We start from the raw sequence: 285197 nt of genomic DNA on the forward strand, positions 1-285197 counted from the left end.
CAGGACCCTGGGATCATGACCTGAGCTGAAGGCAGAGGCTTTAACCCACTGAGCCACCCAGGCACCCCCTAATCAGATTTTCTGGGGGAAGCAAAGAAGGTAATTTCCCGAGTCAAGTCTTGTTTGATTCAAGTTCATTGACTGTTACTTATCACTGGTAACATTAAACATAATCCTCATTTTATTATTTCATTTTCCCTATGAATGTAAAAGGGTTATTGTATTTTTAAAATAATAACATAAATCGTCTCTGAAACACAGGGTCTGAGAGGTTTTGCAAATCCATGACTCACTCTGACAACTCGAGGTCAGCAGATTGTATCCCCATATGCCTGTAGAATTTCATCCACAGACGTCATTTTGAGAAGTGTTGGCATGACACTGGACAGTTTCTTAGGTATTGGAGAGCCTGTGCTATCGACCATTGTTGAGTCGTAATTTCATATTGTCTCTTAGTCATGTCTAAAATTGGAAGCAAGTAATTAAATAACAAATATCATGCATCAGAGAACAAGCTGGATAATCATGTTAAACACATTGACTAATCCTCTAACTTAACTATTTGATATACAAAAGGAAGCACTGAGTCAACCGATGAGGCATAGGCATCTTAAGTTATATGAAGTTAAGGGAAAGGGGGGAAAAAAGCACTAGAATTCCCAGCCACAACCCCATACAGAATAGTATCAATAGACTGAGTTGATAAGAGTAACAGAATACAAGTCAGAGAAGCACTATTTTAAAAATGTATTTATGAGTCACAACCTATTCAGGTTTCTCACAGGAATTGCTGATTTCTATGACTAACATCAGGACTTCTAAAATGACATTGAAAATGAAAGATTAACTTTTTCTTTGAAATGTAAAATGCAAAAATAACTAAATTAGACTAGCACATCTTCCTGTTTTAGAAAGGCATAAAATTACCTGTAGGAAATCAGGAAAAACAAAACAAAAACAAAATAAAAAAACCCCTGGAGTCATCTTTAATTCTTTTTTGTCCCCTTTCACCACATTATATCTATTGCCGTATTCCAGATTCGATCTCTAATGTTGACCACCATTTAATAAATGATGAGCACCTAAAGAGCTAGAGATGACTGGGGATGAAGTAGATGAGGGTGGTGATTTTTTTTTTTTTTTTTTTTGAGGTTGGTTAAGGAAGGCCTCAATGACAAAGGAACATTTTGAGCAGAGAGGAGAAGAAAGTGAGAGGGGGGCATGCATATGATAAGGATCAAGAATATCCCCAGCAGAGGGAACATGGATCAAGGCCATGGGCTAAGAGTATGGGACATTTGAAGAAGAGCAAAGGGCCAGTGAGAGTCTGTGTAGTGAGTGAGGGAGAGATGGGGGGCAGGAGTAGTGTGAGAAAAGGGGGAACCATATGAATGCCCTTAAGGAAGACTTTGGGTTCTACCCTGGAATATAGGAAGCCACTGGTGTTCCTTCCCACTTTAGACCTCATCATGTCTTAACATGACAGTGTAACAATAAGCTTCTACTTCATGTCTTACCTCCTGAGTCTCTTTCCTCTAAGGCATGTTTTACTTTGCCACATTACCTAGTTTCCTTAAACCTAGAACTGATCATTCCTCTCCTACTAAATACATCTCACTACCTAAAACAAAACACAATACCTAATCAAATCACTGTCAACACAATCTCATCTACATAATAAGAATCTCTAAAGAAAACAGATGGCACAAACTAGGTAACATGAGGAGGGCTTAGTAATGGAACCAGTTATAAAAGTGTGGACAGAGTTTAGGACTTGCATAAGAGATAGCACAATACCCTGGGATTAGCAGCTGTGGAGAGCCTTACATCTCGGTATTAGTTGAATTATGTCCCCCAAGCAGATATATGAAGTCCCAACCCCCAGTACTTCAGAATGTTGAATTTGGAAAGAGGATCATTGCAGATGTAATTATTTAATATAAGGTCATACTGGAGTGGGATGGGCCCATAATCCATTAGGACTGATGTCCCTCTAGGAAGAGGGGAAGAGACATAGTGATGGACACACAGGGAGAAGATGGCCATGTGACAACAGAGATTGAAGTGATGCTTCTACAAGCCAAGGAATGTCAGTAATTGCTTGTAAATACTCAAAGCTAGAAGAGGCAAGGAAGAGGTCTCCCCTAAAGATTTCAGGAGGGACCATGGCCCTGCTGATACATTAACTTCAGACTTCTAGCCTCCAGATATTAAGGCAATAAATATTTGTTATTTTAAGCCATCCGGTTTCCAATATTTTGTTACAGCAGCCCTATGAAACTAATACACCTCCCTTTCGCCTGAAGGGAGACACTCTCAGAACCCAGAGATGATAGTGCCTATGACGTTCGATAGAGGGGTACAGACCTACAGGGACCTCGCAGATAAGGATCCAGAAAAACAAACACTCCAACCTTCTGATCGCCTGCCAGTGCCTTCCCTTGGTTGAACTTTATTGGAGGGCAATCGAGGTCACTGCTGTGTGTCCCTATGCATCAGTCACCAGGGCAGAGAGTACACAAAAGCAGAAGGGGACTTAAAAGGATAGATAGAACTATCCAGTGTAAAGTCGCTAAGTAATTTTGGGACAGCTTATCTCTCCTGCCTCATCTCCTGTCCTGTTCGTACATGCCACATAGGATCAGACACTAGGACCACCAGCCACTGCTCAAGGTACCCTCATGTGTTCTGCCATCATGTGTTTGCTCATATAGTTATTCTACTGAAACACTTACTAGCCTTACCACCTTCTCCACCTATAAAAATATAACTCATCTTCCAGGCCCTCCATGAAATGTTTTGTGATCCACCAGGGCAGAAACTCCCTGCATTGCAACTCCAGTACCCCTGAATTTATAGTTCTATGATCAAACCTACCAAAATCTGCCTGATAGTGTAGTTAGACATCTGTCCTCTCTCTTTAATTGAGAGGTTCCTCGGGGCATGGATTGAGCTATAATCATCATTTATGAGTGTTCACCTAGATATTTCACAACAACATGCACAAAGTAGGGATTAATATATATTGGTTAAATTGAAAATGGCAATTCTGGTGTTGAAATGAAATTTAGAGTCACCCAGTTCAATCTGCCTATTTCATAGAAGCAAAAGCTGAGGACTAGAAATAGAGAATTAATGGCAAAGTAGGGCCAGGATACAAATGTAAAGGGCTCAGTCTGGAGCTTTCCTATTATATGATTATGGAATAAAGCCATCATCTCATAAAGCTCCTAATCACAACTCCAAAGTCTTATAAGAAAAAATAAAAATGTAAATGAGCTAGCGACATGTGAATAAAAAGCTTTTTAAGCTACTTGCATATTGAAAAAAAATTTTTAAGTATTTGAGAAAATATTTTGAGCTTTATTGATTCCACAATGTTTGAGAAACAGCTTGTGGTATTTTCATAGCCCCCAAAGGCAGCTGGGTTCTCCCATTCCATTCTGGTAGCAAGTGTGTTAAGAAATAAATAGATAATTATTTTTCCATACTTTAAAAAAGTAAATATAACTGAATGGCTTAAGCTGTCAGCTTGAAAAGTTTTAGAATAATCTTTTGCTAGATTTTGCAAGCAAAATGTCAAAGCCAATTTCAACCAGCCTGAAAATCAAAAGGGCTCATTACTTACCTCTTTTATCTAAGGAAGTCAACTTTCTTGTGTGACAAGAACAAGGTAATACATTCTCTTTTCTTATAAACTTTTTTTTATTAAAGATTTTTATTTACTTATTTGAGAGAGAGAGAGAGAGAGACAGCACAAGTGAGGAGAGGTGAGAAGGAAGAGGGACAGAAGGAGATGGAGAAGCAGACTCTCTATGGAGCACAGAGCCGGACGTAAGGCTGGATCCCAGGACCCTGATATTATGACCTGACCAAAGCCAGATGCTTAACTGACTGAGCCACCCAGGCGCCCACATTTCCCTTTTTAAAAATTAAACTTGTCTTATTCTTGCATTAATCGATACTATACCTGTTCAATGACATCTTTCTGTTTGAGAAAATAAGGAAAATGAAAACCTATAAAAATTAATGTACTTCCATTTTTGTAGTTGTGTAGTTCAGGAAGTTCCCAAGATTACCTTCAGTTTTACTGACTATCTAGAAGGACTTTCAATACACAGCAAACATGTCTATTCACAGTAAAGGTTTATTAGAGCGAGAGGACACAGACTACAATTAGCAACAGGAAAACGTATACAAGGCACACTTCAGGAGAGACCAGGCATGAAGCCACCAGCCGTCCTCTCCCAGGGGAATTGTGTGAACAGTGCTTATTTCTCCCAGCAACCATGTGTGACAACATAAATGGAATACTGCCAACAACAAAAGCCCACCAAGTCTTGGTGTCCAGGGTTTCTGCTGGAAGTCAGCAATGTACACATGGCTAACCACCCATGTGATTAACCTTAGTTCCCAGCCCTGCCAGAGGTCCAATTGATATCACAGGACCCAAGAACTCCACCATCAATAACACGGTTCACACAGACTATGTGGCATGGCCTAAGGACTCCAGGTAAACAAAGATACTCATTTCCTGCAGCCAGCACGGAAAGGTTACTCCTAGGAACTGGGGGCAAGGACCTTTCTTTAGGCCAGGTTAATCCTTTACTACCTAAGTGTCTCTTGTAAATTTAAAGTTTAAGTTTCTAAGAGCTTAAGATGCTTATCCTGTTGTTTTCTGCTCTGTGCCTAAGGTTTTCAATCTGAGCTTCCAAGCTTTTTAAGTTTTTGGCACCAGTGTGTCTCAGTTATTTTTCATGGTGCTCTTTAGGCAAAAAGAAATCCATAATAGTAATTAGGTCCAAACAACTTAACAGTAGTAATTTGCATGGTGTTCAAGAGGCGATGCTGTGATACCCTGAAGAATTTTATTTTCCTTTATTTTTTTAAAGTAATCTCTACCCCCAATGCGGCGCTCGAACTCATGACCCTGGGATCAATAGTCACATGCTCCACCAACTGAGCCAGCTAGGTGCCCCAACAACGTTAAAAATTCCACGGTGTCCCTAGGAGGTTGCTGCTGTGCCTCATGGCAACTTGGCACATAATTTCAGAACCATAGTTTCATATAATGCTTAAGTCACTATAGAAGACTATTTTGTCATTGTCTTTGTCCTTTAAAAATGGTTTGTTGAAAAGTAAATATGTGTCAAATGCCAGGAACTGGGCTTCCATATACAGGCAAGATATGCTCTGGACAGTTTATAAAGTGTTTCAGAGATGATTTAAAGTTAACAATAAAGTACAACTTGGGGAAAGGATTGTTTTGTCTGTTGAGCAAATTATTAAACTGTATTTCCCAGAGCTTGACATAGGATCTAATAGACATTCAGAAAGTGTTTCTTAAATTGAATTGTGACACAAATAGGAAAACTTGCTTCCCTTCCCTGTCACAAGTGTACATGCAAATAACATCTATTAACACCAAGCCTATTTCTCTGTTCATTAGGATGAAACTATTTCACTCTTTAAAAAAATTTTAAAAAGTCTTCTTTTTCTCTCTTGCCCAATCTAAAAGCAACAGTATTTAGAAATTTTAGGAAGAAGAGAATTATAACAACATAAACCTTATAAATAACTACTATTATTTTTTTTCTTTTTTTTTCTTAAGGTTTATTTACTTATTGGAGAGAGAGAGCATGAGCTGGTGTGGGGGCGTGGGGAGTTGTGCAGATGGAGCAGGAAAGAGAGTAATCTTTTGCAGGCAGAGAGAGAGAGAGGGAAGCAGGCTCTCTGCTCAGCAGGGAGCCTGATGCGGGACTCGATCCCAGGACCCTGAGATCATGACCTGAGCCACCCAGGCGCCCCAATAACTACTATTATTTTTGTCCTTATTTTATGATATACATGCCTCCATAGTTGTAGTCTTATCACACATTACATTTTTTTGACTTTATTCACTTAACATAGTTTTGTAAGCACTTCCCATTGTCTAAACAAATCTCTGTATTACCCTTTACTTCTTCCCTGATTTGGAAGAGATTTCCTCCTGCTAAGAAAATCTCTACTCTTCAGAACTAGAAGTGTTGCTTTGTACAAGTGCATCTTCAGCTCTGTTACTTTGATGCTTGATTATCCTTTCGTTTGAACAAAATTATTTCCTTCACTGTGAATTACTTAGCAACGATGGTACTGGGAGAGAGAGATTTATCTTGCTCTTGCTTACTGAACCAATGAAGAATTCCAGTCTCGGGGCCAGGGAGGAGCCAGGCTGTAAATTTTTCTGACTTCTGCTATAAACAAAGCCTGTCAGGAGAATGCTGTGACTTGATACCCTTTTTAGAAAGAGAAGCTGGCGGACAGAGAGAACCTGCCTCTCTATTCATGTCACTATGTGCCTTGGGAAGAGGAGATTGGGGATTTCTAAATGCAGAGCCTGGGCTGACATCTTTCTGGTAAAACAGAGCCATAATAGGGGAAAGTTTGAGTTGCCTTAAGACCGCAAGGTCTTGGTGTTTCTTCAGTGTGGCGGGAACTGGTTCTCTGTCCAGAAGGGTCAAGTTTATACTGTTAGTGGACTTCTTTTTTGTCTTAATTTGAAGAGCTTCCACAGTGTGGGTTGAGAGATGGGATTTTCTTGGCACAGTACTCATTTGGGAATGAGTTTGTGCACTCAAATAAATGAATCTGTGTTTTGGAAATGAGAGATTGGTATTATGGATTTAGAGGTATTAATTATGACTGAGTCTATCTCTGAACATTTCTGAGTCTATCTCTGAACAACAACACTGTTGTCACTGGAAGAGGCAAAGAGGAAATTCAAAAATAAGACGAGGAAAGGAAGCTGTCAGAACCATAACTTCAGGAACAGAGAATCATATCAATGTAGTGCTGAATTGTAAATATCCAAAGGGGAATCCACAGTTAATATTTGATCTCAGCCCTTTTTATTTAAAAGAATGTACTCATTAATTTAAAAGCAAGATGTTATTTACAGCATTTTGAATTTTTAAAAATCTCCTTAGAATGGTTAGGAGAATAGACCCTCATAGACTCACTGTTGATGGAACTATAAATTGGTGCTAAGTTTCTGTGGTAATATGCGCCAAGAGCCCCCTCCGAAAAATCCACTCTTTTTTGCAGCAATTTAATTTTTAGGACTTTATGTTATGGTGTATTAGGAATGTTATAAAGGTTATACGTTAATATAAATAAGAAATATTAACACATATTAAATGTTATATATCTTTTAAAGATTTTTTAAAGATTTATTTACTTGAGAGAGAGAGAGAGAGTTTGTGACCAGGGGGAGGGGCCAAGGAAGAGGGTTAATTACATGGACAATATTCAGGGACACCTGGATGGCTCAGTGGGTTAAGCATCTGCCTTCAGCTCAGGTCAATGATCCCACGGTCCTGGGCTCAAGCTCCACATAGGGAATCCTTGCTCAGCAGGGAGCCTGCTTCTCCCACTGCCTGCCATTCTCTCTGCTTGTGCTCTCTCTCTCTCTCTCTCTGACAAATAAATAAATAAAATCCTAAAAAAAAAAGAAAGAAAATATTCAGAATATATTACTAAGTTTAAAAAGGCAGAAAAAGAGAATTTATCACTTAATATATTTTTACACACACAGATGCAAACACTAGAACAAAATATCTCAATATGGTAAAGTAGTGTAAGTGGTTATTTTGGGTAATAATAACTAAAGTTCTTCCCCTCATTTCTTCCTGCCTGCCTTCCCTTCCTCCTTCCTTCCTTTCTTCCTTTTTTCTTTCCTTCTTTCTTTCCTCCCTTTCTTCCTTTCCTCACCTCCTTCTCGTCCTTTTTATTCTTGATCTCCTCTATATTCCAAGCATTTAGGCTTTTATTTTGTAAGTTGAAGGAATACACTGTTTTATTTTATTTTTAACTTTATCTTATAAAAGCCTACTATTTGGATTTAGGGAATTTAGGGTGGAAAAAGAAAGGGAAAAAATTGAGTCCCTTTCTTTTCTTCTTGATGCCCTTTCCTTTAATGTTCCAGTTTCTCTTCCTCCATGCGTGAAGAAGAGAGAACAGGAAAGGGAGGACAAAATTTCCACTGTGTCTTTCAGAAGCAGACCTAGAAGAGCATTCCATTCTGTTCATCTGCCTTCAGGAAATGAATTTTTTCTTAAGATTTATTTATTTATTCAAGAGAGATTGTGCACGGGGTTGGGGGCAGAGGGAGAAGGAGAGTCTTAAGCAGACTCCACGCTGAGTGTGGAGCCCAGCAGGGAGGTGGGCTCAATCTCAGGACCCTGAGATCACCATCTGAGCCAAAATCAAGAGTTGGATGCTTAAATGACTGTGTCACCCAGGTGCCCCAGAAAATGAATTCGCTTTTAAAATTAAATGATTTGTGTTTCTTTTTGCCTTTTCGGATAGTTGAAAGAGTGGCAGAAAAGCAAGTCCGGTATTTGCTGTATAATTCCTTTACGGTATTTAAATGCTACGCATTTCTTCTCCACAACAGGCATGAAGAAATTAGTTTTACCTTGAATGTGTAAAATTAAAATGATTCCCAGCTTTTCTTATATCTCATAACATTTTTCTAATAAGTTAATAAATCTAGGCTTTTTAACGTTCAAATTAATGTCTGAATAAAAATCCTCAAGGGCACTAAAAATAAGTTTAAAGTTTAAAGGCCAGAGTAAGAAAAGTAATAACTATCTAAGCCAGCTAACTATGTTAATTCTCAAACTTGACATTGTCTCCTAATGCTGGTCTTGATTTTAGGGAAGGTGCCCAGCTCACTGAAGATTAGAAAATACTGAGAGATCAAACTGGTAGTGGCTGATCGTGCTTATGTTGTACTAACAGCTATAAACAGCCTGATGTGGAGCAGATGGTCTGAGTTTTGAGAATATGAAGCTTGTGCTGGATAAGTGAAATTTATGCTATGGCAAGTATGTTTTCAACCAATCCTTTTTAAAAAGTGAATCTTGTCATCACAATCATTATAGGTGCTTCAAGCATTTCATTTCAGGGGAAAATGATGGTCTGACCGAAATTTTAACTTTGCATTTTAACTCATTTTCATGCTGCCAGGGTCCCAGATTGAAAACACCAGCGAGGCTGAGCCCAGGAATTAGGCAAGTCTGAGTCTGTCTGGAGGGTGACTGAAGTCATGGCAAGGAGAAGGGCTGAGAGTTTTGGGGAGTCGTCAGGATTTCTAGCAGCGACTTCTAGTTGGTTCAGTGGCAAGGAAAGCCACCATCAGTGAACAGAAGCTTGGGGGATAAGGACCAAGGTGGTGGGCACTGCAAGAACAAGTGCTTTAAACACCTATGACAAACATGTGTCAGGATGGGGGTCCCAAAACTATGTGAGGACCTTAAGGCATTTGATCCTATAGACGCTGTGGATTTATACTTTTTTGTATTCATTATTGTTACTGTAGTCTTACTTTTAGCCTCTTGTCACCTGGAAAGCACAGATTACTTTTATATCTCTTTTGAAAGTATAGAGGAATAGTTATCAGATGGCAAACACAAAAAGCACAATACATGTAGGCTTCTTGTCCCTGTCTTTAGAGCATTAAACAGTAGAGGTATCATTTGGAGAAAATAGCAGTTAATAGGAAACTAATTAGCTAAAAAAAAAAACACCAAACCCCTTGAATAGCATTTATTCTTCCAAATAACAATTCTTCATTCTTGGGTCAGACTGTTAAATGAGGTGGCATTTCGACTGATTGATTGGATTCATACCTCTAGGGTGCAACTGAGTGCCAGACACAAAGGATAGAAATGTGCTTGGATGTTGGGCTGCTTTCTTAAAGTATTGCATAGTTAGCTGCCTTTCTAGCATTTGTAACTGATTTGGAAAATATTTTAGAACAAACCAATAACAACTTCAAGATAAAATAACGCTACACACTTCACAACTCCTTCCTATTATATGAATGTGTAAATTGAATTCCCTTTCAAGATGCAAAAACAAGGGTTGGCTTCCCCAAAATGTTTTCATTGGCTTTAGGGAACTAAAACACACCAGTTTGGGTGACTAATACTTCCTGTAAAATAAAGATAGATTAACACATAATTAAATTCTGGCTCAAATGTAATTGTTGCCTTGGAAACAGTTTGGGAGATAAATACGGTTATGCTAATTTAACTAACTCCTCTTGATTCCCACCAATGATCTAGTTTATTAATTAGGCCAGGCCATCTTACTATCTCCTGTTATCTATTTTGTATTATTTAAAGGGTTAAAAATAAAAGTTCCTAAGAGAGCACTTAAGAGGAGGGAACAAGATAAATCTTAAATTAGTTATTTGTCAGACCTCAAAAGGACTTCAGTTGGAGGAGTAGGTTAAAAGTACGTTTGGCTTATTTGTGAGTTCCAAAGATACTTCCTACCCCTAAAGGCAGAAAACAGAGTTAGTACATGCAACACTTTTAACGAACAATTCCTGGCGTTATTTCTTTGAACTCCCTCTCTGGAGGATTTAAAATTCGATGGATCCAAGAGAAACCACAATCTTAAGTGGCCGGTGTTTTCTAGTTTCTGCTCTGAGTATACGGTGATTTTGTACGAAGTTCTACTTGGTGCGTAGCCTGAAGGGTTTTGTGGAGGCCGAGTGTGAACTCCGGGCGCGAGAGTGCATCTCGGCTCTTAGATCACACCCACTCGGGTGTGCGTGTGAGTGAGTGCGCGGGTGTCTGCGCGCGTGTGTGTACGTGTGGGGAGGTGTGCGCCAAGGGGGTGGGGTGAGGGGCAGCGAGGAGGGCTCTAGGTGAAGCAGGAGCAGAGGGAGGTCGCCTGCTCCGGCCTCTCCTCCAGCGGCCGCCGTGGCTCGCTCGCGCTCCGGCTGCACCTCCCGGTGCGCGCCGCAGCGGCGCCACAGGCCCCTGGACCCTTCGACCAGCGCCCTCCGGCCGCCCGTCCCGCGCGGCCCGCAGCTGGGACCGGCGATGGCGCGGGACTGACGGCCGCCTCCCTTCCCCGGACCCTCTGCCCCGCCCGGAGGCACGCGGGGGCCCCGGCACCGCCCCGACCTGCATGAGGGGCGGGCGCGCCGGCGCCCGGAGCGAGCGGCCCTCGGCGCCCCAGAGGCGGTCCCCGGCCGCGCCGGAGGACAAGGAGGAGGAGCAGCGGAGCGGGCCGGGCTCTCCGCCTGCCGCGGCCCGGGAGCACGGGCTCCCCGGAGGGAGCTCGGGGAGTCCCAGCCCCGGAGGAGGGACCCGGAAGCAGAAGCGGAGCCGCGAGTCGAGCCGAGCCGCTGCCCCCGCTGCCCGCCGGCTCCGGGTGGGGGTCCCGGCGGCTGGATGGGCAGCGGCGGCGCGGGCCGCGGGCGGCGATGGGCGAGGAGCAGAGCACGGTGAGCGGCGGCGGGCCACAAGAGGCGCGGGCCCCCGCTGGCGGCGCCACAGGCCACCCCGAGCCCCCGAGGCCGCGGGGGGACAGCGCCGGGGAGTCCGGGCCGCACGCCGCCTCCGCGGAGCCGAGCGGCGGTGGCTGCGGAAGCGACTCGGGCTGCGCGGACACGAGCGCCCCGGAGCCCGAGAGCCCCCGGTGGGGCCCGGACGGGAGGAGGAGCCGAGCGCCCGGGCAGCCCGCGGGACTGACACTTACCGGGCCCCTCAACCCCCAGACTTTGCAACAGCAGCTAGAAGAGGAGGAGGAAGCTGGGGACCGAAACGAGGGAGGGGATGAACAGCGGGACGCGCCCCCAGGCGAGGAGCGGGAGCCCAGGACCCGCGTCGGGGCCGCGGACGGACTGGTCCTGGACGTGCTGGGTCAGCGGCGCCCAATCCCCGGCAAGAGACAAGTTTTTTGCTCCGTGTTCTGCGTGGAGAATGACCTGCCCGAGGCCCCCATCGCGGAGCAGCTTTCGCCGCCCGCGTCTACACCTCGGGCTCCGCCGGTGACGAACGCTCCCAGCACCCCCTCCTCTTTCCCCAGCCCCCGGCTGTCCCTCCCCACAGACCCTCTGACCCCCGACGGCGGCAGCATCGAGCTGGAGTTCTACCTGGCGCCCGAGCCGTTCTCCGTGCCCAGCCTCTTGGGAGCTCCACCCTACTCTGACCTGGGTGGGGTAGGGGATCCCTACGTGCCCCTCATGGTGCTGATGTGCCGGGTGTGCCTGGAAGACAAACCCATCAAGCCCTTGCCCTGCTGCAAGAAGGCCGTGTGTGAGGAGTGCCTCAAAGTCTACCTGAGCTCCCAGGTAACTTTCCCCCTTCTGTCCCTTCTTCTGTCCCCCTGGTTCAGCGTTTCAAATGCCTGCTCCCAGCTCACAGGAAGAGGTGATGGGACAACCTTATCAAGGACCACTGTCAGACAGCTTCTCACATCTCATAGTTGTTATATTATTTGTGTTGACCTCACTGTCTCACTTAATTGGAATTTAACTCTGCATGAGCTTTGGGCTTTGGTGGAGGGAACCGGCTACAATGTATTGTCCTCTGCTTCTTTCTTTGACTAAACTGCAAGCAAGAGCTCCCTCAAAAAGGAGGGCAATGAGAGTGCCTTGTGGGCCTGGTCTTCCAGAAACTAACAAATAGTGGGCACCAAATACTGTAATTACCTATCGAGTGGGTGAAGAGAAGGGTTGGAATTAATATTTCAGGTCCTCGAGGACTGAATTTTTAGTTTTGCTCTATTTATATATTCAAAAAAAATTTATTTATGTTTTCGTTCATTCACTTATTCATTCATTCATTTATTCACTCCTTGGCCCTTGCCCACTTAGAAGTTTTCTTATTCTGCTGTAAAGCTGAAGTGCTTCTCCTCACTGAAGTTTTATGCCACCACAGTACTTTATTTCTTTAAGAGGGAACAAAACAGAGCAAAACAAAGCAAGGCAAGGCTAAGAGGTTTAACAAAAAAAGCCCTGGTGGAACTTTCTTCCTCAGCTCCCTATTGGAAAGCTTGTTTTTTTTTCTTGGAAAGCTTAAGAGTGCAACAGAGCAGCTTTCCTTCACTGATGGTGAATGAGTTCTTCCAGCAGTGTGCAGTGTGTTTTGTTTCTGTCAGTGTTGTGCACAATCTGGAATGCCCTTTGATCCCCTGTTTGACTGTCGTAGGCCTAGTCGTCTTTCAAAACCCTGGCTGTTCAGATGCCAGCTTTTTTCCGTGAAGTCTTACCTCACCCTTCAGGCCACTGCTTCTATACTTTAAAAATACTCTTGTGTGTCTTGGATGCACAGAAGTTGTTCCTTATGTATGTGTTTGTTTTGCCAGACAGTGTGGTTGGGGTTCGATAGTTTTCTGTCGAGTCCCTTTCCCGTTAAGAGTGTTTAATAACATTGGCTCAAGTGAACGGAACAGGATGCCACACGGTGCAGTTCTTCTGTGTTTGGTGGGTAATCCGTACTGGTGTCTAGACCGAAAGTGTGTGCTCTGCCCAACCAGAAATGCAAAGGGAAACTTGGACAGAATGGAATGTTACACAAACACTAACTTGGCCAAGATGGTTGAGATTATCCAAACGCCTGTAAGAGACTGGTGTCTCTTTTATGGTTTATCCACAAACAGATACTTAAAACAGGAGGAATGTCTGCTCTCATTGTGGTAGTTTCTATGACATCATCAGCAAACAGATATTGGTGCCATCCGTGTACAGATCCCTGTGGTGGGATTCATACATTCCCAAAATATGGGCCCTGCTCCCAGGAAGTGACTGGGAGAACAGATGTGTGCACAGGAACAATACAAGGTAGCGTATAATGAGATGTAAACAAGTTGCAATCCTTAAAGGCTGGATACAAATTCAGTGGGTTTAGAAGTTCAAGGGAGGTAGTCCTATGGGTTGGGGTATTCTGCATTGCAGTTTGATTTCCTGAATTAAGGTGGACCCTTTCCCCAAAGCAGATTAAGTTAGTTTTAGGAAGTCAATATTTTGATCTCTAATGGAGAAGAGAAGGAATGGGGAGTGGAAGGGTGGCAGGGTGCATGCAGTGTCGTATCATACAGAACCACTAAAAACTTCCTCAGAACTGGATCTGAAGCTTGTCTGTAGTAATTATGACTGTATGAATGTACCACAGTATTGGACAGAACTTTCAGTGAAGAAAAAACATACTTTATTTAAAATAATAAATAAGAAAATTATGAGTCAGGCAGGCCAGGCATACTTCTACCTCAGGGCTCTTGTATTTGTTGTTCCTGGTGCCTGGAATATCCCCCTAGAAACCTTTCCCTTTGCTTGCTCACTCCTCCCCCTTCTCTCTTTCAGATCTCTATGCAAATGTCATCCAAAAGGCCTTCACTGGCCACTCCTTTTAAAGTGTAGCCTCACTCCACACTCTGATCTCCTGTTCGGCTTTTTATTTTCTTCATAGTGTTAACCCACTCAGTTATACTTAAAAAAATTTATCTCCCCGGAGAGGAATTTTCACAGGATTTGTTCACTGCTGTATCTTTAGCACCTAGAATGCTGTTGGACATAGAACATAGAACATAGAGCATAGATGCTCAATTAATAGTTATTGAATTTAGGGAGAGCTGAGGGACCGAGAGGATGCGATTATCCCAAGTAAGGTAACCATGGCCAGAAAGTGGTATTCTGCTTGGGCACTAAATTCTACTCTGAGCTTCTTAGGTTTAAGACAAAAGACAAAGTCTTACAGCAGACAGAAAGAATAGGTCAGCTAAGTTTACTATTAAACTTAGAATAAAAGATTTTTTTAGACAAACTTTTAGTTTAAATGAAAATGGCTTTTTTTTTTTTCCAGTTAGTTGAATAATGTAGGCCGTGGTTGTAATATTTCTGGTCTACGTTAATTCAAAAGGTGTGTGTTTCCATGTCACTTAACCTCTCTTCTGCCTTAATTTCCTCATCAGTGAAATAGAGTTGCAGGCCATGATCTCCAATGACATACCAGCTCTAAAGCAAAACAAAATCAAACTATAGAGTTGTTTTGTTGCCTTCCTGAGTCAGTTCAAAAGGGCACAGTGAGCGCTTGCTTTCTCATTTTATAAGATTTCTTGGGTTTGACAGACTAAAATCTATGAAGCCTGAACTTGCAGGGCTCTTAAGACCTTTTAAGATAAAATGACGTATTTGAAAGAAAAAGTTATTAGTGACATTTTCCACCATTTTTTGAATTCGTGTCAAATATCACATTATTTAACATCATTAAAGAAAATAAAGGAGAGCCTCTATTAGGCATTTTATATAAACATTAAAAATCCATACTAAATGTGAGTTGGGATATAGCCTGGTTAAATGAACGTTCTTCTAAAAGGAGATGCTGAGTTCTTTGAAGGAAGGTACAAGCTTGGAAGGTAAGAACACGGATTTTCAGATGATGTCTTATTTCCTTGAGCCACCATGGGCTCAATATGTAACAAAGGCCAATGAGTGTATGCGGGCACTATTTCAGTACTGAAAAAGTAGATTAAGCCGTGACTTAAATACTTACATACTGTGCTTTAGAAATAATAGCCTTATTTTTCAAAACATAATTTTTCTCCCACCATCACCATGATGAGCTGCAGGAAACCCCCTTAGTGGAATGACTTTACTGTGCAGTAATGCACCATCCACTTTTCACTTGCCATGGTGAAGGTCTAAACGGCTAAATTATAATCTTTGGCACTACATAGGTGTTGACTCAGAAGCTCGAGAGCACCATGACCTATGGAAGCTACATTAGTTTATATTGCCTGGGTACATAAATTGTCAATATATACATTTTAGAAGTATTTCCCCGTGACCTCTGGTGAAAGCAGAGTCCCAGGGACGTCTGTAGTCTCCTGCAGGTCACTGAGCTCTTGTAAATGTTGACCTTCTCAGCTGGTTTGGCCTCTGCCTCATCTTCTTAAGAGGAAAGATTGTTGCCTTCTTTGTCTCAGAGAATGATATTGTGCTTATTTCAGAAATCCTCCATTGATATCTTTCCCTTGTGATTTGGGTTATAGACAGGAAAATCTGCTATAATATGAAGTATTAATATTTAGCTCTTTAGATGTAGGAGAGAATTGGGCATCCTAAGGACTGTCTCAAGGTACCAGCTGTCGTGGCTTTCATCACTCAGCTTCAAAGGGCTCCCAATTGGCAGATGTATTTGAGTTGGAATGTATACACCTGTCAAATGAGTATTAATAGAGACAAGCAACACATTTCTTCTACAGATTGTGAACAAAACAGCTGCTAGATGGTGATGTCTTCAAATGGCAGTCTACTATAGTCACCCTAGAATCAGTGACCTAAGGGTGACATCTTATGTATCCTATTATTAAACTCTGAGTCACGCAGACCTTTACGGGTACAAGTGTAACCTACTTTTTTGCCTTTAAATCTTAAATCAGCCTGTATATTTTTAGAAAGTAACGTGCTCAAGATGGAGTTTGAATGCAGCCACCTTCACACAGGTGAATTTATAGATCCTGTCACACCAGGTGTGATTTTGATAGTCCTGAACATAAGAAGAATAATGAGACTGAAATCTGTTAAATCATTCTACACATTTGAAAAGTGAGGGTTAAGGCCTGTGTCAGCCTAGGCTTTTGTGCACAGAATTTGCGTGTGTGTGTTCACAGGTAGATTTGAAGGGTGCGGTAACATTCGCTTTCACACCTCTCTAACTCAAGCCCTCATTTCACTCTTCTGTCTCTTTAATAATGTCTCTCATAATGTCTTCATTTCTCTTTAATAGTCTCTTTTTTTCTCTTACCTCTCAAAATCTGACTTTAACTGGCTGCCTTCTGCAGAGGAATCTCCTATTAAGGGCTGTGCTGCACACCAGCGGGACCTCGTCTGTGGGCCGCCTGGCTTTTTCCCTTCCCGCCTCTTCCAGCTGTCTGCAGATGGGGCTGCGAGGAGGAACGCGCCATTGTACTCCATAGCCTGAGATCTCAAATGACATGACAGATAGTACTACTTACCCAAGGCGTCAACTGAAACCTTTAGAGTGGGGATATTTTTTTTTCCTTTCTAGAGAAGAGCTCAGCTTTTATACAGGAAGGCTCTTCCTTACTCTTGATGTGAGAGAGAGAAAAAGAAGAGCATTAGGACTTAAGCTCCCAGCTTCTTATTACGAGTCTGTTGTGGGTACTGCCGACAGACCCCTGAGTGGTAATTTCTTATAATTAATGTATTCATGTATTAGTGTACCCTTTATGCATATAACAAACATCTCCTGGGTACCAGTAGGCCAAGAACCATGAGATACTCTATAAATGCATTAAATTCCCTTAAGGAGCTATCTTAAAGCCTTCTAAATAATGCTCAGTGTTTTTTCTCAGCTTTATTTGGTGGTAAGCTTTTAAGTTACCAGACAACTGTGGGTCCCTTTTTCTCTTCTTACTTTTTGGGGAGGATTTTATTCAACCAATTTGGGAATACCGGCTTAGCATTTAGTAAACACATTATAATTCCTCCTATTATGTTGACTCCAGAGTAATAAATTCATCCATTATTTATTTATTAATATACATATTTCTCAGAGCTCTAAGTGTTGGAAATAGAATATTGTTAAATAGCTTGCTCCTTCCAAAATATATGTTATCTTTACTTAAAAGAAAACATAATTTTCCTGAGTTTGTTTTAGAACATTCATGACATTATGGCAAATCTTTAAGTTTATAATATTTTAAAAGTTCATTTATTTTGTTCAAATTCACTTTGTCAGATGATTTTCATATGATAAACTAAATGAACCTTCCTAAATCAAATTATTAAATTTTATTTATTTATTACAATTATTGATTTTAATTTAATAAAATTATTTTATTTAATTTAAAATTTAATTTAATAAAATTATTTACTAATTTATTAAATCAATTTTTAAAATAAAAATTCAGTGTCTTGGGTTTGACAGACTAAAATCTATGAAGCCTGAAATAATTCCTGAAGTATATCATTCTCTTTCCACTTTATCAGTACTATTTGCCTCATCAATTTTAGGATAATCACCCTTGGCATTTTTAAGTTTCCACAAATAATAAGAACAACCATTTTTTGAACATCTATATTTTAAACACTTTATACATATTTTATTATTTAATTTTAATTCACTTATATATTAAATACTATATACCAAGCACTGTTGTAGGTTTTGGGGGTTCACAGAACTAAACAGAAAGTCCCTGGCTTCGTGGACTTTATATACTAGGCTGGAGGGAGATAGAGAATAAAATAAATAAATAACTTAGTATATTAAGAGATAAGGGCTATGGAGAAAGAGACAATAGGAGGGTGAAAATAAATAGTGGGGAGAAGGTTGTTCTTCATAAATTTACAATGGGGGGTAGTTGTCGGGGAGGGTTTTAAAGATTTTTTTTATTTATTTATTTGAGAGAGAGACAGTGAGAGAGAGCATGAGCGAGGAGAAGGTCAGAGGGAGAAGCAGACTCTGTCGGGGAGGGTTTTACAAGGTGACCTTTGAGTAGAGATCTTTATGATGGCAATAAGGGAACAAATCATGAGGATATTTGAGGAACCAGTATAAAGTTCCAGAGACCAGCACATGCTTGGGGGTAGTCCAAGAATGGGAAAGGGATCCATGTGGCTGAAGCATAGGGAATGAGATGGGGAGTGATAAGAAGAAAACAGCAGACGTGGGAAAGCTGATCAGAGAAGGCTTTAGGACCATAGAGAATTTGTGTTTCCTTTGAGTGAGATAAGGCACTGTAAGAAGATTTTTGAGGTAACAAGATATAATTCAACCTTTAAAAGAAATTTACTGGGTCATCTGGGTGGCTCAGTGGGTTAAGCCTCTGCCTTAGGCTCAAGTCATGATCCCAGGGTCCTGGGATCGAGCCCCACGTCGGGCTCTCTGCTCAGCAGAGAGCCTGCTTCCTCCTCTCTCTTTCTCTGCCTGATTCTCTGCCTACTTGTGATTTCTGTCTGTCAAATAAATAAAAAAAAATGTTAAAAAAATAAATAAAAGAGATTTACTATGACTCTTATAGGGAATATACTATAGGAGTTAAGAATGGAAGTTAAAAAGCCAGAATACTATGGCAGTAATACAACATTCAGAGTAGGGTGATAGAGGTGACTATGGCTTGAGCTGGTTGAATTTTGAATATATTGTGAAAATAGAGCTGACAGAATTTGCTGATGATTGAGTGTGGGATAAGAGAAAAGGAGCCAAAGATGACTCAGGTTTTGGGCCAAAGCAATTAGAAGAATGGGGTTGCCATTTAATACGATGAGGAATACTGTAGGAGGACTAGATTTAGGGAGAATCAGGAGTTCCTGTGAAGTTTGAAAAGCTGTTTAGACATTCATGTAGGGGTGTTGAGTAGGCATTTGGTGTCTGGCATTCAGAAGAGAGATCTGAACAAAAGATATACAGTTGAACACTTGGGGCATGTAGATGGTATTTAAAGCCATGAGACTAGATGAGTTCACCTGGGGAAAGATAGTAGCTAAAGCACAAGGGCTGAGTCTGGGTACAAGACTAATATGGAACCCCGGACATGTGAAGGAACCAGGAAGGAATCTAAAAGGAAGTGGGCCAGTTAGGCAAGAAGAGAACCAAGGTAGAGTGGTTACCCAGAAGCAAACCAATATGGTGTTTTAAAAAGGAAGGAGTAATCATCTTTGTCTAATGCTTCTGGTAATTTCAGCAGGATGAGGGTTGAAGTTGACCGTCGATTTCCCCAACAAGGAGGTTATTTGCAACCATGAACAGTACTGTTTTCGTTGGTGCTGGTGGGGTTGGCTTTCTGATTAGAGTGGGTTTGAGAAAATAGGAGTACCTCCATTTCTATGGTGCAGATAGTGGAATGCTATACAGTCAAGCTCAAGGTTGGAGAGATTGAATAAGTTAAATCACATATCTGAGAAGTGGTGGAAGTGGGATTTAAATTCAGGTCCATTTGGCTCTGAAACTGAACTATAAATTGGTGCTAAGTTTCTGTGGTAATATGCGCCAAGAGCCCCCTCCGAAAAATCTACTCTTTTTTGCAGCAATTTAATTTTTAGGACTTTATGTTATGGTGTATTAGGAACACCCTGGTCATTCCTTTTGTTTCCATTTGAGCTTTCTCTTGTATTACCATCTTTTAACACAGGTGTCTGCCTTGTCCTATCCTACCCCTTCTCATCCACTCTTCATTAACACCTCTGTGCTCTTGACTTTCAAATCTTTTTCGCTAGCCCGGATCACTCGTCTCCCCATTAGCATCGTATCGCCACTTCTCTCCTGCATGGTTCCACTTGCATGTCCCACCCACAGCCACCTTAAACTTCTCAAAACTAAATCTCCCTTTTCTCATCTTCCTTCCTTCACCCCCGAAGCCCTGCTCCTCCTTTGGGATTCCTCTTTGCCATCAGTTGTACCCAGGTCAGTAACTTGGGAGTCATCCTTGAGTTCTTCCTCTCTGATACCTCTCACACTTAATTAATCATCAAGTCCTCACAATTTTACATTCTAACAATAATTTTATCCTTTTTCCTACTTTTTTCCATTTCTCCTGACATTTCCCTGATGAGGCCTCCACCTCTTCTGTTCTGGATTCCAGAAGTAGCTTCTCGCTTGGTTCCAGTGCTCCAATCTTGACTGTTTCTGATCCATTCCCCACTGTATAGGCAAAGAGTTTTTTATTAGATGCTCTATTGGTCTTGACATTCCCCTTGTTAGCCTTTCAGTGTCTGCCTCTTGCTTTTGGAATAGAATCTAGACAGAGTTTCCAGGTGCCTGAGTGAGCAAACTCTTGCTTACCACTGCCCCCTAAGCCTTCACCCATGTAAAACTTCTTTTTGTTCCTTAAACTCTCTGTGACTCTCTTAATCATGAACTTTACCTTTACTGACATGAGATTCTGTCTTAGGGGGATCTGCTTTTTTTCCTTGTTCCCCCAATTCGTTCACGCTTACTGATTCTTCTAGTCTCAGCTTAGACATCTCTTCCTTTGGGAATTCTTCCAGAATCCTTATATCTGGATTAAGCATTCTTTCAGTATTTCACAACCTTCTGTACTTATGGTAAGATTCTTATTTCACTATATTTAAATTGCCCATTTCCTGCTCTGTGTTCCATTAGGCTGTAAAGCTTGGTGTATGCAGAGACAGTCTTTTTTGCTGATTAGTTTCTTAGCTCTTGGCATGATGGAGGCATGAAATGAATATCTGTGGAGTGGACTTATTTATTTACTACATAAATAATTAATACACTGGAGGCTGGTGTTGTCAATATATGAAATATTTCAATGGATAGCTAAAATGATATTTTAAAATGAGAGTCTCGATGTTTCATTCTCTCGGATAAAACATCTTCTCTGTAAAGATCCCAGTTCATAACACTGCTGCTGAGGTTTGGGCTCCGCTCTGCTCCCCAGTGCCTTCTCCCTCCCGGCTCTCTTCTCCCCTTCCCTCGGTGAGTGAGTTTGTCCTTGTCCTTCAGAGCTCAGCCTTCCTTAAGTCATCAGACTGAATCAGTTTGCCCTTAATGTTTTTAGAGTCCTTTTCCCTCTGCTGCCATTGTATTTTTATAAAAAACCCTTTTGTAATTGTATGTGTAGTAAGTGATGATTTGATGTTTGGTTAATTTTCGGCCCCCAACGCCCTATTCTTTAAGCTATGTTTACAACTAGCACTTAGCACATAGCCCAGGAGAGAGTAGGTGCTCAATAAATATTTGCTAAAAAGCTGAGTGAATGATTGGAAGTAAATTATAGTATGTGTAGGTTGGTGGAAAAATAGGGTACGTACTTGAACCTGAGTTTTTGGTATCTTGTTCCATGGTGTATTTAAACTTGGATTGTAATGGAATGCTGTGGCCAGAGTCTATCCTGGCATCCCATCCAGCCGAGAGGCACTTCCTGAATTATAAAACCTATTCTGGTTCCTGTGTCCCCTGTGTAACAGATTCCTCCAGAACCTAGGGACTGAAGACAACCATTTTATTTTGACCATGACATATCATGAGAAATTTGGGAAGGGCTCAGCTGGTCAGTTCACACTTGGGGTTTCTCACGTGGTCAGATGTCAGCTCACTCACGTGGCTGGCTGCTGGACCTGGCCGTAGTCAGAGAGCTCAGCTGGGGCTGTCAACAAGAGCGGCGACACACCACCTTGCCAGCGTGCTCGACTCGGGGCAGCAGGCTGCTGACACGGAGGCTGGCATCCCATGGAGCCAGCATCTCAAGGCAGCCAGGTGTAAGCTGCATGATCTTTCCTGTGCTAACTCTGGACGTCACTCAGTGTCACTTGGCAAAGCAGTCACAGGCCTGCCTAGATTCAAGGGGAAAGAATTTAGACCCAAGCTTTTTTTGTGCAAGTGTCAAAGAATTTGGGGCCACATTTTTAAATCATCACACTGCTTCAGACGAAAATCAAACATGTTGTTAATTTAGGTAGTAAATGTTTTAAACCTGAATTTTATTTTTTTTTAAATTTAATGTCTTATCATTCGTTTCATTAAATATTTCCAACTCATGTCATTAATTTGATTAATATGTCATGGTGTTGTGTTTTCATGCTTTATTCTTGAATAATTTAATAATAAAGCTTTATGTAGTTTTAAGCAAAATTTGTGTAGAAGCCACTCTCCTTTAAAATTAAATATTTTAGGGGCGCCTGGATGGCTCAGTGGGTTAAAGCCTCTGCCTTTGGCTCAGGTCATGATCCCGAGGTCCTCAGATCAAGCTGTCTGCTCATAGGGGATCCTGTTCCCCCCCCGGCCCCCCGGTCCACTGCCTGCCTCTCTGCCTATTTGTGATTTCTGTCTGTCAAATAAATAAATAAAATATATATTTTTTAAATAATAAAATTGAATATTTTAGATAATTCCATTGTAATGGAGCTATTTCATGGTAGGATCAGCTTCTAGTTATTCTGATTATTAACCCCAGTTAAAATTATTCTGTATAATATGACTTCCCATCCATTATATCAAAATTTTAGCTTCAGCAGTGGTTAAATTAGTATTTGAAAAAGTTAAGTGTAAAAACAATTGATGTAACATATTTTTTTGTAATCAGGCTCTTCCTATACAAATAAATATTATTTCTAAGGACACTTTAGAATTGACCACCCTAGTTCATCTTTTTTTTTTTTTTTAAGAATTTATGTATTTGACACAGAGAGAGAGCACAAGGAGGGGGAGAGGCAGAGGAAGAGGGAGAAGCAGCCTCCCCGCTGAGCTGACGGTGGGGCTCAATTTCAGGACCCCAGTATCATGACCTGAGCTGAAAGCAGACGCTTAACCAGCTGAGCCACCCGGATGGCCCCCTAATTAATCTTTGTTAAATTGTCCCGCTGTTGGATATTTATTGTTTGTGATATTCTAGTTTGATTAGATAATTTTATTATTTGGTTAATGATTTCTAAATTTCCAGTAGCATATATATTTTCTCAGGAATCTCTTCTGGCATGAGGATCTGCATACCCTGAAACAGAGGGGTTAGATAGCTTTTGTGATGGGCCTCTCTCCTCCCCTCCCCCAGCTCAGGTAACTAAATTCTGGGTTTATTCATTCATGTGAATGACTAATCCCTTTTTACACTTGATCTTAGCCAAAAGGCCGAGAAGCGATACTAATCCCTTTTTAAATCTTCCTAAGCTATTTGCCTCAATAATATTCTTTACTGTAAGATTCAGAGGCTAATTATAGGCTACCTAGCAAATTACTTCCCTTTTTGTGGTGTTGATTCTTGCCTTATTTCCTCACAGGATTATGGACCATACTTCTTGAAGCTCATTAGCTCTGAGTTGTATGTAGCAAGTTAAATCACTGCAGCCTTTTCCTCTGGTTGCTTAACAATTTAAAACAGCAGGTAAAATAAAACACTTGCTCATAATATTTCACCAGCATTTTGTTTCCTTTGACAATAGCATTTTTTTCTTCGGATGTCCCCTGTTTGGTTAATTAGTTCATGTCTAAGTTGAGCTGTCGGATTAAATCAGAAGTGATTTTGATATGGCCTGATCTTAGTGCACCTCTTTTATGTAAACATCTGACCTTGGCGAGGAAAGTGAATTTCTTCATATAGTTTTGTACAGGGTAGGTTTGCTTTTGTTTTTTAAAATTTTCCAGCCAGAGATGCCCATGGTAGGAAATGATAGGTGCAATCCCAAGAGTTCTCATTTAATCCTGCTTTTAACTAGTTTTACCCTTAAGTGTTTATTTTCTTATGTTATCATTTTTCCTCCTTGTGGTTGTTAAAGATGCACTTTGAAAAGAATAGGCTTCTAAGAATAAAAATACTCTGTGTCCAGTGTGTGGGTCCTTTATGCTAAAATTGCATGTGTGTGTGTGAAGGTCTCAAGGTTGTTTCTTGATGTATCATTAGAGGATTATTTGCTGATCTTGATTTGTAAAAACCTAAGTATAGTCATTTACAGGTAAATTCATGTGTTTCAGGTATAGTTTGAATCAACCAAAATAGATATCCCTTGGGTTTACCTTTTTAGTTGTTAGTTTTTAATGCCACCTTAAGAGTCACTGAGGCTTCACCCTTAAGATGAAGGGAGAGCTTTGGGGCACCTGGGTGGCTCAGTCAGTTAAGCGTCTGCCTTCAGCTCAGGTCATGATCCCAGGGTGCTGGGATCGCTCTGCATTGGGCTCCCTGCTTAGTGGGGTGACTGCTCCTCCTTCTCCTCCACCTCCCTGTTCCTGCTCTCTCTCTCGCTACCTCTGTGTCTCTCTCTCTCGAATAAGTAAATAAACCTGGGTGGCTCAGTGGTTAAAGCCTCTGCCTTCAGCTCAGGTCATGATCTCAGGGTCCTGGGATCGAGTCCCGAGTCGGGCTCTCTGCTCAGCAGGGAGCCTGCCTCCTCCTGTCTCTCTCTGCCTGCCTCTCTGCCTACTTGTGATCTGTCAAAAAAAAAAAAAAAAAAAAAAAACTTAAAAAAAAAAGATAGAGCTTAGAAGGAATGCTGGGAAAGAAAACACTTGAAAGAATAATAGTTTATCTTCTTTTTTTCAGTTTTCAGGATTTTTGAAAAATATTATTTGTTCAGATATGTTTTTCTTTCTTTGAAAAGTATATCTACAAACTTTAAAAACTTGGAAACGATTTTTTATCCTGGTTAAAAATCATCCAAATGAATTGTGTCAGAGATTTTAACCTATTTGTTTAGAAATCTATCATTTTCTGATTAGTTAAGAATAATTAATTGATATTACGGAAGATATAAATCTATTAGCTGAATTTCAACACCATTTTTTGTGTAATTGGTAGATGAGACACAAAAATAAAGTATAATGCTTTATAATTAAAGTATAATGCTTTAGTAAGTATAGGCCGCTGCACTTTTTTGCATCTCTTTACTGGTGTGGAGATGTTTTCTCAGTTCTGACAGTCTTTAAGACAGTGTATCAAAACAAATTGAACACAGACCTTAGAGCAACAATATCACCAAATGCTGAATGAAGATTTTTAAAAGTAGGGAATCTAGTCCTAACATTTCCTTTCACAATTATTAATATTTTTTATTGTTGATAGTAAGATGTTTTATATCATTAACTAAAAAAAACAAACTGAAGATACTAAAAAAATTCATTTGGAACTTTTGGATTAGGTTGTTCAAATACCCTTTTGGCTTGTTATAATCTAAATGGATTGGACAGAGCCCTGTTGGTTTGCTCAGGGTGCTAATGAGGCCAAGACCAAGCAGACAGCCTACTCACAAGATGGCTAATGCTGTGCTGATCTGTGCCATAAACTACCTTAGCTTTGCACAGTCGTGTCATGAATTGACTGCTTCTGAACATAAGACTGGTGGAAACAAGATGGAAGAATTACTATTTATGTCATTACCACCTCTGGAAAAATAAATTAAAGCACATGTTCCAATAGATAATCAGTGAGTTACAGAGATGTTTATATTGAGAAGTCTCTTCCACTGGCCAAGACTTTCACTGTGGTCAAGCTATAAAGATCTGTTCTTTAGTATTCAGTTGGGTTTAAGGGAATCAAAGGGGAGGAGGAAGCTGGAGTACTCTTACTCTACGAAAAATATTTATAGAATATCTGCTTAGTGCTATGCTAAGCACTATGAGAAGTGACAGTGTATCCCCATAAGTAGTCTGTGATCTGTTCTTTGTGGCAAGTTTAGAAATTTAGTAGGTGACAAATAAGCTCTCTAGGCAAAGATTAAGGAATGTTTATGACTAAATCGTGTGATGCTGATTGTTGACTTAAGTGGTTCTAGGAAGAGAAAGCTGTGTTTATGGGAATACAGAAAGTTTGACTTGGCTGTTGTTTAAAAAATAGTTTCTGAGGCATAGGGAGAGGAGAAGGAGGTTGGGGTAGGGCATCTCTCCAAGTAAGGTGGAGTGAGCAAGCACGGGTATACACGCAGAAGAAGCCTATAGAAATAAAGAGGGTGTGCAAGGCACCACGACTAGAGAGAGAGGCCCGGATGGGTAGAATGGCAAAGAAGGTGGAGAAATGAGAGCTGAATGATGAGCAGAGTCGGCAGCACAAAGACCTCAGCCTAGAGCTGAGCGCCATAGACAGATGGTCCCAGCATCCTCCTGTTTCAAGAACAGGGAGCCAAGGGGAGCCCGGTTAGAAATGGCTCACAGAGGTGGAGGCCGACTAGATCATGTAGAGTTCTGTTGCCCTGCTCTGGAATAAGTGTGTTATTCCAAGTATGATGGTAAGTCACTGGACCATTTGGTAGAACTGCAAAGTGACAATTAATGTTTTAAAATATTCTGGCTTCTATGTGGAGAACGAGTTGTGTTTGAGGGGTAGGACGGCAAGAGCAGTAGGGAGGTGGATGGGAGGCAAATGCAGTAGTCCAGAGCAGGGATGATAGTGGTTTGAACAAGTGTGCCAACATTGGAGATGGTTCTGTCTCCTGTCCTACCACTTTTCAGGGTTGCTCTCACAAGGTTTGGGAGTGCATTGCCTTTGGCACAACAAAATGTCATGCCTGTCCTTGTAGCCTTTTTATTCAGAAGCCCCAAGATGTACAACTCCATGCATCAGCTACAGTCTTTATGTTTCAAGCAGCATTAACCTCTGTGCAACTTGATTCCTTCTCACATTTTACCTATCTTGGATGGATTTGTTTGTGTGTTTGGTTGGTTGGTCTTAATTGTTTGGTTCCGAAGACACCATGTAAAAAGTCACCCATCAAAGAATATGAAAATGTCTCTTGAACAGGTGTCCATAGTTGTTATTTTACTGATTGTTAGAATCAATTTATCAAGGAAATTGAGTTGTCCTCTGCTAATTTTTTGCACTTTACCCTTCTTAGTCTTTCCTCAATTTGTTTGCTTTCATCATTATTTAAAACAAATAGGAACTCATGACTCCACTTCCCCTCAGATCATAGAGACCTTACTGGTCAACCTTTAATTCTAAGAAGAAGTTATTAGAATTCTGTGGTAATTCTACTTAAGTCTTGTCCTTACTTTTTATAAATTGTTTTTGAATGACTGTCATGTGCTTCCTCAGTCAATTCCTATCTTTTTATGCAGGCTCATTTCTTCTAATTCTTGTTTTCGTAACAGTGTTCTCTTTCGGTGTCAGTTCCACTTCCTCTACCTTTAATGGGAAAGGGCCAGGGTCAGGGCTTACCCATGCAATGCCTGTTTTATTTTGATTGTGGCTGTCCTTTTCCTTGTTTTTAGTAAGAGTACACTGAGAAAGCAATGACTTAAACAAAGATTTGCTTTGTTGATTTTATGCCGAGTAACTGAGTTCCCCTCTGCCTATACTTTCGTTTGTTTATTTCAGAGCATCCCGAAGTGTTTACTATAATGACACTTTACTATTGATTGTAAAACCAGAAATATTTCAGTTGAAGTAAGAAGATGTCGATGTGATTTTATTTAATAAAATGAGAAAACCTCAAGTATTTATCTTTAAAATAGATTCTATTTCTTTTGTGTACAGGTTGCCTGGATTTTAGAAGAATATAAACCCTATACATTTGTATCATGATGACAGGTTTTTCATTTGTCTTTCCATTAACTCTTACCACTGGATAAAAGTAATTTACGAGGTAGTAGTCTTCACTAAATTTAAAATATTTTCAAATCAGATAGGGTAAATAGTCATAGTGGGTGGTGTGTAGGAGTACTTTAATGTTTATAAAACAATTTGAGAAAAAGTAGTTTAAAGATTAGACTTTATATTTTATGTTTAGAATATTCAGTAAGTTTATAATGCTTTATTTCAATTCTTTGAAAAGAATTTAACTATTTCCCCCCTGTATTAATCTTCAAGAATCAAATCACTTCAAAGTGAATTCAGTATTTTTCTTCCATAACTAGGAAAGGGATTTGGTTTTGGAATCTCAACACTTTAACATTTTTTTTTCTCAGAAGTACTCATTTTATTGAAAAATAGAAACTAGTTCATAAGGTAATACAAAATATTTTTCAATGCTTGTTTTACTTTATTGACATTTTAATATTTTCTATTGCAAAAATGTGGTTAATCCCCATTTTATGGAAAAAAATCCCATAGTCTAAACCCCATCCTCAACCATCCAAAAAAGTATTCCTGCATTGCATTTTGTATAAATAACACATTTATGTAATAATGTATAGCCATTATCATCTTGTAGACTATCGCTAATAATGTATTTATATATGATGCTATGGTAGGTCCTACCTGAAAACAAACAATTGTCTTATGTATCTACACTCTAAAACCTTTAAAAATTTTCTATATGGTATACAAACACTTGTTTCCCAAGTTACCTTGGATACATCATTGATATATAGGAAAAAAAGTTATAAATTGATACCATTATAGCATGTGAAAGTAATTTACTCAGTTTACTCGGTTTCTGATAAGAATGGAAATGGGTTTGCATTACTCAGTTGTTACCTTTGAATAAGACTGAAGAACTGTGAAGGGAAGTCATTCATCTTTCCTTGGCTAGCAGGTTGCTGTCCGTGAGAAAAGGGAAGAAGTAGATATAACTGTCACACAGGTCTACTTTTTAAGAGTACTTTGTTTTAAAGGAATAAAAAAAAGTGCTTTCTGTACATTTCCTGTTCACCGCTTCAGCCTGCTTGTTCCTCCCAAATAGGAGTTCTTTACTTGGTAATCTTACCAATTTATAGATTGTCTTCAGAATGGTCATATGCCCTAAATCATGCAAAATCCTTTCTGTTGTGAGTAGCTCCATAACAGTTGTTGAGTTTCTATGCCATTACCCCAAAAAAGGTTTAGAGCCGCTAACTTTGAAAGGTTTTTATGTCTTGGGAGTTACAGTCTGTCCAATTCTGGTGGTTATTTGCTTTTCACGATAATCAAAGTGTTGGGCTAGAGCTCTGAATAGTCACATCCATTTATTACGGAGAGGAAGGTGCAAAAGTTAGAAGACAGAGTTAGCAAATGAAATATGGCCGGGACAAATGTAAATTTAGAGCGTGGGCAATGGTTTAGTGGATTCACATCCTATACTCTCAGTACTGGAAAGGGCCTTAGAGGTCATCTAATTCGAGGTAGACATCAGTGTATCCCAGCTACCTTCTTTCCAATCACACATTTACCTGAGCAGAGATGACCAGTAAGAAATACTAATACTAATAGTGGTCGTTCTTGTTCATCTTCCATGATAACCTTTACTTTTGTAAGGAGGGAGGTGCATAATAGTGATCTTTTGTTCCTAGTAAAATTAATTATTTTCCTCCAGTGTCTTGTGGACATTTTTCAAATGCAATGCTTACTTCCTGGACCAGTAAAAAGAGGCTTAGAGTTAGAAGTTTTGAGTTTCAGTTTTTGCCATATAGTAACCATATAACTCTTGGAAAAGAGATTTAATGGGTTGGTGTATGGGAAAGCTTGCACATTGCACAAGGTGTTTATATTATGAAGCTGGTATGAGTTTCATAAAAGCAGACTTGCAGAATACAAAAACAAGAAAAACGATACTGGAGTTCCATTTCCCTCATTAATACTAATTTTTAAAATCCTAAGTAAAATGCTAGCAAATAAAATTCAGCAGATGCATTTTTTAAAAAACCACTCTTCCATCACAATCAAGGAGAATTTATCTTAGGAACACTGATATGCTTTATTTAACATCAACAAATCTATTTCATATTATTTACAATATTACTAGTTTGAAGGAGAGAAATCATATAATAATTTTTATAGAAGAAAAAATGACATCTATTCAAATTTAAAAATAACATGTTTATTAGGCTTTTATGAATACATCAAAAACTCATACTAAATATCAGACTTATTGGTGAAATCTTAGAAGCAGAAAAAGATAAAAATTCTTGCTATCACTGTTACTGTTTAGCTTTATTGTGGATACCCTAGCCAATGCAATAGAAGAAAGACAGACATATAATTTGGAAAGGAAGAGAATAAGTAGTCTTTGTTTATTTTTTTAATAGTCTTTAGTTTTAGAGGATAAGATTACCTAAGTAGAATATCCAAGAGAATTCAGAGATGAACTATTAGAACCAGTAAGACGGTTTTGTAGATTCACTAGCTATAGGAGCAGTCTACAGAAATTTTGGTATACTATTCACCAGCCAGAACCAAGGAGAAACAGAAATTACATTCAAACGGGTTCCTAGAAGTAAATCTAAAGACATGTGTGATCTTTACACAGAAAATATTATTCATTGGGGGAAATAAAAGAAGATCTGAATGAATGGAGAGATATGTCTCAGTGAGTGGGAAGATGCAATGTCTAAAGATGTCAGTTTTCCTGATTAACCTATACATTTAATGTATATCAACAGATTTTTGTATTGAAAATAAAGGTTTGGGGATGCCATGGTTGTTCAGTCTTTTAAGCATCTCCATGTTCTGGGATCCAGCCCTGTGTTGTGCTCCCTGCTCAGTGGGGAGTCTGCTTCTCCCTCTCCCTCTGCCCCTCAGCTAGGGCTCTCTCTCTCTCTCAAATGAAAGAAAGAAGGAAAGAAAGGAGAGGAGAGGAGAGGAGTGGAGAGGAGAGAAAATAAATCTTTGAGATTAACAAAGAATTTTGAGTAAATAGGGAGAGAAAATTTGCCCTCCTAAATATCAAGGTGTTTTAAAAATAAGTTAATTATAGTATGCCTGGGTGGCTCAGTTGGTTAAGCATCTGCCTTTGGCTCAGGTCATGATCCTAGGATCCTTGGATTGAGTCCCACATCAGTGTCCTTGCTCAGCAGGTAGCCTGCTTCTTCCTCTGCCCCTGACTGCCATTCCTCTTGCTTGTGCTCTCTCTCTCTGATAAATAATTAAATAAACAAACAAAGAAATAAATAAAATCTTTAAAAAATTTTAATTAATACTGTAACATTTTCATAGATGTACACAAATAAGTCAATTGAATAGAAAAGACCTAAGAGTGAGACCTAGTTGTGTACAGGGTCTTAGGACATAGTGGAGATTGCCACATAAATCAATGAGGATAGAGTGGACATTTCAGTAAATGTGCAAGGATGATTGGCTTCCCATTAAAAATTAAATATGATGATCTCATCATATAAAAAATGAAGCCCAGGTATATTAAAGGTCTCTATGTATAAGTCAAATTAAATCTATTAGGGTAGATTTTCAGATGTCTTTGTAACCTTAGTATAAAAAAAATTTCTTAGGTATCACCAAGAAATACAACTCTAAAAGAAAATGACATTTCATTTCAGTGAAAAATCTCTGAAAAACTTTAAGGTAAAGGACAATTTATATTTTCGGAAAATAGTTTTAGAAAAAAATATATATAATGAGATATATAATAATATATATTATGACATATTTGTCATAAACAAATACTATCCTTGTATATAGAAACTTTTTCAAATCAATGAGAAAAAAACAGTGGAAAAATGCTAAGTTTAATAAATGTCCAAAAACATATACAAAAAAAGTTCACACTCATTATTAGGACTTATGATTCATACTAGTGAGGGAAACAAATTAACAACAAAATGAGATAGTATTTTGCACTTAAGAATGGCAAGATCAAAGAGTTTGATAAAAACCAATTGCTGGTTAGGATATAGGGAAAATGGGCTAGTCAGGTCCTGCTGGTTTCTAGAAAAACTCCTGCACACGTGTGAGAGGTATATACAAGGCTATGTACTACAACATTATTTATAATGGTGAAAATTGGAAAAGAACTGCCATTTTTAGGAAATGGATGAGTGAATTCTCATATATTTGCAAAGTAAAATATTCAACTGTGATTAAGCTTAATTAACTAAATCTGTGTATATTAACATATATATTGAAAATACAATGTTAAGTAAAAAAAACCATGTTTCAGAATTTAAACCGTTTCAAGGCAGTGAAATTTTTTTTTTTAAAGATTTTATTTATTTATTTGACAGAGAGAAATCACAAGTAGGCAGAGAGGCAGGCAGAGAGAGAGGAGGAAGCAGGCTCCCTGCTGAGCAGAAAGCCCGATGTGGGACTCGAACCCAGGACCTGGGATCATGACCTGAGCCGAAGGCAGCGGCTTAACCCACTGAGCCACCCAGGCGCCCCCAAGGCAGTGAAATTTTAAAGCACACAGAAAGTCATGATACATTGTTCAGAGATATGTTTTTAGTGTAGTATTAAAAAACAAAAACATAAAGCAGATTTATTAGAGTGTCTAAAGCTAAGGAAGAAGAGAGGGGTGGCAATAGGTTGTATTTTTTATCTATACTGTTTTATTTTTTAATATAAAAATAGGAAGCAGAATGATAAAATGTTAACAATTGCTAATGGGTGTTGTGAACATGTGTATGTTACATTAATCTACTTTTTAGTATGTATTTGATTTTTAGAAAATGAATATTTTAAATTTTTAAAGTTCACTTTAAACACTCTGAGGGGCGCCTGGGTGGATTAGTCATTAAGCGTCTGCCTTCGGCTCAGGTCATGATCCCAGGGTCCTGGGCTCGAGCCCTGCATCAGGCTCCCTGCTCTGCAAGGAGCCTGCTTCTCCCTCTCCCACTCCCCCTGCTGTGTTCCCTCTCTGAGTTGCCCTTATAGAATCAGGGATAATGAACACTACATTCTTTAAGATTGTCCTTTTTTTCTTTAAGAGATGGAGGGAGGGGTGGGGGAGGGGCAGGAGAGGGGCAGTGGGAGAGGGAGAGAGAGAATCTTAAGAAGGCTACTACCGGGATGCCTGGGTGGCTCAGTTGGTTAAGCAGCTGCCTTCGGCTCAGGTCATGATCCCAGCGTCCTGGGATCGAGTCCCGCATCGGGCTCCTTGCTCAGCAGGGAGCCTGCTTCTCCCTCTGCCTCTGCCTGCCATTCTGTCTGCCTGTGCTCTCTCTCTCTCCCTCTCTCTCTGACAAATAAATAAAATCTTTAAAAAAAAAAAAAAAAGAAGGCTACTACCGCAGAGCCTAACTCGCAGCTCTATTTCACAACACAGAGATCATGACCCCAGCCAAAACCAAGAGTCAGACACTTAACTGACTGAGCCACCCAGGTGTCCCAAAGGCCTTCCCTTCTTTCGTGACATTGTTTTTGGTTATTGCCATGTTGACATTGTTTTCACTTTGGGAAAGATGCCATGTTGTGATCAGAGGAAGGGGAGGATAACCATCAGGCAAGACTTCCTTTGATGTTTTTTCAAAAACTGATCTCAAGTATCTTCTGGATTTTTACAAAGATAGTATGTGCATGACTTCCATCATTGATCCCTTTTCCCCAGTTGTCCTCAACATTTACTTTAATCTATTTTGATTATTGTGTGTCCTGGTTGTAATTGGGCCTAATCATTTCAAATAGATTTTTTTTTTGAAGTCTGAATTAAACCAATCTCTCCATTTGTGCAAGAGCTTCTTTGTCTTGCTTACTGGAAACAATTTTTCAACATCAATTCCTTCTCTCTTCTATATCATGTGCTGGCAAACCTTTTCAGTAAAGAGCCAGATAGGATATGTTTTAGGTTTTGCAGGCCAAGAAGCAAAATTAAGCATATTATGTAAGAAGTTATAAGAGAAAAAAACAAATTTCCAAACAGTCTAATAATACATTTTTTATATTTGTAATACAGATCTACTATGAAGAGGAATAAAATTCTTTCTTTTGTGATAAGATTTTGCTTAATTGGGGTTCACAATATTCCATGTCATCAATATTAATTGCAAATATCTGTTACAGCTGCTCTCTATTGAAATTTTACATATTTCATCTTTAAAATATCTTTTTACATAGATAAGTATTGCCAAACAGTGATATCATCCCTCTTGCGTGTGTATATATTGATTATTCGGTAGTTCTTTATAGCATTCTATTAGATTTTTCTCTTGATATTTACCTTTTAGAATGTCACATTACAAATTAATTATTTCCAACTTAAGGTAGGAAGAAGCTCCTCAAATTGCAGAGTTTAACGCATTTTTAAAAACATCTTTATGGAAATGTGTTTCATATGCCATATAGTACACCTGTCTTAAAGTGTACAATTAAATGTTATTTAGCATCACAGGGTTGTGAGACCATTACCACTATCTATTTTTCAAACATTTTAGTTCCTTCTTAGAGAAACCCTATACCCATTAACAGTCACTCTCTGCCCTCCCTTCTCCATGCCCCTGTCCTAAGAAACCACCAATTTACTTCCTATTTATATAGGTTGCTTATTTCATATAAGCGGAATCATACAATTTGTGGTTTTTTTGTGATTGACTTAAATGGATTTTGAAATATGGAAATTTCCATTGCAAGATCCAAAAAATGGTGTTGGAATTATAGTTTGAGTTCAGAAAATACATCTGCTATAAATTTGTGTGAGAAAGGTGATCTTGTTTTAATTTTTGGTAGTATTAGAAGTTTATAAAGCCATTTGACATTTCTAGTGACTCAAATGTTAGTTGTCAAAATGATTTTGCTGCAGTATAACTTCTGCATATAAGTGCTGTAGTTCTTGTGATTTTAGGTTGAATTCATTAATAATTATTGCAAAGTTGTCAGCAAAAGCAGATTTCCAAAGATGATTAAAGATGAGTCTCTTCATTCAGAAAAATCTCAATCTGGCTATTCATAAAGTCTAATTTTCATGTCACTTCAAACTCAGCATTGACTCCTCAGGTGACAATAAGCAGTCTCTGTCCATCTATTGGACATAAAGAGCCAAGGAAAAAGATTTGAAATCATTTGCTTTATTTTTAAATTGACTATTGATTTTGCTTCCAATTTCTTCAACTGTTGTGAGCAGTGTTCTCACCAAAAGGCTAAGTTTCTAGAAACCTGTCTTTGGCAGCTGCAGTATAACCTCATCTAGTGTAACTTGTAACTGGTAAACAGCTTTCTTTGGTTGTCTAACAAATATGCCATTTGAAAGCTTCACTTTGGCTACGGCAATTTTAGTTTTTACATTTTGTGAAGACATTCTGCTGTGATGTGATAATTCTGCTTTAAATTTTCTAAGTTTTCTAACCATTGTTTTCCTCTGAGTTGGGAATATTTTGATGAGTCCTTGGGCTGGTAATGTTGACAAATACTGTATTCTTTTAGAATAGCTGTGGTGTTAGTGCCTGACAAACAAAATGCTTTGTCACCTAATTCAGTAACAAAATAATCCACACTCTATAGTGCTTTCTAAGCATGACATTTGAAGTCCATTTTATCTTCTTTTTGACATGTACATTGGTAATAAATAATAAAATGTCACATTACAACACCACCCAGGGCACTTGAAATGCTGTCAAATTATAACTATCATTGTGATTCATAGTGCACTAAGCAGCAGTGGGAATCAATTAAAATGTCACATATGATCTCTTATCACAACTCAGCTCTGCCATTGTTGAACAAAAGTGGCCATAGACAATGCATAAATGATGAGCATGGCTGTGTTCCAATAAAGCTTTATTTGTGAACACTGAAATATAAATTTGATATAATTTTCCTAAGTTATGATATATTATTCTTGTTTTGATATTTATTTTCAGTCATTTAGATCATTCAGTCATTTCAGTCATTTAAAAATCATTTCAGTCATTTAAAAATCATTCCAATCATTTAGATCAATCAGTCATTTCAGTCATTTAGAAATGGAGCTCACTTACAGCTCATGGGCTGTATAAAACAGTTACCAGGCCAGATTTGGCCCAGGGGCTAAAAAGTTTGCTGAACTCTGTCCTATATCATTGATTTTTCCCTTTATTGGATCTTTCTCATCAGCCTACAAACCGTCATTGCTGTTTTCCTGTTTCTTTTTTATTTTTTTCAAGATTTTATTGAGAAGTAATCTCTACATACAGCGTGGGGCTGGAATTTACAATCCCTAGATCTAGATTCACATGCTCTCCTGACAGCCAACTGGGCACCCCATTGCTGTTTTCCTTAAAAAAATAAAAAAGAAAGAAAGAAAAGAAAAAAGAAAAGCAAAAAAATGAGAAATAAAAACCCTTATAAGGCCGCATTTTCCCTTGCAGCTAGTGTTCCTTTTCTCTGTTCTCCTTATAGTACAATTTCTTGCAAAAGCTTATACTCTTATCCCTTCTTTCCCTTCTTTCCGTTGTCTCTTGGACACACTTTAATCAAGCTTTGCTTCTACCTCTTCCCTGCTCTTGTAAAGGTCACCATTGACCTTTATATTGCTTAATCTAATGACTATTTTTTTTCACTCTTACATTATGTACTTGATTTCTCAATGGTATTTGACATAATAGATCACTCCCTCCCTTTGAAACCCTTTCTTCATGTTGCTTCAAGGATACCATAGTCTCTTGATTTTCCTCCTTCCACACCTGATATTTCTTTAATGATTCTTTGTTAATTCCTCCTTGTCTGAATTAATTCTTAACTTTGAACTCTTAACAGTCAGGGGTCTTCTTCTCTCCTCTGTCTCTGCTCACTGCTCTTGTCACCTTATCCAGTTTCTGGCAGATATGCCATTGATTCTCTAATCTGTATCTCCAGCTCAGGTTGTTCCACCGAACTCCAAACTCTCTAGTCCATATGTGTGATATATCTCCCACTTGGATGTGCAACAGGTACCTCAAAGTTAGCATGTCAGTTTCCCTCTAAACCTGTTCCACCCGGAGTGCTCCCCATCTCACTTCATGGCCGTCACACTTTTCCAGTTGCTTAGACAAAAACCTTGGAATCAATTTCAATTCTTCTCTTTTTCTCACATTACATTCTTCTATTTCATGCAGTACCATTAGCTCTACCTTTAAAATCTATCCGAGAATCCAGACACTTCTCACCATTTTCACTGCTACCACTGTGAACCAAACCACTATAATTTCCAGCCGGGGATCCAGCAATAATATTTTAACTATTCCCCATGCTTCTGCCCTTGTACCTTTGTAAAATGATCTCAAGAATGAAGCCACAGGGATCTTTTAAAAATATAAGATCTGACATGTTACTCCTTCACTATGGTTCCTCAGAGGAAAGGTCCTGGAGGCCCTCCATGATCTGTGACCCTCTGGTCCCTGCCATTTCCCTTTTGACTTGTCTGACTCCTTCTACCATTCCTCTTGCTGTGGCTCGCTCAAGATCCAGCTTCCTGGAACTCTTTGCTCTTCCTCATTCACATCAAAATCTTGCTCACAGTATGACCTTTCAGTGGCTGCTTACTCTCTTTAGATTCATTCTCCCCCTGATACTTGAGTTGCTGACTTCTCTCTGCTTCCTGTCCTTGCTCAAATGTCAGCTTCTTCTGGTGGCCTCCTTGCAGCTCCCCATGTATAAATTCTCACCCTCATGCCCTCACGAGCATTCTACATCTTTTCTTAATCTGCTCTACTTTTCTATAGCTTTATTACTTCCTAATGTATATTTTACTTACTTATCGTATTTATTTTTACTGTCCTTCTCTTCCTGCAAGATTATATAAACCATGAGGATAAAGATTTTGTTTTGTTGTGTTCATTTTGTTTGTTTGAGGAGGCTTGAGTACTTGACACATAGTAGGTACTCAGCGGATGTTTGTTTTAAATATAGTCCTGAATATAATTTTCTAAATTATTTTTCTGGCTCTAGAATTATAAGATTTTAGGAGAGATTGTAAACTGGAAGGGATTTTATTTATGAATATTCTCTAGATCTCTGCTGTCTGATAATGGCATGGTGCTATTTAACTATAAATTTAAATTAATTAAAATTAAATAAAGATTCAATTCCTCCAGTCTCCATAGCAACATTTCACATGCTCCTATGACCAGTAGCTACTATGTTTGACAGCACAGGTATGGAAATTTTCCATTATCACAAAAAGTTCTATTGGGCAGTGTGGCTCTGGGCCCTTGGAGCCAGGTAGATTTCCCAAGGTCATATAGGTCATTAGTCCAGAATTGGGACTGAATCCAGGGGACCCAAATGATTTAGGAAAATTACAAAGCAGTGCTTCTCATATGATGACCCTGGGGATCTTGTTCACATGGCAGATTCTGATTCAGTAAGTCTGGGATGGGACCCACGTTCTGCATTTCTTCCAAGCTCCAAGGTGATGCCGGTACTGCTGGTCTAGGATATCACACTTGGAGTAGTGAGGATGGAGAGCACGATACTAATGTTAAGAAATAATTCCTTCTAGGGGCGCCTGGGTGGCTCAATGGGTTAAGCCTCTGCCTTCGGCTCAGGTCATGATCTCAGGGTCCTGGGATCAAGTCCCGCATCGGGCTCTCTGCTCAGCAGGGGAGCCTGCTTCCTCCCCTCTCTCTCTCTCTGCCTGCCTCTCTGTCTACTTGTGATCTCTCTGTCAAATAAGTAAATTAAATCTAAAAAAAAAAAAGAATTCCTTCTAATATTATTGTAGTAGAAAATGTATTCATTTTTATCACAAAGATATACTTTTGTTGTTAGGATAATGTTTTCTAAATAAAACTAGCTGGTATCTTTCATACTGGCCTCACACACAGCTACATGGAGTAAAACATGTTCCCTATTCTTCGATGAAAGCTTCATAAATAATACATAGTCAAGCAGGAGAAAGCAAGAAACTGAGACGCTGTAGAACATTCATTTTAAGAATGTACCTGACATAGAATGCTTTGTGATACTTTATATTTCCAATGGTGTATAGATGTACTGTTAGGTAACAGCTACTTTGCTGATTTTCCTAGAGCAAAATAACAGATTATGTTGGCTCATTTGGGTTTATATAATGAAAGTTTAAAATAATGTCATGGTGGGGGAGGTTTTTCTAGATGAGATTGGGTCTTTATTGTTGTTCAGAATTTGGATTTGGTTTTGGAAAGTATGAAATTAACTTTTGAATGATAAAATTTCATTGGGGATTTCTATTCCAAATCTTTATAAAGAATAATTATTCATCAGGTTATTATGCTTTGTTGTAATATAATTTGTGGTCAAATGCTGACTTTAAAGTAAGCCAGAATTGGAAGTTTAATAAATTTACTCTTACTTGCTAATAAAGCTGATCAGCTTCTTTTACCTTAAACAGTTTCTTTGATGATGTCATAGTTAGGTATCAGTAGGAGACATTGTTTTGAAGCCTTTTAAATTCTCCAATTTAACATAGTATTTGTGCATTTTATAGGCTGAGAAACCAATATCCTCAGCCCTGCCTTACACTAGGATCATTTGCAAATTTATAGAACATCATGGAATAATAAATATAATGTAACAATGAACTTCAGAATGAAAAAAGTATGTAGTATCATATGAACTTTCTTTTGCTCTGTCCTGTTAGGCCAGTTATTCCTAAAACTGACTTAACATAAGAAATGTGTGAGGCACCTATTAAAAATAGATTCCTGGGCCCTGCCCAAAGAAATTCTGATTCAGTAATTCTGGGATGGAGCCCAGCAATCTGTATTTTTAGTACGTGTCTTGGCTTTTCTGGTGAATTAATTAATATAGAGTGCTTATACTAAAGTCATTTTATAAAGCACTAGTAGGGACACTTGGGTGACTCAGTTGGTTAAGCGTCTGATTCTTGATTTTGGCTCAGGTCATGAATCTCAGGGTCGTAAGACTGTGCCCTGCATCAGGCTCTGTGCTGAGCAGTGAGTCTGCTTGGGATTCGCTTTTTCCCTCTCCCTCTGCCTCTCCTTCCTCCACTCTGTCTCTCTCTCTCAATAAATAAATAAATAAATAAATAAGTAAAATCTTTTTTTTAACACTATTTATTTGAGAGAAAGAGAGACAGAGATAGTGAGAGAGAGCGTGAGTGGGGAGGAGAGGGAGAAGCAGGCTCCCTGGGGCTCAATCCCAGGAGACCCTGGAATCATGATCTGAGCCGAAGGCAGTTGCTTAGCTGACTGAGCTACCCAGGTGCTCCAATAAAATCTTAAAAAAAAAAAAAAAAGCAGTAATAAATATTAGCTCTTTTCCTCTTTTTTCTCTACTTCCTTTTATTGTTAGTAGTAGTATTAAAACTATTATTGGCCCTTCTATTCACCACCATGTGTTTAGTTCTTGGGTTTTTTGTTTTGTTTTGTTTTGTTTTTAATGAAAAGGCTGAGGAAATATGAGAGAATAAGATTATTCTCTAGTTACACAAATATTCACTCTGCTTCCTAGATGCTCCACGTACTTATTATTCCAGGTCTTGGAGATGCAAATGTCGATATGCCATATATATATATATATATTTTATACACCACACCCAGTGCTCCATGCAGTATGAACCCTCCTTAATATCCACCACCAGGCTCACCCATCCCCCCATGCCCTCCCTTCCAAACCCCTCATTTGTTTCTCAGAGTCCACAGTCTTTCATGGTTTGTCTCCCCCTCTGATTTCCCCCAATTCACTTTTCCTTTCCTTTTCCTAATTTTTTAAAGATTTTTTAAGATTTTATTTATTTATTTGAGAGAGACAGAGCGAGAGAGACAGAGAGGGCACAAGCAGGGGAAGAGGCAGAGGGAGAGGAAAAAGCAGACTCCCACTGAGCAGGGAGCCCAATGAGGGGCTCGATTCCAGGATCTGCCGATCAGGACCTGAGGTGCAGGCAGATGCTTAGCCAGCTGAGCCACCCAGGTGCCCTGAACATGCCATATTTTTAAGTCAAAGAATTATGAGCCACACTGGTAGACATAGTAAGTAAAAGCATTTGCCCTGCAGCGTGAGATAGTGAGAACATACACAGGGTGGGTATGTAGGTGTTGGTGCATTTTAGAAAACACATCATTGTCCCTGGACTGTGGAGAAGGGATTGGAGAAAGCGAGGACGTCATGGTGGGAGGAGGAGAAAAAAGGCTGAAAGAAAAGGTAATTGTAAAATGGAAGCCTAGAGAAAAAAATATAGGGGTGTGTGTGTGTGTGTGTGTGTGTGTGTTACGAATGAGTATATGCATCTTTTTATTATGGAAAATTTCAAATATATAAAAATGAACAGATTAGTATAATCCCCATGTACCTGTCACTCAACTACAATAACTAGTGACTCATGACCAATTTTGTTCCATCTCGATTCCCACTGACTCACCCTCCTTCTATGATTTTGAAGCAAATTCCAGACGCAATGTCATGCAAATATTTCAGTATATATCTCTATAAAGTAAAGGACTCTTTCTTTTTAACATAACCATAATATATTATTACACCTAAACAATTAGCAGCAATTTCTTCACATCCTATAGCTAGTCAGTGTTCAAATTTCCAGTTGCCTCATAGACGCCACACACAGACTTGTAGGTGAAACAGCTAGGATTGTCCAAACTTCTGACGCCAAATCTGTGAGTCTTCTCTCTCACTTAATTGCATCTTTTGCTTTTAATTTGAAGAAAAAAGTTGGTTACTAGTATGACTTAAGTAGGAATCAAAAGTTTCTACAATCTTCTTTTAAATGTATCCTGAAATGAATGTATTCCAAACTGCTCACTGTTTTTCTTCAGTGCTACTAAGCTACAATAGGCACTGGTATGACATTACATTTCCAATTTGTGGTTTCATCTTTGTAAAGAGTAAGAATTACACTTGAAAGACTGTGCATCTGTTACTTGAATTTTATAGCTCTGAATTTTATAGTTCTATGGCTGTTGGTGACTTCAAGGAGGTGGAGCTCACTCTCTGGAAAATAGCATTGAGATAGTCAAGGATGTACAGGAATTTTTGATGAGCCAGGGATATACAATATCATTTATTAATCTGGGCTGCTAGTTCTGTGCAATAAAGGAGACGTTAAGTACTCAACTATTACCTAGGGAAAACCCAAATTTCTATTAAAAAAGAAATGGAACAAGATTATTGCTGTTTCTTGGTTATATTTGTAATCCTGAATAGCGAGATGTTGTTTGTGGCTTGCTGTGTGTAATTTTACTTCTTGAGTCACAATTTTTTTAAAAGATGTATTCTTATATTGCCTTTCTCTAATCTCTTACAGATTTTGTACAATATCTTACATTTAATGGAGTGTACATAATACATGGTTAGAGTTTAATAAATAATGCTAAAATGAATGCTTATATACTCAACCCTATGCATAAGGAATAGAGCAAGAATATCTCTGTCCTGTTCAGTTCATCATGGTGCCCATCCAGAACACATTCTGCACTCATTGCTTCAGAGGTGATCAATGTCCTGGATTGTATTGAATCATTTATTAATATAGTTTCATCACAAATGTGTGCATCCTTAAGCAGTATTGTTTATTTTTGCCTAATTTCATCTTTATATAAATAAAAACATATATATTCTTTTTTTCTAAAGATTTTATTTATTTAGGTGACAGAGAAAGAGACAGTGAGAGAGGGAGCACAGCAGGGGGAGTGCAAAAGGGAGAAGCAGTCTTCCTGCTGAGCAGGGAGCCCAATGCGGGGCTCCATCCCAGTACCATGGGTTCATGACCTGAACTGAAGGCAAATGCTTAACGACTGAGTCACCTAGGTGCCCCTAAGACATGTATATTCTTTTATGGCAAGGATTTTTAATTCAAAGTTAAATTTCTGAGGTGCATTCACACAGAAGTCTAGTACAGCAGTTGGATCGTTCTCGTTGGGATTTTAGAGTTCGTTGCATGAATACGTCCCAATTTACTTAGACGTTATACTACTGACGAACATTTGATTGCTTCCATTGTTGTTTGCTATTTCTATTACAGACGATGCCCATGTACAGGAATTTCTCCAGGGTTTATATCTGGGAAAGATATTGGTGCTTCACAAACATTTGCATCTTTAGCTTAGCGTCATAACGCCAAATTGTTTTTCAGAAGTGGTTGTGCCAGACTATGCTTGCTCTTGCGGCTGATGCAAGTTCCTGTTGCTCCATAACTTCAACAGTACTTCGTGGTATCATACTTTAAGTGTTTTGCAAACCTGGTGGGTATATTAAAAAAAAAAAAATTCATGTTCAGTGTATGCCTTTTGCCCATTTACATTGAGATTGAGCTTTTTTTTTTTTTTTTTTGGACGATGGTGGTTCATTCATGTTTTCTTTTTCATGTCTTTAGCACATTTTTCTGTTTGTCCCTTGGGTTGTCTCTTCCTTATTGATTTATAGGGATTCTAATTTTACACTCTGAATAGCAATCCTGTGTTAGTACCCTGTATTGTAAATATCTTCTCCCAGTTTGTGGTTTTCTTTTTCTGTACTTTTCATGATGCTCTTTTTAGGAAGAGTTTTAATTTTCTTTAATCAATTTCAATCTCAGTTCTGCCCCCAACTTCCTACTGATACTGCTCTCTTGAAGGTAAAATCTATAATCAGAGGTAGACTCGGGCTTTACAGAAGCTGCAGCTTATAAAGTGTGGGTGTGCTTTTTGAGACAAAGAATCCTAAATTGTGAATATAAAATTAGATGCAAATAAAACGGCTTGAGTGAAAAAATAAATCAAATTACGATTAAAGCTGACAAATTATGCAAAGTCATGTAATTTTAAAACATAATATTCATATTAACTGTCATACATCTTCATTTGCCTTTCTCTTTTTTTTACTGCATTCATTTTGATTACCTTTGTATGCCAAAAATTTTGTAATTTTGGAAGACAGAATATAAAGATGATCAGTATTTTTCTCAAGTAGTTAGTTGTAATATGTTTATACTGTTGATAGCTGGGATATATAAAATATGTACCTCCTCAAACAGACTTGTCTGTAGTACCATAAATTTGTGTCCTACAACCACAGACACACTGATAAATTCTATTTCATATAATTTCTATCAAAAAAGAGGAAAAAGTAGGGTGTGGTTTTTTTTTTAAGATTATATTTGTTTATTTGGCAGAGAGACTGAGAGAAGGAACATAAGCAGGGGGAGTTGCAGAGGGAGAGAGAGAGAGGCAGGCTCCCTGCTGAGCAAGGAGCCTAGGAACCTGAGCCCAAGGCAGATGCTTAAGGACTGAACCACCCGGGTGCCGTGTAGAGTGTGTCTCTAACTGTTAAACTGATTGCAGTTCCCTTGTGAACTAGCTATGGAGAACAAAATCTCTGAAATGTTTTGTCTATGATGATTAGGAGTTTTGTACAGATAAATTTATGGTTGTTTATATTATAAACCTTGTTTCCGCTTCACTAGGCACATATTTCCCACCCTGCAGGGACAGGATCCATGTTGTGATACAATCCTTGTACCTTGATGTCATGACCCGAGATGAGTCAGAATAGAAGGAAGTGAGGTAGGGGTGCCTGGGTGGTTCAGTGGGTTAAGCCTCTGCCTTCGACTCAGGTTATGATCCCAGCGTCCTGGGGTCGAGCCCCGCATCGGGCTCTCTGCTCAGTGGGGAGCCTGCTTCCCTCACTCTCTGCCTGCCTCTCTGCCTACTTGTGATCTCTCTCTGTCAAATAAATAAATAAAATCTTAAAAAAAAAAAAAAAAAAGGAAGTGAGGTATTCCTGGAAGTCCCTTCTATCCTGCAACCATGCCCATTAGTGACCTATATTCAGGAGTGATTGCAAATCGTATAGACATACCCCCAAAAATCAGAATTACTATATTCCCAACTCATACTCTTCTTAGGCAAACCTGAAAATTGCTCACTTGTAGCTGCGGTAATCCCCGCAGGCACAGTGATGGAGGCGGAGTCAAAGTGGAAAGTGGCAGTCCTCTTAACCAACTGCAGTTAATATATATTATTTCTGCAAAAGCATATGAGCATATGAATATACTCCTAGGACCTTGGAGGGAGCCTGGCCTAGTGCAGGTCCTTGACATTGATTTCAGGATCATACTCCATCTCCCATCTGCTCACCCTCTCCATATCCTCAAGACTCCTGTCTTGGCTTGCTTCCTTTAGTTCCTGTCACCTTTAGTTTTATGACTTTCTTGCCCTTGATGACTTCTCCTGGCCCCATCTTCTCAAGTAACGTAGTTCTCATGAATGCGTTTAGACTTTTATTTTCCCACCCTGTAAGTATTCCTTAACTTCATCGATCCCACCACTTCAGCTTCCCTTATGCAGGGATAACTCTAGAATTTCTGTGTTTAGCCCTGATCTGTCTTGCAAGCTCCAGAGTCCCTTTTCTGATAAGGAGCTGGGAGCATCTCCTAAAAGACATTCCTCCTCACATGCCTCAAATGAAATATGGCCAGAAGGAAATTTCCTGTATTTTCTCCAGAACATTGATCACTTTATCCTCCTGTGTTCCTTTGTCACTGTCATCTCCATCCTCCTGGTTGCTTAGCCTTAAATCTGAGTCATCTCTGACTATAACCTCATTTTTCCATACACTCCCCCCTTGCCTTCTATCATTATCCCAGCCTTATGGATGACACCCTTTGCCTTTCCCCCTCAGTTCCTTTGTCCTGTTTCAGACTCTTTAATAGGCACAAACCACTGTTGGGTAAGGACAAGGGAGAGTGAAGACGAATTCCACTGAAGTTTTCTTAAATGCTAATGTAAATTCATAAGATTTCTTTGTCTAACATCCCCAAACTCAGGATTCTCTATATACCATTTCCCACACACATTATTTTTATATTAGTCATGGCATTTCTCAAACTTACAGTAATTATTTGTCAACATAGGATTATAAGTGCCTAAAGATTGTAAACTTGTAGTTGGCAATGAATCTATATCATTCTGTTCAATGAATCTATCATTCTGGTCAAGATTGGTACTTTACATATAACAGGCACTGAATGGATACATCTTGAACTGAGTTCTTCAAGGGTGCTTTTTGCTGCCACTTTTTGTTTTCAAGGATAGACGTATCTGTCTATAGCTTTACATATAGTCTAGAACTAGCGGTTGATTGATAGCGATATTTGATATCAAACACATCTTCGTGACTCAAAGTGACTTTGACCCTCTGGTGGATGTGCGAGGAGGAACTATGTATTTTGATGAAGACAGACGGGGCCTGCAGGCTCTTGTTAGCTCTGGTTCCAACTCTCCTACTCTAGTCCCCAGACTGGTAGGTCTGGGATATTTCATTCCACGTTTCCTCTTGTAGGAATGCCATTCCATTTTCAGCTCTCTCACGACATCAGTGGCTAACCGCAGGTGCGTGGGGAAGCTGGTACGGGTGCTGGCCGGGATTCGTCCCTGCCCCAGCGGATGTGCCCGGCGGATCCCTTCCCCAGCCTCACTGGATGCTTTCTGTCTTGTGAATACCTACAAGAGCAGCTCTTCTCCCAACGTTCCCACTTCTTTTAGAAAAATAGCCAGTCCACCGGTCTTTGTCTTCTCCTAAGGTTTAAAATTGCAGGCCAGGTTCACCAAGAGGTGTTAGAGCAAAAGCCGGACTTTGCTAGAGTCTGAAGTAGAACTACAGGCAGGGCAGACAGCCTAACCGGCCTGGTGTGCCTAGTCTTGAAAATGGAGGTGAGCCCCCGGCTATTCTGAGGATCTGGCTTTGGAAAGTAAGATTAGTATTTCTTAAAATTGAGCAATATTCAAACCACCTTTAAAGGAAAAATACTGTCATGGACTCCCTGCTGTTGACTTGACCCTATCACATGCACAAACACCCTTCATACTTCTCACACTGCTCTACAGCTCTAAACTGAAACACATTATACAGAGATCCCAACACAGTTATATAACCAGTAACTTAACTACAAGATCAGTGTAGTGTACTCATTTTTTTCCTCTGAAACTAAATTAGTGCAGATGAATTGGTTGTGCGATGACTCAGTTCTCTCAAGCCTTTCTCCATCTGGACTGCTGTCAAACCCTGCCTTAAATAACGGGTCTCATCAGATAATATTTACTTTCTGCATTTCCACCTCTGTTCCTTTCCCTTTAGCCCTTGGCAGTCAAAAATCTTGCCACGTTGTGTCATTATTTTGGTTTTAAATCACTGTTTTAATTTATTTAAAAATTTAGAAACTAAAGACATTTTATTTAAATGGATTAAGACACAAATAATCACTTGTAAAGGAGTTTCGTCTTTAAAACTGGTTTTAGGGGCACCTAAGTGGCTCAGTGGGTTGAGTATCTGCTTTCAGCTCAGGTCATGATCCCAGGGTCCTGGGATCAAGCCCCGCATCGGGCTTCCTGCCCAGCAGGAAGCCTGCTTCTCCCTTTCCCACTCCCCCTGCTTGTGTTCCCTCTCTCGCTATCTCTCCCTCTCCATCAAATAAATAAATACCATCTTTAAAATAATAATAACAAGAAGAAAACTGGTTTAAAAAAAGACTCTTGAATACAGTGGTGGTCACTGTATACTGGATTCCAGTTTGAGAAACACTAATATGTAATGTGTTAACATATGATGTGATATATAGGACATATAATATAGAAATGCAAGGGAGGTATTAGAGATGTCAGCAGTAGTTAGAATTTGTTCACTGTCGTTTCATATGAACATAAATGCTGTAAAGAGAACTTTTTATCATTTTTGAAAAATACAACTGTTGATGCTTTCATTTTTAAATATTATTCTTTCATGATTTCATGAGGAAATTTTGATCCTTACATTAATCAAATATTCAAGGAAAACATGGGGCCTTTTTTTGTTTGTATGCAAATAAAAGAAATTGGTCCTCTAGAACATATTTTATCCAAATATATTAACTGAAACATGAGAGTATCTGCATGTTTTAAAGGGAATGGAAATAATTTTGTGACCCAATACTTTTTGAGGAAGTTTTCCGTGTTCCTGTTTGAATCATGTTTTATAGGCCAGTAGCATGCGTCATTCATGGGAAGAGATAGTCCTGATGTAGTTAAAAAAAAAAAAAGTTTTTATAAAATACAGTGAGCTTAAATCTTAAGTTTGAAGAGTAACATACTTATTTTAAGCATTTTTTTTTGTTCTTCCTTTTTTTTTTTTTTTTTTTAAGAAAGATAGAGAGGGCGGTAGGGTGGGGTGGGTGAGGGAAGGGCAGAGGGAGAGGGAGAGAGAGAATCCCAAGCAGGCTCCAAACACAGCACAGAGGCCCACACAGGGCTTGATTCCATGACCCTGAGACCTTGACTTGAACTGAAACCGAGAATCAGATGACCAACCAAAGGAACCACCCAGGCACCCCTGTTCTGTTCTTTTTTTTTTTTTTTTAATGCTATAAGGTGTTTCTAAGATATAGAGGTATAATGAATCTTTCAGTGAGCACATAATTAAAAAATTCCAAAATGACCTTGAAATATAGAGTGTCAGATTTTCAGTCAGCCATTCAAAGATGACCTATTATTGATTTGGCACTTTGTAGAATATTCATTTTAAATTGTCCTTTGGCATTTTGGTATCTTGCAGAATATTAGTTTTTAAATTGTCTTTTGATTTCCCTATTGATTTTTACCTACTGCTGTTTTATGAGATTTTTCTCAGAGAAAGAAGAAGGGGAAAATATTCTGAAGATTAGAGTTCTGTTAGAGAATGCTGAATTCAGTATTTATGTGAAATTTTAATAGCTTCTCTTGTATCCTTAATGTGTCTTTTTACTTGTTATCAGGCTTTCTATGTGTTTATTCTCCCCGGTACTCCACTCCTGGTACCATTTATTTTGAGAGGCTATGCCTTTGGGGTCAGTAATAAATGGGAGTTGTGCTATTAGGTTGATTGGATTTAATTTGAGAACTAGAGGTTGAAGCATCCAGTGAAGGCTAAGACACATAGAATCCCATATGACCGTTACCACCCATTGTATCTTACACCATGGTAGATAAAGATGTAATAATGTTTTTTGTTAACTAGTAATTTTTAAAATGGCAATTGAAATAAATTAGTTTCTTCATATATACATGTATGTGTATACACACACACACACACACATATCCCTTTAGTGTTAAAATAGAAAGTCAACATTTTAATCGCAGTCATTAAAATCAGGGACTATTGCTTACTGGTCCAAAACTCACACACTTGTCTTGATTTTCTTTTTTAATTTTACAATTTTGAACGAAGTGTAGGATTTCTCCCTTGTGTGATGGGAATCCATTGTAATGGAATCCTCCACGCCTCACTGCATGGATTTTGTATATTTGTGCTGAGAGAGGGAAACAAAATGATTATCTTTTAATGCTGAGTGGTGTGATTCAAAGCAACGATAAGTGAAAAAATGCACAGCAGCTGGAGAACAAATGTTGCTCCCATCAATTATCCCTGACAGATGAGGGAGTACTCTGAGGCAGACCTCTAGAATTACTGTGTTTCCATCTAGGCAGCGTGTACTCAGATCATTTTTGCAGGTGTGTCTTAACTGTTTTTGTATTCTGAACATGAAGTAAGATCTTTCATTACAGAAATGTTTACAAACTCCAAACTCCTCATGGACAGCACACATTGAATTATTTCGGTGTCGTTAGAGGGTGAATTGAAGTACTAGAAAGAACAATCATCCCCGAAGTGGCCCACTTTGATTATCCCAGTCAGGACTTCTTTGTCTAGTTGTTAGCATCTGAGTGAAGTGTCTTTCTGTCTGGTGTGTTGCTATCAGTGTGAGGAAGCTGGTTTGGCTGCTGAGGAATTTAGTTGCCACTTTCCAGGCACTGGAACAATGTGCTCATTTGTGGATGAAGTAAACCATGACCTCAGGTTCTCCTAATTCTGTTCTTCACAAGCTTCGTGGTCTCTAACGGGCCCTGGGCGCTTTGAATTACTGTCCCACTTTTGCTTCCATCTCAATACCTAAAAGCCCTCTTGGCCACACCTCATCTCCCCACAGGACTCAGAAGAATTGCTTGCTTCTCTGTGCTCTGCTTTGGTTTCATTTCCTCATTTACTTCCAGCCTGGATAACTTCCCCGACTTTCATCCCAAAAGTTATTATTTCTTTTGACTCCATTATGTACTCCTCCCACTGCCACCCTATTTTCCTCCGTTGCTTTCCAATGTCAGCTTAGCTCTGGCCCTGGGCTTTCCTGTGGGAAGCCTCCCTGCCCCCACTCTCTCTCTGCTCTGCTTTCTGCCAGTGTCCACATGGCTTTTGTGTTGGCTTATGAAACTTTATAGCCCTGGTCAGAGTGAAATCTTCCCTATTGTGTTATTTTTGTTACTAAGACTTAATGTAGATTGTGGAATCTGTGTGATTCTATTACGTGTAGATGAAAGAGAAAATCTTGCCAACTCTACTAGTCAGAGGAGTCTACTTATTATATTGTAATGATTCTGGGTCCACAGTGGAAGGCAGGAATAGCAGATAAATAAGAGCAAACAGGATGGTATGGAGTCTGGAAACTCTGTTGGAGGATAAGGAGAAAGTAAAAAAATTTGGTTGTATATTGGAAAGATTGATTTACTAATAGTGGTAGCCAAGATTGAGTGGCCTACCTTAGGAAGAAGTGAGCTTCCTGTCCTCTCTCTCCCTGTCTTTGTCTCTCTCTCTCTATATATATGTATGTGTGTATATATACACACATGCATATATATGTATACCCATTCATGTTCAGACATGTAAAGGCAGCTAAAAATTAGATACGTGGGTATAGTAGGTATAGTAGATGAGGTTTGATGTAACAAGTCTTGACTTCCAGTGCTGAAATCATATTATTTAATGATTAGCATTGTTATTAAGTCCAGAATGCCTTGATTGGAAAGAAACAGAATTCTCATTTTTCATCTTTTCCTCTCACTTGGATATGTTTCTGTATTTGTTACCAAAGTGTAGAGCTGTGATTGGCAATCTAGGATCACTTTTTTAAAATCACTGTAAAACACATTGTTACATATGATAGGTTTATTCCAGTTCTGGTCAGTAAGAAGCAGAATGGAGAGACTACATGTTTCTACAATAACTGATAAGGGAAGGGAGTAGGCCTATCATAGTGGAAAACAGCACTGGCTCGCGAGTCAAACAGATATGGACTGAACTCCCAACCCTGCTGCTCATTGGCCTGTGACCTTGGCAAAGTTATTTAACTTCCCCAAGCCTCAGAATCCTCATGTTTTAATGAAGATACAGTAGCTAGTACATAAAAAACAGGCAGTTGGTGGAGAGCCACATTCTCATCATCATCATTATCATCACCAAAGGGTTATCGTAGCAAAGGAAAAGCTAAATATTACTGAGTATTTCTAAGTAGCTGTAGTCAGATCTCATACTGTGTCCTTTCATTGATGCTATATGCTTTAGTCCTCAAAATCTCCTTGGTAAATGGTTTTTGGAGAAGAAATTGAGGTTCAGAGGAGTTAAGAAAGGTCTGTGATAGGAATTAAAACTAATCGATCCCAACATCTGTGTTTTAGTCTCTCATTATTTAGCAGCCAAATAATGTCAAGTCCTGTAAAACTGCACTTGAAATGCATGCTTTTAAATTAGAGTTTGGCTTCAGGTCTTTCTTAATTGATGAAGATTAAAGTTTCTTTTTTCTTTAGAATTCAGCAAATAAGGTTACCTTTCTCAGAGGTAATGCTGGAAAAAATTAAATCCAAAATCACTTATTAAAAGAAACAACGCATGGGATGCCTGGGTGGCTCAGTCAGGTAAGCTTCTGCCTTCAGCCTAGGTCCTGTTCCCAGTGTCCTGGGACCAAGTCCCGCCTCCGGCTCCTTGCTCAGCGGGGAGCCTGCTTCTCCCTCTGTGTGCTGCTCCCACTGCTTGTGCTCTTTTTCTCTCTCTCTGACAAATAAATACAAACTTTAAAATAAATAAATAAATAAAAGGAACAAGGCATACTGATGACATAATATCTCTCTCAACTCAGGGCCCACATCCAATTGTAACCCTGTTACTGAGGCCCAGTCCAGGTGTGGACCCAAGAGTAGGCAGGGGCTGGTGCAGGAAAGGCTGCCCTCACACGAAGGTCCCTACCTCCTGCATCCTAGCTTTCCAGCTCTGGCTAAGTGCTTTTTCCTCTGCCCTCACCCTCAATCCGCACCCACCAGCTTCCAGCCAGGATAGTTTTCCTGTGGCTGATGAATCATATGGTAAGGGAGATGGGGGTGAAAGTTGAAGGGAGATAAGCAGAGCAGAGAAGGCCCTGGCCCTAGGGAGAATAAATGTCTGGCACAATCAAGATAATGAGAATGATTTTCTTGCCTGGCTAGGAAATTGTCCCCAAAGGCAAGTACAGAAATGTTCTCATCCATGATAGCATCGTTCATTGGAAGATGAACAAAAACCTTCAGTGAGGCCCTTTGAGGTTCTGAATTTTCTTAATGATCCCCTATTGTGTTCATTCAAGCTCTTTGTGGGAAGAGAGAGGTAAAAATATCAACACATAAATATATACACAAAGGACTAGGGCTACAACTCATGTTGAAATGTTCATTTGGATTTGTTTCTTAGAAAGTTAGTCTCATGACTTTATAGTTACACAAGCGTTCGTGGCTTTTTTCAATAGCTGACAAAAGGGGAAACCAAAGGGTATATTCTAAAAGCCTGCAGGTAGGATTTACAGCTGCAATGGAAAGGACTGATTTTGTAAACTCAGCCTCTAATTTAGTGCCTCAGGTTACTCAGGGAAGTGCCTGAAGCTTCTTGACATTGAAATATCAGCATATTGAGACATCAAAAGGGTAAAAAATTCCATGCAAAAATGTTGACTCTGCAATTTAAAGACAGATACATCTTGCATAACATAAGGGTACAAGGTGAAACTCCCTAATGATGAGAAAGCAGAAAGACTCTTTTTGCAGGCAACAGAATGAGAAACTCAATCTCTGCAGGAAAATCTTTTATGATAAAAGCAGATATCTGAATTGGGTTTTTAGTCATCAGGTGATGACTATGTCACCTTACCTATCTTATAGGTGAGGTGGTCCTTACCTATGACAGACCTTCAAAGCTTCCTTTAAAAATCTTTTGAAATTATTTTCTTAAATCCAGATTTTTGAAATCTTGAAGAAACACTTAATCTTTAAGAATTTTTAAGTTATAGTGCTAAAAAGTCATATACCATGTTACATTCTAAATATGACTAAGTCGTTATCCTCTTTGAATCATATGCAGTAGAAGACTTTCAAGTGTAGCTTGCTTATTAATTAAATGTGGTTTTCTATAAAACATAAAGCATTCAAGCATAATCAGGAATTATGGGAAATTATTATTTATGCAACAAATTTACGTTTCAGTGCACTATTTCTAAGAATAGTGTTTAAAAGGCAAGTAAAGATGATTTATACCATGTGTGCTAGAGCCTTGAGGAATAGGTGAGAGGTGTTCATTATAAGGACCCTGTAATGGACTATTAATTCAATAATATTTTTTTTAGGCATACTGCCAAGCCTGGGAAAGTGCTGTCAAAATCTATCACTTCTGATAGCTCCTGCAAAAGACCAGAGGCCTGAGAACTCTTCCCCAGGAACTCCTGCTTATATGAGAGTGCTTTTGCCCACAATGGTGTCATTTAAAGTGTGAATGAAAAATGGAGCATAGAAGTAGATAGAGTATCCCTTTGTGGTGGAGCTGCTTAAATTGTATTCAATGCAAAGAAGAGATGCCTGAACTTTTTTCTTGAGATTCCAAAATTTACATTATAACTGTGATATGGGAGTTGAGAAGTTTTAGGGAGAGAAGTTATTTAGTGCAACTGATTAGTAATACTCAACTTCTAACTACAGGGTCACAAAAAAGATAGAGGACTGTAACTTGACTCCGTAGTGCAGTCACTAGTATGATGTTGTTTTACTGTATTTGTTATTCTTCTGTATATGTTATATAGTACAATTATTGCATAGAAATTTCTATCATTTTTTCACTTTGATTTATTTCATATGCATTTCCCAGTTTACTCCACAGACTTTATAATTAATTTTAATAGAAACATGCCATTCTACTAAGTAAATATATAACAACTTTATAATAGTCTGTTAGTGCATGTTAAAATTATTTCTGAGCTTTGATTTTTATTATTAAAATTGAATTTGATGATGAACATCTTTGTATATACACTTTCTCCATATTTTGAATTTGTTCTGTTTGAATAAATACAATTATTTGAGTGTGTATATGTATTCAATATATATATCCAACAATTATTTTAAAAATTCTAGATAATTTTCTGAGATCTATCATCTGTTTCTCTAATTTTATCTTCAACACTGCTGAGCCCATAAATCACCTTGTTGCTTAAATTACTTCAACGACTGTTTTTCTTCTAGATTTTATATCTTTGTTTTTAGCTCTTTTTTCAAGCAGCAGCCCCGTTCTTTCCTAATAGATCCTGTTCTTCCCATTATCAGTTTGAACATTTTAAACTTACTTATTATAAAGTCCTTTTTCATTTGCTCAGCTGTCTTCAGTGCTTGGGTACAGAAATCTCATTTGTGGTGACTAATGCTTCTTGCATTAACTTTACAATTTCTTACGGTTATAGGCATCTTTACTGGGATCATTTTCCACAGACATCCCTTGTGCTCCAGGTTGGAGAACAATACTTACAGAGAAGTTAAGCATTCATCAGTTTCAGACCAGTCATCATACTCAGTTTCTGCCTGGGGTCCATGAAGCAATATGAGTCTGGACATCCCAGGCCTGAGCAGAGTCTAGGCCTTGGTTTCCAGTTTCTTGGAATGACTCTCTACCTTCAGTGAAGGTTTATGGGACATTTCTTGCCGTTGGTCACGTTGGTTTCTGTTACAAATGGAGTTGCCCGCTGTGGCTCTTTACAATTAGCTTAGCTCAAGATCTTGTCACTGGATTCTTAACCTTCCTTTGATCGCCCTCAGCTTTCGGCTGTATCTGGCCCCTGCCTTGGAGATCCTCTTTCTTCTGGATCCTAGATTTTCTTTTATTGGTTTCAAGTTTAATTGGTAGTAAAAATGCTTTATTTTATTCATTGTTTTATGTGTTTGTGTTTGGTGGAGAGATTTTTTATTTAGCTCAGTTCATCATATTGAACTAACGTCTCCAAATTACTTTCCAAAAAAGGTTTATAATTGACTCTGCCACTAGCAATACGTGAAAGAACAGTTGACCCTTGAACAATAAGGGTTTGGACTGTGCAGGTGCACCTACATGCAGATTTTTTTCGATACATATAGTACAGTACTGTAGATGTATTTTCTCTTCCTTATGATTTTCCTAATAATATTTTCTTTTCTTTAGCTTACTTTACTGTTAGACTACAGCATGTAACACATATACAAAATATGTGTAAATCAGCTCTTTATATTACCAGTAAGGCTTCCAAGCAACAGAAGGCTGTTAGTAATCAAATTCCTGGGGGAGTCAGAGTTATATGCAGATTTTCTACTGCCCAGGGAGGTGGTACCCCAACCACCACACTACCCAAAGATCAACTATTATAATTCTTTCATACTGGCATTAACAGTCAGTGTTATCATTTAAAGTGCTTTTTCCTGACTTTATGGTTGAAAATGATACTTTATTACATGTATTTTTGTTCTATATTACATGTAACATTACATGTAATTTTATATAACCAGTTTACAAGAACAAGAAAGTTAACTAGAGTGTGCTTCCCTACGCAGAGGCATTAGAAGTATATTTGGTTTTGACCTTGCACCATCTTTTTCTCTACTCATATTTGTGGGTCTGTTGCTGGAACTTGGGCAAAGGCAAAGTTTAAGAAAATCAAAGCTGCTGTAAAACTGGTTTTCTTCTCATCTCATCCACACTCACAAACTCCTTCAAGAAAGAAATGAAGGGAAGTTATGTGGATAAAGAGAGCATATTTATTTGTGCTGCGGGTGTCCTTGTAATTTCTTCAGAACACCTGTGTCAAGCCCTCTCACAGACATGGCACCTGGACAAATTTTTTTCACTTTCTTAGAAGCAGAAGTAATCTCTTTCAGATGATGCCATCTCTTTCTAGGAAGAATAATAAAAAGATGAGAGACAGAGAGAGAAAGGGAAGGGGGCAAGGAAGGAAGGGATGGAGGGAGGGAAGGAAGGAAGGAAGGATGGATTGAGGAGGGAGGAAATATATGCCATGGAGAACTATATCTATGTGTAATAATACATCATGATACCTGCCACAGGACTTTGGTTCATGGCAGCTAACTATTCTATGGCATTATAATTAGATATAGACTTTCTGTCTTTTATTTTTTTCTTTCTCTTTTCTTCCTCTTTCCTCCATTTCTCTTTTCCTTCCTTCCTTCTTTCCTTCTCTATTTTCCTTCTCTTCTATTATTGTCTTATTCTTCTGAAAGACATAGACAAATATCAAAGGCTTTACTGTCCTAACCAGTATTGCAGATAATCTGCTGACAAGCTTCCTTCTCTTTCCATGCACATTCATTAGGAGGAATTTCTACAATAATTTCTATCCTTGCAATTTTATTTCCAGCTGATCTTACCTATGCTGGATTATAGAATTTTTAAAAATATTCAAATTCTCCTATTGCTTAAGTTAATTTAGCTTGTTTCAGGAATCAGTGTTTTCAGCTCATGTCCCCCTGCCTCCACCTTCTTTTGCTGATGCAGAGATAACTCAGCATTCTTTTTAACAAAATCAAAGGGTCAGACAAAGTTTTCAGACTGGCAGGTGTAGCTTCACAGAGAAAAGAAGAAAGGATAGCAGTTGGCCAGCCTTGCTCAGGGTGTACTGTTTGTCTTCTCTGCATCTCACCCCTTCCACATAATTGAAAAGAACAGTGTTTCCTTAAATTATTCTCTTTGAGTATTATTAAGTAGCAGATGCAAAGCTGTCAGTGTGACTGGAAATTATTTCCTCCTAAGATGGAAATTTCCAGAACATAATGATTTATCATGTTCTTGTTTTATTCTTGGTTTATGAGGGATCAAATATGTTCACCTTTAGTTTCAATTGAGAGTTCTTGTTGTAATATGCTAATTAAGTATAGTGTATGAACTGATTTGATGTAAAAATTATAATACAACATTAAATATCTGCATTGTCGTAATTGTCTTCTAAATAAGCAGTTCATGAAGTAGCACAAAGGAGCTCCGCATCCTGCACATTTGAATGCCTCTACCAATTTCCCTGTTCTTCTGATGAAAACTATTTCATATTGAATCTCTAGGATATTTTGTTCAAAAATGCTTCGTTAGGGGTTTTTTTTTTTTTTTGATCCCGTAAAAAAGTTTATTGTGTAAACAGTTTGTTGGCCCTCTTAGAATTTAAGGAAAAAATAACTACTTTTGTTTAAATATATATTGACTCTTAGACCCAGCTACTTAGTGCCTTAAGCAAAGAGTGCTTTTTGTTCCTAGCTACCCCATGACATCACAGTTTAAACCAGGGACTCCCGGGCTCAAAGGCCTTTAGTCATTTCCGTGATGCTGCTATGCTTGGGTGCAGTAGACTCGAGATATGAGACATGATTTAAGATCTGCCAACTACAATATTCAGCCCTCCCTGGTCTGCCATGTTACATAAAATTCTGTTAGATTTGTGATTTCAACTAAGACATGTCTCCAAAAGACAGGGTGAAATTGAAATAGAACCTAGGAAGCTAACACACTAAGCTATTGGCCTGCAGACACATTAGCCCAGACCCTTTAGATTTAAATCACTTTGGAAAGCAATAGTTTTGAAATTGGTAAGGGAACAAGAATTCAAGAAATGAGGTGGGTACATTACCAAGAAAGGAAGCAGAACACCAAAAACAAATTTTTCTTATTTTAAAGTTTTGTTTAAGGCTTACTCCACAAAAAATTTAATCTTCAGGGACAGTAGAAAGCTAAAGACCCAAAGGAAGTAGAGTGTAAATGGGCTGTCCCCTTCAATGATATGGGTTATAACAGCTGCAGTTTATCGAGTATCTGCTGTGTATCAGGGGCCATTGTCCATGGTTTTCAGTTTCTTGATCTCATTATTTTAAGTTTGCGAACAATTTTCTTTATGAAATTACCTGAAAATCACCTGAATGGGTAATAGCTTAAAGCATCTACTGCCATTCACTAGTGTGGATGCATCTTTCATTGAATCAGATCCAAAAGTTCCACGTGAGTGAACAAGGAAATGTAAGATTCTGAAACATCCCTTTTAGTTTAAAATGATTGCTTAATAGGAACAAAGCATTATTTCTTTCATGGTATTTTTCCATATAGTTCTCTACTTGCCATTGTGTTTTGTTTCTGTTTTACTCTTCCTTTTCTGTACCCTCTTTTATCAGCTGTGGGATTTGAAGAAATTCTTCCTGGTAGGATATTAACTGCCAGCTTTAGTTTTTGGTGCTGAGTTCTTATCTTTTTCTTCTGTCTTCATATTTATTTTAGTGGGGATTGCTGCATCTGGAGATGCTGGCCAGGTGTCATTTTTAAATCAAAAGCCCTTTCTTCTTTTAAAAGGACACTCGTGGGAGTGGGGAGGTGTTGGCCGGCTGACTGAGATGGTAGAGCATGCAACTCTTAATCTTGGGGTTGTAAGTTCGAGCCCCACCCACGTTGGATATAGAGATTACTTAAATATAAAATCTTTTAAAAAACAAAAACAAAAAATAAAAGGACTCTCATTGAACAAATATATATTGAATTTTATTAAAGGTCTAGATTAAATAAGAGAGATAATCAAAGATCATTTGATAGCTAGTTCTTTAAAAGAGAAAATATATTTAAAAGGAAGCAACAAGGAACTAACAAGGAATTAAAAGGAAGTGAGGCATTCTAAATGTTTCCAAATATTTAAAATATATTTAAATATATGTAAATACTAAAATAGGAAGCATTAGGAGCACTTATCCTGCTAAGCATAACAGAACGAAGATTATTAAGTTTGAGTAGTTATGTGCTCGCTTCGGCAGCACATATACTAAAATTAAGTTTGAGTAGTTTACCTGACAGAATTTGGGAAGTTTTTGCAAGTTAACATTCACTGATGAATATAACTAAGTACAATGAATATGACGTTTTAAATGTATTCTTTCATATCTACAGTGTGTTTTTTTTTTTTTTTAGATTTTTTTTTTATTTATTTGTCAGAGAGAGAGGGAGAGAGAGCGAGCACAGGCAGAGAGAATGGCAGGCAGAGGCAGAGGGAAGAAGCAGGCTCCCCGCCAAGCAAGGAGCCCGATGTGGGACTCGATCCTAGGACGCTGGGATCATGACCTGAGCCGAAGGCAGCTGCTTAACCAACTGAGCCACCCAGGCGTCCCTCTACAGTGTGTTTTTATAGATTAATTTTATTAACACTGCATATACTTATTATGGGTGGTGGTTCACAACTGTATATACTGCTTTTGGGATTCAATTTAAAACATAGTTTGGGGCCTCTGAGTGGTGCAGTTGGTTGGGCATCCAACTCCTACTTTTGGTTCTGGTCATGATCTTGGGGTCCTGGAATTGAGCCCTGTGGTGGGCTTGGCGTGCTTACCACGGAGTCTGCTTAGGATTCTCTCCCTCGCCCTCTGCCCCACCCGCTCCTGCTCTCTCTCTTTCTCTCAGGTAAATAAATAAATCCTTCAAAAAATTTAAAAATTTTTTGATAATGACTATAATTTAGCCTGAGCTTCATTAATAAAGGTGGATTTATAACCAGGGTATTTTACATATTCCTAGAAAGCATGAATTTTGTGTTTTACAGAAATATATTCTACTTAGAAATTTCCAAGAATTTATTCCCATGTTTTTCTTGGTGCCTCCTTAGCATAATATGGCAGCAGACAGCCTGGAGGAGTTAAAGTTATATTTAATTGGTATATAGTTATGTCTTATTATAGTTTTTTAGTAAATTAGAAGTAATGATTTGTTTTAATTTGATTTTTGGCTTCATAGACAAATCTGTAATCATCTTTAAATTTTTCTTACATGTGTATTATGTTTTGGTGACTACATTCAATTTCCTTTGTAAATGCCTATTTCATAACACCTTAAATTGAAGGTATCCTTTCAGAGCTTTGAGCAAGGTACCTTTGAACAATGCATGCATTTGTCATCGGGGTCTTTCAGATATAGCATATTAAATGTTTGTTCCCTAAAAGTTAGCATTTTGAAAAGATTTTTCTTGAAGGCCCACAGAAAAAGAAGAGAAAAATATTTGGAATAATTGATATTTAACTTTGAGCTTATAATTGATATTTAACTTTGAGCTTTTCACTGATTTAGCATATATTTAGTGAGCATCTTCTGTATATAACATAAATTGTTCATGGTCTGGGGATGTACAGTTAGCCAAAATGAGTCGCTACTCAAATTTTGGTTACATTCTACTGGGGAATAAAATAGGTAATAAGCAAATATACATAAGAGGACAGTGGTGATGATGGTTACTGCCAGAAGAACAAAATCAAGGTAAGAGGAAGGGAAGCGATAGGTCAGGTAGATGCATGTGTGTGTGTGTGTCTGAGTGGGGTTTCTGAGAGTGTGATCATGGAAGGCTTCCTGGATGATGGGATGGTTCAGAAGAGACCAGAGCCAAGCCAGAGAAAGAGCATGGGGAACCCTGGGAAGGGGAGCTTCCAGGGAGAAGGATCAGCACAAAAGTGCTGAGGCCAGAGTGTGCTCGGGTTTAAGCAATCCGAAAGCTTTGGCTATTTGTTAATGCACGTATATTCATTGCCCAGTTCTTATTCACCTGACATACCTAACTCATACTATAGACTACAGTAAAGAAAAGAATACAAAAGCTGAGAGAAGGGATATAACAAGAATGCTCCATGTATATTCACTGCATTTAAATCACTCAATGGGTCATCTCACTGAGTGGCAGCTGGAAAGAGCACAAGATATTTTGTCTCAGAGATCAAGGTCCAAATCCCTACTTGGCCATTATTTACGCACTGGATAATGTTTATAAGGTAAATGACATAAAAGCACCAATAGGTAAAAGCAGTTATTGTTTATTGCTCTAAGATAGAAAATTAATTTGTGAAGTGAGTTAATATAAATGCTAGAAATATAATGTCCTCTAGGCTACATTTGTAAGTTACATTAAGTCAGCAAATTTCTATTTACAAGAAGAATTATATTTAAGATTTTTACTCATTGGCCTGTCATTCTGTAAATGGGGACTGCGTCTATATCAGATTTGGGACTATTATGTGACATGACAGCAGTTTGCTGCCTTTGGCAGCGTGGGTGGCTCTCTTTAAACTAGATGATCCTGGAATTCACTGGAATCTATTCTGTGCTTTTACCAAAACACCCCTGTAGAGTAGATAAGAAGAGATTTTGAATAATAATGATAGTAATAACTAAAACTTAATTGAGTTTTACTGCATTCCAGGCTCTAAATGCCTTACATGAATTAACTCACCAAAGGCCTTGCATGAATTAGCTCACCAAATCCTAGGAAAAACTCTGAGGTATGTATGAATGATGAAACCAAGGTAGAGATAGAAAAATCAAATTACAATTGGTATAAAGCTGTTTTTTTTTTTTTAAGATTTTATTTATACATTTGAGAGAGAGAGAGAGACAGCATGAGAAAGAGCCTGAGAGTGAGAGCACAAGCGGGGGGTGTGAGGAGAACAAGAAGCAGACTCCACACTGAGCAGGGACCCCAATGCAGGACTCAATCTCAGGCTTCCAGAATCGTGACCTGAGCCGGAGGCAGACACAACTCACTGAGCCACCCAGGCATCCTCTTTTTTTTTTTTTTTTTTTAAGATTTATTTATTTGAGAGAGAGAAACCATGCACATGGGGAGGGGCAGAGGGAGAGAGAGAATTTCAAGCAGACACAATACTGAGCGTAGAGCCCAACCTGACATGACAATGTGGGGCTCGATCTCATAACCCCGAAATCGTGACCTGAGCTTAAATCAAGAGTCAGATGCTTCACCAACTGAGGCACCCAGGTGCCCCAAAACTGTTTTCTTCTATTTAATATTGTAATTAAATTTTGTGATAAAGCTGTTAATTGTAATAGCTGTAATTATCATCAGAAAGGACGATGGAAATAGGATATGAATTCCTCTCTATACTGATTATATTATCCAACTGTAGATAGAATAATCAGCCTACACAGATAACTGAACCTTTTGGTCAATTATTGTGAGAACAGGTTCAAAAATCAAACATATTGGGGCACCTGGGTGGCTCAGTGGGTTAAGCCGCTGCCTTCGGCTCAGGTCATGATCTCAGAGTCCTGGGATCGAGCCCCGCATCGGGCTCTCTGCTCAGCAGAGAGCCTGCTTCCTCCTCTCTCTCTGCCTGCCTCTCTGCCTGCTTGTGATCTCTCTGTCAAATAAATAAATAAAATCTTAAAAAAAAAATCAAACATATTAAAACCAAACTTCTTTCATTTTGGTTAGATGCTTAGCGTTCTGATGGACAGTAATAAAGAATCCCACTCCTCCAGTGACTCATTCATTTACCTGAGGTACAATTTTGTGAAGAATCCATTTTTGTAATGAAGGGAAATTCCTTTTTTTAATTAAAAATTAATACCATTTGGGACGCCTGGGTGGCTCAGTTGGTTAAGCAGCTGCCTTCGGCTCAGGTCATGATCCCAGCGTCCTGGGATCGAGTCCCACATCGGGCTCCTTGCTTGGCGGGGAGCCTGCTTCTCCCTCTGCCTCTGCCTGCCATTCTGTCTGCCTGTGCTCGCTCGCTCTCCTCTCTCTCTCTGACAAATAAATAAAATCTTTAAAAAAAAAATTAATACCATTCTAGAGCAAGGTCATCTCTTTCATATTTTATAGTATGGTATTGATGAAGACTTAAGTCATTTGCTTGGTTGAACTTTTGAGCAAATATAGCTCTTTACTGATGAACCATGTTGACCCTGCTCATGATATTGTTTAGGCCACCTGTGCCCTGAGATGAACTGGTCCTGTGACTATACTCATTTATTAGTCGTGTATTTTTATTTTCACAGAAAGCCACCAACATTGCCATTTAAATACCTAGTGTCTGAAACATACAGACTTTCTCCTAAACTTAGCATCCACATAGCAGTTTTCTTGATATAAACATATATGCTATTTGATTTTTATTAGGTCAACAAAAATTGTTGATATGCCAAAAAAGGAGGCAAAGGGGCATATGAAGCATCCTGTATGAGGTCATGTGTTCAGAAAGCTACAAACCTGCTCTTCATTACTTTACATCCTTGTTAAAAAAAAATCTTCATAGAATTACAGTGTCAATTTTTTAAATAGCCATATTTTAGATGCATCATTTTCATACTTTCAAAGTCAGCAAGTTTACGAGTTTCCTAAAAAAATAATCAGATATGCACACCCGTAAATATTCCTCACTAGGGTGTTCATCACTATATTAAATAATAGAGAAAACATGGAAAACATGTGAATGGTAGGTGTTGGTTATATAAATGGGACATCCATATATGCAGAACATTTATAGTGTTATATTTTCTGTATTTTTGATATTTTCACATCATCTTAAAGAAAATAGCAATGTAAGGTTTAGGTTTCCCTAAGACTCAAGGCTCACTTCTGGAGATACTCATTCACACATAAAATAACATGTATAAAGATATTCATTACTGTACTATTTCTAAGAACTAAGATTTAGAAACAACCTCAAAGTCCACCAAAACCAGATTGGATTAATAAAAATATGATATATTCATATGATGGAATATTATATAGTATTTCAACCAAAAAAATTGAATCTTTTATCTACCAACATATATAGGTCTTTAAAAAGGCTCAATGAAAAAAAGGTACAATACAGAAAAATATGCTAGCTATATATTTGAGCAGCTACACTTGTACCTAAGTGTAAAAAGTACTAGAAGGAGGCCTGCCCACTTAATGACATTGAATGTCACTGGAAGAAGAAATGAGAAAGTGAAAGTAGTGGGGCTGATTAAAGGGGACTTCAGACTCCAGTGGGTACCTGGGTTGTTCAGTTAATTAAGCATCTGCCTTCTGCCTCCCACTCAAGTCATGATACCAGGGTCCTGGGATCCAGCCCCATGGTGGGCTCCTTGCTCAGTGGGAAGCCGCTTTTTTCTCTCCCTCTGTCTGCTGCTCTCCCTGTTCCTGCTCTCTCTCTGGCTGTCTCTCTCTCTCTGTGTCAAATAAATCTTTTAAAATAAATTATCTTTTTGAAAAGGGGACTTCAATATTTGTGCTATTTTGTTTCTTAAAAGAAATGAAAAAAAAAACATAAATTCATACACAAACGAAAGTCTAATAAGCAAATATAAGAACTTAATAGTTGCTATTACTAGATGGCAGGAATATATTTCTTTGATAATAATTTGTATTTTCCTAGATTTAAAAAAAATTCTCAAAAAAATTAAACACTGAATTGGAAATGTGAAAGTAAAGGTAGAATATAGAGCACCCTGACAAATTTTACAGTGAAAGAGAGCAGAGAAAACAGTCAGAGATTTTAGAGGGAAGTTTGGTGTCAATACAGGGGTTTTTGTTTGTTTGTTTAAGATGGGATACATTATAGCTGTGTTTTCAAACCGGGTCACAACCCACGGGTTGTGAAGTCAACTTAGTGGGTTGTTCGGACATTATTTTCATGGAATATGTGCAGAAAAAAAGTTAAATTGACATATAACAGGCTAGAGGCTGCCTACTTAGAAAACCCTACTTGTGAGTAGGACCCTTGGCTAACATAGGAGAATGTGAGTGGTAGGCTTTTTGCCACAATGGCGAGAAACTTCCCTAACATGGTAAGGATGGGTCCCTGAGCCTAAATTGTTTGTGTACACAATGATTTATTCTGAAAACCTTTTTTTCTTGGAGTCTGAAATTTTGGTACATGCTAGGCAGAAAGAGCTTACATGAGCATTTCTCAGTAAAAATCTTGGGCCGCAAGTGTCTAATGAACTACGGTACTTCACATGCACTATCTGTTGCTGGAGCGATTATTTACATTCTGTGTGACTCTACCGGAAGAGGACCCTTGGAAACTACCACCTGGTTTGCTCTGGACTTTGCTCCATATACCTTTTCCATTTACATGTTTTCCCTTTAGCCATAGTAAATCTTAGCTCTGAGTACAATTAAAAAATAATAATAATAACCATATGAAAACTACTTTTGGCAACACTGCCTTTCATGATATTCAATATGTTTTATATGAAGAGTTATACAAATTTTCTTAGAATTTCAGCTTGGAAAAAATTATTCGTTCTCTCCCAATGAGTCAGTATGCATGTCTTTATTGCAAAAGAGCAGCTGTTTACCCCATTATTTTATCAACTTGTGTGTACACTGGTAAACACAGAGTTAAATTTGGGGAGTAATAGGAGTTATCATTATCAAGAGCTTTAAATAAAAAATATTAGCTCTTCGATGAACTGGCAAATGTTCTATTGCCCTTATTTTGCAGTTTTATTGTATTTGTCTGTCTTATCATAAGGTAGAGTTCTGTGGAATTAGAAGTTAGGTATAGAAAAAGGATCATATATTTTAGAGGCCTTTAAGCTCAAGTGTGTATAATTCTATGAATAAAATAGGGATTAAATTCCTTCCTTAATTTTCTACATTTAAATGCCATCAGCTTTTTTGGAAGTTACTATTCGATTTAAACTCAGTGTCTATTTTTTTAGTTTGGGCACCAATCACTTTAATCTTCTATTTGAATTGTGTTCAGTAGTTATTTTGGCACAAACATACATCATAATGAATTAACACATTTAGTGGTGAAAGGTTAAAATACAACATAGAATTTCAAACCAGTGACACAGAGAAGCATTTATTTATTTTACAAAAGAGGTTGCCACATATTTCCCTTAATCAGTTTTTCCAAAGCATTTAAACTATTTTTGGTTATACCCAAACTTCTAGTAGTACACACTCAATAGAATTAGAGTTTCTGTGAGTATAACCACTAGCCATTTCTACTGGTTGTTCAAGAGTGTAATAGACTAACATGTAAGTATTTGAAAAAGTTTTGTTTTCTTCGTACAGGCATGACAGGAGGGCTCCTTTATTTGTCATTCACATCAATCAATAAAGTAAAGAACCAAGAGGTGCAGCTGCTTTTATATCCGTATTTTGTACAGTATTTTCATTAATTTCTTAGTGAGGCCTTCCATCTCACATTTGAGGACAGTTATGATTATCTTTCTTTTCATAAGATTAAGTAACTTGTTGAGAATGCAGGGGGCACCTGGTATTGAGTTAAAAATTAGAATTATTTGCAATTTTTTTCAGAACTCAGTTCATACTTCATTTTGATACAGCAGAATGAGCTCCTTGTATTGTATGTCAAGGATAAATCTTTTTGAGTACAAAAATTTTCTTTGAAAGATAGTATCTTTGTTTTAGTTGAAGGTTTGTCAAACACATTCACAGTCACAAAACTTGGATTTTGAGTCATGAAGACAATGAGGACAAGGGAAAAGCCAATGGTGGATCAAAAATCCAGACCCATTTTTAGAATGAAAGTATACAGGGAAGGATAACTGACTTAGAGCTGTTTGGAACTTAGGTGATTACTAAAAGTTTCAAGGTTAGTCTGCAACAGTGAATCTCAATCTTTAGAATAGGAGGCACCAGAAATATTTAGAAGATGGTGGTGAGTTGTGGGCTTGGAAGTACGGGGCGAAGTTGAAAATCTGACTAAGGCAAAGAGTCCCACCCCCACCTTTGCCAGTTATACTCAGCAAGGTGATTACTCATTCTCCCAGAGTAATGGAGACTAGAGATCTAGCAGGGATGTTGCAGGCTTTGTGCGATGAGGTCGAGGTCTGCATAGGGATCTGTCCTTGAGGATCTGTGGGCAAGTCCACACATGGGGTGATGAATGCCCCAAACTCCACTTGGCCACGTGCCCCCACCAATAGCAGCAGGGCATACACCCCCCCGCCAGGCATAACACTGGAGGATTCTTCTCTGGAGAAAGTGTGTAACACCAGGGAAAAAGACCTAAGGTTACTGATCTTGGTGATTTCCCAACAAAAAGGATAGCTTGTCATGTGACTGCGACAATGCAGCTCTCCAGTGGGGCTGGCTCGCAGGCCTCCCAGTCAGCTTCTTACTGCTTCACTCTGAAATAGTGATGGCACCACACCTCCACAAGGATGGTCTCCATCTAAACAGGGGATATCAGTGTAGTGAGTAACATGGAGTCCAGGAAGCTGTGGACTCCAACAAAGGAGAGAAGCAGCAGTCCTAGCTCTGGTTCACTTTGGAACAGAAGGCTCCAGAAAGTGTGCTCTAAGAAAGAAGAAATGGAACTTGATAAACTGGCTCATCTGATTATGTCTTCAGGGAAGTTTGTAATTCAAATGGAAAGTTGTAACAAATGTTAGTAACAGGGATTTTAATTCTCAAATTTTAACTAAAAAGGGGTGGAGAGATGGATGAAATAGGTGAAAGGGATTAAGAGGTACATACTTCCAGTTATAAAGTAAATAATGTCATGGTGCTAAAAAGTACAGAATGTGGAATATAGTCAACAATATTATAATAACTTTGAAGGGTGGACAATGATAAGCATACTTATTTTGGTGCACATTGGGTAATGTGTAGTTTCCAATCACTGCATTGTACGCCTGAAACTACTTACTATAACATTGTATGTCAACTATACTTCAATTTTTTAAAAAGAGGAAAAATTAAAGCCCTAGGAGTGCAATAGTTAATAAGAAATATCTTCATAATGTATTATTGAGCTCTGCAGCAAATAGTAAATATTACTTACGTAGCCACAATATTCTAAATATGAATTATCAACGAACAAAAACTTGTGCTACAACTCTATTGGGAGGATGGAAAGAAGTAAAATGGGGGGAAGATATGAGTGTTCTCCATTCTAATCTTCTATTGAAGAAATCAACAGATAATCTCTAATGTTGGAGCATAAGCATATTCTTTAGAATCATAAAGGCAGTAACAAAAGAAACAGCTAAGAATTGAAAACTGTCAGTCCTTCAGGAATAGGGGTTAGTGTTGAATGTCTGTTTTTATTATCCCCTTGTAAGAATCATTTGACTTTTAAAAATAACATACGTGGGGGTGCCTAGGTGGTACAGTTGGTTAAGCAGCCAACTCTTGATTTTGGCTATGGTCATGATCTCATGGTCATAGGATTGAGCCCCGAATGGGGCTCCTCGATCAGTGTGGTTGAGTTTCTTTCTGCTTGAGTTTCTTTCTCTCTCTCTCTCTCCCCCCTTAACTTTTCCCCATGCATGCACATATGCATACTTTCTCTCAGATAAATAAATCTTTAAAAAATAAATATAAAAATAACATACAGGTATAATAAGGATAAAAATAGAGTGGACAATCACATAGTGACTGACCTAACTAATTTTTAATTTGTCTAGAAAGATGATGTCGTTCTGTGACCCTGGGAAAGTTACTTTACTTTTGAAAAGCCTCAGTTTCATCACTTTCAAAGTAAGGATAATGACAATAATTAAACAATAAAAATAACCTCATAGGAATGTTATGAATAGAAAATGATGCATTCAAACACTTGATGTAGTGCTTGGTATGTATTTTCAGTGTTGGGTATTATTAATACTATTTTTATATGTTATTACAAATGTATTTGGCTTTCTAACTTACTGAGGTTTTGATAGGCTATGGGAAATCAGGAACATTTGAATAGCACTTTGGCTTTATTACCTTTAAAGCCAGAAGTGATCATGTCTGGATATTTAATCAATTTCCAGCTAAAGCTCATATCACTAATAACGTTTTTACTTCTAAGGGCAGGAGCATTATTTATTAGAACTTTTTGTTCTAAGCTTTCTATTTCATTGATTTTTTTTGAAAAGATTTTATTTATTCACTTGAGAGAGAGCATGCACAAGAGTTGGGTGGGGCGGGGATGGGCAGAGGGAGAGGGAGAAGCAGACACCCGGCTGAGTAGGGAGCTGTCCCTGGGCTGGTCCCAGGACCCTGAAATCATGACTGAGCCGAAGGCAAACACTTAACCAGCTGAGGCACCTAGGCCTCTAAAGTTTTTCATTCTAAAGTGAAGTATTAGCTTGAATACTCTATTATAAAGTGAGCTTTTCACTTATTTCTACTTCTATTCTTAAACATTTAAAAATTTTAATTCTAAGGTGAATTTTCATGATTTCCAGTGTCTCTTATGTATAATGATGACGCTTCCTTCTTGTCAAGTGCACAGCACGTTTTTAGTGCTTATTTGATGGTTAAGAATAAATGCTTATAATAACTACATCTTACTTTACCTAATTTTGAAAACTCTGTTCTAATTGTGTTACATATTTGGTAATGCAAGACATTGGGTATTTATGGCTTTTTAAATTCTGTGCCTAGTTAATCTGATTGTCAATATCTGTCTCTGAATACCTCTTACAGATGTCCTGAAGACCACCAGAAGATTTAGGACTAATACATCCATTTTCTGGACTACTTTTGTCACAAACATTCTGGCTTACATTTTTTTAAGATATAATTGTTATGCAGCCTCATATTAGGTTCAGCTGTACAACATAATGCTTTGATATTTGTATATATTGTGAAATGAGGACCACAATTAGTCTAGTTAACATCTGTCACTACCCATAGTTACAAATTTTTTCTTGTGATGAGAAATTTTAAGATTTAGTCTCTGAGCAACTTTCAAATATACAATACAATATTGTTAACTCTAGTCACCATGCTGTACATTATATCCCAGGTCTTATTTGTTTTATAATTAGAAGCTTGTACCTTTTGGCAACCTGCATCCATTTTACCTACCACCCACACCCTGCCTCTGACAACCACCAATCTGTTCTCTGTATGAGTTTTTTTATTTGTTTGTTTTAGGATTCCAGTAGAAGTGAAATCATACAGTATTTGTCTTTCTCTGGTTTATTTCACTTAGCATATTCCCTCAAGACCCATCCTTGTTGTCTCAAATGGCAGGATTTCTTCCTTTTTTATGGCTAATATTCCTGTGTGTGTGTGTGTGTGTGTGCGCACGTGCATGCACATATACACCATGTTTTCTTTGTCTCTTCAACCATCAGTGGACATTTAGGTTGCTTTCATCTCTTTGCTATTGTAAATAATACTGAAATGAACATAGGAAACATACATCTTTTCTAGTTGTGTTTTTGTTTCCTTTGGATTAATACCCAGAAGTAGAATTGCTGGACCATATTATTATTAGATATTACTATTAATTAAATATTACGAATTTAGTATTTTGAGGCACGTCTGTACCGTTTCCCTCTGTAACAGTTTACATTCCCACCAAGAGTGCAAACATTTCCATTTTCTCCATATGCTTGCACTCTCCTACTGCCCTATTAAAACTGGTGGGGTGCCCTGCCCCTGCACTAATCAGCGGCCTCACTAAAGCTGGTGGAAAGGTGCAGACACAGGGGACACAGGGGACTTTCCTTGATCACCTGGCTCTGGTAGTCTGAGTCCCAAGGGACTGTCACCATTGGAGAGACAGTTCTTGGCAGGCGCCACCCACAGGACACCTCACAGATAGTAGACTGAAACACACTCCATGTCTTTCTCTGAAAAAGGCCTGTTTACTTGTCCAGGAGCTTCAGCCTGAAAAGCAGGCTTCAAGTTTGCTCCACACTAGAGGGTATTGAGATCTCTCTGGGAACATAGGCCAGGGGATCACATCTTTGTGTATAACAATATGTTACTGAACAACTCCTGGGTTATAGAAGAAATCAAAGGAGAAAGCCAAAAATATCTAGAGATAAATGAAAGCAGAAATATGACATACCAAAATCAATGGGCTGCAGCAAGAGTTGTTCTAAGAGGAATGTTCATAACAATACAGGCTTACCTCAAGAAACAAGCAAAATCTCAAATAATTTTTTACACTTAAAGGAACTGGGAAAAGAACAAGCAAAGCATCAAGTTATTAAAAGGAAGGAAATAGTAAAAATCAGAGCAGAAATAAGTGAAATAGAGACTAAAAAGACAAAAGAAAAGGTAAATGAAACTAAGCTGGTTCTTTGAAAAGATAAACAAAATTGACAAACCTTTAGCTAGACTGACAAAGGAAAAAAAAAAGGAGGACTAAAAAAAATTGGAAATGAAAGAGTAGTTACAACTGAAGATACCACAGAAATGCAAAGAAGCTACTATGAACAGTTAGACATTAGCGAGAAGCAATTGGGTGAATTCCTAGAAAATGCAGTCTTCCAAAACTGAATCGTGAAGAAATAGTAAAACTGGATAGACTGATTACCAGTAAGGAGATTGAACCAATAATGAAAGCCTTCCAACAGCCAAAAGCCCAGGACCAGATGGTTTCACTGGCAAATTCTATCAGCCATTCAAAGAAAATTTAATACCTGTCTTCTCAAACTCAACTTATAAAATGGGAGAAAATATCTCCAAATCATGTATCTGATAAAGGACTTATCAAAATATGTTAAGAACTCATAGAACTCAATAGCAAAAAACCAAAAATTCAATTAAAATGCAGGTAGAGGCTTTATTATATAGCTGAGCAGAACATGTGCTTAATCTTTGGGATGCTAAAGGAGATGAATGGGCCTCAGAGTGAACGTGGAAGTTTAAAAAGTACCTTCGTTTTTTGGACCTGCATATCGAGCTGTTTGGGAAACCCATTGTTTCCTTCCTGAGTTTCAAATACGAGACTGCTGTAGTCATATCACAATATCCAGTGGTAAAACCTCGTTTGTCACTGTCACTCCTATTTCTTTTCATTTAGAATCAGAATAAAGTTGTATTTCTTTTTTTATCCTTTTTAAAAAAGATTTATTTATTTGACAGAAAGAGAGAGAAAGCAGGGGGGAGTGGCAGGTAGAAGGAGAGGAGAAACCCCTATGTGGGGCTTGATTTAAGGACCCTGAGATCATGACCTGAGCTGAAGGCAGATGGTCAACCAACTGAACCACCCAGGTGCCCCTAAATATTTTATTTTTAAGTAGTCTCTATACCCATTGTGGATCTCAAACTCTTGACCCTGAGATCAGGAGACACTGCTCCACCAACTGAGCCACCAGGCACCCCAACTTATATTTCAGATTTTAGAAAAGTGGGCAAGGGATCCAAATAGACATTTTTCCAAAGAAGTCATGCAGGTGGCCAATAGGTACTTGAAAAGATGCTCAATATCATTAATCATCAAGGAAATGCAAATCAAAACCACAATGAGATAACATCTCACATTTGTTAGAATGTCTGTTATCAAAAAGTCAAGAAATAACTCGTGTTGGTGAAGATGTGGAAAAAGGGAACCCTTGTGCAATGTTGGTGGGAATGTAAATTTCTGTAGCCACTATGAAAAACAGGATGGATGTTCCTCACAAAGTTAAAAATAGAACTACTGTAGAATCCATATTTATCTGAATAAACTGAAAACACTAATTGAAAGATATATGCACCCCTATGTTCACCGCAGCATTATTTTTAATAGTCAAGCTATGGAAGCAACCTAAGTGTCCAGTGATGGATGAATGGACAAAGAATATGTGATACACACACACACACACACACAGTGGGGATATTACTCAGCCATAAAAAAGAATGAAATCTTCCCATTTAAGACAAGAAGGATAGACATTGAAGGAAATACTCTAAGTCAGACAGAAAAAGATAAATACTATGTGACTTCACTTATATGTGGAATCTATAAAACAAATAAAACTCATAGAGAACAGAACAGTGGTTGCTAGAGGTCAGGGAGGTTGGAGGTGGGCAAAATGGGTGAAGGAGGTCAAGAGGTTCAAGCTTCCACTTACAAAATAAATAAATTTGGGGGATGTAATATATAACATAATCAGTAACACTGCAATGCATATTTGAAAGTTGCCTAAGAGAGTAAATCCTTAAACTTCTCATCACAAGACAAAAACAGGATCACTTTGTAGAATGATAACTAGACTTACTGTCGTGGTCATTTCACAGTATATACAAACATTGAATCGTTATGTTGTACACCTGAAACTAATATAATGTTATATGTCGTTATACCTCAATTTTAAAGACTCAATAAATAGAAAATTCCTTCTTTCCCTTAATAAAAAGAAGAATGCCAGCTAATAAATGTAGGAGAAATAATAGAACTAGAAATAATCACCATTTTGCAACCCCAGTGCAATGTCTGATTGATGGAAGGATCACCAGTGGATGGCACAACTTTTTGGCAAAGTGTTGTTGAGGAACAAAATATAGTCATACGGGCAAGTATAATTACAGATTACATATTTTTTTAAGATTTTATTTATTCATTTGACAGACAGAGATCACAAGTAGGCAGAGAGGCAGGCAGAGAGAGAGGAAGGGAAGCAGGCTCCCCGTTGAGCAGAGAGCCCTACACGGGGCTCGATCCCAGGACCCTGAGATCATGACCTGAGCCAAAGGCAGAGGCCTTAACCCACTGAGCCACCCAGGTGCCCCCAATTACAGATTACATATTAATTACAACAGGAAAATGTACTTTTAACATAGAGAGATCTGGAAGACGTCACCATAACCGAATGATGAAACTTGTCATCATTAATAGTGTAAACTGGAAGTATGTGCTTCTTAATTTGACGCTGTGGGAAGTAAATATCAAAAATGTTTAACTCAGATTTGATATGAGAGAAATAATGAACAATCCTAGATTGTGGGACATTCTGCAAAACAACTGGCCTGAATTTCTCAAAATGTTAGTGTTAAATTGTTTTTCTAAAAGTTGAAGGATTAAAAGAGATGAAAGAGAAATGACAGCCCAAAGAACTGTATGATCATTGGTTGGATCTTGAGTAATTTTTTAAAAATCAACTTTTTAAATTTAAATTTTTTAAAATTTTAATTTTAAAAATTTAAAAATTTAAATTTAAATTTAAATTTTTTAAAAATCAAAATTTTGGGGACATTTGGGGATATATGAAAACAGGATGTATATTAGGTAGAAATAGTTTATGTATGCTGAGTTTCCTGATACACTGACTAGATTGTGATTAAGTGAAAGAATGTTTCTGTTCTCCTAAATGGTTCAGGAAAAAAAAAAATAAGGTGTGTGTATGTATGTGTGCATGTGCGTGCGTGCACACGCGTGGGTGTGTGGGAAAGAGAGAGAGAAAGGAGGGGTGTAGAAAAACTTGAGATATTTCAAAATTGAAAGCTGGAAAGAAACAATTTGAGGGAAGATTATGGCATGCATTCTTTAAAAAAAAAAAAGTGCTTTAGAAAATTCTTTGCCAATACAGGAACCTAGTGAAGATTTTTATTCTGCAGAAGGAATGGTGTAGAATTGAAGGCAATCAGCATGTTTTCTACAATGTGGCATAGGTCTCAGTTAAATCTTGTGAAGATATGCAATCCAGTAGTACTGAGACATCAAAATGAAAATCTCTCTAGATTGCCATTCCTGTGGATGCCCCTTTCTTTTCCTTTGAGAATTACCTGTTACCATCTGTTTAGTGGGAAAAGAAAAAAATTCCTCTGCTGAAATAATATACGTTAAAAATAATAATACACTGCCATTTTGCATATCAAACTAAAGTCTCAGTTTGCTTCTTGGCTTAGTCAGCTTTATGAGCACTGCAAAGGAAACCTGGACAAGAACCATATGTGTAATGAAGGCGCTCCTTGTGCCTCAGAAGCCAAGTACTGTCCTCTCCTGATGCTTCTCCCATGCAGTGCTGCTGGTTAGTTTCCTGTGCCAGACTTCTCACCAGTGGCAGCACTGTTTATCTTTATGATAAACAGCTACCAGAGCAATCAAGAGACACCCTCTGGTTTGGGGCCAAAGTCTGCCAAGGTTTTGATTATTCTATTTCAACTTATTTCAACAAACAAATACTGAGTGCTTACTCTATGCAGGGCAGGGTCCTGGTACTGTGTAGGATACCAAAATCAATAAAATGTGGTATGTGCCTGTAAGTACATACTTCAGGGAGAGAGCGCTTGAGACAGCTAGCTACATCAATATCTATTATTAAAAGGCAGAGAATGAGAAGTGATTTAAGAGACAGACAAACAATATCACATGAGCTTTTGGTATTCAGAGGTCCCTTGGCTTTTTAGTGCTATCATGTAGGTCTTTCTGAATAGGGAAGATTGAAGCCCAGTCATCCAGATGGTTTGGGACATTTACAGAACCATGATTCATAGATGTGAGAGCTGGTTGTATTTTTTTTTAATTGCCCTGCTTTCTGATGTTAATTATTGCAACTAGGCTGCCAAGCAAACATCTGTTCAAGGTTGGATTCTGGACCCAGGCTTGTTGCTTTGGCTGAGCTTGCTGGAAACTGTTCTTACTTCACATGGAATATTGTATAATCTCTATAAATATTGCATAGTATGTATGGAGCATCAAACTATTACAGGTCCATACATGACTAGAACACTAAATGAAAGGAGAAAACAACAAGTGAATGGATTGATATGTATTAAAACTTACAATTAGTAAAAATAAATTTTAAACCACACCCATTTACAAAATATATTGCCATTTTTGCTTATCACATTAAAGGCAAAAGTTTCAGAGGTTTTTTTGCGTTGTCTTAGTTTTTTTTTTTTTTTTCTTAATCATGGCACTCATCAGAGCAAGGTGTGGTAGAATGGCAATTATCTGCTATCACAGATAACAGACTGAAACACACTCCATGTCTTCCTTTGAACAAGCCCTGTTTACTTGACTGTAAATATATATAGCTATAAATAAATATAGCTTTTGGAGAGCAGTTTGGTAGTATGCGTCAAGAATCTTATAATAATCACACACTTTGATCCAATAATGCCAATTCTGGGACTCTATCCTAAGGAAATAATCTGAACCACAGAAAAATCTTTTTGCATAAACTCATTCATCACCACATTATTTATAAGAACATAAAATTAGAAAGAGCTTCCACGGGTTAACTGTGACTCCTGCACTTTCTGAAATATTACACAATGCCAAGAAACAATGATTTGATGTTAATAACATGGAAAATGCTCGTGTTCTATTATGTTGGAGAGACAAGGTACCAAATTGAATTTAGAGTGATGGAGAATAGATATAGTATATTCTAGAAGGAAATACATGAGTATGTTAATCTTAGTCATATTTGAATAAGACAAAGCCTAATTTTTTCCCTTTTTCTGTTTTCTAAATTTCTTTTACAAAGTCAGGTGGAACTGCACAAATTCATTTTCCCTCTGAGACTGCCATGAAACACCTCCTGATACTCCAGGCCCCCAGTATGGCTGATACTGGTTCTTCTAGTTTTAGCAAGTGAGGCCCAAACCAGATCTACTTGGTTTGAAGGGAAAAAATGTATTTCTACTCTCCTTCAAAAAATGATAAGATTATCCAACAGATGAAATTTATATAGTTCCACTCTGTATACTAGGGATCCAGTGAAATTTTGGTCAACCAGTAACACTTTTGACAACTGGTACATTTAAAAAATAAATAAGTAATTTAAAAATGTAAAAATCAGTGCTCTTGAATGGGAGCAGCTGAAGAACACTTTGAAGGACTTGGACTAAGAAGAATGAGCTGACCAATCAAAAGGACCAGAAGCACTTCTTTCCCTATGCCCAAGACTTTTTCAATTAGCTCATTGGATACAACAGCTGAGTTGTGGCCATCAAAGGATGTGACTGTTCCCCTGAAGGGAGTTTGGGCTTCTGGCCTGTGTGAGATCTCTACCCTAGTAGTTATAATTGATCATTTCTATCTTCTTAGAACTACTGATAAAGACCAGTTAGGCTGTCACTCCTCTCCCACTTCCAGAACCCCCTTAAAATAGTCCAGAACAGGTCATCAATTATTCTACCTACAAGGCCACTTTATATACTAGACAAAACAAAATCACATTTCCTCCCCTAAAATAGATGCTATACTTGGACTAATGCCCCCAGTTTCCCCATATTCGTCCATATTTCTGCTTCCTGCCTAACCTTTAGCCTGGCTGGAGACTCATCACAGGATCATCACCAAGAAATCCAACACTAGCTATATTCACCTCTTTTTGAATTTCAACAAATACTTATTAAGCACCTACCCTGTGCCAGGGGGTGGGGGAGGTATTTGAGATGTAAGAATAAATAAGGTGCGGGGTGCCTGGGTGGCTCAGTGGGTTAAAGCCTCTGTCTTCAGCTCAGGTCATGATCCCAGGGTCCTGGGTTTGAGCCCGCATAGGACTCTCTGCTCGGCAGGGAGCCTGCTTCCCTTCCTCTTTCTCTGCCTGCCTCTCTGCGTACTTGTGATCTCTGTCTGTCAAATAAATAAATAAAGTATTTTTAAAATATTTTAAAAAAAGAATAAGGTGCAATTCCTGCCTTCAAAGAGTTTATAGAATAATGGGAAAAGCAAACAATTACTCTGGAATAGGATAAATAAAATGACTGTTACCACAGGCTAGCTAGCCACAGGTGATTAAGAATTACATGATACAGTTTTGAAGGGTTAGGAAAGTTTTCCAAAAGGATGTGACACCAAAGCTAAGACCTGCAGTGTTTCACCAAGAAAAGTGTGTGTGGAGAATGTCCCAGATAGAAGGAACAGCATGTTTCAGAGGCAAATGGAGTATGACTGGGGTGTAGTCTGCAATGGCAGGGAACGGCAATCAGGAATCCAGAGAAATTGTCAAACATGAATTGGGCTTTATTTCACATGCTAGGGAGTTTTCAATTCATCCTGAGAACAAGGGTATTATGGAAGTATTTTAACAAGTGGATTATCATGATCAGCTCTGTGTTTTAGAATGAGTACTCCAGTACTAAGTACTGGACTTAGTGGCAGTGGAAATCAAGAGAGGTAAATGGTTCTCCAAAGTGTGAATAAAGTAGAACTTTTTTGATTGATTGGGTGAGGTAAAGATGATGCAGAAGAAAAGTCGGGAAGAAATATTTTGTTTTCTAGTTATTGTGCCATTCACTGTGATGAGGAACATGAAGTAAATTGGTCTGTTGGGGAAGGATGGGGAGATGATGATTCCTTTTAGACTGAGTTTGAGGTATTTGACTGGAGACATGGGAATTGACATGTAGGTATCAGAAGCTCAATACAGACATCTGGGCTGGAGGTTTACATGGGGAAGCCTCAGCATATGTGTAGAGTTAAAACAATGGCAGTGGAGGAAAACTCTGACCAATGAGAACGATCTGTTATAACAAAACCTTGGAGACTTGAGAAACTTTAATGAACAGATCATGGGAAGAATCCACAAAGGGGAAAAAAGAAAGTATCAGGAGACAAGAGAATGTGATACACTAGGAGTCAGGAAGGAAGCAGAGGTCAACAGTGCCAATAATGCAGAAGACAGTAAGATAAGGATTCACAAAGGCATTTAGTAACGAGAAGGTCATTGGTAATCTTAGAGAGAGAGACTTCAAGTAGAGGTGTGAGACAGATAGTTTTGGGTTTTTTAAATGTGGACACAGAGAAAAGAACATTAAACGTTCTTTCAATTAGCTTGGTTAAAAATGGAAGGAGAGTAAGACATAGAGACTAAGGGATCCTAATGCATTTTTATTTTGTTTTGCTTTTATGATGAGAGAGACTTGAGCAAGTTGATATGCTTGATTGTCTGAAGTTACCAGAGAAAGTTGAGGTCTCTGACAAAGCAGATAGAAATATTCCTCTTGAGAAGCTTGAGAGGATCTGCTTTCTACCAAAGAGGAAGGAAGAATGGAAGAGAATGAACCCCCAATGTGTGGGGAACAAAAAATTGAAGGGTTCTCATCTGACCACATCAGTTTTTACTCTGCCAAGTGGGAGGTGAGGTTATTGATTGCATGTGTATCAATCAGCTGAAAGGGAACGTTGAGGGTGAGGCCTTGAGGAGTGAAAATTAGAAATGGTTCATTGGTGAGGAAGGGGTGAGCCAGAGCCACCCAGAGAAGGCCTTCTCAATGATGACAGCACAGACAGGCTCGGAGACCATCTGCTTGTTGACAGCACTGCACATGGAGGAGGCAAGGAAGGACCATCTGCTTGTTGACAGCATTGCACATGGAGGAGACATGGAAGTATCATGTTTAGGAAGGCATTTCCTCCTTTCGATGAAGCATTGAAGAATTCTCAGCGGCCACTAACAACATGGCATTATTATTCAAGTAGCTAATTTTGCCCAGTCTAGGTAGGCATCTGCAGAGACATAGTGACAATGTGTCTAGACTCTGGTAGTGATGAGGTTTGAATTAAAGCTTCAGTATTTTCTTTCTGTGTGACCTGTAGCAAATGACTTACTCTTCTATCCTTTGGGGTCCTGGTACGATCTTTATCAGGAAAAAATGAGGTGATTGATAGAAAGTACGTAGTACGTTACTTGCCTGTTGCACATTCAATAAATGTTAGCTGCTGCTATCATCACCACCACCACCACCACCACCACCATCATCATCATCATCAGGTTCACCGTGACAATACTAGAAGTTTCTAGAAAGCTTACAATTTAAACCTTTACTATAAAGTGGGAAGTGGTCTGGATAGATCAAATCAGCCACAGCATTCCTTTAAGCCAAAACCTAGTCCAGAGCGAGGTTCAAACTCTCTTCAGTTCCATGAAGCCTGAGAGAAGTGAAGCTACAGAAGAAAAGTTTGAAGCTAGCAGAGATTGGTTCATGAGGTTTAAGGAAAAAAGCCATCTCCATAACATAAACATAAAAGTGTAAGACAAAGCAGCAAATGCTGATGTGGAAGCTACAGCAAGTCATCCAAAAGATCTAGCTAAGATAATGAATGAAGGTGGCTACACAAAGCAACAGACTTCTAATGTGAATGAAACAGCTTTACACTGGAAAAAAATGCCATCTAAGACTCCCATAGCTGTAGGAGAGAAGTCAGTGCTTAGCTTCAGTGCTTCAAAGGACAGGTGTACTCTTGTGTTAGGGGCTAATGCAGCTGGTGACTTGGTTGAAACCAGTTCTCATTTACCATTCCAGAAATCCTGTGGCCCTTAAGAATGATGCTAAATCTATTTGCCTGTATCCTATAAATGGAACAACAAAGCCTGGATGACAGCACATCTGTTTACAACATGGTTTATTGAGTAATTTGAGCCTTCTTCTGAGAGCTATTGCTCAGGAAAAAAAAAAAAAAGATTCCTTTTAAACATTACTGCTCATTGACAATGCACCTGGTCACTTAAGAGCTCTGATGGAGATGGACAGAAACATGTTGTTTTCATGCCTGCTAACACAACATCCATTCTGCAGCACATGGATCAAGGAGTCAGTCATTTTCACTATCAAGTCTTATTTAAGAAATACATTTCATAAGGCTGGAGCTGCCAGAGATAGTGATTCCTCTGATGGATCTGAGAAAAGTACATTGAAAACCTTCTAAAAAGGAGTCACCACTCTAAATGCCATTAAGAACATTTGTGATTCATGACAAGAGGTCAAAATGTCAACATCTATAGGAGTTTGGAAGAAGTTGATTCCAACCCCCGTGGATGACTTTGAGGGATTCAAGACTTCAGTGGAGGAAGTAACCCCAGATATGGTGGAAACATCAAGAGAACTAGAACTAGAAGTGGAGCCTGAAGATGTGACCAAATTGCTGTAGACTCATGATCAAACTGGAAGAGTCAAAGAGCTGCTTCTTAGTGAATTGTGAAGAATGGGGTTTCTTGAGATGGAATCTGATGCTGTGTACACTGTTGGAATGACAACAAAGGATTTAGAATATTAGATCATCTTGGTTGATAAGGCAGTGGCAGGGTTTGAGAGGATTAACTCCAGTTTTAAAAGACCTCTACTGAGATCAGTCAGCACTGCTTACTCGAGAAATCATTTGTGAAAGAGCCCATCAATGTGGCAAACTTCATCGTTGTATTTTAAGGAAGTTTCACAGCCACCACGGCCACAACCACCACCACACTGCTCAGTCAGCTGCCATCAACAGCGAAGCAAGACCTCCACCAGCAAAAAGATTATTACTAGTTGAAAGCTTGGATGATACCTAGCACTCTATTTATTTTAAAGATTTAGAGAGAGCGAGCATACGCATGCAGGGATAGGAGCAGAGGGAGAGAATCTTCAAGCTGACTCCCTACTGAGCATGGAGCCTAGCTTAGGGCTCAGTCCCATAACCATGAGATCATGACCTGAACCAAAATCAAAACTAGACACTTAACTGACTGAGCCACCCAGGCACCCTGATAGTTAGCATTTTTAACAATAATGTTTGAAAATTAAGGTATGTCCATTGGATTTTTTAGGCATAATGCTATTGTATACTTAGTAGATGTATAATACATCGATTATTGTATTAATACAATCTTATTGTATACTTACATACAGTAGAGTGTGAACATAACTTTTATATGCACTCAGAAACCAAAAAATTCATTTGGCCCACTTTTTTGGAAAATTCACTTTATTGTTATGGTCTAGAACTGAACCCACAATAGGCTTCAGGTAAAATAATACTATAAAAATACTATGCAGGCAAAAAAAAAAAAAAAAATACTATGTGGGGGTGGGAAGTTGGGTGAGCCTAGTGGTGGATATTATGGAGGGCACATATTGCATGGAGCATTGGGTGTGGTATATAAACAATGAATTCTGGTACACTGAAAGAAATTAAAAAAATAAAAAATTAATAAAAAATACTATACATGCAAAAATATAAAAACGTTTCAATTATGTTGTTATTCTTCCTTTACACTCATATTTATATTTGGCTTAGAAAGGTTTAAGAGTTTTGAAATGCAGCTTGTTTTCCAGTTTTACTTATTCTGTTAAAATACTATAATGTGTTCTACGTTTTCCATGTCGCTCAGTTTTCTAACTGGTCTCTATCATGCTGTCTTCCTATATACTTTATCTTAGCTAGTTTTCTGAAATGAATTGTTATTTCAGTCAAAAACCTCACATTTGAACTATCTCAATTCTAACACAAGGGCTATATTTACCTTACTGACCAATAGCAAATTCAAGAGATGTTTATTATTGTATTGCAGTCACCTGAAGAAATGAAAAAACTGGGGTGCCTGTGTGGCTCAGTCAGTTAAACATCTGCCTTCTGCTTGAGTCATGATCCCAGGATCCTGGGATCAACCCTATATCTGGCTCCCTGCTGAGCAGGGAGCCTGCTTCTCCCTCTCCCTATGCCTACCGCTCCCCTGCTTGAGCTCTCTCTCTCTCTCCCACTGTCAAACAAATAAATAAAATCTTTCAAAAAAAAAAAAAAGAAGAAGAAGAAATGAAAAAACTCAGTTGAAGCAGGGTAGAATTTTCTAAAATGTATTTGTAGTAAATCAAGACACTAAGTATTCTAGTCCTTTTTCAGTCTAATCACAAAACTTTTAACTAAGAGTTGATAATATATCCGTTCACCATGCAAGTCTTTTTAGACACATCTTTATCCTACTCATATTTTTTAAAAGATTTTATTTTTTTAAAGATTTTGTTTGTTTATTTAGAGAAAAAGAGAGAGCAAATATGAGGGAAGGGGGATAGGGGAGGGAGAGAATATCAAGCAGACACACTTCTGAGCATGGAGCCATTGAGGGGCTCAATCTCATGACCCTGAAATTATGACCAGCTGAAATCGAGTGTTGGATGCATAACTGACTGAGCCACCCGGTGCCCCTCAAATATTTTATTTTTAAGTAATCTCTCCACCCAACATGGGGCTCAGATTTACAACCCCAAGATTAAGAGTCACATGTTCAACCAAATGAGCCAGCCAGGCACCCATATCCACTCATATTTGTAAAAGAGATTGCTTTACTCCTAGAATAAGATCTCTCCCTACTTGGAAGTATTAAAATTCAAATACCAAAAGAAAGGAGAGTTTTTTGAAAACATATATATCATTTTCTCTTTTCATATTCAAGTATACTTTAAATTTGTTTCTGGCAAATATAAAGGAAAATTTGGTCAGTCTGCACTAAATAGTATTTTATATTTGGAAATAATGAATAGAAGCCAGGAAGAAGGAATTATAATTTTCTTTATTGAATCTAAAAACTCCAGGTAATGAACATGCTATTCTTAGAACTGAGTGGATGGTGCACAATGATACTTTGTTTTGGCCTGAAAAGGCTCTGTTGAAATTATTCTTTTTAAGTCAAAGAGCTATGTGAACTTGGTTTAACGTCTAGGGAAGCATTGATGCTTGCCAATACTGAAAGACCAAAACCTCTAGGAAAAAAAAATAGATAGTTGTGAGTTAAAATACAGAAAATGTATTTTTTAAGTGTCAAACTTGGACTATCTTCAAGTTTACAAGTAGTATTGTAAGGAGTGATTTTGTTGTTCTATTTGTTAAAGTTTTCAAGAAGAAAGGGTTTTGGATTAAAAAAAAAAAAAAACAAACCCACATAACTATTATGACATCAGCTCCAGGAAAGGACCGTTGCTTTCTGTGAATTAGTTTTGGTGAGAGCAGCACTGTGTGGGCAGGATACCCAAAGGGTTTAGTTTACTTAGGAAATGGCTACGTTCTCCACTGCATCCTACAGAGGGTTAGGGACAAGCCCAGAATTCATTAGTGCAGTGGTGTAGGGTTTACAAAACAGACTTAAATAATGTTCATTAATTCAGTTGTGAATTTACCCATAATTCTCAAGATCCTGTCTTGTTTTCAAGACCAACCCAAAGTTTTGGTTACTGGTTTTGCTATCAATTCTGGATCTACTGCTTACTATAGTTCAGAAAATAAAAAATTCTGTACAATTAAAAATTTTTTTAAAACACTAGAGCATTAAATTAAAAAAATAATTCCACAGCATGAAAAATCAATTTGGAATGATTCTTCTCTCTCTTCATGTTTTTTCATATATACTTTTTAAAAAAAATTAACATATAATGTATTACTTGCCCCAGGGTTCATATATACTTTTACATACTTATGTAAGTACAATTTTAATGGTTCCTTATCTAATATTATCAAATATCTTTTAAAATATTTTTCGTACTTTTTTCTTTAAGAAATATTACAGCCAAATCTACTCATTGAGATCCTTTTTATTCTTCATAGTTTAACTAAGATACCTCCTTTTCCCTGAACGATCAAAACCAGTTCTTTTGGCTTCTCTGACTGAACAGTGGTCATTCGTGCCTATGTTTATCTCCCCTGATAAGCTGAAAGCCACTTGAGTGCAGCAGTTTATTCATCTATAAATTCTCTCCCGTAGGTAGTAGAGTGCCTTGCCCATGGTGGGCACTGAATAAATAATTGGGTATTGAGTTGAAACTAATCCATAGAGTCATTTAGAGCAAAGTGTTTTACAAAGAAGTTGAAGTGGGAAGAAATGAGCAAAGCCATAGAAGTTTTATGCCTCTGAAAAGAAGGAAGAAGTAATTTCTGGGGAGGTAGAGGTAGAATTTAAATATAAAAACTCCAAATAGGGAGAAGACTGTTTACAAAGATAATGCCGTAAGCTTGTATGCACCAAGAAACGCTGCAATTAAATATGTAAACCAAAAATACATCAATGAGAATACATAGATAACTGGAAAAAAAATATTGTAAGCAACTTTATAACTCCTCTTTCAGAATCAGATTGAGTACATAAATAAGTAAATGAGCCCATAGAGGAATTAATGTTAGCCATTCAAACTGGTACTATTTAATAGAGATCTATACAGAATCTTACAGCTCTTGATTAGAGTAAAAGATGTTAATGCCCCCAGAAACATTTTTTTAAGTCATGTAATTGGCTAAAAATAAAACCTTAATATTTTTAAAATGAAGATTTTACAGACCACTTACTTAATGCACAATTAGGCAAAGGTGAAAATAAATGGCAGAAAAAAAGTTACCGAAAAAGTATTAGCTACATAGAAATTAAGTAACACTTAAAGAGGAAGTGAAAACAGTTTATACACTGCCTAGAAAAAAATGAAAAAAGAACATTCCATTCCAAAATATTTAGAACATGGTAAAAACTATTCATTACTAAGGAATAAAAGCAGGAAACAAGGGACTAAGGAACATCTTAAGAAACTCGGAAAAGAATAACAAATGAACCAAATGAAAGTATAAAGAAGATAGTGCTGAACATAAAATCCCCCAAGGGAGGAAAAGAAAAAGAAAAAAAAAGAACAATATAAAGGTTAAGCCCAAGAGCTGATTATTTTATGAAATACAGATTAATTCTTTTAGGAGCCTGATTTAAGGATCAAAGAAAGTAAAAGTAGACAGTGAGAAAGAGACAAGGTGAGAAGAACAGCTGAGATGAGAAAAGAGAGAAAACCAGAGAGAACGAGGGAGAACAGAGAAAATTCTATTGCAGCAGAGGGGAAACCTAGGGAATAGACACTTTCCTAGAAGACATACCCTAAATTAGGTCCTCTATTGTAATTGGCCTGTTCAAATTTTTAACTTCTTCTTGGCTAAATTTTGGTAACTTATAACTAATTCCTGGGAGGTTTTTTCCCCCCGCTTCCTTTCTTTCAATTTTTACTGTGGTTGAGGATAATCCTGTTTCCCCAGTGGCCAGACCACACCTGAATGATGGCTTTGTTTTCTGGGTGGTACACTTTTACCAAGAAAGCTAGGGAGAAGAAAAGATTTCAAAGGATATATGAGAAAGAGTTAGAGAAGTGGGGTATCTCCCTGGGAGAAACAACTGAAGGGACAGGACACCTTGTCTTCAAGTGTTTGAAGACCCTTTACCAAGAAGAATGGGTAAATACCTCCAATAAGACCTAGGAGAAAATTAAAAATACCTTGTGTTCAGGGAACAAAATTGTGAAACTCCTACATTGCTCTTCTAGGTCAGCATGTCTATTTTGCAATAATTTTCCCTGAACCTATTACCTTAAATATGCCCAAGATTTGAGTCAATGGCCTACTCTGACTAATGATAAATCCTCCAAATCACTCATATATGCATTTTGCTTTCTTATTCACTTTTCAGGGTTGTTCAGAGAATTTACTCTAATTTATGGAAGGCAAAAAAAAAAAATATTTTTCCATAACTAGACCACCAATGGCTTTTTCTTTTCCTTGCTTTTGGCATTTTTAAGATATTTAAGCATATTTTGAGGGCCAAGAGAAAGAAACTAAGGAGGAGGGAGAGATAGATGTTGTAAAAGGTGTCCTGTGGGTTCTATAAATGTTTTAAAGCTTACAGTTGTTTCTAGTTTCTGAAATTTTCACTTGTTTCTTTTTACTGAAATTAAACCTTTGGGTAAATAAATAAAATAAAATTGTCTTCCCTGCCCCACCAGAGGATTGCTAATTATTACTTTGGTACTAGATCAATGAAAAATGCCATTTCCTGTTTATTACTGTGAACTGTATATCTATATTTCCTTATCTATGTGTCTGTATTTCCACCCTTGGTTGGATTTTTAAGAAAATGGGGGCACTTTTGGTGTAAATCATAATCTGTTTGTCTTATGTACCTCAGCATTCAATCCTCCTTTTTGGAATACAATATATTCATGTAATTTGTACTTTATATTCCTTTAAATATATGCTTTTGAAGGAAGAGCACTGAATTATGAATGAGAATACTGAGTTCTGAATTATGAATGAGTGCAGGATTTAAAATGTTCTCAAGAAATAAGCATCATAAGAGTTTGTAATTTCTAAAATTAACTTTGTGAAATATTATTTTCTAAATATCAAGGAAGATAGTATTACCCAATTTTTATTGCATTTTCCTTGTCAGGAACTGTTCCAGGTATTTTACACAAATTAACTCATACAGTCCTCTCAACAACCCAGTTCGGTTTGTACATTGCCATTCTGGTTACACGGATACAAATGCTCAGAGTCTGGAATCTGCTCTTTTAGCTACTGCATTCTACCAACTTTTTTAGCTAGAGCTAAAGCTTTAGAAAGCTTAAGTGCACTTAAATTAAGTGCTTAATTTTGTAAATTAGCACACCCCTTACACATACACAATTTTAGAGACAGCAGGGAATCCTAAAGGTGAATTAGGCCATTTCCAAGAGTGTTGGTTGTGTGAGCCCCTGACTCAAGGACACTCAGCCACATACATAGCAGCAGAATCTTGCCTCTGATTTCCATTTCAGGGTCCTTTTTGCAAATTACCTGTGAGGTGTCTTTATATTCTGATTGTAAAAAATTGGAATATCTTGGGGCACCTGATTGACTCAATGCGTTAAGCCTCTGCCTTTGGCTCAGGTCATGATCTCAGGGTCCTAGGATCGAGCCCCGTATCGGGCTCTCTGCTCAGTGGGGTGCCTGCTTCCCCCTTTCTCTCTGCCTGCCTCTCTGCCTACTTGTGATCTCTCTCTCTATCAAATAAATAAAATCTTTTAAATAAAAAAATTGGAATATCTTATTTAGATTAACATAATGGTGGGGAAATCAGAGTGGATAACATGTAAACCAAAAAACTCAAAATTATTATTTTAGAAATATCTCCCTCTCTGATGGGTGACCAAATATCTCGTCTGTTCTAAAACTTTGTCTTCCAAAAAGTGAATTTTATCATAGTTAAATGAGTATGTACTCATTCTGTTTATCCAAGCACACATTACATATACATATTTTTTTTTTAGATTTTATTTATTTGACAGAGAGAGAGAGAGATCACAAGTAGGCAGGCAGAGAGAGAGGGGGAAGCAGGCTCCCTGCTGACCAGAGTTCAGTCTAAATAGTTCATCGGTACTTTGTTTTGAAAAATCCCTTCATATTTAAAATTTGAAAGTTATCCTCTTAAAGAGTCTAGGGAATTTATCTTACTGATATACTTGCCCACACGTGAATAATTTACATATAAGAGTATTCACTGTGGCATTATTTGCCATAGTAAAATATGTCCCAAAAAACAGTCTAAATGTACAACAATATGAGAAATAAGGCTGGTTATAGTACAGTGGAAATCAAGCAGTTATTAAAAACAAAAAACAAGGAAGTCCTTCCTATGTGATATGAAAATATCTTCACAGTATATTGTCAAGTGAAGAAAACAAGGTGATTATTATTTGCTAACATTTGGATTAAAAAGGGACAAAATACATATATTTGCATTTCTTATAAGTGCTAAAACATTTCTTGAAGGAAACAGCAACCCTTTGGTGGGATGGATAGAATGCAAGTACGGTTATAAGAGAGAAATGCTAATTTTTATCTACTTTATACTTTTTGGTTTTTGAATTATGAGAATTTCTGACGTTATGCAAAAAGCTGAATTAAAATTTAAAAATTTGGGGGCGCCTGGGTGGCTCAGTAGGTTAAAGCCTCTGCCTTCAGCTCAGGTCATGATCCCAGGGTCCTGGGATCGAGCTCCACATGGGGCTCTCTGCTCAGCGGGGAGCCTGCTTCCCCCTCCCTCTCTCTGCCTGCCTCTCTGCCTACTTGTGATTTCTGTCTGTCAAATAAATAAATAAAATCTTTAAAAAAATAAAATTTAAAAATTTTTATTAAATGAATAAGGGAGCATGAAAATTTGGGTGAGAATTTGGGTGAGAAGAGAAAGAAGTTTAACATAAACAGGTGATTGTGTATAGAAAAACACAGTTGCATGATTAAACAGAAAATTAACACTGCATGAATTATATCGTTAATATTTTAACTATTTAAACATTATTTTACTGACTCTTAGCTATGAGAACTCAATTAGCCTTTAAAATTACATGTCATTTTGGTGTTAAGTTTCATTTCCCTGATAACTCATGAAGTTGAACACACTTTCATGTTTGCTGGTCATTGAACATCCTCTTTTGTGAAGTGCCTTGACTATTTTTTCATTCAGTTGGTTGTCTTCCTTTTTCTGATTGACACGGAGGGGTTCTCTATATATCCTGGATGAACAAAACCTTGTCCTTGCATATTGCAAATATCTTCTCCCGTTCTAATTTACAGTCTCACTCTCTCCACAGTACCTGTTGGTGAGCAGAGGTTTAAATTTTATTTAACCCAATTTATCAGTTTTTTTAGTGAGTATTTTTCATGTCACATGTAAGAAATGTTTCCCTTCCCTGAGATCATAAAGATATTTTCCTCAATCTTCTTTAGAGGTTTTATTGTTTAATATTTTAGAATTATACCACTTGGCTAGAGGTGGAAGTCAAGACATTTTTTTTTAAAGGACATTTCAGTAAACCAGAACAATTTATTGAAAGAAATTGTCCTCCACACTGCCCCGTAGTGTCAATGCCTCTGCTGTCCATATGCAAGTTGCTCTATTTGGTACCCTTTTGTGTTCTGTTACCTATCATTATCCATCCTTATCTATCTTTTTTTTAAGATATTATTTATTTATTTGACACAGAGAGAGAGAGACCACAAGTAGGCAGAGGGACATGGGGATGGGAAGGAAGCAGTCTCCCTGCTGAGCAAAGAGCCCAATGCAGGGCTCGATCCCAGGACCCTGAGACCATGACCTGAGCCAAAAACAGAGGCTTAACCCACTGAGCCACCCAGGAGCCCCCATCCTTATCTATCTTGATGCTAGTGTCATACTATTGCAATTACTGTGGCTTGATGATTCGTCTTATATATGGTAAAACAAGTTCTACTACTTTGTTTTTCTTGATCAGGAGTATCATGACCGGGGCTCCTGGGTGGCTCAGTCAGTTAAGCGCCTGCCTTTGGCTCAGGACATGATTCCAGGATGCTGGGATGGAGCCCTGCATCCCATCGTCTGGCTTCCTGCTGAGCGGAGAGTCTGCTTCTCCTTCTGCCCCTCCCCATGCTCACACTCTCTCACCCTCTCAAATGAATAAATAAAATCTTAAAAAAATTATCATGCCATTCATAAGTATTTTACAGTCAGCTTGTGATTTTGAATTCACTTTCTCTTCAAAAAAGGAGAAAGAAACTGCAGGAAATTTTATACATAAAAATGACTGAATTTATATTTCTATCATATTGAAACTTCCAAGTCAAGACCCAGATATATCCCACCATTCACTTGCTTCTTTTTATTGTCTCAAAAATGTTACAAATATATCTGTGGGGTAGTATTATTCATCTTTTGGATTTATTAATACTTCATGTTTTTATATTGCTATAAAAGATATTTCTTAAATATTATTTTCACATCACTTGTTACCAGTTACAGAAGTACATTTGTTTTTTGTGTAGTTGACCTATTCAGCAACCTTGCTAAATTCACTTGTTAATCCTAACAGTTTATCTGTAGATTATTTTGGGTTTTCTGCATATGTAATTACATAATCTGCAAGAAATGAAGGAATTTATTCTTCATTTCTGATTGTTTTATTATCATTTCTCTTCTCTTCTTGCATTGGTTATGAGCTCTAGTTAATGCTGAATAATGGTGGCAGTGCATACTTGACTCATTTCTGATCTCAAGAAGAAAATTTTCAGTATTTCATCATTGAGTGTGATGGTTATTTTTTGTTTTTTTTTAAATAAACATGCTTTATCATTTTAATGAAGTTTTCATCTCTTCCTAGTTTGCTAAGATTTTAACATGAATGAATGTTGAATTTGTCAAATACCTTTCCTCTTTCTGTGGAGATAATCATATGATTTTTCTCCCTTATTAATGTGAGTTATACCAATTGGTTTTGAATGTTAAACCAAACTTGTTTTCTTACAATAAACCTTCTTAGATCAGGATATATTATCTTTTTCTTGTATTGTTCAGTTTGGTTTACTAATATTTTGTTTAGGATTTTTGCATCTATGTTTATGAAGAGATTGTCAATAATTTTCCTTTCTTGCAATGTCTTTATCAGGTTTTGGTATCAGGATTTTGCTGACCTAATGAAACAACTTGAACAGTGACCCCTCCCCCCACACCCATTTCCTTATTCTTAAAGAGTAGTTGTGTAATATAGGTATTATTTCATCCTTAAATTCTTAGTAGTTTAACAGCAACCCACTTGGGGCTGAAGTTTTCTGTTTGGGAAGATCTTTCTCTGTTGCTTATTTATTTATTTTTTTTTAAGATTTCATTTATTTGAGAGAAAGCACGAATGTGGAGGGGGCGGGAGGATAGAGAGAAGCAGACTCCCCACTGGGCAAGGAACCTGCTGCGGGGCTCGATTTCAGAACCCTGGGATCATGACCTGAGCTGAAGGCAGACACTTAACTGACTGAACCACCCAGCCATCCATCTCCTCTGTTGCTTTTAAGATACTTTTTTGTGTTTGGTAGTTGGCACTTTTACTTGCTGTGCCTAGGTGTTTTTTTCTTTACATTATTCTTGCTTGGGGTTGAGAGAACTTCTGGGATATTTGGTTTGATGTTTTTCATTAGTTTAAAAAAAAATTTAAAGACATCTAGCACAATGCTCTGTACTCACTGTTGAGTAAACAGAAAAGCATATTTATCAGTAAAGCAGTGACTTTCCTGTATTCACTGATGATAAAGTCATGGGGAAATCCATGAACCTGAAAATGAATCTGCTTCTATGGTGCTCCATAAAGTAATTAATGCACAGAAAATGTTTAGAACAGTGCTTGGCGGGGTACCTGGTTGGCTCAGTAGGTTGAGCATGGTCTCTTGTTCTCAGGGTTGTAAGTTCAAGTACCATGTTGAGCGTCTCTACACTCAACTTACTTTAAACTTTAAACTTTTTCAACTTACTTTAAAAGTAAAATCTTAAAAAAAAAAACAACAACACTGTTTGGCATGTAGGAGGGGCTGTGTCCATTTCATGATTGGTGTTGCTTTTGTTGTGATAGTCAATTCTCCTCTGTCATATTAACATGTTCCTTTTTGAGGAAAGAGGAAATTGGTATCAAGTGAACAAAAGTTGGAGGCACCCTGTAAACTGTTATGACCAACACTTAAAACCAAGATCAAAGTCATTAGGCATACCTTTGATAAATCGAGCTTCAAAGTCCCAAGTTTTAAACGTTCTCTGTCTTTTCTTTGGATGATTTAATTAAACTGACACTTTTCCAGAGGCTTCCCCACCTTACCTGTGTCACTGAATTACTTTTGAGTTGCCCCAAGTGGCAAATTCTCCTTTTAGCTTGAATGTTAAGTGAATAGTAGTGTCTCCTGGAGACACTTGGAGACTGTTTTAACATTAAGTAATTTTGTCTTACAAGAATAGACATATTTTTGTTCAGAAAAATTGGAGAATATATTTTTCAGTGATATAAACACTGGTATTAGAATTGAACATAACACAAATTCAAAATATCTTTGGGGGCATCTGGGTGGTACAATTAATTAAGCATCTGACTCCTGATTTCAGCTCAGGTCATGATCTCAGGGTCTGGAGATCAAGCCCCACATTGAACTCTGTGCTCAACAAAGATCTTGAGATTCTTTTCCCTTTCCTCTCCCTCCCACTCTGCTCTTCCCCTACTTTCTCTCTCACTCTCATTCTCAAATAAATAAAGTTTTTTTTTAAATAAAGTGTCTTTGTTTTAAGTATAGTAAGTACATAAAATCCTTGAGACAGAAGTTAGATGACATGTTATTTGAACTATATTAAAGAATCATTGTCATTTGAGCAGATATTTGGTATCATGGTTATGTATTTTTTTAAAGATTTTATTTATTTATTTGACAGACAGAAATCACAAGTAGGCAGAGAGGCAGGCAGAGAGAGAGGAGGAAGCAGGCTCCCTGCTGAGCAGAGAGCCCGATGCGATGCGGGGCTCAATCCCAGGACCCTGGGATCATGACCTGAGCCAAAGGCAGAGGCTTTAACCCACTGAGCCACTCAGGCGCCCCTTTGGTTATGTATTTTAAAGAAACTGATTTTTTTTAGATCGATACTGAAATAGTCATGAATGAAATGACATGATATTTCCTATTTGCTTCAAAATAATATGGGTCAATGCACAGAAGAAAGAAGATTGGCCGAGAGTTGATAATTGTTGAGACTGGAGAATGGATACTTAAGGATTCATAGTATCAGTCTGTTTATTTTTGCATATGCTTATGATTACCCTAATAAAAAAATGTTTTAAACAGTGGGTAAAATATTAAATGAATTAGTATCATCAAATCATCAGTTACTAGAAGAGACTATCAACACAAATTTGATTGCCGCAGTCTCAAGTTCCACAAGGGCAAGATTTATAGCTTAAGCTACTTTATATCCTGGACCTATGTCTTTTACATGTAATATTGTAGGAGCTAAATACATGGTTTTTTGGATGAATTAATGAACTTTATTCTTGTTGCTATAATAAATTCGCAGTGAATCCTTTCCAGCAAATATCACATATCTATGTAAACTGTATTTTATTAGACACTTCTCATTGAGTAGCATTGGCTCAGCATCGGATTATTCAAGCCAAAATCCTAGAATTATCTTTGCTTCCTTCTTTAACTTCATCTTCAGTATCTGGTCCCTCACCAAATCCCATTGGTTCCACTTCCAAAATGTGCCCCATATCTGGCTACTCCTGTCACCTAGTTGCATCATCCATCATCGACTACCTAGAGAGTTGAAACAGTCAGAGACCACTGGTAAGAAGAAAAGTACAATCCAGAGTCCTATTATTCTCCCAGTCTCCACTTCTCCCCTTCTACAGTCCATTCACCAGAAAGAGCCTAAGTGCTGTTCCTATCACAGCAAACAAGGCCTGTGTGCTCTGGCTCATTTGGACTGTATCTTTGTCACTCAGTTCTGTTCTGTGAACACAAACCCATCAGACACCTTGTACCCTGGAGCCATGTTCTTGCTTCTGTTGCCTGGACTGTCTTCCCCAGTTTCTCTGCATGATGGGTATTTTAGTTCCCCGTCCAAGTTCTCCCTTAGGGATACCATCCCTGATGTGTAGTTTTCTCTAGCACTGACTATGAACTGCCTGGCTTATTTACTTATCACGTGTTTCCTGAAAAGAAGCTCTGTGTCTCTCTCCCATCATTTCTCCAGAGTCCACCATGATGCCTAACTTGTAAAAACCACATTTCATTGAAATCTAAGACATGATCAATTGTAGGTGGAAGTATTATATTATGCGCCACCAAGAAAATAAAAACTGCAATTAAACTATGGCACAATGCTGAAGACTATTGATGATAAACAATCCTGACTTTTGAGATATTAAAATGCTGAAAAAAATGTTTCCTTTAACTGATGAAACACGTATCTTGTTGAATACACAAATGAATACACTTTGCTTAATCATGATTACTAAGCTGGGGCGCCTGGGTGGCTCAGTGGGTTAAAGGCCTCTGCCTTCGGCTAGGGTCATGATCCCGGGGTCCTGGGATCGAGCCCCGCCTCAGGCTCTCTCAGCGGGGAGCCTGCTTCCCTCTCTCTCTCTGCCTGCCTCTCTGCCTACTTGTGATCTCTGTCTGTCCAATAAATAAAAAATGAAAAAAAATCATGATTACTAATCTGCTAGTGATGTTTTTTGAGGAAATTATTCTGAGAAAGATACGTAGAGGCCAAGAGATTGCATAGGTCATGAGTAGCATTTTATTATGAAAAAGGATAGTATTAGTATGAAGAACTATGAGTAATTCAAAGAACTGTATGAGTAATTTTTTCAAACTACCAATTACTAGCTTATCAGCAATGATTCAAATTTTGTAGATCCTAGGTGGGCCATAAAACTTGAATTCTCAGAAAAGCCTTTAAGAGACTCAAGCAGTTGTCCTGGAGGTTGATTCAGACCCTAAACTTGAAAAAGAAGGAGGGCAGAAAAGATGGGGACAGACATAGATTCAGAGAGAGTTCGTAGTGGGAAGATGAAGAACCATGATCATGTTGCATCTATCTGCATAATAAAATAGAGATTATTTGGTTCAGTGCAGTGGGGTAGGGATTTTGGAGCTTTCAGAAAGAAGAGAAGGTATGGAATAAGCCAAATGCATAGAGTTTGAGAGCATGAAGAAATTGTGTGCTCTATGGAAATCGATAGGTGTGCAGACAGATTGGAAAAACACTGAAGAAAACAAGGTCTTCTGGTTGGATGTCAGATGGTAAGCCATACCCAAAGTGGTGTGGTGTGAGCACTCACTGCTGGAGAAGTGACAAGAGAACCTGCTCCCTTGAACTGCCTTGGATTGTTCTGGTCCCTAAACTATATTCCATTTCTATAAGAGCTGACTATCCCTGGGTGGCTCTGAACTCACTGCTTCTATTATTATCCTTTCTATGGCTAAAATAAATCTATAGGGGAGTGAGGTCAGGTTCAAACATTGACCTGGGAGGAAAAAAATTGACTCCCATCCTCTAAACTATGCTGTTCCTCAATAAACACGAGTCACTGGAAATGGCCCAAGGGAGCTCCTTCTATGTGGAGTGAAAAGAAATTGTTTTTCACTTGCTGAAAACTGGAGGGGTTTTTGTTTTGTTTTGATTTTTTAATTTTCTTATGAGAACATCCAGACTTTGGGGACAGCTTCATGCTCTTGCCCTTATGCTCTGATTCCAGTTCATCTGTATGCCCTTAGCTTTCTACACCTGACTTTGTGGTCCAGGCTTACTGATCATCTTTCAGGCGCTCTAAGGCTGTCATCTTAGGTTTGGATGCTTGTACCTTAGGGCAGCATACATTTGATCCATTTAGGAGGTGGGGAAAATTGGGAGTACCCCTGCTGCAGTGCCATACTCTCTTACTACCCGGCCTTTGTCCATGTTGTACCTTCTGTTTGCTTGAAACCCCTTCACCTAGCTTGGTGAGGTCCTACTAATCTTAAGATCTCGCTTGAGGGGCGCCTGGGTGGCTCAGTGGGTTGAGCCTCTGCCTTCCACTCAGGTCATGATCTCAGGGTTCCGGGATCGAGTCCCGCATCGGGCTCTCTGCTCGGCAGGGAGCTTGCTTCCTCCTCTCTCTCTCTGCTTGCCTCTCTGCCTATTTGTGATCTCTCTCTGTCAAATAAATAAAATCTTAAAAAAAAAAAAAAAGATCTCGCTTGAAACTTCATTTCTTCCTAGAAGGCTCCTCTGAGGCTCCGAAGTGTCAGTTCCTGAGCCTCCCACATGTCCTCTCCTGACACCCTGTTTCTACCTGTCAGGCAGACTCACGGCTCTGGGTCATGATCACCTCTTTGCTGATGGGCACTGCAAACTTCTGTGCCTAACCCCAGTACCTGGCTCCGAAGCAGGCTTGATAAACATTGACAGAATATTAAAAGAGGAAACATGTATTCATTTTTTAAAGGTTTTATATGCTTTGTTAACCCAGTTTCTAATAATGTCACAGGTGGGTTTTTTTATCTGTTTAAAAATCTTCCAAGGATTTATGTCTTGAGCTATAACTGAAAACAATGTATTAGAAAACTTAATTGGGTTTATAATAACATTTCATAACTCTAACGAGTGTAATAATAAATCTGATTGCAGCTATAAGCAGATATCCTAAAAAGTAAAAATATTATTTTGGGCTGATATTTGAAAACCCTTTCTAGATTGAGTTTTGTACAATAGTTGTATAAAATTATGTAGCAATTGATACTTTCAGCAGGTTGATCCTAAGAAGGTTTATCTAAAGCCAGACTCCTTCATTTCATTATCGGTCTGGCTCATGTCCTTTATTCATATTAAATGTATCTTCATCCCATGCATCCGTCAGCCTGTGGCTTTGTAACTACTCATCGTCAGTCTGTGCCAGATAGACAGCAAAGTTAAAAGCAAAGTTACTGTGATGTCGGTAGTGTGTTTTTTCAATTGTTCTTTGTAGTGATGTTTTTCTTCTCCCAGACAGCATAGTTTTTCCTTCCTCACTTTTCATGGAAGGCTTTTTCTCATTAAGGTCAACAGACTTCTTAGAATGTCAGGTTCACCCAAGTGAAAAAGAAACAATTTAGCATTTTTTTGCCATTTGGAACTTTCGCTGCCTCCCTTTGCTATATTAGAATATGCAAAAAGAGATTATGATGCCATGATATATAAATATAGTAAACGCTTCTTGTTCAATACTTATGGAAAACATTTATGGAACTCCTTAATTCTAAGTAGTTTATTTTCTTCATCTTTTGAAATTTGGTTCTGTCCAGACTTTATGCTTTTATCTTTTGCTGTAATCTTTAATGCTAACCTTATCTAGAATCCCATACCAAATGCTAAATGTAGCATTCTAGTACATCCTTCTCTCTCCTAACCTAACTGTGGTCCTGGGAAGAAATTCATTTTATAAATTACGTCAGTTTTAGCCAGATCTTGTATGGATTTTTTTAAAAAACCAGTGTGATTGGTGTGATTTTCTTACTTGTTCCTCTGATTCTGGGAACATAAAAACTACTGTGTGTTCATTACACAGAATAGTCAGGGAAAATGAGGTTATTACTGCAATATTGTTAAACTAATAGGTGATATAAATATATATATATGTATATATATATACACACTTTCAAAATCCTTTTTTTTTTCCTTCATAGTAAAGCCACCCTAAGTTTAATGTTGAGACTCTGCAGTATGCTTGGAAAATCTGAACCACCTTTTTATCCTTTAGCTGCCTTACCCTAAAGGCAGCTAAAGCCACAGGCTCACCAAAGAAGCAAATTATCATCCCATCCTTCTGGAAAAACCCAGAAGGATGGGATGATAATTTGCTTCTTTGGTGAGCCTGCGGCTTAGGTCCATTTAAGTTCACAAATATGATAAGAGAATGCTTTGGAAACTTTATATAGTGATTATTTTGGTACTGCCTAATGTAGACACCAAAGTGATTACCATTTATTATGTTAGAAATCCTGAGAAATGATGGATAATCCTTTACTGTAATCATGACATAACCAATAATATATGAGGAGAAAAAAGAATAGAAAGTTAACCAGTGCCTTTTTTTGTCTCCCATGTGCTCTTTCACACAGGTACAACTTGGCCAAGTAGAAATCAAATGCCCTATCACAGAATGTTTTGAATTCCTGGAAGAAAGAACGATTGTCTTTAACTTAACACATGAAGATTCCATCAAATATAAGTATTTCCTGGAACTTGGCCGTATTGATTCCAGCACCAAGCCATGTCCTCAGTGCAAGCACTTTACAACCTTCAAGAAAAAAGGACATATCCCTACCCCTTCCAGATCAGAAAGCAAATACAAAGTAAGCATGTTCACCAGAGTTGTGGGTTAGATGTCACATGATGCCAAATTAGGCCAACTTGTGGTGGGCATTAAGTGGGCTTTCTTCCCTTACCCAAGTCTCAGGTGAGTATATATTGGCTGTGATTCTGAAAATAAGTGGTTTGGGGAGGCTGATGATAAGAAAGCACTTTTGAGGATTTCCTTAAAGTTTTTCTTTGACTTTAACCATGTTCAAAATTCATTTAGTAGCCAAATGGAATGACTAATCTTTTAAAGTAACTGTCACTGCTATTACTAAATATTAAGGAAATATCAATCCTTTTTTTTTTTTAGTGTAAGTTTGACTTTTTCGGCGGACCCAACGTGACTCTCCTCTGGCTCCATCTATAATAAGTGAATATAGTATAAAATGCTATTCATTCAGGTACAAAATGCCAGTATGAGCTAGACTGTAAGCTAAGTTTGGGGGATGCAATGGCAAATGTGACATAGTCCCTGCTCCAAAAATGTCTAATGAAGGTGAGAGAGATGTATGTTCTAAAATGACGGTTCAATATGATTAGTCAAAACAAGAAAACAAAAACAAGAACCCCAGTACACTTGCGCTTTGAGAACACTGATGGAGGAGAAGAGGCTAGGACCTGAGGAGAGACTTCTTGGAGAAGACGCAGTTCTCCAGGCAGATAACCAGATAAACATTGGAGAACACGTTGGAACAAGGAATGAAGGAATGAGTAAGAGCACAGGCCCCGAGGCTGAGGCGGCCACACTGGAAACAAACGCTTGGTGGGGCTGGTGGAGCTGGTGGGGCTGGTGGGGAGACGGCCAGCAAGAGGCAGCTGGGCAGGTACTTAAAAGCAGATCATGCTGAGTCTTAAACTGAGCCCAGAAGTTTGGATTTAATTCTGTAGGCATTACAGAGAGATCATTCTGGCAGCATTAGTAGCGGATGTCACGGGAGGGCAAGACTGAAGGCTGGGCGGCAAAGGCAGCCATTGTGGGAGCTAATCCCTGATTCACAGCGCCCGCTGTCCCTCACCATTACCTGGGGGTCTTTTAGACAACCAGTGCCCCAGGCCCAACCCCCCAACAACACTCTGGCACATTTTTGAGCCTCACTGGGTTGCAAGAGTGTAGCAGAACTGGGAACCTTTGCAGTAAATGAAGCAGGAAGATGAAGTCTGTGGCCCTAGATTTTCATCCTTGTCATCACAGTAGAATGGCAGGGTGAGGTGATTTCAAAGGCTGTGTGAAGTCCTCTCCGCTTAAGGTAAGTCTTAGCCCGCGTTCTGGTCTTGGAAGCAGTGGTGGTATGGTATGCATTCTGTAGCTTTGAGGGACAGTGGTTCAGCAAGTACTTCCCTCCGTGGGTTGCAAGGATGAGCTCCAGCAGGTTAGTCAAAACCTCTTAATGAGTAACTGGGCTTTGAAATGGCTTGGCTCTCATAGTCAGTTCTTTTATTTACTATCTTTGTGAAGCCTAGGCTCATAACTAGCAGGAAACACCCCCTTTTTTTTTTCTTCTCTAAAAAGTACCTTTTTGAGGTTGCAAAACTGTATAACTCAAATAATACACTCACAGTGATTTTGAATACTGACTTAATAACAAAAGCATACTTTTATTTGACTCTGTATGTTCTTAAAAGTTATTTTTTTAAAAGATTTTAGTTATTTAGTTATTTGACAGAGAGAGAGAGAGACAGTGAGAGAGGGAACACAAGCATGGGGAGTGGGAGAGGGAGAAGCACGCTTCGTGTGCAGAACAGGGAGCCCAATGCGGGGCTCAGTCCCAGGATCCTGGGATCATGACCTGTGCCAAAGGCAGATGCTTAACAACTGAGGCACCCAGGTGCCCCAGGTTAAGTTATTTTTATTCCAATTTTATGTTGTTGATGGGATCAGAAATTGCTAGTTTTAGAAGGACTTCTTATCTCATAACAGCGTATTTTATTTTTTTCTAAATTTTGTTTGGAATCATATATATATATATATGTACATATATGTATATATATACACACATATAATATATATTTTAGTGTAATTTATTTGTTATAAAATATATGTTGATACAATTAATATATATTTATAAAATATATGTATATAAACTCAGATTATACTATTTTGGAATTTTGGTAATTAAAACATGTATGCATAGAGTCAAAGTGAAAATCATTCAAAAATATACTGTTCTTATGAAATGGGTGAAAGGTATAGTGTAAGGTGCGATTATAGCTGTAGTAAAATTTTATAAATCCCATTTCACCCCCAGATCACTAAGTCCTTTGGTGATGAGCATTATTTATCAAAATGTGCATGTATTGAGAAGGAAATATGTAAAAATTAAAAAATATAAGATCCAATATTTGTATAATTTTGAGTGAACCAAGGGCATCCTGACAACATTTCCCTATGTCAGGCTTCCTCCAATGTCCATCAGTTGGGTTGTAGGTAAGAAGAGATGTAGGGGGCAAATGCATCAAGACCTCAAACTTAGTAAGCTCAGTCTTTTATTTCTGATGAACAGAGGAGAAGGATATTTGCTTTAGGAACAGGAGCAACTCAACACAAAATAAACATTTTGTCATAAGCAGTGGAAATTCTTGGTAATGGGTGAGGGATGAAAATCTCAATATAAAGTAAAACTATTAAAGAATTTTCAAGAAAAATATAGCTACCACAAAATTGGGGGATGATTACTGTTATTACTCATCTTTACTCTTGTAGAAGAGAAGATCTCTAACAGAAAAGATAAATAATCCCCCCATTCTATACAGTACAAAGTTCTAGGGATAAGTCACACAATTCCTGAAGCAAAGATTTTTAGTATTTACTATAACATTTAGATAGCATTTTCCATCATTAAACTGTAAACTCTTATGTTAACATTAACTACTTGATTTACATGTCCATACCTGTCTGGATATTATGAGTAAGGAGAGCTTGGACGAGGATGCTTCGGCAAACCAACTGTGACTTCCATGGTTATAGCATAGCACCCTACATTGAGACTGCTATCCTTCTTCTCTGTGGTAAATGAATGGCTATTTTTTAGGTTTTCTCTATTTTAAAAAATTCTGTTTTCCCAATAACAGACCCCACTTCCAAATGGTATAGTCCATTATAACTTTAAGAGTATTGAATTCAAATACCTGAATGTAATGAACTGAGTCATAACACAACAGAAACAAAAAGAAAGATTACTATGAATGTGTTACATGTCTGAGCAATTTAAAATCTCTTCATAATATTGTTTACAGCCTAAATGGGTTTTGTACCTATTGATGAAACCCTTATAATAGGTATTTCAATATTACTCTTTTTGTGTCATTGAATTATAATGTTGTGATCCAAGATGTCACTTCTTGAACATTTATTATGATCTCTGTCATTGAGAAGCACTTAAATAGAAGGTTAAAATTGCTTGGAAATATCACAGCTATTTTATAACAGGAAATACCTTTTGATACATCTCACATGAAATTTGAAATCTAAAATATCATATACGGGATTTCATTTAAATAGGTTTGTAAATACCACTTTTAATTTTTTTTTGTACTTTGCAATTGAAAAGGGGGTAAACAGAATATATCAACAAGCAGAAAGAAGAACTTCTAGGTGCCAATATGTGCTTCCAAGCCCTCACTCAACATCTCCCTTCTAACAAAATTTTGAGTACACAGAGCTTTTCATTATGTTCTGAACTCCATTAAACTACTACTGTATCAAATAGGACAAGTATATTCTTGAATGGAGAGATTACATTGAGACAACCTTGCCTTTGTGCAAATTCAGTCTTTCTCATTAATAATATTTGTCTTCTTATTCCTACAACTCTTGTCATGAGGCAAAATATTTTACCATTCCATTTCTTCAACATTAATTTCAAATCCAATAAAAAATCTAATGTCTCACCGAAACAGTTCCTAGAATGTATTAGTGCAACTGCATATCAATACAGTGAACACATTAGCGATGGGAAAATGAAAATGCTGAAGTTGTGGCTTTAATGGTGCTCATGTGACGCCTGGTGACAGACATATCCCCAGCACCAGAAGTTTTTCTCCATAGCTACTATCATCTGGGATTTTATGGTGTTATTGTGTGGTTATTTGCTTAAAGTCTCTCCCACTCATTTCTAGGAGGCCAGGTCCAGGCTTGCTGACTGCTGAAAAGCTGTGTCAAGCCCTGTGTCTGATAGATTGCGCTCTGAAATTATATTTGTTGGAGGAAATAATAAATGGGCCAATGCATATATAATAATGTGTACTGTAGTAAATGTGGGTAGAAAATGCTGAGATCACTGGGAGAAGAAAGGACAGGAAAGATTAGAAAGACTTCAGTAAGAGTAAACTGAGCTTTGAAATGTTTAATTTTCCAAGCTGGAAAAGGTGGGTCAGAGCACTGGCTTCCAACTATGTTTAAACTCAGTCTGCCACATATGAGCTCTGCCCCTGTGAGTAGAGTTTTCACATGCTTTACTGGGGTTAGTAATAGTACCTGTCAGAAGGGCAGATTAAGGATTAAACAGGGTCACACATGTAAAGTGCTTAGCACCATGTCTGATGCATCCTAAGTGCTCAACATTTGCTAGAAATTACCATGTTTGCTCTCATTATTAGGCAGCGGCCACAGAATAAGCAACCCTGAGTTATTGGGATGGAGATAGAGGAGTCAAGAACAAGATAGGTGGAATGAAAGTTTGGGTCACTGATGGATGGTGGGAACAAAGGAGGGATGATATTGTCTTCAAGAAGAAGAACAGGCTTGGGGAGTGAAAAACAAATTCGGTTTGAAATGTATTGATGATGTTAAGTTTGAAGACCCTTGGGGCTTCAAAGAGATCTCTAAGAAGTGTGGATCTTATGAGAAGGGATCTGATGACAAGCATTAATATTTGAGGAGCCTGAGGCAGAGGGAGATGACTTTCACAGAAATGGATAAAACATATTCTGAAAGGTAGAGAAAGTGATCGTTTTTCATGAAAAAGAGTTGAGAATTACAAATGATTAAATATAGTCATTTTATGCCTTAAGAGTTGTACTGAGATAAGGGCAGTTCTCAGTTTCTTTCCTATTTCCCAGCGTAGACCAAGAAAATGTCCCCCTCTTTATACTGATTTGGACTAGGTTGAAGGAAATGCATAAACCAACACAGGGAATGTGTTAGAGGCCATTTTCTTTATGGTTTCCTTGAGGCAAAACTAATATAAACCCCACTCTTCTTCCCACAAATAATAAACAGAACCTTGGAAATTCACAGAATGGTGCTTTAATTCATTGTAAAGTGAAAGAAAAGGAAAACAGTAAAATGTCCTGGGGAAACTCCCTCTATGTTCCTACCTTATATAGTTAGCTGTCTTTTTTTCCCTCTCTTTTAATTATTAAAACCTCTGGGAAGAAATCACATTTTATAAAACTGCAAATGCATTATTTTCTTGTGTGGTAAAAGAACTTTTCTAAGGTCTTTATAATCAAATCAATGGGTTTGCTGTTCCTAACTAATGTACTTTAAAATGTGCATAAGTGGAAGGCTGGAATTGTGGTAATACTCAATTTACCCTCTTCCTGTGTCTGTTATTCAGCCCTCTCTGAACTGTCCTGTACTCCAGAAAGTTGCCCCTTTGAATGGCTTTTCCAGACTCTCTTACATCTCTATTCCTATTTGGGTTCAGCCAACTATTGCCATTGGCAGGAGACAAAAGGGTGGAAGGAGAGAATAGTAGATAACGTTGCTTCCTCACTCCCTTCCTAATTCAGTACAAAGCTCTGGTGGTAGCTGTGTCCTTCTAGGACTGTACTTCGCGCTAGGTGGTCCCTCCCCCATATTTCGAATTCTCACTGAGCTGCAGAAACCTCTCTCCTCCTTTGTCTCTTTGGCGCTAAGAGTGACAGTGGCTTCCCACTATGTCTACTTCTGGGCTCCTGCCAGTCCTTTGTTCAGATCCCAGCTGCACGTCTTCAGTTGTGCCTCCAGTAAATAATTTTTATTTATATCAATCCATCAATCAATATACTTGAGCTTTCTTTTAGTAAAGATAATTTGAGAATTATCTTTGTAAAACGTTTGTGTAAAAATGTTTAAGGGTTTCCTGTAAAAAGCATTCTGCTTTGCTCTTTGGTTTTTCCCCAACACGATTTCTTTACGTTGACAATGTTTATAAATTGAGAATCAGACTGTGCATGAGCCCTGCAAGATCGGTTTATCCTGTGACACATACCAACTTCTCTTGGCATTAATGCATCATTGATGTTAGGGGCTATAGAAAACAAGTATAGTTTCTTCAATGATTGTTGCTAGAATGGATTTGGGAGGAAGGTAAAGATGGAGTTGTCTAGACTGGTTTAAAGAAGCCAGCTTAGGGGCGCCTGGGTGGCTCAGTGAGTTAAAGCCTCTGCCTTCAGCTCAGATCATGATCCCAAGGTCTTGGGATTGAGCCCCGCATCAGGCTCTCTACTCAGTGAGGAGCCTGTTTCCCCCCGTCTCTCTCTGCCTGCCTCTCTGCCTACTTGTAATCTCTCTCTCTTTGTGTCAAATAAATAAATAAAATCTTAAAAAAAAAAATAAAGAAGCCAGCTTAAACAAAGGGTGTGTTATATATGCTAACTTTGGGAAAAAAAAAGTGCAATATCCAGCTATGATGCAGATCCACTAAATTTTATTAGGATGCATTTTTCTCTCTAATTTTTACTAATGAGGTGCTTTGCTAAAGTTGTTCTTTGTTTCCTTTATTGATGTATAAATTAGCCATAATATTTTATGGAGTCTTTACTTGAACTTCTAACAACAAAAACCAAAGACTAGAATTCATTTAGTATCCTAACCTACATTTGATGTTCAAAAAAACCCTACAATTATTATAATAATCAAGGCCCATAGCTACCATAAATTGAACTACAATGGGACTGAAAACTGGTTTTGGATTTTTTCTTTCTTCACTACATCATCCCTTGGGTCTTCAGCACAAGAGACAAGTTGAAGAATCATTTCTCACTGAGGACATGCTAAAGAGTGGGTAAAAGTAAGCCACGTCTGGTGCTCATGAAATGGTCTGGAAGATGTTAGGGCTATGCATTTCTCACCTACCACACTCTGTACTCCTACCTTGCCATACTTACCCTCTCAGATCTTTACGGGAACCTAATGCAACCATCTACGTGTGCATAAGTCCTCTCTACAAAATACTTACAAGTAGCCATTCAGACACTGATTAAACACTTTCATTTTTTTATTAATTTTTAAATTTTTTTATAAACATATAATGTATTTTTATCCCCAGGGGCACAGGACTGTGAATCGCCAGGTTTAAACATTTCACATCACTCACCATAGCACATACACTCCCCAATGTCCATATCCCCACCACCGTCTCCCGACCCCCCTCCCCCCAGCAACCCTCAGTATGTTTTTGGAGATTGGGTCTTTTATGGTTTGTCTCCCTCCCAATCCCATCTTCTTTCATTTTTTCTTTTTTTTTTCCTACGCCCCAAACCCCCCATGTTGCCTCTCCAATTCCTCATATCAGGGAGATCATACGATAGTTATCTTTCTCCGATTGACTTATTTCACTAAGCACAATACTCTCTAGTTCCATCCATGTCGTCGCAAATGGCAAGATTTCATTTCTTTTGATGGCTGCATAGTATTCCATTGTATATATATATACCACCTCTTCTTTATCCATTCATCTGTTGATGGACATCTAGGTTTTTTCCATAGTTTGGCTATTGTGGACATCGCTGCTATAAACATTCGGGTGCACGTGCCCCTTTGGAGCACCACATTTGGATCTTTAGGGTATATACCCAGTAGTGCAATCACTGGGTCATAACGTAGCTCTATTTTCAGTTTTTTGAGGAACCTCCACACTGTTTTCCAGAGTGGTAGCACCAGCTTGCATTCCCACCAACAGTGTAGGAGGGTTCCCCTTTCTCCGCATCCTCGCCAGCATCTGTCATTTCCTGAATTGTCAATTTTAGCCATTCTGACTGGTGAGAGGTGGTATCTCATTGTGGTTTTGATTTGTATTTCCCTGATGCCAAGTGATGTGGAGCACTTTTTCATGTGTCTGTTGGCCATCTGGATGTCTTCTTTGCAGAAATGTCTGTTCATATCTTCTGCCCATTTCTTGATTGGGTTATTTGTTCTTTGGGTGTTGAGTTTGGTAAGCTCTTTATAGATTTTGGATACTAGCCCTTTATCTGATATGTTGTTTGCAAATATCTTCTCCCATTCTGTCAGTTGTCTTTTAGTTTTGTTAACTGTTTCCTTTGCTGTGCAAAAGCTTTTGATCTTGATGAAATCCCAATAGTTCATTTTTTTTAATAATTTTTTTTATTTTGTATAAACATATATTTTTATCCCCAGGGGTACGGGTCTGCGAATTGCCAGGTTTACACACTTCACAGCACTCACCATAGCACATACCCTCCCCAATATCCATAACCCCACCCCCCTCTCCCAACCCCCTCCCCCCATCAACCCTCAGTTTGTTTTGTGAGATTAAGAGTCACTTATGGTTTGTCTCCCTCCCAATCCCATCTTGTTTCATTTACTCTTCTCCTACCCCCTCAACCCCCCATGTTGCATATCCTCTCCCTCATATCAGGGAGATCATATGATAGTTGTCTTTCTCCGATTGACATATTTTGCTAAGCATGATACCCTCTAGTTCCATCCACGTCGTCGCAAATGGCAAGATTTCATTTCTTTTGATGGCTGCATAGTATTCCATTGTGTATATATACCACATCTTCTTTATCCATTCGTCTGTAGATGGACATCTAGGTTCTTTCCATAGTTTGGCTATTGTAGACATTGCTGCTATAAACATTTGGGTGCACGTGCCCCTTCGGATCACTACGTTTGTATCTTTAGGGTAAATACCCAGCAGTGCAATTGCAGGGTCATAGGGTAGTTCTATTTTCAACATTTTGAGGAACGTCCATGTTGTTTTCCAGAGTGGTTGCACCAGCTTGCATTCCCACCAACAGTGTAGGAGGGTTCCCCTTTCTCTGCATCCTTGCCAGCATCTGTCATTTCCTGACTTGTTAATTTTAGCCATTCTGACTGGTGTGAGGTGATATCTCATTGTGGTTTTGATTTCTATTTCCCTGATGCCGAGTGATATGGAGCACTTTTTCATGTGTCTGTTGGCCATCTGGATGTCTCCTTTGCAGAAATGTCTGTTCATGTCCTCTGCCCATTTCTTGATTGGATTATTTGTTCTTTGGGTGTTGAGTTTGCTAAGTTCTTTATAGATTTTGGACACTAGCCCTTTATCTGATATGTCATTTGAAAATATCTTCTCTCATTCTGTCAGTTGTCTTTTGGTTTTGTTAACTGTTTCCTTTGCTGTGCAAAAGCTTTTGATCTTGATAAAATCCCAATAGTTCATTTTTGCCCTTGCTTCCCTTGCCTTTGGTGATGTTCCTAGGAAGATGTTGCTGTGGCTGAGGTCGAAGAGGTTGCTGCCTGTGATCTCCTCAAGGATTTTGATGGATTCCTTTCTCACATTGAGATCCTTCATCCATTTTGAGTCTATTTTCGTGTGTGGTGTAAGGAAATGATCCAATTTCATTTTTCTGCATGTGGCTGTCCAATTTTCCCAACACCATTTATTGAAGAGGCTGTCTTTGTTCCATTGGACATTCTTTCCTGCTTTGTCGAAGATGAGTTGACCATAGAGTTGAGGGTCTATTTCTGGGCTCTCTATTCTGTTCCATTGATCTATGTGTCTGTTTTTGTGCCAGTACCATGCAGTCTTGATGATGACAGCTTTGTAATAGAGCTTGAAGTCCGGAACTGTGATGCCACCAACTTTGGCTTTCTTTTTCAATATTCCTTTGGCTATTCGAGGTCTTTTCTGGTTCCATGTAAATTTAAGGATTATTTGTTCCATTTCTTTGAAAAAAATGGATGGTACTTTGATAGGAATTGCATTAAATGTGTAGATTGCTTTAGGTAGCATGGACATTTTCACAATATTTATTCTTCCAATCCAGGAGCATGGAACATTTTTCCATTTCTTTGTGTCTTCCTCAATTTCTTTCATGAGTACTTTATAGTTTTCTGTGTATAGATTCTTAGTCTCTTTGGTTAGGTTTATTCCTAGGTATCTTATGGTTTTGGGTGCAATTATAAATGGGATGGACTCCTTAATTTCTCTTTCTTCTGTCTTGTTGTTGGTGTAGAGAAATGCAACTGATTTCTGTGCATTGATTTTATATCCTGACACTTGACTGAATTCCTGTACAAGTTCTAGCAGTTTTGGAGTGGAGTCTTTTGGGTTTTCCACATATAGTATCATATCATCTGCAAAGAGTGATAGTTTTACTACTTCTTTGCCGATTTGGATGCCTTTAATTTCCTTTTGTTGTCTGATTGCTGAGGCTAGGACTTCTAGTACTATGTTGAATAGCAGTGGTGATAACGGACATCCCTGCCGTGTTCCTGACCTTAGCGGAAAAGCTTTCAGTTTTTCTCCATTGAGAATAATATTTGCGGTGGGTTTTTCATAGATGGCTTTGATGATATTGAGGTATGTGCCGTCTATCCCTACACTTTGAAGAGTTTTGATCAGGAAGGGGTGCTGTACTTTGTCAAATGCTTTTTCAGCATCTATGGAGAGTATCATATGGTTCTTGTTCTTTCTTTTATTAATGTGTTGTATCACATTGATTGATTTGCGGATGTTGAACCAACCTTGCAGCCCTGGAATAAATCCCACTTGGTCGTGGTGAAAAATCCTTTTAATGTACTGTTGAATCCTATTGGCTAGTATTTTGGCGAGAATTTTTGCATCTGTGTTCATCAAGGATATTGGTCTGTAGTTCTCTTTTTTGTTGGGATCCTTGTCTGGTTTTGGGATCAAGGTGATGCTGGCCTCATAAAATGAGTTTGGAAGTTTTCCTTCTATTTCTATTTTTTGGAACAGTTTCAGGAGAATAGGAATTAGTTCTTCTTTAAATGTTTGGTAGAATTCCCCTGGGAAGCCGTCTGGCCCTGGGCTTTTGTTTGTTTGGAGATTTTTGATGACTGCTTCAATCTCCTTACTGTTTATGGGTCTGTTCAGGCTTTCTATTTCTTCCTGGTTCAGTTGTGGTAGTTTATATGTCTCTAGGAATGCCTCCATTTCTTCCAGATTGTCAAATTTGTTGGCGTAGAGTTGCTCATAGTATGTTCTTATAATTGTCTGTATTTCTTTGGTGTTCATTGTGATCTCTCCTCTTTCATTCGTGATTTTATTTATTTGGGTCCTTTCTCTTTTCTTTTTGATAAGTCTGGCCAGGGGTTTATCAATCTTATTAATTCTTTCAAAGAACCAGCTCCTAGTTTCGTTGATTTGTTCTATTGTTTTTTTGGTTTCTATTTCATTGATTTCTGCTCTGATCTTTATGATTTCTCTTCTCCTGCTGGGTTTAGGGTTTCTTTCTTGTTCTTTCTCCAGCTCCTTTAGGTGTAGGGTTAGGTTGTGTACCTGAGACCTTTCTTGTTTCTTGAGAAAGGCTTGTACCGCTATATATTTTCCTCTCAGGACTGCCTTTGTTGTGTCCCACAGATTCTGAACCGTTGTGTTTTCATTATCATTTGTTTCCATAAATTTTTTCAATTCTTCTTTAATTTCCTGGTTGACCCATTCATTCTTTAGAAGGATGCTGTTTAGTCTCCATGTATTTGGGTTCTTTCCAAATTTCCTCTTGTGATTGAGTTCTAGCTTTAGAGCATTGTGGTCTGAAAATATGCAGGGAATGATCCCAATCTTTTGATACCGGTTCAGACTTGATTTAGGACCAAGAATGTGATCTATTCTGGAGAATGTTCCATGTGCACTAGAGAAGAATGTGTATTCTGTTGCTTTGGGATGAAATGTTCTGAATATATCTGTGATGTCCATCTGGTCCAGTGTGTCATTTAAGGCCTTGATTTCCTTGTTGATCTTTTGCTTGGATGATCTGTCCATTTCAGTGAGGGGAGTGTTAAAATCCCCTACTATTATTGTATTCTTGTCGATGTGTTTCTTTGATTTTGTTATTAATTGGTTTATATAGTTGGCTGCTCCCACGTTAGGGGCATAGATATTTAAAATTGTTAGATCTTCTTGTTGGACAGTTCCTTTGAGTATGATATAGTGTCCTTCCTCATCTCTTATTATAGTCTTTGGCTTAAAATCTAATTGATCTGATATAAGGATTGCCACTCCTGCTTTCTTCTGATGTCCATTAGCATGGTAAATTCTTTTCCACCCCCTCACTTTAAACCTGGAGGTGTCTTCGGGTTTAAGATGAGTTTCTTGTAGGCAACATATAGATGGGTTTTGTTTTTTTATCCATTCTGATACCCTGTGTCTTTTGATTGGGGCATTTAGCCCATTAACATTCAGGGTAAGTATTAAGAGATATGAATTTAGTGCCATTGTATTGCCTGTAAGGTGACTGTTATTGTATATTGTCTCTGTTTCTTTCTGATCTACTACTTTTAGGGTCTCTCTTTGCTTAGAGGACCCCTTTCAATATTTCCTGTAGAGCTGGTTTGGTATTTGCAAATTCTTTCAGTTTTTGTTTGTCCTGGAAGCTTTTAATCTCTCCTTCTATTTTCAATGATAGCCTAGCTGGATATAGTATTCTTGGCTGCATGTTTTTCTCATTTAGTACTCTGAATATATCATGCCAGCTCTTTCTGGCCTGCCAGGTCTCTGTGGATAAGTCTGCTGCCAATCTAATATTTTTACCATTGTACGTTACAGACTTCTTTTCCCGGACTGCTTTCAGGATCTTTTCTTTGTCACTAAGACTTGTAAATTTTACTATTAGGTGACGGGGTGTGGACCTATTCTTATTGATTTTGAGGGGGATTCTCTGAACCTCCTGAATTTTGATGCTTGTTCCCTTTGCCATATTGGGGAAATTCTCTCCAATAATTCTCTCCAATATACCTTCTGCTCCCCTCTCTGTTTCCTCTTCTTCTGGAATCCCAATTATTCTAATATTGTTTCGTCGTATGGTGTCACTTATCTCTCGAATTCTCCCCTCGTGGTCCAGTAGCTGTTTGTCCCTCTTTTGCTCAGCTTCTTTATTCTCTGTCATTTGGTCTTCTATATCGCTAATTCTTTCTTCTGCCTCATTTATCCTAGCAGTGAGAGCCTCCATTTTTGATTGCACCTCATTAATAGCTTTTTTGATTTCAACTTGGTTAGATTTTAGTTCTTTTATTTCTCCAGAAAGGGCTTTTATATCTCCCGAGAGGGTTGCTTTAATATCTTCCATGCCTTTTTCAAGCCCGGCTAGAACCTTGAGAATCGTCATTCTGAACTCTATATCTGACATATTACCAATGTCTGTATTGATTAGGTCCTTAGCCTTTGGTACTGCCTCTTGTTCTTTTTTTTGTTGTGAATTTTTCCACCTTGTCATTTTGTCCAGATAAGAGTTTATGAAGGAGCAAGTAAAATACAAAAAGGGTGGCAACAACCCCAGGAAAATATGTTTTAGCCAAATCAGAAGAGATCCCAAATTGTGAGGGGGGAGAAAGGGGATAAAAAGGGGTTCAGAAAGAAAAAAAAAAGAAACTATTAAAAAAAGAAAGCCGATAAAGAAAAAATATAAAAAGAGGAAAAATATATATATATATTAGATAAACTATTTAAAAAACGTTAAAAAAGAAAACGGTAAAAGTTAAACAAATTTAGCAGAAGAAGAGAAAAAGAAAAAAAAATTGAAAAAGAAAAAAAAAATTAAATTAACTGCAAGGCTAAAAAATCATGGGGAGAAAGCCATGAGTTCCGTGCTTTGCTTTCTTCTCTGGAATTCCGCCGCTCTCCTTGGTATTGAAACTGTACTCCTTGGTAGGTGAACTTGGTCCTGGCTGGGTTTCCCATTGATCTTCTGGGGGAGGGGCCTGTTGTAGTGATTCTCAAGCGTCTTTGCCCCAGGCGGAGTTGCACCGCCCTTACCCGGGGCCGCGCTGAGTAATCCGCTCGGGTTTGCTGGGTTTGCTTTCGGGAGCTTTTGTTCCCTGAGCGCTTTCCGTAGAGTTCCGGAGGACGGGAATGAAGATGGCGGCCTCCCGGTCTCCGGCCCGGAGGAGCCGAGAGCCCGGGGCCCCACTCCTCAGTGCGCCCTCAGAGAACAGCGCCCAATGACTCCCGTCACCCTGGCCTCCGGCCGCACTCTGAGCTGACCGAGCCTGCGACCGGTTCAAGGCAACCCCGAGCTGAGAGTCATTCCTCGGCTCTGTCTCTGTAGCCGGCTTCCCCGTTCTAATACCGGTAAGCTCTGCGACACTGAGACACCCCCAATCCTTCTGCGACCCTGCGGGACCTGAGGCCGCGCTGACCCCGCCTGGGCTTCACCCCAGTTAAGCCTCTAGAGCGATGTCCCTCAGCGGAACAGACTTTTAAAAGTCCTGATTTTGCTCCGTTGCTCCGCCCGGAGCCGGGAGCCGGCCCCTCCCCCCGCGGTCTATCTTCCCGTCGCTTTGGATTCACTTCTCCGCCAGTCCTACCTTTCAGATAGTGGTTGATTTTCTGTTTCTAGAATTGCTGTTCTTCTTCTCTTCAATCTCCCGTTGGATTTGTAGGTGTTTGCAATCTTTAGATAAGCTACTTAGCTGATCTCCCACTACCCGAAGTAGTCTCAGCCTGCTACTTCTCCGCCATCTTGACTCCTTCTCCTCCAATAGTTCATTTTTGTCCTTGCTTCCATTGCCTTTGGCGATGTTCCTAGAAAGAAGTTGCCGCGGCTGAGGTCAAAGAGGTTGCTGCCTGTGTTCTCCTCAAGGATTTTGATGGATTCCTTTCTCACATGGAGGTCCTTCATCCATTTTGAGTCTATTTTCGTGTGTGATGTAAGGAAATGGTCCAATTTCATTTTTCTGCATGTGGCTGTCCAATTTTCCCAGCACCATTTGTTGAAGAGGCTGTCTTTTTTCCATTGGACATTCCTTCCTGCTTTGTCGAAGATTAGTTCACCATAGAGTTGAGGGTCTATTTCTGGTAAACACTTCCATTTTTAAGAAACTTTCTACTTAGAGAATCATTCCTTTCTATTCAAGAATTCATTGTTACCTTCAAGCTGAGATCTGTCTCTTGCTTTCTCCTGTTGGTCACAGACCATCCTCCCATTTCCTCAGATACACTATATAATTAGATGGCCCTCCAGCTACTCTAGGTAGGTTATCTCTGTGAGATGTTAGCCTTACTGTGTTGTTTTCAGAATAGATGTTTTGTTGAGAATGGGGTGATGCCATCTGCTCTGGGTAGTGAATTTGTACTACACAATCAGGCAGAATCTTCCAGTATTATTTATATTCATCTATGAAGAGGTAGGTCCTCAGACAAGAAATAAATTCAGGCAGATACTTCTCTGGCTCTTGCTTTCTAGGTTTAAAAGGAAGAGTCTACAAATGTTTAAAGGTGTTTCCAGGAAGCAGAAGCAAAATAGATTGGTATGAAATAACGATTCTCAAATTAGGGAGAGAGGACTCTTTTCAAAGAATAAAACCCTTGGAAGAGTATGCCTCTCAGTTGAAAATGAAAGCCAGTATTAAAGTGAAAGTATTGTGCAATAGTGTGTCACATATGTAAAAGGATCCTGGAAACCAATATGAGGGATGTCGATATGGCTGTTTGTATGAATAACCACTACAACTCTGTATAGTTTATCTTGTCATGTGTTAACAGTTTTTTGTTTGTTTGTTTGTTTGTTTGTTTGTTGTCCTCATTTGATCCCTCACCTTTAGGAAAGTTTCCCTTTCATTTTCCGGCTTAGTTTCAGCTATGCTCTGAAAAATTAAGGCAAGGGTCACTGGGCCACTTTTGGACTGTGTTCAGGGAACAGTGCCTTATGCAGCTTGCATGTTACTAGCACTATACGGTATTCAGGGAGATATCCCCAAGTAGGATGGGACTAAGGGAATAATATTAGGGACTAAGAATGGAGGCAAGAAGTCAAGCCCATGTTTTGCCCTGTGGAGAACCTCCCTCCACTGCCACTCTTGCTTTAAGATTTGATCTGATAAGGGAGCAGATAGTGCTTCCTTGAAGGTATATGAGGCCATGCATCAAACACTACTTTTCTCCTCTCTATGATACCCTGTACTTTTTCCCAATCTTCTCGTCTTCAAGAAAGACATCTTAAGTTATTATAAAACTTTTTATAACCACGAGATTTCCCTCTTATGTCTATATTGATCAGTTTCCTTAGGACACAGCCTAGTCAGACAGCCATAAGTTTTATGTTTCATTTAAGAAGTTCCTAGACCACAGTGTATTTTGAGAGACACATCAAGGGTGTAGGAACATAAATATAAGATTAACTGAACCCTGTTTATTGGATACTTCAGCAAGGCTCAGGACTGAAGCGGCTGAAGTGGCATCTCTTTTTGGGCCCCATGAGAACCCTTGCTCTCTCCCTAGTGTTCTAGGTGCTTTCAGGCCTCTGTGGAAGCTTAGGCTGGGCCCTCAGCCAGAAAATGTTACTCTAGCATTGGCCCCAGTGACATTCCATTCAGCCTTCAAGGCCACCTTCTTTCTGAACATTAGCCTCCCAATCTTCCCTGAAGCACCTTTCCTATGATTCCCACTTGTCCAAGCTTCTCTTTTAGCAGTAATTACATGGTTTGATAGCTCTCTGTGTTTGTACCTGTCCATCTTCAATAAATTCCTTGAGGATAAGTGTTTTAATTCTTTTGTATGTGCCTAACACAGTACACTCAGTACCTGCTACTTGAAGGTGCTTAATAAATATTAGTTGAATGGGCAAATGAATCGATGAGTATGTTTCATTATTGCGTATCTGTCTTACCCTGTAGTTCTAATAAAGCAATTTTTTCTTGGAAGACTGAGTTAGTGCATATTTGCAATGATTATTTCAAACATAGATATTGTCTAATATTTTAATTTTGATAAGTAATGATTTCATGATTTGTTTAAAATAATTATGTATATAGGAATGTATATAATTAGGTTAAAAAAGACATTTCTGGGGTCCTTTTTGGTTTGGAACTCCATATTTTGTGGGTTATTTTTTTATTTGGCATGAACTGTCAAGAGAAAATATCATTTAAGACAAGTCAGTGCATTTAAATTATCTTGTGAGTGTCATAGTAGCCCAGATTTTTAGAAAAACTAAAGAAATTAAGAAGTTTAAAATTTAAGATAAAGGTGGTGTTTTTTTTAAATCTTTCATGGATTCTGGAACAAGTTAATCAAGATTCTTAACTCTGATAACTTTATTCTTGAAACTCTTGCAGCCCTGTCTGTTGTAGAAGAGTTTGATCACAATCTTGATGTTCAGTAAAATGTCACGTGGATAAAACATTTAGTAAACATGATCTGGTAATCTAAGAAAAGATGATACCATCTTAGTCACTGATCATAAATTAGATATGTTGGTTTTCTTTTAATTCATTTAACATTAGCTAATACATAGTACTTGCTGTGTGCCAAACAATTCATTTTACAAATAACTTTGAGGGCCTACCATGAGCCAGAAGTTCTGTTACTTATCTCAAGAAGTAGGGGATACTTGAGACAGCTTTTGTAACCTCAGTGAGCTTGTAGCTTGTTAGAGAGATTAGACATCTACATGTTGAATGTGAGCTCTCTAAGAAAGATACTGAATCTGTTTGGGAGGATAGGGAAGACATCTCCAAGCAAGTAGCATTTGATCTAGATAAGATTTCAATAGACAGATTGTGTTAATTGGACTTTCTCCAATTACGAAAGGCAGAGATATGCTTTGTCTCAAGCTATCTAAGTTCATGAGATTTGCTGTAAGTCTCCACAGGAAGAAGGAAGGGCAAGAGAGCAGCCTCAGCAGCCACCAAGGCAGACCTTGCAGAGAATTGGACACTGTCTCTAGCAGCATGAGAGCCCCTCTGTTGTGTCACTAGATGTGAATGTCTATTGTTCCCGTTTCTTATGATCTGCACTGTGGTCACTAAGCTTTTCTTAACTTTATCTCCACAACAAAGGTAAAGTGTATGTGTATTCCCATTTTACTCCTCAAGAGAAAAAGAAATCTGTCTTGCCAGCCACCTCACAGGCTGCTTGCCAGCCCGAGGATACATGCTTCTGCTTAGGGACTCATTGCTGGTGGAATCAGTTGTGGCCAGGGAGGCAGGGGCAGAGCAGACCTTCTCAGACTTGAGCGTGCATCTGAATCACCAGGAGACCTAGTGAAAATTCAGACTCTGATTCAGTAGGTGTGGGCTGTGACGTGATTTTTTTGTTCCCAGCGACCTCCCAGGTGACGCCAATGTTGCTGGTCCCTGGACCACACTTTGAGTAACAAGGCTGGAACTATAGTGACCTCTTTGTGAATATAATTACTGAGAAGGCAGGCAATCTGTGTGGGAGGTCTGTGGTTGTGAGATGGTGTTTCGTGTGGAGAAGTAAGTATTAAAAAAGGAGTGAAAGAAGATGCAGCATTGATGTTGATATGTGTTTTTTTAATCAAGCCAATTTTGAATATGGTTAAGGCCACAATAGAATAAGGCATCTTCAGACCAGAAAGTTAGAATTTAGACCATTCAGGAAAACAGAGTTGTTAGGGCTGCCTATTAGTCTTTTTATTATCTTATTCCAGAGCAAAGCAATAGTTTAATTTTTTCAGTGAGAGATAATAAGCAGTTGGGTCTGAATTTAAAGAGGAGTACTCTTCGCTTGAGAGCTTGCTGCAAAACTTTTTTCAATTTGCCACAGAGTCCATGTTTTTGGTGAAGATTGGCAGTAGGATATACTGTGGGATTTAGCTGTTTATTGCACAAAGTTGGGAACCAGAGTCACTGGTGTAGACACCCAAGTATCAGATTCCTTATCATTCTGGTACATTAGGACAATCACACATTTCTAACTCTCTTCATTAAGGATCCATAGGGGTGACCGTCCAGCACTTGGTCACAAAAATCCTCGAACCATTGTGATGTCCAATATCCACAGAGTTAATCCCAGTGTCAAATTGTTGTTTCATCCACTCTTCTATTTATTTCAGAAATACTAAGAACCAAAGAGAATTTTTTTTTTGACAGTGCTAGAGGTCAGTGACAGAATTACTAATAATGTTGAATAGAAGAGAACTTAGTTGAATATTCAAGCCCTTATGAGAATAGCAGATGCGTGAGGAAAAGCAAGTCTTTCTGACTTCTTCCCCATTTCATTCATTACATCCGAAGATGACGTTCACGGAGGACCCATATGGCTTTTACATTTATTCATCATTGTTCAAGGACATGGAGGAATGATCATTTTATATCATTTTAGTAGCTGGAATTTACCCACTTCAATTCATTGTTCTTTAAAATGACGTATTTTAACTTTAATGATCAGAGAAGACAAAAATGTTGATTTTTAAAGCACTAAATAGCAACATGCTTTTTTTTTAACCAAAGAGTCTCCTAATTTATGTAAGTAAAATTTTGAAAAGGATTTTCGAAATTCACTGTATGTTGGTAGTCATATAGAATTCTGACTTACTGAATAGCTTAACCACATGACCTTTGACTGCTAACATTTTGGTTTTCAATTACCAAGGAAAGAATACTGTTTAGTATGAGGGAGTGTTTGCCAAAGTGAAAAGAATGCTGGCTTTGGAGCCAGACAAACTTATGTTTAAATTTCTTCTTAACACAAGCTTGCTATATTACTTTGGGTGAGTTATTTAATCTCTGTGAGTGTTAGTTTTCTTATCTGTAAACTTGTGATTTTACCTACTTTGTAGCATTATTTTGTGGGTAAAAATAAATACTGCATGTTATGCAGCAGTACAAACATTACACATGACAGAATTTCAACAAATAAATAAACATGATGTTTAAAATTTTAGGACAAAATACTATTTTGTTTTGATATAAATTAAAAGCAAAAGTACTTCTGTTACTTCATATTTAAATAGGAAGAACATTACCTATTCTAGACATTAGTGAAAACTGTACTGCTTTGAGTTATAAACATAAGAGCTGTGATTATAATTGCTCTGTGGTTAATCTGCATATTGGAACCTTTGTGTCAAAAAAGTGGTTTTCTGAAGAAGTAGTGATACTGTCAACAGTTTAACAAAAGAAATTCTAACTAATCTTCAGAGTGTACTTGTAAATTCATTCACGCTGCATGAAATAATATATTGGAGCACAGAGAAGAGTAGTTAGCAGTATTGTTCATAGTGAAACATTTTATTCATTCACTTTAATCAAACAGGGCTGAGAAAATCAAATTATGCTCATATGTTCTTAGATAGTGAAGACCAGAAATACTGTATGATAATGGGATACTTCCCTGTCATTCAAAATAAAGGAAGTCCGATAAAATGTCTTCCATGTTAAGTGGAAAACAAATATTTTCAATGAACATAAACACACACTCTCATATAGTGAAAATACAAAGACATCTTTTTGATGGTTTCCTAGGCACAGGCCACAGGACCCCCATACAGATATATGTCTAATAGGGATCCTTTGTATTGATTTTATAATTAACTTCCCTTAGATTAATAGCAAATGAGGCATATCCTTTATTTGAAAGGGTACTTGCTAGCAAATGCTGGTTTAGTAGTTTATTAAGTTTATTTGCCAGTGTGTTTTTCATTTGATGGAGCATCTATGAGGCTTTGATTTTTTTTTTTTTTTTTTTGAGGCTTTGATTTTTTAAAGTGAATAAAGCCATTGGTAAAAAGAGCAATGGAAATGCCTGGGAAGTTGGTTCAAGGGAAAGATGGATTTAAAGGCAACAGCCTGAGTGTGTAGATTAGAGGTATTGTGAGCCTTCAGGTTTTACTCTGTGCTTCAACCCAGAGGATTTTCATAAGGCCAAAATGATTTCCAGAAGGACCCAGTGTTTAATTCCAGTATAGTGTACAGACAGCCTTATCATCTATACCAAAGCCATTCTTTCCTCCTTTAATAATGTTAAGAGTCACATCTTATAGTTTAATCTTGTAGAGGGAGCAATATTTTAAATCTGGACAAATTATAATCTTTTAGCTAATTTCCTCAAGCATCACTATTTGTATCTTTTTAAACACTCTCAATATGTCTGCTAGTGCTTAATTTTACTTTTCCTTATACAGATCCAGTGCCCCACTTGCCAATTCATCTGGTGTTTTAAGTGCCATTCTCCTTGGCATGAAGGTGTTAACTGCAAGGAGTACAAAAAAGGGGACAAATTGTTGCGTCACTGGGCCAGCGAAATTGAGCATGGACAGAGAAATGCCCAGAAGTGTCCAAAGTGCAAGGTGAGATAACTAACCTTTACGAAAGCAAAGAAACATGTGCATCTGGATATCACTGAAGAGTAATATTTAAAATATTGAAGTGGATTACATGTATAACTTTTTAAAAATTAATTTATTTGAGAGAAAGAGCATGTATGCAAGCGGGGGGAGGGACCAACGGAGGGGGGAGAATTTCAAGCAGACTCCCCACTGAGCCTGGAGCCCGGCCTGGGGCTCAATCTCATGACCCTGAGATCATGACCTGAGCTGAAATCAAGAGTTGGTTGCTTAACCAACTGAGCCACCCAGGTGCCCCAACATGCATGACTTGCTTAACACAGGTGTGGAGAAAAAGGGTATTTGCTATTTCATTTTAGAAGAGTAATTATATTACCTAACTAAATGGAACATATTATATGTAAACAATGTATATTCTTCTTACTTGCATTATTCTTCACAATTTAAGGAGGCCTCATATAATTACTGATTTTAAACTTCAAAGATTTTATTTTCCATTTAAAAATGGAGATGTGTGTATAGGGAATAGTTAGCATGGAAATGGCATAAAAGTATTATTTCTAGTTTGCCATGTGCACTGTAATTACTTCTCATTTAGGTAAGCTCTGAAACTTTGCAGTCCTTTGCTTTTCTTTCCCCTTCCATTGCTTATCACTTTAGGATTGTAATAAGCTGATCGTTTGCTTTTTGTAAATTGTAGAAGCTAATAGTTGAAGTCAGGACTTGGGGATTTTATGAATCCCATTTTTCATTTTTCTCTTATCAGGCAGGAAATCATGAGTTAACAGATATTTGAGCTGGGAGTTAGATGTTGAAAGTCAACCGTGCAAGCAGCCAGGGAAGACTCACCTACAGAGAAATCAGCAAGTAAATACAGCCCAAAAACGGTGGATTTGATACTTATAGGCTAGAGATCTGTTGAAATTTGGAGGTTTTTTCTTTTCCTCAAAGCTCACTTTAGAAATATATATATATACATATACACACACACACACACACACACACATATATATGTATATAGAGTGCGTATGTACACTCTACCATGTATGTTTTCCACTTTTTGCCAAATTAATCTTTAGAAATCCTTCTGCAATTCCTTTCTGGAGATTTAGCACCAGATAAATAAAATTTGAGTTCTCAGAAAATGGTTAAAAATTAATCATTGTAAATCCAACTTGAAGTAGAAAATTCTGAAGCCTATTAATGAGCATAAATATAATGCACAGATTCACTATATTAGGTTCATGTACAAGTTTATACATATAGTAAGTATTGTCTGAAATAACATGTTGCCTTCTTAATAGTTGAAAAAAAATTTTGAAATAGTTTTGATGACCTGGCTCTCTTAAAAGGATATCTAAAGAACTTTGAGCTAAAGCTTTCTTCGTTTTCCCTTTGGAAGGCAAATTCATCCACAGTTATTCTTTTGATTTTAAGGTTATTCCAGATCACAGCACCAATTGCTCAGTACCCTTTTATTTTTCATCCATGGAAGAACAATGAGAAAATGAGGTCTTTCCCCCTTGCTCTGGCCTTTCCAGTTTATTCCAGCTGCTACTCAGTTTCAACTAAATAAAGACCAGGAATTCAGGAGTGTGTTAAGTCATTCTGTTTAGCACTTTATTTGAAAGTATACTTTATATTTCTCTGGAAAGCTGTGAAAACAATTACCGGTTAGCCTGGCTCAAGACTGTATGCTGAGTGAGCAATGCAGCATTATGCATCGGGGACATTCCGAATGAATGGAGGTGATACATTCAAACATACATGGGTTACCCTAATCCTTCAATCGAACACTAAATGGACTCTGATAGAGAGGAAAAAACAACCAGCTGGAAGGAGTTCCCGAATGCACTGACGACTTCTCACAGTTTTAACAAAGACAAGTCACAGTTAAGAGAAAGCATACATGCTGGTTGCTTTTTGAAGTAATTGCTAAAATGTTGGGGCTTGGAAAGGAATTCACTTTTAAAGAGCTGGAAAGAAAGGAGCCAGGGAACCACGGAATCCGTTTACATGACTGGTGTGTAGCAGAGAATCTAGTTCCTGGTGAGATTCAGCTCCATACAATTCATGTCAATTTAAGTCATATTTTAGGGCTTCTTTTGAATAGAAATGGTTCAGTTTTCCTTTTCTTTTATGCATACGATTTTATATCTTTGCATTTTCTTAACTGTGATTTTGTTGTTGGAACTTAAAATTATTTTTCCCTCATGAAACATTTTTGTTCTTAGAACAGAAATCCATAAGGAGATATTCCTCAGTGACTTAATGTTTGTCTTATACTCCAGGGCTTTACTTTCATAAATAATCCTTTAAAACTTATAAATACAGCATGTTGGAAAGTAAATAAATACGAAGCAATTTAAACTAAATGGCTGTGCATGTATAGTGGAAATCAGTGTTGAACTAACAAGTGAAAATATGTACATTAAATGACTTCAACTTAAAAAACAAATAACATAAAATGCATATATATAAAATATATATGTCCTAATATATATATTTTCTAAATAACCAGTTCATGGTGTTCATCTTAAATATATCTTTTTCCCCCTACTTTGGATCTTTAAAAGTTTATACATCTAAAGATAGAATCACTGAATTAAACGATATCAGTGTTTTTAGCATTTGGTATGTATTACCAATTTGCTTTTATAGAAGATTGAAATTTATAATTCCACAAGAAAAATCTGAGGACCTGTTTCTATATAAACATTTCTGATTACCATTTCAAATATTTTTAAAATGCTGTTTTAGTGGGTTAAAAGTATTTTGTTCTTGTATTTTGAATCTCCTTGTTTGCTTTTACATCAAATATAAATTCATGTACTTTTTAATTTGTAATATCCTTTTTGACTTTCTGTGCATATTCTTTGCCCATTTGTATGGATCAGGTCAGGGCATATTTTTTGTATCAGATTATACGAACTCTTTGTTTGGAAGTATTAACTCTTTTTCTGGCATTTTCCTCTACTATCTTTTCTTACTTTCTTTTTATGTCAGTGATAGTTTGGGGTTTGTTTTGTATTTTACTTTTTTTTTTTTACTTTTTTTAAAATTATGTGTTTATTTTTAAAAATTTTAGGTTGACCAAATATATCATTCCTTTTCTTTTTGGGTGAATACACAAACACACATCATATTTATACACATATTTTATATTTTTACCTACTTTTTGTAAATATTTTGTTCCTAAGCTCTGAAAGTTATCTATCAACCAGAAGTTTGATAAAATAGTTCATTTTTTCCTTTTCTTTTAACTATTTAATTTCTAAATTGTTCAATATTTTAACTCTTTAATCTCACCATAACTTATTTTGATGTTTCCTATGCACCAAATACCTATACTATTTTTTCCAAATTATGACTAACTGACCTAATTGTTTATTAAATAATTCTCCTCCTACCGATTGATTTGTAATTTTTCTCTAACCATATGTTAAATTAATATATATAAAATACTCTCTTCTAAGACAAATACCATACGATTTCACTCTGTACAGGAATTTAAGAAACAAAACAGATGAACATAGGGGAAAGAAAAAAGAAGAGAGGAGGCAAACCATAAAACAGACTGTAACTGTAGAAAACAAACTGAGGGGTGATGGAGGAGAGAGAGATAGGGGGATGGGCTGTAATAAGGAAAGCCCTTGTTGGAATGAGCACTGGGTGTTGTATGTAAGTGATGAATCACTAAATTCTACTCTTGAAACTAATATTACACTATATGTTAACTAACTAGAATTTAAATAAAAACAGGAAACATTTTTTAAAAAGTCTCTCCTCTTAACTCCCTAATCTTGCTGCTGCTGATTTTTCAAAAAAAGTCTGTGCTTATATGGGGGTGTTAAAAGATTATGCTTTTGTAAAAGGTACCCATTCAAACACGGTTTGATAATCTATAAATTCATTATTTTAGTTAGCATTCCAAATAAAATAACTTCATTTATAAATCTTATGTCTCCCATAATGAGTTTTTACCATTTGCTCAGGTGGAAAGACCAGTTTACTATATGGTACAATATTATGAAGAGATTTGACTTATGCTGAGAAGTCAAAATTATTGTTTATAATTGAATTTTGGGAGATGACCAGAATTACTATGAAATATTTTTCTCCCATGTGTAAGAGACTTATTCATGGTGGGATTTTTTTTCATAGTAAGGTAAAAATATATAAATGTTTCTGCAAGTTCTTTATTTATAAGACTTTTTTATAAAAAATTAATAGCAGCATAGTAAGATTAACTTTATCTAGGCACTTTTATTTAAATCTCATTGCTTCTTAATTCATACTATTCTCCACTTATGAGACAATATTTTATCTTTTTTTAAAGATTTATTTATTTATTTATTTATTTGAGAAAGTGTGTGTGTGTGAGTGTGCATGTGCATATGCACCAGAGTGGGAGGAGGGTCAGAGGGACCTCCACAGAGTGGGGAGGCCCACTAGCAATGGATCTCGTGACCCTAAGACCATCACCTGAGCCAAAAATCAAGAGTCAGACACTCAAACAACTGAGCCATCCAGCCAGCCCAACGTTATTTTTTATCTTAAATTTTAATGTATGTGCTGCTGAAGCAAACACTATTTTTTATGTTAAAAATGTGTTTTCTGTCTCATATAAATTCTTAGCCTACAGAAAATATGTGTTAATTTTTAAATGTCTTTCTTGAACATAGTTACAACAAATCTAAGTCTGGTTTGTGATCATTTTTAGTTTAAATCAAGTAAGGGATTCCAGTTTTGTTGAAAGTATTAAAATATCTATTCAGTTTCATGTAAAATTTAATTTTGAGACTGTCTTACAGCAGATTACATATTAAACTTGAGTTAATGAGAAAAAGACTTGCTAATCCAAAGAAGATGAAAAGTGAGATGCACACCTAGAAATTAAGAAACGTAGATTGTACAATACAAAACAAATGAGTAAACACATTTTGTAGGCAATTTCACATATATACTTTAGATTTAAATTGTAATGAAGTCTTAAATGCCTTTGGATAAAACTTTAAGGTAATACACAATAATAATAAAATGATAGGCTCAGTAGTACATAAGCTACATTTGTGGTCTCATTTAAGTCTCCAAAGAAAGTAGTGAGGAAGGGGTAATTATCACCATTTCAAGATGTAAAGACTGTTTCAGTGAGGGTAAGTAACCTGACCAAAAAGCAGGCAGGGGAAAGTGAATTATGTTCATTCATAATTTATTGTGAATTTGGAATTAAGGGAATTTACTTGTCATGATATTTCAAATATTTTACTCTCTGAAATCCTATAATAGGATGCTGTAGGCAAGAATGCATTGATTCAGAGAAAATGATTAATTTACTCCTGTTCACATAAAATTAGCTCAAAAGCTATGTCTGCAGGCTCTAATATCTGAGCTGTAGCTATGTGGTCCTGTGGTTGCTGAAGAAAGAATTTGGAGTATTAATGGTTCTCAGAGATAATCCTACAGTTTCTTAGCATTTCACACACCCCTACAAATACACATGCAGGGGCTTTTAAATTGTGCTCCATTCAAAAAAAATATCTTTGTCATGGCTCCCATCTCACACAGAACAAAAGGTTGTAATGACCATATGACTTGCCGTGTTCTGGGCACACTTCACCCCATCATTCTTCAGACCTCATCTTCTCCTTCATTCATGTTCCTCTAGCCACATTGCCTTCCTTGCTTTCCTTCGGAAGCATCGGGCATGTTCCCTCTCAGGGTCTCCACACTTGTTCTTCCCTTTGTCTGGAATATTCTTTCCCCAGCTATCTACATGGCCTGTTCTCTCCCTTCATGCCTTCTAGCAACATTCAGCCTCTCATAATTACATTCCCCTACCTCAATAGGTAATATGCCCCTTAAATGCTTTATTTTTTCTCCATTGCACTATATTACTTGTCACTATGTAAAATAGTGGCTACAGATCCTTTAACTCTTTGGTTAGGATTATTCCTGTATCTTAATGGGTTTTGTTGCACTTGTTAATGGGATAGATGCCTTGATTTCTTTTTCTTGGTCCTCGTTGTTAGTGTCTAGAAATGCAAGCTAACTTCTGTGCACTGATTTTATATCCTGCAACTTTGCTGAATTCCTGTATTCCAAGCAATTTCTTGGGGGAGTCTTTTAGGTTTTCTACACAGAGTATCATATTGTCTGTGAAGAGTGAAAGTTTGACTTCTTCTTTGAGGATTTGGATGCCTTTTCTTTCTTTTTTTTTTTTTCTGGAATTTAAGGACAAAACAGATGAACTTAAGGGAAGGGAAGGAAAAATAAGAAAAGATGAAAACAGAGAGGGAAGCAAATCATAAGAGACTCCTTGTAACTATAGGAAACAAACAGGATTGCTGGCAGGGAGGTGGATGGGTATGGGGTAATTGGGTGATGGGGATTGGGAAGGTTACTTGTTATGATGAGCACTGATGAATCACTAAATTCTACCTCCAAAACAAATAACACACTATATGTTACTTAAATTGAATTTAAATTAAAAATGTTTAAAAAATAAAATAAATTAGTGGCTATATTTTGCAGCCAAAATAGAAAATTGTTGAATGGATAAATGCCATTTTTCTTTCTTACACATAAGGACTTTTAGTAAGAGTCCATTACATGCTCTGCAAAACGTGTTTTTTTATTTCTGGTGAAACAGAAGGGGAGATACAGCCATTACATTGACAATGATCAAACACTGTTGCACTCCAGTAGGGCTTTGCGTAGAGTATTATTAGAAGGTTCATGGTTAATGGATATCTCATTCATCTTGAGGAATCCAGGGAGAGCTAGTTTGTTGAGGATTATTGGATGGATTTGGGCATGATAAAAGGTATCCAGGAGTGAGATTATTACAATTAAAAATACAAGGGCAGAGAGCCAGGAAATGTGTACTCTGCGCAGCAGCCACAAGTACTTTGTGGTTCCCTGAGAGTAAAGTTCATAGAAGGAAGTGGTGAAAGGTGGGACTGTAGAAGGAAACAGAAGTCTGGGTTTCACATGCAAAGTCAAGAAACTTGGATTTTAGCCTCCAGACTGAAAAGCGGTAGGCAGGGGCATGGTGTCCAATTTATATTTTGGGTTAGTTGTTGTTGATCCTGCGAGGGTAGTTGTAGACATCTAAAAGGAAGTGATGACAGCATGAGCTAAGCCAATGGTCAAGAGACTAGAGAAGAGAAGGATTACGTAAAATATCTTGTGGCTAAACTTGCCTGACCTTGATGATTATATGTGGATGTATGATGTAAGAAGAGAATAACCACCAAATATTTACTTTTGTTCTAAATGGATGGTGATACCATAAACTAAGATAAAATAATGAAGTTCAACCTAGTTTTATTTTGTTGTTGTTGGGTTAAGGGGCCATGAAATGATGATGAGTTTGGCTTTGCTTATTTGACTTTGAAATGGCTGTCAGGCATATAGGTATATATGACCCACAAATAGTTGTTACATGAGTCTGCTGCTCAAGAGCCAGGTCCACGGTGTAAGTGAAGAAATGAGATCTAGTGGAGGGAAGCTGGAACTGTTTGAATATGAAAGAGTATCCCCCAAAGAGTATGTGAGTCATGGGTAGAATTGAGGGATAAGTGAAGAAATGGGAACCTGTGAGAGAAAAGAGAACCTGGAAAAAAGGTGGCATTGAAGGAAGAGTATATTAACGGTCAGAAGGAAGTAGTGATCAACCAGTTAAATGCCACTAAGAGATACCGTAAGATAAGAATTTAAAAGATGTTTATTGGGGCACCTGGATGCTCAGTCAGTTGGGTGCCAGACTCTTGGTTTAAGCTCAGGTCATGATCGTAGGGTCCTGGGATCAAGCCCCACAGATTTAGGCTCCATGCTCAGTCAGGAATCTGCTTAAGCATTCTCTCTCTCTCCCTGCCCCTCTCCCCACCCACACAAATAAATATATAAGTCTTTTTAAAAGACATATTAGGGGGCACCTGGGTGGCTCAGTGGATTAAAGCCTCTGCCTTCAGCTCAGGTCATGATCTCACGGTCTTGGGATCAAGCCCCACTTTGGGCTCTCTGCTCAACAGGGAGCCTACTTTCTCCTCTCTCTCTCTGCCTGCCTCTCTGCCTACTTGTGATCTCTGCCTGTCAAATAAATAAATAAAATCTTTAAAAAAAAAGACATATTGGGGCGCCTGGGTGGCTCAGTGGGTTGGGCCGCTGCCTTCGGCTCAGGTCATGATCTCAGGGTCCTGGGATCGAGTCCCACATCGGGCTCTCTGCTCGGCAGGAAGCCTGCTTCCCTCTCTCTCTCTCTCTCTGCCTGCCTCTCCATCTACTTGTGATCTCTCTCTGTCAAATAAATAAATAAAATCTTTAAAAAAAAAAAAATAAAATAAATAAATAAATAAATAAAAGACATATTTATTAGGTTTGGCAATTAGAGGGTCATGGATAATATTCATTTGTTCTTTTAGTAAGAACAATTATTGAGAACATGCGTATGTGACAGGACCTGTGCAAGTTTCTTTAATAAAAGAACAGACAAGATGTACATGATCTAGGGCCCTTTTAGATCTTATCAACTGGGAGAGAAGAACATTTGAGCAGAAGGATACACATAAGAGTTTTAAAATGTAGAATGAGGAATGTTGTGACAGGGCTGATTCAGTTTGCTTCTCATTTCATGGATATGGTGTCATGAAGATGCTGGGCTAGGAATGCACTCCCTATGTCTGAGGCCTCTTAGTTGGTGAACTGCTACTTGTCCTTCATTTCTCAGATCAATGTCACTTTCTTGGAGAAGCCTCTTCTGACCCTCAGACCAGACCAAGCTCCTCCTATTCAATATTCTCTTCATACCTTCTCCTTTTCCTTCACGGCATTTGCCTTAGGTTGCAAATGACTATTTATCTGTACTGTTGATTAATGTCTGTCTACACCTCAGACGACAAACTCCTTAAGCGCAGGAGCCATGTCATATTTTAACAATGAACAAATAAATACTTATTGAGTAAATGAGTGAATGAATGAATGAATGAATGAATCTTTTCTGGAGAAAGACAACTGATCTGGATGTTTCAGTAACGTGGGGATGCAGTCAACCGAAGGATTAAGAGGTGAATAAGAAAAGCAGTGAGTATATTCTTTTAAGAACCTTGGAAAGATGGAAGTAGGAGGGTAATCAATGGTCAGAAGATCGAGCAGAATTACAGGAGGATTTATCAGGATGGGAAGACACCTGAGCCTTTGGCAGAATTGGCATCAGAAGATTTTTGAGAACATCGACATGGGGTCACAGGAAGTATGGGGAAGAAGAAGGAAGAAAATTAGGGGCTAAATTATAGTAGATTTCTCACCTGGGAAATAAGCTTTGGACAGTACTCTACTTTCTTCTTCCAAGTCTTTGTCGGGGCACCTGGGTGGCTCAGTTGATTCAGTGTCTGCCTCGGCTCAGATCATGATCCTAGAACCCTGGGATTGAGCACTGTCGGGGCTCCCTGCTCAGTGGGAGTCTGCTTCTCCCTCTCCCTCTGTCCCTCCCCATCCCCCACCCACCTATCATGTTCTCTCTCTCAAGTATATAAATAAAATCTTTAAAAAAAAACTTTGTTATCATGAATCAGTCATAAGATTTAACTTGAAGTATATATGAAATTCTCTATAACAAAGAAAACCAGTGCATTGGAAGACAACTAAAGTTCTCAGACAGAGTATTGGCTTCAAAAAGCTAACAGAGGGGCGCCTGGGTGGCTCGGTCATGCTTCCAGGGTCCTGGGATCGAGTTGGGCATCAGGCTCCCTGCTCAGCTGGAAGCCTGCTTCTCCCTCTCCTGCTCCCCACCCCCCGCCCCCTGCCGCTTCTGTTCCCTCTCTCACTGTGTCTCTCGCTGTCAAATAAATAAATAAAATCTTAAAAAAAAAAAAAAGCTAACAGAGCAGGAGACATCAAATAATTTTGCAGTCAACGTCTTATTTATTTTTGCAATGTAGTCTACTCTCATAGAGGTGACCACTCATTTCACTTATGTAATCCCTTCCTTTCTTCTCCTTCCAATTTTTTTTCTCCTTCCAATTTTTGATAGTTGTTACTTTAGTTCTCTTTTGATTATCTTTTACTTTTAAATAATGTACTCAAATGTCTATTCAGTATCCTGACAACTTTAAATGATCTATGAGGATGTAGCCCTCCTGTAGTTCTTTTTGCTTCTTCTTTATTTCTCATTCTCTATAAGCTGTAACTTTGTTTTTATATTGTTAAATTTAATAACATTCATATTCTATTCTAATATAATATTTAATATCTCTGTTTTTTTTCCTAAAGGATGATTCTAACATTTATAAACCAATTGGGTATTTCCACAATCAAAAACATATAATTGTGGAATTAGGATTATATTGTTTTTTCTGTGAGTTCGCAACTTCTAGGAAAAATGCCTCTAGCCTCCTTGCTCACTATCAATTACTTAATTGTGCCATATTTTGTTACACTCCATATTTGAAATTACATTCCTTCTGTTTTGTTTTCCCTGAAAGTTCTCGTTGTTTCTTTTTTCCCTCTATTGAGAGTGGAAATGCCCACTTTAATTATCATGTTACTGAATATTTGCTCCTCAGGAATTTAAGAACTTGGTGTATATTCCATTGTGGGTTTTTTGGAGATGTTCTTTAAACCAACTAACTTTCTATTCTAAATTGGATCAATTGCTTGCCAGCTTTTTCTCTGAGATTTCTTGCAACCTTTTTTATATGTTCTTAAATGGTCTTTTCTTGAATTTCACATTCATTTGCTTCCTTAATTGGTGGCCCGAGAGAAGGTACAGAGGAGTCTTAGCATCTCTGGAAATGTTTTATTTCTGCCCTCACGTATTATTTATTTTATAGTTGGGCAAGAATTCTAGGTTCATAATACTTTTATCAGATCTTTGAAGGCTTTGTATATATGTTTACTTTTTTAAAAAAAGATGTTTTTATTTATTCATTTGTCAGAGAGAGAGAGAGCAAACAAGCAGGGGCAGTGGCAGGAAGAGGGGGAGGGAGAAGCAGGCTCCCCACTGAGCAAGGAGCCTGATATGGGACTTGATCCTAGGACCCATGAGATCACAACCTGAACCAGAACTAAGAGCCAGACTCTCAACAGACTAAGCCACACAGGCACCCTGGGGAGGTGTACTGGTTTAATTATAAAATAAGTTAAATACTTAGCAGTTCATTTATTGTTATTCTTCTACCTTTTGGTTAAATAGAATCTATATGAAAATTAATGGCTGGATTCTACTTGTATTTTTTCGATACTTTGTAGGCATTTTACTAAACAAAATATAAACAACTTGAGGATGGCAGATACTAATGTACATATATGTATGGTTTTCATAATTAATATCTTATTATAGGTGTGAATGTATTAGCCCTATGAGGAATGTCATAGACTCAAAAAAGGTTCATGTTGTCATTTCTGCCCAACTATAAAGTGGATTTAATATCAAGCTCTTTCTATTTTTTTTAAAGATTTTGTATTTATTTGAGAGAGAGAGAGCACAAGTGGGGAGGGTGTGGGAAGGAGCAGAGGGAGAAAGAGAAGCAGACTTTCTACTGAGTGGGGAGCCCAACTATGCTGGGCTCAAGATTCCAGGATCTTGAGATCATGACCTGAGCCAAAGGCAGACGCTTAACCGACTGAGCCACCCAGGCACCCCTCAAGGTCTTTTTAAAGAAATATGTGCCATATTCCGAATATTTCATCTGATGAATTTTAAGTGTAGAGAGTTCTAAGAAACATTTAATGTTTAAATATTCAACTTTTTAAGTATCAGCCACTCACTTATTATAAAGGGAGAGAAGAAACCCTGTGAGTCATAACAAATCAAATGAGAGTTGTGCTTTATGAATCAGTAGTCAGTTTGATCTAATAGATTAAGAGTTTCTTGTCTGTCATACCTTATCTCCATCTCTTAAGCAAAACCAGAATTTTGATGCTAAATTAATTCGTTTTGTAGCAGAGATAAAATGACGAATGTTCTGAAACTATAATACCAAGTAAAAATAGTTTCTTTGAGAAATAAAATGTACTTGATGTAAATATAATTTAAAGCATGTTTTCAGGCTTTATATTCTAGAAACAAAGATGGCATTGTCAAAGGGTGACCTTTAATGATATACTTAGGGCACTCATTTAGCACATGAAATTTATCATCCCCTGAGTGTTAGGAATTCAAAATTATAACTTGCTTAGCACATGTGAAAAGTAATGTCTCCTGTTGCACATTAATTTGCGTTGTGTCAGTTCATTTCTCCGTAATTATCAAATTGTAAAATATGTATAATCAAGAGGTAGTTACAATAGTATTAAAGGCTTGTCTTATGTAAGATATTCAAATTAATCTTTAAAACCATATAATCCTGCAATGTACAAGTTTACTATAGAGTTTGGAATTTTAGGGGCACCTGGGTGGCTCAGTGGGTTAAAGCCTCTGCCTTCGGTTTAGGTCATGATCTCAGGGTCCTAGGATCAAGCCTTGCATCAGGCTCTCTTCTCAGCAGTGAGCCTGCTTCCCTTCCTCTCTCTCTGCCTGCCTCTCTGCCTACTTGTGGTCTCTGTCTGTCAAATAAATAAATAAAATCTTTAAAAAAAAGAATTTAACAGTCCCTGTGCAGAAAGATTATTGGACTAACAATATTTTAGTTGCCTGCTCTATACAGATATTATTTTAGCAATAAGGAAAGAGGTGCCTGGCTGGCTCAGTCAGTGGAATATGAGACTCTTGATATTGGGGTTGTGAGTTCAAGCCCAATATTAGATGTAGATATTCCTTACAATATAATCTTTAAAAAGAGAGAGAGAGAAGGAAAGAATAGAAATTATAGAAACTAGAAACTAGAAATTATAGTCTTCACTATTTAAATGAAATAAGATATGCCACGTAAAGATTTTAGAACCCAATGAAGCAAAAAGCAGAGATAAAATGGCAGTGACAATTTCATGTGAAATTTTGAGCCAAGTGAACGTCAGTGGCAAGCTTGACTTATTAGTACATGTCTCCTGTCAAAAAGTTTTGATATTGTGTTACAGGAAGAATGTAAATCGGTCCAGAGAGCAGCTAAAACAAGCTGAAAGACTCAAGATATGCCTTGTGTGTGAGAACACACACGTTTGTTTGACTAGCACAAAGCTTGTGCTGTCAGTTAGCAAAGGACACTATTGACCCTCTGTTTTTAACTTTAAGTTAATAAAAGGCTGCTTAGCATAATAAAGAAAGAGATGCGAATCAAAATCCTTTCTCCATTCACTCAAGTAGATTACTTTTCCTACCTCAGGTTAGGAATAAGAACACCAGTCTCATGGTGCGGTTATGAGGTTTAACAGTGCTAATCTATGTACAAATCTTGGCACATTAATGGGCTCTAAACAAATATTAGTCCTTTTCCCTTTATAGGTCACATACAACACTATGCTGTGCGACCAGGAAATGCATTAAGCGTCCTTATTTCCATTAAAGATCATATACAACATACAATCAAAAAGTTGAGTCGACTTGAAGTAACCTTTATTTTGGGTGGTCAGCAATTGTCTTTGAACATGATTTCTCCTAGTGCTCAGGGACCTGAAGAAGGATCAGAAATAGTTCAAGGGTCCACTAGAACTTTTGGCCTCTATTATTCCTGAATGGCATGACTATAAAATGGTTGTGGTAACAGGAATGGTTCTTCAGAATTGTTCACAGAAACAGGCACAACAGAGGGGAAGTGCTGGATTAGATGAGAAATTATCAGGAAGCTAAGGACCTTAAGTCCCAGAGACCCTCACCTGTACAAGCCCCTTCTTAGGTCTTGTATTTAACTTGTACAGTTGGCTCTTGAACAACATAGGTTTGAACTTGCAGATTCACTGTAAATGTATTTTTTCTTTCTTGTGATTTTCTTAGTAACATTTTCTCTTCTATAGCTTACTTTATTGTAAGAATACAGCATATAATATATAAAATATATAAAAAATGTGTTAATCAACTATTTATGTTATCAGTAAGATTTTTAGTCAACAGTAGGCTATTAGCAAATTTTGGGGGGAGTCAAAAGTTACAGGCAGATTTTTTACTGCAGGGGGGGTCATTGCCCCTAACCTTCCTGTTGTTCAAGGGTCAACTGTACTTGTAATTTACATTCTTCTCCTTTAAGAGGGCCCCTCAAATTGGATAATCTTCAGGTCCCACAAAATCTGGATTCACTCTTACTGGACTGTCAGGTAAAAGAAAAAAAATTAATATAATTTAAAAAGATGAAGTGGCCAATAGCAGGAAAAACAAGTTTTGCTTCTATTGGCCCATAAGGATTTGTTAGTAACCCTGGACCAGAGATGTTCATATGCACCTGACCACAAACTAGTCCTTGCCTAGGAAGGCACTCTCTAGTTTAGCATCAACCAAGAATTACCCATATGAAAACATAGGAATGGGGACCACCCAGCGGTCAGAGGGTGTGCAGTTACATTTATCAGGCACTGGATTTCTCACATTTTTAGGTGGGGAAAGGGAAAGGGATAGATGGAATCAATATTATATTGATCTGACTATGTAAGTGCCCAACAATGGGTTAGGCACCATATATATGTTATCACATTTTTTTTCTCATGTAAGTAACATTATCTAAATCGAAGCAAGAAGTAACCTCTTTCTATATAGCTTGTGGAGCCAGAATTCAAACACAGGGCTTCGTGAAGTCAAAGCCCAGATTTTTTCTACCTCCCTATGAGTTAAGGCTTACCTGCCAAGAGTCAGCCACTGGGAGGGAAGGACATTTAACCTATAATCAGCCTAATGATCTTCAGTACCGAATGTCCTGCCAACTACTTAGGACACTTTTCTTTCTCAGTTCATTCAGTTATCATTTATTAAGTGCCTGCTATGGTGGCAGTCATTGTACTGCTCTTTGTTTAGTTATTACTTCTTCAAAATAGTCATCGTCACCTAGAAACTCTCCAGTAGGTAGATTGGTAGGTAGGTAGGTAGGTAGGTAGGTAGGTAGATGGACGGATGGTAGTAGATAAACAGGTAGATGGATGGATGGTAGGTAGGTAGGTAGATGGATGGATGGTAGGTGGATGGATGGATAGATGGATAGAGGATGGATTCACAAATATGTGTATTATCAAATGAAACTTTCACCATTACTATGATTACTATGTACTGTTATTTTAAAAGCACCCTCAGAAGTCCTTCTAAAAATTCATATTATTCTTTTAAATTGAAGTTCAAAATTTTGGTTATTGAATCACTAAAACTGAAATACTGCATATGATTTGGAGTTAGCAATTTCAAAATTTTTCTTTTCAAAAACTATGAAATAAGGTCATATTTTGTAATGGATAACTTTATCTCCCAACTTTGAAATTTCTCTTTTCACATTAAACATCTTCTCTTTTTCCTGGATGATTTGATCTCATTTCCATAATTGTTGAGAAGCTATTGAAAAATATAAATATATAACTGTACTATTGAAGTTCAGGGAACTACCTTGTGTATCAGGGGAAGGAGAGTAGGATTTTAAATGAAACGTGTAGAGTTGGGGGAACCTGGCTGGCTCAGGTGGTAGAGCATATAACTCCCAAGGTCATGAGTTCAAGCCCCACTCTGGGTGTAGAATTTACTCTTTTAAAATTGTGGCAAGTTGTGGACTGCAACCAGGACTTCACTAAAAAGAGGCAACCAGTGGTGGGTTTGACTCGCATGTTGTGAAATTCCCAATTACATTAAATACTCGCTGACACACTCATCCCCAAGCAAAGTCATGGGTAGAAATTACAATAGTCAGAAAGGTATTGGGGACATTTTGAATACATTTTCTAAGCAAAGAACTAATATATAAATAATAAATATATAAATAAACAAGAATGAGTGGGATGTGACTTGAATGTAGCAAATGCCTATTCTATAGTGAAATGGGAAGACTATTTCTGGTGATCCTGTTTTAACCTAACATAAGGGTTAGACCATGTAACCAAATCTTTTTCTTTTTTTATGAGGTAGTGTTAAGTTCTCTTTCATGGCAATTCACCTAACAAAGGGTGCATATACTTGAATGAAAGATGGCCCCAGTTTACGTACAGTGTCCATAAAGATTCTGAGCCAAGTGTCCAATTATGTCTCAAGGAACAATATTTTTTTTTAAGATTTTATTTATTTGACAGAGAGACACAGAGAGATTGAGAGAGAGAGAGAGAGCCTGCACACAAGCAGGGGGAGTGGGAGAGGGAGAAACAGACTCCCCACTGAGCAGGGAGCCCAACGTGGGGCTTGATCCCAGGACTCTGGGATCATGACCCGAGCCAAAGGCAGACGCTTAATGACTGAGCCACCCAGGTGCCCCAAGGAATATATCTTTATTGTAACATGGTCCCAGTGCTTGAGACAGTGACCCCCCATGCTGGGTACCTGGTAGACTGTGGGAGTACAGTTCTTATTACATTATGGGTGAAGCTCTGTTTACATGTAACTTGACTGCAACAATAGAGGAAAACGCTGAGTTTAACAGAAGGAGTTGTATAAACAGTCCCAAAAACATACTTGCGAATGACATTAGAATTGGAAACTGAAATGTTATTGTGAATACACTTACAGCTGCTATCATTTTCTTCCCCAAAGAAGGACTCCTACTCAGGGTGCCTGACTGGTTCAGTCCATAGAGCATGTGACTCTTGATCTCAAGGGGTTGTGAGTTTGAGCCCCATGTTGGGTGTACACTTTACTTAGAAATAAAATTTTTTGAAAAAAGAAAGATTTCTGTGCCTTTCTAATTATGCACACAGAGTTTTACATGATCCTTTCTTTTAAGGAATATTCTTCATCTCTTCTCATTCCTCAAATCACCTCATTCTTGTTGATCATAGCATAAACAAAATATACTTTCACAGCATTTTAAATTGCCTCCTAACCACTGAGTTAGGTGTATGTCTAGAGAGATAAGTGGGTTTTCTTTGGGATGTGCCTGTTTATAAGTTGGCCAAAATGAGCCAACAGCTTGAGTACCTGAATGTTACTGAGATTTATACATTAGAATATCTGATACAAACACAATCTTGCACAGTGTGATTGTAAGTAAACTGCTGTGGAAGGCTTTTGTTTTGGTGGAAATTGTTTGTTCGATAACACTTGCCAGATTTCACTTGTAAAAATATATAAAAACTTTTTCCTGTCTTTTCCTCTGTCGTCAATACAGATCCACATCCAGAGAACTGAAGGATGTGACCATATGACCTGCTCACAATGTAACACTAATTTTTGTTATCGATGTGGGGAAAGATACCGCCAACTCCGTTTCTTTGGAGACCACACATCAAACCTCAGTATATTTGGCTGCAAATATCGCTACCTCCCAGAGAGACCTCATCTAAGGAGATTAGTGCGAGGGTCAGTCTGTGGTGAGTATCTGACATGCTTTATAGGAATGTTTTCTGGGAAGTAAGCGATGATAAGAGAATTCAGATGTATTAGCCATGATAATTCTGAGCACCCGCCAGGTATTCTCGTGGGGGACTTTACCCAAAAACAAGAGGAAGATATTTTCTCTACTTTTGAGTTTGGAATGGAAATTTAAATTTGGTGGCTAGACACAACTTATACGAGCAAGCAGATTTTGTTTGAAAAACAAATTATTTATTATACTGCAGAAATGTAAATTCATTTTTTAAATTTCTGAAGCCTTATTGTAAGCCACTTGATGAGAGGGACCATGTCACATTTATTTTTCTGTTGACAATACCTAGCAAGTTGTTATACACATATACTCCATTCATGGAGGACGTGCAATACAGTTTTTGGAAAATCCCTATGGGGCACCAGGGTGGCTCAGCTGGTTAAGCCTTGGACTCTTGATTTTGGCTCAGGTCATGATCTCAGGGTGGTGAGATCAAGCCTGCTTAGGATTCTCTGTTCTCCCTCTTCCTCTGCACCCCCTTCCCTGCTCTCTAGTGCATGTGAGTCTCTCCTGCCCCACCTCTCAATCAATCAATAAAATTTAAAACTAAAATAAATAAAAATCCCCATGTTTCAGAGCCTTGTGCTGGATTCTTATTGTATCTATATAGTCAATGCCGTTGTATGTATGTTCCTATTGTAATAATAGTTAATATAGTAGCTAACAGTTAATGAAGTGAGTATCAAATGCCTCATTACATACAAACCCAAGTTTAAATATCCAAATGTGATGCCTTTATGCTTTAAGTTTTTACCCCCTTCTTTGTCCTCAACAACACATGGTCTCATACACAAATATGCAAACATAAACCCAGATTTCCTGCTCTGGGCTGATGCCACCACCTTTGTGTGATAAGAGTTCTTCTGACCTGATACATCTTCCTCCATTAGCTCCCTACCTCTCTGGAATGTATCCACTGTGAGGTTTCTTCTATTCCATTACACAAAACTTCAATACTTCCTCCTCCGAGAGTCTTTCTCATATATGTGCAAACATCTTCCACATTTCCCATTTTCTGCCTACTTTTGCCTAGTTACTTCATGAAAATCTCTTTTTATCTCTCTTTAAGCCTCCATCACTTTATTATTATTGTAGACCTCTCACCTTACTAGAATCATATGATGGCGAATCAGAACAAAGCTGGTGCTAATGGTGCATTTCTTTTAGGTAAAAGATAGAACATATATTTTAAAATTCATCTTAACTTATGGAAACCAGTGCCATCATTTTCTAAAATCTTGTATGATCTCTATGAAAATATCCTTGTTGACCTTTAATTAAATACTCACAACCAATAGCATTTAATATAGTCAAGATTGGTTTTAATGATTTTCAATGTTTTCCTGTTTACTTGCTTGTAGTATATATATTTGCTGTTTATTTGCTTGTATGTATTATAATTGTATGCCCAATATTTACTTATTAAATAGAGTTTGGAGGGATATCTAGGGAATCTAATGCCTATTTATAACATTACTACCATGAGGATACTAAATTGCAAATTAAGTTTTGAGCTATAACCTATTTGTAAGACTATATACAGAGAACAACCAAAAAAAATACAAAATTCTTATATTTTCTGTTTTACTAGTTTTTTTTCCTACTTCAATGACATTTTGTGATAAGATGTTTCCTTCCATTTTTTATTTTAATAATCTCTTATTTGATCATCATTTTCCCCTTTTTGTAATTTGGTTTAATCACTCTTAAATAAGGGAAGTTTTTCTTGCCTTTTTTGTCCAGTAATATTTTGGATACATTCTCTTTGGGTCATCTTACTTGCCTGGAGGCCACTAGAATCCTCTTCTTGGGTCATAAAATAGGAGTTGAGTTATTTAATGGCCTATAAAATGCACAGCCAGTGAACATTGTCAGGAGGGAATATCTTCTCTGCACAGTTTCTTCTGTTTTTATTTAAAATTTTATGGTCAGCTTTCTGTAAATGGTTTCCTTTGGGGCCTCTTTTCTACTGTGTGTGTGCATGCACCTGTGTGTCGGGACAAACCTGACAAGTAGGGAGCAGCTGGCTTTCCGAGAAGCTCTCCCTCCCACACCTGCTTTCCCACCTCCCGTATGGCTGTCTCTAACTGCTATTGGACCATAACTCCAAATAAGGTGGTCCACACCTCTCCCAGCCACACAAAAGGCTGGAAAAGGAACGACTCTGTAAGTCACAAACTTAGCTTCTCCCTGCTAGGAAGGTGGCTGATAGCAAAGCCCTAGTAAAGTGTAGGCACTTTGTTTTCATGGGACATAACCCAGTTTGCTCCCTCCATTTGGGACCGCAGCCTCCACATGTCCTTAGACAGAGGCAGAGAAAGTGCCTGCTCTGCTCTCACAGCTGGAAGATGGGAAACATGGTTTGTATTCCATGTGACTGTGTGCCCACCTATGCATCAGAGGTTCTACTCTTAAAGAACAAGGGAGAACAGAGATTTGAGGATGGGTTTAGCAGCTTCTGACATGGGGGTATCCCCCTGGTGGGAGTAGGCAGATTATTCAATGAATGGTGTTGCGAATAAAAGTGATGGAGAAGTACTGAATTCTCATACCATTAACATACAGATGCTCAAAGTGTTATGTTAAAGGGTATAATAGGAAAGAAAATATAGGTCTTTAACTGATTTCTAAGTGGCAATAGTTTATATGAACAAAAGCACTAGAGTCTCCTCCAAAAATAAATATCCAATTTTTTTTAAATAATGAAGTCTGGAACCAAAATTGAAAAAATGCAAGTAGCCAATAAACATTTTTTAAAATATTCAATGCTATTAGTAGGCAGAGAAATGTAAATTAAAAAGAGTTTTTTTGAACTATTGATTAGCAAACTTTTTTGTTAATACTCAATGCTGGACTTTCATACCCTACTGAATGAATTAGAAATTCTGTGCAATTCTTTGGCAAAGAAATTGGATAGTAAGGTGAAGGATATTTTAAAATATGATAAATCTAGGGGTGCCTGGGTGGCTCAGTGTGTTAAAGCCTCTGCCTTCGGCTCAGGTCATGATCCCAGGGTCCTGGGATCAAGCCCCACATTGGGCTCTCTGCTCCGTGGGGAGCCTGCTTTCTCCTCTCTCTCTGCCTGCCTCTCTGCCTATTTGTGATCTCTGTCTGTCAAGTAAATAAACAAAATCTTTTAAAAAAATGATAAATCTAGACTGACAGTGGTTTATTTGCAGGTATATTTTAAAATAGCAAAGAAAAGGAACAAAATTAAATAAACATGAATACTTAAGATATATATGGATATAATAGAATATTATTTCAGCTATTGAGAATAGTATTTTAAATGAATTGTTAATAATCTAGGAATAAAAGAAGATGTGCTTAATTCCTCAAAACAGTTTCAAAAGTAAAATTAAACATGTGTTAAACATTGATTATATGATTGGAATAAGTTTATTACTTCCCAAAGAAAAGGCTCATTGGTTCTTTTAGTTTTCTGATACTTAGAGAAAAAAAAAATTAGTTCTGTTACTCTGCAATCATGTTTCATTATTATTATTAAAATATAATAATTATTTTAAAAGGAAACATGAATGATTATACTGAGCAATGGGTACAGGAAAAAACAGATTTTTTAAAAAAAATATGCAGACCAGGAGCTCCTGGGTGGCTCAGTTGGTTAAGCATCCAACTCTTGGTTTCAGCTCAGGTCATGATCTCAGGGTCCTGGGATCAAGCCCTGAAGTGGGCTCCCTGCTCAATAGGGAGTCTACTTGTCTCCATCTCTCTCAGCCCCTCCCTGTTCTCTCTGTCTCTCTCTAGAATAAATAAATAAACCTCTTAAAAAATAAAAATAAAATATCCAGGCCAATATATTCTAAAACTCTCTTAAGCATAGCTTTAAGAATGTAAAAAATGTCATTGTTCGATAAGATTTCATATTACTGAGGTGCCTGGGTGGCTCAGTCAATTAAGTATATGTCTCCAGCTCGGGTCATGTTCTCAGAGTCCTGGCATTAAGCCCTGCTTTTCCCTCTCCCTCTGCCTGCTGCTCCCTGTTCTTGTGGTCTCTCTCTCTCCCTATTAAATGAATAAATAAAATCTTTTGAAAAAAAAAGAGTTCATAATACTTAACTGGATTCTGTCATTGGCAAAAAATATAAATAAATCCCATGGTTAGACATTTAAATAGTCATCTTTTTAAATTAGATATTAAAGACTGTATTTTCTAGCTGTCTGTTCAGGATTCCAAAGACCATTCCTTAAACATAAAAAAATTAAGACTTTTCTGACAAACTTCCAACAAATGACAGCATTATGTTTCTTTTTTTTTTTTTTTTAATTTAATTGCTTATTCCAAATTACTGTCCTTAATTGTAGAACGCTGTTGCTGGTGTATCCTTAAATGGCAAAGCCCTTCCACTCCTTCTCATCTTTTGTTGTGTTTGAGTGGTGCGGCTGTTCACTGCCTTAAGGTCAAGGTCACTATATGATGACAAGATACTAACTACTATCCTCTTTCCGCGTGTGCTGTGCCTTTCAAAGTGAGTGGAAATCTGACTGTGAACTCTGTGCCCTGTTTACATGAAACCAGCATTTAGTATAATCGCTCCTCAGCTATTTATTCAGAAAAAAAAAGTGCTGGTTGATGCCATCCTTTGGCCACCTGACCAGCACGTAGCTTTCTTATAAGTGCTTTCTTTTATTTTTCTCACATTTTATTTTTTCCATGAGACCAATGCAGACCTTCCAATTTATGTTTTAATTTTTTTTTTTTTTACTCTAGTTGACATGCAATGTTACATTAGTTTTGGGTATACAATACAGTGATTCAATTTCTCTGTACATTATGCTGTGCTCCCCACATGAATAGCTACCATCTGCCACCATACGCCATTACAATATCACCGCCTATATACCCTATGCTATGCCTTTTATCCCAGTAACTTAATTCATTCCATAATTGGAAGCCTATATTGCCCTCTCCCCTTCACCCATTTTGTCCATCTCCCTTACCTCCTCCTCTCTGGCAGTATCAGTTTTTTCTCTGAATTTATTAAAATGATTCATTTGAATAACCTTAAATATACTGTATGTTTATTGGTAATTTTCTCTAATAATATTTATCTATTTCTATTTTAAAAGATATTTATTTATTTATTTATTTATTTATTTATTAAGAGAGCAAGAGCAGGGGCGCCTGGGTGGCTCAGTGGTTAAAGCCTCTGCCTTTGGCTCAGGTCATGATCCCAGGGTCCTGGGATCAAGCCCCACATCGGGCTCTCTGCTCAGCAGGGAGCCTGCTTCCTCTTCTCTCTCTGCCTGCCTCTCTGCCTACTTGTGATCTCTGTCCATCAAATAAATAAATAAAATCTTTTTAAAAAAAAAGAGAGAGAGAGAGAGAGCACTGACAGGGGGAGAGAGTGGGGGAGAGAGAGAATCCTCAAGCAGATTCCTGGCTGTGCACAGAGCTGGATGTGGGGCTGGATTCCAGGACCCTGAGATGATGACCTGGGCTGAAATCAAGAGTCAGATGCTTAACCAACTGAGCCACCAGGAGCTCCATAACAATATTTAAGCATCCCAGTTGTAGTTCAGCTGGTTAGGTCTTCATATTATTACTCTTCTTTGGACCCAGGAAGTAAGTAAATCACTTTTTCAGATATGGGCTTAGATGTAAGCCGTCTATAGCACCTATTAGCTTTCCATTTTGTGAGCTAATTAGATTTTCTTCTGCCAACTCAGAGTCTGTCACTCCCTTATTAATCTTTCAGAATCTTGAAAAATGACAGAGATCTAAAGGAAAAGCACCAAGATGAATGGTCCTGGTAGAATAAAGTGAACCACTAACACTGGAATTTTTTTGGTTAGAAAGTTTAAATGATTTATGAAATGTTTGACTAATGTCCCCAGGACTTCTGTGGAGTTACTGAATTTACATAAGTATATTTGTTCTACACCTGATCCATTTCCTAAGAGAAATATTGCCTTAATTATAATCACACTTCTTAAAAAACTATGTACACTGTAGTATTAAAAAGCATTGCTGAAACTGTTTGATAAATTAGTTTTAAGACTCTAAATGGTCTTGCCTTTTGTTTTCCAGCTGGAAAATTATTCGTTGCACCTCTAATCCTGGTCTTGGGATTAGCACTAGGGGCCATAGCAGTTGTAATCGGTAAGAAGCACTTAACATATCTGAGATTAGAATCTTTTGAGTGCTGTAGAGAAAATATGAGTGTAAATGTAGTAACATGAGTCAGTTACTAAGTGGACATATCTGTTCCATGCTTGCTTTAGATGAGCAATCAGCACGTGATTTATGGATTCAGAGGGTGTATTTCATATAGGATGTATTTGTGTGACACTTTTGCAGTCTGTAAAGACTTTGATTCATTTATCTTATAAAGCATTATTAATTCCCTTTTAATATGAAAGTTAATACAACAAGTAGTTTAATGGTAGAGTCTAATGGACTGGAACCCAGATTTTCTGATTCTGGGTTTAGGTTGGACCACCAAGAAAAAAGACTCCGGTATACCCTTGTATAATTGGTTTGTTCTAGTGAAAGTGTACCCTGGGTAAAAAAGATACCTTCAACATGAATAGGAACTTATACCCAACATACTTCAGCACTGGCAAACAGAAAATGTATGAGTGATTCCGTATAGTTTCATTCATACAAGTCTACCGAAATATGTGTTTTAAAACAGTGGTTCTCATACTCTAGCATGTTGTAGAATAACCTTGAGGACTGGTTAAAACACAGGTTCCTGGTTTCTACTCTCAGTTTCTGACTCCATATAGGGGCAGGGCCCATGGATTTCCAGTTCTAAGAAGTTTCCAGGTGATACTCATGCCACTGGTCCAGGGACCCCAGACTTTGAGAACCATTGCTTTAGAGAATTTTGAATTAAACACTATAGATAAAGATTGCTTTGATGACTGTTCCACATAATAGGTGGGATTTCTTTTTCTTTTCTAAATAAAATAAATTTTTGTATGTAAATTTCTATTGAGCAAGTAATTTACATGTACAGGACAGATAAAATTATAAAGTAACTGACATTTAAGTTCTTACAATTTAGGAAGTATTTTAAGAAGTAGATACTGTTATTATTTACATTTTATTATGGAGGAAATAAGGCTTACTAGGACCTCATATGTGTCAGAACAGTGACTCGAACCTGGCATTTGGCTCTACAGCCCATGTTCCTAAGAAATGTGCTGTCCTGCCCGAGACTGAAGTATCCCATCAGGGTGCAAATGGTACGACTAGGGATAATAAAGAAGGTCAACCTAAGACTGTGTATTTTGATAGAAGAATGATTCCATATTCAAACTGGTGTCAGAGAGGTTGTTCAAAGGGGGAGAGAACTCCAGAAAACTAACATGGAATGACATCTTATAGGAGTAAATCCATTTCATAGTGTAGGTGTCTCCCCGCCTTCATCCACACGTTTTGCTAAGTAGCAATTATTTGTAAATGACTGCAAAATGAAAAATGGAAAATGGAAACTTTTCAAATATATAGACCTAAATGCCTCTCCTCCTAATTACCTTTCATCTTTTTTTATCCTCAGGTTTATTTGTATTTCCTATCTATTGCCTTTGTAAAAAACAGAGAAAGCGATCACGGACAGGAATGCACTGGTAAAATGCGGATGATTTCGTGGAACGAAGCTGGTCCGGGTAGGAGCCACACAGAATGGCACACTCATCTGAGACTCATGTCTTGAAAAACACTGAGTCCCGTCCCACCCCCTGCCCCCCCCCCGCCCCGCCCCGCCCCGTGGTTGTCTGCAGGCCACAGTGCCTCTCGCTCCAGTGCACTCCCTCCATGGTGTCCTGACTCCTTTCCTTATACAGTTTGCTGCTTTTCAAAAATGGTCACTTTCATAGACTATAAATATCTGTATCATAACTCTGACCTTCTTACTGGTTTTTGGAAGAAAATATTTTCATTAAGAACCAGGTATCCTCAGAATTGTCTGAGCATGCCTCTCCTGAGCGTTGTTTGGACAGTCTTTATACCTAAACCTCCTTCCAGGCCCTCTTCTGAGACTTGGTGTGAATAGCGGAAATCATCCCACCTGTACAAACAAGCAAGGCCACTTTTCAGAAGACAGAGGCTCACCATATGCACCTGTTTTTATCTGTGGCCGGAGCAGTATAATTCCTTCATCCTTCGGATGCTTTAATTGTTAAAAATCTCACTGCTCAAAAGGGAACTAGTGAAACAAAACTAATGAGAAGAATCATGAGTTACTGACGTGTATCTGTGCAGGGGTGTGAGTGTGTGTGTATAAGTATCTGTATTAAAACTAGGTCCAATAATCTTGTACTTGTCGAGTTCTATGCCTCTACGCTATTTTTCCACATTTTCATAGACATATTTAAAGATGATCGTTCCTTTCTGGGCGTATTTTGGTAATGTACTGAATTAAAGCCAATGTAGACAACAGGCTATTTTGATGTTGGCCCTTTCGATTCCTTGCTGTCTCTCTGTCTCACACACAGGCACACACACCAGAAATTTGTGCAAGGTCACCTCGAGGATCATCAAACTTTATTAAGTGACGAAACTGGTAGGTTGCTCAAGACCAGACGTTTAGTCTTTTCAGATTTTTTATGTTTTGGCATCCATGTTTTACTAAATGAACAAATCCTTCAGACGGGACTAGTTAATTTAAAAAACAAATTTGCTGTAGCAAGAACTGCTTAAGCCTTTAAACAATCACTGTTCTGCTAATTTTTTAATCAACTTGTAATTACCAGTAATTCTGCTTTAGGTCAATTTGTGATAGTTTTGGAAATCCTACCCTCTTACCTCTTCTCTCTTTCTCTCTCTCTCTCTTCTATCTTTTTATCTGTCCCCAAGATTTTCATTTAAAAAAAAATACAGTTTTGAAGGGTTTTTCTTATGTTTACTGCTCAAAGACTATCAAATATGCTGATATCTTCTTATGGATGGGGTAATTTAAAAACACAGCTTTTTGTGTTCATGGGTTTATCTAAAATAGAAACAACTTTTGGAAAAATGAAGGAAATATCTTCAGGAAGTTTTACCAAACTGAGACGTCTTTAAAATAAGAAAAAGAAAAGCAACTAAATTTAACAAACTATTCCTTTGTTTTCATCATGGAAGTTCATCAGCAGAATGGACGTAAAGAGCACTAAGAAGCCTGAAGTTTCCACTTGTCTCCAAATCCTTAAGATGAGCTATCTGCATAGATGTAGCATTTATTTTTCAGCAGCCTTATCTGAATGGTAATAAATTCTGTGATAAAACATGCATTAACATGGATAGTTTGTCTTGTTGGGCTCCAAAGAAAAACATTTATCATCTTTATCAGACCACAAAAGTCCACGCTAGTGAAGGTTACTTGCAAGGATAGTGAGCGTCTGTTCTTTCTGGATCACACTCAGAATGGCTGTGCTGAAGTTTCTGGACTCGTCTACATTCAGTTAGAGGAGGGCGTGCCATTTATGGTTCTCCGATGGCATGTTTCTAAACATGACAATGCAAGGAGAAGAGATGCTCTAATTTCACAGATTCATCTTACCACTCATCCATCCATCCAACAAACATTTTTCAGTGCCTATTCTTTGTGCTCTAGTATTAAAACAAGAGAATGAAAATTTCTATCCTAAATCCATGTAAGTCTGTCATGAGAGTGCTTAATTTTCGTAAATTCATGTTTTTCTGGACTTAGGTATTAGTTCAACAATATGTGAGTGCAATGAACTCTAAATCTAGTGGATATGTTTATGTATGATATGTGTATGGATATGTATTTGTCAGTCTACATACACATGTATCTACTATTTCCATAGCTGCATATAAACACGAACTCCACATACATATAAACCAAGTAGCTAAATAATATACTCTCTGGTCTTAGATAATCTATTTTCTTAGGTTATTGTGTATCTTGTCTTTGACTTACTCAGGGATTTTTATTCCTTCCTTTGAATAACTTATCTTTTGGAGATACCTTTATATTATTTGGAAACGTTCCAATTTTCCAATTACAAAATGGCGTCTGTCATCGTCAAAGGTTCTGTCATCAATGCTTGAGATACTGTCACAGTGTTGCACAGGATTTTCATTTTTCTATTGCATAGATTTTTTTAATTAATGTATACATTTTTATCTTTCAAAGTTGGTATATATTAGGCCTTTCCCGATAATGACTTAAAGTAATAATTTGTGAATGTTTTTACTAAGCGTCATCAAGATCTTAAAAAGAAAGAAGAAAATAAGAAAGATTATTTATATGTTAGTGCCAACATGGAAAGTAAAACACTAGTAACTTTTGGGATAAATTCTAAAAGCTACTTTAGAAAAAGAAATGCACACATAAAATAAATATTGTTCTATCCAAAGCTTGTCATTTTTATTGTAAATGTAATATATACTCCTTTTAAAAAATCAAACCATATAGAATTATAAAATGCAAATTCAACTGCTCTAGCCCACCCCTTATTTTCTAGGGGTAACCACTGTTAATGTTTTGATATATGTCCTTCTAGAAACTTTGTGCATATATACAAGTGTGTTTGTATATGTCCATGTGTATTAGTTTTATACAAATAGGACAGTAGTCTTAATGTCCTGTGACTATTTTTTCGTTTTATTATACATTAGTAGACACCTTCCCATAAGTGTTTAAATAGATTTACCTCATTCTTTTGTAAATTACTACATATTCCATTGTGGGACTATACTTTACTTCATTAGTCCCTATTGAATGGGCATCGAGATTGTTTTTACTTCTCTGTTTCAACGCATCAGTGAAGATCTTTTACATATATTTTTATTACTTTATGTACACATTTCCATAACTTTTAAAATTTGTTTTTTATAAGATATTTGTAATACAATTTTAATGTATTTTCAGTGAATTAGATCATAGAGATACTATATTTCAGATCCTTTCTTGGGAAAAAGAAAGATTATCTAGGAGTTTTATGTAGGAGTTTTTTAAAGAAAAGCATCTTTTGCAGGATAATCCCCCCCCTGCTTGGTTAGCCAAATAAATGTGTGGCCAAAATGTATAAAGGAAAGTCCATCTTATTCCAATAAAAATAAAATGCAACGAGATATTTCTAAGATAATGTGAGATAGTCTATAAGAGGTCTGTGAGATACACTGATATTTGGGTTGCCTTGTTTTTAAACTTGAGGAATTTAAAGCAAATAGCTAAACTGGTAATGTTTGTCACTTTTTTTCAACACTATCCATGTTCATGCATGTTGCACCACAAACTTAATTATGTCATTGTGAAAAATAGGAAACCATTATGTTGGAAATTAAGAATTATCTACAAAAAATAAATTTTACTATTTGTAAGGTCTGGTAGTTTGTTGGGATGCTTAGAAATTTGGAATCACGTGAAACATTCATTTTACGAGTCCCAGAAGTTCCCTAAGACCTTCTGCATGTGGCACTAAGAGGAGAGGGGGTCCAACCTTTTGGTACAAGCAACAACCTGTTGCCACCACCTTGAGTTTCTGCTAGGTGCTATTTATCCTACAGGCAGAACAGACAGGAAAACCATCAAAGATTACTAAACACAATCCGATCACAACCTGTTCTCTTTCGTTGTGCTTGCTTGGCTGTGCCTGTCTGGAAATTCCCTGTCCTCTGCCACCCAAGCCCCCAGCTCTTAAGGCCCAATCCCCCAGCTGAGCCTTTATTATTCAATCCTACCACACATACAACCCCTGGCTCCCCTAAAATACCATCCAACCCCTGTCACCTCCTCCATTCCCTGGTGATTCTCCCCAGTGTGGTTTTTCTCCACTCCCCTGATAACTCTAATTAGCTCCTCTTCACTGCAAAAGAGGAGGAGGAACGGGACAGGTGAAAAGCTTGCTCTGGCATGTGCAAAACATCGGTGTTCCTTCCTGAGCTTCTGTCAAATTCAAGTACGTTTGCCAAGACATCGATCCAGCTCCCCCCTTGTTAAACATTGCAGTTGTTTGTAACATTAGACCTCAGGCTGCCTGTTAAATTTATAATTATAGAAAAAGCTAGTGCCTAAAGGAGATTGATTGGTAGGCTTCCTTAAGTGCGATTTTTTTTTTAAATCATGCCAAAAACCACTTTATTTTTTAATTTCAGGAGAAAACTGCACATATGCCTTAATGTGAGTCATCACATTGGATTACGTGCTTATCTTTTCATATCTATAGCTGAAATCTATCCCAGTCACTGAAAGTAATTTTTCTTGCAGTTGGCTTTATTGTTTGGTGTTAGTGTCTATTATAAAGAGAGCCTTAAAATTCAATAATGCACTTTAAAATACTTGTGCCATTTAAGTAATCAACAGAATTAAAGAAGAGGTTACATATATTATGATGGAGACAGTAGAAAGCAGTATTAATAAATATATGTCGCCTCTAAATTTGGGATGGGGGGGTGTGTGGAAATCAGAGCCTAAAATTTAGAACAAGTAAAACATACCCCCCCAAAATGTAGCTGAGTTTCTGAAATTATAGTAATTCTAAAAACTGATATCAGGAGCTTAAACATAACAAGTAATTAGTAAATGATACCAAATAACCTAACTAGAATGTTTAAAATATTAAGTTACCATTTCTACTTCATTTTAACTGCATTTTCATTTTTCATGAAATCTATAAAAGGAGTGCCACTGGCTAGAAACATAGTAAATCAAAACTATCACCAACAGCCAGTCTGAACAGTATTTTTTAAAATTCTTATAGTTTAAATATGATATTTTCTTCTTCCTCTGGAAAAGTTGCAAAATCCAATTTTTAAATTACACATCTACAATTATGTAATGAAACTGAAATAACTTTAGAGAAGCATTAATACATGGTCTGAACAAAATCAGAGTTCCAAAAACTGGGGAGTCTTCAGGATTGTGAAATGTTACCTTTTCGGTGCAAATCAATGATGCAAATCTTTAAAAGAGAAATGCGATAGAACTCCTTTATAACTCTGGTTTTGAGGATAGGGCTAATAATCATTTGATAGACACCTGTTATGTGGGACTACAGTACTGCACATCCCTGTTCCAGGAGTCCTATTTTAGCTGACTCTATCCAAATCCAAGAAGCAGAGAGTCACGTAATGTGAGACTTGTAATTAATTGTCTGTTTGGAGCCTTACCTGAAGCCATCATATAGCACATACTTTAGATCCCTGTATATAAGTGCCAGTGGTAGAAGCATGTAACTATGTGTATCATCAACTATATTCTTTTTTTTTTTAGCTAAAAAAAGTGACTGTTTTGAGAGTAACTGTATGACCTGAAAGGCAAAAGTTATTTTTTTAAATACACGAAATATTGCCACTGCCTTTTTTTTTGCCATCTTCTTTTAGCTTATAAAAGAAATTTAATTAGGTATATTTAATTCCATATCACTTAGATTATACAGATTTATTGGCATAGAAAACATTGCATTTTTCAAGTTTATCCCATATTTTTGTCACTCTGTTTTATCATTAATATTAAATGACTTTCTTCCCTGTTTTTGAAGTAATGACCATGTACTTCAACACCCAATTCCTGCTTTCTTGCCTTTTCCCTCTTCTGTCCTCATTCCTGTCTTGGCCAACTGTGGATTAAATTCCGTTTCGCCATTAACTTGTTGACTAACTAGATGAAATTCAAATACTGAAAGGACTCCATAATTTGGCTCTGGTAGTGAACATAATTTACCTTGGCTTACTTTGTAAATTGAAATGTGTGAGGAGTACCTGGAATGCTGCCCCTTTTCTTGATAGGTGTTGGAGAATCCTTGCCCTCTGACAAGAAATAAAATGAACAAGAAGATGTCAGTTGGATCAGAGAACCTAATAGTACTCTAAGACCAAGCTTCAGAAATGGCTTCATGAGTATTGTAAAGTGAGTGTTGTGTTTGCATATTAGTTGGACAGAAAGCACGTGTGGATATTCTCCAGTCTGATCCCAAGTCATTCATGATTCATCCAAAATGGCCACATGTCTGGTTTTGGGTCTTTGTGTCACCAAAAAGTCCTATAGTTTGGACTTGGGGTGGATTTGTAGTGTAGTGTAGCATTTGTATATAAGATTTGACTATGGATTCATACTCTGTGAACATTATTAGACATTTTGATAATATAAAGTAGTAACATTGAATGTAACTGACATTAGCCTTATTCTAGAGACACCATCTGTCATCAGCAAATGTTCAACATGTTCAGATACAATTAGGTATAAGTAACACTCAAGATATATTTAGCATAAGTTTGGTATATGTTATGGAAAAATCCAAGGGAAAGTCCAACTTGGGTGTTAAAGGGCTCCAGAATTTGCTGAAATCATGTCATTTCAGATTTATTCTTATAGCTGACTAACTGCTGTTGGTCATCAGTTTCCTGGAAAGCTGTTAGGTGTTCACTTTATGCCCCAGGTAGGGAAATAGTCTCAATAATCCTGTCAAATTCTTGAAAATAATATTTCTTCAATGTATTACTTCCTCTATGCCCAAATATAATTTTACTGATTCTTTCAAGTAAACACTATCTAAATATTTTATATAATATATTTGAACATTTTTAGTTTGCAGAACATTAGCATGCTTTATTAAGAAAATTCTAGATAAATTATCATGAGTTTTTATCAGCTGACTACAAGCCTTTTCCCTAAGGGCTGTTTTTTTAAGTTCCATATGGCAATACCTTAATTTTGTTATTTGAGCATTTTCACCATAATTAAAATTCTGTATATGGCATTGAAAAGAGTAAACCAACATTGTATTTCTTACGACATCTAGAACAGTAATTGGTATATATATATATATATATACACATTACCATTTACCTTAACAAGAACAACCTACAGATTTTTAATGTAAAAACTGACAATCTTGTTGCGTATTTGAAATCAATTATTAGTAAGTAGTAAATTCTGAGAGATCACAGAATTAATTTTGTGTAGAAGGAACACAAAAATAGTGTGATTAAAGTATTGTTAACACATTATAAAGAAACCACAATGGTTAGCTGTTTCATTTTTAGTTTAAACAAAATTGGGCATAAGATATATTCATGAAACAAATATATTTATATACATGTATACCTATTGCAAAACTATGGGACAATTAAATGATTCACATTCTTTTTTTCACAGAGTGTAAAATGCTAAAAATAAATACATTTGAGTCTTTAATCTGTTATCAGATCAGAATCTGTTATCAGATTCAGAAATTACAATTCTAAGGTAAAATTGTTTCCTATATGAATTATCAGAATATGTCCCGTTTTAATTATATTCTCATGAACAATAGCAAAAGAGAAGAAATTTCTTAATTTTAAAATGAATGCCTCTCCCTAGTGGTTTATACCCGATCTTTTCCATTATTTCATTATATTGTATATTTTTTGTTTTCTGTAAAATTTGTAAACAATTTCCAGATAATATAAATTACAATATTTGAGCCTGGCTGAAAAGAGATTTTCTTTTTTTAATGATACCGGAAAATATATATGTGATTTTATTTTTTGACTTTTTCTACATTTCATTGGTCATACTATTAACTTTAGTATTTATAAAACTGGAGAAAACTATTTTCAATATATTTTTTTAAAAAGGCAGTAGAAATAGATAATAATATTATGCAGAAATCCCTGAAAGAAAATTTGGAAAGAAACAAATTTCATTAAAGTGAAAATGTTGGAAAATAGGGAGTATTCGAAGACTGTAATTTCTTACATTAGAGTAGTCAACTTATTTCCAAATGATTGTTTCATGCTGTTGGTTCCACAAATTGTGATTTTTAGTATACTATATAATTTCTCCTACCATTTTAATGTTTATACATTAATTACTGAAAAGAAAGGAAGGAATTGGGGAATAAAAGTTAGGGAAACTGGGTTTATTCCCATTTTCCAATAGCACTAATGTATACTTCTTTAACCTTCTATATATGGTGCTTTGTGTGATGAGAGTATGTAACACTTACATATGTTATTAGTGCCTTATTTTTTTTCACTTGACTTTAATTCTTACCTAAAGAGCCATATACTTTTTGTGAGTGTTCCTTGGCCCTTATATTTAAAGTGCTGATGAGACAGTACACTTTAGAGGTACATATAGGCTGCCTTTGCTAGCTTAACCCACTCTATTATCTCTGGAATAGCAGGTTAGCCAATATTTTTTTCTGAAGTTCAGTGTTTATTTTTAAGCTAAAGAATTTTTTAAAAAGGATATTAAACACCATAATTTGAAGCCACTATCATTGAAATGTACTTTTAAACTGCAAAAAAAGAATGCTGATTATTAAAATTTAAAATGGAAGTTGGAAAGGCTGTCAGTCTTTATGGCTTCAATGAGGACAAAATACTTTACAAAAGGCATTAAAAATAAAAGTAAATATATGGAACTGCAGGAATTAGATCTGTTTCCTACAATTCATCTTTGGCAATGTGTTATTTGTAATCCACTTCCATACAGATCCTGAAGAATCATGGTGTTTGCTATTTACATGTAATTATGCATTCACAGTGGGCTTTATCAATACCAAGATACTTTGTATAATGTTATTGTACTCTTCTTGGTCTTTGCCTTTTGTGTTAGCTTTATATAAAAAGCTGGGTCTATTGTATTCTATATGTACTATAGTATATCACTCAACTTTTCCTGATGAATGTATGATGAAAATTAAAATAAATCGTGTGCTTAGAAAAGACAAAGACACAGGTTGTATATGAAAATATGTGTACATATTTGACAAAAAAAAAAAAAAAGAGGAAAAGAATCTTCCTGCCAACAGATATGTCCTGCTGGACAGGACCTGAAAATTAACAGATTTTTTTTTTTTTTAAGCAGTAAAATTTAAAAATCTATTACCTCAAGAATTGTCAGTGGATACGTGTCATTGTACTGCTCCTCTTAGCAAATACAATCTCACTTGCGGCTGACAGTAAAAACAACCCAAGTGTCAGATCACACAAATTTTAGGGGCAAATCTTTCCAAAGATGGATACCTTGTGATATTCTGGAGTCTAATTCTGGACTTTTGGTATGTCCCTATGGCCTTTTGTTGTGGTTGGGCTTTTTCTTTTTTTTTTTTTTAATGTTTTTGGTTGGTTGGTTTAGAATGGAAGGGTAATCTTAATTGTGAGATCAGATCTCATGGAAGGATATAATGACTCTCTACTTGGATGAAAACTGTAACGGGAATCAGCTAGTTTTATTGTCACTGTGTGAGCACTTGTACGGATTCCTGTGAAGTGCTGATTACTCACAGGGGGCGTGTGATCCATCAGGCAACGTCATCCAGCATTGCCTAATAAAAGTTTTTAAAAGAGAAGACTCTTGTCTTTTTTGCAGTACATTTGGAATTTAAAGAAATGAAAAGGTAAAATCTAACAATGGCACAATTACTTGAATGTAAGTAAGTTTGGAAAGATTTACTGAAGTCATTTCTGCACTAGATTCTGACTAGAGAAACAAGAATGAACAGAAAATCAGGGTATGCTTTCTTTGGAAAGTGGATTGTGTTGTGTCACTGTGGTGTGTTTTGGGGAAACCTCACAGAATACAGAAGATCAGTATGCACACTCTGATGAAAATTTGTATCTGCAAGCACACAGTATAATGCCAATTACATTCTCTTTGACTTATTCATTCATTGAAAATCTATTTGATATTATTTATTCCCTTAATTATTTTTTTCAGTAAACATGTATTGAGCCCCTGCTGTATTATAAAAATATACTGCACATGCGTTTAGGAAAAGACCAGGCTCCAATACTGGTCCAGTAGAGACAGGGCCTGGCAAGAGTTTCAACAATGGATTCCTGCCTTGAATTCTTTGACTAATTTGGTTGGTGATATTAAGTTAGTCACATACCTATCCAGATGTCAGTCTACAATGACGATTGAGGTGCAACCTCTAAGGTTTCTTTCAGCAATTAAATTTAGATCTGTGCAACCTATTTTTAAAGTTAGTTCAAATTATTCAGTTCTAGCATTTCTCCAACCCGGACAGGCCATGTCAGGGCCCTGTGCCTTTGCACAGGCTGGTTCCCTACCTTCTCCTCTTCCACCCAGACTCCTCCTCCATGGCCCTCAGGCCCAGCATCTTCTGCAGAATACCCTCTTGGCCATATCACAAGGGACACGGCCTCCTCTGTTGAGCATTCTTTGCAAAGCACTCCTGAACGAGGCACTTTGTATTTGTTTCCCAGGGTTAGCGTAACAACTACCACAAGCTGGATGCCATAAGACGACAAAATGTATTCTTTCATAATTGTGGAGACCAAAGTTCAATGTTAAAACATTGGCAGTGTTGGTTCTTTCTGGAGGCCCTGAGGAAGACTGTTTCGTGCCTCTCCCTAGTGTCTGGGGGTTGCCAGCAATCTTTGGCATTGCTTTACCTGTGGTGTATTCACTTCAGCCATTGGATTTAGGTCACACTCTTGTCGTATGACCCTTCTATGGGCTTAACTGTTTCCCCAGAATTCATATGCCAAAATCCTAACTCCCAGCACCTCAAAATGAGACCATCTTTGGAGCTAAGTCCTTTAATGAGGTAATTCAGATAAATTAAATCATATGGTGGGTCCTAATCCAACATGAAATAAAATTAGAGTAACTTGATACATCTTGTCGCCTCCTTGCCGGCCATGAGGAGCCTATCACCCAACAGTTATCAGACTGAATGCAAGACACTCAATTAAATTTCAGTTTTCAGTAAACTACCGCTACTTTTAATATATTTCTCAATTATCTACTTACAGGATATGTATGTGTGCATATAGATATATATATGATATACATAAGATATCACATATATATGATATCTATATGGATGCCAGGCATAATAGAACACAGACAGACATTGGACTCAGACAAGTTACAAATTTAGGCTCTGCTTTTTAGTTCAGGGAACTAGGAGAGGTTACTTAACCTCTTTGCACCTCAAATTCCTCATCTGTAAATTTAGAATATGCTTACCTGGAAGGGTAGTTGCAGGATTAAAATGCCCGGTAGACGGTGCCTTAGTAACTAGAACACTGTCTGAAATATTGAGATCAATGGGTCAGCAAATACTTTTGAAGGAGTAAAAAAACACTTTCCCCTTTCCTATTTGGAATTCTCTGGGAACCTGAGACAGTTTCTGGTCAGCCCTAAGACAGGACCTAAGCTTAGCCATAGTGCAATCTATGGAGTACCCCAGGCTTCCATTTGGAAAACCCACTCCACCTCCCCTGCACCCCAGGAAAACCTAGTTCCTGGATGCAGGGAATTCTTCTCTAAGTGAACAACCCATTTGATACAAGTTCTGTTTTCCTTCTAGAAAATGTGTAATTGCTTGTTACAGCACGATGGCAGCAACATTTTACATTAAACCTAGAAAGTTGCCTGACCTTCCAGAACCTGAGGTCACCTGTGCTGTACCCTTCTGTTTGCGGAGATGGGGATCCTAATTAATTTAAATAAGTCTAAGCAGTTAAATAGCAATACAAGTAGATCCCATCTCTTTGAAAAGATCATTGGGGTGGCACATTCATTACCCAGAGCTGGGATCAAATTTTTCTGTCTCCTTTTACAGAGTGCATTTTTGTATAATCAATGGATAATAGTGAAAAATATCTAAAAGATGTATGATTTACCAACTTGAGGCTATTTCTTTGCATTAATAAAAATCATTATGAAGGAGGAGATATTTTTTTCTTATAAATATTCTATTTATTTATGAGAGAGAGAGAAAGTGAGAGAGAGCTGGGGAAGCGGCAGGCAGAGGGAGAAGTAGGCTCCCCACTGAGCAGGGAGCCTAACCGGAAGGCAGACACTTAACCGACTAAGCCCCCCAGACATCCCGAAAAGGTCTTTTTCCTTAATGCTTCTTTTGCCACCAAGAAACTCACACACATAAAGATGATGATCTGGGTCGTGTAAAGAGGCCTGGATTCTACTACCTGTTTGTGGGTGCTGTGGCCTTGGACCAGGGGCTCCACCTTACTGCAGCCGAGTTCCTTTCCTTGAATATGCGGGAACCAGATCTCTAGCACTGTAGCATATTATACGAACAGTAATAGGTAATAAAACTATAGCCGTTAAAAACCTCCTTCACAGTTTCATAAAGTTACACTTTGCCTTAACAACTGCACAATGGAAATAAATATACTGTGGATACTGTTCTTACAGGATGCCCAAAGTAGTATCCAATGAATGGAAACTCCCTTCTCCCTTCCCTCAAGCAAATCACTCTTGACCCAGAGAAATGTTATGAGCAATCACTGAGTGGTAATTGTGACCCTAAATTAAAATGCTTCTTAGCCTGGGCAGTAATTCAACATTGAATTCACACATACTGGCTTGCCAAATTAGAATTTTGGTTTGCTGAGTTAGACGGGATTGCATACCTTCGGACATTTTAAAGCTGGTTTCTCTTAGCCGATCTGCTATTTCGAATGGGTACAGGAAGTGCCAGTATGCAGAGGACAGCCCCAAGAAATCTTCCAGGCATTCCACGGAGGCGGTTGGATCATTTCCCCCCTACCCAGCGACACAGAGGCCCTTTCAAGGGCCAGAAATAGATCCCCTATTGAGCCTCTGTTTATCTCCTCTGACCATAAAAAGCAGCTGGCCTTGCAGGAAAGGTTGGCGTCTGCAATGAACTCCAGGAGGCCGTAAGCCCGAAGCCTGAGCGACAGAATAATGGCGCTCGAAGAACTTCGGGAGTCATGCTGCTAGCTCTTTGCTAGAACCATTCAGTCCTACTCCAAGGAAATCTGTGAACTAAAAACCCCACACAAGCCCTGTAAAATTTCCTGTGACCACCAGAGGCACTCAGAGTCATTCCATTATTCTTGGAGTTGCTTCATAATGACTATTTATTAAGTATCCACTATACTGCTAAATACTGATGCCATTTTGTTGAATGAAAAACGTTTTAAAAAGAATTGATTGAGGGGCGCCTGGCTGGCTCAGTCAGAAGAGCAAACAACTCTTGATCTCAGGGTTGTGAGTTCAAGCCCTATGTTGAGTGTAGAGACTACTAAAAAATAAATAAAGTAAAAAAAAAAAAAAAAAAGATGGGGCCAATTCTTCCTTTCATTACTTGGTATTTAAACTTTGCTCCGTGGTAGGCTAATTAATAATTATGAAAATAGAAAGCAAAATCAGGTGGTTTATTTTATTGTATTTATTTGAGAGAGCGCACAAGCGGGGGTGGGGGGTGCAGAGGGAGAGAGGGAAGCAGACTCCCTGCTGAGCGTGAACCAGGACTCAAGGCTCCATCCCAGGATCCTGAGATCATGACCTGAAGTAGGATGGTTACACTTATGACTGAGCCGTGCAGCCGCCCCAGCATCAGATTTTCTTAAGGCCACTGGAGTCAATAAGAAACACTATTGAAACACTTCACACATCATTGCTAAAATATTATCAGGTCTTTAGGACAGAGCTTTAAACATCTCTCATATCCTTGTTAAGAGCCCTTAAGAACACTATTCTCTTTGCTTAGATGCCATACAGATGAATTGATGTAGGTGTGGAAAATTGCAATAACGCAATTCATTAGACATATGTCCAGAAGCAGAACTGAGAAGTGTCAGGTACAACCAAATGACCACCTGAAACCCATTGCTAGATGGCCATTTCAACCTAACTTGGTGCTATTACTGTTAAATAAGCCCTCAAAGGCCTCAGATCTTTCACCAAAAACTGCTTTGAGGCTGAACAAACGTGCTTAAAGCTTCAGGTAGCCATGTTTTATCAAATTCTAGCTCTTTGCATCATACTTCTATTTCATCCGCCAAAAAGGTGTTTTATAAAACAAAAATAGGGGTGCCTGAGTGGCTCAATCAGTTAAGTGTCTGCCTTCGGCTCGGTTCATGATCCCAGGGTTCTGGGACTGAGCCCTGTATATGGGCCCTGCTCAGCAGGGAGTCTGCATCTCTCTCTCTCTCTCTCTCTCTCTCTCTCTAGCCCCCTGCCATTCCTGCTGCTTGTACTTTCTCTCTCTCTCTCAGATAAATAAATAAAATCTTCAAAAAATAAAAATAAGTGTTTTGAGGAGTACTGGTTCTGCTCTGATGGTGTTAACCCCCTACAACTGATCCTTCCCTGGGGAGCACAACAACAACAACAAAAACCCCAACTACCTGAAAAGGCTGAGAATAAATAAGACCAAGCAGAATGTGGTAAGGAATCAAAATGTGACTGTGCAATCCTCACGACGGAGAGGGTCTCAGTTCTCGTCCTCTAATGACTTTGCCCCGAAGGCAAGCTTGTAGAGGGCAGCCGCTGGCCTTCCAGTGGCACCGTCGCCATCTTTACCTGACTTCAGAACCACAAAAAGAAGACAGGGAAAGAGGGGAGCTGTGGAGGAGAGAAAACTGGAAAAGAAGAAATGAATGAAAAGAGAAAAATCTCAGCAGAGAAATAGAAATTGTTAAAAGCAGAGCCGAATGAAAATTTCAGCACTAAAAGATGTAATACCTGGAAAATTTCACTGGAGGAGTTCCAGCGTATAGTGGAAATAGCAAAAGGTCAGTAAACTTGAGGATAGGTTAATAAAAATTCCTTTATCTGAAGAACAGAAAGAAAAAAGATTGAAGAAAATCGAACTGAATCTTCAGGTTCAGTAGGACAATATAAAAGTTTTAACGTACATGTACTTGGAACTCCAGACAGAGAGAAGAGATTGCAAAGGAACTTGATGAAACTTTTTGGAAAATGTTAATTAAATCAGTGATAATGATTGATACATATGTGGAAACTCATTCACTCATATACTTCATATTTAAATATAAGAGTTTACAGTCAGTTGTATGTCAGTAAAACTGATAAAAAGCTTTTCAATTTATATACACCTATAAAAAAAGAAATGTCTTTCCTTTGCTTCAAATTCTATGTTTTAAAATTGGGAAAAATTAAAATTACTTTGTTCTATATAAGTAACTTAAATATGATATTACTCAGCTGGTTATGTATTTTAAGTATTTTCCATTTAAAGTTTCAAGATTCAAAATTTTATATTTGTCTTCTTTATTTTGCATGGTTAAAGTATTTCTTTTTTATTTTATTTGAATTAGCATGCCCCAGTATTAAGTTTTTGATTCTTGACTATCTGAAAGAAAAAAAAATCAATCAGTAATAATTGTCTTACTCTACTTAAATAGTTCAAACCTAAGTCAAGATTTATATAACCCAGGTCTTCCTTGACTATCAAGGGAGGGATAGAACTTCAGGGCCACAGAACAGACCTTAAGCCGCAGGCAGCCCTGGAGGGAAGGCTTGAGATAGTCTGGTACTGCCTAGCTGGAGAACTCATGAAATTCACCATACTCTTGAGGATGGGACCACACAGTACAACTAGCCCTCCAATCTTTTCAAAGATCCTCACTATAAAACAAGTGTACTGGGTGCCTGGATGGCTCAGTCAGTTTAGTGTCTGACTCTTGATTTCGGCTCAGGTCACAATCTCAGGATCTTGAAATCAAGTCCTACATTGGGCTCCATGCACAGCGTGGAGCCTGCTTGGGATTCTCTCTCTCCCTCTGCCCGTCCCTCAATGCGCACATCTGCTCTCTCTCTCCCTCTCTCAAATAAATAAATAAATAAATAAATAAATAAATAAATAAATAAAATCTTTTAAAAAAGTGTATCATTTAAGAAATTCAAATCAAAACCACAATGAGATGTCACACCATGCTTGTTAGAATGACTGTTATAAAAAAGATAAGAAATAGCAAGTATTGGTGTAGACATGTATAAAAGGGAACACTTGCAAGCTGCTGGTAGGCTTATACATTGGGGCGACCCCTATGGGAAACAGTATGGAGATTCCTTAAAGAATTAAAAATAGAACTACTGGGCGCCTGGGTGGCTCAGTGGGTTAAGCCGCTGCCTTCGGCTCAGGTCATGATCTCAGGGTCCTGGGATCGAGGCCCGCCCCCGCATCGGGCTCTCTGCTCAGCAGGGAGCCTGCTTCCCTCTCTCTCTCTCTCTGCCTGCCTCTCCATCTACTTGTGATCTCTCTCTGTCAAATAAATAAATAAAATCTTAAAAAAAAAAAATAGAACTACTATATCACCCAGCAATTCCATTTCTGGGAATAGGCCCAAAGGAAAGAAAAACACTACATCAAGAAGGTATTTGCACCCTCATGCATACACCAGAATTATTGACAGTAGCCAAGACATGGGGACAACCTATGTGTCTATTTGACAGATGGATGGAAAACTGGGCTGTGGTACATATGTACAATGGAATTTTATTCAACCATAAAAAAGAAGGAAATCCTGCCATTTGTGACAACATGGATAGCCCGTGAGAACATTATGTTAAATGAAATAAGTCAGTCAGAGAAAGACAAACACTGTATAATCTCATTTTAATGCAGTATCTAAAACAACAAACAGGTCATAGAAAAAGAGATACGATTTGTGGTTAGATGAAAGTGATCAAACAGTACAAAATTCTTCTGGTTATAAAATAAATAGGTCCTAGGGAGATGTAGTTATAAAGCACAGCTTTATAACTACAGGTAACACCACTATAGGATGTATTTGAAAGCAATTAAGAGAGTAAATCCTGAGTTCTTGTCACAAGGGAAAAAACATTTTTTGGTGTTTTTTTGAGGGGGGAAATGATCTATATGAGATGATTGATGTTGACCAAACTTATGGTAATCATTTCACAATATATGTAACTCAAATCCTTATGCCTTACACCTTACACTTGCACAATGCTGTATGTCAATAATATCTCAACAAAACTGGAAAAACAAAACAAGTGTGATTTTACAATTCAAACATTAACCATTTTTGTTTGAAACTCAAACTATTGAATTCATTGCTTACAACTTCTTGTAATTTGCAGGGTCTTACTTGTAACTGAAGACCTGAACATTTGGAACAATTTGGAGGACAATCTGATTACCAAGGTAGAAAGGCTTGCCACAGGGAAATACTTGTTCAGAGCACCGGAGCACGGAAATAGGGGAAACCTCCACAAACGCCAACACTTCGGTTCTAGAATTATCTTTGCTATCAGGAACTAAGGCTACACTACTCATGTTTTTCTCAGGCTATTTATTAGTAGAGTAAATATTCTAAGGTAGGACTACTAACACCTTTGAAAATTTAAAATTTAAATTTCATGCATGATATTTCTACTGTAATTCTACTGTAATGTAAAAGGAAATGGAAGTTTTTTGAAATGGCAAATACTCTAGGTTCTGGTGACATGCTCTTAGCAGCATAAATATTAGCTGAATCAAGACATAGTTATTAAGCCATAATAATTATAGTTATTACCCTGGAATCTCTCTTTAATTCTTTCTCCTCCCTCTCTTTTTTTAATAGAGCACTCACTTTCTTGGTCTTGATACAAAGGTATTTAATTGTCACTTCTCTAAAATGACCCTGGGTCATGTAGCCAACAATGGTTTTAGGTTTGAACTTATTCTTACCTTGTTACAAGTCACTTTTTATATCATGAAATAAGCATTGAATGGACAGTGATGAATTTGCTTAGGTCTAGTGGCTCATTCTCTTGCTTCTTTATTTTTTTTCTGACAAATACACAGAAGTATGGAAATTTTTCTCACCAGCTATAAACACATGAACTATAAAAGGAAGAAATTGTGATGTAATTGTGAATAAACTGTGATGTAAGTTATACTGAGACCTTGAATGGGAAAAAAAAGAAGAAATTGTGAAAAGCTTCCAATACTTGTATCAACATTGTTGATTTATATGATGACTGCTTTTACCAGACCACTATACAACATACATAATTAATGTTATATGGTATATATTCAGTGAACATGAAAAGAAGCATGAAGAGATAAAGGGAAAGAATTTATCCTGAAATCTTTGAGAAGTTGCTTGACTTAGTGAAGTTGAAGGCTTTAGCTTCAGACCGACTTATCTCCACCAATAACCGCCTTACCATGTAATCTTGACCAACATTAATCTCTCTAAACCCATTTCTTCATCCACAAACAAGGAATGCAATAAAATTCACAGGGATACTGAAAATTATAACTCTGATAAACTCTATCAAATCTTTAGCACAGTGCATGAATCAATGTTGAATTCTAAAGATCAGATCAGAACACAAAAATTAAATGTTGTCATTATCTGAATTTTACCCAAAAAGTAGAGATAATAATAGCTCATTTTAAGGGATATCGTGAGGAATACATGAGTTTATGTATGTAAATTCCCTAGCAAAATGCTTAAAGCAAACTAGATAACCAAGAAACGATAGCTATTACCACCAGTGGATTTGTTACCATTGAGATAAAACCATTTTTCACCTTTATGTTTTAAAGTGTTTATGATTTGGAGCCCTCTGGTGTTCATATTGAGAACTACAATTTTGATTAGGGAGCTGTTAAGCCAATTTCCATCAGTATTTCCTCAAGGTATTATCATTTACATGCTATATTACCATAACTAAATGAGCTGTAACTTAATTACTATTTTTATTTAAACTAATTTATTCCTTAAGAAAAAAAATCAATATATTTCCAAAACCAACTTAATTTATTATCATAAATGAAAAGCCAGTATATTTTAAACATATATAACTGTTAAATATAGAACCATTAATATAGAAAATTTCAATTTCAGTACCAACCAGCATCATATCTCACACAACAGCTCTGGTAACCTTACTTTATGTCAATAAATTTTATTTATTGACTAAAGAAATCCTCACAGGCTTCACGAAAAGGAACAAGTTAAAAAAAAAAAAAAAGAATCCCAAAGAATTATGAGATGTATTAGTTTGATGGACAAGAGGACAAAGGACTTTCCCAACACAGATTAAAGTATAACTAAAGATAAAAAAGTTGTAGAAACATTGTGGAAGCTCCAAGATGCCACAGATATACCCAGAGTGCAAGTGAGTAATTGGCAGGAGGCAGAAGGGCAGTGCATGAAGAGAGGTGGGCCTGGCCATAGCAGGAGAGGTCCCCTATGTCATGCAGAAGACTGCAGACTCATTTCATGTAAAGTAATCATTCTCCCAAGATTAGAGTTCCATGAGATTTTAGTAAATGTTTTCCTTCACTACGCCCCAAATATGTATGTGGCAGGGTGGATGTGTGGTGTCAAGTTTGAGAAATTCTGAATTCAATCAAATAAAGCAGGATTTTTTTTAAAGATTTTATTTATTTATTTGACAGAGAGAGATCACAAGTAGACGGAGAGGCAGGCAGAGAGAGAGAGAGAGAGGGAAGCAGGCTCCCTGCTGAGCAGAGAGCCTGATGCGGGACTCGATCCCAAAACCCTGAGATCATGACCTGAGCCGAAGGCAGCGGCTTAACCCACTGAGCCACCCAGGCGCCCCTAAAGCAGGATTTTTATTTGCAAGAATTGTCAGAGCACTGTAAAACTTTAAGAGGGAATTATAATCTGCAGATTTCCCAGTATGTTTGATCTTGGAATAGTTTTTTTTTTTAATTTCTTCTTTGTTTTATTTATTTTTTGTTTGTTTGTTTGTTTGTTTAAGTAGGCTCCATGCCCAGTGTGGGGCTTGAACTTACAACCCACATATCAAGATTCGATGCTCTATCAACTGAACCAGCCAAGCCCCCCTTACTTGTTTTTATTTATTTTAGGAACAACATATGTAATATCTGGCAGAATATATTTTGAGAAATGCACCTAGGTTATGGAGAACTATATATATATGTATATATATATAGACAATAGTACCATGATTACATCTGTTTTAGAAAGATCTATGGTGGTGCGCTTGGGTGGCTCAATGGGTTAAAGCCTTTGCCTTCGGCTTGGGTCGTGATCCCAGGGTCCTGGGATCGAGCCCCATGGCAGGATTTCTGCTCAGCAGGGAGCCTGCTTCTGCCTGCCTCTCTGCCTACTTGTGATCTCTCTCTCTCTCTCTACCAAATAAATAAATAAAATCTTAAAAAAAAAAAAAAAGATCTATGGTGACGGTATGTTGGTTGACTTGAAGGAAAAAAAAAAAAACTAGAGGCTGCCCAATGAGTTAGAATGTGGCTGAATCACCAATGATCCACACGCAGAAACATAACACAATCACTGCATGTAATGAATTTTAAAATATGAGAGCTAAACACAGTTTCAGGGCATTACAAATTTGAAGGCAGTAATTTATGCCATTAGAAAAAAAGAATACTCATTAAATAAAGCAAATAATAAATGCTCAACACCGATACACAGATAATAGACAAAATTATTTCCTTTGTAATTGATTAACTATATTGTGTACTTCAAAATTCTCTGACTGTTTTTGTTGACAATGACAGTTCTAGGTGGAAGAGCTTAGCTTATGAAATAGAAGAATGCAGTTGTGAATCTTATCATTGGGAGTTATCAGAACCAGAATGAGTGTGTGTGTGTGTGTGTGTGTGTGTGTGGTAGTGTTTTGGCAAAAGTCAAAGAGGTTAGAGATCCAGGAGGTGGAATGAAAAAAAAAAAAGGCAGAAAGCAAAATTCCTTGAATATAGGAGTAAAAAGGGAAGGAAATCTTTTTTCTCCAAGACATTGAATTATTCAAGCAGTTTGACAAATCCTGCTTGCTCTCGAAGTAATTGTATTCCCCAGCATTTAGAGCAGTTGCTATACTGATTTGACAATTATGGGAAATAATTTCACATTTTCTTTACTGAGGCCGTTTGAAATGTCATATTGCTTGAGAATTCCTGCAGCTTGTCAGATTGTGTTAATTTTTCTAATCAATACTTTCAACCGTTGACCCAGCTCCTGAGCACAGCAGCCCTTCTCTTTCTTCTCTGAAGAAGGTGATTGGTTAACAGACAGCCATCTTTTAGATGCACAGGAAGTAAAGAATCTTCATACAGATGTAAAGTCAGCATATTTTTTTTTTCTTCAAATTCTTCAATTGATATTATACAACACTAATTTCAAGTGAAGTTAATCCATCAAATTTGGTTTTTAATGTATATTTTCCCTGAATATTCCCTACTGTTATTACAGAATACACTTCGATAGTAATGCTTTAAGTGCCCAGGAACGGAAGAAAATTAGGAATTAGAGGCTGTCTTGTATGTGTGTTTAGAATTTAGGCTAAGGAATTTAATCTGGGTTCATATCCCCATTCCACTGCTGTTAGTTGTCTGACCTCAGCCAGTCAAATAATCCAAGACTGTCTGTATGTCTTTAAAAGAGAATAATAATACCCAAGAGAATAGAGGAGAATTAATATTCACAATGACTACTGACTAAGTATTCTCCAGACTTGACTGAAGACTAGCACAACAAATCCAAGCACAGATAAAGAAATCCAAACGTAGACAAATAGTGAGAAGCTTCAGAACAAAACACCAGAGAAACAGAGATTGTTTTGAAAGAGGACAGAATAAAAATGGGGGTGACTTACCAGAAATAAAATTAGTGTAGTAGTTAACCTTTCAACTGCAACAGTAAAAGGCATAAGACAGTGGGATAATATTTTAATATGCTGGAACAAATCTCTTTTCAACCTGGGATTGAAAAACAAACTTTCAGAAGCCACCAGGAAGGGACTTCTAAATAATGTACATGATCACAGAGGTAAGATCTGAGATGCAAAAAGATGAATTTAAAAAATGAATAATGATAGAAAACAATAATAATGTTTAACCTAAGAGTAAAAAATAACATGACAAAGCTAAAATAATGGAGTGCAATTGATACAAAATGGAAAGAAGTGATTGGTTAAAGCTTTCTAGATTCTCTGGCAGAAGGAGGATAAAGATACTACCTAACATTAGACTTTCTTAAAATGCATGTTAGAATATGAAGCATAGGGACACCTGGGAGGCTCAGGCAGTTAAGCGACTGCCTTCAGCTTAGGTCATGATCCCAGGGTTCTAGGGTTGAGCCCCACATCCAGCTCCTTGTTCAGCGGGGAGCCTGCTTCTTCCTCTGCCTGCCATTCCCTCTGCTTGTTCTCTCTCTTTCTCTGATAAATAAATAAAATCTTTAAAAATTATATGAAGGATAATCTCTAAACGAATAGAAGTATTGTGCATACACTGAAAATGATAAGGAAGTAAATGGAATAAATAGAAACACAAGATTCAGAACAAAAATTAGAAAGGATAAAATGTGTATAATGAGATGCCAGAAATAAACTAAAATATATGAGAATTGTAATCAATGTTAAGGGAATAGATTCTCAGGTATAAAAAAGAAAACATCCAGCAATGTATTTTTCACAATAGACAACAGAGAAAGGTTGAAGCTGAAAGTTGGAAAAAATTATATCAAGTACAAAGAAATGTATAATAATTAAACATGTATAACATGTTTAATGTATATTAAATATTTGTTAAAACAGATTTCTGAGGCAAATAAAGAACATCACTGTATCAAGATAAAAGACCTGTACCCCTGGGGATAAAAATATATGTTTATAAAGCTGTAAAAAAAAAAAAAAAAAAAAAGAAAGAAAGAAAGGATGAATCCCCAAGTTTTGTAGCAACATGGACGGGACTGGAAGAGATTATGCTGAGTGAAATAAGTCAAGCAGAGAGAGTCAATTATCATATGGTTTCACTTATTTGTGGAGCATAACAAATAGCATGGAGGACAAGGGGAGATGGAGAGGAGAAGGGAGTTGAGGGAAATTGGAAGGGGAGGTGAACCATGAGAGACTATGGACTCTGAAAAACGATCTGAGAATTTTGAGGGGGTGGGGGGTGGGAGATTGGGGGCACCAGGTGGTGGGTATTGTAGAGGGCACAGATTGCATGGAGCACTGGGTGTGGTGCAAAAATAATGAATACTGTTATGCTGAAAAAAATAAAAAAATTAAAAAAAAAAAAAAAGATTAAATTCACTAGAAGGATGTAACAACTCTAAATAGGCAATATTAGTAACTACCTCATGTCCGTAAAACGTTGGATACACAACTCAGTAATTGATTGAATGTACAGAAAAGAATCAATAAGAATATAAAAGATTTTCACAACATAATCAAAAAGTTTGATCTAAAGAACATGCATGTATTTATGAATGAGAGTATACATACTCCTTTAAACATACATGAAAAATTAACAGATATTGACTATACATTTATTAGATGATAAGGTATGATGCAACAAATTTCAAAGGAGTAATGTCATGAAGACTACATTTGTTAAACACTATAATTAAATTGGAAATAGAAAAAAAAAGATAATTTAATAAGCCCCATATATTTAAAATTTAAAAACATAATTCTGAAATTCTTATATCAAAAAAGAAATAAAAATTAAAACTTAAAATTATTTAGAGCTGAATCATAATAAAAACACTGGATAGCAATTTTGAGGTATCAGTATAGTGATGTTTAGAAGGAAATACAAAATGAGATTTGTATATGCTAGAAAAAAGAAAAGCAAACATGAAAGAGCTAATTGTCCAAGTTAAGAAGTCGGAAATATAACAGAAAATAGCCCAGTGACATAGAAGAAAGGCATTTGTAGCAATAGTAGGAATTAATGAAAGAGAACACCAAGGAAACATTCTATTTAAATAAAAATATTCATGAAAAGAAGCATATTGAAGTTTGTGCAGATAATTTTAAAGATCAATATTGATCACATTAGTTCATTCTATTAGCTAGCCTTTACAGTTTTTTAAAAGATTTTATTTATTTGAGAGTGAGAAAGTGAAAAAGAGAGAGATCATGAGTAGAAGGGAGGGGTAATGGGAGAAGCAAACTCCCCACTGAGCAGAGAGCCAGAGGAGGGACTCAAACCCAGGACCCTGGGATCTTAACCTAAGAGGAAACCAAGAGTTCCCCACTTAACTGACTGAGCCATCCAGGCGCCCCAAATAATTCAGAGTTTTATCATCAAATTGAATATTTGATATCCTTCTATCCTGAGTGTACACTTTAACAATGTTATATAATTACACCAAAATAAATTTACAAAAAATGTGCATAATAGCCCTGATTTATGATAAGCAAAAATGCGAAACAACTCAAATGACATTTGAGGGGAAAATGGATACATAAATTATATGATATATTTAACCCTAACCTATATGACACCTGCTCCTTTCCTTAATGTAATTTTTTAAATTACATGTTTTTTTTATTCATTGAAAAACTAATATGTGTTCATTAAAGCACAACTGGAAAAACACAGAACCCAGAGCGCTCATAGTCCCATAACACAATCATGATTAACACGGATTTCCTTCAGCTGCTTAAAAACATAGTTTTCCCGGCTTTAAACATGGTTGGATTACACTTTTGTTCATAATTTTTACCCTAGCTTTTTGTTTTGAGAACAAAACAAAAGAAGTGAGAAAGAATATCATATTGTTTTCCATGCACTTTATAGGTTTTATTTTATTACCTATTCTTTGGAATTATAATTTTAAATTATATTTCATGTTTCCCACGTGTATATCAACTTATTTAATAATTATCCAACAGTTGGGACTGTTGGGTTTTGCAAATTTTTATAACTTTCCATAGATATATGTTTATGCATAAACCGGTTTCTGTGCTTAGAAAGGATTTTAGGGTAGATTTTCCTAAGTGGGCACCAGGTCAATGTTAACTATCGAAAGGATTACATCAATTTATCACCAGCCTCACGGGACGTTGGCTTTGGGTTAGCAAGCAGGACCATACAGTTAGAAAACATAAAATTGTGGCTTGATGTTAGTTCTAGTCTGCATGAATGATACCGCCCTGCATGCAGTCTTGGAAGTCTGAAATCTGGGAGAGGCCAAGAAGCTTGCACTTCCCTCTTCCCCACACATAACCCCATAGCACATCTCACTCTTTCACATTCTACCTATTTCTCATTCTCTCCACTGCTTTCCATTTTCACAATAACTCTCTCATCTCATCTGATCTGCCATCCTCTTTTGAAAACTTTTATTTAATTATGTAACATAAAAATAACAGTGAAAAACGCAAAGTATAATATAAATCTTGTGTGTCTACCATCCAGTTCTATCAAATTCATACGTTTTTACCGATGCTGTGTCAAATATTTTTAATAACACATTATAGAAATTACTGAAGCCCTGTGTACCTCTAACTGATCCCTTTCCCTTCCCTTCTTCCATGTTACCCTGAATTTTCTACATTTTATTCCTAGACTTCTTTTACCCCTTTCAATATGCCTTTATCCATCAGTCCTACAGAGCACTGTTTAGCACATTTTCAAACTTCAAAGAAAAGAGATTAATGAATGTGAGGGCGATCTGGCTGTGACATCTGTTACCCCATCGATGGCCAGCTTTGATTCCGCTGATCTGGCTGGTTAGGCGCCTTTCCCCTTCCTCCTCAGCGGTCCGTGCCCATCCCTCTTGAATATACCCCCTGGGTGGAAGACACCCACCTTCCCCCATAGAGTAGGATGGATCAGCGGTCAAGGTTATAGGAGCAGCTGTGATCCCCTCACCACTAGAACCTCCAAACAAGCTCTCACGATCCATTTGTAGACAGTGTAGGACGCTTCCAAGATTCTAAACACATCCAAATGAGGAGTTGTATGTGACATTCTGCCTTTCTTTTCTTCCTTTTTTTTTTTTCAGTCTGCCTGTCTTTAAAAGAAAAAAAAGAAAGAGAAAGAGATTACAGTATCTATGTGGCAAGTTGCTTTTTTGCTCAGCATTATATTTTTGAGATTTGAACATATTGTGTAGATCCAAATACTTACACATATACATATGTATGTATGTGTATATATATTTATATGTAATTTCATACAAATATACATTTATTTAGTCAGTGTCTCGTCGGTGGATTTTAAGGCTGTTTACAAAATTTTGCTGTTACAATGAATACAGCAATGAGCATCTATGCATGTCTACCTATGCATATGGACAAGGTTTTTTCCAGGTTCAAGGTATAGATCTAGGTATGGATTTGATGGATTAAAGCTTATGTTTTACTTTATGAGGTTCCATTTGAAGGGTTGAAGCAACTTTACTAGATATGACCAAATTGTTGAATTTGGTCATGAATGCTGCCATGCAAATTTAAACTCACCCAGCATTGGGTGCAGGTTCACAGTGCTCTTCCTCTTGCCAACACAATTGGTAGGTGTTGGTGTAGGTGCCATAGTTTCTTGTGGTGATGGTAATTTGCATCTGATTTCCAGTGAATTTGAATATTTTTTATTGATTTCTTGGGCATTTTTATTTGCTCTTCTTGAATTACCTTTTCATTTTCTTGGGCTAATATCTACTTGTCTTGATTTATAGGTGACTCAATTATTCATCCTTAACTTATAAAATTCTTATGTCCATGCTGATTTCCTCTCTTCTCAGACAATGTTAAGAAACTTAGAACATTGAAACTCCTGACATACATATAATTGTGCAGTATTTTAAAATTCCAGATGTATGCTAAACCCTGAAGAACATTACTTTTCATTGTAGTATACAGTCAATATTTATTGTGCTTTACTACTCTTACTCACTATTTTTCATTCGATTCTACATTTCTGACCTATCATCTTGATTCATTTTCCTTTTTCCTGAATAACATCCTTTCCTATTTCCTGAAAAATTGAGTCAGCTCTCACAAGCCAGTATAAGCTAGCTACAATACTCCACTGGCTTCCTTATTATATTTTCTGAAGTTCAGTTATCCATGTATTTCTTTGTTCAATCTTGATTTACAAAGTATTATACACTCCCACCCACACACACACTTAATACACCATTAAATTTTATTTGCCTCCCTTTTATTTAGAACTTTTGCATTGAAAGTAATAATTTTGCATAATATTCTTTCCTAGGACTGTCCTGTTGGGTTTTGGTACCAAGGTTATAGCTATATAGGTCTCTTCAAGTCTTGACATTTCATCCCTTTTCCTATTTTCCTTCTTGTTAACTTCCAGTTTGCTAATTTGGTTATTTTTGATGGGTAGAAGTTTTCATTTTTGAAGCCGAATATGTTCATCTTTTTTCTTATAATTAATCTCTTTCACATCTGAACTTTGAAAGTAGTCCTCAAACCTCGCAAGTTAATGAATAGCCAGTGCTAACTTTCTTCTAGTTTTTCTTGGCTTAAAAATATTTGGTATTTTAATTTCTAATGAATTAATTTTGATGCATGAGGTGGAAAAACTGTATAAGTTGAAATTTTTCAAAGTTCCTAATCAGAAACTTAAAATATTATTTAAAAAAAATAAAAAGCTTGGATTTTTAAAATTTTAAAGATGAACTTTTAAAAATGTACTAAAACCCGGGCCCTGGGTGGCTCAGTCAGTTAAGCATTGGCCTTCATCTCAGGTCATGATCCTAGCATCCTGGGATCGTGTCCCACATTAGGCTCCTCGCTCAGAAGTGGTCTGCTTCTCTGTCTATCCCTCCCCTCTGCTCCTGATCTCTCTCTTTCTCTCTCTCTCTCATGCTTGCTCTCAAATATATAAAATCTTTTAATAAAGTAAAAATATACAAAAACCATTTCACAGATTTTCACAATAAAACATGATTATTTCATACTTAAACAACTTTTTTCAGCTTTAAAATTAACTTGTAACAACCCTGTATACATGAGCATTAAAATAAAATTTACTGGGGCACTTGGCTCAGCTGGTTGAGTGCCAGATGCTTAGTTTCTGCTCAGGTCATGATCTCAGGGTGGTAAAATCCAGCTCCAAGCCCTGCATGGAGCTAGGTGCTCAGTGTGGGGTCTGCTCAAGATTCTCTCCCTCTACCTCCCCCTCTGCTCCTCCCCTCATGCGTGCACTCTCTCTTCCCCTCTCTAAAATAAATAAATAAATAAATAAATAAAATCTTTTAAAATAAAGTAAAATGTACAGATTTTTTCTTAACATAGAATATGCATTTGGAATTAGCAAACATAAAATGTAGATAATTCCCGAGTTAGTTATGACTTAATACTCCATGGGAGGGGCTTGGCTTACTAATTTTTCCCATACAGTTTGCTTCAACTTAGTTCAGGAAAGTTCTCTAGAGAAATAGGTTTTCCCTCACAGATAAGGAGGATTGACTACCAAAAACAAGAACTTCTAAGAGGAAATCTCAGAAAAATGTTTTTCTCTGCACAATTCTATAAGTGCATGTTCCCTGCTAGTCTTCACTGACAAGTTTCAATAGTGGAATATTAAATATTAAAACATTTGAATAGTTCCAAAATGGTCCTTTTGACTAGTTATTAATTATGGGCTTATTTTTCCCTTCTTCCACAAGTCTGTGGGAATGTTGGGCAATATGCCTTTTTTCAAATTCAAATTTAAATCGTTCCATTCCATGTTATAGATTGCAAAAACAATGTTAACCTTATTCACTTATTCACATCCCTCACAGAGCTTTCTGATGGGAGCGTAATTGAGACATGAACACCTACCAAGCCAGGTCCTTGAATTGGACATAAGCTGGTGTACCACGGCTTCCTTCAGGAAATCATACTGACCTCTGGCACGCCTGTTGTGTTTGGTTTGTATTGTCCATTGCATTTATTTAAGACCCAGTTTAGATTCGTTCAGAGTGTAAACGTCACTTTGAAATCTTGGAAAGTAACTATCGTGGCCAACTAAACAGTCCTTTGTCTTTTGCAGTGGTGCTTGTGATCCGTCCTGTAACCATGCACAATGGATGCGTGTGCTGTCAAAGTATCCCCTAGACTTCTGCTTACCAGAGTAAACGAGCCAGGAAGCACTATCCCTAAGGACCTTATCAATAATGTTTGAGGGGCGCCTGGGTTCAGCTCAGGTTACAATCCCAGAGTCCTGGGATTGAGCCCCGCATCGGGCTCCCTGCTCAACAGGGAGCCTGCTTCCTCCTCTCTCTCTCTGCCTGCCTCTCCACCTACTTGTGATCTCGGTCAAATAAATAAAATCTTTAAAAAAAAATCTTTAAGATGTTCTACTTAACCTTTCTCTAATTTTTCAATGTCACTCATAAACAATGGAGCCAGAAGTGTACATTGTGTCTGAGAAAGAATTGGATGACACCTGACTTTCTGTTTTTGCTTTATAAGAATAGTGTGGTAATATCCATTTATCTAGAGGTCAAGATCTGACAAGGGCAGCCCTGGAAACACAGCTGCTAACCACAAGAGCCCGCTAATTAGCCACAAGCTGTAAGGAAATTGCACCTTTGAATAAATAAGTCAAAAATCCTCTAAAGAATAAGCAAACCGAGGGGTGAGGGAGTAGACCGCGTGGTAGAGGCCGTCATCTTTTCTTTCCGTCCCTTTGTGCGTCTCTCTTGGAGTTCTCTTGTTTCCATCACTCCTGCCATGTCCTGTGCTGGTCTAGCCCTGTTGACAACATTTGCCTTTTCTTCCTTTCCTTAGTGCTACAGAAAGAGTTGAACATTTTTGAAAGGAAACATAATAAACACTAAGCAGGAAAAAAAATTCCAAAAGATAAACCAAAGAAATGCAAGTAGCCTGAAAAGAGCCAATTTTGCAAATTCTAGGTTCTGGATCCTAAGAAAGCCAAATGCTAATCACAAAAAGACTGGTGCAGGCCTTGTCTTCTTTCCTCCATCTCAGATTCCTTTTGTCTGCTGGTCTCATCCCAACCTGAAGGCCCATCTAAGTGATGGCTTCCCAATCCCCTTTGATGCCTTTCTCTTGAGATATTAGTTTGGGCTCAGAACATTGTCACTCTGAGGACAAGTGCATGCTTGGGCAGAACCTATAATGGATTGATTTAACCTCAAAAACAGAAAAAACTTCCAGTACTTTCCTTATACAGAGTTACAGAGCAATAGCCACATCATTCATTCTGCCTTCTCTCGTTCTCCTTTCTCTTTAGGAATAAGGTAAAGCCCCTCTTAGTCCTTTCTTAGACAATGTCTCTCTGCTTAGCCAGTAAATTAGGAATGATTGATGATAACGGAAAGAGACAAGACTTTTCTATGTAGAAAGGAGAGGCAAAAAGCCCCTTCCTGATGAAGCTCAGGGGTATCCTTACACTGTAGGCCTCACCATAGTACACGGGGTAGTGATTTTCATTCATGATGATTCTGCGTCTTCAAAAGAGCGTGAAAGCCGTGGTTCTCACCTGGTTCTCATCGTGGTTCTCATCTCTCCCTTTGCCCTCCAGGAGACTTGGCATTGTCTGGAGACAGTTTAGAGTCAGCACTGAGGAGTTGCTATTGGCAGCTAGCGAGGGAGCCAGAGGACCCTCTCCTACACCCTCCAACACATCAGGGAATTACCAAGTAAAAAACGCCGGCAGTGCCGAGGGGGACAAGCCCTGCGTTAAGGTCACAGAAAACGAATACATTTTCAATACGTCTTAGAGGTTGAGATTTAAACATGATTATATATGTGGCAGTTTGAAAGTCTGAAGGAATGAGCTTTAGTATTTGCGTGTGTAGGAGCTTGAGAGTGCAACATGTGATGTGTCCCTTTATAATGAAAAAGAAGCATCTTTGTCCTCCGAACACCTACGAGTATTTTATGGATCCAGAGACGATCTCTAGAAATTTTGGAGGGGAGCTTAGAAAGAAGCAAAATGTGTCCAATAGGTTTTTTGTGAAGAATTTTATATAATGTAACCAATTTATTGAGGGTAATAAGGTTTTGGGGGATAAACATGACTTGTTTGTACTTTTCTAATTACTTTTCCCTCAGCTGGCTGGGCATGGCTTCTTCACAGGCAGCTGGCTCTGATTCATTCATTTCTGTTAGTTTTGGTTATTAGATCACTGTCTTGTTGGCATATGATCTAGTCTTCTCAGTCTCAAAGTAAACCTCTTCTCCCCTCAGCACTGCTTGGAAAACCTCTCTCTCTCTCTCTCTGTGTGTGTGTGTGTGTGTGTGTGTGTGTGAGAGAGAGAGAGAGAGAGAGAGAGAGAATTAGAGAGAAAATTTTCATCTGATTTGTCCGACCTCTTCCCTTCCAGGTACCAGCTCCTCTTTGGGGCGTGTGAGGTGAGGATTGAGAAGATGAGGTAAGACTAAATGACTCATACTTAACTGATGAGACATTCAAGCTCTCCTAGGCCCTGCTGGACCCCAGCTGAGGGCCTCGCACTGCACTCCTCTGATGTTTACTTCTTGGATTTCTACTTCAATGGTCCTGGCGAGACCATTGCCTGCTAATTTCCCATGGCTGCCACAGCCAACTCCCTGGCAAGTGGACTGGTATAGGAACCACATTCCAGTCCTCCTGAAGCCTGGGGAGTTTGCAGAGATAGGGAGAAGGCAGTCCCAGCCCTCTCTGTGAGCAATGCCTCACCAGACTCTCCACACTTCCTCTTGCCCTGCCCGTAGGTAGCACGATGTGGGTGACACTAGCAGTCCTGTGGCAGGCCGTGCTCCCACACAGACCCTGCTTCTCCCTAGGGCAGCCCTCTTACCTGCCAAAGGGATTTTGCTGCACTACTTCCTTCCCTTCTGGAGCCTCCCTTTCTTCAGTCTCCTGGAAATGGTGGCTGACTAGCTGGTTCTCTCTCCCCTGACATCCACCCTCCCCCCCATGGTACTCAAGGGAACTCCCAGACGTTTTCCTACTCCGCTTGAAAGGGTGGGAAATTCAAAGTGATACCCACTCTGTCTCTAACATTTCTCAAAACTATCTGGCCATCAGATTTCTCAATGGGACTGTCAAGGCCGTCTTCTTTGCTCTGATTAGGGTAGGGCAGGGAAGGGTAAGAGAGACCCATATAGATAGGCCCATGTCTAAACTCTCCATCAAACTTCTCTCCCCTCCCCAGTTCCCCTGGAGGCAGGGAGCAGTTGGGGGGGGAGCGGGGAGAAAAGAAAGAAAGAAAGAAAAAAAAGTCCTTGCTCTGCCTGTTCCCATTTCATTATTTTCTGTTAATCTGGGTGGCAACTTTTTTAATTTAAAAGCTAGGAATTTAGTGCCTTTCATCTTTGCAGTGGACATTTTCTAAAACAGTCCTTCTCAATCTTGGAAGCGTATTCATATTATCTAGAGAGCTTTCCAAAAAATAAATCAAATCAGAGTATCTGGGGAGTGAGGCCCGGCTATTGGGAATGCTCAGGAGCCCCTGGCTGCAGGATGATACATAAGAAGGCTGGGAACCACTGCTCCGGAAAACACAGGCCCCCCAGGGGGCTGGGAGGGGAAGAAGACATCAATTAAGAGCTCATATTGCATCCTGTCACAAAATGCAGAAGCCCAGGCACAGAGAGGCTGGGAAACTATCTTCAGGTTCCACAGCTAGTAATTTTCAGATCTAATAATGGAGACCCAAAGCCCATGTTCTCCTTCAGTGTAGTAATAAGGCTCCTAAGCCAGAGTGGCACACTTGATCTGTCCTTTCTTCCCCACTTCCCCTTCCTCTTCCTCTGCCCACAGGCCCCCTCAGCACCTTCTATAAGGAGTGATCCGGAACTGGTTCAAGCAAAGACTGTTGAATACAGCTTCCCTTTGGACATTTAAGATTCTCACTCCATCAGCAGAAAGATCAGTTCTGGAGGGGCAAACCAGGATTTCACTGACTTAATCAAATGCCCATCCACTGTGTTTGTTCCCCCAGGGAAAAGCTGCTGGAGATGAACAAACAAGAGGGTCAGGATGGCTGTTTTACCAAGCTTTAAGAAGTTAAGGAAAATCACCACCATAAGTGACAAGGAAATGGAAAGAAACATCAGTCTCCCTTGGCTAACCCATTATTTGGGGGCCAGCACAGCCTATCCTGTTAATGCTTTCCTCCTTCAAGACTCTGCTGAGGCAAACATCCTCACAGAAACCTTCCTTTATCTCCTCACGGGTCTGAGTTAGGGAAACTTCCTCATTGCTTACAAGCACTCTGGCTTCCCTCCCACTGCACTATTTTATAAAGTATCAGCTTATCTCTCCTTTTCACCAGACCATGAACTCCCTGGGGAGGAAGGATCATGTCCTTGACCTGTATCCTTTGCCTCTAGCACAGTCCCTGGCACAGAGAATAAATTCAATTACTATTTCTTAATGACTATCAATATTTTATTATTATAAAAATGATAAAATACATTAAGGGGGTAGTAGCTTAAAATTTTGTACATCAGAAAAATGAGTCATAATGTAGATAAAGGTTAGATGACCCAAGCTGGAAAGTCATTAACTATTTTCAGCTCCTTTTTACAGCTGGAAGTCAACCCTATCCTGGTGCTTAATTTCCAGGGTAGAGGGGACCAAAACAACTGGACAGAATCTGAAAGTGATTTAATCAGTGATTCTGATTCATTACTTGGTACACCCATGGTCACTATCACCAGAAGCCACATAAACCCTTGTGCTTGGTGTTCTGCAGAGCAATTTTTATGCCGACAATTACAAAGCAGGGGCATTTTAACATAACAAAAAACACGGACATGTTTTTTACATGTGCCATGAAAATCATGGGTATACCTTTTTCAAACAAAAATGTAAGACTCTATTAATGTTTATTAGTCTGAACTTTGACAGTAACTTGAGTATGGATGAAATAGAACCTACTGGTTAGTTGTTTATTTGATAACTTTTTATTTTATTTTATTTGTTTTAGAGAGAGAGTGTGAGAGAGGGAGCCGAAGAGCAAGGCGGGGAAGGACAGAAGGAGAGAGGGAGAATCTTTTTTTTTTTTTTTTTTTTTAAAGATTTTTTTTTTAATTTATTTGACAGAAAGAGATCACAAGCAGACGGAGAGGCAGGCAGAGAGAGAGGGAAGCAGGCTTCCTGCTGAGCAGAGAGCCCGATGTGGGACTCGATCCCAGGACCCTGAGATCATGACCTGAGCCGAAGGCAGCGGCTTAACCCACTGAGCCACCCAGGCGCCCGAGAGGGAGAATCTTAAGCAGGCTCCACGCTCAGCGCAGAGCCCACTCGAGCCTATGTCTCTCAACCCTGAGATCATGACCTGGGCTGAAATCTAGAGTCAGATGCTTAACCACTTGAGCCACCCAGGTGCCCCCCCCAATAAATCTTTTGATCTATGAATTTGTATAAGGCTTTTTGACAAGAAATGGGGGGGGGACGTTTGGGTTTGATACAGGACCCATACCTGACCCTGACAGACTTTAACATCAATTTTAAGGTGGGGGGCTGAAAAAAAAAAATAATGGCAAACCACTCAAGAGCAAATGTAAACAAATGCTTCCTCTCCTTTTACAGATGGAGAGTGTGTAGGTGTGTGGAGAAAGAGATGCGTAGGGCTAAAGACCTGAGAAGGTGAGACATGAACTGATTTTTCTTCTCTGCCATGCTTTCTAGTCACACTGCCAGGCCAGGCTTGCAACGAAACTGTCAGTTTCTAGTCTTTCTCTGAAAATGTGACTGCTTCACCCTACAGGAAGGGCTTATGGGTCCTAAATTAGAAAATATACCCGCAGTTGACGCTTATTATTTGCGCACTCCGTATCTGTGAATTTTCCTCCTTAAGTCATTCCAGACTTAGGCAGAGCCCGGGGAAACTTGGGCTGGCAGGCGCGCCTACCTTTCCAGCTGAGGTCAAACAAGGCGAAGCTCTCCCTTGTTTCAGTAAACAAGTGCCCTTTTCATACGCTACAGATACACCATTTTTGTGCTTTTCAGGGGAGGGGGCTGATTTTGCTATTTAAAATGGCTCACGTGAAATGTTGGTCAGATCAATAAGCTCACCGGGTTTCACTCAGGTGTCAGTTCTAATGATGACGGCCCTGAGCTCAAAGTTCATGAGTCAACAATACCTAAATACGGTATCTTTAAGCAGAAACCCACATAAAACAAGGTTATATATTGATCATTTAACAAAAACATTGAGTGCAGAGGGTCACAGGATCCAAACTCCGTATTTCCATCAGGAGCTAGGGTTCTGTGTCGAAAATCCAAATCCACCCTCCTTCCTCCCTCCCTGGGGATCTGCCCTTGGCTGCCTGGGCTTGAGAACCCACTTCAGCCGGGTCAGGCATTGGCAGAGCCTGAGTAAGGCGCCCGCAGCCAGGGGTGGGCGCCCTCGGTGCCGCGCGCGGAGCGGCCGGCAGGTGGCGCCCGGCGGCGGGCTCCTTCCCCGCGTGGTCCGGGCCAGGTGGACTGGACGCCGCGGAGCTAACCACAGCGGCAGTGCAGGCGGCCCCCGGTCCCCCACCCCTTCCACGCAGCGCTCGCGACAAGTGCGCAGGGGAGGGCGGGCGCGTGCGGCGGGGCCAGCTGCGTTCCGAGCCCGGGCACCACCACCTGCTTCTCTGGAAGCGCCTGGGAGCCCCGCGGCGCGGAGTCCGAAGACGGCCACCATGGAGGCGCAGGCACAAGGTGAGTGGTCGCCCATCGCCCTGAGGGTCGCGTCCTGGCGCTCAGAGAGGCGCTTTCCCGGCACCACGTAACTTTGCTTTCGGACGGAGCGGATGGGTGCCATCTCACACGTCCGCCGCTCACCGCTCCTGCCCGCGCCTGCGGGATAATCACTGCTCCCCAAACTCGGGATTTGCTGTGAGGCTGGGGCCAGTGGAGATGCTAAGTGGAGAGGTCTCTCCGCTGGAAATGCGCCCACAGAGCGCTCGACTTCTTTTCCCAGCCAGTGCCCCCTCCTCCCCCTCCCCCGCTTTCCCAACCTCGCGAGTGCCCGAAGGACCTGTTGTGCAGGGTCTGGAATCCGCGAGGCGTTCCCCTTGCCCTTGGGGGAACAGGAAGGGAGCGCGACTCCTCTCGGCCTGAGCCGTGGGCTGGCGTCCCGTCCCAAGTTCAAGCTGGGCGGCGCGCGCTGCGGTGGGGGCTGCGCCGAGTCCCGGGGCTCAGGGCTGCGCTGGGGGCTTGCCCAGCCCGGACTTGCCTTCTGAGGCAGGAGAGCGTCACCCGCCCGGGGATCTCTAAGCGATAGACGCGCGTGCCCTCTTTTTCCAGGTCCGGGAGCAACCTCTGCCTCCCCGCCGGGCGGGGCGCGCAGGGTCCCGGGCCGCAGTCCGGCCGCCTCGATCCCCGCTCCTGGGGTCGCCCGCTGTAGGAGCCCCCGGCGGCGGCGTCACCAACGGCAGCCTCGGGTCTTGGGGTCATACTGGGGCCAGGGGTAAGGAATCCGTATGAAACTGTGCGAAAAGGGGAGTACGTGGAGAGAGAAGCAGAGGTGGGCGGATGTCTAGCTGGAGTCTGGTAAGGAAGGACAATGACCGTGGAGTCTACATTGGGAACACCACCAAGAAGGGAGGGATGCGGAGTTCAGCCCTCTTTAGCCTTTAAAACAATCACTCCCTTTCTTCCACACTGCAAGAAATACTGTGATGGCTTTTAAAATAGAAATTTAACCAAGGGGAAAAAAAAAAAGGCAAAATAAAGGTAAAAAAGGTTCCAGACCCTTTCCCGAATGATAGGGATTTGGTGGGTGCTTGGGCCTAGCTGGAGTCGCCCAGCAGGTTTGCTGCCAGGATTACAGTTGCCTGAACAGTACTAACCATCCTGGTGTGTTCCATCAGCCAAGATCCTGCCCATAAAGCTGCAGCTTCCAGTGTTTTTTATTCCCCATTATCTCAATAGGAAAGGAGAATTCAACCAAGGGCAGGGGTTGTTGGTCAAATTCAAAGGCAGTGGTTGGTCTGGAGGCCTTCTCTCCTGACCTGAAGCAGGTGGGAACAACACTGGAGCTTTCCAGCCTGCCTTGCAGATAAGAATTATTTATTTGCAGAATGTTAAATACCGATCTCAGATCAGTCAAAATGGAATGATTGGGGCCTGGGCATGGGTGTATTTGAAAGCTTCCCAAGTAATTGGTTATTCATTGAGATTGGAGAAAGACTCATCTGCATTTTTTTTTAAGATTTTATTTATTTATTTGACAGACAGAGATCACAAGTAGGCAGAGAGGCAGGCAGAGAGAGGAGAAAGGAGGCTCCCCACTGAGCAGAGAGCCCAATGTGGGGCTTGATCCCAGGACCCTGGGATCATGACCTGAGCCGAAGGCAGAGGCTTTAACCCACTGAGCCACCCAGGCGCCCCTCATCTGAATTCTTAAGGCAGCTAAACTACAGGTCGGAGCCATGAGTGTCGTTGGTTTGCTTTACTTGCAAGATTTACTTGCCAAATATCCCGGTGCTTTCCTTTTGCCAAGTACTGTGCTAGGGGAAGCAAACACAGACTTGATTTTTGCTTCATGACATTTATAGTAGAGGAAGTAAAAGACATTAATTTGATAGTTACTAATAAATAAAGTGTAAAATTGCAGCTGTGTTAATGATATAAAAGAGGGCCACATAGTGCCAGTGAGAGCCTGAAAGTCTGGCCTAGTAGGTGATAATCTAAATAGTGACGATTGTTTACCATGTCCCTGCTTCTGTTTGTGCCTTTTGCACTTGTTGACTTACTGCTTCACAACAGTCCCATAAGGTCGTGTTCTCATTCCCGTGCTCCAGAGAGGAGACAAGCAGAACATGTGAATTCCTCTAACATCAAGTAGACAGTGAGTAGCAGAGCCCGTGCAGTGACTGCCCGTTTTCACTCAAGGCCTGCCACTTTTAGGGGAAAAATAAAACTGAAGTCCCCATTTATCTCCCCCTTACCCTCTTTGCCACTCTTTCTTCCCTCTCATGAGTGGGTGGAATCTGAAGGCGTGAGGAGTCCAAGTTAAAGGGCAAGTGAAATTATCCTCCGGAGATCGGGGCTAGGGTGATGGTCAGCCGGGGAGGACAGAAATGAACAGGTTTAAGAACTACTTAGGATGAAAATCAGCTAATTTTGGAATGGGTCTGTAAGGATGGGTATGAAGATGACTCTAAGTTTATACTTTTACAACCAGATGGATGATAATTTGCCTCTTAAATCCTCATTTTCCCAGTACTTGGAGTTCTTCACTTTCAGACTTTTTTTGGTCATTTAAGCAGCAGACCTATTAAGTTCTTTTTAATAGTTTTTTTTTTTTTTTTATCAGAGAGAGAGAGAGGGAGAAAGCAAGCACAGGTAGACAGAGTGGTAGGCAGAGGCAGAGGGAGAAGCAGGCTTCCTGCCGAGCAAGGAGCCTGATGTGGGACTCGATCCCAGGACGCCGGGATCATGACCTGAGCCGAAGGCAGCCGCTTAACCAACTGAGCCACCCAGGCGTCCCCAGACCTATTAAGTTCTTTAAGGAAACTTTTCATAAAATGTTTATAGTTTAGATGAATGGGAAAATCTTACCCCTTGACACATGTTTCTGGTCAAATGAATTGCCTGTTAGATTCTTAGAGACTCATCTGGTTTCCTAAGTGCAAGTTTCTATCATCGGCACAGTTTATTTTAGAATTATCTCGAGTGGGGATGGCTTATCTTGCTGCCTGTTGTCTAGAAACAAGCAAAATTGAATGAGATGAAGTAGGCTTTGCCACTGGGATGTTCCCTTGTACTTTCTAGGAGATCTGCAGGTGCTTAAACATGGTTTGTACGGATAGCTCGGTAAATGCAGCAGCAGGGTCTTTTAGAAATTTTTCCATAAGTGAAATTCTGCAAATATGTATCTTGACTTCATAAAATAATAGACTACCTCCAGCAGGATAAGAAGATATTCTGGGAAGTCGACAGAACAGAAAACGTAGAGGTGGGATTATGCACAGGATGATCCGATGAGAAGGATCTGGAGAACAGTGTGGAATGACAAGCCTACAGGAAGCCAGCATTCTCAGTTGCTTTCCTGGTACTAGAGAATTTTGCATTAATAAAAATGATATATTAGAGAGAGGCTTTGGTTAGGAATGTAGCATTTTTGTGAAACATATGACAGTTGTTTGAAATAAAAATTCCTGATCTTTTTAAACTACCTTTCAAAATTTCATGACTTTAGGAAATAACTTTTTGTCTTTCCAAGTGTCTTTACTGTTAAAAGGAAAATTTTCTCACTTAACACTTGCATCTATTTAGATTAATAATTATATTAATTTCGGGGTGCCTGGGTGACTCAGTCACTTTAGCCTCTGCGTCTTGATTTCGGCTCAGGTCAAGATCTCAGGGTTCTGAGACTGAGCCAGAGGAGGGCTCTGTTCTCCGTGTAGAGCCTGCTTAAGACTCTCTCCCTCTCCCCTTGCCCCTCCCCTGCCCTAAAAATAATTTTAGAAAATAATTGTATTAGTTTCCTATGACTGCTGTAGCAAATTACTACAAATTTAGTGGCTTAAAACAACAGAAATTTATCCTCACGGTTCAGAAGCCTGGAAGTCCAAAATCACTATCCCTGGACCACAACTGAACTGTCAGGTGGGCTTTGTTCCGCTAGAGGCTCTAAGAATTGATTCCTTTTGCCTCTTCCAGCTTCTTTCTGGTGCCTGCTGGCGTTCCTTGGCCACATCACTGCCTTGGGGGTCACATTGCATTCTCTGTCAGATCTCTCTCTGTCTTTTATAAGAAAGCTTGCGATTTCACTTAGAGCTCATCTGAGTAATCCAGGATAATCTCCATTTCCCAAGATCCTTAAATAATCACATCTGCAAAGACCCCTTTCCCATATAAAGAAACATTTACAGGTTTCAAGGATGGGGACCTGATACTTTGGGGGTCATTATTCAGCCTACTACAGTAATTATTTTTTATATTCAGACAGTCTACTCAGGAGGATTCTCAGAGATCTGTAAATGACATTAAGTTATAAATGTCAGATAAATCTTAACCTGTTTCCAAATTCCATTAAAGTGAAAATGTCATGTATAATGTCCATTATAATTATACTTTGTTCACAGGACATTTATTTATACCATCATGTTCCAGGAAGAACTTACAGCAGTTTATACATGTTAAAAAAACACAGCAAGATAATCTAAACTAGAAACAGGTGAATGAAAATAAACAAGGATCAGAACAGAAAATGAGGCAAGGAATGAAGCTGTAGAAAACTGAATACAGTTATATCCTTTTTCCTTAATATTGCATGGAAGACAAAGTCTTGCTTTGTAAACAGAGTATGTTATTTTGTTAGAAAACATTAAAATAATCCCTCTTCTCCATGCCAAATAGCAACAGGCTAAGTCTCTTATGGTGTAGGGATCATATTACTCGAGGAAAATACTTGTTTTGGATATTTCAGGGACTATAATCATAAACCTCAAACTATGGGAGGTAGGTGTTACATATTTTAATTTATGATTTTTAAAGATTTTTTTTATTAAGAGTATTCTTACTGCCTTCAAAGCTACCTCCTGTAGTTTTATTTTCCCTCCAAAAGTGTTAACATAGGGAGTATTGCATTCATAATTAGTCAGTTGTTTGCAGCAAATTTATACTGTTATTTTAATTAAAATTCTTATAAAATCTAATCATAAAAATGATAGATATTAGAGTATATTGGAACCTATTTTGAATTTTTGCCCTAATATACTTCTTGTTTTCTTAATACTTTGGGTAAGTAGAATCTGAGAAGTTGCTTCAAAAAACTTATAAGCAGGAGAGTCCATTTTTGTGGCCTGTGACAAGATTTGATTCTTAGTGAGATGCAGTAAATAATAAATAAGTGCTTTGGCAAATATCGATTTGCTAAATATTTCAACACATGTTTATTGATTACCGTAGTAATAGCAAATACCCGACAAGCACTTACTACTGAAAGGCAACAGATGTTATAGTTAGGATTCCAGAATCCAAGCAAACTGCCTGAATTTTAATTCTGTCATTCTTCTCACTCACTATTAATATGACGCTGGACAAGTTTACTTGATCCTTCTGGGCCTTGATGTTCCCATACTTAAAGTGAGAATAATAATAGTACCTATATTGTAGAATTGTGTTGAGGATTTAATGAGTTAATACACGCGAAATGCTTTAAAACAGTTCCTAGCACATGATAAATACTAAATAAATGTTGGCTGTTGCTTTTAGTGGCCAAGAGCTTTGCATACATTATCTTATTGAATTCTCTTAGTAATACTATGGGATAGATACCATTCCTTTTTTTTTTTTAAGATTTTATTTTTTTGAGAGAGTGAGCAAGAGGGTGAGGGAGAGAGAGACAGGGGGCACACTCACATGTGTGCACACATGAGGCAAGGGTGGGGTGGGGGGAGCAGGGAAAAGGGGCAGAGGGAGAGCCAGAAACAGACTCCCCACTGGGCAGGGAGCTTGATGTGGGGCTCCATCCCAGGACCCTGGGACCTTGACCTGAGCCAAAGGCAGATGCTTAACCGACTGAGCCACCCAGGCACCCAGATACCATTATTTTTAACTCATTTTGTAGACACGGAAATTAAGATCAGAAAAATTAAGTGTGGAAGGAAGAATTCACCACTTCACCCCTACACTAGCCCCGAGGTCATGTGCAGGATGGCATATGCCAGCAGAAGGTGAAGATGACTTTGACATGAGTCATCTTTCCAGGGAGGATCGCTAAGCAGAGCCATCCCCATGGGTATGCACACAGAACTAATGAGATTACGCATCTCCATCCCAGTGGGAGTTTTTGAATACTAGAATGCTGATTAGAACTAACTTACTTTGAGGGGGACAATAACAATAATATTTTGGTGGTGGTTTTGTTTTAATGCCAGATACCATGTTATACACTACAAAATTGTGTTATTTAATAAATAAAATGAAATCCTGAGGAAGGTAATATTATTTCTGTTTTACAAATGAGGACACTGAATGACAGAGTAGTTACCCAACGTTCTCTAACTCATACAGCTTGGACGTGTTAGAGCCCAGATTTGAAATCCGGAAGTGTGGGGCGCCTGGGTGGCTCAGTGGGTTAAGCCGCTGCCTTCCGCTCAGGTCATGATCTCAGGGTCCTGGGATGGAGTCCCGCATCGGGCTCTCTGCTCAGCAGGGAGCCTGCTTCCCTTCCTCTCTCTCTGACTGCCTCTCTGCCTACTTGTGATCTCTGTTTGTCAAATAAATAAATAAAATCTTTAAAAAAAAAAAAAAAAGAAATCCGGAAGTGTGACTTTATACGCTGGGATTTTAATTACTGTTCTGTACCATCTCCTTAAATTGGCATGCATAAGCAGTCAGTGTGCAGAGTTACAAATCATAGATTTTGCTTTATATTCATACGGTCAAGGGGGTTTTAAAAAGGGCAGTACTTAGTTGCACTGTCTATGCTACATATGGGCAGAGTCTAGGTCTGAAAGAATATGGCCAGAACTCCTGAGGTCTGCAAGAATAAGCCCCATAATATGGTAAGCTGGGGCCGGGGACACCGTGGGGTGGGGTGGTAGGGTGCTCCTGTATGAACAACCTACTGTTTTAGTTCTGCTTTCAAGATGTATTCTGTAAGTCACAAGCCATGTGATGCTTAGAACCAGTATAGAATTTTATTATTAACTGCAAGGACACTTCAGATGTGGAATGCTTCAGATATGTTACTCCACTTGGTGTTCCTTCATATCCGTAATCTCAGGACTGTAGAATAATTGAGAGCCGTTAGGATCTGCATGCTTGTTTCCAGAAAGTAGGATGCTGGCTGAAAGGACTAGTTTCTCAAGGAGCACCGAAAAAGGAAAAGATCTTTACGGTGTCCCCAGTATTATTATTACTTGTTAACGTGAATATGTTTCATTTATTTAGCTGACTCCCAAGCCGTTTTGCATAATACCTACTTTAACAAGGTACCTAGTGGGAAAAATGAATAGGCAGTGGGTTTGTCCTTAAGGAACTGTAGCAATTTCTGTGTTAAATTTTTGTGGTCTCAAGTGGCAAAAAAGAAGGCATCAGCCTTGGCTGTCCCCCCAGCTTGCTCTCCATCTGTACACATGTTCACTGTAACTGCAGGTCTGAATTGTCCCCGACACCTGGAAGCTGTCTCTTCCGTTCACTGAGGTAGGATGCAGTGAAGACCACCGAGAGGGCAATCCCAAACTGTGGATTTTCAAGCCCGTCATTTTATCTCCCATTGGGTGTTTAAGAAATGCAGTGCGGTTTATTTAAAATATATGTATTAAATTAGGAATCATCCTTAATGCACCAGGGAAGGCCGCAGAACATTTTTAAATGAATTTGAGTTGTCTACAAGAAAGCTTTGGGTCCTCAAGGAAAGATAAATTTTAAATAGTTTCTCACAGCATGAGTCGTTTATAAGTGTTGCATTTTGATGCAGAGGAGATGAAATTCCCAAAATACAACCACAAATCTTCAAGAATACCCTTTCGTCACCAACATATTGCTTCCTTCCCCAAAGACAACAATCTGGCACTTAGCTATTTGTGCTATAGCCAGATAATGTACAGCGCGCTGAAAATGTGTGTGTTACGCCTCATCTCCAAATTTACCTGTGGTTATTTGTACCCTACAAATTACATTTTCCTGATGTGTATCCAAAATATAGAATCCTCCAAACCCTTGAAAATCGCAAAACGCATTTTTCTTATAATTAGCCTTTTCTTTTGTCAAACACGAGCAAGCGCCTCGTGAAGGATCTTAGAAGCAGAGTGGATTCATTCAAGAGGAAAAGCTTGGGTGGTGGGAGGGGATCTCTTCAAATCTCTTGATTTCCGAGTCTCGAGCTGTCAGATATTTTTTTCCCTATGATTTCCACCCCCCCCCACACACACACACATGAATGAGCTGAAAGTAGCAATCGTGAGAGCTACAAAGAAAATTGTCTGTATTTCCCACCATTTTGGCTTCCAAGATGGATTCCTTTGTACCTGAAGGCATCATGGAAAGATGGGTTCTCTTACTTAAAAGAGTTAGGGCAGACCAGGAAGAAAGTGCAGTCTTTGGCCCCTGATAATTCCATTTTTGACACCCCAGGGCCCCTCCTGGAAGTTTCAACATACCCGTGTTTCCTGCAAAGTTTATTTCAAAAGATCCTCGGTTCCTCACAATTTCCCCAGGTCAAGAAGCGCATTGTGGGCAAGGAAAATACCTCTTTGTCATGGGCCTACCGTGTACCAGGTAGGGTTCATTTATGTGGTTCTTGCTCCCCCGGTCCCCAGAGCGCGCTCTCCAGGACACGGGCCCTGAAAGAAGGAAGCATATTGGGAGGATTAGACCTTGCATTTTTTCCACCGCTACAGTTTTGAGAATGTGTGGAAATAAGAACACACATTCAGAAATTTTTTGAAATAGGATCTTGCTACTTTGAAAGATCTGCATACAGAACTTGCAAGGGGGAGTACCCAGCAGCCAAAAGGTGGGTGGTTACTTTCTGACAGTGCCGCACAGGGGCACTTGACATATTCTTTTGCATCTTCGAGAGGAGCCTGGCCCCTCTGGCCAGAAATTACATTGGCACCCACCAGAGAGGAAGACCTCGTATTTAACCAATAAAGCATCTAATATGTTTGAAAAGCAAGAATTGTATAGGGGGAAAAAGCAAGGTGGATTGGGTAACAGTAAACAGATGGAAAACACATCTGGAAGGATATTCAGGGATGCTTTTGTGAAGTATTGGCAGCACAGTATTGCCTGCCTCCCCCTACCCCCAAGTAAATTCTTCTGGTTCTTGATGCAGAGTCCTTGAGCACAATGGTCAAGAAAGAATTCTTGAGACGTTTTAGGTTCAAAAAGGTGCTTTTATTCTAGCACAGGGACAGGACGTGGGCAGAAACAGCTGCACTGTGACTGTGAGGAGTGACTCATATAATTTAAAGTTTGGGGAGCAGGTAGAGATCACGTATGTCTCTGAAAGGATTTCTCCATGTTAAAGAAGAGTTCTAGGATCCTGAAGGTCTGGTACCTCAAGATAAGGCTGCTTTTAGTCCCTAGTGAAACCTCAACATTAAGGCAGCTATGGGTTCTGTGAGGAATGTCAGTCACACTCAGCTCATCTCAAGTTGTAAGGAAATTTAATTTTCACTACATTTCTCTTGGCTTTGTTCTCCTCAACAGTTATGTTATGGGGTAGCTCCTTTCTTCATTAAAGAGTTCTGAGCGAATAGTTGATCTGTGGTATCTAGCACTACCCATTTATATCCTGCTGTTGATGTGAAATGTTGGGGTCTAGGAGCTAATGGTTAAGAAAGAATTCTTGGGATGTCTTTGTTGCAAAAAAGATGTTTTTATTAAAGCACGGGGACATGACCCGTGGACAAAAAACGCTGCACAAGGGTTGTAAGGAGTGACTGGTTATATACTTTTAAGTTGGGAGGGATTAGGGATAGTATAAATCTCTAAGGAATTTGGAAGCAAGGTTTCCAGGACCTTGAAAGGTCATTTATTACTCTCTGGTAAATTTGTGGTCGTGAGACCCTTCAGATGTGTATCAGTGGACCATATGCTTGGAAGGTGATTGCTAACTTATATCTTGGTGGGGGCGGAGGGGTGCGGTGGATAGAGGTAAAGGAAGTTTCCAAAGGGATTTTTAGACATTAAAGAAGACTTCCGGGGGTGGGGGGGTGCCTGGGTGGCTCAGTGGGTTAAAGCCTCTGCCTTCGGCTCAGGTCGTGATCCCAGGGTCCTGGGATTGAGCCCCACATCGGGCTCTCTGCTCAGCAGGGAGCCTGCTTCCCTCTCTCTCTCTCTGCCTGCCTCTCTGCCTACTTGTGATCTCTGTCAAATAAATAAATAAAATCTTAAAAAAAAAAAAAAGACTTCCGGGAACTTGGAGGTCAGACTAATGTCAAGCTCAGGTTGGCTTTTGCCTCTAGCAAGGCATTAACATTGAGGCACTTGAGTTCGGGGAGGAAGGTCACTCTGCCCTCTCAAGTACTTGTCAATGGGGTGTACTTTGTAAGAAAGGTTAATTATTTTTCTTTCTGCCTTTCTTCTCCACATCATTATCCCAAATCTTACAATCAGATACAGATATAACTTTTGAAGACCTTTGCTAAGGGGGGCTATTATAAAAACAAAATTCAACTGAGTAAATTTGAAGATCTCATTGACATGTTTTCAACAATACATGAATTGGGCAGGATCCCAGCTAGCAAGCAGAGAGGGGCTCTGAGCTGTATAAAATGGAAGGCTTTTATAGACAGAAGGGATTGGGAAAGAAAAAGGAAATTTCTAGCTAAGAGTGGCTTGTTTCAGGCAAGGTCACCTTCCCCATCTGTGGGGGTCGGAAGAGGTCCATCAGTCAGATTACCCCACTAGCACTGAGCTCTGACTCAAGCCTCACTGGTTAGAGGTTACCTTGCTAGACGAGGCTGAGACTGCGGTTAGCTTAGGTATTCTGTCTTGATTTGCTGATGTGGGGCTTAGCAACAGCGACTTCATTTAGGCCTGTCATCTCCTTAACGGTGTAAAAACCCGTTTCTATTTGGCTTCATCCCAGATTTTGTGAACTTATAGTTAAATATGCTTGTTCGCGAGGAGCCAGGAATTTACAACATACACAGGTACAACAACTACCTTCCTGTGGAGATCTGAGCTCTGGAAAGGAACGAACTTGGTGCCAGTGTTCTGTTTGATTCCCGAGGGGCTCAGTGCCCTCTGCTCTCCAATGATGCCCTGTGCCCAACTCTGCGGAGCTGGCCTCTGTCCTTCATAGAGTTTTGTGTGTTCTACTCAGCTCTTTTTCAAGGCTGAGGGAAAAATAAATACTCTAGATTAATGTAATGGGACCTGTTATATTGCCGGAGGCTTAAAGGTCCCATAATAGCTTTGAATTTGGGTTCTAGTTGATTTGAGGAAAAAGGAAACGAGCTCTCTCTCTTTTTAAAAAAATTATTTACAATTTATCTTTTTTTTTTTTAAGATTTATTTATTTATTTGAGAGAGAGAAAGAGAATGAGAGAAGGCATACATGCCTGTGCCAGTGTGAGCAGGGGAAGAAGTGGGGCAGGGAGACGGGGAGATGGAGGGGATAATACTGGAGCCCAAGGCAGGACTCAATACCAGGACCCTGAGATTGTGACCTGAGCTGAGACCAAGAGTTGTTTAACAGACTGAGCCACCAGGTGCCCCAATTAGCTCTCAGTCTTAAAAAAAAAAGAAAAAATCCGGTGATCAGTTCTCAGGCCTCATCTTGGTTGACCTACCAGCACCACTTACAGAGTTGCTCACTCCTTCTTAAAGTGCTTTGTTCTGGTTTCCTCTCCTGCACCCCTCCCCCCCCCTTTCACAAGCCCTGTCTCAACCTCCTTTGCCTTCTGTCTGCACTCTCTCTTGTGAGTTGCTCAGGACTCGTGTTTTTAAAATTCCATCCAAACACTCAGAGCTCCCGAATTTCAGATTCCCTTCAACTTCACACTACCCACTTGATAGGTCTGCATGAATGTCTAATAAGTATCTCGACTTAACATGACTAACACTGAACTTCTGATGTCCTTCCTTCAAAATATCACTAGTTCTCCCAAAGTTACCCCCTTGTCAGTTAATGGCAACTCCGTTTCAAATGCAGAAGCCCAAAGCCTGAGAGGTTTTTGTCTTGGGCGGGTTTTCCCTATCATATGCCATCTCCAGTCTGTCATGCCAGCTCCACTTCCAAAATACATCTCCAGTCAAACAACTTCCCACCCTTCTGTTGATAGTGCCTTGGCCCAGGCTGCCATCATCTCACCTGGTTTCTGCAAGACTTTCCTAGCTGGGCTCCCTGTTGTGGCCCTTGCCTATCTTCAGTCCATTCCCAACATGGTTACCAAAGTGATCTTCTCAGAACATTTGGTCCTGTGCCACTCCTTTCAAAACTCTGCAATAACTCATTTTTCTCGGAATGAAGGGCAGAATCCTTACACCAGCCGAAAGGAAGGATGCTGTGTGATCTATATTCCACTTTCTCCCCTGTAACTTGCCTGACCTTGTGTCCCCATGCCCTCCTGCTTAATTCTCTTTGCTTGGTCTTCAGTGCCTTTCAATTTACTGATCCCTCTGCCTCAAAAACTCTTCCTTGAATACCTTGCTGGCTTGCATTCTCATCTTCTTGCCAGTCAGTGTTACCCTTATCTTCTTGCCAGTCAGTGTAACCAATCCTCCATTGGTTTCTCAAGTTTCTGCACAACTGATCCTCTGAGCAAAGGCCTTAACAGCTAATTTCTCTGCACGATCTTTTCAGGAATGTTTTGCATAGCAGGCGGCCTTGGAAAGTAGAAACTCTCCCTTACCGGCAGATTGATTTACTGCCTGGGATAATAAAGATCAGGTCTCCCTCTGGATCAGGTCTAGGGCCCATGGGCTAGCAGCCACCTTATGAAATCAGGGCTTCAAAATCTCAGTGTTAAGTTCCTGAAACACACCCCACCGTGTAAACAGGCAACACCTGACCCTCCTCATGTCACCCTTCTGGGATTAGGGCTCAGGGAACTGATGCAGTGATGTTACTATGGCCATTGCTATTGCTGTGAATAATTGTCTTTTTTCCCTCCTTGATCCAGGCGTCTTGTGTCTTTGACCATGATCTGTGAAACTGACAGGCTAATTTGCTAGCTTGCAAGTAGGGTAAAATCTGACCCTTCACAATTCTTGACCCCTGTCCTGAGCCATTAATTTAGAGAGCCCTGCTTTATTTAGCCTTTGTCTGAGCCCTGTTGAGAATGTCTATAGGCCCATTTAGAACCTATGCCTCCTTTTCTAGACCACCCTCTGGATGCCTGGGACTCCAGAACTGTCTGCCCAAAAAGCCTTCCATGTGTTACCAGGCTTGCACGTGCCTTCCTTGGGTGACCGTGCTGCCAGGATGTACATTCCTAATCCTGAGGGACTGACAGCTGCCCACTTTGGGAGGCAGCACTGGGAGTGGCTTGGACAGGCTAGGGTCCAGGTTCTTGAAGGGTGATCCCTTGACCAGCACCATCAGCCTTACCTGGGAACTTGTTAGAAATGCAAATTCCCACCCTAGACCTGCTAAATTAGACACTTGGGGGTAAGACATCTGTGTTTTAGCATACCGTCAAGATGATTCTGATGCACACGCCTTGTTTCCAGTTCTGTTGTTAACTCATGGGCACCCCTACTGGTGCTTGTGGTGGACAAACCCTCAGATGTCCCCAGGCATTTCAGACTTCTGGTGTTCACACCCTTGTATAATCCCTCTCCCTAGATTTCTGGCAGGACCTGTGACTTGCTTCTAACCAACAGAATATGACAGACATGATGGGACAGTACTCCCTTGATGATGTTGTTTTAAAAGACTGTTCTAGCGTATTGGAGGCAAGACTCTCCTTGTGGATTGATGAGATACGTAGCCATGTATTAAGGTGCTGTTCCTGTCTCAATATGGAAAGTTTGCAGTCAGTTAGGTATTTTTATTTTCAAATGTGGGTCCTAAATTTTTACTCCAGAGGCTGGTATTTCCCATTTACTTGATGACTATATACTATTTCCTCCAGTTGGGAAGAGACTCTGGTCCTGTGGGTGGAAGCCAAGAGGAATAAACTAGATGAAAGAAAAAGAAAGGTCGTGTCCTATAAAGGGACTCTAGCCTGGGGGTGGGGAGCATGAATGTAGTCACAAAAATTTGGATTCATGTCCCATTTCAGTCCGTTCTTGGTCATCTTCGTTAACTAGCTCATCTACAAAGTGGTGAAAGTGGCGGCCGCCCTGTGGATTTTGTGACTATTGAGACAATGCATGCGAGGTGCTTGTGACCCCACTTGGGTCCTGTTACGACAAGGTGAGACTCATTTATTAATTCCTCCTGAAATATGCATTGCGCACCCTGAGTGCTGAGCGAGGGGACAGGGAAGCAGGTGAATGAACCAAAGTCCTTCCTCTGTGAGCCTACTGCCCTATTTTTGTTACAGCTGTTAGGCGTCAAGCTACTACCTTTAATGCATTCTTTTATCGAAAAATTCTTTGGGTTTTGTACACCACCTACCACAAAGTTAAAAATAGCTTGCTGGAGCTAAGGCAAGATGAGTAGGTTAAAGATAGAAATATAAGTTGATAGAATTTTGGACATCTGGCCCATGTGCAAAGTTATTTTCTGAAGCATAAGTTGTACCTACTAGAGCGCCCTGAAAGTGGATAAATATTTTATTTTTTTATTTTTTATTTATTTTTTTAAGATTTTATTTATTTGATAGAGACAGAGCTCACAAGAGAGGCAGAGAGGCAGGCAGAGAGAGGTGGGGAAGCAGGCTCCCCGCTAAGCAGAGAGCCCGATGCGGGGCTCGATCCCAGGACCGCAAGATCATGACCTGAGTCGAAGGCAGAGGCTTAACCCACTGAGCCACCCAGGTGCCCCGGGGGTAAATAATTTTAAATGGTTGCTCTTTTGGTCCTTCTTTATTTACTTGGATGAAAGCTTAATGATGTGCATAGCAGACCTACGAAGCAACATTTATTGTTTGGACACATTCTGAGGATGAACAAGTTAAATTTTTTGTTGATGTTCTCATGACTTCTCTCATAATAATTTAATAAACCTTTGGGGAACATGCCGCAGCGCTAATCTCTTCAGTTAGTAGATCTCATTTCTGGTCTCTCGTAGCTTGGAGGCTGGCTGTTAGCGCCCAACCGTGCTGAAGGAATGCAAAACCATGGAGAGAGGTGTGTGTTCTGGATGGCAGGGCTGAAAATTCTGCTGTCTGTTGCTTAGCAGCCTGTTGGAGATTTCTCTGTATTCTGAAAAGCTTCTAATGACAACTGTAGATTTCTGCTCCTGCCATTTTAAATGTTAAAAAAAAAAAAGGCACAAATGTAATGTTTTAGTATATATGTGAATATACATAGACATACACACACACACACACACACACACACATTACACTTACAAATGTGACCTGTTACTCTCTCGTTTACTCTGCCTTATTTTTCTCTGTAGCCCTGTGGCATTTAATATTATGCATAATTATTTTCTTTTTCTCCCAGTGAGCATTAAAGTCCTTCTGGTCAGGGTCTTTGACTGTTGTCTTTATGGTCATATCACCAGTGTCTAGAAAATGGCTCTTTCATGGATAGCACTGTGTCAGTACTTATGGGGAAATGATGAATGAATGGTGTTGAGTAAATACCATCATGTATGACTTTGGCAGGGTGTAACGGGGGGGTAAACATTTCAACTTTTATAAAAAATTAACATTTTTAAAAATTGTATTATAACTTCTCATAAAAGCTCCCCAAATTGAAGAAGAGCTGAGATGGTAGTCAGAGGTCTCAGTACTGCTCCACTGTCTTTCAGTGTCATTCCTGATTTTGACATCCTGAAGATGATCATTAAACTGAGGAGTCAGGCTATGTCAATGTAAACGCAGAAGCGGGAATAGAACTAAGTTGCTCCTCTCAAGGAGAGGGGAGTGATGGGGATCTGGAGAGGGTGAGGGGTTTCTAGAGGGACCTGAGGTGGAAAGGGCACACAGAAACTTAGTCCTAGAGGGACAAAAAAATAAAGAATGTGAGAGAAGGAGTTGCCTGAGGACTGAGGAGGGGAAACTTAGAGCAAGAGGTTCTTCTAATGATGTTGGCCCAGGAAACATATAAATGCCCTCCTAGCTTCCCCTGTGATAGCATTAGTAATTCTGCATTGCTCACTCAAATTTTCTATGGGAGTAGAGTTTTGTTATGGGACAGCACAAAAGAAGAGGTCACTGGATACCTGATGTATATTTTACCAAAAAACGGTATTCCATTTCTCCCAACCTCCCCTCGAACAAATATGGAGCAAATACTGAGACTCTCAGTATGAGATGTGCAGATGAACCATATGCTTGGGTGCCCATGTTTTCCTGGCTGTCCTGGTGTGGGGATTCCAAGAAGGTGGAAGAAGGAGGAGGAGGAGAGCTTCAGCCCAATCCCATGGGGAGTGGTTTGCCTGAGAAGCTGATTTTCAAAGCAGTTGAAAATCTTGGGTCAGCAACACCTGTTCAAATTATTTTAACTGGACAATTGAGAGTCTCTTATAGAAATAGAAGCTACGGGGCACCTGGGTGGCTCAGTGGGTTAAAGCCTCTGCCTTTGGCTCAGGTCATGGTCTCAGGGTCCTGGGATCGAGCCCCGCATCGGGCTCTCTGCTCAGTGGGGAACCTGCTTCCTCCTCTCTCTCTGCCTGACTTCTTGTGATCTCTATCAAATAAATAAATAAAATCTTAAAAAAAAAAAAAAAGAAATAGAAGCTACAATGATTTGGTGATATTTTCTTTTATAATGTACATGTGGTGTGTTTTGCGTAGCAAATTTATAAAATAAATTTATTTATTTATAAACTTATAAATAAATTTAAAATCTATAAGTTTATTTATGCACATATAATTTATAATTTATAAAGATTTAGGAGAAGACACGTCTGTATTCTTGTATTGCCTAAAAACATCCTGCAGGCTGCAAGTTGTTACTGAATGAAACTTGAAAAATGCTTATTTCCTTCCCTGAATCTGCCACTTCCCCCAAGACCTTGCTGAGAGCCTGCTAGGGTTTGAAATATTGATGAATATGAGCCCATTCATCTCCAAATTTCACTGACCTTTCACTGGAGGGTATTTTTAGCTTCGTCGAGAATTTAGGGCAGAGAAAATCTGCAGAAATATCAGGTTATGTGGATATTTCCGTTTCAGAGAGCTGAAGATGGATTCTGTAAGATGAATATTTGAGTCGTCATTCATCATAGGCTAATTAAAGTAGCATAGTTCCCTTTTAAGTAAGGTGCCAAGAAGTTCCTGAGTAAATTAAAAACATGTCAACATATCCTTCTTGTAAAATCTAATCTTTTTTTTTTTTAAGATTTTATTTATTTATTTGACAGAGAGATCACAAGTAGGCAGAGAGGCAGGCAGAGAGAGAGGGGGGAAGCAGGCTCCCTGCTGAGCAGAGAGCCCGATGCGGGGCTTGATCCCAGGAGCCTGGGATCATGACCCGAGCCAAAGGCAGAGGCTTTAACCCACTGAGCCACCCAGGCGCCCCATAAAATCTAATCTTAATACAGATGGATATAATAATTCTGTTAACTAATTACTTGTTTAGATCCTCTGTAAATACTGTGAATGTGATATTAAACTGTTTCTGACATCCTAGCACATACGGTAAATGTTGCTACTAATAATACATTAGATTTTTGAACCATGAGACAGATTCCTCAACACATTGGTGGAGTGGTGGTGTTCTCTTGACCGGACTTGCTGGCTGGCTCCCCATGGACATTTTCCACTGACTCTCCACTTTCCATTTTCCCATGCAAGAGTGTTTGCTCACGTGGTTTCACCCGCCTCAAATGCTGTTCCCCCTCATTTTGACTTGTCACATCCCTCTCCACTGATGAGCTCCAAAACGGTTTTCCCTGTGCAGGTTATCCCCCCTTTTTTCAACCCCTGCAGCATTATGTCCTTTAGGAACAGTGTCATCATTTAGGATTCCGGGACTTTCATGCAATCTCATGTTGTAGGTGAAAGCACTCCCAGAGATGAGGGGATTGACCTAGACTAGTTTCTCATAAGTGGGGACACCAGAACAAGGGCTTGAGTTTTCTGTGATTCTCTCTGTGCACATGCAGCCTTTCACCTTCTGCAGCACGCTACGGTGGTTTGTCCCTCTGTCCTGTTGAAAAGACTTTTTTGAAAGCTTATTTTTAATTTAAAAATTAAAAATTTAATTTAATTTAAATTTAGAATTAAAAGTTTAAAATTTTAAATTTATTCATTAAAGTCAGATTCAGAAAACATACTTCTGAGTACAGCTTGCAAATCTTATTCTATTGGTAAAATAAGCAAATGTTAATAAAGACTTTTATTTTTTTTTTAAGATTTTATTTATTTATTTGACAGAGATCACAAGTAGGCAGAGAGAGGGGGGTGGAAAGCAGGCTCCCTGTTGAGCAGAGAGCCTGATGTGGGGCTTGATCCCAGTACCCTGGGATCATGACCTGAGCTGAAGGCAGAGGCTTTAACCCACTGAGCCACCCAGGTGCCCCAATAAAGACTTTTAAAGGAACTTTGTAACTGGTGTACACATTTAGCTGATCTGTTCAACTTCATATTTAAAGACTTCAGTTTTCTTCAAACTCTTTTTTTTTTTTTTAAAGATTTTATTTATTTGACAGGCAGAGATCACAAGTAGACAGAGAGGCAGGCAGAGAGAGAGAGAGAGAGAGAGAAGGGAGAAGCAGGCTCCCTGCAGAGCAGAGAGCCCGACTCGGGGCTCGATCCCAGGACCCTGGGACCATGACCTGGTCCAAAGGCAGAGGCTTTAACCCACTGAGCCACCCAGGCGCCCCAAAGACTTCAGTTTTCTAATTGACTAGCCTTCCTAAGTACTTAAACCTTCTAAATCTAAAAATCAAATACATAAATACAGTAAATCTAGAATTCTCTTAAATTTCCAAAATCACTTACAAACTTAGCCAAATTTCCACTTAAGTTACATTAAATCAGTTATCTAATCAAACAATTAAAATTGTAATTATAAGCCAAATAGTCTCTCAGTAGACCAAATTCTTTTCAAACATGATACAAAATACCAAATATTCAGATGCCATTTACATAAACACGAGTTCTTGGGTTTTGGTTTTATTCATCGTTTTTAAATCCATTCATTGCTTCATTCAGTAATCACTTAAACTATCTGTGTACTAGGTATTGTTCTAGGCTCCAAGAAAACATGAGCAAAAAAAAAAAAAAGAAAGAAAGAAAATTTCTGCTCTCAGGAAGTTCACATTTCTGGGAAAAGGCAAAGAATAAACAACAGGAATTAATGCAAGATGTAGCATGCTGGATGTTGGTCCGTGCTAAGGAAAAGAATAACTTGGGAAGGGGAGGCTGTGAAATGAGGGTAAGTGGAATGGTGGTGGTAGTAATTCTCTGGGATTGATACTCTCTGCACAAAGACACTAGGGTTGAGCGAGCCTCCTTTCCAGCAGACGGGTGGCTTTCTGAGTGCTCTTGAGGGTGTGTACGAAGCCCAGCGATTTGTGTTGAGGCATTGCCTGGGCTCCCACTGTGACCCTGGTCGATAATTGTTGGAGTCGTAATTGCCGTGTCTGTAACTCCATGACTTCTCTCAGGAACCCTGCAGCCCCCACATCACTTGATCGAATTGTGCATTTTTTGGGCTCTTACAAAACAAAAAGGTGACTTCCCACCCAACTGTGGAGACCTTTGATATATCCCCAAATTCCTTCATATTCTTCAGGCCACTCCATCTTTACAGACATGTCTGACTGAATTCCAGGCATCCCTCGTGGTTGTGTCCCTGTAGGTTGGACACAACGTCCTCAGTCACTTTCCTGATGAACTTGAGCTCTCTAGGAGACAGTGAAATTCCAGAGGCAAAACACCATGTGTCAGCTCTCTTTTGTTCTCCTTTATCACCGTGCACTGTGGACCTCCCCAAGCCCACCCTCATTGCTTGCTGTCCAAGGCAGGATGGCATAGCCCAAGGACACACGCTTGTCCCCCTCTGCCTCCCAGTTGTAGGCAGCTGCTCAGAGACTGGAGTCCCTCAGTGTGAATCGAAATTATGGTCACCCTCCACCCCCCCACAGGCCTCAAAGCCCTTGGTCAACTAACCAACAATCTACAAATGCTAGTTTTCCTTCATATTAGTAGTTGGACACTTCCTTGAAAACTCATTCAAAGCATTTTACAATCAGATCATCCTTTTCCCATTTCTGTTTCTATTTCTGTCATTTCCCTTTGCATTTCTCTTTTCTTCCTGTTTCATTATTTACAATAATGAGAATTATACTACTCTTCTGTTTTTACAGTGCTGGTAATTTCATTGTCCCTGGTATCTATTTAAGGCACAAGTTCTTTTTCACAGGATAAAGTTTCAAGGTAGCAGAATGATCTTCCATTCCCTTCTTTTCACTCTAGGGTTCTAACTTACTATTTTTTTTTTTTTTCTGTTTCTTCCATTTACCCACTCTGAATACTCATGATCTTTTCATGGACAAAAATGCTGAAAAGTGAGCTCTTATTGGAAGAGTCTTTTCTGCTCTCATGCATGATACTGTTATCTAAGCATTCTAAGAAATATTTGGTAATGGTTTTAACAGGGCTGTGTTGCTCTGGAGAGCAGCATCTTATGGACAGTCTGGTTAAGGGGGTAGGCGGGTGGTGTTTGAAAGCCATTTCAGTGAGGAAAGTCGCCTTCTCCATGGAGTGTGAGCACACTTGAGTCCAGCACTGGATCCAACTCTGGTGCCATCCTGACACCACCTTTTTCCTCACCTTGAACCCATAGCTCCTGGAACCGCTTTTCCTCAGTTTGTGCTCTCTCGTGTGGGTGACTGTATACTCAGAGTCTTTGAGAATCAACAGATGGCTCAATTTAACCTCTGTCTTATAAAATAACCACTGTACAACTCCTCTATTTTATTTTTATGTAATTATTAGTTCATCCTATATAATATTGTAAGCCAGTTTGACTCCTTTAGGAAGAAGGGGGAGAAGGGAGGGGAGGAAGGGGAAAAGAACGGCAGGCTTGTACTGTTACTCTTTCAAAGACAGATTTATTTACAAGTGAGTATTTTTCCACCATTACCTACCACCTGCTGTGGTTAATTGGACACAGTTAGTGCCAAGCATGGTTTGTAACTTTTTTCAGTTGAGTAAAATCTTTAACTTTGAATGTCCTGAAATTATGGACACATTAGAATTTTCAAATTAAATATGGTACATAAATTTTCAGTAAACAAACAACATATGTACATATATTATATACATATATTATATATATTATATATATATAATATATATATATTTAATATATATTAAATATATATATATATATATTCATTCAGTTGTTTCTTGATCAGAGAACATAAAAGAGAGTGTTAATTACCACATTCTGGATAATTCCACTTACAATTGAAAACACAAAATGAGGCTGTTTAGCATCTACATGAGACTGTTTCCTGGTCCTTCTAATGATATATTCAGGCATCAAGAATGTTTTGTATTTACTTGCTCAGAGTTCTTTTAAATAAAGAAACAGAATCCTACCAGCTTCTGCTCTGGGGGCCCACAGAATCATAGCCAAATGACTTGCTGTTAGCATAGCCCTTTATATTAGCTGAATGCTTTCTGGTACATCTAATTGTGAGTATTCATGGTACTTTCTGGTATTGTGAAGGAGGCTGGTGTTGCTCTTGTGCAAATTACAAGGCTAGAACCAGGAAAGGGGAAAATGATGGCTTAGAGTAATCTTAGAAGTTGGGTTCGAGTCTACTGTTGGTTTTTCTCTTTAAGATCTAGAAAGGTGAGGGGCATCTGGCTAGCTCAGTCCGTGGAGTGTGAGGAGGCTCTTGATCTTAGGGTTATAAGTTCAAGCCCCACTTTAGGTGTAGAGATTACTTAAAAGTATCTTTTTAAAATTTTTTAAAGATTTTATTTATTTGAGAGAGAAAGAGAGAGAGAACACGAGCAGGGTCGGGGACAGATGGAGAGAGAGACGCAGACTCCATACTAATCAGGGAGCCTGATGTGGGACTCAGTCCCAGGACTTGGAATCATGACTTGAATCAAAGGCAGATGCTTCACCAACTGACCCACCCAAGTGCCCCCAAAACATACATATTTAAAAAGAAGATCCAAAAAAGTGAAGAATCTGATGGCAGTGAACCAAGTAGTGAATATTATGTCATAATTTTTAAATTTATGCCCTGTAGTAATTAATTTATAGTAATTAATTAGCAAACCTAATAACGTGTGATCTAAATGATTAGCAGACTTAATGAAATGATACCAAGACCAAAGTTCAGGAAAACAAAGTGGTCAGAATACAAATACCTCTTCAGAAAAACTTAGGAATAATCAAGAGAACTAAATAACGCATTTCGGTCAGGGTTCAACAGAGAACTAAGGTGGCTGGGGAGTTTGGTGACTGTGTCGAGGCCAACAAGCTATTTTACTTTATTATGTACGTGCTGTCTAGTTTCTACAGAAAAAAGAGGGGGGAAGAAACCAAACCAAGATTTAATCAGCATCGTGGGATTTAAGTTTTAGACTATGAGTCGCTATAGTATTTGGGTATTTTCTACTAGCACTGAGGGCAGACCTAGTTAAAAGCATGTATTATTTTATGATATTTATTTACTGACAAACATTAGGTGAACATCTTCTGTGAGCTATGCAATATATAGATTTTGGGGATATGATGAACTAGAACAGACTCTCTCTTCTCCCAAGTTGACAAAGGCCAGGATTCTCCGGGAGATCTGGAGTGAGTCAGTATTGGAGAGTCTACTGATTCCAGGGTCTAAGGAGTCCCTGGGACATTAGGAAGTTTTGGGGGGCACTTTGGAGTCATTTGGAAAGTTGACTTTGGACTGCCCCTCTTCTGGTGACTCTTGGCTAGATCACCCATTCGGGGCAGTTCTTATGGACAAGGCTACCTTTAGGACACTGATGTAGGAAAGATGTTGGGTTTCAGAGCTAACTGCCAAGAAAGAATTGCTAGCTATTGTTAGGAAAAAGTTATTTATTACTGTCTAAGAAAAGCTTAGTCATGAGACCCCTCAGATGTATATTAGTGGGTCATATGCTTGGGGATGGTTACCAACCTATATCTTGGTATAGGGGTAGACATAAAGGAAGTTTCCAAAGGAATTTTTATATGTTAAAGTAGACTCACAGGATTTTAGGGGGTTGGGATAATGTTAAGCTAAGGTTGCCTCTTGCAAAGTATTGCCACCGAGACAGCTGAGTTCCTAGAGGAATGTCACTCTGCCTGTCTCAAGGACTTGTCAGTGGGCTCTAAGTAATATGGAAATTTAATTTTAATTTTTGCCTTTGTTTCCCACATCGGACAGGCCTGGGTTTAGGGAGGTACTACTACTGTGCTCCTCTGCAGCTGGACATTCTAGAAACCAATTAAGCATAATGACCAGCGTCCCAAGGCAGGTAGGCGGGCAGAGATGCTGTCACTGCCAGGGACCTTTCTTTTTAGCCAATATTTGCGACTGTGTGTTCCTTGGCTGGGCGTTGTACAATCCAATTTAAACAGCAACTGTGACTTCTCTGAGGCAGATGTGCAAACATCAAAGCCTATACAGACGTGGGGGAAGTATGTAAGCCCCGAGCAAATGCACAGTACTGTGTCACTTTTGGCCACGTTGAAATACAAGCTGCCTTTTTTGGAAGTCGTGAGCCGAAGTCGTGAGCGAAGTGTTGTAGGAGTGCAGTTTGAGAGGGTGAGGTGGAAAGAAGTGGCTCCCTCTGTAATAGAAGATTGTTGAGGGGGTGGTTTTTGAGAGTTGGTTGAAGGTAGAAGGGGAGGGAACCTGCCATCTGGATCTGTGATGACATTCCAGGTGTTGGTATGGCTGCTTCTTAAAGTAGCCTTTGCTTTTGGAGTACCTCAGAGCATGAAATTAATTTGGCTGAGGACAGTTGAGGGAGCACGGATGCGAGGAGCACTGGCTTGACTGTCAGATGTCATCATCCCTACAGTTTCCTCCCCTTGGAGCCAGGGACGGTGGCTAAGGACGCATTGCCCTATAGGATCCCATTTAATCTTCTCCAGAACCTAGCTCCACAGTAGGTGACCGTGTCTCCACCTTACAGGTGAGGAAACTGAGGCCGAGAGAATTTAAGCATCTTGTGTACCAAGGACTCAAGAATCACTATGTGGGTGCACCTGTGTTTACATGCCACGTATGAATACATGCAATTATGTCGTGGGGATTAAGCATGCAAGGAATGTTATTTTTGAGTACTTCATGCCAATCACTGTGGTAAAAACTATGAAGACAGCCAGAAAGACCAAGTTCCCCCCCCCTTTTTTTCCAAGTCCCCTTTTTTGAGGAGTTTCCAAAAGAATCTAGCATTTACACAATAAATAGGAATGAAAAGAAAATAGGAATGAAAAATAGGAGTGAAAAGAATACTTGCAAAGTAGCATTAAAAGTACATGTAGAATGCTAGAGCATCCAGAAGGTTTGGGTCACTGTGCAGGACAACCTCTTGGAGGGGTGAGCTTGGACCCAGGTTTTTGTTAGTACGAAATGATGGGATATAAACTTGTGAAAGGGAAAGAGTGCCTCGTGCCTTCTCTATTCAAGGGGGCCTTGAATAGAGAAGCACATCTCGATGTTGTTGAGATATCTCTGTATGACTCCACTTGCAAGACCTTGAAGGAAGTACTTTTAATAAAAACCACAAGGAAAATGCCACTGAATTGTGTGAGAGGAAAATTGGAAAACATTTATAAAATCTGTGACAGTGACTATAGAATAGTGAGACAGGGATCAAGTCTTAGTAGTCTTTTTTTCTGCAAAGCCCATTCCCTGGCCACGTGGTTGACACTCAAATGTTGGTTCAGTGTAAACAAATAATGAGTGATGTTTAACACATGTGCTAAATAAGGATTCTTGACGTAGAAGAGACATTGAAAAGGAAACTTTGCCTAAAACCAAAAGTATTAAATTATTAAGATCTCAGCAAAAATTGGAAGTTGTGTGGGGAGAAAGATCCAGAAGTATCACTCAAGTTCCAATGGCAGAAGACAGAACCCACTCATTTATTTTAAACAGGAAGGAATTTGCTACAAAGCCATGGTAAATGGCCACAGAATCTTTGTATAGCTGAAGTAGTAGACTCTCAACTTTCAGGAACAACTCTTAAAGCTACTCCCTAGAACTGGGGCCACTGTCACTGCTGCCATAGCCACCAGTAAGAAGCAGTTGGGATGAAGAAGCCTCAGACATCGGGTCGTGCCCTGTCACCAAGCTGCTGCTCCTGCTGTTGGCTCTAGAACCCTGCTACACCTACTCCTGTTGGTACCAGTAAAGTGGATGGGTCACTCCATGAAGTTAGTGGGGAGACTGGGATCTCAGCCACAGAAAGCCAATGACTCCAGACTGTGTTTGGCTGCAGGAACAGCAGAAGTGGCAGAAAAGCAGCCTCTACCTAGCTGTTCTCACAAATCTCCTGAGAGGGGCACCTAGGTGGCTCAGTCGGTTAAGCCTCTGCCTTTGGCTCGGGTCATGATCCCAGGGTCCTGGGATTGGCAGCCATCGGGCTTCTCCCTCTCTCTCTGTGGCTCCCCCTGCTTGTGCGCTCTCACATACATGCTTTCTCTCAAATAAATAAAACAAACAAACAAAAAAAACCCCAAATCTCCTGAGAAAGTTTCTGACTGACCAAACTGAAGTTACATGGCTCTGAGATCATCAGCTTCTGGGATTTTGCAGTTGAGGCAGTCATATCCACATGCAGAAGGAATCAAAGTGCTCGTCTTGCAGGAGGAAGGAGGAAACAATGTAGAAATAATATGTCTGGAAGGAAGAAATAGTTGTCATTTTGTTAGTGTAAGATAGCAAACACTTGCCTTTATCTGATTCCTAGTATAAGGCATTTTGTTTTCAGATGATTTTAATACAGGTATCTGTGAAAGGAAAGCAACAACTTGCAGAATAGAGAAGAGTAGTTGGATTTTTAAATTAACAAGGAAAGAAAAAATGGAATGAACAGAAATGCTACCAAGCCAGCAAAATAATATAATAATAATAATAATAATAAAATAATAATAATATGAAAATGTAAATATAAAATAAGAAAACATCAAAGGCACCATTGTTACATTAAAAAATTAAAAAATGGGTGCCTCGGTGGCTCAGTGGGTTAAGTCTCTGCCTTTGGCTCAGGTCATGATCTCAGGGTCCTGGGATCAAGGCCTGCATCGGGCTCTGCTCAGGGGGGAGCCTGCTTCCCCCTCTCTCTCTGCCTGCCTCTCTGCCTACTTGTGACCGCTCTCTCTCTGTCAAATAAATAAATAAAATCTTTTTTTAAAAGATTTAAAAAATTAAAAAAAATAAAAGGTCTAAATGTGCCTATGTAAAGAGAGGGACTGTTGGGTTAACAATAAAAGTGTGGGTGGGAGTTGCCACAAGAAATATACTTAAGCAGTATTTTTTAAGTGTTGAGAGAAAAAAGGGATAAGTATGAGGCAAAATACACAAGGCAAAAAACAAACAAAATAAAAAGATAAAGAATAATAATTACATTGAAAAGAAAGCACCATAAAGTAAAAAGAGGCACAATTTGTAAAGTCACAAACCATGCCCACATGGCAGAGCAACTAGAATACATAATCAAAGCTCTATGATTGCAGAGAGAACAGTTTGTTTATTCTGCTTATTATTTATAGTGGTGTATTTTAATGAGTAGGTAGTAGATTAAAGGTAAAAACAGAAAGACCTCAAACAATCCAACTAAAATGACTTAACAGGATGTAGTATAGGACTTTATGTTCTTTCCCTAACTCCTTTGGTGCCACAAAATGCTTAGAAAAATTAGTGAAGAAAAAAAAAATTAGTGAAGTACTTGGCCCAAAGAATAGCTTAAAAAATTAAGAACTTTTATAGACCACATTCTTTTTTATTTATTTTTTATTTTTTTATAAACATACAATGTATTTTTATCCCCAGGGATACAGGTCTGTGAATCGCCAGGTTTACACACTTCACAGCACTCACCATAGCACATACCCTCCCCAATGTCCATAACCCCACCCCCCTCCCCCCAGCAACCCTCAGTTTGTTTTGTGAGATTGAGTCTTATGGTATGGGGCGCCTGGGTGGCTCAGTGGGTTAAAGCCTCTGCCTTCAGCTCAGGTCATAGTCCCGGAGTCCTGGGATCGAGCCCCACATCGGGCTGTCTGCTCAGCAGGGAGCCTGCTTCCCTTCCTCTCTCTCTGCCTGCCTCTCTGCCTACTTGTGATCTTTCTCTCTGTCAAATAAATAAATAAAATCTTAAAAAAAAAAAAAAAAGAGTCTTATGGTTTGTCTCCCTCCTGATCCCATCTGTTTCATTTATTCTTTTCCTACCCCCCAAACCCTCCATGTTGCATCTCCACTTCCTCATATCAGGGAGATCATATGATAGTTGTCTTTCTCCAATTGACTTATTTTGCTAAGCATGATACCCTCTAGTTCCATCCACATTGTCACAAATGGCAAGATTTCATTTCTTTTGATGGCTGCATGGTATTCCATTGTATATATATATACCACATCTTCTTTATCCATTCATCTGTTGATGGACATCTAGGTTCTTTCCATAGTTTGGCTATTGTGGACATTGCTGCTATAAACATTCGGGTGCACGTGCCCCTTTGGATCACTATGTTTGCATCTTTAGGGTAAATACCCAGTAGTGCAATTGCTGGGTCATAATGTAGCTCTATTTTCAACTTTTTGAGGAACTTCCATGCTGTTTTCCAGAGTGGTTGCACCAGCTTGCATTCCCACTAACAGTGTAGGAGGCTTTCCCTTTCTCCGCATCCTTGCCAACATTTGTCATTTCCTGACTTGTTAATTTTAGCCATTCCGACTGGTGTGAGGTGGTATCTCATTGTGGTTTTGATTTGTATTTCCCTGATGCCCAGTGATGTGGAGCATTTTTTCATGTATCTGTTGGCCATCTGGATGTCTTCTTTGCAGAAACGTACAGACCACATTCTTTAATGATTGTCCAACAAAAGTGGAAATAAATACTTAAATATAGTGCCAGTTTTTAACAAATTAGTAATTAAGAAACACACTTGGGTCAAAGATAAAATCAAAATGAAGTTCTAAACTACCTAGAAAAGAGCGAAAAGGAGAACCCTCTGAAATCTGTGAGACACAGAGTAACTAAAATCTATGAGACACAGTAACTAGAAATAATGAAAGTTTATAGTTAAGAAGCTAGGGAAAAAAAAACACACAAAAAAGAATTTTAAAACCTGAAAGCAAAAATTAATGAAATTGAAAACAATACCAAAAATAGTATAAAGGTTAAATAAGCCCAAAAGTGAATTTTTGGAAAGATACTAACCTTTTGAGAACCTGTTTCCAGAAAAAGGAGAACAAAGTTAGAAATGAAAAAAGAAACAGAACTTAAATATTGAAGAACTTTTAGGAGTTGGCAAATGCCACATATCAGTTTTTTGGTAGCTCAATTTTGAACCTAGAACACGGATCTGCTAACATTTTCTATAAAGGGACATAATAGTAAGCATTTTAGGTTTCTGTCACAGCTACTCTGTCCCATCACTGTAGCACAAAAGGAGCCATAGACATTATGAAAACAAATGGGTATGGCTGTGAACCAGTAAAACTTTATTTACAAAAATAGACAGTGGAGTGTGCCTCGGTAGCTCAGTGGGTTAAGCGTACAACTCTTGGTTTCCGCTCAGGTCATGATCTCAGGGGTGGTCAGATGGAGCCCAGAGACTGGCTCCTTGCTCAGCGTGGAGTGTGCTTGAAATTCTCTCCCTCTCTCTCTCTGCCCCCTTCTGCTCTTGCTCATGTGTGCACTCTCTTTCTCTCTCAAATAAATAAAATCTTAAAAAAAAAAAAAAAAAGACAGTGGGCCAGATTTGGCCTGCAAGCCATAATTTCCTGATCCCTGAACCAGAGAAAGTATAACAATATCTAAATTATCAAAATCAACCTAAGGAGAATTTAAAGCTTCAATAGATTAATTAATAACTGTATTTAATGTAAACTCATATAAAGTCCCAACAAAGATATTTCAGAGTTAGATAAAATGCTCTTAGAGTACCTATGAAAGATAAATGTGTGAGATTAGACAAAGCATTATGATAAAGATGACTGGGTGGAAGTGGGAGTTGCATTATGGACTGTTAATATATACCACAAAGCCACTCTTATCAAAGCAGCATGGTATTGGCACCATAGATTAGTACCACAAAGTGGAGTCCAGAGTGGATCTTAGAATATGCCAGAATTTAATACATGCAGTTTCAGTGAGAAATATGCTTTATTTAATAACAAATGCTAGTACAGCACTTGTTACGACTATCTCAAAAACAAACAAAAAAAAGCTTGGTGCTTATTCTGTGCTTTACAAAATTTATATATATGAGAATTTTTACTAGAAAAATAATACACGCAAGTATTAAAAGAAAAATGAGGTGACTTTGTACAATGTAACAACTGGAGAGAGACTGTTTTAACTGAGAGAGGAAACACAGAAGTTCAAAAAGAAAAATAATTAAAAATCCGAAAAATAATAAACATTTTATCCCATATAAAATTTTTAAAATATTTGATGGCATGGGCACCTGGGTGGCTCAGTGGGTTAAGCCGCTGCCTTCGGCTCAGGTCATGATCTCACGGTCCTGGGATCGAGTCCCGCATCGGGCTCTCTGCTCAGCAGGGAGCCTGCTTCTCTCTCTCTCTCTCTCTCTCTCTCTCTGCCTGCCTCTCTGTCTACTTGTGATCTCTCTCTGTCAAATAAATAAATAAAATCTTTAAAAAAATAATAAAATAAAATAAAATATTTGATGGCAAAAGATATTATCAAACCCAATAGGCAAACAGTAGGTGAGGGAAGAATTTCATCACATATAGCAGTTAATGGATTAATACCAATAAAAAATGAAAAAAATCTAATAATTTGATATGCCAGTAGAAAAATAGGATAAAAAATAATTTGGATTCATTTCATTGAAAAACAAATCCATTTGGCCAACAGCATATAAAAAGGTGCTTAAATTAATTATGCTAGGGAAATGCAGATTTAAGTAACAGTATGATACTATGTTATACACGTTGGATAGGCAAAAGTTAAAAGTTTAGTAAGTAGGGGCGCCTGGGTGGCTCAGTGGGTTAAAGCCTCTGCCTTCGGCTCAGGTCACGATCTCAGAGTCCTGGGATAGAGCCCCACATCGGGCTCTCTGCTCAGCGGGGAGCCTGCTTCCTCCTCTCTCTCTGCCTGCCTCTCTGCCTACTTGTAATCTCTGTCTGTTAAATAAATAAATAAAATCTTAAAAAAAGAAAAAAAAGTTTAGTAAGTAACTCAAATTGCTGAGAAGGATGGAAAAAGTGAATACTTTCAAGTGTTGCTAGTAGAAACATGAATTGTTCCAGTCTTTTTAGAAAACAATCAGGCAACATCTACTAAAATTTAAATTCTCCTCTTGGAATTTTTGGCATTAAAGCTACCTTACAGAATGACTCATGGACAAGTATATCCCTTGAAGCACTGATGATAGTTGGCACCTCCCCATCCAGAAATACCTGAAATAAATGTCCATTAAATGCGCAGTGTTTGAATACATGCGGTATTTGCTTATGATAAAATATTCAGCCATTGCTTAAAAGATTGAGTGATAGCTGTATTGTTCGGCACATAGATTCATTATGAATTGTTAAGTAAGAAAAGCAAGATGCAGGGCACCTGGGTGTCTCAGTCAGTTAAGGGTCTGTCTTCAGCTCATGATCCCAGGGTCCTGGGATTGAGCCCCGCATTCCCCTCTCAGCTGGGAATCAGCTTCTCCCTTTCCTTTTGCCCCTCCACACTTGTGTTCTTTCTCTCTTGCTCACTCTCTTTCTCAAATAATTGAATAAAATCTTAAAAAAAAAAAAAAGCAAGAGACAGAAGTATATATGTACGTAGCACCATTTTTGTGAAACCATTGGCCACAAAGTGCACATGTATGTGTAATTCTATAAACGTGCATGGACACACATACATACATATGCATGTTGCCAAAGAATAAACAAAATCTGGTGTTACCTGAAATCCAGGAACGGCTAGGTGCACCTTTATTTTCTTTTCTTTTTCTTTTTTTTTTTTTTAATTCTATTTATTTATTTGACAGACAGAGACCACAAGTAGGCAGAGAGGCAGGCAGAGAGAGAGAGAGAGAAGGGGAAGCAGGCTCCCCGCTGCCCAGAGAGCCCAATTCGGGGCCTGATCCCAGGACCCTGGGACCATGACCCGAGCTGAAGACAGAGGCTTTAACCCACTGAGCCACCCAGGTGCCCCAGGTGCACCTTTATTTTCATACCTCCTCATATACCAAGTTTTTTGTGGTATTGTGGAGCAAAGGGTTTTAGCTGGGGGTTGGAGAGAGTTAAGATTTCATACTTAATAATTAAGAGATGCTGTTTGGGAAGTTTCTGTTGAGAAGGTGGCCAAGTTTTAAGGCATCACCTATCACATAAGCTATTTCCCAGGTACCTAACTCTTATCGTACGTTTTGCCAAAGCCTTCCCAGCTGGGTAGATCTGAAACAAGTTAGGATAGCTGAGAAGACCAGTGGCCTCAGTGGAGACTTCACAGTGCCTCTCTCTGGTAAGATATCTGCATCATCAACTTGCTAGCCAAGTGGAAAGGCACATTTTTATCCTTCAGTGGATCTGTCTTCCCCGTGATAAGTGCTGATTTTTCCTTTCACAGCTGTGTTCGGAGTACAGCTAAAAGTGGACTCACTCATCCTATTTATTCTCACCCTTACCTTGATGGAAAAGGGGAATTTTATCAGTAGAGTGGGAAAATATGGCTCTTGTATTGAACAGTAGAATTAAATATCCTTCTTAGTAGTGTTTTCTAAAACTTTTCAAACCTTGTTACAGAATAACAAATACATTTTACATTACCTTCTGTTATGTTGGGGTGTGTGTGCATATATTGTATGAGTGTGTGTGTGTGTGTGTGTGTGTGTGTGTGTATAAAATGACTGAAACAAAATTTCATAAAATATTACTTGCCCTTATTATATGCATGCCTAATAATTTTCATTCCTTTCTAGTCTGTTCTGTTTCTTTAAAAAAATGGCTGTCACAGCCCATTAAGTTGACTTAATGACTCACTAAATGGTGTAGTGACCTGCAGTTTGAAAAAAATACCTCATCGAGGGAATCTTATCAAAACTGCATGCATGGCCTTCCATGGTCAGGATATTTCCACTGGGCTGGTAAGGCAGTTAACTCAGTACAGTCCAGTCCATCCCTAGGCAAGCTTTGCTTCATTTTGTATATGCCAGTAAGGCTAGTTTATGCAGAAGACATTCTGATAGATTTCATAAGGTAATTTTAAGTCTTAGGCAAAGCATCATGATACTTTCAGAGAATTAGCTTAAAATGGGGGCATAGACTTTTTTATTGGTGATAGATGCCTTAGGTAACTAATTTGGCCCCAACAGTTGGAACTGTCATGAGAAGGCTAGTCATCTAATTATAAATAGAAGTCATCTCCTTTGATTTCACCTCTCTCCTAGGCGTTCTTGGATGACCTTTGCCACTTAGTCTTTAAAGTTCTGTGCTCAAGTTAGAAGAATTTCATACCAAACTAAAGAACAAATAATTCTGTTCTTTGAAGTAATTACCCTAGTTGGGCAAACTGCTAAGTTAATTCTTAGGACCAGTAGAGATCAGGTGTGTGCTCTGTTCCAGAAACAGGATTTATGTGATCAAGAGCACAGAGGTGGCTTCTGTGCAGGCATTTTAAAGTGAAAATATTAAAGTAAAACCCGACTCATACTGTGACTGCAAAGAAACCTGGTGTGTGTTGTATCTACCTGGGTTGGGAGCAAAGAATTTCAAAAAGAAGGCAGAAAACAGACTCTGCCTATGGCATCCTTTGGAAAGCTTTCCTATTAAGAGGTGATAGAAAACATTATTAGATATTCATTAAGAAGGAAAGGCTATTATATCCTGCCATTAACTTGATTTTTCAGTCTAAGTTATTTTTCCTCTAGTGGTTACCATTGATGCCTTTGATTTTGTGGGTGCCGTCAAAAGATAGCTCATTACGCAAGGAAAGAGCCAAGGTGAGGACTGGCAACCTCCGTCTTCTTGGTACTTTTCCATAACTCCTTTCACCAGTGTCACTGTTATTTCCTTTTCACTCTGAAGTAGTTCCACATCTGATATTGCAGGAACTTGATTTTATTTCCTTTCTACATGAGTATTTAAGATAAATAGAGCCATTTTTTTTGTTTTTATTTAATAAGCCTCACAGAAAGAAGAATATAAAATAAAAGCAATAGCCACAATAATTTACAGTTGACAAAACACATAACAGAAGGAGTATGCTGAGCTATAGATAGTCATACTGTAGATCCTTCTAAAACTCCCCATCCTTTTTCCTTCCCTCACTAGAACTCTCTACCAGCTCGGAAGTAGTGGGGGTTAGGATAGACAGGAAGGACAGATAGAGCTTTCTGCTCTGAAGACATGAGTCACTTCTTTCTATAGCCGGAGACAGCGAATGTCAAAGTAAGTGGAAGTGCCAGACTGGAAATAGTTTCTGTGAACTGTATTGGCCATAATTTGAACTCTTTCTAATAGCTGTGACTTTGTAAATGGCAAGAATTAATATGCTTCTTGTGCTTTGTAGGGCTGTCAAAAAGTAAGACCCCAAACTTGGGAGCAGTTCCAAGTGTGGCAGACAATTACCCCTGGTGCTCCATCTTCAGAATAAGTCCTAGGGCATTTTCTCTGAAAACAGTACTGAAGGAGCTGGCACGTGGGGGGTGCCTACCACAAACAAATGACAGGAAATCAGTGAGACTGAGAGCCATCAACATTACATCAGCATTCTTTAGGGTTTTTATGACGTACTCAAAATATTCTCTTTCGCTGTACCAAGGGAACCATATGGAACCATCCATTATGGCTCTCTCCATTCTACTTATTGATTAGGGATTTGTAGTGCATTCTGTGATGTTTTGTGGGATCTTGATATGATTTTAAATTCAGTTGTCTTCCAAACTGTAATTAATCTTTTCTTGAAAATTGAATATTCCTCACCTTGATGTTTTGTTTTGTTCTTGATGTGTATTGATGTATGTGTGTGTGGGTTTGGTTATTTTGTTCAAGTTGTATTTTCTCCATTTCTTTATTCATAGTAATATTCCTAGTGGGTGATTTTGCAGAAGAACAAATTGTCCTTTGACACTTGTGTCTCACTTGGTTTATGTGTTTCTGAGGGCACAGGGGGCAGCTTCTCCACACCGCCTTTCTAAATGAAGAAGTGAGAAAACAGATGTCTGTTTCCGGGTTCCGTCAACATACGGATGTAATTCTTTTCCTTTCATTTCAAAAGAAAGTGGTGAAGGGATAATGATGTGTTCCCTGCAGGGTGAGTGGTATTATTTCTTGTAACTGAAACAGTGTGGAGTAACCTCGCTGCCTTCAGGTATCACCGGTGCGACATTGGAGGTACCCGAGAACAGCAGTGTTTTCCATTTGGCTAGCTGTTGTCACATGGGGTTTGTCAAAATAGAAAAACAGGGCGCAAATACTCTAACTGTAAGACCAGATGTGCTCTGAGCAAGTCTGTCTCCTCGTCATCTGAGGGAAGAGAAAGTTCCTAACAAGGGAAGAAATGAACAACTGTGGGGCATCTCAGTCCTTCGTAGTCTGGAAATATCAGGTACCTAATTTTTCTCCCTCCATCTGTTCATCAGACACCAGCAAAGCTCATCATGGTGAATATTACTTGCTACTCTAAGGCAGAATTAAAGTAGAATCATGAAAGATTTAAAAAGCAAATTGTGAACGAAGCCTACTGTGTAGCCCCCAGCTTTCCTGATGACTCCTGGAATATGCTGTTGGAGAAGAAAACTTTTCCTCTGGTCATGTTCCCTCAGGGCCTTTGTTGTAGGAAAATAGTGTATATGTGGGGAGGAGGGGGTGAGGATGGCTTCGCCTCCAAGTGGAAATTTTTGTTTTCCTGAATTTGGCTAGCCCTCAGGACACCTGACATGGTGTTTCACTCTAGGCATGGGACTGTCACCTGGTCAAGTTGACATCTGCCCTTCGTGCCAAGGGTTTCAGAACTCAGCTGATCCTAGCAGCATGAAGTTCTCTTGGGTTAATCCATAGCAATCAAAATTTTGAGGAAAAAAAAAAATCCTGCTTTCCCTTACCTGGCAGTAACCTCAGCAGGATCCCAACTTGTACATACTATTAACTCAAAATAAAACGTACTAAGGGAAGGAGAAACAGACATGCCAATGTGGTGTGGCTCCTTCAGGCTTTGTCCCTCTGATGGAACAAACCCTGCTGCCAGCAGGAGACCTGCCGCTCACACTTCATATGGAACGAAGAAGGGGTTGGTTTTTGTACAACAGCACCTGACGTGAGTCTGCCTGCTGCCCATCTTCATTTCTAAGGAAACAGGCATCGATTTTAATCCCCTTCATTAACTTGTCAGCTAGAGCTGAGTCCACTTTTTTGAGCTTTAATAAGAACCCAGAGAGAAAAGAATCGGTCGTGGTTGCAAACAGCAGCCACGCTCTTTGCCGCGGCTGGATCTACTCTGACCCCATGCGGCTCGCTTCCCTCGTGCTCTGCACCCGACACACGCATATGCTTGCTGACACAGCCTGGCCCATGTGTGGCCACTCCAGGGAGAGCTGCATCTGTCACCTGTGTCGCACCTGACTTCTTGAAAGAGTTTATTAGCATCCATGTTGTCCATGGCCAACATTTAATTACAAGGGCACTGACAGCAGTTCAGCTCTGCTTGGTGGGTTGTTTACAATAATTGTTGCTAACATCTATTCATTATCCTTAGGTGTTAGACGTGGTACCCAATAGTTTACATCCTTTCATCTCATTTAATCCTTCAGCCAAAAGTTAGAGATAGTTTCTGTGATTGTCTCTGTTTTACAGAGGAGGATAGTGAAGCTTCGGGAACCTAAATAAGATACCCAGGATGGCATTGTTAAGACTAGATTCAGGCTTAGCATACTCCAGAGACCATCTTCTTAAGTCATCCTGGGGAGGGGGAGGATTGGGGCGAGGCCTGCCCCCTGTGGTGTATGGCAGAAGGACTTTGGGAAATTTTCTGCAGCTGCTTGTGTTAAATTCCCCTTTCCCATTTCCATGTTCCCCTTCCTTCTCCCCTCCTTTTCCTTACTCTGAGGGTACTGGAGGAGGTTGGGGGGGGGCTGCCTGTCCTCACCATTGAAGGTCACGGCCACATTGAGTCACTGTCCTAGAGGGGTGTGGTATTGCCCTCAGGAGTACCATGATGGGAAAGTAGCTGAGAGCCTGCCTGCTGAAGGAAAAGTAGCTGGGATCCAGTGGACTGAAGGGGGTCTGACAAATCCCCAGACCATTTCTTCTGTGACTTCCTGTGTGGAGCGTTCTCTCTGTGATGGCGTGACTTCAGGTGGCCCGAGTAGCTGCAGAGTATAAAGAACGGAAGACAGCGCCCATGTATATGAAAGACCTCGATGTATAAAAGCATGAAACATGTATATAAAATGCATATGTGTGGAAACATACATATACAAAACATATACATGAAAAATATACATAAATGAGAAAATACATTTTAAAAATATATTTAAACTCTAGGTATGTATTTCCTCCTCTCCAAGTTCCAGCATCAGTGTTAGTGAGGGTGCAAAGCTATTTCACATTCATTATGCAGCAGCAATTCCTGGAGCCCTGCAGAGTGAGCTGGGGAGTGGGCGGGATGAAGCCATGCCGGGGCCTTCGAGAAGAGCCCAACCCGAGGGCTTTTGTTTTTCTTGAGGATAACACTGACAATTCAACTGGCAGATGAGTTCTCTTAGATCATTATGATTCAGACAGACAGAGAGTTCTGTGGGAAAAAAAGCTCATACGAGACTTCATGCTTTTTGGCCCCTTTGAGCTGACTGGAACCACCTTTGGAGTTCCAGGTTATTTACTCAGTTATAGGATTAATATTAAGCGTGGCTATTTCATGTACCTTAGCAACTTCTAGTTTACAGTCAATTAGAAATGGCAGTTGACGGCAGGGAACAATTTGGAAGAAGTACTAACTCTACATTCTTGGCATTTGGGGGCTTTTTGTTAAAGGGTGCAGAGCCTTACAACCTGGTCCCTGAAGTCATCCATTAAGTACATCCCAGCACCAGGAAAGGACAGGTTTTTTCCTTAAGTGCATCTCTCATAATGTTCTCCTGCTCAGAAACCTTCTACGCTCCTCTGTTCCTTTCAGTCAACTTTACATGGAATTCAAGGCTCTCCTTGATGTGGACCAGATGTCCTTTGGGGCACATTTCTTACCAGCTGGTCAAGCAGCTCTTCATTCTTTTACCATACCTGAGCTTTCTCGGTTTCAGCACTTGGCCCTGTCCTTCCCTATAGGAACTCCCTTCTCATCTCTCATCAAAAAACCTCTTCTCCTGTAAGACTAAACTCAAATAACATTATCTCTATGAAGACCTTCAGGATTAGGTGTGGGAATAAAACACTTCTTATCTGTGCTAATGGTACACTGTTTAGACCTTGGCTAAAGTGTTTAATACATTCTTTCTTGACTTATAGTTAGCCGGGTACATTGAGGATATCTACTCTGTTCTTTGAGAGTAAGAAGCTTGTCATACATTTTCTTTTTTTTTTTTTCTTTATTTGCCTCACCCTTCAATGAAAGAAAGATTTCATAGTAAATGAGTAATTTTTACATAGTTTAACATTAAGTAAATTTTAGCTCTATGGAAAAGGCACTTACAGGGTATTCCCTGATAACACCAGATTAATCAGCATTGTCGCCTTGAGTTGCTAGAATCAATACCTTCATTTTTTTATACTTTGGTGCAACAAGGAGGTTTAAGATTAGGGCTTTGAACTGGTTATTACCTCTCCCTGGAAACCACTTTTCTTTTGAAGTTTTACATGGCAGCTGTTTCTTGGAGTCAGCACAACTGACCCATTTAAAGAGAGCTGTTGTTGGTCTTGTGTTGCGACAGAAACCCTGTGCCCAATCACTGCCCCCCTGGTGTACTATAGGCTCTACTATAACTAGGGAAGTTGCTGATCTGCCATCATGTGTCTCAAGCTTCATGAGAGCAGAGGACCTGTCAGCTCTGATAATCATTGTATTTCCAGGACGTGGAATGGTGCCAGACTCACATTGGTGCCATTTAGGTCATATTATTTTTTTTTTTAAGATTTTATTTATTTATTTGACAGAGAGAGATCACAAGCAGGCAGAGAGGCAGGCAGAGAGAGAGGAGGAAGCAGGCTCCCTGCTGAGCAGAGAGCCCGATGCGGGACTCGATCCCAGGACTCCGAGATCATGACCTGAGCCGAAGGCAGCAGCTTAACCCACTGAGCCACCCAGGCGCCCCATAGGTCATATTATTTTATTTAAAAATCTGTGGTCTTCAATGTTGGCTTCCCATCAGTGTCACCTGTGGGACTTAAAAAAAGAAAAACAACAACACAGATGTTCAAGGTTGACCTCAAAGATTCTAACTTATTTGGCCCAGAGTGCTGCCCTTTAAACTTGGCTCTAAATGTGTGAATCATCAAAGGTTCTGGAAAACAAGGAAAGATAAACTTTCCATAGCTTCCAAAGCTGTGGTTGTTTTTAAGACTTTCTGCATTTTATTTTAAATCCTCATCTCAGACCCTTAATCCTTGTGACTGTCACGGAGAGATAATAAGGAGATCAAACATGAACTTACATGAGCCACAGGAACATCTGGAGCAGTTCCCAGGTTTTAATTATGGTTTCAGGGATGTAAGAGCTTAATGATAGTTTCAATGCTGAAACAAGTTTGGGGATGTTGCCCTACAAATAAAGGAAGTGTAAATAATTATACTCTGGACTTCAGTCTCCTTGCAAGACCCGCAATTACCAGATTATTTGAAAGAAATGTACTACATGTTACATGGTTATTTTTCTGTTAGCTCGTATAAAGTACATGCCCTTGAATACCTTGAAATAATGCTTATTTTATCTATAATATCTACTTTGGTGTTCATCAGAGTCTATTAAAACTGTACCACAGACTTCCCTGAATATACAGTTTTTCTTTTTTCCCCTCACATTTATGTTTTTGATATCAGACTTTCTTCTCAGACTCTTCCTTTCCCTCCTCACCAGAGTATCTAAACAAATTTATGCCGTTCTGTCCCGCTGATTTTACACATCAGACACAGAGGTGAGAGTGAATAAGAATCTCACTTAGAGCCACACACAGTTTGGTGGCAGAGTCCAGCACTGGAATTCCACTTCCTTCGTATCAAAGTTGTCCTCATATTCCTAACTCACTAGGCAGGGAAATAAAAACAACAACCTTAAAACTATTTCTCAGAGATAATTTGGCCGGTTCGGTCCTTTTTTTTTTTTTTTTTAAGATTTTTATTTATTTATTTGACAGAGATCACAAGTAGGCAGAGAGGCAGGCAGAGAGAGAGGAAGGGAAGCAGGCTCTCTGCTGAGCAGAGAGCCCAATGCGGGGCTCAATCCCAGGACCCTGAGATCATGACCTGAGCCACCCAGACGCCCCTGGTTCGGTCCTTTCAATCAGAACATCCCTATGGTGACCTTCCATTGGTAATCTCCAGAAAAGATTTTCTCAACCTTTTCTAGACCCCAAGGAGCTACATTTAATTTATAACCTGAAAATATTTCCTAAAAAAAAAAAAATTGTAATCATGCTTTCTGAAATTTTATTTCATCTTTCTTATTGCTTGCTGAGAAAAAAAATATATACTTTTCCTTTTTAACACGCCTCCTGATGTGAACAATCTCTAGAGATGTCCCTTTTCCAGAATAAAATCTGTGTTTATGTGTTATCACTCTGACCTTCCAAATCCTTGAATCACTTTACTTTTTCATCTTGGTAGGTCTTTTTCTTCATAATCTGTAATTGAATACTTTAAAACACCTCACATTTACCACTGGCTCCAGTTCAATAGAAAGCAGTGTGAATCAAGTCCACAAGTTCAGAAATGCAAGAAAGGGAACTTCCCTTATTTTTCTGCATCTCATTGTTATGTTTCCTTTGAGTTATTTTTCTTCCAAGGAGAATTTTAGAGAAATGTGTGTCCCCCACATCAGGAGACACTCCCATCTGTCTCTCCCTGCCTAACCTGAAAGTAAAGGGTTTTTTGAGTGTCAGGTGCCAAGGTCTTATAAGGCAGAATAGTGGGAAAGTTTTGTTTTTTTTTTTTTAGAAAAGTCTATTTCCTTCCCAAAGTAGGATATAATATGGAATTCTAATCCGGTATGCACACTTGGTATTTCTAAAATAACATGTAATTTAATAACTTGTTAAAGTTAGGCCACACTTCAGAAACAAGCAGCAATACCTTTTAGTGATTCCTCTGAACTAAGCTGTACCCCCAGAAGGTTATAACCACCTACCGTGTGGTCTTTCCTTTATTCTAGTGCTAAGGATTCAGATGGATGGCAGGAACTAAGTCAGCAAAAGTGGATATAATTGAAGTAGCAGAATCCAAAGGGACGTGAAGCCCACTAAACATCAGAGGGGAAGAGTTGTGCCATCCAGTCATGAGAGTCTAAAAAAGGTGTTTGGGTGTCCATGGCTGGAAACCGTAGAGTCATTGGTGTCTCCGGAAACAAGGAGCTAAACGGGAAAGGTGAGGAGCGTCCGAGCAGAGTGAGGCTCATAGGCTCACTGCCGGCGAGGCTGGCCAGAGCTTCTGCAGCTCGAGGTCAGTGTGCTGTTGGCCAAGAGATCAGTTAGCCTAGCGGCTTCTGAGTGAGCTCCTGGCTCCAGTTCAATAACTAAAGGGTGGTATCTGGGAAGGTCAACACTGTCAATGCCCTACCAGGAACTAGGATTATACCCAGGGCTTCAAGCCCAGATGCTGGCTCTCTGCCCCATCTGAGTGTGATCTTGAACTCTGTTTTGCTTCCTGCAAGAAGAAGTCCAAGGTCTGTCTGCCTTCAGGGATGGAAGATCAGCAGTAAGTTTCCAGTGGATCCCAATTACAGTACAGGGAATGTTCTCAGCCTCTTGGAGGCTCTTCTGGTGCTTTTAACCATCTAAGGCAATTTGAGGCTTCTGTGTCTGCTGTCTTAGACAGTAGGCATGTTGTACAGTGTTTGAAAACGGTGGCAGTGGGTTAAGTGAATTTTCACTAGAGATGGAAACATTGCACAGTTCCCCTTCTTTACATTCCATCCCCACTCCCTTGTAGCAGCTTCCCCGGTGCTCTCCCTGAACACACCTGCTTGCATGCATGGGAGAAAGGAAATGGGTTTACAAACAGATGACAGACTTCCAAAGTTGGGAGGTCCAGGGACACACAAAGATGATAGGTTGCCTGAATATAGAAAAAGCGGGGGACCCCAGCTCTCCACTTTGTCTCTGAATATCAGTGTTCTTCAGTGTATAAGTATAAATCAGGGATAGTGGTACCTAGCCATATGAACTAATGTACATGACACCCCTGGCCTGGTGCCTGACATGTGATGAACACAAGTGTCCACTCCCTTCCAGCAGCTGTAATTGTGGATGTTGTCTTTGTGCCCAAGCAGAGCTTCCTCAATAGTTCTCACCTGAATGTGGGTTTGCCCTGCCGGGAACATTGAACAAAACCGTCTGGAGACGGTTTTGTTGTTGTTTTGTTATTGTTTTGTTTTTTAAGACTTTATTTATTTGAGAGAGAGCACCCACAAGCCAGGTGGAAGGGCAGAGGAAGAGGAGAGGGACAAGCAGACTTCCTGCTGAGTGCAGAGCCTGCCAGTTTGATGCGGGGCTGGATCCCAGGTCCCTGAGATCATGACCTGAGCTCAAGTCAGATACCCAACAGACTGAGCCACCCAGTCGCCCCTGGAGACAGTTGATTATGACTGGGGGGAAGGGTCCTACTGGGATCTGGCTGGCAGAGGCCCTTCATATACTGCTAAACATCCCACAGCACACAGGACAGTCTCCCACAGCAAACAACCCTCTGGCCCAAAATGTCCAATAGTGTCAGCGTTGAGAAACCTGTCCCGCTGAAAGTCAGAACAAAAGGGACGAGGAGGTTAACTTTATCCTTAGGGAAAAGAACATGTTAACCTACTAACAATTACTGACCTCTTCTGGCATTTAGAAACAAAGAGCCTGTGGAATCTAGACCTGCTCTGAAACTGAATCTCATTCTGATGAAAGAACACTTCTCCTTAATTCTAACCAGAAAGTAATGTTTTCGTTTGTGTTTTGTGTTCTTCTTATTTAAATAAGCAGTTCTAACCACTCAACTGATTTATTGAACTATGGATCGAAAGATCTAAGGCTGGATTTTGTTCATTTTAATCTTTACCGATAATACAGCCTAAAAACTATTTTGCTAGATTTGTATGATTGACTAAATAATTATGTCTGCATGACACCTACAACCAAAGTGTTAAATTCTGTGTTTGAGACTTAATGTCAACTGAAATGCAACTCTAAAGGAAAAAGACACCAAGTGTAGCTTGCCTTAAGTATACAAGTAAGATGTGCTAGAATCGAGTTATGTCACAAGATATTAGAAATCAGATATTGATGTGCATTTTAAAATGATTTAATTTATAAGAATGCTTTGGAGTCAAGGGCCAGTTTTAAAGGTCGACTTTCATTGTATGTTTATGTTGTTCTGTTGTTAGGCGAAACCTCCTTGGTGGGGAGATTACCACCTAACTGCCTTGTTGGGCTACCTGGAACATGGGAGAGCCCGAGGTCATTGCCAAGTGTAACAGCTGCTAGTCTGTGTTAACATCTGAGATCCCACCTTTCTAAAGGAACATGCATTTCAAAGCCACAGGTTATTATTAAAACCCATTTAATTTTACACTTTGGTTTTTTAGTTTTGTTTCCGAACTGGGAAGGATTTTAAAAGAGGACCCAGGCCCCTTCCCGCTTCTATGTTTAGCATGCCATAAATTCCATTAATAAATTCTTGAGAGTTTGCTCTTCTGTTTTTTAAAAAATAGTCCTAGTTTTAGTCATCTGTTAAAAATATGTTGAAAATGAATTGCATGTGTACAAAACTGTACTAGATTTGAAGACATATTTTCTTTGAAAAAACTTGCATTCAAAATACCAAATATTTTCAGAGAAGAGAGACAGAAGGTATACACAGTTTCTCAACATGAGATGGGTCATTCAACGTGACCTCATTTTTAAAGTTCCTTGGTAATCCTTTTATCTCCAGAGTGAATAAAGGCTGTGTGTCTGTGAGGGTAGGATAGTCAAGAAGCTTCTGGTGACTTCTGATTGCAGTGGGGATGGGAGCACTGAGAGACACAGAGGGCGGGAACTTTAGGGCCGTGTGTCTCTGCCTAGCTGGTCAACAAGCACACTGTCCCCTGAGCCACCTCCTAAAATCTTTGGTTAGATCTGGTTTGCTTGGTTTGTATCACCCACTAGGTATCTGAAATAAAATCGTCATCAGTGATTTAGAAGATTGTACATTTGCCTCCCATTTGTACCAAAACAGTTTAAAATGAAATGAATTAATGCTTTGTCCATATTTTGTACCTATGTTGTCCTTTGGTGATAATACTGAGAGTTAAAAAGACTCATCTAATTCTTTCTACTTTTGTTTATATAAAAATCTTATCTTTTTAAATTGATTTTGTAAAAATGGCCTTTGCTTTCCATTTTTAAGTGCAATTTATAGTTTCTCTTCCAGAACTGTGATACTCTTGGTCAAAAGGAACTCACTGATCCTTCTTTTTTTTTTTTTTTTTAATCTGTACTTGGCTGTAGGGTCCAATAATCCTCTGTGATTCATAGAACGTAAAATTGTAATTAATTTTTATTCAACGCTATATTTACTTATTCATCAGATAGGTTTGAGCACCTGTTATATGCTACAACAGTGCTAAGCGCTAGAAATTCCCACAAGATAAAATAGTGTCTCTGCACTTGAAGAGTTAGTTCATAGGTGAGGCCTCATCAGCACTAAACTCAATATGGTACGTGCTCGAACCAGTGAGAGCCGGTTAAGAGAACGTGAGGAAGCAGTTACTTGAGAGAAGGGCTTCACAATATAGAAGCTATTTGATCTGGGCTTTCAGCATGAAGCCCGGTTGGATACATGAAGATGACAGGAAAAGCCATGACTTGCCAGAGAGTAGTGTGAGTAGAGGAATGGGAGCAGAAAGCCCTTAGTACTTTGAGAGCGATGGTGAACTGGTGGGGCTGGTGAGGAGACTGATGGGAAAGCCTTCAGGACCCTGAGCGCAGGGACTCCAGCTGATACCCTGCTTTGCTGGGGGGTTATATTCCATGGGTGCCAAATGATAAGCCATCAGAGGCTCTACTGTGATGTAGATAGACCAGCTATCGGCAGTGGGATAGGTGTGACACCACCCCCCAACCCAATCTGGAAAGATCTCCCTTTTTTTCTTATCATGTTTACTTTAGAAATTTTGAAGTATATGGGGGAGTTGTTAGGAGTAAATGAAAAAAATCAGCTATAGTTTCACTTACCAGTTACGTTCATTTAAAAATTTTTTGTGGCTTTTTCTCCTTGTAGTCTTTTTCTATGCATAGAAAAATATGCATTTTATATAGTATTTGATACAAAACTTGAAACTAAATATTTGCATCTTTTTAAGTTAATATGATATTTTGAGCTTGTAATATTATCATTGTTTTTCTGGAAAATGACTTCTTATGATGCATAGTGTTCCCTGTATGGACTTAGAAAATATATAAATAATCCTCGTTTTGGGGAAATACAACATATTTCACCTTGTCATTATTTATCTTCAGTATTTGTCTTCAACGTGGTTTGCTGAATATCCCAGTTAATATGGGTAAAGCAGAATAATCCAACAGTGATATGGTAAATTTGTTTACTAATTCAGCTGGAAAAAAAAGTAATGAATAAATGTTGGTTGACTTGAATGGAAAGGAGGCATTTGCTTGGATGGTAGTGAGGGTAATTTGAGCTAGATGTTAGGAAGGACTCCCTAACTATAACAATTGTGAGACAGTATTTGTGATCACGGGACTCCCGAACCTATAGTCTCACTCTGCAGATATTTTTAAAATAAACAACGAGTATTTAAGTACTATCTTTTTTTTTTTTTTTTTACCATGATTGAGTAGATAGGCAGTATCTTATGGCTGTCCTTGAGATTTTCAACTTTTGTAATCCTTTCCATTTTTGTTTATGTTTAAAATTTAACTAAAATAGAAATTTTAGAGAAGTTTAGCAGTTACATGCAATCTTAGTCTATTCAGGGTACTATATCAAAAATACCATAGATCCGGTGGCTTAAACAACTTATTTCTCACGGTTCTGGAGGCTGGGAAGTCTTGAGATCAAGGCAGCGGCAGATTCCATGTCTGGTGAGAGCCGGCCTCTTGGTTCACAGATGGCCTTCTTTTCTCCGTGCTCCTGCTTGGCAGAAGGGGCTGGGGAGCTCTGTGGGTTTTTGTTTTTGTTTTTTGTTTTTTTTTAATAAAGGCATTAATCTCATTCATGAGGTTCTACCCTCATGATTTAACCACCTCTCAAAGGCCCCACCTCCAAATACCACCTTGGAGATCATGACTTCAACAAATGAATTTTGCGGAAACACATTGTGTCCATTGCGCATGCTCACTGTAATCAGTCTAGTAATTCAGAGGTCTGTAATACAGTTACCGCCTTTTCCCTAGCCAGTCTCACTCTTTTGCAGTAACCAGCATTAACGATTCCGTACGTATCTTTTCTCACAGTTCTCAGTGTCTATACAAACACAGGGACGTTGGTGTTTACATGTGAGCACAGTACTGCTTACTGGTTATTCACCCCAGGGAAGCAGAATACTGTGTACAAGTATCCCGGAAAGACTCCAAACACTTCTTTTCATTGTGCCTGGGTATTGGAGTTGCAAGGAAAACAACACAGCTAAGCAGTGGATGGAACAACGCGTTACTTACAGAGAAGAGACTAAGCAGGATCAATGTCAAAAAGGTGCCTCGCTCCCTCAGAGCCAGCAGCACCCCCCAGCCCTGCACCCACTGCCACTGACTCAGGGTGTCGGCCATGTGCAACCCTCTTGTTTATTTCCACCACGACCAGCAACCCCTCCTTTGAGTCTGAAATACTGAAAGCCACGGTGTGCCTCATGGCCAATGATGTGCAAATTTAGGCAGAGCAAAAGGGCACTTTGTGAGCCTAAGATTAGGAAAGATAATCGCCCACAAATTGGTAAACCCTGGACAGGCTAAGAGGGGGTCCGAACACTGCATGCTTGAGACTGCCTTTCCCAGCAGTTTTTATTGCTCTCCCCGAATGTAGCATGGGTAAACAAAACAGAAGCCACTTGCTTTACACATTTAGCAACATGCAGTGACCATTCCTTTTGGTCACTGCATGTCAATCCAGTTCATTATTTTAAATGACTGAGAAATAGTATGCGATGTGGGTCTTCTGTCCTTGTTTCAGCTCTTCCCCTTCTGATAGGTGTCCACATTTTTGTCGTTTTCTACCACTACCAAGAAGGCTGCGGTTAACTTTTTAAAACCAATCTAATTAGGTCTGCTTTTTTTTTCCCCTGTGAGATTGTTTCTCAAGAATGGGATGGCAAGGTCAAAGGCTCTTCCAATCAGCAGCACATTCCAGAAGCTGATGATGAATTAGAGGACCTATTTCTCTGCAACCTTGCCAACACAGGCTGTTCTCCAACTTTTGCATTTTTGCCAGTCTCTCAGATGAAAAATGGCACACCATTGCGATTTCATTTTGCATTCTCCTTATTTCTGATAAGGTTGTCTTTTCATATTTTATTTAGCCATTGCATTTTCTTGTATGTGACTTGCCTTAAATTTTTCCAATTCTTGCACATTTTATTTTTGCTGAACATTTCGTGATTCAGAAATGCATATTTCTATCTCCTTTAGCATTTATTTTCCTACCCACATTTCAGGAGAAAAAGAGATTTTCCTCGAGGGCATTGTCAGTAGCACCTGTTTGAAATGTTAAACATTTGAAAAGCAAACCTGGAGAAATGTGGAGGTTACTGAACTGATTGCTTAAAGGGGAAACTGCGTGCGTAATTCTGGCCAGTGCTTTTTAAATGACCAAGCTTCTGACAAGAATGTACAACGGTAAAAGACAGTCTCTTCAATAAATGCTGGGAAGGCTGGACAACCACATGCGAAAGAATGAAACTGCTTTCTTATAGCATACACACACACACACACACACACACACACAAATAAGCACAAAATGGATTAAAGACCTAAATGTGAGACCCAAAACCATAAATTTCTAGACATAAGCAATAATCTTTTGGACATCAGCCTTACCAACATTTTTCTAGACATGTCTCCTCAGGCAAGGGAAATGAAAGCAAAAATAAACTACTGGGACTACACCAAAATAAAAAAAAGCATTTGCACAGCAAAGGAAACCATCAACAAAACAAAAAGGCAACGTGATGAATGGAAGAAGATACTTGTAACTGATATAGCTGATAAGGGATTAATATTCAAATATATAAAGAACTTATACAACTCAGTAACAAAAATAAGCCCTCCAAAAATCTGATTAAAAAATGAGCAGAGGGGGCGCCTGGGTGGCTCAGTGGGTTAAAGCCTCTGCCTTTGGCTCAGGTCGTGATCCCAGGGTCCTGGGATTGAGCCCTGCATCCGGCTCTCTGCTCGGCGGGGAGCCTGCTTCCTCCAACCTCTCTCTCTGCCTACTTGTGATTTCTGTCTGTCAAATAAATAAATAAAAATCTTAAAAAAAAAAAAAATGAGCAGAGGACCTGAAGAAGTATTTTTCCAGACATACAGATGGCAAACAGACAGATGAAAAAAATGCTCAACATCACTAATCATCAGGAAAATGTAAATCAAAACCACACTGACGTATGACCTCACACCTGTCCAAATAGCTAATATCAAAAAGACAAGAAATACCAAGTATTGGCAAGAATGTGGAGAAAAGGGACCCCTTGTGCTCTTTTGGTGGGAATGTAAGTTGGTACAGCCACTGTGAAAACAGTATGGAGTTTCCTCAAAAAATTAGAAATACCATATGATCTAGTAATTCCACTACTGGGTATTTACCCAAAGAAAATGAAAACACTAATTTGAAAAGATATTTTTTTGCAATATTATTTATAATAGCCAAGATACGGAAACAACTCAAGTATCTACCAATAGTTGAGTGGGTAAAGAGGATGTGAGGTGTATATGTGTGTGTGTGTTTGTGTGTATATTCATAAAAAAGAACAAGATTTTGCCATTTGCAATGACATGGATGGACCTAGAAAGTATTATGCTGAGTGAAATAAATCAGATAGAGAAAGACAAATATCATATGGTTTCACTTAATGTGGAATATAAAAAACAAATGAACAAATGGAAGCAGAATCGTAAATACAGAGAATGAACTGGTGGTTGCCAGAAGGGAGGGAAGGGGATAGGTGAAATAGGTGAAAGGGATTAAGAGGTACAGACTTCCTTCCAGGGATGGGTCTAGCAAGAGGTTGCTGTGGCTGAGGTCAAAGAGGTTGCTGCCTGCATTCTCCTTTAGGATTTTGATAGTTTCCTGCCTCATATTTAGCCCTTTCATTCATTTTGAATTTATTTTTGTGTGTGGTGTAAGAGAATAGTCCAGTTTCATTCTTCTGTATGTTGCTGTCCAGTTTTCCCGACACCATTTGTTGAAGAGACTGTCTTTTTTCCATTGGATATTCTTTCCTGCTTTGTTGAAGATGAGTAGACCATAGAGCTGTGGGTCCATTTCTGGGTTTTCTATTCTACACTTAGAGTGGTAAGCATAACTTAGTGTATATAATTGTTGAATTACTAAGTTGTACACCTGAAACTAATATAACACTACATGTCAACTATACTTGATTAAAAATAATAAATAAAAACAAATGAATAAAAATTCATGAACAGAGTGCTGAGAATGGCTGAGGTATCAACTGACAGGGGTCCAAGCTACACCCCCACCTCAGCCGCTTAACCCTCACAGTAGTCTTCATGTTGTGTAAGGACTAGAGAACTCTAAAAAGCTAAGATCCATCTTAGGAGGACTTTCTTACCATCCCTTTCTTTAAATATGCTTTGGGAATGAAAGTTACATTTTGCTGTGCTTCATGTTTATAGCAGATGTCTTCCATTGCAAAGTAATGGTTTTATTATTCTTCCCGAACTCATCCTAAAAGATAACCCAGCACTTAACAAAGACCAGTGAGCAATCAAGGAATGACAGAGGATGAGACTGTAGTTTGTCTAGCAAAGATGTCTGCATGCACAGCTTGTGTCTGTCTCACCCCGCTCAGGGACTGGAGGAGTTGAGAAACTGGTCCCAGACTGCTGACTGTATCTTGAGTATCTTAGGACAACTCACCAAGTAAATGATTATTTCTGATGGTATAAGAAGAGGTGGGGCGGGGGGAGAAGACATTTCTTACTTTTTTTTTTTTTTTTTTTGGTACAGGAGTGCTACTTTCTGTTGATGAGTTTGAATTCAGAATAATTTATTACCCTAGAATTTTCTTGTAATAATAATAAGGGAGACTTTCTTCCTTGCTCAAGGCAAAAATCTAAGGCTGGGTATAAAATTCAGAGGTTTATCTTCTGTCCAGATTGGCTTCCCTTTTCCACATACCCTGAGGGATAGATTTGAATATGTGTACATGGGGTGACAGAGGGTGAAGTGAGGGTGTGGATACAGAGAAAAAGATGATTTAAGGGTTAAGATGGTCTACCAATTTTTGGTTTGTCTATACACATTCATGCAGGTTTATTTTTCCTCATGTAACGTAGGTGTTTATGCAAAGAAGGAAGTTCCTAGAGTCTATCCATCATAAACTTAGGTGTGTTTTGTTTTGTTCACAACTGTTTGTTTAGTTTTTTATTCACAGATTTGTGGCTGCTGTGACTTTATTTTTGGATTGTTTAGGTTGGAGTTCCAGATTTATCCAGTGTGCCTCTATTTTCTGTGGTCAAACTGTGCCTTTAAAGAGTAGCAAATGAAGGTTTGAAATGGGAAGAATATCTCAGGTTCCTTAATCTTATACTTGAAATGCAGATGATTGGAGAAGCTGAGATTTGTGATAAGTAGTTTACATCTTTTAATTGAAAATTGGCTTAGTGTTTTTCTCCATGGTTTTGAGTGTGGTTACTGAAATGCTCATAACTAGGAGAAGCCATTGGTGTGGATAAGGCCATGTGACCTCATGTGAAGAATAAAAGGTCAGGTCTGAGCAGCCTGCTCTTCGATTGTGCTTCAGGTTGGCTCCACTTGGAGTGAAATTCAGAAGCAGCCCCTGGAGGAACACATCTACCCCATCTTCTGTAAGAAATTTAAGCTTCTTTATTTCTGGCTTTTATTTCAGAAATCCTGATATCTTCTATACTTGTTTACTTAATCTACTTATAAAATAGTTTTTACATTTTTTTCTACAGTATTCACATTAATTAAGTTTTCTTTTACTGATATATTCTAAACAGTGTAAGTTAACATGGAGATTGGAAAGTATAACACAATTATATCTTGGTGACATGAAGAGACACCTTTCTAGCACAAACGGTCCCAGATATATATCGGTTTTCAACTTGCCAGTATGTTGGGTAAGTTTCTGCCCTCAGTGTCTATTACCAAATGCAAGACACATTCTAGCATCACCCATCATGTATTGAAGAGCCTAATTCATCTTAATCTTTCTCACTTAACTTATTGTAGCTTTTACAAGGAAGTAGACTTAGATGTAGACTTTCCAAGGCCTTAGAATTTGTTTTACCTGGGAATATAAAGGTCTAAACTCTGGTAGAACATTGATGAAGCAAAGTCTAGCTTTTGGCTTAATGTATTCCTTAAAGGAGCTAGATGCAGTAACAAAATGGAACGATAGTACCAGTACTGCTGTTGTGTGCTGATTGTTAATTCTCTGTCCTGTGTCATTTGCTACTCCTGTCAATGGCCATTACATTGATTGTAAGTTTTGGTCATTTTAACTTCAGCACTACGAAAAGAGAGATGCTCCCCTGGCTGGGTATTAGATTTAATTTGTAGACATTTGAGTAGTACATATGGAAGGTCATGATGGCTTGTTAAATTATCCCACAGATATTTATTGAGCATCTAGAATTAACAGTGCATACAGTACTTCATAATCCAGAGGAAAAGAAAGACAGTGAATCATACAACTAAAATATAGTGTAAGTCCTACAATACCTTGAAGTCATCTGTTCTTCCCAATGCTCACCAAATAATCTTTTGTGGTTCATTTTGTTTCTCAAGTAGGTTTTGTTTTTAGTAAGTAAAGAGCACTGAATTTGCCATAAGACATTTGGTCTACTTGGCAAGTCAGTCTCCCAGGAGATCTGTTAGTAGAAACTCATCTAAGAGGCTGATCACCGCTATGTGAACTGGTGAAATAAAATTTCTGGACCTAACACCCCACAGATGACAGTTTAGAATATGACATCTCTCAGCTATGCAACCAAACTGGGAATGCCAGCCTAAATGACCAGCTGATCTTACACAATAATTGAAGCTGTGTGTGTCCTAATACAATGACATTTTCTATAGTTAGCCCAGTAAAATGTCCTAATGCAATGACGTTTTCTGTAGTTAGCCCAGTAAAATGATGCCATGAAACAAGCCACTGGACAGTGCCACCGTGGCCATAGGACAAGCAGATTCTGTCCATTGTCCCAAATTCCCACAGTTCTCAGTGCCTTCAGGAACCCCTAAAGGCATGAGTGGTGCATAAGACTCGTAAAGTCTTGGGTAGATGGGTCCAGTTCAGGCTCTCTGACATGAGTAGGAGTCCTTGTCAGACCTTAGGCAATAATTCAAGTTTATGTGCAAACCTAATTGGTTTGAGTTTCTTGAAGATAGCCTGCCTTCTGGGGCCATGTTCTTAAGCTTTATGCCATCTTTAGTATTCTGTTGAATTTTGGTGACCTCATCAATACACAATAAACCTGAAAATCTTATATCAATGGTGTCTTTCCCCTTGCAGTCAGAAGACATTCACCTTACATATATGGATTAATGAAAAATGGAAGGAAATGTGTTTGTAGATCTCTATCTGTAATGTCACATCACTTCCATCTTTAGCCGAAGTTAGGTTTTGGCCAGTCACAGATTTTTCTTTAGGGGATTAGAGTCAATTTTAATCAGCATCTAACTATGTGGATTGTTACCTAAGTAACATATTTGGAAAAAAAAAAAAAGTGGAAGGATGAAGTATAAGAATTTAATTTAAGCTACTACAACCTCAGAAGCATCTTCAAACAAAATACTTGGTAAAAAAGCATAAAATCTTTCTTTATGTTTAGTATAGTTTCAGGCTGAGCATTACAAATATGACTTCTTTTTTTAGCTACATTATTAAATGAAACCAAAGCTTTAGAAAACAATGCTATTAATAGTGGTGACTCATATGTTCTTCATATTTTAAGAAGGACAGTAAACTTTACAGGACAGAGTCTGAAAGATTTTCTTCACAAAATTGTTTAACTAGAATTATGGTAGTGTATAGTATCATGTGTCTTAAAGCAACTCATAATGCAAGTTGTAATATAGATTATACTCTGTAAATATTTAGTAGTAATTTATATATAGTAATATATATAATGACGTATGTAGAATGCAAAAAAGTCAACATTTTAGATCAGTTTAAGGCACACAACATGTTACTTATTCTCCTAGTGTCGTTGGCAACTTGGTAGGATTCTTAGGAGGGAAACTGAAGATGAAGGGAGAGAGGCTTTTGAGAGTGAAAGAATGGCACAAAAGCATAGGACTGAATAGAACATAACCGAGGGGCATGGTGTATGGCGGCCTGGCTGGTTACAAGACCTTCCTGGGAAAATCATAGCCAGGCTAGCTAGCATCCTTACTTTCAGCCAGCCGTGGGAGGTTTTGGATGCTCGCATAAGAATTTTCAAATTTAGGCTGGAAGCAGTTCCATCCATTGAATATTTTTTGAACTGAATTTTGACAAGATGAAAGTAATGTGTTCAAAATATTAATTTGACTGTTGTGTAGATTCGGTTGTGTTGAAAGAGTGCAAGCAAGGTGATAAAATTTAGCTAAGACTGTAGTACTCTTAAGTGTATAGTGATAAAAGCCTAAATCACTGTCATAGCAATGAGAGTTTTTTTTAAAGGATAGACCAATAGGACACATAATGAAAAAAGATATGGAAAGCGCATCAAGAGGACTTGATAGTTTGACTTTCTATGCCAAGGGATTGATTCAACAAGCATTAGTTGAGCAGTGCCTGTATGAGAGATTTTGGGAGATGAAAGCCCACCCTGCACTATTCCCAGTGCTCGGTAGTAGGAAGGCTGCATATTTTAAAGCTACAGACCTTGGCCTTCAGTAAACCTCAGTCTTGCTGAGTGGGTTTTATGGAGGTTTTTCTGGGATGGGATAGAGAGACATTTTAGTTCCTGTCTGACTTGTGCATGAGGTGTTATGGTCAAGTTGAGAAAGTGTGAACTCTGTAACCTGATAGATTCGCCTTCAGGTCGTAAGTCCCTCACTCATCAACCATGTGAGATTGGGTTAACTTTCTGAATAATATTTCTTAATTTGAAAAGTGATAAAATACCACCTGTAGAAGATAATTCCCTATATATCTTGCATTTCTGCCTGTCTTGCAAACAGAGATGCTGATTGCCTTTTTTTCTGGACAATCTTTTCAAGAATATTTGTACCAGATAGCCTTGGAAAATAGAAATCATGTCTCTCCAGAGCAGAAGGCAGGCTTGGGTACTGTCCCACAGAATAAAGATAGTGTCTCCCTCCACGGCAAATATTGGGCAGGTTTGCTAACTGCGCATTAGAAGATTTGAATTCCCCGAGAAATTCCCAATGTTGTTAAGCTGTGATGCAAACCCACTGTGTGAGCATTTTCCATCCAGGCACCTCCATGTCACCCCCATGGGACTTAGTGGCAAGTGGCACAAACCAGAATGTGATGTTCATGCTGCCTACTGTGCTATAAGCTTCTGATCAGGAGCCTTGGGTCTTCTGCCAGCATCTAGGAGACTAGCAGCCTAAGTCTTTAGGTTATGAGTCGGATAAAATCTGAGACCTTCTATCCCAGTGCTATCTGCCTAATGTGTTTCTGGGGAGGATGTGGCAAGATAAACTGTGTCACATCTGCCATATACCATGTGGTTAGAAAGAAAGCATTTCTTCTTCTTCTTCCCTTAAGAGAGTAATTGACCAGCTGCTGAGAGAAGGTTCTCACTGTGACAGCAGCATTTAGTCCCTTTTAAATATGGTTTCCGTGTCAGGGCACACCCTTTGTGTAGTCTCGGGACATATTTTGACTTGATTCTGTGAGGGGGACCCCAAAAATGTTTGAGAACAGAAGATGAGTCTGCTGCCTGGTTGCAGTTGACAGTCCGCTGTTCTTCACCAACTTCTCTCAAGGCCAAGAGGTGACACAGGGAATAGCAGGAACAGCCTGATAGCAATTCTGTGTATAGTTTATTAGGACTGAGCTGGGACAAGCAGAGGTAAATATGGTACATCTAAGATGGTCATCTCTGAGGAAGGAAAAGGGGTGGGGCATGGGGAAGAGGAGAGAAACTACTGTCTCTCAGAGAATCCGAAGGAGAAGATGAGAGAAATTGTCCCTGTGAGAAGAATTGATTGTTCCCGACAGGGACTGGCAGAGGAGAGAGTATCACCCTTGCAGTCATTTGAGTTTCTCTAGTCACTTCTGCATACGTGAGTGTGACATTCAGTTGATTGATCCTAAGTCGCTCTTTAAGAGACATCCTCTCATGGGCATCTCTAGGCATAGCTTGTACACTCTGCTCTAAGCTGTGGTCCACCCTTAGGAATGCAGGGATGCAAAGGTGAACAAAACTGGCTTTATGTCATTCACTAGCTTACATTCTGGTACAGGAGATAAGACATGGAGTGGAATGGACTCGACACAAGGGGGACAATAGCGAGTGCCTGAGAGTGGTACAGTGTGATGATGAGACCAGTGCTGACAGCATTGCCAAGGGAGAGAGTGGGGCCAGAGCCCTCGTGGTCTTTGGAGTCCACTCTAACCCCTCACTCCAGGCCCCTCAGTCTGACCAAAGATGGCAGCATGTAGTGCAGAAAGCTTTTACATCCAGAGGGCGGGAAGGAGCAGGCAGGCCCTTGGCTATAGCCTGAAACCAGTAGGAACCTGCACAGAGCTGCTGCAGGACACTGCTGAGAACTTCCTCCAGGCTCTCAGAATCTGTGCCTCATCTCTGACCCAGCTTTTCTTATTTTCCAGACACAAACTTAAACTGTGATATGGACTTTACCTGTGTCAGACTAATTGGAAAACAGCCCAACTTGTTTTAGACACTTTCCTTTAGGCTTATCTCTGGCAAGCCCACCACCACCCATGGCTACAGAGCAGCATGGAACCATGGTTATGACTTGGCCCTTGCTATCAGGAGACGCCAGCTGTGAAGACCCAGGCGTGGTGAGCCTGGCCCCAAACACTGGAGCAGAAAACACTCACCTCTCATTTCTCAGGGCAGGAAAAAAGAACACACTTCTAAAGGCAAGCCCAAAGTTGTGGGGTAGACTACTCAGGACACTCTAGGAATCCAGTCTTAGACCCTCAACTCCAGGAGACACCTGGTTATCCTCTACAGTACACTCACTGTAATCCCAGAAGTGTCTCTAGCTCTTTGGTTTAGCCCGGACTCCTGTGCTTTTCTCTGGGCCTGCATGAAGATGTTTTCAGATAAGCTGTGGAAAAGCCAAACCTTATGGACCAGATCTGCCTTCAGAACCCAAATAAAGACCCTAGTCCAACAATTGATAGTTACAGTTGCGTCTGTTTCAGAGAATCCTACTGCCTGGAACAGTGCTGCTGAGTTTGTAAGTTCTGGGTTGGGAGTGGCTGAGTGACTTTGCCCACCCCCCCCCAGCCCCCACCCCCCCACCCCCTAGCGTGAAGGGGGCGGAGCTCTGGATTAACAGAGTCTAGCTTCCTAGACCATTGATCTAAAGAAGATCTTAGAGACTCTACAGATGACGGAGTGATGTCAGGTTTAGAGGAAGCTGAGGGCAAAAATGATTTATCCAACTTTTAATTAAAATTTTTGAGGTCATTGACTGCAAATCATTGACATTATGGAGCTAAAACTTGGTAGAGTTCATAATGATCTCTTTTCCCTGAATTTGATTATATTATTGTCTCGTTCAATTCAAGAGTTTGTGTGTATGAAAAAGAGAAAGAGACGTTCAGACTAGGTCAAATGAAAATGAGGTTTATTTTCATGATGAGGAGGAAGCTCAAGGAAATTCAGAAGTCAAACAACCGGCCTCAGGACAAGCAGGTTTGTAAGTTCTGCTAGTGCCTGATTTAACTTTGATCCACCAACCCATCCATTGTCTCATGGTTTAAAATCTCAAGAGAGGAATCCAGAGGCTGCCTCTGAGTCAGGCATTCATCCTAGCCCGTGAAGCAATGGCCAGAAAGAGTAGTGCTGTGTGAACATAGAGCTCCTTCTAGGGAGTGGACAGAAGGATAAGCAGAGCATGGCGACAGGGTTCAATTTTCTCTAGAACATTCACTTTGTGTTTGCGCACTAGCTATACTGGTATTACTTAAAGTACTTATGTGAGTGACTAGTCTTTGTGGTGAAATTTTTCTCACATCTTGAGGACAGAGTAGTAGTTTTTTTTTTTTTTTTTTTCCTCTCTCAGCACTTGAATTTTCTAAATCTGATCAAGGAAGAATTCAGTCAAGTGTGACCAGACTGAGGGCTAACCAGTGTTAACGGATTATTATTTACCAGGCATTGTGCTAGTATTTTGCAAAACTGTAATTCCTGACAACCAGCTCTTGTGGGCAGACATTATTATGCCTATCTTACATCTGAAAAGACCAGGTTTCAGACTATCATGGTCACAGAGTTGAAAGGGGTGGAGATGGGTTCTTCCTAAGATTAGTTTTCCCCAAAGGGGTCTCTTCCCAATAGACTATATTCTTGCAATCACCTGATGAATCATTAATCAAACTATTGGGATGAATTTGCCAGGACAAAGTCTAGGCCCTTCCACAAGCCATTAAATAGTCAGCTAGAGGAAAAGAGGCTGAAGGAGCATAGCATGTATTTGCGTGTGCCCATGTGGATTAGATAGGGGTTTGGGCAAACCAGTTCCAGATACATTATAGGACCAGTTGGGGACCTTTGATATGGTCGGTTTCAGATGGGATTTTAAAAACATGAGAAGAGAAAGTTTTCTGGGGCACCTGGCTGTCTCAGTTGGTGGACCTTGATCCTGGGGTTGTGGATTTGAGCCCCCACATTGGATGCAGGGATTACTTAAAAATAAATTTTTTTTTTAATCTGGAAAAAAAATCAAGTTGCAAAATAGTGTGATCTCATTTTTTAAAAATATATATTTATTTAAGTAATCTCTACACCCAACATGGGATTTAAACTCACGGCCCTGAGATGAAGAACAGTATGCTCTTCCAACTGAGAGCCAGCTAGGCACCCTGATCTCATTTTTAATTGTATGGATATATCTAATTATATGTATATATGAGATATATTCAATTTATATGTATATATTCATATATCAGATTCTTAAAATCTAAGATGTCAAAGATTTTAAGATACCTATTGTTTTATATCACTACAGGAAAAAATTGCTTCTAATTAACGATAAGACACCATTGATTGTAAGAGGCATCCCAGTTTCAAAGATGTTAACATGTGGGGGAAATTTGCTATAGATACAGGAAGAAATCTACAAAGATGTACATGAAGATTTTAGGGGTGCCTGGGTGGTTCAATGGGTTAAGCCTCTGCCTGCAGCTCAAGTCATGATCTCAGGGTCCTGGGATCGAGTCCCACATCAGGCTCTCTGCTCAGCAGGGAGCCTGCTTCCCCCTCTCTCTCTGCCTGCCTCTCTGCCTACTTGTGATCTCTGTCTGTCAAATAAATAAATAAAATCTTAAAAAAAAAGATGTACATGAAGATTTTATAGTGGTGATCTCTGGGAGACAAAAGTATTGTCTTTAATCATGGCTTGTCTTTGTATGCAAATTTCCTACATGCCATGCCTTCCCTGCTCCATCCTTCACCCCAACTCAAGGGCCAGGAAGGTGATCTCACCCTTGGCAGAACCAGTTATAAAATCTATTGGCATGTCATGCACCAGGGTTCAAGCCTTGGCTTTATGATATGGGGGTGTAAAGCTCCCATTATTCTTCTTAGCATTTGAAGCCACTGCCAAAACTGCAGAGCAACAGGAAAAAACACATTTAAAGCCTTATGTACGAGATATGTGATTCAGTAATAGGCTAGATCCACATTGCTAGTAAATGAACGGAAAGCGTTCAAAGATGGAGGTGCATAAGAAATCATATTTAGGTTTTGGTGGTGGGTTTAATAAGTGTGCAGAAAGGATTTTAATAAATAAACTTGTTTTATTTATATCTTTAATTTCCACCCCTCCTTGAATTAATATGTTAGTTTTTTGTGCTCTTGAAGATAACCATAAATCCAACAGTGAGAGTAGCTCAATAGTTTTTTCCAGAGAGAATAAATGGAGATATTTTGAAGTTTTATATGAAAAGAATGCCTGGAGTTATTTTCGCCAAACATCATGATAAAAATATAAGTAAGTAATAAACACTACAGTCTTAGATTTATTATTTAAACCGGAGTGAATTTTCATTTATTTTATTGCATTCTTTCTTTTTATTAAGTCCTGGAATAATTTTATATTCTTTTTGAAAATACGCACTTTTCTTCCTTTGTTTGGTTCCACAGCCATATTTACTCCTTCATTCCTTAGTATGGGTGCGTACATACATACGTGCAAGATTATCTTACCATTTAAAAGAAATTCAGGGGGCGCCTGGGTGGCTCAGTGGGTTAAGCCGCTGCCTTCGGCTCGGGTCATGATCTCAGGGTCCTGGGATCGAGTCCCACATCGGGCTCTCTGCTCAGCAAGAAGCCTGCTTCTCTCTCTCTCTCTCTCTCTCTCTCTCTGCCTTCCTCTCCATCTACTTGTGATCTCTCTCTGTCAAATAAATAAATAAAATCTTTAAAAAAAATAAAAATAAAAGAAATTCAGCAACTTTTATATATTTGCCAACTACACAGGTTAGGGTCATTCATCCGAAATCATGGTTTGTAATTATTTTAACTCCTAGCCGTCTGTACTGTTTTAATCACGTGCTTGAAGCCATGACCTACTCCAGTGGAGAGCTCTACAGAATGCTTTGAAAATATATTGATACTGGGGTGTCTGGGTGGCACAGTTCGAACCCCCATAGGCTCCATTCTCTCAGCGTTTGCTTGGGACTGTCTCTCCTTCTCCCTCTGCTCCTCCACCTGCTCCCTCTCTTCCTCCTCTTTCTTTCCCAAATGAATAAATAAATCTTAAAAAAAAAAGAAAGAAAGAAAGTATATTGATGCCAGTGGGCGATCTCTCCTCAAGGTTGAAGAAGGCGTTTTAATTCAAAGCTCGTTTCTTGATTTGTACTTGCCAACATTTGTCTACTTTACTTCACATAGTTGTAGACAGGGAAGGACATAGACCCTGGAGTCAGATTAGTCTGCCTTAGAAGCCAAGATTTGCAAATGAGTCAAAGCTTGAACCCAGGATCATAAGTGGGGATCTGCCTCAAGAAGGCTGGGACCAGCCCACAGTCCCTTCTCTGCTGGGTCTGCTTCGGTGGGTTGTGTCATTCAGCCCTACAAGTGGGACCTGAATGAGTCATTGTGGCCAGTTGTAGGAGTGGCGAGAGCAGGCAGTGGTAGCATTTGACAGCTACCTTGGGACCTGCCTGCTTCCAAATGCTGTGCTTGGCCAATGGAAAAGCACAATTCCTGCATGACAGTCAGACCTGTGGGTATTTGTTTACCCTTATTAAAATGTTTGTATATTTTATTGCATATAAATGAAAGTAAAATGTCTGTCTTTAGGTGCAAAATACTCCTACTGCAGGATCACAAAATGTATTCACACCATGTTCTTTTTTCTTTGGTGAGTGAGCTTGAGCAGGATAGGGGTGGGGGGACAGAGGGAGAGACAGAATCCCAACCAAGCTTCATGCTCAGCACAGAGCCTGACATGGGGCTGCATCTCATGACCCTGAGGTCATGACCTGCACCAAAATTAAAATCAAGAGTTGGACGCTTAACCAGCTGAGCCACCGAGGTGCCCCCACACTCTATCCTGGTATACATATGTATAGCTCCTTTTTTTTTTGGTTTTTTTTTTTTTTTTAAAAACCTGATCTGGGTAGGAACCCTTCAGTTTTGGGTGGTGGAAAAGAAAAATAGATTTAGTCCATTCCAATGGAATAATTTAAAAAAACCATTTAAATAATATTCATTTGCTCAGTTAAATTGCCCTCTAGCTCAGATTTCTCCTTTTTCAGCCCCCTCTTTCCCTTGTCCTGACTAAGGAGGTAGCCAGTATGTGGAAACAGGAAGGGTCCCTGTAGGGTTTTGTATTCTCTGCTGTCCCATCAACTGGGACCCTGATGTCCTCTGATGCTGACATTTTCTGTGGATATTATTCAGGAGCTTGTCTTCCTCCGTGGGGTTTGGGCCCAGTAGCTCTTACAAGCTGATTCAGCCTCAGTTTGCTTCTCGTTGGTGGCAGATTCTCTCCACCTCCTCCATCTAGACCTCTAGCCAAGGCCAGCAACTCCAGCCCCAGCTGCAGGGGAGCCAACCCCTTATCAAGATGACAGCTTCCCGGAGTGGGGTGTTCTAGACCCCATGCATGGTTAACTGACTGCAGAAGTGTGAATTGGGAAAGTAAACCCCAGGGGCTGGTGCCCAGCCTCCCAGCCTCTGTTCTTTACAGGGATGTGGCTATGTGTGGGATGGCCTGAAAGAGATTTTTTCCAGAGCCCAAAAAGGAGATTGGGACAGGCTTCCTGTATCAGTCAGAGACCAGAAGGAGGCCCATGAATGGCATGCTCAAAAGGGGTGCCTCATTCAAGGGAGTTCAGTGAAGGGACTGTTGGAAAGAGAGGAAGAGTTAAGGGAAGCCAGGAGGGGGCGTTGAAGTACCTCAGAAGGACAGCAGCAGGAAGGCCCTACAAGCTGTAGGCTGGAGGAGGGGCTCAGGTTCTAGGAGCTTGACAAGGGCGAGCTGTAGAAGAGGACAATCTAATAAATAGGATTGTGGGCTTTGGTAGTGAAAAAGGTGAAAGGGGCAGAGCAGCCTGGCAGGGAGGGAAGCAGTGCCTACCCCTGTCTTCTGCTCTCCAGTGTCCCTCTGGGGCTCCCCACTGGTCACTATAGGGTAAGGGAATCATATTGATGTCGTCCGTAGGTCAGTCTCCCAGGGTGCAGAACAGAGTGGAGAAGAGGAAAGAATGGGTTTGCAGGGGGCCAACAGAATCTCCATCGTTCTGGGCCAAAGCCCAGCAAGAAAGATTGAACATACACATCTCACAGCATCTTTCTCCTTCTCCCTTCCCTCTTCCCACCATCCCCCAGGGATAGCACAGGAGACATGCATCCTTGGTAAATCCTAATACACTGTGTATTAGGGGAACTCCCTCGCCCGGATGTACTGGGTTTGGCTTCTGATATATGAAGAGGGAAATAAAAGTATAAAGAACATCCCCTTCTTAGAAAATTGCCTATTTTGCAAAACTTTTGTCTTTCTGGCAAATCTAGTTTCAAATGCCAACAGTTTAAATACGAGTCTTTTTTGTGTGTTTCTCTTGCTCTTCTGCCTCACTTTAGAGTGAGGCAGAAGGTGGATGCCTTGATTAGGATTTCCTTGCTAGGAAAATACTATATTCTTGGAGAGGCAAAAGAGAATATAAAGATTTTACTTTTATTATTTATTTGACAGAGACACAGAGAGGGGACACAAGCAGGGGGAGTAGGAGAGGGAGAAGCAGTCCTCCCACCAAGCAGGCATTCCGATGCAGGGCTCTATCCCAGGACCCTGGGATCATGACCTGAGCCGAAGGCAGATGCTTAACAACTGAGCAGCCCAGGTGCCCCAGCAAAAGAAAATATAGCACATTAATATTTTTTAAAGATTTATTTATTTCTTTTAGAGAGACAGAGAATAGGCGGTGGGGGGCGTAGAGAGAGGGAGAGAGAGTCCCAAGCAGACTCCATGCTGAGCACGGAACTCAACACAGGGCTCGATCTCCGGACCCAAGATCACGACCTGAGTGGAAACCAAGAGTAGGTCACTTAACTGACTGCACCACCCATGGGCCCCAACATGTTAATATTTTTTAAAATGAGTACTCCAAATTTCACCAATATGCTGGTCTGGTCTCACTTCATGAGGTCTTTGTTCTTTTCCTGGGAAAGAAGTTATCTCCTGGACACGAGGCCCTGCATTTCCCTAAGTTCACTAGAAGTTTCCCATCTCAACCTATTATCAACTAAAATGGATTTTGCATTACTGCTTTCTCTAGAATATAGGAAGATACTAAAGATATCTGTTGTCTTGAAAGGTCTAAGTAGCTAGAACTGCCGTCTGTTCCCAGTACATGTGCTCTCACACTGCCAAGAGAGGGGAAGATGGAGAATTTGTGCACTAGCTAAGTTTAAGCAGTACTTGTTCGATTCCTGGGCCCAGCTGAGTTAGGGAGCCAGAGTATTTTAGAGGTACCTACCATGGCTCTTCTTGCTCCCTAACTAGTAGGGCTGGGGGTAGCCGAACTTCTGCGCCCATCTCTTAAATCGTGTTTGGAACTGAAGCATTTTTTTCCCCTTAAGATTTATTTATTTGTTTGTTTATTTATTTATTTATTTATTTGAGAGAGAACATGTGAGTGGGGGGAGGGGGCAGAAGGAGAGAACCTCAAACAGACTCCCATGCTGAGTGTGGAGCCGGAGGTCAGGCTCGATCTCACCACCCGGAGATCACAACCTGAGCTGAGACAAGAGTCGGTCACTTAACCAACTATGCCACCCAGGTGCCTCGTCCTCCCTCCCCTGCTATTTCTCAATGTACACAGTTGTTCTAGGACTTTGACTGAAAATACAACAGCTGCATGTAAGCATAAATATTGACTAGCAGAAATAAATGACAGTATTTCCTCCCTTTCAGTAACCTACTTAACATTATTGTCCTGAGTCTACAGAGAGTCTCAGGTTGCAGGTGTCTGCATAGAGCTGACAGTCTTTCTGAGGGATCATTAGTACTGTTCAAAATGTTCATGTGCTTTGATTCTGGAATCCAGTGTATAGGAAATCATCAAGATTTTACCTAATGATTTTACTAGATGTTCACTGTAGCTTCCCAGTAAACAGGGTAAGTTGTCAATCATACATGAGGCAATATACCATGTAACCATCAAAAATATGTGAATATGGCTGTGTTTTTAGACAGAAGGATATTCATGATATTCTGTGGAATAAATCAAGTTCACAACAGTACGTGCATACAAATATAACAAGAAAATGTATACATATGCATAGAAGAAATGATCAGAAGGAAGGGACCAAACTGAGAGTTATTTCTGGGTAGTGTGATCAACAATCATTTTAATCAATAAGGGATACTTTTATTTTTCTGTCTTCTACAATGAACAGGTATTATGCGTGAAAAAATTATTTAGCTTTGAAACTGGCCTCTGGAGTAGGTAGGTGATCAGACAAGAATCTGATGAACTTGGATTGGCAAGAGGCCACTTTCACTGATGCGTGTCGGTGTATCATCAGTGACACAACTGTTGACTCAGACAAAAGGATGTGGGTACAGGGGACTCAGGAGTGGGGCCAGCTTGAGAAGAGCTTTGCAGATTGGTTCATATTTTTATTCTCTTTACCTAGAATGTCCTGATACCAAAGGATAATTATTTACCTTTCTTTTTGACTTTAGATAAAATCAGTTTTTAATTTCTTTCTCAAATAATAGTATCTAGACAAAAGAATATGGACAACATAAGCTTAAAGTGTAGAAAACACTCATACACGGAAATCCAGTCCCAGAAATGGAGCATTCCCATTAGCCCTGTAGAGATCCTTTGTAAGTTCCCTGTTCACATCTACACCCACTCTGCCTCAGAGAAAACCCTGGACCTGAATTATTTTTATCACTGTCTTGCCTTTATAATTTTATTTCTAAACAATGTTTTATTTAGTTTTGCATATTTTTGGTCTTCGTACGGGTGAGGTTATACTTTATTATTCTTCTGCCACTTGTGCGTTTCACTCAGTATCTGGTTCCAGAGTTTCCTCCATGTGGTGTGTGGCCGCAGCTCACTCACTTTACTGTCGTCAATCGTGCGGGCATAAATGCATTGTGGCACACTTGTGCATTCTCCTGTTGATGGACTTTGGCATGATCCACAGTTTTTGAACCATGAAAGTTCTTATTGATGGCCTTGAGCGCTCACGTATGAGTGTCTCAGGTATATCCGTGGGTGTAGAAATGAACTTACTCGATCATGTTAGATTATTTTCCAAGTTATTTGTCTCTCTTTATATTCTTGCCGGGAGAGTATGAGAATTGCTGTCCTCCATGTAGTCATCAACATTTGGTAATGTCAGACTTTGAACTTTTTACTAATCCGATGGTTGTGAAGTGATTTAATTTGTATTTCCCTGAACATCAGTGACATTCAGCATGTTTTCTTGGGTAATCATTTGTGATTTCTTCCTATAGCCAATCTATTTTGGGTCTTTTGGGCTGTGTTTCTGGTGGGTTATTTCCCTTTTTTTTTTTTTTTTTGCCTGGTTTGTAAGAATTCTGTTTATTCTGGGACCTCATCTTTTGCTAGTTATACATATGGGAGATATCTTTTAATTTTCCATTTAGTGTGTGTGATGAAGAGACATTTGTCCTTTTATTCACCTTTTTTCATGATTTGCCTTTTTTGCATCTTGTTTAAGAAGTCCCTTCCTACCTAGAGGTTCATAAACCCTACTGTCTTCTAAAATGCTTATAATTTAATCTCTGAGAATTGTGTGAAGGTGTCCAATTTTATTTTTTCTACACAGATAACAAGTTGTTCTGGGACAGCTTACTAAAAGGTCTTCCTTTCCCCATAGATGTATATAAACACTAGCTCCATCATAGCTTGTGTCCTAAAGGAAGCTTCCATTTATGTGGTGGCCTGTTGTTAGGGCCTTCAGAGAATGTATGTGTTTGAGTTATCCAGATGCCAGGGGAACATCTTCAGGGAATGTCTATTTTTTTTAATTTTTATTTTTTTTTTTACAAAAAGACATTTTTCTCACATAATAAGTTAGAAGTGGTACTGTTCAGGGTCATTGTGTGGCCCAGTGATGTCCTCAAGAAGCCGGGTGCTTCCCTGTGTCCCTCCGCCAGCATCAGCTTGTGATGTCTCCTCACAGCTGCTGCTACTCCAAGTTTCGTATCCACACGATTTCCATGTACCAAGTGGAAAAAAGTTACAGTGCTGTCTTCTCTCCAGCTTCTTTTGGACCACCCATGTAGTGTGCATTCGGCTCACACGCAGTCCCGCCAGAGCGAGGAGCCTCAGGGAGGCGTGTTTTGTTGCCCATTCAGTGCTGAGGGTCAAGGCTGCTTGCCTCCCAGATCCTTGTGGGCAGCGATGGTATTGGTTTCCAGTTCACCTTCCTCTCAGGGTGCAGCCCTGTGGGGATGCAGATCCCCTCTCCTTGGGTGGCCCTAGGCTTTGTCCTCTGCCCTCTGCACACCAAAGCCAGAATTCATCTGGGAGGCAAATGGTGGAACTAATGAAAACTTCTGTTTACATCTCTGGCTTCCCACTTTGACTTAGTTCTTTGGCTTCTTAGTGTTTTTTACCTTCTTGGCAACTCATCACACATTTAGAGAGATTTTTTTTTTCTGTAAGTTTTAGTTGTTTTTTTAAATTTCATTTATATATTTTTTAAAGATCCCATTCATTTATTTGAGAGAGAGAGAGTGCTCACGAGCAAGGATAGGGGTGAAGGGCAGAGGCAGAGGGAGAAGCAGGCATCCCACTGAGCAAGAAGTCCAACATGGGACTTGATCCCAGGACCCCAAGATCATGACCCAAGCCGAAGGCAGATGCCTAACTGACTGATGCCCCAGGAATTTTTAACTGTTTTTTTTTTTTTTTTTTAGCAGGAGGGTCTGTCAGGATATCTAATTCTCCAGACTGTGGAAACAGAAGTTGGCCAAATTCATTTTTTTTAATTGCATTATGTTTTATCCATCTTGCCTAAAGGTTTGTTGGAGACTGAACCATTGCAAGGACGAGATGAAGACACGGTAGCAAGTACTGACTTCTCTAGCATGCTGTCTGAGGAGGAAAGAGAAGAGTTAAAGGCAGAATTAGTTCAGGTATGTTTAGCCATCTTATTGTCCTTCTGTCTGTCTCAGGATCTTAGGAGTTATTGTTAGTTTTGTATAAGTCCCATGTTTTAGTTATGTTGTCTTTCATGTATTTATTTTTTTATTGAGAGAGCACCAGCAAGGGTGGAGGACGGGGCATTGGAGGGAGCAGAGAATCTTAAGCAGGTTCCATACCCAACACGGAGTTTGACATGGGGCTAGATCTCATGACCCTGAGATCATGACTTGAGATGAAATCAAGAGTTGGATGCCTAACCGGTTGGGCCACCCAGGCGCCCCTATTGTCTTTTACTTAATAAAATTTAATAAATGATATTGTAACGTAATTCATTTTTTCTAGGGTGTTTTTTGTAATGCTAGTGGTCCATTATCCACTGGTTACAGAAGAAAAAGGCATAGTTATATTGCTTAAGCAACAGTAACAAGTAGCTGTAAATATGCGCCTCTTACTCTTTGTAATTTCCCAATATTATGGGAACAGTAATCACTTACAGACCTGATGAATTCCTCCAAGACCTTGGTATAGGTACAGGTGCAGGCTCTTTTGTAAGAGCAATTCCTGCTTTAGGTCAGCAGCTTAGCTCAACAATACTTGGAAGTGACTTCTTTCTGTAATGAGAGGTCACCGAAGCAACCGGATTTTGTTAAGTCGTGTACTCGTTTGCCGAGGAGTAAAGTTCTGGGGGCAGAGAGGAAAGCTGTGGTGACTTCCGGTTGCCTTAAATCTTGTGTCGTTGCTGCGGGCCTCTGGACTTGGAAGCAGGGATGACGCCTGGCCAGTGGGGAATACGACTTCTGTTAAAGCCAACCCTTTCAGACTTTGCTACCAAGCGGTTACGTTGTAGGAGGAAAGCGCTAGAGAAAGGGAGCTTTTCAAGTAGAAGAAGCAGTTAGGGCCAGAGGAATGAAACCCATATTCCTCCCCATTCTACGTCCCTGGATCCCAGGGCAGGAAGCTCCTGGTCCAGCCAGAAGCAAGGCTCTGGGCTCAGTCGCAGGCAGAGGCTTTTAGCAACACCTCACCCTCACCCTGCTCTGTCCGCTCCAGGCCTCAAGCCCGAATGCTGCGGCATTTGTTTCAGACAGCTTATAATAATATTGAAGACTTTTTAGGTGCTTTCACAAAACACACCCAAAAATAACTTCATTATAAAATGACAGAGCAGCTTGTTCTTCTGGCACAACAGAAATGATTTCAGGCACAGCCTCAAATCAAATAGCCTGGCTCTTGAGCGGGGTCTGTCTGCGGCCACTGATCTACAACCACCCAGCCGACTTCCGGTTGGCCACACACGCCAGCAGGCCCGGACCGAAGCAGCCGTGGAAGAAAATGTGCTAGCTCTGTGTTTCCTTACAGCCCGGAACTCTGGTTCATGACCAGCTTGTTCATGTCAGTTGTGGTGTCCAAAAGTTATATTCTGCAGACTGGTGTCAGCTAACTAATTCTGAGCTGAAATTTAATTCTTGCACTGTTATGGTCCAAGTTTAAATTCAGCAAAACCTCTATAGCCAACCAACCTTTAGAGAATGCCTTGAGTTTTGGGGGTTCTGGGACTGCTGGGGTATACACACACATGGAGATCATTGTGTTTTTTGAGTGCGTTCTTTATTTTCTAAATGTTCAACAGTGAGCATGTGTTACTTTTTTTTTTTTTTTAAGATTTTATTTATTTATTTGACAGAGAGAGATTACAAGTAGACAGAGAGGGAGGCAGAGAGAGAGAGGGAAGCAGGGTCCCTGCTGAGCAGAGAGCCCGATACGGGACTTGATCCCAGGACCCTGAGATCATGACCTGAGCCGAAGGCAGCGGCTTAACCCACTGAGCCACCCAGGCGCCCGCGTTACTTTTCTAATCAAGAAAAAGTGAGCCTTGGTTCTAAGTGGATGCCCCTGTAATACAAAAACCAGTGGTGTTTCCAGAAATTTCTGTCTCACTTGCCACATTACTAAGCTTCCAACATATCTCATTACTAGGACTCTTGAGCCTGCCAGACCCCGTTACCCTGTTCAAGTGACCAGGATTCGTGTTCTCATCCTCTGGAGTGCTTCCTGTCTCTTATTTCTGGAGTCTCCAGGAATGAAGAAGTACCACACATTGCCAGAGAGGCATCGTGACTCCCAGAGGCACATGGGTGCTGCTGCATGCCCCAGGCCCCGTGAAAAGCAAAGGAAATGGATCTTTGCTGGTTTTTTCTCTTCACATTTCCATTTCTTCATCCACCTCAGGCCACCTCTGCTTAATGCTCATCCTTTTTTTTTTTTTTTAATTTTATTTATTTATTTGACAGAGAGAGATCACAAGTAGGCAGAGCAGCAGACAGAGAGAGAGGGAAGCAGGCTCCCCACAGAGCAGAGAGCCCGATGAGGGGCTTGATCCCAGGACCCTGAGATCATGACCTGAGCCGAAGGCAGAGGCTTTAACCCACTGAGCCACCCAGGCGCCCCTTTGCTCATCCTTTTCTTAAATCTGCTTTGCCTGCCCTTCCGTGAATGCCTGCGCCTGTGTGTGTGCACCTGCCGACACTTGTTCACACACATGTGCATGCACACTCACGCTCACACGCCCACCCCAAACCAGGTTCTTTTCCTTCACATAGGCATTCAGATGAGCTCAGATGCTGGGGTCTTATTACAACAAGGACACACAGAGAGCAATCTCAGCAGTCCCCCAAGTGGCCCTTCCAAGACCAGGGACAGCTTTTAGAGCTTCCTCAGCTGTCCACAGACGTTCTTTCTGGGCCCCTGTCACAAGCCACCCCTCTCTGTGCCTGAGGGAAGGTCCTACCAGATCCATTCACCGCTTGGATAACAGGATGCCTCGCAGGCCAGCCTAATAGGTTGCCTTTGAGTCAGGTGGTCATTGGGGGCCATGACCCAAAGGAAGAGCTTTGTGGATGAGGACTTCTCATCTCTGACTCCCTTGCTTACAAGGGGTCTTGGAATGTGCCAGGGATCCAGGTTCCTCTTCAGTGTGTGCCTCTCCCTGGGGGGGCTTAGGTTCTCCCACAGTTTTGTGACTCTGCCGGATGCCCCCCACCAGCTGCTGTGTCCCGCACTGTTTTGTTATTCCTATGGCCGTGAAGATGACCTTACACTTGGGACAAACTCCTAACTCCACTGATCCACACAGCCAACATGTTGTTTGCTGCCAAGTGCAGGCAATGGAAGATCTGTCCTTATGTCAGGAGACCTAAGATAAGCCAATAGTGTCCACAAGGCTACATCTCAGATGAAGTTTGCACTTGAAAAGAGGAACCTGATATGAACAGTTTAGTCTTTGGTTTATTACTGTGATCATGCAGTATGTGTGTTTTTAAGTTTCTTCATTGTGAGGCCAACACAATACTGGTGCAGTGGTCTTTCTATAGAAGGTATGCAATTAAGATTTGTCATGATCTTGAATTATTTTATAGCTTAAAGAAATATTTACTTTTTTAAGGTTTTTTTTTTTTTTTTTTTTGGAACCTCTGCACCTAACATGGGGCTCGAACCCATGACCCCTAGAGTCACGTGTTCTGCTATCTGAGCCAGCCAGGTGCCCCAAAATATTCGCATTTTTTTTAAAGATTGTATTTATTTGACAGAGAGAGACACAGGGAGAGAAGGAACACAAGCAGGGGAATGAGAGAGGGGGAAGCAGGCTTCCCGCTGAGCAGGGAGCCCAATGTGGGGCTCGATCCTGGAATCCCGGGATCATGACTAGAGCCAAAAGGCAGGCGCTTTATAATATTTGCATTTTTAAATACCAGTGGTTGAATATGTTTTCTTACAAACCTTACCAGTATACAAAGACATATTATTTTATTTCAGCTATTTGTTCTCTTTAGGTCCTGACATCTTTTTTGAGATCTTCACATACATGTTCTTTGGGGTTTTTCTTTTCTTTTTCTCCTTTTTTTTTTTTTTTAAGATTTTATTTGTTTGAGAGAGAGAGAAAGAGAGGGAGAAAACACAAGCAGGGGGGGCACCTGGGTGGCTCAGTGGGTTAAGCCTCTGCCTTCGGCTCAGGTCATGATCCCAGGGTCCTGGGATCGAGCCCCACATTGGGCTCTCCGCTCAGCAGGGAGCCTGCTTTCCCCCTCTCTCTCTGCCTGCTGCTCTGCCTGCTTGGGATCTCTTTCTCTATCAAATAAATAAAATAAAATCTTAAAAAAAAAAAAAAAACCACAAGCAGGGGGAGGGGCAGAGGGAGAAGCAAACTCCCTGCTGAGCAGAGGGCCCCATGCGGGGCTCAATTTCGGGACCCTGAGATCATGACTTGAGCTGAAGGCAGAGGCTTAACCCACTGAGCTGCCCAGGAGTCCCTCTCTCTCCCCGTCTTTGAATAAACTTGCTCACTATTTCTGTGCTGCTTCCATCCTATTCCACTCTTATGTCCCTAAGCTGCATGTTACGCTTTGTATTCCATAATGTGCCTGGGCTTTTGAAAAGGATGAAATGTTGTCATTAGTACTATAAATTTATGATTATATAACTATCAAACACTGCCAGTGTCCTTTAGATAAAATGACTCAAGAAAAATAGGCATTAATAGGAGTAGGAAAAACAACAGGCAGCATGATCCAGAAGGCAAAGCCAATTTTCAGGCTCCCTTCATCTCCCGTTGGGCTCTTCTTCCTTCCTTTTGTGTGTGGTTCCCCAGGAAGAACACAGTGCTCTCAAGCCACGTGTCTTGTAGACTTACAAAGAAGTGCCTTAGGCTCTGGGTTTTTCTTAGTTACTTCCTTCAAGGCCTTCTTTATTCTTTCTGGACTCAGTAGTGAACAACTGAAGTGTTCATAATCAGTAGTATCTTATTGTAATACCCTTCTGTATTAGAGTCCTTCAGAGACACAGAACCAGTAATATATATATATATGTATATATAAAAAGAAATTTTACAAGGAATTGGCTGATGTGATTATAGAGGCTGACAATCACAGGATCTACAGTCAGTAAGCTGGAGACCCGGGGTAGCTGATGGTATAGCTCTCGTCTGAAGGCCAGCAGGCTTGGGGCCTAAGAACAGCAGATCTTACAGTTTAAGTCTGAATGAAGAAGAAAAACAATGTCCCAACTCAGAAGCAGCCAGGCAAGAAGAGTCCTTATTAGCTGAAGGAAGGTCAGCCCTTTTGTTCTATTTAGGCCTTCAACTGATTTGATGAGGCCCACCCACTTTGGGAAGGCAATCTGCTCTATTCAGTCTACCAGTTCAGTTGTTCATCCTACACAAATAAATAAATAAATAAATAAATAAATAAATAAAAACCTCCTGGGTACATACAGCATGATATTTGACCAAATGGCTAGGCATCCAATGGCCCAGTCAAGTTGACACATAAAAACAACCATTGCACTCTCTCAAGTAGTATCTGGATTTTGATCTTACTTCCTAGGAGTCTTAGCCAAAGGCATGATTAGCCAGGAAAGGAGTCTGGTCTTGAAGTAGTGTATGCAAGAGACCAAATTCTCTTACTCCTAAGCATCATAATGATGCTTTAATAGTTTATGAAAGATTTCTTCACCTGGATATAAGTTAGATATTTTATGTAATCTGGCAGATAAAATAGGAAAGTAAATTTTCTATCTTCTAACACAAATTCCATTTTGAAGGTAATTAATTAGCTACTCCAGGTTAATTTATGTTTTTTTATATTTTTTATTGAGATATAAAATTAGCTATTTTAACATGAACAGTTCAATAGCATTTAGTATCCTTACAATGTTGTGTAACTACCACCTCTAGTTCCAAACTATTTTTAGTACCCCAAAAAGAAACCCCATATTCATTATGCAGTTGCTTTCCCTTTCCCCTTCTGCATTTTGCCTCTATGGATTTACTATCCTGTATATTTCATAGAAGAGATGACCTTTTGTGTCTGGCTTCTTTCACTGGGCCGGATGTTTTTGAGGTTCACCCACGTTGTAGCATATCTCAATACTCCATTCTTTTTTATGGCTGAATAATACTCCATTTTTGTGACTAGTGCAGTTGTGTATCTGTTCATCCGTTGATGGCCATGTCAGCTGTTTTCCCATCTGGCTATTGTGAATGGTGCTATTATGAACATGTGTATACATGTATTTGTTCATATTCTTTGGGGAATATACCTGGGAGTGGAATTGTTGGTCATATGGTAATTTTATGTTTAACTTTTTAAGAAACTACCAGACTCTTTTCCACAGGGGCCATTTTCCATTCCTACCATTCCTACCCAGCCATGTACAAGGCTTCCAATTTTGCTACATCCTCACCGATATGTGCCTGTTAATTCATATTTAAATAATCAAGTTTCAGTATCTAATCTTAATCATAAATATGGGTCGTCCAAGAGATCTTCTAGGGAGTCAGAAAACCAAAGAACCAGACTATTAGTTTATAATAAAGAAATGATTAATTTAAAGTTAAAGCAGAAAGGATATATTAAACACTTCCGTTAATGACTTACCTGCACTCCACCTCATTCCAGAAAGAATTTGCTGTGGCTCAGAGAGGTACTTACTGTATCAGGTTTCCATACCACCAGCCTCAGAGTATCTGGGAGCATGGGTTAAATAATGTATGTAGCCTGGCCCTACCAAGTTGAAGATATCAGAGGCTTAGGGCATTAAAATCTGCATCTTAAATATGCCCAATGAGTAACTCTTATGTGAACTAAAATTGAAAACCACTGGTGTAACCAGACCCAAAAAATCTCATTAGTCAAATGAGGGGTGGACTCTCGTCATGAGCATCATTTAAAATATTTGTGATTAAAGGCTTTGCCGTGGGGCAGAACTCTCTGTTCTGTGGAAAGAGATGTGGTTCTCATTTTCATTCTTGCAAGCTAATATAATTGAAGATTACGTGTTTTTTTTTTCAATTTCTGAATTTGCTCATAGATTTTTTTGGCATATATTTAGATCACCGATAAATATACCGAAAACTTCAAGAAATGTGAGTCTCAATGTTTCATTGAAATGATGAGAATTTCATTAAAGAACCTGAGAACAGACCAAACTGAGTAACCAAGTTCATGTTTCTATCATTAAAAGTCTGTTCCTTACAAATACTTTTTTTTTTTTTTTTTAATTTGACAGAGATCACAAGCAGGCAGAGAGGCAGGTAGAGAGAGGAGGAAGCAGGCTCCCCGCTGAGCAGAGAGCCCCATGCGGGGCTCGATCCCAGATCCCAGGATGCTGGGATCATGACCTGAGCAGAAGGCAGAGCCTTTAACCCACTGAGCCACCCAGGTGCCCCCTTACAAATACTTTTTAATGTGTGCTTCCATGTCTAGAATATTAGGTGTGGGACTTCATTGTTCTTTCTTTAGGTTGGTGTTTGGTAAATTGATCACTTCAGTGTTTCTCTTCACTTCTGGGGGATTAAGCATTTCATTAGAAAACTATGAATCCCTTGCCTCCCTCAAATAACTAATGAATCTCCTATTGCCCCCCAATATTGAATACATTTATAGGGTCCCATAGATAGGAGGTTGAGAATATCAAGATGTTTGAGCCTCCTTCCTCTTCTCTACATCTGTAAGTTCTTATTGCCAGTTAAAAATTGTCCCTTTATTTTTATTACAGAGTGAAAACCACAGTCTTACCCAATGCATAAAAAGCCCCAAGATTCCCAATAATTTCAGTCACTCAGAACATATTATTGATGCAAAAGAAAGCAGAAAACTTCTTTTTTACAGAATAAAAGGCTGCCACAGAAAGACAGCTAGAGATACAACCTTAAGAAATAGTAGACCACAGATTAAACGCAAGAGACACATTGACAAAGATGAAAAAGTGGAATGTGACAGGATAGCGAAAGAATAGAGGGTTTAATTTTAAAATAACCGTATGTTCTCATTTAATGGGGAGACCAAAAGCATGACCCCCTTTGGTGGTCCCAGAGTAGACTCCTTTTGCAGCAGTGAGTATACGTCTGCATACTAAAGACCTGCTCCTCAAGACTGTGCTACTGACTAGAACATGTTTGTGGAGTGGGTAACCATGTTAGAGAGATTCCTGTGAGCATTGGAAAGCTGCCCCTTAAACATAAAAAATGACTAATGCAAGATTACTAGGACATTTGCTGATATTAAAAACTCCAAGAGATTGGGGTGTTTTTTTTTTCCCCATCATAGTATTTAAGATGCTTCCAACTTAGAATTTTGCCTATTTTACAGAAGTGATTATTTATGTCCGTGAAGCTTCACACTATTCCATCTGTCCACCATTGGGGTAAATTCTTCCTTGCACAAGTAAAAAGTCTAATCTGTGCCAAGGTGCCTGTCTTTCTCGAGAGGCCTTTTTAGCAGCTGTATCTCCGGTAACCCAAGGAGCACATTTGCCTGATGACTGATGGTGTTAGTGTAAATGTGGTTTGTGGTCAGAAGTAGAGCTAGATATTCTGACTGTAAATGAGACACGGCGGCCACATTTGTAAAAATAAGAAATCTGATGAAAATGTCAGGCTTTTTATGACCCCTGTGCATGTGGGATGCTAAGGGAGTACTGATCGTTCTCTTCTGGCTTCACAAAGGAAGTCAGGTTCATTTTGTAAATTTAAGCAATATTACCAGGGCAATACATTATAATACATGACAACAGAATAAAATACGACCATCAGAATCAAAGACTTCGTGGAGTTTCAAATTGATTTTCACAGGTTATAGCACCACTCTCGAAAATCTGAGCATTTTACAGAGCTGCTTTGTTAGAAATTTCCTTTGCAGGGGCAGTTTGTGTGTGTGTGACTTGCTTATTTTATAACTGTAAGTTTGTACATTTTGACCTTCTTCACCCATTTCATCCACCCCACCTCCCGCACCCCTCCCGCTGGCAATCACCAGTCTCTTCTCTGTGTCTATGAGCTTGTTTTCATTTGCTTTGTTTTTTAGATTCCACATATAAATGAGATATTATGGTATTTGTTTTTCTCTGTCTGATAACATTTCACTTAGCATGATACCCTCAAGTTCCATCCATGTCCCAAATGGCAACATTTCCATCTTTTTTATGGCTGAATAATATTTCTGTGTGTGTGTGTGTGTGTGTGTGTGTGTGTGTGTGTGACATTTTCTTTCTCCATTCATCCATCAGTGGATGCTTAGCTTGTTTTCATATCTTGGCTATTGTAAATAATGTTGCAGTGAACATGGGGGTGTATGTACCTTTTTGAGTTAATGTTTTCATTTTCTTTGAATGAATATCCAGAAGGAAAATTGCTGGGTGGTATGGAAGTTCTATTTTTTTTTTTTTTAATTTTTTATTTTTTCAGCATAACAGTATTCATTATTTTTGCACCACACCCAGTGCTCCATGCAATCCGTGCCCTCTACAATACCCACCACCTGGTGCCCCCAACCTCCCACCCCCCACCCCTTAACAAAATTCTCAGATCGTTTTTCAGAGTCCATAGTCTCTCATGGTTCACCTCCCCTTCCAATTTCCCTCAAATAAGTGAAACCATATGATAATTGACTCTTTCTGCTTGACTTATTTCACTCAGCATAATCTGGAAGTTCTATTTTTAATCTTTTGAGGGATCTCCATACTGTTTTACGTAGTGAACAAGAGCAGTTTTGTGAAATTTGCTTTTCTTCTCATACAGGGGAAAGAGGAAATATATCCTCACTATTACCTTGTACATGAGTGGTCATAGCAGCTTTATTTGCATTGGCCAAACCCAAATGTCCTTCACCAGGTGAATAGGTAACAACTGTCCATACAAGGAATACTGCTCTTCAATAAAACGGGAAGAACCTGTGATAATGCAGCAACATGGATAAATCCCAAAAATCTCAAGTAATCAGACCGAGTGAACAAAGGCACACAAAATGAGTATGTGCTGTGGAGTGAAAGAAAGACCAGCGAGCGGCTACCTGGGAGGAGGGGTGGGGGAAGGGAGAGGGAGGAATGACAAGGAAGACCTAGAAGACTTTTGGAGGTGATGTACATGTTCCCTTTCTTGGTAGCAGTGATAACTTCACCAGAGTAACACACATGTCAAAACTAACAGGCTATACACTTTAAATATGGGTGGTTTATTATACATCAATTATTTGTCAGTACATTGTTAAAAAAAAAAAAAAGACACACGAATCACATTCTTGCATACATCCTCTCCTCCCTTGTTCTCCCCTCCTGAGGCACTAGCTTGGCAAAACCAATGTCTGCCCAGTCTGTGTCTGCATCAACGCAGTGATGTGTGATGGACAAAAAATACACACACAGGGGTGGGGGATGGGTGAGCCTGGTGGTGGGTATTACAGAGGGCACGTATTGCATGGAGCACTGGGTGTGGTGCATAAACAATGAATCTTGGAACAGTGAAAAAATAAAATTAAATTAAGACGTTAAAAAAATAAAAATAAAACAAACAAACAAAAAATAATAAAAATAAACACACAGTACTGACCAGTGACACATGAAGTTGCTTTTAGGAGCAAATTATATGTTAAAAAAAAAAAAAGAAAACATTTTGGGGGGTGGGCACCTGGGTGGCTCAGTTGATTAAGCATCCAACTCTTGATCTCAGCTCAGGTCTTGATCTTAGGGCTGTGAGTTCAAGCCCTGCGTTTTTGGAAAAAACAAAAACAAAAACAAAAAAATTGGACGATGAGAAGCCAAAAAGTTAAGTAGCGGCTATTTTCTAGTGGGTTAGAGGTAATCATTCTTGTTTATATTTTGCTGTGTGAATTTTTTATAAGGAGCAATGATTATTTTTATAATCATTAAAACTAAAGAAATCTGCTTCTATTTCAAAATCTCAGACCGTCATCGCTGTGGGATGTGTTGGCTGTAAGTAAACGTGGGCCTGGAATACGACGGTGCGCCGGGCAGCTTTGGAGCACCGAGCGCTTTGCCAGGTGTGTGTTTCAACTGCCCTTACATCTTTCCGCACCGCTTTCCCTCCCTCCTGTAGCTCGAAGACGAAATCACAACATTACGGCAAGTTTTATCAGCGAAAGAAAGGCATCTGGTTGAGATAAAGCAAAAACTCGGCATGAACCTGATGAATGAATTGAAGCAGAATTTCAGCAGAAGCTGGCACGATATGCAGACCTCGACTGCGTAAGTCTAGCGACAGAATTTCCAAAAAAATCACTTATTGCTGTCTCTCACTTCTTCTGTTTTCGTTTTTGTGTTTTTTCTATGACACTGATTTGGAACTTGTGGCTAGGAAAAATATTTTCTCTAGAAATAAAATAAATATGAATAATCATTAAATACACTGTCTGGTGCAGACTCTGAAAAGTAACTTCATGAAATTAAACTGTTCACCAGACGACTTTTATGGATTTGTATTTTTTCTCTGTATTAGATACTTCTAAACATTCCTGAAATAGATATTTCTCTCTTTATGTTTTCTCATACAATTCTAAACAGACAGATTCTTTTTCCTCAAATACTCAGCATTCACTACAGATTTTCAGTTTCTATACCAAATGGTTGGCAGGTATAGTACAGACTTGTTGCCCACTGATTTAAAAAGAAATGCTTATACTTTGGGGGTGTGCTTTTCATCCCTTCTACTCTAAGGGAGTATTTAGAGTTGCGGCAAGGCCATGTGAGATCATAGAAGTGTGTGTGTGTGCGCGTGTGTGTGTGTGTGTGCGCGCGCGCGCGCGTGCGCACACGCGCTCTGTCCCTGGTTCCTGACACAGAGTCCCTAAATCTCTTGGAATTTCCAGAGTGGTAATAGTATTCTTTGTTCTAATGAGGTAACTCTCAGTGGCTCTGGGATGGGGGGCCAGTCACAGGAAAGACTAAGCCATGATTAGAAGCTTGGACTTGCAACACTGTGCTCTATTCTCCAGAGAGAGAAGAGGGGGCTGGAAATGGAGTTAATGACGGGTCATACCTAAAATCTCCAAAACATGGTGTCCAGAGAGCTTCTGGGTTGATGGACACAGGGCGATGCTGGGAGAGGGGCACACCAAGAGAGAGCATGGAAGCCCCACTGCCCTCCCCATATACCTTGCCCTGTCTGTATCCTTTGTCATATCCTTTTATAATAAACCAGTCATCTAGTAAGGAAACCATTTTCCGGAGTTCTGAAACCACTCTGGCAAATCAATCAAACTTGAAGAGGAGGTCATAGGAACCTCCGATTTATGGCCCATTGGTCAGAAGCACACAGGCGATAACCCGCACTTGCCATTGGCATCTGAAGTAGGGTGAGGGTGGCGGTGTTGTAGGATTGACCCTGTGGAGCATACTGTCACCCAGTATGCAGTGCCTTAAATTATAGGACACCCAGCTGGTGTCCCAGATTTGCTTGGTGAGGGAAAAACTATGTGTCTGGTGTCCGATGTGTTGTGAGTGTGGGGGTCGGCCCAAGAGCAAAGGAGACACACAGGAAAAGTGAGTTTTTCCTGCTCACACCACCAGAAATGGTTGAGGCTTCCCCATTATCTTTTTGTCTGATATTAGGCAAGATACAAAATAACTTTGGATATTCTACAATCATACTTTCATTGGATTACTCTTTAAATTACATGAGTTATTCAACTATGGTGGTGCTTTTCTAATGATTTAAAATATTTTGCTTGCCAGGTGTTCTTGTATCAAAGGGAAGAAGGTGCCCACCTCATGATGTAATTTTTCTTTTTCTGTGAGTTGGGGGGTAACGGCCGATGGAGAAAGTTCCTATCCCTGACCCTAACATTAGCCCCCAGTTTTTGTCTTTGTATTATGCATTTTCTTCCCTGGCATTATCCACTGGCTGGTAAAGATTGCATTCCTAATATTTTAGTGGAAATCAATTTTTCTCTCTGCAGGTACTTTTCTCCCAACTTAGATAGGCCTGGCAGTAGGAACAAGTACCAGTGATGGACAGCAAGCACTTCAGTTTTGCTGGTGGCCAGCTCTGCCTGCTGGCTGCGGAAAACTAAGCCCTAAGACCCGGTGAAGGGGCCCTTTGTATGAAGAGTTCCATCTAAACGAACTTGGCGTCTCCCCACTCTGCTTCCCCTAGGTTCCATGTTCAGAAGAATGTTCTCTTCCCCTGCCACAGCCTCTTAGTCTTATCCGCTCCTATGCTGGTGTCCCCCAAGGGCTCATCCCAACAGCATCAGAGCACAGCCCAGAGTAGGGGCAGGATGGAGCCAGGGAGCCCATGGAGTTATCTCCGGGGGCAAATTAACCTTCCCCAACCCAATGGTGACAATTATGGAAGACCTTAAGAGACCGCATGGTGGTGTTTATCAATGTAAATTATATATGGCAACACTATTAAGTGAGCTTCTCTGTCAATAGTTTGGGCTTCCGTCTTTGCACTTTGGTGGCTTAAACCACTTAATGGCCCTGACATAGTGAGGCGGAACAAACTCCAGCATCCTGGTTCTGGGCGCCTCCCGTCACGCTGATCTGAACCTCCTTTGAGGGTGTAAGACCCAGGCAGGATCTTGCTGCTTGGCCCCCCTAAGCACACTGCAGGAGTGGGCTAACCCAACAGAGGGCAGGATGACTCCGGTGCTCCCATTGCTGAAGGGAGGGACGGAGCAGCCCATGTCTGGGCAGAGGCTATGTCAGGTTTGTCCTGGTCTGAGGGGGCTGGGCGGGGAGAGATTCACAGTCATGGGAGACACGGAATTAGAGGGAACAAGTTCAAGGAGGGTGGGTAGCCTCCTCCCACACGGGAAAATATATAGTCTCCGGTGTCCTCATGTTTGAAAAACAAGTTGGTTTTGTAGTCAGGCAGTCTAGTTAGTAGCAAGCCTTTTGTTAAATGAATAGATTTATTCCCTAGGGTTACGGAGCTGAAAGACTAGTCAGGACAACAGAGTTTGGTTTTTGTTTTTGTGTATTTTACAAGATATTCCAAATAACCAGTTAAATGGTAAGTATGAAGAGTGATGTGAAGGAAAATAGTGTTGTGTGTGAAGCAGGAGACTGAACCTTGCCTGGGACCTCAGGGAAGGTTTTTCAAGGCAGGAGACGGATGCTTCAGCAGGGCTCTGACGGATGAGTGGGAACTTCATCAGGCTGGGAGGGGCAGGGGGAGTGTCCTGGGGGAGGCACAGCCTGCTGATGGCCAGAAGGAGAGAAGGCTCCCTCTCCCCGCCACTCCCTGGGAAAGCAGTCCAGTTCATTATCGTTTCAGAGACAGCAGGGAAAAGTGGCCAGGGGTTACACAGGGCCTTGTGGTTCCTGTTAATAGAACAGTTCTTAGCTGTTCTTAGCTTCCTAGAGTGTTGAAAAGAGCACAAAACCCATGACAAAGCCACGATGGGAGGAGCTGTCAGAGGTCCTGTGATAAGAACAGTAGAGGCTGATGAGCTAGAGGAGAGGGCAGAAGCCGCTGTGACCGAGTCCCAGGCAGGGAAGTCCTGTCCTAGTGCCGTCCTGGAAGGTTATGCTGAGCTGACACCTGAATGATCAGAAGGATCCCATCTTGTGATGATGTAAGAGAGACCTTTGGGGTTGAGGCAAAAGTTGCCCCGAGGCCGGAAGCCGTTTTGAAATGGAGAGAGGGGGGTAGAGGTCAGGGCCTCGGGGGCCTCCCAGACCAAGGGGAGAACTGGAACTCTTATTCCAAGGGCTCTGGATGCCACTGTAAGATTTGAAGCAGGAAGTAATCTGTTCCGATTCACCTTTAAAAAAAAAATCACTCTGGTTTCTTTGTGTTCTACAGAATGGAGAGAGGGAGGAGTGGAGACTGGAAAATCATTTCTGAGACGATTGTAGTAGTCCACTTTGGTGAGGATAGTGAGGGACAGAGAGGGGACGAGATTTGGAGGCCAGGCCAGGGAGGTTTCCCAAAGGTTTGGGGGTGGAGAGGAGGGAAATACAAGGATCAAATGTGACTGGTCTTTGATGGGGGCAGCCCGCTGAGCACTGGGACGGTTTACAGCATGGGCATTCCTTGCATCATGGCTAAGCCCGTGGCCTATGGACTCCAGTTGCTAGGATTGAAGTCTAGGTCCCCAGCATCGGTGAGATGAGATCATATTAGTACCTATCTCATAAGTAGTGAGGATTCAGTGAGTTAATTGTAAAGCAGGCAGAACGGTGTCATACTTTGTAGGCCTGTTTGCTGTTCTAGAAAACAAGTCTAGCGGGGAGACTCAAGAATTGGTTTTGGTGACACCCAAGTTTCTGTGTCGAGAGGTCCACTCAGAGGAAGAGTCAGGGATGGAAATAAACAGGGGGAGTCATCTGCATATTGATCTCATTGAAAGCTACAGGACTACACAAAAGTTCCTCAGAGATTGTTTAATCAGTGTGGATGATCATGGACTCCTCACTCTTTTAGGAATGATGTGAGCCTTCCTTTGTAAGGAAGAATCAATCCTTTTCTTAAGAGGGAGGCATAAGTATATCAGTAACATAATTTCAGGAGAGCTCCTTTCTCTCACCCTCTCTTCTTGGCTGCTGAGGGAGGGGGAAAGGTCCTAATGACATGGGGTGGGGGGCTTGGTTTCAGAATCTGTTTTCACCCTTGAATTAATTAAATCCCTGCTGTTAGTGCCATGATACCCGTTCTAGGACAAGATCTATACCGCATAGGATGAAAATTTTGATGGGAGGGAATGAGGAGCTGGGTAGGGTTAGGTTGGGTAGAATTAAATTTCAAAGCACTAAAAAAAATTCTAGCTGTCAGAGGATTGAAGGTGATTCCCAGAGGCAATACTTTGCATACTGATTAAGCAATCATGACCTATTTAGTTTGATTTATACTGAAAAGAAAATCTATGATATGTTAATGAAGAAGGATCTTGGCATATTTTAGCCTGTGGTAGGATTCAAGTAGGAATAGGATGGAATGAGTAGAAATAATTACACAGCATACTGAAATTATCTCCTTTATGGAAAGATAACGGTACAGTAGCAGGTCAAAAGATCATCTGTATTCAGGGTTTGTTGTTGCTGTTGTTTCTGTCATAGTTCTGTCTTGCTTTGATTTGAGAGACTTTAAGAACACACACCAGAATTCCTATCACCTCCCTTTTTTGTTGTAGTCTTAAGGGTTTTTGTTATTGTTTGTTCTCTGCTGCTTTTTTGTGTTGTCTTTGGGCTTTAAAGAGGCAGGGGGGAGGTGGGAGACTTTGAAGTGTTAGAGGTAGGGAGGCTATAGGAGGAGAAACTGAACCTCTTCTGTAGGTAGAAGGAGTAGGAATTCAGAAATCTGACATTCTCATGGGCTATTCAAACGGATAGGCTTCATTTTAATAAGTCTGCAGCCTCTGCTAACCCTTTCTCCACTAGTAAGCCCCTGTGAGCCGTACTGCAGACCAAACAGTAGGTCTGCCAAGGGAAGAAGGTTTTGGGACAATTCCATCCCTTTGGAACAATTAATAACTTCATCCTTATAAAGAGCAGGAAAATGCAGCCTTAAAAAAAAATGTGCAGTCCTTGAAAATTGAAGTTTAGTTTATGATTTATTTACTCTTTGATTTTTGTGCTTCTAAGACTTCCAAACCATTATAGTCAGTAATGATTGTTACCTCTTCTTTTATGAGGAGCCTGTCGTAATACCGTTGAGTTGGGAAGTGCCAGTGAAGATTAAAGACCTCATTTCAAAAGACACACACAGTCAATCTGTCAGACAGCTGTTTATTCTGCTACCTTTTGCCTTTCATCTTACCACACAAAGCAAGAGATAGACTCTTCTTTTCCAGGTTCAAGTGGTAAATCTTTTTTGGTTACATGTTTAGGGAACCTCCTGAAGAAAATAAGCCTAAACACTTCTGCATCTCTGGTGAGATGCTGCCTGGGGAACTGTTAAAATGATAATCTTCTTAAAATCCCGTAACAGAAGATGTATCTATGCTATACAATATCTTCTTGTAAAAAGACTCTGGATTTTTAATTCTTCTATTGGAGTGTTTAAAAAAAAAATGCTTTAAGTCAAAACATTTTAGAAGACATGCTTTCTCCTTTTGATTATGAACACTACTTTCAAATCCATAAAGCATGACAAGGGGAACTGCATGAAAAGTCAGTAGAATAATAGAATGCCTTTTATTTGGTTTGCAGAGAGCTGTACCTCTCCCTGCTGAAGATCCCCTTGTCAGTGTGCTGGCCATCCTGTTCTGGCCAGTAAATGTTATCCATTCCTTAAAGAAGATGTGGTGTAGGGGTGCGTGGTGGCTCAGTCGGTTAAGCGTCCAACTCTTGGTCTTGGCTCAGCCCCTGAACTCAGAGGCATCATCAGATCAAGCCCCACACTGGGCACTGTGCTCAGCAGGGAGTCTGCTTGAGAATCTCTCTCCTTTTCCCTCTGCCCCCCTTCCTTGTGTTCTCTCTCTCTCAAAATAAATAAATAAATCTTAAAAAAGGAAAAGAAAAAGATGTGGCATATATATACGCCGTGGAATATCATTCAGCCATGACAAAGAAGGAAATCCTGCCTTTAGACAACAAGGACAAATCTCAAGGGCATTAGGCTAAGTGAAATAAGTCAGAGAAGGACAGATACTGTGTGGCATCACTCATATGTGGAATCTAAAAAAAATTTAAAAAGAAGTCAAATTCTTAGAGGCAGAGAGTAGAAGGGTGATTGCTAGGGGCGGTGGAGTGGGGGACATAGGGGAAGGTTGACAAATGCAAACTTCCCTTTATAAGATGAATAAAAGTCTGAGGCTCTGATGTATAACAGTGATTCTGGTTGGTACCTGCATTGTGTAATCGAAATTTGCAAAGGGAGTAGGTCTTAAATGTTCTCACCAAACTATATATAAAAACATGCGAGGTGATGGATGTGTATTAACTAGGTGGGAGGAGTTCTTTCGCAATGTATATGTCTATCAAATCATCACGATGTACACTTTAAATATCTTACAATTTTGTCATTCATACCTCAGTAAAGCTGAAAAAAAAAAAAGGACTATCCATTCCAGCCAGATGATCTCTGAAAAGTAAAGCCTGTGTTCCCATTGACTTTCAGTGAAAAATAGAAGGTTTACTTATACCCTTAATTTAAAAAAAATCTCCCAGTCAGATGTCTTCAGTGAGTTAACACATATAGATACGCAGTAAGTGTGAGCTACTGTTTGCTAGCACGGTTACACTTCTACCTAGAAAAGGTTCAGGCCTGGACCAGATGCCAGTCTTGTTGAGACACAGGTTCCCACATAGCTGCTGTTTGCTGGAATCGCTCTGAAGCCCACGAGGACAAATTGCCCTTCCCTCACTGGCAGGCTTCCGTGGCCTTCCTCCAGAACCAGGAGCCGCAAGCTGCCAAGTCCTGACTGTCTTCTGGAGCTGAAGTCTGGCAGTCTGCCTGGACTCTCTTTCCTTACCCTGGCTTCCTGTGGCCCTCGCTCCAGCTTATCCAGGCCTCGGGGACACGGGGCTGATGAACGAGATGCAGCCCCTGCCCTCAGGAAGTGCACGCAGGTCATGGAGGCAGACTCAAAAACCGTAATTGGAACAAAGTGAAAAATGTGTTAGGAAAGAGCATCACAGTGTGCAAAGTGCATCACAGGCACACAGAGGATAGGCACGTAACACGGATCACTGGGAGCATCTGCTCCCATCTTTCTGCCTCCCCATGCACAACGGACAGCAAGCTGAGTGTCCCGTAACATTCTGACGTTTGTTTCAGGAGAATGTATTCGTTCCCTTTGCATCACGTATGTGACTCAGCAATGGTGTAACTCTATATTTAGCTTAAAATAAGAGACATCATCTAAAATGCTAAATACCGTTTCCATTTAAATTACAAGGTCGTCAGGTGAATCAGAAGGTTGGTGTTTAAGTTGTTTTTCATTATTTGAATATTACTGAATGTAATTTTATGTGATAAGGTTGAGAGCTGGTTTTAAGCATTAGGAGTCCAGACTGTGCGCCAAATTCCATGGCACCATAAAGGGAGTAAGATGTAAACAGAATGACATCCTTCAGGGTTTTCAGTGGCCTGCCAGGAAGGTCTTTTTTCAAGATGTGAGTGCCTCGCCTCTGGTAGGGATGCGTATGACTTCATTCAGTTTTAGGATCGAGCCCAATTAGAACGCAGTGTAAGCATGCAGGGTCTGTGCGGTACACAGCTCTGGGGGAACCTTTGGCTTACACTGTGCTGTGAATAGTGCTTCTTAGAGCTTTTAAGTGCTCTGAGCCCACTGGCCTATTTCTCACGGGATCCCTGGTTACTTTGTTCTGGGAAGCCACTTCTTCCCATACCACCGTCTCTCATTGCCCGCCACCCCCAATCTCTTTCCCTCAATTATCTGTCTCTATGTAATGTATGTAGGATGCCCAGTAATTGTTTTTAAGAAATGCGGTGGTTAGTTTAGGGAAGAGAGGTGTAAAAATGTGGGGAAAGAGGTACATCTTAGAAATCTTCAGATGCACTATTACTACTTTTCTCCACAAATACTTGAGCTATAGACAGCTGACCTAACCTACCTTCCAATGTCTATCATCTCCAAGGCGAGAAGATGTCCGGCCAAAAGGCAGGCACACTAGTCCTAGCCCTGTTTCTGTCTCTAAAAGGTCACACAGTTCTTCCGGGCCTCAGTCCCGTCATCTGTAGTTTGAAGAAATTGCATTCTAGTGCCTTTCAGATTTAGCATTATGTAATCCTCAGAAATAAATACTTAACAGTCCTGGAATGTCTGGGTGTCTCCTTTGGTTAAGCATCTGCCTTTGGCTGAGGTCATGATCCCAGGGTCCTGGGATCGAGTCCCGCATCAGGCTCCTTGCTCAGCAGGGAGCTTGCTTCTCCCTCTGCCTACCACACCTCCTGTTTGTAAGCTTTCTCTCTCTGACAAATAAATAAAATCTTTTAAAAAAGAAAATGAACAGTCCTAAAAGTCTCTCTTCAACACTCCTTTGAGCTCTCCATATGGTTGGTTTTAAACTTTGAAATTTCATCTAAGTATGGAGTTGCACTTTTCATAGTGAGGACTTAATGTCACTAATACTTCACTAAAGTAGTCGGAAGCCTGTGTATACCCACCACACTTTGTTCTAGACAAGTATGTTTAAAACATAATGCAGCTAGCTAACCTGAACCCTAACTTACTGCTGACTAGATGTGCTTCCCCGTGGCTAGCTGTTTTGAAATTAAGCCGTCAAATTCAGAATGTGATATACACACAAGTGTCCAAAAGTCACCTCATCTCAAAATTCAAAGCGTTCTCCAGTATATAAACTACAGGGAACAGTTTACAAGGAACAGGTACAAGCAAAAGTTAAATATTTGCTCTAATTGCAAGAAATTCCTGTAGAAATGCAAGAGCAGGGCGCCTGGGTGGCTCAGTGGGTTAAAGCCTCTGCCTTCAGTTCAGGTCATGATCCCAGAGTCCTGGGCTCGAGCCCTGCATCAGGCTCTCTGCTCGGCGGGGAGCCTGCTTCCCTTCCTCTCTCTCTCTGCCTGCCTCTCTGCCTACTTGTGATCTTGGTCTGTCGAATAAATAAATAAAATCTTAAAAAAAAAAAAGAAAAGAAAAGAAAAGAAAGAAATGCAAGAGCAACGGAAGCAGGAATTCCCTAACTAGTCTCAGCTTCACACAGAGGTCATAGATGTTGCAGGGTCTTTCTTTGCTTTTCCCTTGAGCCCCCTTTTAGGCTGTACAGAGTCAGTGCTGGGTGGGTGCTCGGTGCTCCTTCTTCCCTTGCTTCCCTTTCCCCGACCCCCAGAGCCCAGCTCTATTCTCTATGCTGCTGACACCCACTTGGCCAAGGCCCCAGGGATCTCTGGCCCTGATCGACAGCAAAAGGTGACTTTTACAATCTGACTAAGGGTGCCTGCTTTGCTCTTTTTAATTTTTCAAAGTGGGACAATTACAAGACCACAAACCCCCCCCCTCCTTTTTTTCCCTGCCAAATATGATGGGATCATGTGGCAGAGCAGCCAGAGCAAAAGCTTTAAGGCAGGATGGGGCCTAGTAGGTCCATGGACCGGTGAGGAGGTCTGGGGCCTGGAGCAGGGGGCCGAGAGGACAAGCTTGTGTACAATCATTGTGAGGCCGTTGTATGGACTTTGGCTTTTACTCCAAGTCCTCAAGGAGTCAGTCTAGTGGGAACATCGGCCAATGAACAGACCATTGCTGAATTATCTTCCTAAAACTCTTTGAAAAAAGGTCACTATATTTTCTTAAGATCATGTGCCCTTCTAGCCTATTCCCAGGCATAAATGTTAGAAAAATAAGTGAAATACTAGTTATATTTTGCCCTTTTCTGGTTAATTTTACCCCTGAACAATAAAAGCTGATTCTTCTCATTGAAATACACACTATCTCGTTTCTGTTACCTTCGTTGGCTGTTTTCTGGAGAGTGTCTCTTCAAAGAGTTCGAACGCACACTTCAGAACAACTGTAGTCTGAGAGCATGTCTGTTTGCAGTTACACATCTAATCGGCATGTTACACTTGCCTATGGATATTTTCCCTGAATTCAGATTGAGCAGTCTGATTTTCCCACCGATGGGCAGCAGTCCAACCCTCATCCTCAGACAATGAATAGAATCACTAACTTCTGTGGATCATTGTCTTCATAAAGCTGTTTAGAAAAGGAATTTTCAAAGTAAGGAGGGAGAAGGATGGGGAATGTTCTGTGGGTGATCATCACATATAAGCTGTGTTTCTATGGTTCTGTTTACTTCCAGCTACAAGAAAACACACGAAACACTGAGTCATGCAGGGCAGAAGGCAACTGCAGCTTTCAGCAACGTGGGGACGGCCATCAGCAAGAAGTTTGGAGATATGAGGTAGTGTGGGGCAGAACCATGGGGATGCTGCTAAGCCCTGGGCCTTCTGAGGGAAGGGGAGCTTTCTCTATTGGCTCGTCTTCCTAACCCATTCTTTTTTAATTGGATTAACATGTTTTGTGGCTGATCATGATTGGTGACTGAGATCGATTTTTATAACGGGGAGTTTTCTGCCCGTTGGTCTGCTTAGTGAGCCTGGTCCCGAACATGCCCTTTCTACGAGGACATGACGACCTAGTAAAAATAGAAGATCCAGGGCTCCTTTAATTACTGGTAAGAAGGGGGGATTTCAAACGAAGGCAGCACATACTGATTTTTCTTCATTAAAATTTAAACAGTAAGTTAAAATATGCATTCAGTGGACTAGGCTCTGACAAACCATTCTAGGTTACATTTTTGTATACATCCATCTAGGATTTTTTTCTATGCTGAATACATACGTATTTATTCTTTTATTCCAAAAAGGGGCCATGGTGTATAGTCCTTGCACATTTGGGTTATTTTCAATATTACATGTTAGTTCACATTAGGGTGAACATCAGGATTTTGAACTGAGAACCAAGTGTCCTCACTATAGGCGCCAGAGAAAATAGTGCAGTTTTGACCATTTTTATTTTCTATAGTATGTTTTAGTAAGTTATCTCATATAGAGTTGTTACTTTCATTTTTTTTAAACTTTTGAAGTATACATTTTAAATGTATTTTTTTAAAAACTGCATATAAATTTTCATTGTATTCTGAAACCATTTCTTAATTACCCTACAGACTTGATACCTAGAGGCAAATATTTATACTGCTCTGTTTAAGTTATTTTTGGTTTCATATGTTACTGGATTGTGCCCCTGTACTATCTTAACAAGTTGGCATTTGTGAGGATAGAGTTAAGTAACTCCATATGCATGAGTCTGAATACATTGTTTTATCTTCATAGTTGTGGATAATGTGATAAGAAAAGCAACTGAAATTTTTCAGAGGCTGCATGTAATGAATAGGTAAACCTTCTGGATTATTAATTAACCCTCATTTTATTACAAATAAAATTTGCTGTCATGTCAATGGCATTAAAACGTTTATCTAAACTAATTAAATAATTTCTCAGAACAGGAAATCCCCTCTTACCTGCTATCTCCAAGAAAATATATTTTGCCATATTTATAAAATTTGTCCTCCACATACTTAGTTGAAACCTTCACTGGAACTCTAGAACCACAACATCGTACTAGAGTGTTATTTCTCCAAATTCAGGAGGCTTTACAAACACCTCTGAAGCCTGTTTAACAACATATTCCAGACTCCACCTCTTGGAGATCGCGCCTCAGTGGGTCCTGGATCTAGGAATCTGCATTTGTAACAAGCTCTTAAGTGATTCAGTGTCAGGCGGTCAGGTTACGAGGAGGACCCATGTAACTTAGCTCACCTGTACCCAGGTGTTCTCGGTTACGAAACCGGGTAAGAGTAACATATCATCATCAGGTTATTATGAAAGTTGTAGAAGAGAGCCTGCCATTGGTTAAGCACTCATTAAATGCTAGTTTTTATCCTAAGTGACCATCTCATTCACAAGGTGACCCCCATATGTGGAAATGAGGGAGTATACATCAGCAGGAGGGCACTGTGGTATTTCACAAAGATCTGGTTCGTTTTGCTAAGAGGACGAGAATGAAGACCATTCACTTACGCAATATGTTAACACATTCCCGTTCATACACTGACTGGTTGTAACATCAAAGTCGTGTTAACTTCTTTTTCTTCTGTTTCAATATGGCTTTATTTTAGGGTAATGAATGGTCTGTTTTCCAGAAGTTTCAAACTTTCCATTAATTGTTTCTCTATATAGAGGATACAGTACTTTCATTATAAACTGTGGCTAAAAATACTGGAGACTCAAATAGGGTCCTGTAATATGTTGTAAAGTTTGCAAAATTCAGACCTGTATTTTTCTCAAACTAAAACATCTAACATATATAACTGAGGATCAGTCACTATGAAAGCAACGAGTATTACAAAAAATTTTTAGTTTTCAATTACGCTAGAACAAGTAACATATGGGAAACTCATATTTGAAAATTACTTGAATTTTGATTAGTAAAGATTCTTAACTGAGAAAAAGTAAGTGTTTAATTTTTCATTTAAATTGATTTGCCAATTTATAAAACAATAGAGAAATTTAAGAGTTGTATCACATTTTACTTTGAACCCCTTTTTTAGTATAAAATATCATATTATCCTATATTCCTGTTATTTATACTATAAAATTCCTTTGTGCATTCTGGGAAAAAAATTCTGAACTTGTTAAAAAAGATTGCCAGCAAAGTTCGGATACCAGTCCTTTTTTTTTCTTTAATTATTACAAGTTAAAACTTACAGATTTTAAAAACTTAGAACTTGGGCCTTTTAATAAGTTAATAAAAAGCACTCTGTGAGGATTTAAATTGATGTGTTTTATAAAAACAAGTCATATTTTTCAAGCTAAGATTCTCATTTTATCCCAGTTGCCGTTGACTGCGTCCCCATCACCCCATCAGGGAACTGCCCCCTCTCTTTCTCTACCTGTAAAATAACATTGTTCACAGCTACCTAACTAAAATGCTTCCTACAAAGTTAAAACGGGGACACATTTATGAAAGTACTCTGAAGCGATGAAAGCTCTTGGAATCGTTTTTGTAATAATGCCAGCAACTTCTTGGAACTTCTCAGTCAGTCATTTATTCAAACCACGTGTGAACAAGGAGATGAGGCTCTTTGGAGGAAGCATAGAACTTCTGTTAGAGTCCAGCCCTCTCTCTGTAGTCATGAGAACAATAGTTAGAAGTGCAGCTTATAACAGGTTGGTACAGTGATTGTTAAGACACATTAAAAATATACTCCCAAACAGTAATGAACGGAGTCAACGTCATCTTTGCTCTGGGGTTCTTGAGAGGGGGAGACAAGGGTACCACAGTGCTGATATGCTAACTCTGGTCCTGCTCTCTCCTATGCTGCCCGGGCTGCAGGTCTCACTCCATCGGGTAAGCAATGCCTCTAGGGCCCTACCGGCCCCTTGAAGCTCCCTTCCTTCCCAGAACCCACTGCTCTCTTCACACTGTGGGTGTGTCTCAGCCAAAACACTGGGTCTCTTTCCCTGAGTGTGTTTGTGCCCAAGGAGTCACAGAGCGTAGGGCATCTAATGTGTTTGAATTTATTTAAGCATATCGTTATCTCACTTCTGAATCATTTATACCAGTTTTCACTTGCTGAGCAGTTTCTTAGGAATACCTTCCTACATTCTCAGTTCTTCCCGCGTTGGCAGAGGTCCTCAGAACTGAAAGGAGAAAAAAGGAAAAGCAGAAGTTGAGAGTTGTATGTGTTTATGAGACTTGTAAAGGTAAAATCGAGAAACAGGAAATTATTTTCTCTAGATTGTTGTGTTTTTCTGAACGTCTTGTAACAGTTATGGGGATGGTTCACCTTCAACTTTCTATACCTTCTGAAGTTGAAGAAGGAAAAGGTTACCAGAGCACCACACACGTTCGGAAGTGTGCAATTTCCGATTAAACCCTCCTTTAGCTGGAATCTTACTATATACTTTGGGGAGAGTTGGTGGATTTTTTCTTAAGAATACTGCCTGTATTTAAAGGGATGAATAGATTGATAATGCTGATGGATTTCTTTTAGTAATTTCCTTTTAAATATAATTTCTGGGGAAATATTTGCCTATATTTTCTAAGTGGAGTGTCTAAGTAAGACCATAAATACTCCCTGAATTTCTTCTTCCTTTTCTTTCCGAGTTCTAGTAAAGTACTGCCAATACTGGTGACTTCAGTGGATGTTGTTGGGGAAGGGTGAGGCGTGTGATCCCTTCCTGTTAGCTTCTTGGGAGGAGAGACGCAGGGATGGTGTTAGAAAATGTGATGGGGGAGCGCTGTCGCAAGACATGGACCCTTACGTAGGGCTTCCTCCCTCAGCCCAGCCTGATTTCTGAGTGGAACTCACAAAGGAGTAACAGTTGATCCATCAGAGGAAAGATGAGCCAGCCATAGGATCAATAGAGAGAGGAGGCTGAAACTCTTACAATTCTCAGAAATGTACAGATGTCCTAGAATGGATGCGGAGGTCCCTGCTGCCATGTTGGACTGTGTGGATTACAGTAGCCTGCTATGTGTTTCCTTGAATGTCTTAAGTGAACTACCTATATTCCTCTGGAGAGTTTCTCTACAACGGAATGATTAGCTTTTACCTGCCTTTGTGCCTTCCTAGGTACAGCTCTTCCTCTCTCCCTGAAAGAAGAAAGAAGGGAAGGGAGTGGGAGTTGAACCTGGGGAGGATGTTCACGGGCTGCTGGGCGCACCTGGAAAAACCAGACATTCTCCTCAGATTTCCTGGCCTACTGGGAACCCACAGGAAGTAAAATAACACCCAACTTGGACAGTGTACTCTTCCTTTGTAATCTTGAAAGCTGGATGGGTTGGCCTATCCTACCCAGCGAAAACAAATGTCATCTTGGTGGGGCGGGCAAGGAATACTTCTGACAGTTGAAATTGCTGTTTTAGAACTGTGAATAGGGAGTTTCTCATGTACTTATGTTGTGCTATCTTCTTTTTTCCTTTTTTTTTTTCTTTTAATCTGCTTTTGCCCTGAAGCTACTCCATTCGCCATTCCATAAGTATGCCTGCTATGAGGTAATGTGTGTATAAATTACTTTATATAATATCAATGCAGAATGTGTATGTATGAAGTGTTACTTTTTATTGATAGTTACTTTGCGGAGCTTCCCCCCGCCTTAATATGAAAGGAAATGCATTGACCTTACTGACCCAAAGACCTTACTGTCTTTCCCGACAGCCTTCAGGAGAAAAGCTAGACAGTTCTGTGGAAGTAGGGTGTAATGGGCTTCAGCTTCTTAAGTCCAGTGTCTCCTGATTTGTGTGACCTGAGACAAGTTACTTACCTAGCTCAATCTCCATTCTCTTACCTGTTGTGTGACACAAAGTAACCGGTGTGACGCACATTCTTAGCTTAGGGCCTGGAGCCACCACACCTCCAAAGGCAGAAATATGTGCCTTATTTCAGCAGAATTAAACGCAAGCCTGGGAGAAAGGTTACATTGAAGGGAACAGCAGACCGAGAGGACTACAGCTGTAGAAAGGATACCACATGATTTTTTAAGGTAGATGTTAAGATGAGGTGTCTGTTAGGCAATGAAAATGTTATTAAAATAACTAGCTGGATGAAAACTTCTGAGAAAGACATTTCCCACTTCCGGTTTGTGTAGCTTAGTGAGGCAATCAGATAAAAGCACACGAATAGTAACAAGGTATGGAAGAATGAATGTCAGATTGCAGGGGCCGGGGGTGGGGAAGGGTCAGGAGACGCAGATTGTAGACCAGCTCTGCCAGGGATGAACTTTGCAGCCTTGGGAAAGTCATCTCACTGGTATCAGTTTCTTCATATTTAAAATAAGAAGCTAAAACCAGATTTACTGCTTTTCTCACTGCTCTTGCCCTGGACTTCCGTTGTGGGGGATGTGTGGGGAGCCATGAGCCTTCCAAGACCCTTCCCTGCTTCAGTCCCAACTGTGCCTCTTCTACCTGCTTTATAGTATGTATTGTGGTGTGATGTGTTAGAGAGGGGGTTCGGTTGCTCTAAATGGTTTGAGACCACTACAGCCAAATTCTTTCCAGGGTCATTTGTAGCTGTAGTGATCTGATTAAATCTGAGTGAACAGTTTCTCCCTGTTCTCCAGTACACCGCCTAGTGTAACTGAATTAGAGGAATGTCTGTTTTATTATCCTGAGGATGTTTCTTCCACACTGAGGTTATATGGTTACTTTGGAAATTTAAGCCACAGTATTTGATTTCCCTAATTTGGTGCTAAATAGGGAGCACAGATTCAAGATTGCTTAGTCCAGCTTTGAATGACTTGCACCCCCTAGCATAAAAACACTCAGATTGAATAGTGCAACCTGCAGCTCTGAGCTTCTTTATTTGTCATCCTTTTTTTATTAACTATTTTTTTAAAAGATTCTATTTACTTATTTATTTTGTCAGAGAGAGAGAGAGAGCACAAGCAGAGGGAGAAGCAGGATCCCCACTGAGCAAGGAGCCTAATGCGGGACTCGATCCCAGGACATGGGATCACGACCTGAACCAAAGGCAGACGTTTAACCAACTGTCTGTTAGCTTTTAAGTCTGGGTGTCCAAAGAAGTTCTTGCAAAAAATTAACACAGCTTTGTTTTGTGAATCCATCTAGTGGCTTATGGGTCAAATGTAGTCCTCATAATCTTGCCTGAAACTAACTTTAAAAAAAATTTTTTTTTCTTACTCATCTAACATATACCCATGAACCCTTCAGCTGAACTGTCTGGCCAGGGCTGTGTCACTAATCAATGACAGGCAGGCACATGAGCAGGATTACCCACATAAAACCTGCAGTGGAAGTAAGGGGCCAATAAATACATAAACTTGAGTCACTGAGGTAAAAATTCACTAATATTTCATCATGAAATAGCAATATGAGGGAGGATTACTCACAGGAATTTGACTCCTGCTTGAGTTGTTTACAAGGTGTGGTGTCATTGGTGGGCTCTCTGAACTCACCACGGTTAATCCCTACAGCAGAGATGCGGATACATTTCTGACCATCTGGAGTGTCAGAGTCTCTGGAGGTAGTCTCTAACAAAGCCAAATTCAGTCCAAAACATATTATGGACATTAGTTTCCTCTTGATAGTATTAAAGCCGTGCTTCATTCCACACCATACAAAGATACCCATTACACCAGTTCTCCCTTAACAAAATTCCTCTAGGTTTATCGTCCTATTTCATTTCACCTGCACTCAAGAGAGAATAACAGGTGGCTTATCAAATAAGTAACATTTAGTTGAATTATTTGACCTAAAATTGATGCCAATCATTGTTGCTGAAAGCTGACATGGATACAAGATTTAAGATACATTTTTAGTTCCTTCTCGGCTCCTGTTTCATTAGCTGGACCTGGGGATATCCTTTTTAATGGTGACGATGTCATGAAATCATGTCATGTGGCCAAATCCAGTCCAGGAAACCAAAACATACTAAAATGAAGCACCTAATTCTTAAAGGAACAAGATGATGTATATAGAGTGTTTAACATAATGAATGAGTCACCAATAAATTGTCGATAGACTGCAAAGATTTTGTAGATAAAAGAACAAAGGTATATCCTCTTCAGGAGGAAGAATAACATGCTCATAATACCATTTTGATCAAGCGTTAGACAAGTAATAGGTATATTTCAACTTAAAATAATGAAAGCATTGACTCCCAGAAACACTACTTCATGGAAATTGACAAAATGATTACTTTTTAAGGCATGGGAGAGAAAAACTTATGAACCCTTGTTTCCCCCCCTTAAGTTATTTCTGAAATAAATAACTTCAAAATTCCAAGTGGGAAAATTCTAACATGACACTCTTCAGACGGACTTTCCATTGCTCACCAAAAACAAACAAACAAAAAACAAAACAAAACAAAAAATGAGTTGGGAAAAGGAGTGGTACAATAGAAACAGTTAATTAGCAAGTGACAAATTAAGCTATCACTCCTTTGACTCACTGGGAATGATTTCCAGTGCACCTTGGAATTATTACAGTGGTGTCATTAACAAACGCTGTCCTGTTTATTATAGGAATCTTTTACTTAGAAAATTTCCATGCCAGGTTATGGTTTGCGGCTCTGACCTAGCAGAAAGGAAAACATACTTTAAAAGCATGCTTGTCGTAGGTGGAGAACCGACAGCTGGCTCTGGTGCAGAGATGATGTTTACAGTTGAGAGCAGAAAGCCAGGCAGCTCGGTTGCTAAGACAGCTGGGTCTTTGGAGCTGACCTCTCTTTTTTTGTTATTTTAGGAATTCTCCTACTTTCAAATCATTTGAGGAGAGGGTTGAGACAACTGTCACAAGCCTTAAGGTACAGATGAAGTGAATTTTGTGTCATGGGGTCCTGTGAATCAGGATAGCTTAGTCACTGTGGTGGTTAATTCTGAAGGTGGGACCGCCAGCATTTGGGGCAGCCGGGAAGGCAGTCTGCCCAGAGTCTGTCTTTTTCTTCACATCTAAATCTGTCTGTCAGTCAAACCGGTATTGGAGAGTGTTGCTGGATCCTCACAGAGTTGTTCCCGTAAACCGTTTGGGGGTGATGACTTGTGAACATGAACTGGGATGTGTGTTCACATCTTTGCAGGCTTGAACTCTCTCGGGCTGTCCTCTCCAAAACTGGTATGTGAGAGAGGATTGTGGTTAGGATCGAGGGTATGTGAATTCTGAATTTAGAGGATAAGTGGAGGGTCGCCCACAGCTCACAGACCCTCTGGTTTGCACATGGACTAGCAAAAACGAACTTGGCCCCCTACATTGCACTGCTTCCCTCCTCCCGTCAACTACCCCGACTCCTTTACTCCATTCCCAGACTGAGTGCAGCACAGCATGGTGATCACGGAGGGAAAATCCAACTGAGTCACAATGAGCATTCTTTTGCAATAACACATTTGATCCCAGGTTTTCGACTGAAAATATGCCTGTGTCATGGGAGGTGTTAAAAAAAAGAACTTCATATTGGATTTATCATTTGAGTGTAGTTGAGTTCACCTACAAAGGAAGAAAGTACAAATAAAATCAGTCTAGTCCCAAAATGCACAGAACTTCCAAAACAGGAAAAGTCTTTGAAATGACTAAGATTATTTTTTTAAAGATAGCAGTTAAATGGTGGCTTACAGTCTTGATATTCTTAGCTCTATTTTGTCCGTTTCCGTATTTCCTTATCTGGTAAAATGAAGAATGCAGGTGATCTTGAAGCGGAGCAAAAGCGGGTGTGTGCACATGCTGATCACCCTGCTGCTGCTGAATGCTCGCCCCCGTGCGCTGCTCATGAGCCCGCAAGGATGTCAGGCATCCCTCGCTGGAGCTCCCGCGTGCTCTGATTGTGACTTGGAGAGTCTTTCCTCTTAGGGGTGGTTTTGTTCATACAGTCTCCTACTTCTGCTTTATCGGGCCTGGGCTTTGATGTTTAAGGTACAAGAGCGAGATGAGATGATGACTCAGCATTTCCCAGGCCTTGCTTTCATTTACCAACATCATTGCTTATTGAGTATCTGGGGACCCGTAGGAGCCATTGAATTGCCCCCACGTAGAGGGTAAACTTTTCATAAGGATGGCTGTGCAGTGCCTAGAACATTTCTCTTGCTAGAGTATCAAGTTTCAAAAGAAAGGGTTCAGAAAATCCTGGGAGTTAATTTCTCAGCATTTAGTTCTCAGCCTTAGAGAGTGGAAGGAAGATAGATTTTGCTGCTTATTAGAACAGTTCTGACATAGGAGAAGTTGTACTTTTTAGGTTTTCTTTAGAAGAAGGAGATACGAAGAAGCAAAAGAAGAATAAAGAACAACCTATTTCGCTTTGCTTTTAGGAAGCGCTTGTAAGCTCACAGCTCACGTGTGGTTTAAGTGTTTGATCCAGCACCCTGCGCTTCTCGCTTTTCTCTCTTCACTGGGATGGAAGGTGTAGAGCCTGCCTCCGCCTTCAGACATGAACAAAACTAACTTAGCCGACCAGATCCTAGCCTGTGTCAAGACTTCCTGAAAGTGGATTCAGTGTCTGATGATTGTCCCCGGGGTTTAATAAGACTCACATCCCACCCACCTCCTATGTCACAGCCGATGCCTACTTCCTCTTCTTCTGCCCACCCAGGCAACGGAGAATAAATAGCTAATAATTGTGCTTTGTATAAAACTTCCCACTCACTCAGTCATTGCAAATTCCTCATTCTTTTTCTTTCTCCAGGCTAAATAATAGATGTTTAACCCTTCTTTATATAGTTTATTTGCCACATAGTTTTTTGTTCTAAATTTTCTTCAAAATTTCTATAACGTTCTTCAGTTCTGGGTCCCAGGCTGTTTCCGGCTGACTCACAAGTCAGTCAGGATGAATCAGTAAGGAAATGCCTCACGGGGCTCTGTGCTGCGGTTCTATCACACGTACTGCTTTAAGCACAGTTTTTAAAAACATCGCTCAGACGGAATCATATTCATATCTGTATTCTATTAGAAATAATGTTCTGCTGGGAAGAGAGGTCCGTTCTTGCCATCTCCTCACACAGTCTGTCACACACCTTTTGGGATTTATACCCAACTGATCGTTCTTCCTTTATACCCAGTTTTGTAGACAGCTTGGTTTTCAGGGAAAAATTTTCCATTTCATCACCATTATATAAAATTTAGTCCTGTTTGCCTAGGTCCTTGGAATATGTCACTGTCTCACCTGAGGACTCTCAGCTAGTTTCGCCTCTGTGCTCAATGAGCACACTTTCTGTTGCCTCTAAAATAAACAAACAAGCATACCAAGAACCAGCTCCTATGAAACCATAATTTGTTGTGTTTCACCGTGTTCCAGTGAATCAGGAACAACTACATCCCTTCCAGCCGTTCTGGTCAGTCAGCCTTCCAGCCATTCTCTGAACCATGTCAAGCAGACCATAGTTCTAGTGCACCTATTTTTGATGAATTCTTTGCAGGGCCTGACTTAAAATCTTAAAAAGACAAGATATATTTACTAGTTCTTCGTGTCTTCTCAACGAGCCATATTATTATGAGAGATTAGGCGGCCCAACTCAATAATTCAAATAGAATTTTATGCAACCAACAATCATAGTTTAGGGGATAAAGTGACAAATGCCTGAATGAAGAGCCATAATGAAGGGAAGGGTCCAGAAAAGGTTTATTGTTCACATCTTTCCCAAAGCAACTCCTGACCTCAGTAATTGCTGTGGACAGTCATTCAACCCACGTCAATAGGAAACCCCTTTATTCCACTCAACCCTCTAGGTTAGAAAACCCCTTCATTGTGCTCCCTTTTTTTGCCAAATTGCTTTATTTTAAAACGATTTCCTCTTTTATTTTTCTATTTTGATTTGTGAAAAATCAAGAACTAGGAGAAGAGAAAACAACAAAGCCCGAAAGAAAGCATCAGTAATTGGTATTCTCTTGATTCAAAACTGTGTGTGACTTCTACTGCAAAACAGAGTGCAAGTACAACAAAGAGGAGAATGGGATCTCTTAATAGAGTAGATTACGTTGAATTGATCTTGTTTCTCTCCAGAAAGAAATAAACATAGTGAAAAGTCACATAGTTGAAAGCAACCCCTGCTTCTTCCCAGTGCTGGGATGACACAGAGTAGAGGAGGAATCAGTCAGTGCTCAGTGCCCAAGGTCTGCAAATCAAGGCCTGTGGGCCAAATCCAGCCAGCTGGCTATTCTTTAATGGCCTGTAAGCTAAGAATGGTTTTTATATATATTTTTAAAGATTTTATTTATGTGGCAGAGAGGGAGCGATCACAAGTAGGCAGAGCAGCAGGCAGAGAGAGAGAGGAGGAAGCAGGCTCCCCGATGCGGGGCTCGATCCCAGGGCCATGAGACCATGACCTGGGATGAAGGCAGAGGTTTAACTAACTGAGCCATCCAGGCACCCCGGTTTTTATATTTCTTAATGGTTGAAAAAAATCAAAGGAAGAATGCTATTTTGTAACATGTTAAAATTAAACTACATGAAATTCGGTGTCCATACATACAGTCTTCTGGAAACACAGCCATGCTCATTCACTTAGGGTTATTTTTGGCTGCTTTGCACAATGGCTGATTTGAGTATTCGTGACAGAGACTATGTGAATCCTAAGCTTAAAATATGTATTATCTGTCACTTTCCAGAATAAGTTTCCTGACCCCAAGCAGAGTGGAAAAGTCGAGTTAGGAATTGAATTTAAAGAGGCAGAGAGGGATTTTAGTGACAACTGGAGAAAAGCATATGCTTGTTTTGGAATGATTTAACTGCTTTTAAAACCTGGTTAGGTTTTTGAAAGGGCAGACCAGGCAGTAAGTGGTTTATCCGCCAGCACGAGTGGTTCTGTGAGTGATCACTTTGGTGGCACCAACGAGTAGACAGCACTTTGGGAATAGCAACATTTTCTATTTTGTACCTTTCTTTTCCTCAACATGTTTTTTCCATATTGGTAATGGCTAAAGGAAAACCAATGTGACATTAATAAGACTTGCATTAAACATTAGATATTCTGTCGAAGGACTTTTTTAATGAGGATTTTTTTGAAACATTTTAACCATGTTTCTTAATATATTTCCTATAAATTGATCTCTTCCTGATTTTATTATTACCAATAAAAAGCTGACATGAAGGGAGCCCCCCTCAAGCATCATAACTTTGCATTTCGAGTCAGGATAATCTTTTAGGGGCAGCTGCCTAGAAGGATGTGAAGTAGCTAGCACTTAAGATTTGAGTCCTGTCTACCTCTCAGAACAGAGACCAGAAAGCATGTTTGGTGGAGCTGCTCAGCCTTTTCAAAAGCCATTTGTCAGGGATCCAGATAGCCTTTCTAAGTCCCAGTAGGAAGCCTAAATTGGAGTCACTTAAAGATGTTTATACCCTTTTTAAAAAAAGATTTTATCTATTTGACAGAGACAGAACGAGAGAGGGAACACAAGCAAGGGGAGTGGGAGAGAGAGAGAAGCAGGCTTCCTCCCAGCGGTGAGGAACCTGGGATCATGACATCAGCCTAAGGCAGACCCTTAACGACTGAGGCCACCCAGGTGCCCTATACACTTTTTTTTTTTAAGATTGTATTTATTTATTTGACAGAGATCATAAGTAGGCAGAGAGGCAGGCAGAGAGAGAGGAGGCAGCAGGCTCTGCTGAGCAGAGAGCCCGATGCGGGGCTGGATCCTACGACTCTGCGATCACGACCTGAGCCGAAAGCAGAGGCTTTAACCCACCGAGCCACCCAGGCGCCCCTCCTATACTTTTTAAGTTGAGGGTATTTATCTAAAATCCGGTTCTGTTTTGATTACATCTGTTCTCAGGGTGATGTGTAGACAAATGCACAGATCTGGATATGCTCCTGAAGTAACTGAGATTTTTAGATGTTAGGAGGAATGAAGAGAGCACCGCTAAAATTGTACGGAATTAAAGTTTTGGGTCCTATCCCAGATCCCAGTATGAATGGCGTGCTAACACTCTGCTAAAGGAAACCAACTTCTCTGAACCCCTTTACGTTCCCTTTCAAGAAAAAAATTATCCCTGAACTTAAGAGTACTCCGTCTCACACAAACATTGCAGACCTGATGAACTAACTACGTTTGCATCTCTGCCCTTTCAGACGAAAGTAGGCGGGGCGAACCACGGCGGAGGCAGCTTCGAGGAGGTGCTCAGCTCCACGGCGCACGCCAGCGCGCAGAGCTCGGGGGGCGGGCCCCGGAGGGCCGAGGAGGAGGAGTTGCAGTGCTAGGCCCGCCCCCTGCGGCCGCCCCGGAGCTCCGGCCCCGCCCGGCGTGCAGGCGGCTGGGCCGACCAAAATCCCGCCCGGAAAAGCCCGCGCCTTGATGTTCTTCAAATGGCCTCTCCACGGGGTTTAATAAAATGATTTCCATTTTGTATTTGTGTTAATGATAGACCACGTGACCATCACAGTCAGTATCCGTAGATTGTCATAATTTAAAATGTCCCCACTCGAGGAGGTGGGGACAACAAGTGGTCATTACCCTTGTCTTTGTGTAATAATTCAGCGTATACTTTCCAATCTTGTAGCTATTAATGATCGGTTTTGGTTTTCGCTTGGATTCCTTTATGATGTGCATGTCTTTGAAGGCTTAAAGTGAACCGTTCCAGTTTGGTCAGGTGGGTGGGACGGAGTTTCTTCTGACCACCTTCAGCAACCCGGTGGGCTCACTGCAAATTTCATCAAACTGCTTGTGATCGCCCTCACTTGCATCAATTATGTATGTTTGTTTAAGCAATTAAAATAATCGGTTTTAATGAAGACTTTGAATTCTTAATTTCTTTACATCTTCAGGGCTGGTAATAACTTTAGGATGGTAGCTATGAATCTACAGATGCTATTTTATTTTATAATTTTAAGATTTTATTTGAGAGAGGGAGCACGAGCAGGGGGAGGGGCAGAAGGAGAGGGAGAAACAGATTCCTCGCTGAACAGGGAGCCAGAATCCAAGCTGGGGTCCTGCCCCTCTGTAATGCTATTTTAAATGAACGTCTACTGCTAATTGGGTGAACAGTTAAAACGTGTTAAGTAATTACAACCTCAGCGACCCTACCGAGTCTAAAATTCTATCTACCTAGAGTAGTAAACTTGGGTTAGGGAGATCTGAAAGGGGGTGGTCAGAAAATAGGTGAAACCAAGTTCTGTTTCCCCTTCCATTTTTCAAATTGCTCACATGAATGAGAAAAGCATCATATTAATACAATCAGATTTCTACAGGAATTTTTACCTTCCACAACATTTGCTTCTTTTTCCTTCTAAATGGCGCCATACATTTGTTACTAGATAGCAGACACACATCCTATAGATGCAATTTTTAAATGAACACAGAATTGACCTATTAACTTAAAATAGCAGTTTAATATATGTATATTATATAACACATATGATATAATATGCTAGCTTTTTTTTTTTTAAGATTTTATTTGTTTATTTGACAGAGAGATCACAAGTAGAGAGGCAGGCAGAGAGAGAGAGAGAGAAGCAGGCTCCCTGCTGAGCAGAGAGCCCGATGCAGGACTCGATCCTAGGACCCTGAGATCATGACCTGAGCTGAAGGCAGCGGCTTAACCCACTGAGCCACCCAGGCGCCCCAATATGCTAGCTTTTATTCATGGTTTAATAAAGCCAGTCTGAAAAATTCTATTCAGATTAATGGAGCAGGACAATCCACACATCTAACTGAAAATCAAGCTGGTTCAAAGCCACATAATCTCTGAGGCTTGTAATCTTAACAGAGATAGGTATGGGGCTATAATCTTGAACCAGAGTGGACAATGCAGCCTTGCCAGTGGGATCCCTGGCATTCTCCCTAATTTAACCTTCCAGCATGTTGCTTGAAGCCAAACCCTGTCCAGCAGGTTTGTAATTTGCTCACCCACTGCTGCATGTGGCTGTCAAGCTCTGTGCTTGGTTTGCCTTTGCCTAGTGTGTTTAAAATGGTCACCTTGTAGAAACTCGCTTCTTGGCCACATACTTTTTGACCTCACTGTATTAGAAAAAGCAGTTACGTTGCTCTACACAAATATCTTCATTCACCAACCGATTTCTGCTAAGTCTCACCCGAAAACATAGTATTAACAGTGGACAGAGAATCAAGATAATTCGTGTTCATGTCTCAAAGCTTCAAATACATTTTAGCCTCTCATTTCAAACCAGTCTTCAAAACTTTGAATTTCATCAGTTTTTTTTTAAAGATTTTATTTATTTATTAGACAGAGATAGATCACAAGTAGGCAGAGAGGCAGGCAGAGAGAGAGAGAAAGGAAAGCAGGCTCCCTGCTGAGCAGAGACCCCGATGCGGGGCTCGATCCCAGGAAACCTGAGATCATGACCTGAGCCGAAGGCAGCGGCTTAACCAACTGAGCCACCCAGGCGCCCCGAATTTCATCAGTTTTATAAAACTTATATTTGTGTCAGCTCTATTAATTGAAAGGGTTTTTTTTTTTTTAAAGATTTTATTTATTTGACAGAGAGAAATCACAAGTAGGCAGAGAGGCAGGCAGAGAGAGAGGAGGAAGCAGGCTCCCTGCTGAGCAGAAAGCCCGATGTGGGGCTTGAACCCAGGACCTGGGATCATGACCTGAGCCGAAGGCAGCGGCTTAACCCACTGAGCCACCCAGGCGCCCCGAATTTCATCAGTTTTATAAAAATTATATTTGTGTCAGCTCTATTAATTGAAAGGGTTTTTTATTATTATTATTCTTATTCACTCTAATCTGGGAGGTAAGGGACCATGACATGAGTACTCTTTCGTCATACAGTGTGTGAAGCAGTCCCATCACTGCAGTCGTCAGTAGGCGGGTGGTCTTACCATAGACATTTCAGTTCCTCACTCTCTAATCCCAAGAGCTGCTTCTTTCTCCCTTACTTTGCCTGTGCGAGCTCCTCCCGACTTGACTTTCCCCAGATTCCCCTATTATGTCCCGCTGGGCTCGGTTCACATGCAGTAAAGTGTTCCCACAAGTGCTAAAGGTATTTGCACACCATGGGCTTAACCATTTACAAAAAACCACAAGGTCTTCAGGTCAACAACATGGATACAAAATTTTATCACAACCCCCCCAAAATTATATCACAACCCCAATAACCTAGAATTCCAATGTGAATTGTGATTACAAAATAAATGGGCTTTAAAAAAAAGTAAGCAGTTCTGTAACGTAACCTTTTGCCACTTTTTCAATAGTGTTGCTTGATGGTAAATACTCATACATTTATGCTACAACTTTATCCCATCTCATGAGGACTATGAGTCTGGTAGGTCATGGCAGCAAAGCAATCCGCCTCTTACTCTGAGTTACACATCTTCTTACAAAGCTGTTCTTGAGCCACAGAGAACAAAACAAACTTCGTGCTTTATTACGGAACGTTTTGACAAACCATGCCATTCACGGTGGCCAACATGAAGAGGAAACACGGGAAGTCTAAGCTGCTGCTCAGTCAGTGTTCACTGTTCCAGAGTTACCCGTCGGGCCCGGAAGGCGGCTGCACTTCGCTGCAGAATGGTGCATAAGGTGGTTGTGAACTTGAACTGCAACACCCCCTCTCGCTGATTATCAAATTCAAGTGCGGGCAGGTGCAGGGAAGAGGACACTGCAGTCGGGTGAAGAAGTGATTTTCACATGAAATGTAAAAAAATGACTTCAAACCTGGTAGTTGGATACAATTTCAAACCGTAATATTGGGTAACATCTTATGGTTACTCGATAATCTCTAAGAATGGTAAAATTCTTTATTCTACATGTCTGACTTTTTAGTTCATACCATGAAGTGTATGTATCAAGGCAGTAAAAATAAAAAAGATAATCCTAAATCCCCCACGGGAATCATCCCAGTCTCACTTTGAATATGAAGACTGGCAAACCACTTAAGTAAAACTGCTGGGTACAGAGGCTGCTTTTCCGCACGACCTCATCAGTCATTCATCACAGAGCGCATTATCACCACCAGACTTGAGAGGAGCAGGTTGGACATTCTGTTAGAATTGACATTTTTCAAATAGAAGGGCACTGAGACTTATGTAACAGCTGGTGAAATGCCAGTCTACAAGGGAGAAACAAGGAACTGTTTTAACAAAGAACACCCCCGTCCCACCCCAGTCAACTTCCCCGCCTGAGCTGTGCCCCCTCGATCTTCCCCTGCGGCCATGCCTTTCCACTCTCTCCTTTTGAGTGGGGTAGTCTCTCTTCCTCACTGCAAGGAGGTAACACATTCTTTTTTGTTGAGTTCAACCCAATAATAATTTTTTGTACCACATCATAATTTAAGGATTTGTTATTCAGATCAATTCCAGGCAAGGAGCATGTATCTCCCAAGAGAAAAAAAAATTTTTTTTTAAGTGATAATTTATCGATTTGGCTGGTGAATTCAATAGCTATCTTTTTCTATTGATCTTCATTGTGTTATTAAATGGTATTGATAGCACCATTACATTTTCTCTTCTTAAACCTATCACCCCAGTAAGGAAGATTTAGAACTAAGTATAAATTTGGTAGCTCGATGGAAAACGGAGATAATGATGACCAGTGACCAGCAGTATTAAGTCTGACCCAGTAGAGGCTTCCTACTCTGAATTTATGAAAATTATAGCAGGCAAAACATCCCAAGTAAAGCTTCAGAGCCCCAGAAAATCTTCTGGTTATAAATATTTGAATTTTTATCTGTGATTATTTTATGGGTATATGTTCATGCCAGGAGAAAAAAAAAACTCCAAAATTCTGATATGATGCAACGGTATGTTGAAGCTAAGCAGCATGGCTCTTTTCGATGCAGAGTAGCTCTATGTACATGTGTGTTGCTTCTGAAAAGATCATGCACTTTGCTTCTGGCAGATTGGGTATCCATGGATACTGCAAAGAGTTTCCAAAGAAACGCCGCCTAGAATATTCTCGCCACACCAGACTCACAGGCCTTCACATGGAAACTGACATTTGAATTAAAGGGACAGACATCATTGCTTCACACCAAGATACTGGGCGGATTTGCATGGCTTGTCTTGATTTAAAGGCAAGCGGGGTAGGTTACTCATCCAAAGAAAGGAAATGAGGGGAGGAAACCAGGTCAGTGTTCCCTACATGAGGGGCAGCAACCCCAGTTATAATACTCTTCTGATTACAGATTTCTTACCTGGTGATCAATGTTCCTATAAACCAAGGTCTATTTATAAATCAGACGACAGGGAAAAATTACAGAGGAAGACAAGTGGCATTTGACATTGTGTGCCTG

The 285197-nt window shown here is 39.4% G+C and overlaps 2 protein-coding genes across 8 annotated transcripts; both read left to right on the forward strand.

Annotated features, from left to right (window-relative positions):
* The first annotated feature begins 11113 nt into the window (after positions 1 to 11113).
* RNF217 (ring finger protein 217) lies at positions 11114 to 153365 on the forward strand. The gene is made up of 6 exons (XM_047733357.1): positions 11114 to 12133; positions 97257 to 97490; positions 118531 to 118695; positions 135849 to 136050; positions 142159 to 142230; positions 143636 to 153365. Exons 1-6 carry the CDS (start codon positions 11264 to 11266, stop codon positions 143707 to 143709), a joined length of 1617 nt encoding a protein of 538 aa, XP_047589313.1. The 5' UTR covers positions 11114 to 11263; the 3' UTR covers positions 143710 to 153365.
* Positions 153366 to 178718: 25353 nt separating this feature from the next.
* TPD52L1 (TPD52 like 1) lies at positions 178719 to 280736 on the forward strand. 7 transcript variants are annotated; one of them, XM_047733606.1, is made up of 8 exons: positions 178719 to 179171; positions 245162 to 245277; positions 256173 to 256321; positions 266804 to 266905; positions 269899 to 269913; positions 271525 to 271563; positions 274771 to 274831; positions 280077 to 280736. In XM_047733606.1, exons 1-8 carry the CDS (start codon positions 179153 to 179155, stop codon positions 280203 to 280205), a joined length of 630 nt encoding a protein of 209 aa, XP_047589562.1. In that variant the 5' UTR covers positions 178719 to 179152; the 3' UTR covers positions 280206 to 280736. The 7 variants fall into 7 exon arrangements, with proteins under 7 accessions (XP_047589562.1, XP_047589565.1, XP_047589563.1 ...); XM_047733609.1 differs by lacking the exon at positions 280077 to 280736 and adding an exon at positions 276324 to 278044; XM_047733607.1 differs by lacking the exon at positions 269899 to 269913.
* The last annotated feature ends 4461 nt before the right edge of the window (positions 280737 to 285197 follow it).

Source organism: Lutra lutra, chromosome 6 (assembly GCF_902655055.1).
Source record: "Lutra lutra chromosome 6, mLutLut1.2, whole genome shotgun sequence".
Classification (NCBI taxonomy): domain Eukaryota; kingdom Metazoa; phylum Chordata; class Mammalia; order Carnivora; family Mustelidae; genus Lutra; species Lutra lutra.

What these genes read in the sequence shown, in the direction of transcription:
- RNF217 (XM_047733357.1), top strand. Translation starts at nt 11,264, where the DNA reads ATGGGCGAGGAGCAGAGCACGGTGAGCGGCGGCGGGCCACAAGAGGCG. An exon ending in AGAAGTGTCCAAAGTGCAAG is followed by an intron (nt 118,696 to 135,848) that starts GTGAGATAACTA and finishes TCGTCAATACAG; the next exon opens with ATCCACATCCAGAGAACTGA. An exon ending in GGCCATAGCAGTTGTAATCG is followed by an intron (nt 142,231 to 143,635) that starts GTAAGAAGCACT and finishes TTTTATCCTCAG; the next exon opens with GTTTATTTGTATTTCCTATC.
- TPD52L1 (XM_047733606.1), top strand. An exon ending in TAAAGGCAGAATTAGTTCAG is followed by an intron (nt 245,278 to 256,172) that starts GTATGTTTAGCC and finishes TCCCTCCTGTAG; the next exon opens with CTCGAAGACGAAATCACAAC. An exon ending in CAACTGTCACAAGCCTTAAG is followed by an intron (nt 274,832 to 280,076) that starts GTACAGATGAAG and finishes CTGCCCTTTCAG; the next exon opens with ACGAAAGTAGGCGGGGCGAA.